This window comes from Equus quagga, chromosome 19 (assembly GCF_021613505.1).
Source record: "Equus quagga isolate Etosha38 chromosome 19, UCLA_HA_Equagga_1.0, whole genome shotgun sequence".
Classification (NCBI taxonomy): Eukaryota; Metazoa; Chordata; class Mammalia; order Perissodactyla; family Equidae; genus Equus; species Equus quagga.
The window spans coordinates 18,575,355-18,863,712 of NC_060285.1; the positions used below are offsets into that span (position 1 = coordinate 18,575,355).

The window sequence follows — 288,358 nt, forward strand, 5'->3', positions numbered from 1 at the left end:
CTCTGGATTGCCTTATTGGGTTAAAAGAGTACCAGTTCCGTTTAATAACGCTATTGAGCATAGTTATGGGGGCCCAACTAAGAGGATTTCTACAGCAATAAAAATTGGGCATGAAAAATGAAAAAAAGTTTCTACTGTTTGCCAAGAATGAAATCTTGGAGTGCAAAATTATTTTTAAAAATATTTTTAGGGAAAGTTATTTTATCAACAGTCCAAAACAATATTTGTTGCTTTACAAGTGATAAAATACTTAAAAAATTTTTTTAAAAAATTTTTTGTGTGTGAGGAAGACTGGCCCTGAGCTAACATCTGTTGCCAATCTTCCTCTATTTTATGTGGGGCACTGCCACAGCATGGCTTCACAAGCAGTGCTAGGTCTGTCCCTGGGATCCAAACCTGTGAACCCCAGGCCGCCAGAGCAGAGCACATGAACTTAACCACTATGCCAGTGGGCCAGCCCCAGATAATACTTTTGAGTTACTCAAATTAGTGATATTGGTTAAGATCTTTACCAAAAGCTAGTCTATTTAAATGCATATTTTTGGTCTCCCTGATTAGACAATTTATATTTTAATTTATGTAATAATTTATATATACTGACTTTAAACTCATATTAATCATATAGTGTGCCCACGAGTAAAAAATAGAAACAGCCTTACTAACTTTGATTTTCAAGGAACTGTACTATACTGGCTGAAAAATACTCCGTTTTAATTATGGTTTCTTTGACGGCTGGAAATGTTGCTTTGCTCACCTCACCAAGATGAGCTTCCTCCTGCTTCAAAGGCTCCAGCTCCCCTGATCTCTCGGCTCCTTGTGCCAAGTTCTTTGCCTCCTCCCACCCCTCTGCCATGGCCTTAAACACGTAGACTTCTCTCTGCCTAGAACATTCTTTTTCTCCCTTTGCCTAAGTCCCACTCATCCTTCAGGTTTCAGCTTAAACTTCATCAGGAAAGCCTTTAAAACTTTTGTAAAAACTTTGTACTAATCACCAAATACAGAAAATAGCACCACCCAAAACTGAGTAGTTTTCTAATACAGCCTGTATGCTGGCTGCTGCTGTAGCCCTTAGATATTTCTTTCAAGATATGTTTCTTTTTATACCTAATTTTAAGGATTTTAGAACCATAAGGCAGAATTCCTTCAAATCATGGGTCACAGATGGCAGTGAGATGGATTCATTTCTCTGGCTTCTGACCATATCTTTGAAGATGTAAGCCTGCTGAACACTACAGTTACAGCTTCCCCTGACCTTACTCCAAAGACAATTTCCTGCTGCCCTGCATAATAAGTAGATACCTGTGCAAGTCAATGTATTACAAAAACTCCTTTGCCAAGTTTAATGCTGGCACACATGCCAAGTAAAGTCAGTGAAATATGTGCTGGCTCTTTCTGTAGAAAACTAATGGCCATGTATTAGTTTTAGGGGTGGAAATTACAAGATGAAAGGTAATTCCTCCGTCTTCCACAAAAATATACAAGATGAAAAAGTTCTGACACTACAGCATAAACCCTTTTGCCTCTTTAAGGTATAATTTAGGTCTTTCTCAAGTGTCCTAAGAGCATGTCCTCTAAGTTTTGTGTCTTTTGCACCTGTTTTCCAGGACTCAATTTCAGAGTATATCTGAATGAAAGACATTTCTGAACCTTAAAGACTGGATAATTGGTTGAAAACAAGTTGCGGGGCAAAGACTAGTCCTAACAGACGGTGCTTCTCAGCCAGAAGAAGAATCCCCAAAGGCTCTTTCATGCACATATAGTCCCCAATGTTAGGTTTATAAGAAACCAAGTCCAAATCCTTTTTTCAGACCAAAGCAATCACTAATCAAAGAACACAAAGGAGTACTATTTGGGCTAACAGCCATTCCTGACCCTGGAGGAAGACTATAACTTTTAAAAATGGCTTCCTTCTGTACCTTTCTAACCTTGCAAGTAGCAGTCCCCATACCATAAAAGTGCTTTCTTGCAGGACAATGCAAATGAGAGAACCAGGCATCCTAGAATTCTGAATAGACTACAAATCACCATGTTTCCTACTCACATCAAGGGCAAAAGTAAAACATTTTAATTTAGACTTCATTTCAAAGAGTAAGGCAGTCTAGATACCCTCAATAACTCCTGGTTTACAAAACCAAATGCTGAATAAATAAAATACAAGAAACAATGTAAAGTAATATTAAATAATATATCTTTTAAAATGTATCATTGAGTTGACATGAAAGTAAGTCATGTGCAGAACTCCAAATATGTGGTGCAAATAGGAAACCTATGCGGTAAGCTGGCACCAAAGGCTGCTGCTGCTTTGAGGGTTCTGTTGAGCCACAGTAGAGGAGGGACTGGCCAGAGCCTAAGGCTCACCCAGACTGGAGTCTCGGAAGGCTGCCGCAGAGAGGTGGGCAGCAAGGAACCTTGCCTGTCTCACTTTGGGTGCTGGGTGGAGGGGAATAAATCACCACCACCATCAAATTCATAATCACAGGCCAGCTGTCAAAGTCTGTGATCTGAAATCAGAAGCTTCAAGCTGATCATTTAAACTGGTCTCAGGTTGGTAGCCCCTGGGTGTCTGGCAGAGAAAATTCTCTCAAGGATCTCAATTTCTGGTTATACTTCAAATAATTCCTGTTTTCCAAGGAAAATAAGTTTAAAATATCACAAAATAAGGGAAAATGGCACCATGAGTGAAAAACAACACAATTTATACAATAGTCAGTAGAAGCATCCACAAAGACTCTTGGTATCAACACAGGAAAAGCTAATGATGTGCAAAGGAATAGAAGCATGGAAGATATGAATAAAGAGTAAAAGATTACATAGAGAACAAACAGATTTAAAACCAAATAGAACTCTTGAGAGAAAAATGTAATAATTGAAAATAAAAACCCAAAAATAAAGGACGGGAAAGAGAGTAAGAAAATGAAAGATAAGGGAAGAAGGGAGTGGACAAAAAAACAAGACAGTTTATGATGAGGACCTAGAAATAAATCCAACTTATATTTGTAATCACAATAAATATAAATGTACTAAACCATTCAGTTAAAAAGAGATTTTCTTTGGCCTTATCTTTTAAGTGTGTCTTCTGCAAACTCAAAATATCTAACGCCAAAGAAAGATCTAAGATATTCAGATAAAGACTGACCAAAATATTGCTGGAGTAACAACAGCAACAAAATGAAAGCAACAAGCATTCAGAGAGAGAGCCACTACATAATTATAAAAGGTTCAATTCGCCAAGGAAGATTAAAGCGATTCTAAATTAGTATGCATCTAATAATAAAGCCAAAAGAAAAAGAAAGCAAATACAACTTCAAGAGAAATTGAAGAACTTATCATAATGAGATCTTGAGACTCCTCAGGAAATAAGAAATCAAGTACAAGGTAAATCAGTAAAGAGAAGCTCTGCACAGCACAACTAACAAATCTGATCTAAAGGACACTATACTCAACAATTGGGGAATACACACTTTTTTCAAGTATAAATGGAGCATGTATAAAAACTGATCACATGATAAATCATAAAGCTAGTCTCAAATTTCAGAAAACTGAAACCTTACAGGCTCATATTCTCTGGCAGAACGATATCAGAAATAAAGATTAAGACAACTATAACACACCCCTGGCATTTGGAAATACACTTTTAAAATAACTAATGGGTTAAATAGTCAAAACTTTGGAAGGATTAATCAAGAAAAAAATTTAAAAGGCAAAAACTAACAGGAATGAGAAGAGGTTTTAAGTACAGATATGTGGAAACGAAAAAGATACAAAGATAATATGGATAACTTGATACAAAAAAATTTTAAACTAAGATGAAATGAAGAAATCCCTAGAAAAATTTATTAAACAAAAGTGACTCAAGAATAATATAAAATCCTAATGATCCTATAACCTTTAAAGACATGAAAAAATAGTTAAAAATCTTCTTAATGACCAGAGGGCTTTAAAGACAAGTTCCAATCTCAAACTCTTCCAGAAAATTGAAAAACTCATTTCATGGGGCTAGTATAAGCTTGAAACCCAAAGCAGACAATGACAGGACATGAAAGGAGTATTATAGGCTGATTTCATTCATGAACATAGGAGCAAAAATCCTAAACAATATTTGCAAATTGAGTCCAGCAATATATTAAAACACACACACACACTCACTATCACCAAGTTGGATTTATCTTAGGAATTAAAGGTTGGTTCAATATTAAAAGTCAACTACCATAATTTAATACATTAACATTAAAAGAGAAAACAATGGGGCCAGCCCCGTGGCCCAGTGGTTAAGTTCGCACGCTCCACTGCAGGTGGCCCAGTGTTTTGTCGGTTCAAATCCTGGGCGCGGACATGGCACTGCTCGTCGAGCCACGCTGAGGCAGCATCCCACATACCACAACTAGAGGGACCCACAACTAAGAATATACAACTATGTACCAGGGGGCTTTGGGGAGAAAAAAGGAAAAAAATAAAATCTTTAAAAAAAAAACAGGGGCTGGCCCCGTGGCCGAGTGGTTAAGTCTGTGCGCTCCGCTGCAGGCAGCCCAGTGTTTCGTTGGTTCGAATCCTGGGCACGGACATGGCACTGCTCATCAAACCACGCTGAGGCAGCGTCCCACATGCTACAACTAGAAGGACCCACAACGAGGAATATACAACTGTGTACTGGGGGGCTTTGGGGAGAAAAAGGAAAAAAATTAAAAAAATAAAATCTTTAAAAAAAAAACAACAAAAAACAATTCCACCATTTAAATAGATGAGGGGGAAAAAAGCATTCAATAATATTCAGCATCCATTCATAACAAAACTATTAGCAAACTAGAAATAGGAGAGAATCTCCTTAATCTGATAAAGGCCATTTATGGGAAAAAAAACAAAAAAACTGTTGAAAGCATTCTCTTTAAATTGAGGCTATGACAAGGATGTTCATTATCAGTTCTTTTCAACGTTGTACTACAGGTTCTAGCCAGTGCAGAAGTGTAGAAAGAAATTTCCAATAAGGTAGAAGGATCAGAAAAGAAGAAAACTACCACTATTTACAGATGATATGATTATATAAAAAAATTCAAAAGAACATCTAGATACATTATTAGAACTAAGAAAAATTTAGCATGGTTGCTGGATCCAAAATCAGCACATAGTAACAATATATCCATAATCAGCAACAACCAGTTAGGACAGAAAGCATAATTTTAAAAAACTTACCATAGCATTAAAAAATATAAAACTCCTAGGAAGAAATCTAATATAAGACGTCAAGGACTTTACGGAGAAAAATTATTAAAGTTTATTGAGAGATATTAAGATCATAAATGGAGAGATACACAATATTTTTGGCTATGAAGACTCATTATTGAAAAGATAGCAGTTTTCTCCAAGCTACCAACAGTTTAACACAATTACAAAAGATAATACACAAACTGGGAGAAGATATAGGCAATATGTTTAACTGAAAAAGGATTGGCATCCAGAATATACAAAGAAACCACGTGAATCAATGAACAAAGACACACACCCAACAGAAAAATGGGCAAAAGACATGAATAGCTATTTCACAGGAGAGGAAACATGTTTATATATATTTAAAAAATGCTCAATAGCATTAGTAATCAGGGAAATGCAAATTAAACCCACAGTAAGACACCATACATTAGACATCCAATTGGCAAATACAAAAGACAGTCAAGACCAAATGTTTACTAAGATGTGGAGCAGTGACACTCAACCACTGCCAGTGGGAGTGGAAACTGGTACAAATACTTCATAAAAACAGTTCAGCTTGACTAAATAAAACCCGCCTCTCAGAGCAGCAGTCCTCAAATTTTTGCTCTCAGAACCTCTTTACATCCTTAAAAATTACTGAGGACCTCAAACTGCTGTTGTTCATGTGGGTTATGTTTATCAATATTTACTATATTAGAAATAAAAAGATACTCAAAACACAAAAATATGCAAGTGTACACTTGACTAGCTGTCAGAGTGATGATGTCATCATATATCTGAAAAATATTTAAACTCATGAAAAATGAGAGTAAAAAAGACAAATAATGTCTTAGTATTCTTATGAAAATAGTTTTGTCCTCACAGATCCCCTGAAAGGGTCTCACAGACCCTCAAGGGTCCCTGGATCACACTTTGAAACAACCGCCCTAGAGCAATTCTTGTGCACGTGCACCAGGAGACACGTACAAGAATTCATTCAGTCCTCAGATATTTATTGAGCATCTACCATGTCAGGCATTGTTCTAGACATTGTGAATATCTAAACAGACAAATCAGACAAAATCCCTGCCCACGCGGAGCTTACATTGTAACTGGCAGAATGTTCATAGCAGCATCATTCATAATAGCCCCAAACTGAAAACAATCCAAATCTCCGTGAACAGAAGAACAAACTGTGGTATAATCATATAATGGAATACTATACAGCAGTGAAAACAAACGAAATACAGTTACATGCATAAACATGAATGGGAATCTCAAAAACAATGTCAGAAAAAAGTCACAGAAGAGTACATACAGCATGATACTATTTACATAAAAGCTCAAAAGCAGGTAAATCTAAACAACATATTATTAGGGATACATACATAGATGGTAAAACCATAAATAAAAATATAAGAATTATTTAAAAATCCAGATAATGTTCACCTCATGTGGTGTGTATGGAGAGAGGAAAATTGGGGATTTTAGGCATCTGAGAATGTTCTAGTTCGTAAGCTAAAGGTTGGGTATATGCATGATCTTCATTTATTTCACAACAAATATTTTAAAAGAAAAAAGATAGAAGGTTACGTAATACATAATTTCATCAACAAAGAGAGGGAACATCTCCCCATATTTCAGCCACTGCTGTGCACTGCAAATCAGCCCGTTATCGTAACTGGTGGGGAAGAAGTACATGATAATACGAAAAAAGGAATGAGCATGGGTTATTCCTCACAGAAGTATGAACTAGTTTCCCAGAGTCAGGATCCAAAGGGAGGGCAGTATGATAGTACTGCTCTGCCAAGTTGGCTCAGGGTCACTGGCATGATTCTGGTTACCGGGTTACTTTGTTTACTGGATATAATTATTTGCATAAAGCAGAGAAGGAAATGATAGGTGATGCAAATCCAAAAAGAAACTGACAAAGACACTGCCTGTTTACTAAATTCTGTTGACTTTTAAAAGTACAAATTCCCTTTGGCACATTCTCCTAATAATGCTTTTATGTGTTGAGTAATTCAAACAGACAAAAAGTGCATGCTGGCTATTGACTGTTTCTCCACATTGATCAATAACAGGTGCCAGGATGGTCACACAAATGTCATAATAATTTTGCAATCATGTCTGCCAAGGTCATGGCTGGCAGTGCCATCTTGAAGATTAAACAAGACATAGTTAAGGTGCAATTTCTCCTGATTCAGGGAATTAGCTATAAATTTTGGTATATGATTTTAAATTTGAAAAAAAAAAAACAGACCTTGAAACATTTGATCCATCCCCTGTGCCCTAACAGGGCAGGCTCAAGTTCTCATCTTGGGTTATGGAGTTGGTGCAAGAGGTAGACCGGGCCCGGCAGCAAATGGCCAGCAACCTATTCCCAGGAAATAGGGAAGGAGAAAGGAGGTCCGTTCTCCCCAGCTGGGTCTAACACAGGGCGCCAACTCAGCAGATAGTTCCAGATCCAAAATCTTACCCATATTTAAGCTGGAACGGACAACGCCACCAGGGGGTGCTAAACTGCAACAGGTAACAGGATGATTTGGGATCAAGCTGTTAGCTGGACCTTCAGAACTCTGCCCATTCTCTTACATGCTTCGCTGCCGTGAGTGGCACACCCACACCTTTGTTGCATTGGACAGTAATTATTGTACCTGTAGCTTTTTCCTCCCTCTCCAATAGGAAACATAAATCAGGAGGGAACCTTTCTCAAGTTCTTAGGTAACTTTCACTCGATCTCCCCAGATAGGAGGAGGAATGGATAATCCTCTTGGTCAGAGCTGGACATTTGTTGGACCATGATTTACTAGTGGATAGAGTTACTCTATGTTTAGAAACAAATACCAGCTGCTAACTTTTATTTTTAACCTGTATATACTCAGACACAAAGAGTTCTCCTTGTGCTTTCCTCAATTCTCATGCTAAAGAATGACGTATCCTTTAGCTTCTAGTCTCTGGGTGATAAGGAGAACAGGAAGGGGAAGTGGGTAGGATGGGGGCCACTGCCTTCTCTGGTATAGCTTTCATATCTGATATGCCACCAATTCATACTTTGTGTACTTTTATTTTCAGGGGTTACTTGTAAACACCCTGCCATCTCTGAGTCCTCTGCAAAGACTTTTTGTTGAACCAGCAAAATCCTATCAGGAAATAGGGAATCTTTGTGTTGCCTCCACAGCCTCATACCTGTGATTTCCTAGCCCTCTTTCTTATCCGAGGCCAAAGGCTTCGTAACCCTGTATTCTCAAGACTTTCGAATTTGAGGTACTGGCAGGAGTGGCAGTCAGACTGCAAATTTGATGACTTTAAGTACCAGGCCCTTGCTCAATTCAATGTAATTCAAGGTACCAAATACACAAAACAACAGAACCTCACACTCAATTTCAGATGACTTTGCTGAGATTAACGTCCCATAAGTGGACATTTTCCTCATTTTAGTTATGCAGAGGACAAGAAAGAAGCAAATGGATACTAATAAGATGTAGAAATCTATTTTGATGGAGGCTGGTATCCCTGGATTTTATAGCCTTTTCTTTCTTCATTTGGTTTACAGAATGTATTGTTTCTCCCCAGAATGTTGTACTTCATGTCTTTCCAGGCATGATAAAAAAAACTTTTCCTGAGTTACAGAAATGTACAAGGACTCCCAACTATAACTGGGAAACACGGAAGGAAGGTGTGCCAATGTCACCTTGTTTTCTAGTAGTGTGAGAATCTTCTATCCTATAAGCTCAGAGGTGACAGCAGTGACCTGAGTTGGCATGTAACAGGATTAACAAATTCCAGTGTGGTTCTAATGCTGGTATTCCACGTCCTCCAGCAGCTCTCTGTGCTTAAATAGGTAGGGAGTTTTTTCTAATGTCAGACAACTGCCTATGGCTTTCCTATATGGATGCCAGAGAGATTAACTCTGGAAATATTTTTAGCTCATTTTCTCGATCATCCAACGTTAAAAATCATAATCCAGCAATGTCCACTGATTTTACTAAATGCTCAGATCTTTTGAGATCAAAGACTTCCTCTTGAGATCTATACATACCTATATTAAATCCCTTTTAGCCTAGTAAATATGTGACACATGCCTTATTTATCCCAGAATTTCTCTTAGGAATCTAAGTAATAGCAGGGTAGGTTAAGATAAAGCTGGAGTTTGTATTTCCTCCAGAGGCTTAGTAAATCTGCTAAAATCTCTTTCCCTTTCAAAGCTTCCCTCCCAAGTTGACCCCAATTCGAAACGGGGGAATGAGAGTATGGAGATATGTAAAGGTGACAATTTTCTTTAGTCATTTACTAAAATATTTAAGTCCCAGCTAACTGGCTGATAATAGAAGAGATAAAAAGACCCAGTCTCCGCGTCAAGGACTAGCATCTGGCAGAGGGAGAGCAACAATGCTAACAAGTAAGGGCCCAAAATTTTTAGGCTGCTGTGACAGAAGATTTAACAAAGGACGGTGGGACACAAGAAGAAGGGGTCAAATCTACCCGGAAACGGAGTATGTCAGGAAAAGCTTCATAAGATTGGCAACATTTGACCTGAATCTTGAAAAACAGAATTGAGAGAGGTGAGAGTGGAAAACGGGACTGCAGGCAAGAGGAGGAACATAAAGAAAGATTGAGAGCATGGTATCACAGAAACTAAAAATGCGAAAGTGTCAAGGGGGTAGTTAAAAGTGTCAAATGACAAGATTAAGTACAACAAAAGAATTCACTGGATTTGGGAAATGGGAAGTTATCTGTGACCTTTGCTAGAGCCATTTTGATGGAGTAGCAGGATAAAAGTCTGGCTGCTGTGAGTTAAAATGGGTGAAAAGCATAAAGAAAAAAAGTTAAGTGTAAACAGAAGACAAAGAAGCGGTGACAAGTTTAGACTGTTTCTTGGAGCCATTTGCCTTTTTACTTTCAAGTGAACGAGTTCAGCTAAAATAAGGCTTAGATAGGCTTTACATATCTATAAGAAAATGACTCCCAAAAAGAACCAACTAATTTAAAAACAAGTTTTTAGACACAATCCATTCTTTATGAGACTGCCTATATTATTTTAAGCAAATGATATAAAATCAACATTTCTACGGATTTACTCGGCCATCATTAATTTTTCTTTTATGTAGTTCAAAATAAATAACACCTGTAATTGCTTATGGTAGAAAAGGTGCTTTATTTTGCATATCATTGGTACACAATACATAAAACTGCCTAAAATCAGTCTTGGAAAACATAACTGTTAGTTATACCTTAAATGGTCAAAGACCAAGTCTCGTTTGCAACCTACTTCATTTTATGATCAGATGACTACAATAATTTTAAATACTAATAATCTCTTCATATCCAATGTTATAAATGATTTTTATGCTATAAGTGCTGCAATTTTTAAAAATAAAAATATCTTCAATAATAGTAGACCATATCTCTAACCAGAACCAACCTTGGCTAGTCTACAAGTCTTTGAAATAATGGATCATCTGTTTCACCTTCTTACAGATGATTATATTTATGCAACTGGGTTAGGGAGCAGGGGGCCTCATACATGCAGTCAGATTATTTCCGTTTTTTTAAAAATGCAGATAAAAGTGAGTTTATAATATCCTATTTCTAGTTAAATTGCCAAAACAGTTTACTAAACTAAAATGAAGCCAATACAATATTTCAGAAAACATAATTCTAAGAGCATGCAACATTAAAATATTTTCACTATATACGTGAACCAAAGGTGCAGAGCCCAGGAAGAGGACTGTGGCACAAAGGCTTGTCTAACTGAATTGCTTATTCAGCTCGGAGGAGTAAAAGTAATTTAACTCAGTGTAAATCCTCGTATGAAAGATATCTGCATGACACAGCCCACTACTACTCAAACGGATCTTCACTTAGAAAATGTGCAAATCATAAGAAGCTAAATGCGCTTCTCTTGTTATTTACCCTAATCCATTCTATTCATGAACACACAGCTCAAAGATGTCTTATTAACTATTAACATCAAAGCCACAGAGATTTCTCAGTGGCATCTTTCAGTCACCAATCTTGTCATAGAGATAAATGTGACTAGTGCTTAATGTACAAATGCCAAAAAATAATAACAGAATCTGGGCTAATTCTCAAAGCAAAAGCATTTGTTATTTTAACAAATCCCTCAGTATAGAAAGACTGCCTTTCTCTCTAGAAAATGAGACACATGTTAGAATCACAGGTTCATATTTACCTCCTGGTCTAGAACAGTAGAGGCATTTAAGCAAAGTAAACTAAACCAAATACTGAATAGTATAAATGTACACACTCAAATATTCTATTCTTTGCTTAAAGTCAACTTATTCCTTGTCATTAAAAGAAGTGCTTCAAGATGCAAATTTTTAATTAACTCAGAGAATAAGGGGTTAAAAGCCAGATCTTCTTCTCATAAAGCAAATGGATCATTAAAATAATTGGACTTGAAACATATACTCACTATAACTTTCCATTCTTATTCTTTTTATAACTAAACACACACATATACAACAAACTCTAGCATTTAATATGTGCAAAACTGCTTACTATTTATTTTAACTTTGGTTATTAAGTATTTGTTTATCCTATATCAGACATATTATGGAAGCTATAAAAATGATTACACACATCATAATGAGGTAAGTTAAAATTCTACTAGTGCAAAAAGCAAGCATATGCTGAAAGCAAAGCATATGAGTTAAACAAACGCAGAACGAAGCTCTCACCAAGGGAGGTGCTGGGATGACAAACCAGAGAAGCTCCTTGTAAACATTGTTGTAAAGTACACATTGAAAGATTAAAGATTCATAAAGCCACAAAAAAGATATTCTAACAACACCATAGTAGTGCATTTATTTTACCTTTAGAGTTTGGAAATCACTCATTACGTGTCTAACAGTTTGCATATTTTCTTCAAGAGAAACTTAATTAGTGAGACACATTAATTACAAATACTGTAGTATAAAAACCCCAGTTCTTTACAAAAATTATATATTAAAATATTCTATACACTTTAAATTAGTAACTGGAACATACATATATATCAATTCTGCACAGTTAAATCCATCTTTGCTGGGAGTATTATACATGAAGTTTGAGGACATAGCTACTCAGTCAACCTAAACTGGCATAAGGTTACACGGTATAAAAAAGATAGGCCTGTGCTCCTGCAGTTACTGCAGCTCTTAGTTTGAAATATCATTTCTGCAATTATTGCTCTGTATATTCATTCCAGATTTGAATAGGCAGCGGAACCATGGACTTCCTAAAAGGTTGAAAACAAGTTACCTGTAGCAGAGTATCTATAATGCCTATCTGCATCTTTAAGGTTGTAATGGAACCTGAGTATGCTGTCTAATGCTTATATTTCAGTTGTAAAAAAGTTTATACAATTTCGAGGTAAAAACAATGCAAAAATAAAACATTTAGAGCATTTACAAAAATCTTACAAATGGTTAAAACACTATTTCAAAACCTGTGTCCTGTTAAGGTGCTTCTTTCTTTCTGCAGTAAGGAGGACATATACTTTAATTTTGAGTTTTAAATTATGAACATTTTAATTTCAGCAAAAGCTAAGTTAGAGCCATTAAGACACATGTTAAAATGTTCAGGGATATATTTCACTTCTGATGAAAATACAGAATTTTAGTGCCAAAAGGGACCTTAAAGGTAAAGTCTTTTAACTCCCTCATCTATTAATGAGGAAATTGAGGGCCAGATAAGTTAAGCGCTTTGCCAAAAATATATTTGAACATATCAGCCTGGTCTGAATTAAGAAAATCTATTACTCCTTTTGTATTTTGCCATGATTCTTGGAAACTAATAAAAATTTTAAAGTAGAATTTCTGAACTTTGCTCTTTCTTTTTTAATTTAAGCTCTGTGCTAACTGTAGATAAACAAAGAAATGAATCAAACGGCTACTAAAATCAGTATCACAAATATTATCCAGTAGAAGACAGTTGCTAGAGGACCACTGCTCATGTGGAATAAAGTAAGAGGGAGTACTCAAAGACAGGGCCTTTACAACGTAGAGAACATTGCTATATATGACAGCACAGTGTACAGCAGCCAGTTACTAGAATCATCTCAATAACTCTAGGGTGACTGAGTTACATGGCCTTTATAAAAGATATTGGAGTAATAAAGCCTTCTAGTTTTTATCTTAACTTTACTATTTTCCTTTATAAAAGAGCTATAACTGTAAGGAAGAATCCATATACTAATTTTCAGAGTCTTTTCTTCTTTTCTATTTTTATTTGGATCTAGAATTGAGCAAATACATTTTAAGAACAACTTACAAACTCAAATTCATAACTGTTAGAAATACAGTCAGAGAACACTCTCTTAAATGACAAATCTTCATAACCAGTTACTAATAAATAATCATCATCACAATAGCTTCAGTAAAAAAAAAAATCAATTTAAAGGTGCTTTTTTATTGTTACCTTGAAGCCATCGAACTTGTGTAGCTGGTCCATACCCCTTTTCATTCTTTGCTGATATCCTGAACACAATGGCAGGCCGGGATGTATAATCAATATGTGCATTTGCAAGTTGCCCAGCAGTTACTATACACGAAGTCTTAAGACCACAATAAATCCTCATAAACACAAGCTGACTTGGATTATCTTGAATTTGTGCTGTGCGGATAGCCAAGTAGGCTGAATATTCCAAAATATTTCCAGAAGGCGAAGTTGGAGGTTCCCAGGAAAGATGGATACCTTCAACATTCTTGAAGAGAAGGGGGAAAAAAAACAGGTAAAGGTTCTGAAGTTTTCTCTAATATCACGTATTATGTTGAATCTATCTTTAGAACATAAAATGCTGCTTTCCACTAAAGTAATCACAGTAGATGTTAGAACTTTCATTGTTGATTTTTAAAAAGCTACCTTAATTGGATCTATAATATTTAATTTATGCCCACTTTTCAAAAACATAACTAGGCTTAAATGTCTGCCAGTACTATCCCAAGAAAGGGATTTTTCTTACCTGAAAACAGACCTTTTCTTCTCTAAGGAGGGGCAAGACCTTAGGATAAAATAGAATCCAATTTCATGTGTTCTATTAAAAGTCTCCTTGTTATGCATTGGTTGCATAACAAGAACAACATTAATATTAAGAAGCATACTAGATTTCCCTGACTTTCTGAAATTTGGACGCTATAACTCTGCTCGAAATTTGGTCCTTAAAAATATCATGAGTGATTAACAAAAAATATTTTTTTTAACTTTTAATCCACTCCTTTTATGTATCTCTCATTTCATCGGACACTAACAGGAATCTCTAAACTGACAGTTCTACTTCATGTACAAAGTTTCAGTAACTTAAATCACCGCGTCTTGAACCCAACATCTCACCTTTGAAATTCGGACTGCAGAAGGAGCTCCAGGAAAACCAGGAATACAAGTTTTAAATTCACTGATTTTGCTGAAAGGGCCTATTCCACAACCATTGATGGCAGCAACCCTGAATCTGTATCCTGTGCCTGGAATAAGATCTTGTTTCTTAAGTAAACTGTAGTCAGGTACGTCTGCATTTCCTATCTAAAATGTAATATATGCAAAAGTCAAAGAAAAGGTGCAATTAATCATTTTTTCATTAAACAACAAAACTTTTAAAGAACGAATTATGTTATAAAGTTCTAATTCATGTTTACTTATTTCCTTCTTTCACACATGGAATGAACCCTCCAATACAAAAGCAACTAAGTCAATAAATTAAGTGATTCTTATACAGAAGTAAAGTGCCCTTTCCAGTCGAGAATCACTGATTTCAAAAAGAAATATAAGGGTATTCTGCACATGACGAGTACGAAGGTAGCAAAAAATTCACAACCACTATAAACAACGTAACAACTATCTCGTCTCCACGTAAACTTAACTTGGAGTAGAAATCTCTGAAGATTTACAGCCAAATAGTTTAGCCAGGAACAACACCCTTTGCACACAGGCAAGCAAGCCTGACAGAAAAGGAGTGACTAGTATGTAGTAGAGAGCATTTTAAAATCAATTTAATTTAAAATCAATATTCAGCAGATATTACATATTCTCCGAGACTGAGTCTCAGAGAAGTTAAACAAGGACTTGTCCAAGGCCACAGTGTTGAGTGCTGAGATTAACAATTCAAACCCAGCTTTACTGGCTCTAAATTTTATGCCCTTTTTTCCCTTTGGGAAATACCAGCAGCTACTAGGTCCTTAGCTACAGATATTTCCTTATATATGTAATCAAACTACAGAGAGAATTTTCATTAGGCATAATACCAACAAATTATTAACCAGGACTTCTATTTTTGTCAATAATTGGAAGAATTCACTATGAAAAAGAGGGACACCAGCAGTAATATTCTTAGAGAAACTAAAATATAATGATAAATGACATATTCTCCATTTGTGCAGATCTTTGGGAGATTCAAACTGAGTATCTATTTCCTTGGCAATTCCCTCTCTGAAAATTCTCTATTACACAAACAAATTAGTTCAGTAGGCTTTGGAGCTGTTATCTATTTCATAATTCTTACAGGGTTAATGTCTCCTTTATATATACGAGGTCCTCTTTAAGGGGCTTCAGAATTTAGGAAAAATTAGATTGTAGTCAATGGCCTATAGGGGCTTTTACATTTTTTAAATTGTGAAATCAGGAATAAAAAAGTTCTTGGTAAGAAAAAAATGTTCCATTCTCTAAAGACACCAGGTAACAAAATTACAGATATTTCAAAAAGCTACTTATCTGTATTGGCCAGACTACATTATTTATGACTCAAAATCCAGCCCAGTGATTGTATAAGATTTTTCAAATGACCTGCTTGTGATATATTCTATAAAAAGAGCCTTAAAAAGAATACAAGATAACTAGGTATATAGAACTCTCAATTACAGATTGTGAACAGATTGCAATTTCACTCATTCAAACAACCTGAATCAAAGTTATATAAGAAAAATCCCCTTCTGGAGGCTGTAACTCAGTGTAGAAATCCATCAATAGCTACCTTTGAGATGCTTTGCTTCCCTTTTGGCAGCAAATAAAACTGGCTCACCAAAGCTGTATTATTTTTAAAAATTCCTACATCACACCACTGTCGTTCTCCTGTTTTCATTGTGGCCAGTGGATTTGACGGAGTTTCTTTCTAATTTCAGAGACAGAAAAATTTATGAAGAGTCTTATTGAACATACACGAAATTTCAAGATTTAATAAATCCATGCAGTGATCTACAAGTAGGTATATGGCTAAACACCACAACATTAATAGCTCATAAGTAAATAAACTCTTAACAGATTAGGTCAACTGACAGTGAAACAGGGAGGCCAATTCAAACAGAGGGAGTGACAGGCATTCTCCAAGTCAGTAGCTCTGTACTATCAACCTAGCTGGAGTTAGCATGCTTTCCAATCAGTGATATGTTAAAATACCAGCTGTTTTATAGAACACTGTCATTTCAGAGACTCTCTCGGAAAAGATAATCCCTTTAGTGTAACATTACGAATTGCTCCAAAAGGAGCAAATAAGGAAAAATTCATTCCAAGCTGGCTTATTTCTAGATTCAAAAACAACTAGCAGAAATTCAGTGACGTTTGCACTTGAAATACCTGTGATTCTCCAAACCTAAAAGGAGAAAAAATGTTCAAAACTAAAATGCAATTTGACCATACTTTAGTATATACTAAAGGGGAGCAGATTAAACAATTTTACATGTTTTACCTTGCTTTAACACAAAGAACTTCCTCTACCTTAAGCTACTTTTAGTGATAAGTGAATTATACTTATGCCTGGAACTAACCTTTTTAAGCCATCTTCTTTATAATTGAGACACTGTTTCCAGAAGCTCAAAACAAATGTGCACTTCAGTTATTTATTTCTGTCTTAAATATATAACAGTAGAGGTACATGCTTATAATTCACATTATTTGTTATTTAGGCTATCACACATGACAAAGTGAGCTAACTAGAGTCTTTAAGGTTTAAAAAAAAGGAATAGCTTTAAACTTGTTTTCATTTTAAAAACTCTCTTCAACCACTTTTATAAAACAACTGGCTCCAACTAAAATAACAAATACCATTCTGGCTGACGCACTGCGAAACAAATTTAAGAGAAAAAAGTTCATTTTAATAATTCTTCTCTGAGAAGAGTCTAAGAACAGTAGGACTTAACATTCTGGAAAGGTGACAGCTGATGAAGATATCTATATGATCAAAATCCATAAAATCACGATTGAAAGAAAACTAAAACTACAGTCAATTCTAGAAGATTCTAAAAGGTAAATATTAGGTCAAATTAAAACTCTTGCTCATAGCAATAAAGTTGAAATCAATGATAAATTGAAAAGTATATGCACACACACACACACACGTATTATCCTTATATCTATCTAATTAAGACAATCTTGGCATACTTGTGAGGCATATTCCTAGCATTTTAAGCTTGGTGCCATGCAGACCAATTCCGGCCTCCCATAAAACAACCTAATGTCAGAGATTATTGGGCTACCCCTACAGGTATATCTAACTCAATATTGCCATATTCTGTTGCTCTTCTACTAAGTAGCTAGCAATAGAACCATTCAAGGTTTATGTTCCATAATATGTCCTTTTATTCTTTAAACCACTAATGTAATTTACACATATGTACACTCACATATTTCTGATTATGAAAGTAATACATTTCATTACAGAAAAATGTTGAAAGCATAAAGAAGTAAGAATTATCTGTGGCCCAACAACCTGGAGAAAGTTATCTAGCATTTAGTTTGGACGTGTGTGGACTCATGGGAGAGTGTGAATTTATGTGTTGTGTGTATTTTTTAATAAAATTGGGGCCACAATACATACATATATTATTTTTTATCCAGCTTTTTTCACTTAACATCAGACTGTGAACATTTTCCTCTTCAACCCTTCATTTCTCAACCTGTGTCAAATCCTTAATAGAGGACACCCAAGAATCTTTTCATAAATTTACGTTGAAGTTGCTCAGCATTTAAAGCGTACTTAACCGTCTGGAAACACACGTCATTTCCAGGTCATATACTTACAGAAAATGGCATCGCTGCAGCATGTGCCTCTACACGGCTGATCTTAGTTGCAGGCAGTGCACACGTTTCATCAACTAAAAATTAAACAATTCATCAGATGAGACTTACATAATCATTTATCAAACAGACATGTTAAAATATAATTTGTAAATATACAAAAAACAGCCAGAGGGAGAAAACCACAACAATTAGAAATATGGACCCTCTAACTCAAACTAATTGACAAAGTTCGTTTTTCAAGGGTTTGATAACTAGGTTAGAACTTCAGAGAATGTTTACCAAAGATGAAACACAATTCCTATTGCAAAAGAATAAAATGAGAATTTACAAAATCAGAAATCATTCAAGCTGAGAGAATTGTTACTCCATAGTCTAGAACTAATCTTTTCTAAGGAAAAAGAAATTTGCTGAATATATTCACTGTAGGAAAGATACATTCTGATTGTACTTCAGTGTGTGCTGATTTAAATATTGTATGAAAGGCAGCAAAGAGTATATTTATAATGATTTCAATTGAAATGCTTTATCTGTTTATATATGATTCAATCCAAGATGAAATACAATTCCCATCTAAAACAAATAAGTTTGATGAATTTATATACAAAAATGGTTCAAAATACAGTATGTGAAACACATTTCAAACCTTCAGATTTGGTACTGAATGTTGTTAGTGAAGTTTCATCTTTAACAACTGCCCCATTTGTACTGGATGATTCAGTTTTAATGGTCTGCTGGGTTACCATAGTTTGTGCGCTGGAAACAGTACTGGATACAGAAGTTTCAGGGATTACTGTTCTTAAGTCCAGGCAACTACTTAGAACACCTATATTTGCTGACGTGTGAGGACCTAAAATTAAACGGAAAATAGCAAATATTAACATAATACCTACAGATAATTGTTTTCTCTTATAGTTCTTGTCATACAATACCTCATATTTTTAGTTTTAAAATCATAAATGTGAGCACTGCAAATGTCATTAATATGAATTAGGCACAAAATGTTTAGAAAAATTAAGTGCATTAGATTCATAATGGATGTCCACTTCTCAGCTCCTTCTTCTATTCTAAGCAGTGAATCACTGTTCTCGAACTCTACTAAATCATAGATCAAATGGCCGTGCCTTCCATTTTAGAGGAAAAAACAGAGATCATCAGACATGAACACCATCAATTTTCTGCCTCCTTCTGCCCTAAACTAGAAACGTATTGACGATTGCACCTTCCTCTCTGTCTTCTCTTCCACTTCAGAGGATAAGCTGACCTCTCTCCAAAGGAAGTTTAATCTATCCTCCTGTGCTCTTGCTCCCTTCCTTCCTCCATATTTTGGGAACTTCTTTCATCAATCTTCCTCTCTTTCCAGGGTTTTCAGATTATTCTTCTTCAGTAGTTTTTGGCCCTCAGTCCATAAACGTTATCAAGTCTCTCAATCAAACACACACACAACTTCCTTGACCCCACAGGTCTTCTCCAGTTACCATCTCCTCTTGCTAATTCCCTTCAGAGCAGTCTACTTCCTTGACCTCCCCAAATTTGGTTGCTAGCACACAGTACTCTAATGAAACAGCTCTGGCAAACGTCAATGATTTCTAAGGGAAACTTTTCCATTTTCATCTCCTTGACTTCTCCGTAGTGTAAGCAATGCTGACCACATACTTCTTTTTGAAGCTGTTTCTTTCTATAAGTTTATATTCATTCATTCCACAATACTGAAGACATACTATCCACCAGACATTGTGCTTGTTTCCATTACAGTGAAATAAGGCAGGCATGGTTCATCCCTCATGAACTTATAGTCATGTGGTAGAGAGAGGCATGCATATACAATAAATGTATAGTCACAAACTGTGATGCCCACTACAGAGGAAGAAAATACACCACCAATCTTTTAAGTTCTTTCCCTAACCTAGGAACTCCTTTTCAATCTCTTTAGCTGGATTCTCTTCTTCAAATGACTCTTCAAATGCAGGTGTTCCTAAGCCCTTTCTTTTCTCCCGTCACATATTTTCCCTGTGCTTTAACTACTATTCACAAATCATACATCTCTCAAATAGCTATGTCCGAGGCACTGTGCCAGGTGCTGGGAACCTAGCAGTGAACAAATGAGACAAGGTCCCTGCTCTTGTGAGCTGACATTTTAGATACCTTGAGCATCTAAATTTATACTTCCAGCCAAGAACTGTCTCCTAGACTCCAGACCTAAGTACGCAACTGCCTGTTAGAAACCTTTACCAGGGCCGGCCCAGTGGCACAGTGGTTAAGTTCGCACGTTCTACCTCTCGGTGGCCCAGGGTTCGCGGGTTCAGATCCTGGGTGCAGACATGGCACCACTTAGCAAAAGCCATGCTGTGGCAGGCGTCCCACATATAAAGTAGAGGAAGATGGGCATGGATGTTAGCTCAGGGCCAGTCTTCCTCAGGAAAAAAAAGAGGAGGATTGGTAACAGTTAGCTCAGGGCTAAGCTTCCTCAAAAAAAAAAAAAAGAAAAAAAAAGAAACCTTTACCATATGTTCCTCAAGTGCCTCAAAAACAATAAGTTCAAAGTTGAACCCATCTTTTTCCCAAATCTGTTCTTCCTCCTATATTTTCTATCTTGATGATGAGTACCATTATCTATCAAATGTCTAACCCCAAAAACTGGGAGTCAAGTTCAACTGATTTTTATTTCCCATATCCAACCAATTTCCAAGTCTAATAGATGTTACTATCTAAAAGTCTCTGGGGGCTGGCACAGTGGTGCAGTGATTAAGTTTCCACACTCTGCTTCAGCGGCCTGGGATTCGCAGGTTCGGATCCTGGATGTGGACCTGCACACTACTTATCAAGCCATGCTGTGGTGGCATCCCACATACAAAAGAGAGGAAGATTGCAATGGATGTTAGCTCAGGGCCAATCTTCCTCACATACAAAAAAAAGTCTCTGAAATGATGCATTCTCTCCTCTCCAACCCACCTACTGCTTTAGTCTCTATACCTTTCTTAGAGTCCTAAAAGGACCCTCTAACACATCTCCCAATCATTTCCTACTATAGTTCTTACTGATGGTGAGGCTAGAGTGTCCTTTCCAAAAGAAAAGAAAAGAAAAGAAAAGCTAATCATGTTGCTCTTCCCCTTCTGAAACATACCAGCTACGACAACCTGCAGAGACAAAGCCCAGCCTCCTCTCAGTGACCTGAGACTGGGGAGCCACTCATTCACACATTTAAATGTCCATGGTGTGCCAGAATCTGTCACCGTGCAACCACTCTGGTTTTCCCACTTGCCTAGTGTTAATTTTATCTAGACTGCCTTACAATGTAGGATTTAGAGTGTATTAAGGTTCAGAAATCTCGAAGCTCCTATTTGTTTTCAAGAGCATAAACTTTTTTAAAAGACAGACATGGCAAACCACTATAGTAAAGAACGTTAAACTGAGGTCCAGGACCAAGCTTTTATAATTTTGACCAAATGATTCCCTTACATCAGCAAATTAATTTAAAAAGTGCTTTCCTCTTCCACAAGTAATGAAATGAGAAAAATTATATGAAGTTATTTTCCTTGAATATTTTTCTACCATGGATTCATAAAAAATGGAAATAAAAAGAACAGTTCATCTGGTTAAGTTTGAATCATTGAAGAGGAATTAGATTTACATCATCTGTCTTTTTCCAAGTTAAAAATAAAGTTACATGTTCCTATGTCAGGGATATATCAGAATGAGATTAATAACTTAGATACTGAAATCAGAGGCATTGTATATCTCAAATGACATGAGAATAGTCAAATAACTTACTTTAAGCATAAGGATCACCAAATTACAAGCTATCCCATGAATGCAATGGGCTAATCAACAGTTCTCATAAATAGATTATCTTTCTGAGGATAATTCAATTACTTGCTAAGCAAATGTTTACTAAGTGATGACTATTTACCAGGCAGGATCTGGATGCTGGGGAAATAAAGGTGAACAAGATAGATAAAAATCCCTGCCCAAAATAAATCTAGGAAAATAGAACAATGAGACAGTGACACTGACACACTAGCCAATCTCAAATGTCACATAAGAGCTTGCCTCATTTAAATTCCACAGCTCATAACAAATTATTACTATTCGGGTAAGTGCTTGCTTGGTGTCTTGACATCACTCTACCTACGGTCAATATGGTAGGTATATTATTATTTTGAAAATGGACCAAGACCATATAACAATTACTTTTGCAAGACTCTAAAATTCCCTACTATTATTATAAAAAACTTCAGCTTTGTTTAAAATACCATCATATACCTTCAGTTTTCCTTATCATATCCACCACACAACTATTATGATTAGAAGAATTAGTTGCCAAAGATGAATGTAAAATGGCATTAGAATCAGCTGATGCTTTGAGATCCAGTTTGTTTTTCACTGAAGTTCCTTTCATAGCTGCATGTTCAGTTTTCGCACTGTGCGTTGTATCATTGATCTGTAAGAAATAAAATAGTTTTTGTAACAAGCAATGTTCGAAGAGAAATACATATAAAAAATAATTTACAACTTAAAATGCAAAATAATTTACAATTTAAATGCTTCTTAAAATAAGTTTATCAAAATATAAAACAGTTTAAATTATATTCTTAATTTGTATAGAATTATTCTTTACATTTTACAATAGTTTAAGAAAACAATTTCTTTTTACTTAATCTCCATTCTCAAAAGGCCAGTTCTGAAGGGGAAAGGGAGGGTATATTTTGAGGGAAAAAAATCTACATTTTTATAAGTGGTAGTTGGTATTCAAGTAAAAATGTATGTAGCATAGGAGACTATCAAAGCTATTGAGTTTAACATTCTGGTCAAATCTTCTTAACAAGGTCAGACATGTATACTAAAGATCTGATGACTCCTAAAAGCAAAATCTCATTTATATGAAACCTTCAAGCAAATAAATTATTCTGTATGATTGAATTTTCCATAGAGATATCAAGATTTAATACAAATACATATAACTATTCTTTACTATTAAACATTTTAGAAGGAATCTTCCTAATTACATTTTTCTTTGTCTTCTTAGATACACTACAACGAACACATTTAAATTTTTTGATAATTCAAGTAATCAATGTTCACATTCAGATATTCAGTTCAGTTATTATACAGTAATACCTATAGGTCTACTGAGCCATAAAAGGGATTTGGCTTCATTCAAATACCCCAATATTGTTGCTCCTTTTTAGGTACCTATTTTTTGTTACTTTTCTGTCTCCACCTTTATTGTCAATTATAACGATATTGTCAATTATAATCTCTCATGGCTCTACGGATACTTGTCCATAACATGCTCTGTACTTCTAACTGATGCTGATAGTGCTACTGTTAATAAATGATGATGACAGCTTCAACTATTAGGGAGCATTACACTATGTGACAGGCACTGTGCTACGTATTAATAAAATCTGTATTTCATTTAATCTTCAGAAGAATTCTATAAGTTGGATAATACGACCCCAGCTTACAGATGAAAAAATGAGATTCAGAGATCTCAAATAATACACCCACAGTTAGGTAAACAGTAAGTAGCAGAACTAGAATTTGATCATGTTATACTGTCTCTAATGTGCTCTTTGCTTAAAAAGAGCAGTATCAGATATCCAGTCTAACTAGAACTGGTCAAATGAGAATAAATAAACCCTGAGTTTTTGGTTAAACATAGCAGATTAAATACATGTTTCAGGAGATTGCTCCAAAAATACAACTCAAATGATCATAAAGGAATAAACAAAAGTATAAAGGTATAACTTATAAGGAAAAAGAGAATGAGAGAAGAGACAACAGTAGGTAAGAAGATATAAAGCAGAAAAAGCTGAAAGCTAAGAGTCTGCAGGCAGAAAGTCACTAAGAGGCAAACCATTTGTGCCAGAGTCCAGAAAGGCTTGGGACTGGAGACATCAGGTTCTTTGGAGCCGGAGGTGCAGAGTGCAAGTAAACGCTCACCATACGCAAGACTGTGTAAAAAGTGGCTTTCGCCCCAGCTCGGTTCTTCCAGTACACAAAGCCAAACAAATTCCTCTCCCTCATTCTAATCAAAGATGGAAAATAGGTAGAAAGGTTGAAATGTGAGGCTCTGGACTGTGGTGCAGTGTCCTTCAGGTGAGGGTGGAGGAGAGGCACCCATTCTGAAAACGCAGATTAAGAGAAAGTCTGCATGCTGAACAGAGAGACTATTCACCCCCACACTCCCTCACTAAGCTCTGAGAATACTAACAGCCAGGCTTATAAGCAACCCTTAGGCAAGAGGCTAGAGAATTCTCGGGAAACTCACTGGTCCAAGAGAAAAGACCCACAGATACTGATACTTGTCGGTCCCCACCCAATCACCCTCATTAAGGTACACTAATCAACAAGCCATGCCCATATGCATAGCCCTTCTGCTATGGTCTGAATGTTTGCGTCCCCCACAAATTCATATGTTGAAATTTAACCCCCAAGGTGATGGTGTTAGGAGGTAGGGCCTTTGGCTGGTGATTAGTACCCTTATCAAAAATGGCCCAAGAAAGCTCCCTTGCCCCTTTCACCAAGTGGCGATATAATGAGAAGTCAGCAATCTGCAACCTGGAAGAGTGGTCTCACTAGAACTTGACCATGCTGGTACCCTGATCTCAGACTTCCAGCCTCCAGAAGTATGAGAAGTAAATTTCTGTTGTTTAAAAGCCACCCAGTCTGTGGTATTTTGTTACAGCAGCCTGGATGGACTAAGACATCTGACAAGCTCCTTTTTAATGCCTCACTTCAAACATGAAAGGACAGCCAAGCATCACCAGACATTTGATGACAGCCTCTAACAGGAAAGTCTGAGACCAAAGAAAATTTTTAAAAAACGAACTTGAAAAAAAGAAATATTGCTGAGAGCAGAATACAACTCCAAATTTTAAAAAAAGCATAATTTTTAAAGAGATAAGGGAAGATGATATATTTATGAAGCAAGAATAAAATGCTACAAAAGAAATAAAGAATAAATGTTTTAGAAATTAAATATGTGGCTGAAAATATTTAAAAATGGGATAGAAGATTTATAATATAAATAAAATTTTTCAAAAGCAGAATAGACAGATAATAGGAAATAAAAAGTAAAATCAGGAGCTGGCCCAGTGGCGTGGTGGTTAAGTTTGTGTGTTCTGCTTCAGCAGCCCAGGGTTCGCCGGTTTGGATCCCGGGCATAGACCTACGCATCGCTTATCAAGCCATGCTGTGGTAGGCGTCCCACATATAAAATAGAGGAAGATGGGCATGGATGTTAGCTCAGGGCCTATCTTCCTCAAGCAAAAAGAGGAGAATTGGCAGCAGATATAACCTCTGGGCTAATCTTACTCAAAAAAAAAAGTAAAATCAGAAGATTAGTTCAAGAGGACCATCATTCAATTAACAGGAGTCTAAAAAATAAGAGAGAGAAAATGGAGGGAAGAAATAATCAGTAATGAAAGCTATGAATTTCCAGAATGATGGGGTCCACTTAGTGCAGAGCACAATGAATGAAGACATACACTCCAAGGCACATCATTGTTGAAATTTCAGAATATTGGGGATAAAAAGAAAAAAATTAGGTCACATACAAATGATCAGGAATCTAAGTGGCATCAGACTTCTTAACAGCAACAGTGAATGCTAATGCCTTTAAATTTCTGAGGAAAAAGTTTCCAGCACGGAATTCTATAACCCAGCCAAACTACCGATCAAATGTGAATAGACAAAAGGCATTTTCAGATAAGCAGGATCTCAAAAAGTTTACCTTTCATAAACCCTTTCTCAGGAAACCACTGGAGGGAATGTACAACAAAACGAGAAAACATCAAAAAAGAGAAAGAAATGAGATCAAGAAACATGGGTTCTAACACAGGAAAAAGATAAAGGAAAATCCTACTATGAAACAAATGAAAGATCTAAGATGACAGCTGTGCAGCGGGGGTGGGGAGGGCAGGGGGAACTACCTTATGTGTTGTTTGAATATTTTGAGAAAAGTTTGATAATTTTGTTGGAGAATTCGAGTATGAATAAATGACAAGCAAGGAGAAAACTAAGCAAATGAAAAAGTGAGGGAGTTAACAATCCCAGGAAAAACAAAAAGCTACATGAAAAAGGAATAATACTCACAGCATACTACATGTTATCATCGTAACGTAAACATCAAATAAGGATTCAACTAAAAATATCTAAAGGATGTGGGAAGGGGAAGGGGAGGAAATGTCAGTATCTTAAGAGATCGTCACCCTGCATCTTCCATTATTGAAGACAACTGATCTAAAACTAGAAAGTCATGAAGTAGCAGCATAAGGATTTTATTTAAAAGCACAAAGGTAAATACTAGAAGAAAGCTAAAATAGTTGAAGGTAGTTGTTTCTAGAGAGGCGGAATCAAGAACAGGGAGGGACAGATTACGAAACTACTGCTCTTCATTAGAAACCTTGTAGTACCATCTAAATTTGCAAGACAGACATATATATATGTGTATATATATAAAATGTATATATTCAACATATAACATACATGTGTGTGTACATATACGTCTATTAACACAAGCTACTCATAAGTAACTGTATGGGCTTTACTTGTTACATACCCTTCCTGACAACAGCCTTTTACGCTCATTACTGATCCTCAGTCATATTCAGAACATGTGAGCCTGTACCTACATCATGTCCCTTGAAAAGAGTCTACTGTGGATGTAGACAGCAGTTTGCCAGATAAAAACAGTTTAAATCCTACTAACTTTTTCATCAGTCTTCACAAGTACCTACTGTGAAGCACTTCATAAACAAGAAATAACTTCAAAACAAAGGTGCTCAAAACTCAGCAACTCATATTCTTTGGTAAACAAAATACATAATAAGGAACATATTTCATATACATATTTGGAGCATATCTTTAGAAATTTAAAATGAATGCGTGTATGATGTTTAGAAATGTCAAAATATAGATTTCAAGACACTGTAATATAAATTAGAAAGGATTAACCTCTGATGCTATGTGTAATGAGGCTAGATTCTCTTGGCCAGAGGTTAACTCAGGCTACTGTCACAATGATCTATGGACCTTTCTTTAAAAAACAGAGCTACCTGGGTATCACGATAAAGATTCCGATTCACTAGATCTGGGGAAAGGCTTGGGAATCTGTGTTTGTTTTTAATCTCAGAGGTGATTCTGATGTGCAGCCAGGGTTGAGAAGCCCTGTTATAAGGCAATATGCTAAAAATATTAATAAAAATTGGGACCATAACCATAAATAGTCCTTTACCATCATAATTTTTTAAACTTACACTGTTAGGAACGATGCTATTACTGCCTTGTCTGTGAGGGTCCATCCTGACTCCTGTAGAAATGAGAAGGTTCAGACTGATATGCTCTAAATTAGCTTCAATAAAATGTATTACAATAAAATACTTTTAGAAGTTACATATTAAAGTTTAAAGAAGTAGTATCTTTATCAAAGTTTATCTATTTTCTTAATAGTTTGCTTAAAAGTTTACTGAAATCCTTTCTGGAAGAACATGTAAGATTAAATCAGCTTTTACTTTCCAAGCGCCTGTTAGTTAAAAATATTTTTGAAAAAACCTGAAATATTTTTGAAAGCTAATTAAAACCATCTCCTAAAGTCAAGCAGCATGTCAAATTAAGAGAGTACATTGAAACGGACTGCAGAAAAAGCATTCCACCCCACATGTCTGCGTGTTCTACTACATCAGAATAGTAAGACAGTCAAGTTTCGGAGTTGAAACACAACATATTTGATTTAGCAGGCAGGAAACATAAAATTTCTTAGACCAGGTCTAATCGCAGGCTTTTCTGCAGCATCTTTTTTAAAAAGCATATGACCATGCATCCTTTGAGCATGAAAATTATGTTACCTTGCATGTTTGGTGCTGCTGAAGAATCTGATGATGTAGCTTGGTATGGCAAGTCCGTATTTAACTGCAAAAGATAGCCCTCAACTGTAGGCACTTCATCCCATTTGACATGAAATGAGTTGGTAGTGGCTTTGATCAGTTGTACTTGTGATGGTGCTGGTGGTTTCTCTAAAGAACAATATGGATATTATACATGTAAGTTTCAAATGTATCAAGAGTTTGCCTATACAGTTTTTGTGGACCTGTAGCTCTGAAAACGTCACCAATGAGTATTTCATTGGTTTACCAAGAGGGAGAAAATTTGCTCAGATAAACATACTATAGGAGGTCAAATGAAAATAGTCTGGGTTTCTGATTCTATTTATTTATTTAATTCCTTATACAAATAAATCTGCAATGTAATTCCAAGCTATCTGAGTCATCAGATTCAGAAAAGATGTTTAATCCTAGAAGAGGGGGGAAAACCAAGTATTATACAGTTATAGCTGCATCATTTTACCTTCCTCATAAGTTTTTATATATTTAAAAGCCAATTTTAGCCAACGGCACACATGTTTGAAATACTGTTAATGTTAGCAAAGATGATTTGGACATGATATTTTGGAAAAATATAACTTCTTCGAAGTTAATACCCTCTTATCAAAACTTACACTTCCCAAAAAAGGTAGTTACTTTGGTATAAAATATTACCAACATTTCCAAAATAAATAATAAGCATGGACTCTTAGAACTGGAAAAAAGGACCTGAGATTATTTCCACAATATCCTTGTCCTCTTTTTGTTTACCTACCAAATCAGAGAACTCACAATTCCTAAACTGTATATTTCACCTTTCAATGGTTATACAAGAAAATTTATTCTTCTAGTGAGTTAAAATCTGTAAGCTATAATTTAATCCTTACAGAACAAGTCTAATGTCCATCTCTTTGTATCTTTTAGAGTAGGGTTCAGCAAACTACCGCTCATGAGCAAGATCTAGTCTGTGCCTGTTTTCGTAAATAAAGTTTTAATGAAACACAGTTATGCTCATTTGTTCATATATTGTCTATGACTGCTTTCATGCTACAATAGCAGAGTTGAATAATCATAACAGGGACCATACGGAACACAAAGCCTAAAATATTTACTATCTGGGCCTTTACAGAAAAAATTTGAAGACCCTGTTTTAGAGGATGATTAAGCCTAGTTCCTTCAACTATTCATGTAATAGTTGAATTACACGTAAATTCCTCCGATATCCTATTCACAATCCAGTTTACTTATGTTTCTCAAAGTAAGGCAACCCACACCTGAACAAAAGCAGAGAAGAACACAAGTCCAGGAGGTACACCACCCACATAGTAGAAGTTACATGAAGAGAGAACAGAGAAAACCTAAGGGTGCTAATCAATGAAATAAATCAAGAAAATTCCCAGAACTGAAGAACATGAGTTTCCAGACTGAAAGGGCCCACTGAGTACTCAACACAATGGATTAAAAATAGACACACAACAGGCACATTATCATGAAATTTAAGAACAGAGGGGACAAAGAAAAAAATCCGAAAATCTATGAGGGGTGAGGGGGACAGTCACATCTAAGAGGACCAAAAATCAGAAGTGGTTTGGTTTTCTCAACAAAAACACCATAAGCTTGAATACAATATAACAATGCTTTCAAAATTCTGAAGGGCAATGACTCCCATGCAAACTTTCAACTAAGTGGGAAGGAAGATGGAACATATTTTGAAAGAATGCAAGATCTCAAAATAAATTTATCACCTATGCACCATTTCCCTGGGATGTGTTCCACAAAAAATGAGGAAGTAAACCAAGAAAGGGAAAAATATGGGATTCAGGAAATAGGGAATCCAGCACAGGTGAGAGGCAAAAGATATCCCCCGGAAGATGATGAAGGGAGACTCCAAGATGACAGCTGTGCTAGATTTGTGGAAGGCAACATCCCAGATTGGAGCAGGAGAAATTTCTTCAAGACGATGAAATGTGACAGAACATCTGATGCATCTAACCATATGAGAGAAGATTTAAACAACCAGTAGAGTGTATGAATGGAATTGGTGGTAAATACATACAAATTTAAACCAAACAAACAAAAGTGACAATTATTAATCCATAGCAAATAAAAAAAGTGTGCAAGGAAGGTACGCAAAATATTCTACATGGCTCACCTGTGAATACTGTTTATATAGTCATAATGTAACATGAATTATATAGTCATAATGTAATACTGAATACTTATCTAACAATATTATGTGTAATCATACTGAGAGAATAGGGGTAGAAAAGGTGCATAGGAGAGAGGTAAGGAATGGTGGGAAGAAGCGATAAATCCTTAACTTCCATAGTAGAAAGTGAGCATATTATGCCTAAGCTGAAAAAAATCAAAGTGACAACATATTCACATTATATGGAGATATGAAAGTAAATACCAAAAGAATTGTTTAACAGAGCTGAAAGAAGATGCTGGTGAAGCAAGGAAAATGGGAGGAAGGTGGGAGCAAAAAACTGCTGCTACTTTTCATAAAAAACCATATGGACTTATATTACTCTTTTAAATGTTACTAAATGTACAAAGTTTAATAAAAGTGAAAAAAGGCAAGATGAAGAGCCCTCATTATCCCCTCCCTCTCCCTCCCAAATTGATGCCAACCTACCAAGTTGAAAAGCAAAATCTAAATTTTGCCCTTATGATTGTGGCCATGATTACTTTTAGATAGACACTGGTGACTAAAGCCTTTTTTGGAAAGGTTTATGGAAAAACTGACCATTCAGAGCTAATGATTTTTAACCTTTTAAAAGTCACAGATCCCTTAGAGAATCTGCTTAAAGTGACATACTTGCTACCAAGAAAAATTTATACACATCGATTTTTCTTTCAATCTCAGAGACTGAAGCTTATCCTTGGACTTCAGTTAATAATTCTCAGTTTCAAAGATGAATCAGTAAGGTGAATTTTCTGTATTTCTTTCCTACTTGCTATTATGTGCTTCTTCCACAGAAAGCATTTAGTTTCTTAGTTGTTCCATTTATTATTTTTTCAATTATCTTAATTTTAAAATTAAACTGTTTTTACATTACAAAAGCAATGCATGCTACTGTAGAAAATACAGATAGGGAGAAAAACTTTTAAGAAATGTATACTCTCTCCTTTTAGATAATACTTTGGTACACAGTGTACCCCTCCAGATTTTTCTGTTTATACACTTAAAAAAAAAACTGGAGGGGCTGGCTGGGTGGCATAGTGGTTGTGTGCTCCACTTTGGCAGACCAAAGGGTTTTTGGGGTTTGTGGGTTTGGATCCCAGGGAAGGACCTACACATGGCTCGTCAAGCCATGCTGTGACGGCATCGCACATACAAAATAGAGGAAGACTGGCACAGAAGCTAGCTCAGGGCCAATCTTCCTCCCCAAAACAAAACAAAACTCAAAAAACTGGAAGTCATAAGTATATTTGGTAATCTGCTTTTCCCATATAACAACACATATTACATCTCCAGATCTGATTTCTCTACTGGCCTCCGGACTTGTTCATTCACTCAACTGCCTACTTGATCTCCTTAACTCAAACTTGGCATGGTCTAAATGGAACTCTTAATTTTCTCCACAAGCCTGTTTTCTTCTCAGTCTTCCCCATCTCAGTAAATGGAAATACCACCAAATTATTCAAGCTAAAAACCTCATCCTCCATTCCTCTTTCTGTCATCTGCTGCACCTAATTCATTAGCCAGTTCTGTCAACAAGAACTCCAAAATACATCCCGAATTTATCCATTCCTCCCCGTCTCCACTGTCACCGCTGTAGTCTAAGACCTCTGACTACTGCACAAGCCTCCTAACTTGTCTCCCTGTGTGCACATTTGCCCTTACAATTTCCTGTCGTCATAACTGCAGCGACCATTCCAAAATGTACATCAGATCATGACATGTCTCTCCTTCAATCATAAATAACTTAGCATTGTGCTTTTAAAACAATTTAAGCTCTACCGTGATGTTCAAGCCCTACATGAGCTGTCCCATGGTCATCTCTCTAACCTCCATTTCTACCCTCTCCTCTGTTACTCCACTCAAATCTACTCCCAAACATGCCACGTATTTCTATCTCAGGGCCCTTCTACCTGCTGTTCACTCTTCCTGCAGTGTTTGTACATGGATGGCATCTTCTCACCACGCAGATTACATCCCAAATGCTATCTCATCCTTTTCTGACTACCCATTCTGAAGGAGCCACCCCCGGCCATTCCCAGTACCTCCTCTCACTATCTCTGTGTTCTATCTTACTGTCTATCCATGCTTACCAGAAACTGGACTTATTTTGTTAATTTGGTTGATTATTGCCCGTTATCCTCTTGCCCTCACACTCTCTTAGGATATAAGTTCTTTGACAGCAGGGATATTATCAGTCTTGTTCACTGCTATATTCTCAGCATTCGGAGCAACTGCTGTTTCACAGATGTCAACCAATAAATATTTATGGAAACATGGATGAGTTCCATATTTTAATATTTTTTGGTGTTATAATACTTTTTTAAAAAATCTTTTTATTTTGGAATAATTTTAGATTTATAGAAAAATTGCAAAGAGTTCCCATTTACCTTTACTCAGTTTCCCTTAACGCTAACACATTTGTTAAAACTAAGAAATTAACATTGGAGTAATACTATTAACCAAACTACAGACTACTCAGATTTCACTCCACTAGTTTGTCAGTTAATGTCGTTTTTGTTCCAGGATCCAATCTAGGGTACCCCCTTGCATTTAGTCATCATGTTTCCTTAGTCTCCTCCAATTTGTGACTATTCCTCAGTCTTTCCTTGTTTTTCACCACTTTGAAACTTTTGAAGAGTACTGTTCCCATATTCTGTAGAATGTCTAGAATGTCCCTCAGTTTGGGTTTGTCTGAATTCTCACAGAGAGGGGTTATGGATTTGAGGGAAGAGTACCATAGAGGGGAAGTTTCTTCTTACCACATGATATGGGAGGCGGGGATAAAAGATTTCAACATAGCTTGTCACTAGTGATATTAACCTTGATTACTTGATTAAGGTGGCATTTGCCAGGTTTCTCCAGTGTAAAGCTACTATTTTCCCCTTTCTATACTCTGTTCTTTGGAATGGAGTCACTAAATCCAGTCTACACTCAAGGAGAGGGAAATTAAGAAACTCCCCTGGAGTGGAAAGTATTGACATATATTATTTCTTTCATTCATTTTTAATTATGGAAAGAGAGGCAGTGACATTTACACTAAGTCTCAAAAGACAGACATCATTCGAGTATTTACCTAACGGAATAATTGCACTTGTTAAATACTCTTACCTACCAGTATCAAGATACCAAAGATCCTTGCAGCAAACTTGGCTATTCAATGCTTTTTTGTAGCCATCTCTTCCACTCCAAAAATACAATCGAGTGCCAATTGCAACAGCACAGTGTCCAGCTCTTGGTCTCGGTCTTGAATTTTTTTTATCTTCCTGAGAATCTGATACTAGGGTGGTCCACTCTGCTGTATCTAAAGATACGCGAAATATCTATAACTAATCTATTGTTCTTAAACAACAAAATAACAAAAATTTTTATTAATAAATTTTATTTCAATAATAAGTCTTAAAAGACTCACCGAGATTTAGGTAAGAAAATGAACTGGTACATCTCCATTCACAATCATGAGGTGAAGTCTCAATATTTTCCCCCTTATGTGGAACCCATCCACCAAAAATGTACATCCTAAACAACAAAAAAGAAAATATAAAGTAGTTGATTTTCTCCCTAAAGCTTTCACTTTTTAGATTTAAATTGCTAAGAATACACTTAAATTTCTTACTTGTTAACCCAAAGCCTCAGGACTATTCATTCACTTATCACTTTCAGAAATAGATAATAGGAATAAGATAATGAATAAAGTGCACTTCTTTCAAGATTTTACAATTTTATGAAGCAACACAGAATCAAAACAATTTCTCGCTGGCAAGTTAAAGTGGGGAGTATTTCAATTACAACAGACGTGAAAATCAATATTATATATAATATACTAAGAGTACCTCAGTCAGAAAGATATTCAAATGATCTATGACATCCAAAATCAAATTGAGAATTGCATACATATAGTAACCAAAGAGGATTAAGTTTCATATAACTTTGGTCACTGATATCACTCCAATAAAAAATTTTAAACTATGTTCCCCAGGGCCCTACGCGTTCCTGAGACATGCCTAATGGCTGCTGAAGGAGAAAGGCTCACCAGGCAGAGTTTATGGCCCAGGTGACCTCATGCCAACCAGAGAAGCCCTACTTTTAATCTATTTTATATATTAGAGTTCCAATGGAAAACCAAATTTTATAAAAGGGTTCTGCTGTTGGAAAAAACATGTATCTTACTAGATTTTGTTTACGGTTATTTTTTAAAAAGAACTAATAAGGTTCTAAATTACAACTAGTTGTTTCCTAAAACATTACTTTTAAGGTAAAGTCCCTACACAAGTCAACAGTTCAATTCTATTTAAACAATACTCCTAATCCTGGCCCAGTGCTGCACAGAAGACAGTAATAGCTAACCTTTATGGAGTGTTCTCTATGTACTAGATGCTATTCTAAGCATCTGGTATGTGTTAGTCCTTTTAATCCTTATGACAACCTGGTGAAGCAGGTTTCACTATTATCCACATTGTATACTTGAGGAAATTGAGGTACACACAGATTAAGATTCCTTGCCCCAGGTCATCCAGGACAAGTACTGAAAGTGAGACTTGAATTCAGGCAATCTGATTACAGAGTCTGTATTCTAATCATAACTCCACCCAAAGTACAATCATTGAGCATACACACTGAGAATACACCTGAGCACAAATCAGGCACTACCAAAAATGTGTAAAAAGAAACAGTGAGTTAGGTAGGTCAAACCTGTTGACGGAGGACAAATCAGTTTGACAACACTGCCTTACACTTATGTAATACCTACTCTGTGCAAGGCATTGTAAGGAACATAAAGGACTACAAGAAGCAGCATGATGAGAAAATGGCACATTAACTATTTTAGCTTCCATAGGCATATTACGTTAGCTTCAGTAAGCACAGTCAAATGTTATTAAATCTAGTAATCTATTTCCAAGAAACTAGTTGCATCACTCTTGTATCTTTCTTAAGTTGGTTTAAAAAAAAAAAAAAGTAAAAACAAAAAACAAACAAAAAATCATACTTGTTTCCTATAACACTGGCTGTGTGAAGGCTTCGTGGAAGTGGCACTGTCCCTTTAGTTTCTGGTTTTGACCATGACATAGTTTCTAAAAGTAAAAATAAGTGTATTAGCAACTTGATCTAATAACAGCCAATTACCTCAACTTGCAGAATCTTACAAAATAAAACAAAAAAGGACTTAACCAAAGCAAAGCAAAAATATTTCAAAATAATTACTTAATTTCATCTTAAAATAAACATTTCCAGCTGACATAATTGCCAATTCACAGAAATCTATTTATACTTGAATGTTAGTATTTGTAAGGGAGAGGTGAATTAAGACCAGATTAGGAATTTTAAGTAAGAGCACACTGTATGGAAGATAGTCAAAAGTGAGAGGCACATCCACCCTCTAATCATTTATTCTTAGGATGCTTTTAAAGAGAGCTACCCAAGGGTTTTTCACTGACCAGCAATAACATTACTACTGCTACATTTCCTGTAGATAGAATAACCATATAAATTTGATCATCCCCAACTGGGACACCTTACAGACTGAAAGGGGTTACTATTGATAACTACACAGAAGACTACGCATAAACCAAGACCATCCCAGACAAGCCAGGACATATGGTGACCCTACTTATAGGGAGCACAGGAGAGTTACTGTCATAAATTAAACATTTATTTGTTCAACCCGATCGATCAGCAACCATTCACGTTACACCTCGGCTGCCCCTGGGGCTGGCTACAAGTGCTATTCATAAATATAAGTGTGTAACTCAGTAAATACTGTAATCAAAAATTTTTTTCAAAGCAACTTTTATATTTGCCTTTTATCAAGCATAACTAATTCCTGAGTTGAGTTAAGCTTACCTAAGTCAAGTTGCCATAGGTCATCCAGGCGAGAACCACACATTCCACCAAAAACATACATTTTAGGACTTCCAGAATCTTTTTTGCAATATATAACAGCTGTGTGGGATTCTCTTGGAGAAGGCACAGTCCCTTTAGTCGCTGGAATGCTCCAACCCACAACACCAGAACCATGCTGTAGCTCTAACTCATAGAAATCATTTAAATATCTAGGATATCATGAAAGAAATGAAAACATTAACATAATATATACCTTTCATTTGCTTTTTTGTTTCTATTTATAAGGATAATCTATGCTTACTGTGAAAAATTCATAGAGTCCAGAAAGGCATTAAGAGAGCAGAAACCCCATCTCATTCATTCAACACATATTTATCAAACACTACTGGGTACCAGGCACTCTTCTGGAGATCAGTAGTGAACAGAGAGATTAAAAAAATTCCTGCCATCATTTAGCCAACACTCTTATCCATGACAACCACCATATGGTTTCAAAACATAGCCGCAAAATCTCTGACACTCTTCCCATCAGAAGGTACGGTCTATGTCCCCCTCCCTTGATTCTGGGCAGGCTTATGACTGCCTCAACTAATAGAGTGTGATGAAATGATACTATGTGAGTTCCAAGGGTCAGTTACAGAAGGCCAATGCAGTTTCACTACAGAACACTTGCTCTTGGAATCCTGAACTACCAGGTAAGTCCAATTATCACAAAACCACCAACTGGAGAGGCCATATGTAAGCAGGTAGGATGACAGTCCCCGTTGAGTCCATCCTTCAGCCATCCCATTTGAGGCATGAGACATGGGAGTGACTACTCAAGCCTTTCCATCTGAGGGCCTAGCCATCACTGCTGTGTCCTGTCTGAATTCTTGACGCACAGAATCCACCCGCATAATAAAAGTTATTTTGTAGCACTAACTTTTGGGGCAATTTATTACATGGTGCTAAATAACCAGAACAATCACTATTGATAATACTTTATAAATACCCCTTTAGACCTCTCTCTCTATGGATATCCACATATGTATAAACAAAGCATACTACAAATGTTGCTTTGCAACTTTCTTTTTCTCTTTAAATTCTCACTATATAATGTCATAGCAGTGTCCTACATAGCTTTTTTACTCTAGAAACTGGCATTAAATTTCTCATCTGTGACATGGATGTTTTCAATGTTTCAAGCAAAGTGACTTTAATAGGAATCTACTGCCTATCAAATTTTTACTGAAGTATGAGGGCAAAATTAAAACATTTTAGGACATACAAAACTTCAAATTTAGCCATATAATTATTTTGGGAAAAAATGATTCTAGATGTCACCTAGGAAAAATAAGAAGAAATCCAAGAAAGAATGCACTGAATAAGAGAAATGGTAGCACAAAGAAACCAGTAATTTACAATTATATTTAAATTGATGTTGATAATAGTGGTTGTGAGGTCTAAATACTAAGAAAGCCTGACCAAAAAATTAATTTAACATTATTGTCATCTGGAATAAGACTCAAGAATATATGGAACATATGGAAAAAGGAGGTAAGCAAAAGAAGGCTAAAAGTAAAGATAGTAATCTATTACCAAAGATGACAAGACATTTTCAGTTTAACTGTGTGTGATAATTTCCCAACAACTAAGTGACGCACAGAATTAGCATGTATAACTTTCAAATCATTAGAAGGAAAGAAGAATCAAAGAGGGGCCGGCCTGGTGGTGCAGCGGTTAAGTGTGCATGTTCTGCTTCAGCAGCCTGGGGTTCACTGGTTCGGATCCCGGGTGCGGACATGGCACCGTGTGGCAAGCCATGCTGTGGTAGGCGTCCCACATATAAAATAGAGGAAGATGGGCACGGATGTGAGCTCAGGGCCAGTCTTCCTCAGCAAAAAGAGGAGGATTGGCAGCAGCTAGCTCAGGGCTCATCTTCCTAAAAAAAAAAAAAAAAAGAATCAAAGAAAAACAATAAATCAAGAAAAAGTTAAGAAAAAAAGGAAAAATAAGTATAGTCTATGGAAAAGCCCTTAGTAAAATGGTTAGAAAAAAACAACACTATAAACAATGTCAAAAGAAAAAAGACAAAAACAAACAACCCGATCAAAAAATGGGCAGAGGACATGAACAGACATTTCTCAAAAGAAGATATGAATATGGCCAATAGACACATGAAAAGATGTTCAGCATCGCTAATCATCAGGGAAATGCAAATCAAAACTACACTAAGATATCACCTTACACCCGTTAGATTGGCAAAAACATCCAAAACCAAGAGCGACAAATGTTGGAGAGGTTGTGGAGAAAAAGGAACCCTCATACACTGTTGGTGGGAATGCAAACTGGTACAGCCACTATGGAAAACAGTATGGAGATTTCTCAAAAAGTTAAAAACAGAAATACCCTATGACCCAGCCATCCCATTACTGGGTATCTATCCTAAGAACCTGAAATCAGCAATCCCAAGAGTCCCTTGCACCCCTATGTTCATCGCAGCATTATTTACAATAGCCAAGACGTGGAACCAACCTACATGCCCAGAAACTGATGATTGGGTAAAGAAGATGTGGTATATATACACAATGGAATACTACTCAGCCATAAAAAAAGACAAAATTGGCCCATTCACAGCAACGTGGATGGACTTTGAGGGTATTATGTTAAGTGAAATAAGCCAGTCAGAGAAAGATGAACTCTATATGACTCCACTCACAGGTGGAAGTTAACATATTGACAAGGAGATCTGATCGGTGGTTACCAGGGAAAAGGGGGGGTGGGGGGAGGGCACAAAGGGGGAAGTGGTGTACCCACAACATGACTAACAATAATGTACAACTGAAATCTCACGAGGTTGTAATCCATCATAACATTAATTAAAAAAAAAAAAAAGACAAACAAAAAGATTTGGTACACATCACAGAAAAAGATCAAATTTTCTTAATGTAAAAGAGCTCCTACAAAATCAAGATAATGACTAATCACACAACAGACACACATAAAAGGATATAAGCTGACAGTTCACAGAACAGGAAATAAAAATTACATAAATGTGTATACACACACAGACACAGATATACAAACACATACACATGCAAATGTTCAACCTCATCACAATTTTTAAAAATCTAGCCAAGGCAGAAAAAAGGAGGTGAAGGGAGCAACCACAAGCAGAGTAGATGGAAGACATAAAATACAAGGGCAGGAAAAACTTCCCTATTATAAGACAAAGTCCCTTGGGGGCAGGAGGTGTGCAGGGGAAACAAAAGAACTCTGAATCCAAATATAAGCTATTAATAGCAAGGATGATATTAAAACTATTTAACAACTGATATGGCATAGACTTAAATAGATCAGAATGGACCCCAGCCAGTATGCTATACCAGTTCATATTGGTTAACTGTTAGCCCTATTTACAAAAGATAAATCTACAACAAAACAACACACACAGGTTGAAAATTAGATATACAAGGAACAAAACACAAATTCACAATCACACTGGGAGATTTTTAACGTCATGCAGAAGTAGAAATGACCTAGACCCACAAAACAAAAAAGCTTTGAATGATAATTTAAAACATTGATTTAATAAAGAAACTTGTACTCAAACAATCAAGAACTCACAATCTTTATGAACACTTCTGGAATAATGACAAAAATCGACTGTGAAACAGACCACAAAGAAATCTCCAAAAAGGAGAAAACTCATAGAACATTTTTTTGACCACAATATAATAAAACTAGACATTAGCAACAACGACAAAACTTTGTATCTGGAAATTTAAAAAAATTATGTCAAATCACTTTGGGATTAAAGAGAAAATAGAAATTAATGACAATAAGAGCACTATATAGCAAAACCTATGGCATATGGCTAAAGCTGTAACCAGAGGAAAATGTGTAGCATTTATTAGGAAACAACACTGAAAATAAATGAACTAATAGGTATTCAAATTATTAGAAGTTAGAAAAAAAGGTTAAAAAAAGCATTTAAACTGTTAGAAGTTTAAAAGAAGTTAGAAAAAAGGACAAAACTTAAAGAAATGGAAGAGTTAAAGAAAATAAAAGAAAAAGAAACACAGACCATTAATAAAACTAAAAATTGGTTCTCCAAAAACACCAATAAAATAACAAACCACCAGCAAGTGTGATTAGAAGAAAAGACAACACATACATTTAGAAATGAGAAAAGAGATGTAACTATAGATAGAGATTTTAAAGATACAGAGAATTGCCTTACAATTTTTATCAGTAAATTAAAAAATTTAGATTAAATGAGTAATTTTTCAAGAGAAACATAAATTATCAAAAGGATTCAAGAAAAGGTAGAAAACCTAAATAGATCAATAGCTATAAGAGATATAGAAAAGGCAGTCAAAAATCCCTCCCTAAACTATACCAATCCCAATTATGGAAAATTTCTACTAAATACTCAAGAAATGATATTATTTAAGCACAAAAAAAGATGGAGAGCTGCCCATAACCTCAGAACAGAGCTCTGATTATGTTCCCAGGGGTAACATAATCTTGATATTCAAATCAGATTAGAATAGCACCCTACTCCCCAAAAAACAATATAGGCAAAATCATAACGACTATTGATAGTACAAATAAATGTTAGCAAAGTGAATTCAGCAAAGTATGAAAAGAACACTGTAACACAATAAAGTGGGGTTAACTAGGAATAAAAAGGTGGCTCATATTTCAGAAACTAATAATACAACTCACAAAATTAATGGGTTAAAGGGAAGAAATGGTAAGCTCATTTCCACACCTGAAATGAATTAGAACTACCTCAACATACATTTTTGGTGAAAAGGAGAGGAAAAAACTAACTGGCAAACTAGAAATTTAGGAAAACTTCCTTAATCCAATCAAAAGCATATACTATGGTAGAAACCTACAGCAAACATCACCATTAATGATAGAAAAGTAAATATATTAATGAAACAGAATAGAGTCTAGAACAAGAGTTGACAAATTTTTTCTGTAAAGTGTCAGAAAGTAAATATTTTAGGCTTTGCAGGCCATAAAGTCTGTCACAGCTACTCAACTCTGCTGTTTTAATATGAATGCAGCTAGAGACAAGATGTAAATGAATGGGCATGGATGTGTTCCAATAAAACTTTATTAACAAAAACAGACAGCAGGCCAAATTTGGACCACAGAGTGTAGTTTGTAACCCCTGGTCTAGAGAGCCTAGAAAAAAGATCCATTTATATGAGGATTAAGGTGTGACAGATATGGGACTTCAAATCAACAGGAAAAAACATGGCTTAATTAATAAATGGCAGTGGGAGAATTGGAAATCCACTAGGAAGACAAAGTAAAAGCCTCACACCAGTCACAAAAATACATTCCAAATATATTAATGTTTTAAACATTAAAAAAAAAGCTGTGAATGTACTAGAAGAAAATATAGAAAAATTATTTTTATAATTTTCAGGATAGGAGTCTTCCTAAGCAAGATACAAAAGCAGAAAACCATAAAAGAAAATACTGTCAAACTTGATAAAACAAAAATGAAAACCCTTTAGTGGCCGGGCCGGTGGCGAAGCGGTTAAGTGTGCACGTTCTGCTTCGACGGCCTGGGGTTTGCTGGTTTGGATCCCGGGTGCTGACATGGCACTGCTTGGCAAGCCACGCTGTGGCAGGTGTCCCACATATAAAGTAGAGGAAGATGGGCATGGATGTGACTCAGGGCCAGTCTTCCTCAGCAGAAAGAGGAGGACTGGCTGCAGATGTTAGCTCAGGGCTAATCGTCCTCAAAAAAGAAAAAAAAGAAAAGAAAACCCTTTAAAAAAAAGGCAAACAGAAGACTTGGAAAAAATATTTGGAACATATGAAACAAAATATATAAAGAACCGCCAAGAATCAATAATAGAAAGAAAAACCGAAATCTATGAAAATAAGATTAGAAATAAATGAATTCAGCAAGGTCACAGGATACAAGATCAATATACAGAGGATAACTGTATATGTAATAGCAATGAACAATCTAAAAATGAAATTAAGAAACCAAATCTATTCATGATGTCATCAAAAAGAATAAAAAATTATGAATAAATTTAACAAAATAAGAGAAAACTTCTACACTGAAAACCTCAAAATATTGCTGAGAAAAATTAAAGAGGACCTAAATAAATGGAAACCCATTCCATGTTCATGGACTTGAAGACTCAATATTAACAACATACCAATTCTCCACAAACTGATCTATATATTCAACACAATCCCTATCAAAATCCCAGGAGAACTTTTTGCAAAAATTGGAAAGCTGACCCTAAAATTTACATAGAAATGCAAAGGACCCAGAACAGCCAAAACACTCTTGAAAAAGAATAACAAAATTTGAGAACTTACATCTTCCGATTTAAAAACTTACTACAAATCTATAGTAATCAAGACAGTGTGCTACTGAGATAAGGCTAGACCTATAGATGAATGGAACAGAACTGAGAGCCCAGAATTAAACCTTTACATTTATGGTCAATTGATTTGCAACAAAGACGTCAATAGGAAAAGGACTGTCTTTTCAACAAACGGTGTTGGGACAACTGGATATCCACATGTAAAAAGATGAATTTAGACACTGACTTTACCCCAGGCATTAAAAATTAACTCTAAATGAATCACAGATATAAATGTAAGAGCTAAATCTATAAAACTTTTAGAAGAAAACACAGGAATAAATCTTCACAACCTTGATATAATCTAAGAGGTTTTTTTTGAGGAAGATTAGCCCTGAGCTAACTGCTGCGGCCAATCCTCCTCTTTTTGCTGAGGAAGACTGGCTCTGAGCTCACATCTGTGCCCATCTTCCTCTACTTTACATGTGGTACGCCTACCACAGCATGGCTTGCCAAGCGGTGCCATGTCCGCATCCAGGATGCAAACCGGCGAACCCTGGGCCACTGAAGTGGAACATGTGCACTTAACTGCTAGGCGACTGGGCCAGCCCCAAAGACTTCTTAAATATGACACTAAAAGCATGATCTGTAAAAGAAAAATTGATAAATTTAACTTATCAAAATTAAAAACTCTGTGCTTCAAAAGATACCATTAAGAAAATGAAAAGACAAGCTACAGACCAGAAGAAAATATTTGCCAGTCCCATTTTTGATTTTTAAAAAAACAAACTTGTATCCAGAATATAAAGAACTCTTACAACTCAATAATAAGAATACAAACAACTTAATTTAAACATGGACACACTAACAACGAAGTAGCAGAAAGAGAAATTAAGAGTATAATCTCATTTACAATTGCAACAAAAAGAATAAAATCCCTAGAAATAAACTCAACCAAAGAGGTGAAAGACCTGTACACTGAAAGCATAAAACACTGTTGAAAGAAACCGAAGAAGACACAAAGAAATGGAAAGATATTCTGAGCTCTTGGATTGGAAGAATTAACCTAGCTAAAATGCCCATACTTCCTAAAGCAATCTACAGATTCAATGCAATCTCTATCAAAGTTCCAACAACGTTTTTCACAGAAGTAGAATAAAGAATCCTAAAATTTATATGGAACAAAAAAAGACCCCAGACAGTAGTGAAGGGAATCCTGAGAAAAAAGAACAAAGCTGAAGGTATCACACACCCTGGTTTCAAAATATACTACAAAGCTATAGTAATGAAAACAGCATGGTACTGACACAGAAACAGACACAGAGATCAAAGGAACAGAATCAAGAGCCCAGAAATAAACCCACACATCTACGGACAGCTAATTTTCAACAAGGCAGCCAAGAACATACAACGGAGAAAGGAAAGTCTCTTCCATAAATGGTGTTGGGAAAATTGGACAGCCACATGCAAAAGAATGAAAGTAGACTATTATCTTACACCATACACAAAAACTAACTCAAAATGGATTAAACACTTGAATGCAAGACCTAAAACCATGTAACTTCTAGAAGAAAACACAGGTAGCACGCTTTTCAACACTGGTCTTAGCAGCATATTTTCAAGTACCATGTCTGACCAGGCAAGGGAAACAAGGAAAAAATAAACAAATGTGACTACATCAAATTAAAAAGCTTCTGCACAGCAAAGGAAACCATCAACAAAATGAAAAGACAACCTAATGATTGGGAGAAGATATTTACAAACTATACGTCTGATAAGGGGTTAATATCTAAAATATATAAAGAATTCATACATTTCAACAACCAAAAAACCTAACAACCCAATTAAAAAATGGGCAAAAGATCTGAACAAACATTTCTCCAAAGAAGATGTACAGATGGCCACAGGTATGTGAAAGGATGTTCAACATTACTAATTATCAGCGGAATGTAAATCAAAACTATAATGAGCTATCACCTCACACCTGTCAGAATGGCTATAATTAACAAGACAGGAAATAAGTGTTGGAGAGGATGTGGAGAAAAGGGAACTCTCATACACTGCTGGCAGGAATGCAAACTGGTACAGCCACGTTGGAAAACAGTATGGAGATTCCTTGAAAAATTAAGAATAGAACTGCCATACAATCCAGCTATTCCACTGCTGGGTATTTATCTAAAGAACATGAAAACACAAATGTGTAAAGATATATGCACCCCTATGTTTACTGCAGCATTATTCACAATAACCAAGACTTGGAAGCAATCTAGGTGCCCATCAAGGGGTGAATAGATAAAGATGTGGTATATATACACAATGGAACACTACTCAGCCATAAAAAAGGATGAAATCTTGCCATTTATGACAACACAGATGGACCTGGAGAGTATTCAGCTAAGCGAAATAAGTCAGAGAGAGAAAGTCAAATACCACATAATCTCACTCATAAATAGAAGATAAAAATAAGAACAAACAAACCGATAGAGACAGAGATTGGATTGGTGGTTACCAGAGGGGAAGGGGGGAGGAAGGAGGGTGAAAGGGGTGATTGGGCACATGTGTGTGGTGATGGATGGTAATTAGACTTTGGGTGTGAACACGATGTAATCTACACAGGAACTGAAATAAAATGATGTACACCTGAAATTTATATAATGTTATACATCAATGTTATCACAATAAGAAATAAACAAATAAATAAGAAAATAAATCTCAACAGCAAATCCTCAAAAAAAAAAAAAGGACAAAGACCTAAATAGAAATTTCACCAAAGAAGATATACGAATGGCTAAAGAGCTCATGAAAAGATGCTCAACATCTTTGGTCATTCAGGAAATGCAAATTAAAACCACAATGAGATACCACCTTATACCCACTTGGTTGGCAACAATCAAAAAGACAGACAATAACAAGTGTTAGCAAGGATATGGAGAAATTACAACCCTCATATATTGTTGGAGGGGATATAAAACAGTGCAGTCACTTTGGAAAACAGTTTAGTAGTTCTTAGGAAGTTAAACATAAATTTACCATATGACCCAGCAACTCTACTGCTAGATACCTTCAAGAGAAATGAATACATGTCCAAAGACTTGTATGCAAATGTTCATAGCCAGATTATTCATAAAAGGCAAAAACTGGAAATAATCCAAATGTCCATCAACTGATGAATGAACAAAATGTGGTATGTTCATACAATGGAGTACTATACAGTAATAAAAAGGAAGAAACATTTGATACATGCTAGAACATGGTTGAACTTCAAAAACATTATGCAAAGAGAAAGAAGATAACTACAGAAAATCACATTTCCACGAAATGTCCAGAAATGGATAGTCTATGGAGATGAAAAGCAGATTAATGGTTGCCTGGGGATCGGAATGGGAATGAGGACTGACTGCAAATGAGTAAGCAGTTTCTTTGTGGAGTGATAGAAGTGTTCTAAAACTGGACTGTGGTCATGGTTACACAATACTGTAAATTTACGAAAAATCATTGTATTGTACATATAAAAAGAATGAATTTTATGGCATATAATTTATACTTTATTTTTTAAAACAGAAAAACGAACAAGGACACGAACAATTTCAGAAAAGGAATTGCAAATATCTAATAAGCACAGTTAATCAAGCTCATTCTTAGTTTAAAAAAAATCAAAATAAATCCATGAAATGTATTTCACCTATTTGGCAAAAACTAAGAAGTGTAAGACAATTCAGTATTGCCAAGGGTACAGGCACTCTCGTACACTGTTATTAGGAATACAAAATGGTTCCATCTCTGTGGAGGTTGATTCAGGAGTACCTAACAGACTTGAATGTAAATAACCTTTGACCTCCCTAATTCCACTTAGAAGTGTCAATCCTACAAAAATATTTATACACATGCAAATGCTGTAACAGCAAAAAAAAAAAAATGGAAATATTTAAATGTCCAGTAGGGGAATGGTTAAATAATTTGTATAATTCAGACTACTTTTCAGCCTTGGAAAAAAATTAAGTTCAACCTATATTTACTGCCATGAAAAGATCTCCAAGACATATTGTTAAAGGAAAAAAAACCAACAAAAACAAGTAAACATCTTAAGTCACAAAGCAAAAAGAAAAATCCCACTTGCATAAACGAAAATACATGTCTGGGCAGAGGATCGGATTAATGTTCCCAGCTCTCCTCTCCTGGGAAGCAGAACATCCATTCCTGGACCACTGATTCAGGGCCTGGCAGTACGGCTTCCTTCGACCAACGGAATGTGAACAGAAATGAACGTGCTAGCTTTCATCAGAGGCTTTAAAAAGCATCACATGTATCTAATGCTCCCTCAAGCAGCACAAATTTGAGAAGCTTTCCCATTATATATAACAATCTAACGAAAACTGACTAATACAATGTGTTACACGAAAAAGGACCCAAAAGATGCATATCAAATTGAATTATGTGTTTGCCTATGTTGGAGGTCAGTGATGCCGTGAGAAAGAACTTTACATTCTTTCTAATTTCTTGAATTTTTAGAACTTTGTATTGAAAAAATCTGTTTAATGGAAAAATGAAAAAAGATATGTACTAAAAGTAAAAGTATCTGGATTAGTGTGGTAGGATAATTTTTTTTCCTTTTCTCCAGTTTCCAAATTTTCCATGATGTTTTAGTATATCTTATTTTTAAAAGTTTTTTGGGGGAAAAAAAGCTAAGACTCTAACATCCATTGAATGTAGGTAAAAGGACACACTATCATGGTGATGACAACTATTGGACTAAATGCTGATAGCAATTAGAAAGTGCTTTGAAAATTATGCCAACGATTTTATTTAGCCATCACAATGACACTGTAAGGTCCCTCCCATTTCACAGTGAAGGAAAACAGGCTTAGATTACTTCCACTAAAGGACACACATGGTAATCAGTGTATCAGAAAACAGCCCTTTGGACTCTAAATCTCCAAACCCTGAGTGCTATAACGACAACGTGATCAAAACGCTATGTGAAAAGAAAAGAGGTAGTGATTAATTCTGTTTCAAAAAAGGAGGAGGGGATTAGTTCAAAAAGTATTTGCTTGTGTGAACCACTCTAACAGCTTCCTGTATGAAAAATGAAAATGATGGCCTTCATTTTATAGTCAGACTGTTGTCACCAAATTCCCAGAGAAACCTAATGCGAAAAGTAACCATTAGTTGCTTTTCATTATCATTTATGACTTAACTAAAATATGTTATGGCTCAATATATACAAACGTATTGCTACAAGCAAGTATATTAACATCAATTTAATAAGATGGTTTCTGATTAGAAAAAGCAGAGTCTTGAAAACAGATATATATATACTCCAGGGACTAAGGAAAACACAAATGCACACAAATTTGTTCATTGTTAGGTTTAAATGCAAAAGGCTAAGTTTCTTCCCTCTTAATAACTAAAGATGGAAGCAATTAAACGTTCTTAATCTAAATCATAAAATAAGCATTTGGTCTGAAAGAGTCCGCATACCTGGGAACATTATTGTTTGAATCTTCACTTTCATTTGCCAGGCCACCAAACAAATAGCATTTGTTACCATATAAAGAGAAGCTATGTCCAAGCCGAGGACAAGGAGGTAAACCAGAAGAAGGGGGATGGGGTTTCACTTTTTTCCATAACCAACGACTTGCCTAAAAAAGAGAATAAATACACTCAGACAAAATAAGGAAAGCATTCGTATATCATCAGTAGTGTAACATCACACCAATACATTTTAATCCGAATCCAATCAGAAGGCTCCAATAATCTACTTTTGGGAAAAATGACAAGTAAGCAGATAACTTCTGGAATTAAAATAAATGTTCCAATAAAAACTCAGTCTAGTCTTCCTTATTCACAGATTTCCACAATGGCAAACTAAGTTTATAATAATAAACATTAACAGTTCCAAAATATTTTCCAAATGAAAAATTAAATATCACGTATGGCTTTAATATTAATGTAATTTATGTATTCTTATTTTCTGAAATTAGGTAATCCATGAATGGTATATATTTTAACCTTTAAATAAGCAGAAAGATCATTTATCAAACCAAACTCCAAAACTCATTCTCCGACTATGAATTCTTTCTTTATCTAAAACTATTTTTGAAATGAGTTGCTTATAAATAGGTATAATCCACCTATATCTGCCAATTACCAGATGCCCTCATGATCACAGAACTGGCAACATATGCACAGTTCAGGAGGAAAATTCAACTAGGGCTGTCACAGAGGGCTCCGAGTCTGGTTTAGTAGAGAGTCAAATTTAGAAAGGATATAGGAAACTGTTACCTCTCTTATGTATGTATTGCCGGGGGGGGGTGGAAGGGGGTGGGGGGGGAATGATTATTAGTGTGAGGGTAACAATTTCTATAACTAAGGCAGACATTTTCAAACTATGGTCCGGGGACCAGCAGCAGCAGGTGGGAACTTGGTAGGAAAGCGAATGGTGGAGACCCGCTACACACAACACTGCTTCAGAAACTAGGGGCAGGCCCCGGCAATCTGTTTTCATAAGCTCTCGCCAGGCTTCTATTGCAGGCTAAAGTTGAAGAACAACCACTGAGACACAAAAGCCTAAACACATAACATGTACAATCGATACTAACAGAAAACCTAATGTAACAAATGTGGCAGTGGGTATTGAAAAAAGACTTACATTAGAAACGTTGGCTTTTTAGTGAGGTGGAAACATTTTCTTTGAAACTATAAAATGTGAACCTCACACTATTTTAAGTATGTTAATGAAATGCTTTGCAATCTTTCTAAGAAGTATGACCAATATCACTAATAAAGCTTCAGATTGAGATAAAAAATTTGAAACAGACTTACTTGTAACTCATATAACTCATTGCTGTATCTTCCATATTCAACCATTCCCCCAAACACTAATATTCTGGTACCATCACAGACAAATCCATGGGCAGCGCAGCCTGGAGGGATGTCTCCTCTAACAGCTGGTAGGAACCACTGATTTGTAACTAGTTGCCAAAATAAAATTAAAATAAATTATAATCAACAGTCACCGCAGACTATGAATATGCACTTTATATGTATCATCTAATCAGTGGTTCTTAATGGGGGATGATTTCGCCCCCCAAGGGCAAACTAAAAACTTTTCGTTATCATAACTAGAGTAAGGGGGGTGTTACTGGCAACTAGTGGGTAGAGCTAGAGACGCTGCCAAACATCTTACAACGTGCAGTGCAGCCCCCTACAACAAATAATTCTCTGGTTCAAAAGGTCAAGAGTGCTGCTCTTGAAAAACCCTGACCTATATCCTTTAATTCTTACAAAAACCTTGCTTGGTAAGTATCATCGTCCTCATTTCACAAGTGAAGATCTGACACTTAGGTTTAGTAACTTTAGCACTGATCCTGGGCTACGGGCAGGGCAAAATTCAAACTAGGTCTAACTTATTCCAAAACTAGGGGTTTTACACCATACCAAATGGTCAAATTACTTTTTAACTTTATATGCTGGGGTGCCAGGAGGGGGAGAGGGTGAAAAAAATAAAATGTCCCCTACTCCACTATTTTATTAACCGTTAAATGTCCACTATGATTAAGTAGGTTGGTCAAAGTCAAGGAAAAATTAGTGATCATGACATAGACCCCAAATCCAGCAACTAGCCTTACAACAAGGGAACAGCTTTCTCATGATAACTGGCGCATTTACAAGTGGGGAAAATGAAATTCCAACCTCGTTGCCATCCCTCGGAGGTACTCAAAAGCAGGGCCTCCCCGCCCAGGGGCACCTGTGATTTGCAGCGGTGCTCAAGGGGACAGTCCTCTGTCCCCGCGCTGCCCGGCAGAGTTTGGGGACACACACCCGACTATGCAGAGACAGGCGTCCGGCTCACCACGAAGCACTTCCCCGCCGGCTAAGAGGGCTACCACGGGGCAAAAGTCTGGACTGGCACCTGCCAGATCCTGGGCTGTACTGGGGATGAGAGTACCAGAAGGCCTCTTGTGCCCCTCCTCACCCCCCGCCCCCCAGGTTCTCTTCTCCTTAAGGAAGAAAGGCGACGACGAGAAAGGCCCGGAGGAGCTTCGGTTTGGAGTTGTTTTAAGTGTTTGACAGGGGAGGGATCTCGGAGCCCCGGAGCGGGCGAGACTTGGGGAAGAGGCCCAGGCCGGTGGAAGCGGTCTCTCTCGCCTCCGTCTGCCAACAGGGCTGCGGCGGCGCGGGGGGGCTCGGACCGCCTGCCCGACGGCCGGCGCGCCCCGCTCGGGGCCGGTTCCGCCCCGCGGGCCCCGGGGAAACGGAGCCGCCGCCCGCCACACGGTCGGACCGCGGCCGCCCGGCCAAGCCGCGCTCCCGCCGCCGGCCCGAGGAGGCAGTGACCCGGCGGTGACAGCTGTCAGGGCCGCGGCCGCCGCCTCGCCTCCCCTCCCCCTCCGAGGCTCCCGCAGGCGGGGCCGAACAGAGGCCGCCGCGCCTACCCGTGTTGTAGACGTGCAGCTCGTCCGCGATGCCCTCGTTGCCCCCACCAAAGATGATCATCAGCTCCCGGATGGCCACGGCCCGGTGTCCGTGCCGGGCGCGGGGGACCGGCCCCGTGAAGGAGGAAACCCGCCTCCAGTTGAGGAGGCTGGGAGCCGCCATCTTCCCAACCCCCGCCCCTCTGCCCACAATACACCGCGCCCGCTCGGGCGCCGCCGCTCCCGGGGGAGGGCGGGGCCCCGCCTCCAGCTGTGCGCCGGGGTCACATGACCGCGGCGCCCGGGGCAAGGCTGGAGGCCTCGGGGGAGCCCCGCCCCCACCTCCGGGCGATGTGACCGGCCCGGGCCCCCGGGACAACGGGTTTTAGGGTGGAAGGACATTGCCTACCCACCAAGTGTCCCCTGCCCACTCAGAGGCCCCCGTTTTGTCTTTGCGAGAGAAGGTGCAGCGTTTTCCTTTAGGGACGCTTTAATTGAGCATCTAGGTTGTGCGGGCGAGTCAGACCCTGGAAACAATGACGATGTAGACGGAGAAAAGCCCGTGTGGAGGCTCGGAGTGCCGGAGCGCGGGGACGGGCGCGCCCCGGGCACCGCAGCGTCGGGAGGCCGGCGAACTCGGGAGGGAGGCAGGCTGGACCACTCCACGCCGCGCCGCCTGTGGCTCGGAACGCCGCACGGAAGGTCGCAGCTAAGCCTGCAAAGGCACATCAGGCAGATCAGGTTTTGGGGGGGGGGGGGAGGAGGGAGCCAGGCCAAGAAGTTTAGGAACGGTGAGCCGCGAAGGGTTTTTTGTTTTGTTTTGTTTAAGCAGGTGGAAGATTATATATAGATTTCTGTTTTATTGCTAGCTAATATTTGAAGGTCTTCCGTTGACAAGCGCTGTCCTACTTCCCTTCTATGTATTAATTAATTCGTGTGATCCTCCCAACAATTCAGTGAACTGGGTACTGTTATCTGTCTTTCGTGGGTGGGGAAATAAGGCACAGAGAAGTAAAGTCATTCTCCCATGGGCACACAGCAGAAAAGGACTGAGACCAGAATTCAAACGCAGGGCTTCTGATTCCAGAATCCCCTACCCCTAACCATTATGCGATACTGCCTCTAGTCATAGTCATTCGTAAATGTATTAAGGCGGGGCTGCGTTGTGATCTGGTCCTACGCCTTCGCCCTGAAAGAGACACAAATCCAGCAGGAAAAAAAAAGTGAAAACAGTTTAAGTCCGTAACTCACATTCTCAAGCAAGTACAGAAGGGGTAATACACACAGCATACGTCACATTTCCTAAAATGCCTTTTTCCTCATATTATTTTCAATTTCTCTCCTATGCGTAGCTCATCCTCGCTCCGCCAACTCCTTCAAACCTTTCTACCTTCTCATCCATTTAAACTTTCTTTTGAGAGGTGATCCTCTACCTTTTTAAAAGGAATTCTCACTGTTCTTTCCAGCTCCTTCTTCTCGAGTTCTTCCTTTCACTGATTATTACCCCAATTTGATATTATGGTCAAAGAGAATTTGGGAAGGGAGGGGGAAGACGGCTGGGAACAAAGAAAGGAAGCTATGAATATTTATGTATTAATATTTTTTTGGTCACATACATAATGTGGGCTCTTAAATGTTTCTGTTACAAAGCTGTTGTGTATCTGAAACGATACTGGAAAAGTTGGGATAAAGCAATGAGTTTTTCATAAAACTTAAAATATTTAAAGAACTGTATTCTGAGGGTTTAGTGTTAAAATGTCCTAAATTTATGAATGATGCTGTAAGTAGGTGGTAGCTGTTTCTTTAATGCTCTTCCAGCAAAAGACTAAGAGCAAAATTAAAAGTTGCAAACCCGCTGTTGATATTCAGATTAAAAAACAAAATAAATCTGGTTTATGGTATTTGAAAATCTGAAAATCCCTGAACTAGGGAAAATATTAAGACGAGAGATTACAAGTTATAACTGGCTGCTTAGATAAGGAGCTGCAGGAAGCGTGTATAATGGAGGAAGCATGTAGGAGTTTCCTAGGATTGCTGTAACAAAGTACCGCAAACCGTGTGGCTTAAAACAATAGAAATTGTTGGCTCACAGTTCTAGAGGTTAGAAATCCACAATCAAGGTGTCAGCAGGGCCATGATCCCTCTGAAACCTGTTGGGGAGGATGCTTCCTTGCCTCTTTCTAGCTTCTGGTGGTGGCCGTCAATCCTGGGTGTTCCTTGTCTTGTAGCTGCATCACTCCAGTCTCTGTCGCCAGCATCACATGGTGGTGTCCCTGTATGTCTGTGTCTCTTCTCTTCTTATAAGTTCACCAGCCATATTGGATTAGGGCCCATCCTAATGACCTCATCTTAACTTGTTTACATCTGCGAAGACCCTATGTTCAAATAAGGTCACATTTACAGGGATTGGACATTAGGACTTCAGCTTATCCTTTTGAGGGACACAGTTCAATCCGTGACAAAGTGCTTAATCCACTGGGAGAGATGTTTTACCAGAGCAGCTTTGACTCCACTCTGTTTAAGTGAGGAGTCTAGAATTAGGTTCCCAGTTCTCAAGATAGCCACCTTCAATCTCTGAAACTACAGGAATGGAAGTCATCACCTGGGAGGAGAGTGTAGAAGGGAAGAGTGAGGCAGAATAGCTCCCCAAAGGAGCCAAGATTTGAGAGGTAAAGACAGAAGGAGGCACCCAGGAAGGAAATGAAGAACCAGTAGCCAGAGAGGTCAGAAGAGAACTGGGTGAAGTGATGTCAAAGAAGCCACAGGTGGAGGGGGTTTCACAGAGGCGGAAGTGGTTGTCAAAGCCAAAAGCAATAGAGAGGTCAGAGAAGAGAGAAATGAAGTGTCTGTTGGATTTGCAAATTAGGAGGTTATTATGGCCTAGATTAAAATATTCACTGGAGTGGGAGGAGGGAAGCCAGAGAAGATCGAAGAACAAATACCAACTAAGGAAGTGCAGATAACATGTATAATGTTCTTTTTACAGAGACTTGCCGATGAAAGGAAGGAAAGACAAGTGGTTGGAGGGGAGAAATGGATACAGGACAAGCTGTTCTTACTTTTTTGCATGGGATGAGACTTGAGCATGATCGTGGGCCCAGGAGAAGCATCCAGTTGAAAAGGAAAGACTGAAGAAACAAAAGGGATGCCTTAGTCTGTTTGGGTTGCTAGAACAAAATACTACAGACTGGGTGGCTTATAAACAGCAGAAATTTGTTTCTCACAGTTCTAGAGGCTGGAAGTCCAAGAGAAGGGTGCCAGCGTGATTAGGTTCTGGCAAAGGCCCTCTTGCAGGTTGCAGACTACTGACTTCTCGCTGTGTCCCTACATGGTGGAAGGGGCAAGGGAGCACTCTGGGCCTCTTTTATAAGGGCACTAATCCCACTCATGAGGGCTCCACCCTCTGACCTAAGCACCAAAATACCAAAGGCCCCATCTCCTAATCCAATCACCTTGGGGGTGAGGATTTCAACATACGAATTTGGGGGGGACGTAAACACTCAGATCATCACAAGAGAATATGTCATTTGGAAATGCTTTCTCTCACAAGTAGCAGAATATCCAACACACAGTGGCTGAATGATAAGGCTCTTATCTTGCACGAGAAATCTGAGGTAGGTGGGTCCAGGGTTAGTTCAGCAGCTCAGTGGTGTCACGGTTCTAAGTAGGGTTCTGAATTTCTCTTGACCTTTCCTTTGTGGTCGTAAGAAGGCTGTTGCAGCTCTGGGCATTGTGTCTTCATACAACCATGCCCAAAGGCATGAAGCAAGAGGACAGCCAGGATAGGGAAAGCATCTTGCCCAGAAGCCATCCAGCACACTTCTCTTAGGTTTCGTTACCCAGAACTGGGGCATTTGGTAAATTAAGATTACCTTAGCTGTAGTGAAGAAATACCCAATAAAAATGGCTTTAAAGGTTTATGTTTCTCCCATGTAAATGAATTTTGGAGGTGGCAGTGCAAAGCCAGAGTGGCAGCTCTATTTCACCAAGTCCTCAGGAATATGTAGACTTTATGAATTGGAATTCCCCCTTCCAAAAAAAAAAAAAAAGAATTCTTCCTTCCAAGTCATGGTCCAAGATGGCTGCTCTAGCTCTAGCTATTGCATCTACATTCCAGCTAGCAGGAAAGTGTAAGAGAAAGGAATGTTCCCCTCTCCAGAACACATTCTGGAATTATACATATTATTTCTACTTACATCTCATAAGCCAGTGTTTAATCACAAAGCCACAGCTAGTTGAAGGAAGTTTGGGAAATGTAGTTTTTATTCAGAATGGCCACGTGCCTAGCTAATAGTCAAGATTCTGTTACAGAGAAAGAATAGGAGAGCAGACACTGGGGGTCATCTTGCAGGAGGGTGGCTACAGGCGCCTGGGAAAGTGGTCCTTTGTTTGTTTGTTTTCAGCCCCTCAATAACGAAAAGCAGACAAGGAAGAATAAGGTTGGAAATGAGAGTTGGTTGAGCTAAGCAACTAGGCCAGCCTCAGGGAGAGTTGAAACTTGATGGAGCAGGATCCTGGAGGATCAAGAAAAGACGGACTCAGAAGTACATGCAGATTTACATATATACTAGGATTGAATATATTTCTATATTATAGATTATATAAATGTTCATAATCTATAAATATGTAATAGAAAACAGAAAGCTCTGTTGGACAGTGCAGTCCTAGCCTTTTGAGATTGCATTAGAGAAAGTACCTGCATCTCTCACCACTTTCTCTCCTTCACTGCCGTCCCCTGTATCAAACACCTATCATATACCTGCACTCAAAATATCACATAGGGGTCAAGATCATGGGAGTCAGAATCCACTTGTCTTAGCCATTTACTAGCTGTGGTCTTGGTCAAGTTATTTATCCTCTCTGAGCCTAAGATTCTTGGTCTATAAAATGGGGATGATAATAGCATCTATCTCTTAGGGTTATTTTGAAGATGAAATGAGATAATGCATGTTGAGTCCAGGCAGCCCTTGCTTTGCGTGCTTATGCAGTTCTGCAGAATGAACAGGCAAGTTGAAACTCTGCAAAGCAATCTTAATTCTCAATGGGAAATAGCACAGTTGTTCTGTGATCTTTAAACATTTTTGTCCAAATATTTAAAACTCTCTTACTGTTGGTTTTAAATATCTAAGGAAATGAAAAAATGAGTAGACCTAATATTTATTTGTTATATTGTAATTTAAAACATTAGAAACATTGAGAATTAAATGTGTTTTTTGTGTAAAACTTATCAAGAGTAGTTGGAGCGGTGCCTGCCTTATCACATAACCTTCTGTATGGAGTGAGCGTCTTTTCTGTGCCATCGCACGTTGTCACACTCCTTTCTAAGTTTGATCAGCTTCCCATATTTTATCCTTTGCATCTTCAATGTCATGAAATATCTTTGAGAGTTCCTTTAATGTGAATTTTTTGCCTGTGTCACTTCCTCTGGAACATCTTCATCCTTCTCTTAGAAACCACTTTCCTCATTTATGTTCATAAATTCACCTTCACTAAATTTTTCTGGCTGCAATCTAGAGTTGAATAGTGGCCGTATCATCTCCAGGCCAGCTCTTTGTTCTCTCCCTCCATTTACCTTTGAGTTGAACGTCACTCCCGCCATTATCATTTCGGTTTCTTTGCCACACTTTTATCTTTGTTGGCCAATTCTCTCTAGTATCCATTTTTGTAAACATCACATGGGTTTATCACTGGGAATTAAGGAAACAACACGACTACATGCTTTGCTGTCTGTCTATAAACTGAGTAACAGATGTCCAGAGACCAAACACTGACAGACTGTCAAAGAAGCGACATGATTGGTCACTGGTCATGATGTGGATCTGTTATTTCATAGTAATTTTGTGGACTAAAAAGCTAGCAACAAAGTTTGTACTTGTGTAACTACTCACAGTTAATATACTGTGGTAACAGATTTGAACTGTGTTGTTGGGAGACCGATGTTTTTAAACTAAACCAGGGTAACTGAAATTTGTGCTGTTGCCATGCAAAGCAAGGACGGTGCTGCCCTGATGCCATGCCTGGCCTGTAGGAAGTAGTAGATTGTTTTAGTTCTAACATCATCATCATTTTCATTTTGTTGCTACTGTTTCTGCTCTTCCTCCTGAGCTACAGGCCACTGAGGAGTCAGCCCGAGAGGGAGGGGCTGGTGCTGGGAGGTGGCAGACAGCGCTGTGCTTTCAGCCAAGAGTGTAAATTGCCATGTCCAAGGGATACCTTAATCTCAGTTGAGGACTCAGGCCAAGGGCTTATTGGCAGAGGTCTGAGTAGGGGTTTGGGAGTGCCAACAGGTAGGCAGAACTCAACAGCAGAGAGCCTGGGCAGGCACTGTTCCCGAGATGAAGGAAGCAGATGGTGTGTGTTCACAGATCGCAGGGCTCTGGCCATGGGTCTTGGCTAGAGCCATAGCCAAGGCTTGGAGAAGGCAGTTGGCAAGAGCAAGGCAGAACTCTAGGCCAGGTGGAGCCTACTCCAGTTGCCAGAACAGGGAATTGGCACAAGAGCCAAGGAAGAAAAACAGTCATCTCCTGTGGGAGAGAGGGACCCCAGGTACAAAGAGTCAGGTACAGGAGCAATGGCTGCAGCTCAGGGGGTAGCAGGGAAGAGTCTGGAGCACCTGGGCTCTGGACAAGGAGATGACCCATCACTGAGCCCCACCCGGCAAAAGAGGGGGAACCGAGGCTCCTATAGTTGTACTTCCTGCCCCACGTGGGTGATCTTGGAGCCCAGCCCTGGGAGACAGAGGCAATAAATAGAGGCTTGTCAGCGTGACCCAGTGTAGAGGTTCACTGCTGCTATAGAATGCTTCCTCCTTTTCTTCAGTTACTTTTATCAGCCTTAGTAGATTTTATCTAAGACCTTGTCTACAAAGTAATGCCTCAGCCAAGGCAGGTCTATTGGGGAAGAGGAAATGATGAACATTTTACTTTCAACTAATTAGAAATAAACATGGAATAATAATGACTCAGATATACATTGTGTTGACTAATGATATCACAAATTTAAAATGCATAGAGATCACATGAGACTGCCTTCAGGCATATACCTGAGACCTGACCAATCGACTTAACCACATTAGCGTTCATTTTCCTCACATAGTTAGATGTTCCACAAGTAGTTCAGGGCTGCTATGGTGGCTCCCAGCACCATCAGAGACTTAGGCTCCTCCTATGTTCTTGCTCTGCCCTCCTTAACAAGGGAGGGCTGCTGGGTCACGCAATGCAGGGGACCCCAGCCACGTTGTGCAAGGACATTTTCCATTTGCTTACACAGCTCTACTCTCCACTCTTCTTCACCTTATTCAGTGCCCTGAGAAGCTAACCTAAATGTGCTACCTCACTTGAGCTCTCCTGCCCTCTGACTTCCCGTTGGGTTTGGCCAATGAGAGGCACCCCCAATAGGAGATTGTAAGGTTGGGGTAATTAGCCCCCTAGTCCCTTTTGTGTGGGTCAACACAGGCTGCTCCTGTGGGATAGCCTTGTCCATACAGCTACTTTCTCCCAGTTCTGGTAGTTACTTCCTTTCCTTGCCCTTCAGGGCTAGAGGTCGTAACGGCTCCAGCAATTGCTAACCCCAGGCTACTGCACCATCTCTTAACCATGTTTCCTTAATACCAATTACATCTTTTCAAATGGTGCCTTTCTTCAAAGTCTCCACCATTAGCCCGCTGGAGGGAGCCATCTGTGTCCTGCCAGGGCCCTGACTGATTCAACACTGCAATCTCTGTGTACAGCGGTGTGGCCACGTACCCCAGCACAGTGTGGGCCTTTTCTCCGCAGAACTGCAAGATGGCTACTCCACCTCCAGGCATCAAGGCTGGATGTCAGGTAGGAAGAAAGGGCAAAAGGCACCAAACAGCCCTTTGCCAGGAGAACAGCAGCTTTCTAGGAAGTCACAAACAGCTGACTTCTGCTTACATGGCGCTCTAGCTGCAGGAGGTCTGACAGGTGAGTATTTTTAACTGGCAATTACTGCCCCAAATGAAAGAGTGTTTCTATTTGAAGGGAAGAAGCAGAGCCACAGAAGAAGTAGGCCCAGCAACATCATATAACTCATTTAGATTTTTTTAAAGTTACAAATAACATACTGTTACAATTTCTTTCCCTAGTTCTTACCTTGGGGTGTCTTTGGGCAACAATACTAATAATAACGATATATTGAGCCCTTACTGAGTGCTTTATGTGCATGTCTTTCTTTTCCTTTTTTTTTTTTTTAAGAAAGATTAGCCCTGAGCTAACATCTGCCACCAATCCTCCTCTTTTTGCTGAGGAAGATTGGCCCTGAGCTAACATCCGTGCCCATCTCCCTCTGTTTTATATATAGGATGCCGCCACAGCATGGCTTGATAAGTGGTGCTCAGGTTCACGCCTGGAATCCAAACCGGTGAACCCTGGGCCACCGAAGCAGAGCCTGTGAACCTAACTGCTACACCACTGGGCCAGCCCCCATGATGTCTTTTAAGCCTCAAACAGTCCTGTGAGGCTTCCCCACTTTATAGACAAGGAAACTGAAGGTGAGGTTTTCAGTAATGTGTAACTTTAATACCTGAGCAAACACCTAGGTCTGTCTGTCTGCAGAGCCCATGCTGGTAGCCACAGCACTTATCAGCGTGTCTCTTACATCCTGTGTCTCTTTCAGTTCTAGTCATTTCTTCCCCAGGGAACAATCTGTGCGTACAATGTGGAAATCTAGGTCATAGATAGTAAGCCTCTTGCATCTTCAGAACATGGCCCAGCAGAAATAAAGGAGAAAGAATCAGAGGTTGGAGACAGAGGGGGCCAGGGGGAAAGTGTACAGAGAATAATGACCACAGAGATTTGGGTCCATGTGGAAATTAATCTGAATAGCAAGCAGAGTCTGTGAAAACAATGTGATTCCTATTTCAGTTCTGAGTTCCCTCTTGGGGCTTTGGTTGTCATACTCTCTGAACCTGCTTATTCACCAGCTCCTACACTGGGGCAGACATTCTGCAAGTGCATGAGAGATGCAAAGGGGAGAAAATCCAGTCTTTGGAGGAAGCTGGAATAGGCCAGCTTGGAGAGCTTTCCACCACGATGCCTTGGGACACGTCTGAGGGCCTCTCCTGATGCTCCTGACAGCACATAATTCTGGGAGGGCAGCGGCAAGCCCTGAGCCAGGAAATGTTGATATTTTTGCTCACGTGGGTACAATGGGACTGGAGCAGGAGGACTTAGAGCCACTGAACCTTCTGGCTTCCCACAGGGGATCAATGTATACAAAGTATCTTTGCTGCCACCAAAGATAAATATCTTACTACCATGCCTGTTAGCGACAACATTGAATGGTGCTGTGGTTAAAACAGAATACAACTTGCTGGGAGGAAAGAGAGAAGAGGAATAGCATAATGTCAAGCCTGCCCCAAAGAAAAATGACACACTTGCTGGATTGTGTGAGCACTTTAACAGGAGTATATAAGGGAATGCCGCCAGGGCAGCCAGTTTATTTCTATACAAACAGTGACATGATGCTGAAGGATGACCGAGAGAAGAATGCAGTAACTGTGGATGCAATAAAACCCTAGAGCTGCAGCCAAAAATCTTAGTATTTGAAACAAGTAAGGAACAGTTGAGAAGTGCTGAACGAGAATTGCAGTCCTGGCTTCATCAGTAACTTGCTTTGGGAACTTAGACTTTAACTTGCTCACAGCCTCAGTTGGCTCATCTGCAGATTGGGGCAAAAACATCTGCTCAATTTACCTAAAAGGAATGTCGTGAGAATAAAACGAAATAGATGCAAAAATGCTTTGTCAATGTTGGAAGTTCTATACAAATGGAAGCTATTCGGGATACTCCCACTCTCCAAGTTCGAGTCTGAAAAAACCCCACTCAATCCATTAGAGCAGCATGGTTCAATACAGTAGCCACTAGCCACGCTGGCTACTGAGTACTTACCCTGTGATTAGTGCCACTGAGGAACTGAATTTTAAATTTTACTTAGTTTAAATGAATTGAAATTGAAAAACCGATTCTTGATTCAGTTATTGGAAAATTGTTAAGTGTGCTTGGAACAACCTGAATATGTGAATCTATTGTTTACACTGTAAATTTTATGAAACCTAAATACATATCAATTGTTTCTGATGAAATTTAGTGTTTGAATCGAGATGTACTGCAAGTATAAAATACACACCAGATTTCAAAGACTTAACACACACAAAAAAGAAGGTAAAATGACTAGTTAATAATGTTTTATGTTGATTATATGTTGAAATAATATTTGGTATCTAGTGGGTTAAATAAAATATATTGTTAAAATGAATTTTACCTCTGTACTTTTCTTCAAGTGACTACAAGAAAATTTAAAATTACCATGTGGCTTGCATTCCATTTCTATTGGGCAACACCGCTTTAGAAAGAGGTTGTGAGCAGAGGGGTCCTCATTTCCTTATAGGAACTAGGGAGAGAAGCCATGGCAGAAATAAATTCTGTGATCCCAGGCAAAGCGCTAACACATTCCCTGGGTTTCTGAGATTCAATGGCAGAAACACAGAAGAGCACAGAGCTGGGTGGGGTTGATTCCCCGCCTTATTCTTTTCTGTGTTCAGGCACAAAACACACCATCTTGAAACTTCTGCCACTATCACTGCCTTGCTAGGATGAGACCATCATTCTTATCCCGGCTTTGATTTGGGGATGCTGGCATTTTAATGACTAGGAGATTTCAGGAGAAGCTAGCTAACAGGAAGATGTTCTTAAAATCAGCATGAACTTAATTTTTTCACTTCTGCCATTTCAAAGTTTACCTTAGACCCAACGTGTGGTAGAAATTCACCCTCCAAGCATTTACTTTTCTCAGATTTTGAATCTTTTCCTCTAGAGCAGCCTTGTTTTGGAAATGATATGCGCACAGACTGCCGGTGGAGGGGGATGCCAGAGGAAGTCTGGCCCATCCCAGCCGGCCTGCCAAGCACATCTGGAAGTGGTTTCGGGGCCTCCTCACGCTGCCAGCGCAACGCCTGGAGTCCCAGCTGCTCCGCGCAGGGGTGGAAGAAACCCGAGCCGCTCCAAGTCAACGCAAGCAAAGGCGGGTGGGAGGGGGAGGAATACTCTTGGAAACGTTATATTGGCCTTGGGGCTCTCCAGCCCTGTAGGATTTCCAATGAGATCTTAGAAGCAGCCGATGTATTGTGAAGGGCAGCAGCCCGCGGCCAGCCACGATCTGAACGCTCTGCCCTGCAGCTCTTCTGGACCGAGGAGCCCAAAGCCCAGCCGTCACCATTCACCAGGTAACAGAAATTTACGTGCGGCGTGGCAGCCTTTCCGTTCGACCCTGGCCCGCCTGGAGCGCTCCTTTCTTTTGCTATAGATTCAAAAAACCAAATCGGAGGTAGATTGTCCCACACAAATTTTGCCTTCAAGAGCCCCTAGCCCATGTTTGCAGCGTTTCAACGGAAACTTTTTTTGCCATGGAAGCAAATCCAGAATACTCAGTGTGCAAGTTTTTCACAGCCTGGACTGCTTTTCCAGACCGGGGTTCAACCCCTCCCCCCACCCCAAACAGTGTACTCTTTGCATCAGATTTTCAGCATGGAAATCAGCGGTTAGCTAGGACGCAGACAAACGCTAGCATTTAATGCAGGTAAGTTTCTGAGCCACTAAAGATTTAATTGAGCTGTGATTCATGTTTTCAGAATCTGTCTTAGGCTGTTTTGAGGGCAGCAATCCCCCGAAAGAGGAACTGACAGTTGTGGAAATCTAAATGAGGCTTATTGTAAATACAATAGTCATAGTGTTTGGGTTGAAAATGCTTTTTAACACTCAAAAACTGTCTTGTTATGTTCACTTTATGAGCAAATGTAATACATTGGATAAGCCTGATGTATAACTTGTGACATGAGTTAAGACGGGATAGTTAACACAAGAGTAAAAAGAGAGAGAGGAAGAAAATATGATGATATCTAAAAATCTGGATGTGCTGTGGAAAAACATTAGTCCTCTAGCTGTTTGGTTTTATGTAGCCAAATATCCAAAATGACATTGGTTTGTTTGTTTTGTCTTTTTCTCCAAATGGCTCGGTGTTGCATTTCTGTACAGTATCCTTTTTGTGTTACGTAACAGAATCCCAGTCCTTCATCTAATGTGGTCAGACGGAGAGCAGTGCGGGGCAGTGGTGAGAACGTGGGCTCTGGGGTCAGACTCACAGAGTTGAATCTATGCACTCCCGCTTATAAGCTTTATAAGGTTTGACTCTTGGTGAGTTATTTAACTTGTCAGTGACTCTATTTGCTCATCTGTAAAACAGGACTTAAGGGACATCCTATGTCTAAAGGACGTGACTCAGGATCTGCAGGGTAGTGAGGCCTCAGGGAAGGTTAGCGTCTCTGGTGGTGCTGATGATGAGGATGGCGATGGTGAAAGTGACCACACCTCCTGCATTGGGGCGCAGCCCTGCTTTTGACACGTGTTCCCTCTGAGACTCCGGTCATCCAAGTGTTCCTTGTGTCCTCACATCCTGTCTCTCCAGGGCCCTACTTTCTTCCTTCCTCTCTTCAAATGCCTCTCTTTCTTTTTTTCCACTCTGGCTCCCTTTGTTTCTTTTTTGTTCTCCCTCTTTCCTTGATGAGAGAAAGACATGCTTATTAAGCCACGCCCTCATAGTTTTCATTTCTAGTTCCCAGGGAGCATGATTCTAAAGCCACCTTTTATTTCAGTATTTACCAAAGAATGTTCTGAAGAAGATAGTCCCATGGGAAAAAAGTGCTCTGTGAACTATATCACCTTCTTAGAAATCTCAGAAAGCATAATGGCTTTTTAAAGGTCCTGAGAAGTCCTGCAGTAGAGAAATCTGCTTGCGATTGTTTAACAGACTGGTTCCCAGTTGACCCATGAATGATTTTATCACGTAACATTGATCAACACATCTCAGAGCGCACTCTACTATATTCTATTCTGGCCACATCTGTTTTTATTTGGTTTCTCTTATGAACATCCTACTTCATACCTCCCCTGGTGAACACGCAAGGGGACATCTTGTTCTTCCTTCCCTAGTTAAGGGCATAAGATTGATCACATGTGCCATGTTGAGATATGGAAAATCTGGCCTCAAGGGGACAGCAGGAATCAGCAAACTTTTTCTTCAAAGGGCCAGATAGGTGGCCTTGCAAGCTCTGTGGTCTCCATTGCAGCTACTCAGATCTGCTGTTTTAGTGTGAAAATAGCCATCGACAAAACATCAAAGAATAAGCCTGACTATGTTCCTATAGAAATTTATATAAAAGCCAGGAGCTATAGCTTTTTGACACATTTTGTGAAAGAATGCCTCTTTCCAACACAGGAAAAAGCAGAATGGGTCCTCCACAAACTGAAGGCGCCTTCATCGGGCTTCCCTGTCCTGTGTATCTTGGTGGATCTTGAGTAAACCTTTCATGCTATAGCAAAACCCAAAAAAGCCAGAGATGTTCTTAGAGATCAGATTCCTGAGTTCTGATTTTGTTCTTTTTTTCTCTCTCTCTCTCTTTTCTTCTGGTGAGCTCGTTCTATTGTCCTGTTCATGACTCTACAGCTTACATGGTTTAAGATGAAGGGCTCTATTAAATGTGTTTTATGCAGGTGCGAACTGCAGGGTTAAAGTCTTATGGAGTTAAGTTAAATCACAGAGATTATGTCAGTCGCTGGACACATAGTGATAACAGTCAGCCATGGAAAGTAGTTGGCTGTAGTAGCTGTGAAGCTGGTTAAGAATATGAACTCAGAGCCAGACTGCCTGCCTGCGAATCCTAGCTCTGCCCCTCATTAGTTGTGTCACCCTTGGCAGGTCTCTAAACCTCCCTGAACTTCCATTTCCTCATTGGCAAATTGGAGATAATAACCTTATAGGGTTGTTGTGAGAATTGAATTAATTAATATATGTAAAGGTCTTAGAACAACGCCTGGAAGATAGAAATTGCTATGCAAGTGTTACCTATTATTATTATAGGTTATTTAATTTAATCTGCAGAACATCCCATTTTCCAGATTGGCTTCTATAAGTTGCCCAAGATTGCACAGCTAAGAAATAGGGCAGAATCAGGTTTCAAAGTCAGCTCTGTGTAATGACAAAGCCCAGGATATTTCCACTCAGGCACATTCCCTGATGGATTTAAGTCATTCAACAGTATCTTTTAGGAGTCCTCTCTTTTATCTTCCCCTCTGATTCCCAGGTCCGTTCCCATCCTCTGTACCTGAACCCATGGCAGACATAATTAATCAATCACAGCACTCCTTTTTCTTTCTTTCTTTCTTTCTTTCTTTCTTTCTTTCTTTCTTTCTTTCTCTTTTCTCTCCTTTCTTTCTTTTCTTTCTTTCTTTTTCTTACTGAGTCTTGTGATGGCTTTAGATTCCTTCTCAATTTAGCAATACCCAAAGCACCTACCAACTGATTAGAGTTGGCATGTGAAATAAAACCTAGGGGCTCTGCTTTTTGCAATATTTTTCTGGAGTCCTTCCCACTTCTGCCTTTCTTCCACAGCAGGGCTAATCCCCTTAGCCACTGCCAGGTCTTAAAACATTCTTTCCAGACTTGGCTACAGGCCCAAACTCTTTGGCATCTGGTAAAACAGCTCCCTATGCAAGGTCTTCAGGGGCCTGTTTTTAAACTTAACGGACACTTCTCAGGTCCAGACCAATTCCCTCAGCTCTCCTTTTCTTCCCAGTCACAAGCCCTATGACCTCAGCCTTCTTTTCTCCCCTCTTTGAAGCTGCCACCATCCAGTACCTTCCTAGGGAATTCCTCTAACGCTGGCTTTGAGGTGATTCCCCAGCTCTGTCTTTCTTGCTGTCTTCAAGACAAGCCTGCAGGCTCTTTAATGCTACGTGCTTGACTGTTTATTACTACAGGGAAACCACAACACGGAAGTCACTCAGCCTAGGAAAGTTGATAAGGGTACAGAGGACACAGTTCTGGGGCTCCTTGATGTGTGATGGGAAGAGAGAAGCAGGTAAGAAAACCAGAGTCTTGTGCTTTTATTCCTGGAGTGGGACCATCTGTCTCCTCCTTCTGTCTTTCTTCCTTAGTGAAGGTATGCTGACCCCTTTCTTCCTGGGATTGAAGAGCAGAACAAGAGCCTCTTTCTCTTTCTTCCTCTCTCCTGTTTCTCACTCATTCATTCCGCACACATTCACTGAGGCTCACAGAGGTGGGTAAGCCACAGTCCCTTTCTTAAGTCATTTCCTGATCTAGTGGAGGAGACAGGCACACCCATGATGCTAGAACACAGTGTTCTGAGTGCAGGGATACGGACGGGAGTGGTGATTAGGGGAACGTCAAGGCAGGGCAATCAGGAGAGACTTCCTGAAGGAGGTGATGCCTGAAGCGGATCTTTAAAGCACAAGGAACAATTTACTGGGGAAAGAGGAGGAAGGGAAAGGGTGTTCCTTCCTCTGCCTGTTCCTTCCAGGCAGAGGGAACAGCAGGAACTCAAGTCCAGAGGCAAAAAAGCATAGACTTGGGTGTGGAGGACCGTGGAGGGCTGGAGGCTAACCTTCAAGTGGTTCAGCTTGGACAGACGGCATAGCACGGAGGACCTACAGGCATCATAAGCTCCAACCTTAACCTTTCGGTAGTGGGGTTCTAATGAAGGGCTTTAGGCAAGAAAGGGGCACTCAGAATTGTGTTGCAAATCGTCAGAAGAAATCTACAAGACAACTGGCTTGTCTTCTTCAAGAAAATTGAGGTCATGAAAACTAAAAAGGCAGTGTGGGTGGGGTGGGACTGATCAAGAGTAAAAGAAACTGAAGTCATGACAATGAAACCATCAAAGATGATGTTGGGATAATGGGGGAAATTTGAATGTGGACTGCTTATTGGATGTTTTAAAATTATCGTTATTTTATTTTTCCTGAGTGTGATAATGGCATTGTGGTTATATAGGAGGATGTCCTTGTTCTTCAGATGTGAAGTAATTAGGGGTGAATGTCATGATGTGTATAGATAGATAGATAGATAGATAGATAGATATCAGAGAGAGAAAGAGAAATAAGAAATAAAGCAAATATTGCAGCATGTAAGCAATTGGCGAATCTGGCGTAGGGTATATGAGAATTCATTCTTTCAACTTTTTGGTAGACTTGAAATATTTTAGTTGATAAGAAGAAAAGGAAAATTGAACATAAAATTAAAGATACTCAAAATACATGTATATTTCAAATTAATTTACTGTACTTATCAAACAACAAAAATAGTCACTCTGGCAGCTGTGCCAAGGCTAGACTGGCAAAGGAGAGGGAGCAGAAATTCTAAGGCAGGAGGGCCGGGCGGGAAGCTGCTGCAGAGTCAGCGAGCGAGTGAGATGAGGCAGGTTAGAAAGGAGAGGGGATGGGGGACCGGCCCGGTGGCGCAGCAGTTAAGTTTGCACGTTCGCTTCTCAGCAGCCCGGGGTTCGCCGGTTCAGATCCCGGGTGAGGACATGGCACCGCTTGGCAAAAGCCATGCTGTGGTAGGCATCCCACATATAAAGTAGAGGAAGATGGGAACGGATGTTAGCTCGGGGCCAGGCTTCCTCGGCAAAAAGAGGACGACTGGCAGTAGTTAGCTCAGGGCTAATCTTCCTCAAAAAACAAAAAGAAAGAAAGGAAGGAGAGGGACTGAAGAAATACTTGGGAGGTGACCTCGTAGGAGGCAGTGATTGACTGAGGGATTAGGAGGGAGAAGTTGAAGAGGAGGTTCAGAGGACACTGGAGGAGGAGCTTCTCTGGGGGAGGTGCTGGTTTCAGTTGTGAAATCCGAGGTTGGATGTGCTTGGGCAATGTCCTAGAGGAGAGGGTCAGATAGTCATTCCTTCAGTCTGGAAGTATTTGTGAGGGTTTATATCGCCAGGTGCTTGTGCTGGGCATCTGGCAATGGACAAAACAGACCAAAAGCCCTGCCTTCATGGAGTTTATAATCTGTCATTGAGAGCACAGATGATAAACCAGTAGCAAAATAGGCTGCCTGTTGGGTGCTGGTAATTGCTGAGGAGAAGTATTCTATGTATTGTTGGGGTTCGGGGCTTTTGACTCAGAGTCTGAGGGAGGTAAAGGAGTGAGCCACGTGAATATCTGGAAGGAATTTTCCAGGTGGAGGGAACAGCATGCCGGGTGGAGGGAACAGTGAATGTAAAAGGCTCTGAGTCAAAAGAATGTCTGGCAAGGAGGCTCGTGTGGTCGTGTGAGATCCTGCAGGACACTGTAAGGACTTCGGCTTTTACTCTGGGAGAGACAGGGAGGCCTTAGAACGTTTTGAACAGAAAATAACATAATCTGACTCATATTTTAACAGGCTCCCTCTGGCTGCTTTGTTGAAAATCAGCTAAAAGGAGACAAAGGCAGAATAATCCAGTCAACGGATGACGGTGATCAGGCCAGCATAGAGGCAGGGCAGGTGGTGAAAATTCTGGATATATTTTGAAGGTGGAACTGACAGGATTTGTTGTCCATCTGTGTATGGAGAACGAGAGACACAGAGGGGTCGAGGATAACTCCAAGTTCATTTTGCCAGAGCAATTAGAAAAATGGAGTCTCCATTAATGGAGCTGGGAAGATTATGGGAGTGCCTGTTTTGGGGGAAATATCAGGAGCTCGGTTTTGGATAGGTGGATGTCTTCAAGTGGAGATGCCAAGTGGGCAGGTGGCTTTAGGAATCTGGGGTTTATGTCAGAGGTCTGAGCTGGGGAGAGTTATGTGGGAGTTGTCAGAGTGTGAATGGTATTTAAAGCTATGAGATGGGTTGAGACCTCTTAAGGAGAAAGTTTAGAGAGAGAAGAGAAGAAATCAAGCACTGACTGCCGAGGTGTTCCAACGTTTAGAAGTTCAGGAGATAGAGGGAACCAGCGAAAGTGACTGAGAATGAGCAGTGAGAAAGGTGGCAGAAAAGCCGGCGAGTGTGGAGTCCTCCAGGCCACGTGTAAGAAGTGTGCAAAGGAGCAGAGAGCTGGCAGGTGGTCTGCACCACCCGGGCACCTGGCCTTGGCCCTGCATGGGAGTGAATCCTGCGGTGCATTTCCTTGCGGGCAGGAACCGTGTTAACCCAGAAGATGCTCTCCCAGGCTCTGCCCCAGACATTCCCGTTGCTCTTGGCCCCAGGTCTCTGCCTCTTATTCTTTGCATTCTTAAGCTGTCCCTCCCTCCATTCCTGCCCGCTCTTGCCCCTGACTTCCTCCATCAGTTTCCTACCTCTTGACAACTCCGCTCCCTGTACCAAATCCCCAAGGTCAGCTCCTGTCTAGGAGCTGCAGGCATTTCTCAAGCACTTGCTTAATCTATTAGAATGCTTTTGACTACAAGTGCCAGAAACACCAATTTACAGCAGCTTAGACAGGACATGCCACCATCAGAGATGAGATGAAATTGTAACGAGGGAGAGAAGGATGCCAATCAGGCATGCCGATCTTTATACAATTTCACTTTTTTAAATTAAATAAAATAGGCTTTCTTTTGGAAGTACATCCTTCTCAAGGAACCCACTCCTGCCTTGTATTCTAAAAGTGGCTTAGAAGCTTTCCTACAGGAATCTGCTTCAGAAATTTCCCTCCTTGGTTCACCACTGCTGTGCCTTGTAATTAGATGTGTCGTTGTCAGTTTCCTGAAACCTCTTGTGTCATCTTAAAGAGATTTTAGAGTTGGCAGCATGCTGGACAGGGGAAATACGAGCCCACTTCTCAGAGGAGTCAGCACTTACTATTTCTCTGCTTCTGGCATGATTTCAGTAGTTATGGCAGCCCGGCACCCAGGGGCAAGCAGATCAACCTTGCCTGTGAGCTGTGAAACCTCATCAGTGCACAGTGACATCTGTCACCTGCTTCCTGGGGTAGCCAAGTTGGCCCTTCAAGAGCTTCAGCACCTTGTGGTTAAAAAGCATAGGCTTTGAAGTCAGAGAGCCCTAATTTCAAATCTCTGCTCTGCCATTTCCTAGCTGTGTCATTTTGAGCAAGTTACTGAACCTCTCTGAGCCACAGTTTCCTCATTCGAAATGGAGATAGTAATAGATCCACCTGAAAAGTGTTGTAAAGATTAAAGGAGATAATGTATCTAAATGGTCAGCATAGAGCTGGGTGCAAATTAAGCTTTCAGTAAATGGTAGCTATTGTTATTATCTAGACCCAGCAAGCTTCTCCCCGTGTGTCCCCACCATTCTGCCCACAGGGAATGTGTTTGTAAGGGCTCTTGTTTGCAAGAAACTGAACCTCATTTCAAAGCAATTTAAGGAAAAAAAAGGGGAATTTCTTGCCATGGCTAACTGGGACACCCAGGGAAGAGGTGACATCAGAGACTCGAGCTCAAATCCTTCCGCTCCTCCCCTCATTCCCTCCTGTGTACTAGATGGCCTTCCTTCATGGCAGGGGTGGGGGGAGGGCATGGGGGCATGCGGCCAAAGACCATTCTAGGCTTACATCATCTCGAAAAGTTAGCTGAATGCTTGCCATCTAAAATCGTAAATAGATAAGCAGTACCTGAAACCAATCGCAAAAGGACCCTAAGTAATGTGCTGTTTCGACACGATTCTTTCCCTGGTACAGAGGCGGATGCAATCAGCTCCTGGGTATAGAGTGTATATCCTGGGACAATAAAAGGGACATTATAGCTGGTCTTCACAGTGAATCAAAGACTTGAATCAGATTCCTGTTGACGCATTTCCCTAGACCACTGCCAGCAAGCCCTCACAATTCTTTGCTTCACGAAGAAGCTTGGTACTCTGACAGCCCCTCTGTCTTGATTGCCTCCCGCAGGCTGTCTCTCTGTCGTGTGGCCAGTTTCTAAAGGTTATTATATTCCCTGTTTGCCGACTGCTGCCTCCAATCAAACGTCAAGTTCAGAAGTCCCTTTGAAGGACCATAATGAAGAAGGATCAACTTAATTTTAAAATAAACTTTGAGTTTTCAACACAAATTGTTATTTATAGAAAATTAACTTTTTTTCAAAAAAAAAAAGATAAAGGATGTCGGTTTCCAGCATCTGGGCTGATTGGCAAAATGCCACAAAGAAGTGAATGAACATATAAATGGGACAAACTTGAATTTAAAATTTTCAGACTAAAATGAATTTTATCAAGTTCTCTTCTAATACTTAAAGTTAATTTTTTCATCAAACCTGCCCTGCTGTCCTCTGCTTCTCTTTGTGCCCGCTGCTTCTTCTAATGAATGTGTCAGGTGCTGTAATAAGCACATAGGTAAGCTGTGAACTGGGACAACCAGGAGGCAGAGTTGTTACAGGTGTATTTTAAGAACAGGGAGTTCGTTAGCTTTCTTGGACTTGAGGGCACAAATATTGTGCAAAGGTGGGATTTGAATGTGGGGAAATGTTTGGTTGAAACTTTTTCACGATGTTATCAGTCCTTGTCTTGCCTCCTTAAGCCTGGTGCCACTTTGAGAACATTGCTGAATCTTTATTTGATGATATAAGTCACTTTTTAGTGACTGATGGCTATCCGGATTTATAATTCTCCTGGGAGAAAGTATTGGAGAGAATCCAAAACCTGGGTTGAGCCCTCTCTCCCTTCTTTGGGACACACTTAATCCTCTATATTAAAACTCCTTGACAGATCTCAAGTCTCCCTTTGGACACCCTGAAATTGGAATGAAATATTAAAGAAAAAATCAGTCAATGGAGGGGCTGACCCCGTGGCCGAGTGGTTAAGTTCGCGTGCTCTGCTGCAGGTGGCCCAGTGTTTCGTCAGTTCGAATCCTGGGCACAGACATGGCACTGCTCATCAAGCCATGCTGAGGCGGTGTCCCACATGCCACAGCTAGAAGGACCCACAACTAAGAATATACAATTATGTACCAGGGGGCTTTGGGGAAAAAAAGGAAAAAAAATAAAATCTTTAAAAAAAAAATCAATCAATGGAAAGGACCATCTTCTCAACAAATGGTCCTTGAACAACTGGATATCCAAATGCTAAAAAAATGGACTTTAACCTATGACTCATGCTATATGCAAAAACTAACTCAAAATGTCAGTGTAAAATATAAAACTACGAAATTCTCAGAAGAAAACATAGAATAAACTCATCAAGGGTTAGGCAAAAAGTTTTTAGATATTGCACCAAATGCATGATCCATAAAAGAAAAAAATTGATGAATTTGACATTATCAAAATTAAAAATTTTTGCTCTGCAAAATTCATTGTTAAGAGAATGAAAAGACAAGCCATGTACTGGGGGAAAGTATTTGAAAATCACATATCCAACAAAAGATCTGTATCTAGAATATGTAAAGAACTCACACAATTCAAAAATAAGAAAATGACCCAAATAAAAAATAGGCAAAAGATTTACACAGATGCTTCACTGTGTAAACCTGTAGTCAGGGTTCTCCAGGGAAACAGAACCAACAGGACATATATGTATGTCAAACAGATTTGTTATAAGGAATTGGCTCATGTGATTATGGAGACCCACCAGACCCAAGATCTACAGGGTGAGACAGCAAGCTGGAGACTCAAGAGAGCCAGTAGTGTGGTTCCTGTCTGAGTCTGAAGGTCTGAGAACCAGGAGAAGTGATGGTGAAGATCCAGTCTGATGGCTGGCAGGCTTGAGATCCAGGAAGGGCATATGTTTTAGTTTGAGTTGAAGGTAGGAAAAAGCCAACGTCCCAGTTCAAAGGCAGTCAGGCCGGAGAAATTCTCTTACTCAGGGAAAGGTCAGCCTTTTTGTTCTATTCAGAACTTCAACTAGTTGGATGAGGCCCACCCACATTAGAGAGGTCAATCTTCTTTATTTAGTTTACCAAATTAATGTTAATCTCATCCAAAAACACCCTCACGGAAACACCCAGAATAATGTTTGACCAAATATCTGGGAACCCCTGACCCAATCAAGTTGACACCTAAAATTGACTATCATAACCATACACAGATGGCAAATAAACACATAAGAAGATGCTCAACATCAGTAGTCATTAGGGAAGTGCAAATTAAAACCACAGTGAAATACACCTATCAGAAAAGCTAAAATAAAAAGTACTGACAATACCAACCACCGACAAGAGTGCAGAGCAACTGGAATTCTCTTAGATTCCTGGTAGGAATGCAAAGTGATACAGCCACTTAGGAAAACAGATTGACGGTTTCTTATAAAGTTAAACACACGTCTACCAAATGGCCCAGCAATCCCACTTCTAAGTGTTTACTGTAGAGAAGTGAAAACTTAAAATCACACAAAAACCTATAAACAAGCGTTTACAGAGGCTTTATTCATAATCACAAAACACTGGAAACAACTCAGATGTCCTTCAACGGGTAAATACATAAATAAACTGTGGTACATCCTTCCAATGGAACATTATTCAGCAATAAACAGGAACAGTCTATTGATAGGCTCAGCAGCGAGTATGAACCCCAAATGAATCATGCTAAGCAGAAGAAGAGAATCTCAAAAGATTGTATACCATGTGATTCCATTTATGTGACATGCTGGAAATGGTAAAGCTACAGGGACAGAGGACAGATCCGTGGCTGCCAGGGGCTATGTGTTGGGCAGGGTCTGCTTACAAAAGGGCAGCACAAGAGAATCCTTTGGGGGTGTTGGAATTGCTCTATGTCCCATTTGTTGTGATTATTACAAGAATTTATACATGTGTTAAAATTAATTGAATGATACAACCCAAAAAGTGAATTCTACTATATGTAAATATTTAAACATTTAAAAGTCAACAAGTCAAAATTTGAAGCTTACCTGATAATATGCCTTTAATAAATTATGTGTCACCAAAAGGAAGCCTATTTAAGAAAAATTAAAATAAAACAGGTATCCCGAATATTTATGATACAGCAACATTTGTGTTTCCTGAGGTGAAGCACTCTTTCTAATTGTGAAAGTTTGGAATAGGAAATTTGTGGAAATCCGGGAGACCGCAAGGAAATTACCTTGTCAGCATGTATCAAATGTCTTGGCAGAAAAATAGTTCTCATAAGGCCAGTTCTTCATTCTCTGAAGAAACAACCAGCCTCTTCTGTTAAAAGAAGTTGTTCCTAGAATACATCTAGTTGATAGCCCTTTGGAATTTGCCCTGAATTTGTCACATGCAAAACCAAGGGCTCTGTGTAAAAAGTAAAAAATTGGCTTGGTAGAATATGAGAAGGGTTGATGACATGACAGCAACTCTTGTTGCTAATCAGAATATATTGCATTGCATGCATGTGTGTGTGTGCGTGTGTGTGAGTGTGTGTGCGTGTGTATTTAGAATCTCCTGTACTTAACTGTTTGTTTTATTACCTATTTAATGATACGTTCACGTGGTTCTGTAGGTGCCAAGGCTTCTGGTTATTAGAATATGCCAGTCGGGTGCCCATTTTAATTGATCGATGCCGAGGGCCATATTGGTTATTAAATAAGTTCAATATAAGCCGTGTACGAATATCAAGTGAGGAATCTCGCTCTGTTTTGTCTCCTGGCCCTTCCGTTGTTTTCTGTAACCTGCACCATTCGAGGCAGGGGACTTTTCAACATTGGTCTAGATGAAGTTGCAAAGAGGTGGGTATTTTAATTACTTCCAACAGTGTACAGCAATGCAACACAGGGAAATCTTAGCCCCGATCTGTCTGTGACATCCCTCCAGCTTTCCTCTGAGGGCTTTATCTTCCCCTTGTGCCCCTCACATCTGGCAGTCACGCTGAGAGTCAGCCCCCCCCCCCCCCATGTTTGCCCCGGACCACTTCCTTACCCTGTGGCGTGTGGAGGCCCCTGCAGCGTCACACCGTATGCCCCAGGCTATGAAAGGCCTCAAGACAAACCTGGCAAATCTTCCAGTTTTTCCAGCAGTTGTTCTAGATAGTAAACGTTTAAAACATCACTTTTCTGTGACACCTTAACCCGGATGTCAATTGGGTCTCCCTAGCCTGGGGGTTCTAACCTTTAACCTGGGATGCGCAGAACACCAAAGTGCCCATGGATACATTTAAAAAGATTTCATGTACTTAGCTGAGAAAAAATTATGCCTTTATTTTCACTAACCTGCAACTGAAATCGAGCATTTCCTTCGATTGTGAATGTCGGCAGCAAATCACAAAAGTAACTTCAGTATCCATGACTTCATCACCAGCAGAGATCAGATTATTTCATATCACATTACAGTGGTCACAGATATCTCACATTTTTTTTTTAAGCTCATTACTACTTCGTTACAGTAACTATTAAACCTGCTGATAATTCTTATTACTTGAGAAAGAAGCATATATATTGCTATATCACAAATTTGGGTTTTCCCCCCAATATTCTGGATGGCTTTCTTTTCTTTAAAATTTTGTAATTGGTTGTCTTTATAATATATTTTTTAAGCTTTTAAAAGCATTATTCTGGGAGGAGGTCTATGGGCTTCACCAGACTTCCAAGATATTTATATCACAAAAAAGCTTAAGATTCCTGCCATCTGCCATGGATTTGGAGATTCAAATAAAATTAACTCACCTTTCCCCCATCCAGTATCCCCTCCGAAAGTCCTACAAATTCCTGATGGCTTGCATTCCATTTCCAGTGCCCACGGAACTTTCTGTCTCAGTTGCTTCTCTCCCCAGTCCTGGGTGTTCAAAATGGGGAACATGGTCTCCTTCTCTTAATTTCCCTCAAACACGTTGACACATCGTGTCTTTAGATCCAGAGGGAAAAGTAGGTGGAGACTAGAAGGGGCCAAGAATGGTGGAAGACTGGGAACTGAGTATTGGACATCCCAGTTCTTGAAACGTCTCTGAGGCTCACCTGCCACGGGGAAAGAAGTTCTCAGGGGCGAGTGGCAGCCCCTGCTGCTGAGTCTTTCTCCTCCTCACATAACGTTCCTGGGCTGCTGCCAAACCCCAGGATCCCAGTTCATCATTTACTCAGACCCATTTAAGATTTTCCTGCTCTCATCTCTGCCCATCCCATCTAAGCACAGAAGACTTTGATTTCTAAACAAAGAGTTTTCTCCCTGAGGGGAACTCTGCTGGCAATGAAAGGAACTATTATTTTTTTTACCTTCCTGCACACTTTACACGAATTTGAAGGTAAAGCAAGAAACTTGTAAGACATTTTGAGCTCATTGTGGATGCCTTTGAGTGTTCCCTCTCCTTTAACATCAGAATTCCTGTGGGAGTGTTTGAAAACATTGCTTTAGGACTTTAATGAAGACAAAAACTGATGGAGGGGATTATATGTGTTTAAAATAAAATCCAAACTCCATTACGATGTCTCCAGCCTCTTCAGGCCAGTCCCTCCCTTAGTCTACTGCATTCCAGCCACATTGACCTTCTTGCAGTACTTAGAATACTCAGAGCTCCTTTCAGCCACAGGGCCTTTGCACCTGCTGTTGCCTTTGCCCAGGAGGCTCTTCTGCATTCTCTCCACTGCCTTCAGATGCCATCTTCTCAGTGAGGCTTTTCCTGATTTCTCTTCCTGCTGCCCTCCCCACCTCTGTTGATCTTTATCCCAGCACCTCTGTTGTTTCCTTCATATCACCATATCTAATTATTTTATTGGTTACATTTTAATATCTGTTTTCCCCCACTGGACTGAAAGCTCCATGGTGATGGGGGCCAGGATTGATTGGTTCATTGGTGCATCCCCAGCACACAGCACAGGGCTGAGCTTTTAGTAGGATCGAATTAAGTACTTACTGAATGAATGAGTGAATTGAGCGTAAGGTGCACCCCTCACAGGAGTGATTCTGTTTCCAAAAGGGATTTCTGAAGATCTAAAAGATTCCTTATCAAAGGAATGAAGTTATGATAGCAGAGATAGGCATAGGGTTGATCTTTTAGATCAAGGAGAGCTTCTTCTGTGACATTTCTTCCAGTTAGAGCATCTGATCTGCCAACTCAGAGGGCTGACGGGACTCTTTTTGGAGAAGGGAAAAAAAACTGAAGAGAAAAGATGACCTCTGGGGAGCCCTTTGTATGGTTTGAACAGCCAGAGAAATCAGTTTGAAGAAGCGAGCTATATTCAAGAAATATTTAGTTTCTAAAATTCTAGGTTCACAACAGCAAAGAAATATTGCTCAGTTTACCACGTATTAGAAAGTCAAAGACCTAGTCCTTGAAAATTGTATGATGACTTTTGGGTTGATTGTCTTTTAAACAAAATTTTATTCTTTAATTCACAGGTTGCAGTTTTTATCCCCGTGAACACACATGGCTTTGTTACGAAAAAGTAAGATTACAACTTTTGAAAATCATGATTAAAAATAGATACTTTGCAGGACTGTTTTGATGCTGTCTTGGCTTTTTTTGAAATCTCTGATTTTCATGGATAGTTTTCCCACAGATAATTCTTGGCATCGTCACGTCAGAATGATTCCCATGCAAAGTTGCTATGGATTTTGTTTAGAGGTGGATTTATCACGAGAGGGGTCATGCATTTCTACAAAACTTGCAAATATAATTTATTTTCTCATTTAAAATAAATATTCATGTATTCCTGTCTGATTTAGCATTTGTAATTTTGTATTCTTATTCTTAAAGAGCCACCTCAAATTATATAATGTTCAGAACCCACTGAAACCTGGATTTGCCCCGATTGTAGAAACAGTTTATGAATCTGGGGAAAAACTTGATAACCTAATTGTGTTACTGTTACCCTCAGGGCAGAGTTGCCTGATGCAGCGGATGAAAAGACAAGATATCCAGTTAGATTAATTTCAGATAAACTATGAGTAATTTTTTAGTATAAGTTTATCCCAACTATTGCATGGAACATAATACTAAGAAAAGTGTCAGATGGTAACAGACATCGGGCTGCTTCCCTGAACTGGCTGTGGCAAGTGAATGTAAATCAGATGTATTGATAAACTATAGAACTTTGCCCGTTATTTTCTGCTTCTCTGTAGTTTCATTTTAAACTGAGTCTAGTACCTGGTTGTCTCTGGATGAATCTGATAATCTAGAAAGGCAGAGAAGAGCTGGATGTCAGTAAGGTAGAATCATTGAACCTCAGAATGTAGCTGTGGAAGGCATCTGTGGAGACGGCCCGCCTCCTTCCTTTCACAAATGTGAAGACATAGGCCCAGGGACCAGAAAATAGATCCATATGAGGCTGATAAATGTAAATATCTTGGTGCGCAAAAATAATAAATAGTACACAACAATTGTAAAGTCTTTATTGGGCCTGCATTGCCTTTGTTAATTCTCAAAACACCCCCGTGAAGTAATGATTATTATTACAGTCCCCATTTAGCAGATGAGCAAACTGAGGCTTAGGAACATTAAGTAACCTGTCCAAGGCCACACATCTAGGAGGTGGAAGAAACAGGTTTGGAGTCATTTCAAATCCCAGCCCTTTCCCCTTCGACCAATGTCTTCCATACTTCAGGCATTTGTGCACCGCAGATGGCAGTGGCCACAGGCGGCAATGTGCCACCTTCTCAATTTTTCACCAACTGTGTTCATTCTGTCCTATGCATGACTTACTATTGTCTTTACATTGACTCATTTTAAACATTCTAAGTGTACTTTATAATAGAAAGTGTATATTCTTACTGTAAATAGAGTAACAGTTATCTCCTATCATAAAAAGAAGGTGATTGTACGTCTATACATGATTAGAATAATGTTATTCAATTCTGAGTAGCTTGTTTCTGCCTGCCTGCATGTGAAATTCGGACTGATTCCTCACACTGTGATTTAATGTTACTTAATGCTATGAACATGAACCTCCTAAGTCATCTCCTGTACAACCAGTGGTCTTTGCTCCCTACCTAGGAAAACACTGTTCTACACCATTCTACTTCTCACTAGGTCCCAAGGGCAAAGGTCACTGTTCTGGAACAGATGGTCCTAGAGGCTTAGAACTAGAAGAGGTATTGGGGTCTTCTAACCTCTTATGCAGGGCAAGAATCTTCTGTATGTCACCCTTGACCAGTGGTTGAGTTAACCAGAAGCAGCTGTGTTATAAAGGCTAAGAACACGTACCCATCATAAGCAGTGGCTCATCACACAAAACGTTCATCACGGAAGTGGCTCCAAAGGCAGCATCATATAGTCATTAAGGTGGTGGCCTCTGTCATCAGCCTGCCTGGGTTTAGCCCGGGATATTCCTTAAACTACATCAGTGTATCCTTGAGCATCCACAATATGTCAGGTCAACTCTTTACTCCACATGCTACGTGCTTAAAGAAAGGTCCCAGCCCACCATTCCTGTGTGTGTCAGGGAAGGCACCTGCTCACTGGCTATTCTAAACTTCCCACGATTTCACCTTGGTGGGTTAAACTGGAACACGTTTCTATTTTCATTTCAGTTAATCAAGTGTTGCTGTTCCTTCTCATTGTGACCCTCTGTGGGATTCTGTACAAGAAAGTTCAAAAAGGGACTGTGCTCAGGAATGAAACAGGTACGCTAAATGAATAAGCCAGTCACAAAAAGACAGCTACGGTATGATCCCACTTATACGAGGCACTTAGTCACGATCATAAAGACAGAAAGCGTAATGGTGGTTGAATGGCTGGAGCGAGGGGAAAAGGGGGATTACTATTTAATGGGTATAGAGTTCCGGTTTTACACAGGGAAAAGAGTTATGGGGATGGATGGTGGTGATGGTGGTACAACAGTGTGAAGGTATTCAATACCTCTGAACTGTGTGCTTAAAAAGGGCTGAGAAGGTAAATTTTATGTTATGTATTGTACCACAATAAAAAAGAATGAAGCAGGTAAGCAGGAATGTAATCTATCAAGATGGGAGACTAGGAATGTGGTTTAAATGTGTTCCTTTGAGTCCTTTCAGTAGGTTGGGTTCAGAGACAAACAAAAATTGGATCAGCTCCAGAGACCTGCTTGTAGCATATCCACTGAAGGCTAACTTTTGAGTTGTGTTCTAGAATGATCTCTGCTACTGAACTTTAGCACCTATACGAATCACATGGAGGGCTTGTAAAAACACAATACTGGCACCAGGTTTTGAGTCCATAGTTTTGGTGTGGGGCCTGAGAATTTGCATTTCCAATAAGCTCCCAGTTGATGCTGATGCCGTTGGTTCGTGGACCACACGTTGAGTGGCCTGCTCCACCTGCATCTCTTTGGAATCTCTCAACAATTTTGCTTATGAAAATTGCCTCTCTCTGTTCTCCCTGCTGGTCCCTTCCCCCCAGCACACAAACAGCATCATAACTCTCAACTTAGAAAAAGACCCTTCCTTGGCTCTATTTCCCCTTCCCCTTGCACTGAGGACTTCCCTCCTCAGGGCTGAATTGCTCCAGATGGCACCTTCACAACCTCCAAACACGCAGAGCCAACCCACGCAAAAATTAACAGGCACTGGTAGTGTGTTTATTATACTTTTAATTTATTTACTTTTTATATTAGTCAAGCAAATATACTCATTTATGAAAAATACAGAAGAGAAAAATATTACCCGTAGCTGTATCAGCCAAAGACAAATGCAGTTAATATTTTGATGCATTACGTATATTAATTCCACACTTTTTTTTTCTTAAAGATTTTATTTTTCCTTTTTCTCCCCAAATGCCCCTAGCACATAGTTGTATATTTTAGTTGTGGGTCCTTCTAGTTGTGGCATGAGGGACGCCGCCTCAGTGTGGCCTGACGAGCGGTGCCCTGTCTGCGCCCAGGATCTGAACTTGCAAAACCGTGGGCCACCGAAGTGGAGCGCGAACTTAACCACTCAGCCACCGGCCGGCCCCCTCCGCACTTTTTTTTTAAGCCAGAGACTTAGGCACTGGATACACAACAGTGAACACAATAATGTCCCTGCTCTCACAAAGGCAACTTTTTTAAATATAAAAAATTCATTGAAAAAGCTAATAAAAACGTGTATAATCTGGTCTACATGAACCTGAGGAACATCTGGAAAGAGGATGATTTCCACACAAAGACGTGTATGCAAATGTTCATAAGGCGTTATTCGTTGTAGACCCAAACTGGAAATAATCCACGTGTGAACCAACTCAAATAGATAAGCAAAATGCAGCATCTCCTAATAATGCAGTATTTTTCAACAATAAAAATGGAACAAACTACTAATACATGCTACAATATGGAGAAACCTCACAAACGTTATGCTAAATGAAAGCAGCCAGACCCAAACAGCACATACTGTATGATTCCGTTTATATGAAATTTCTAGAAAAGGCAAATCTATGGAGATGGAAAACAGATCAGTGGTTGCCTGGGGCTGGTCGTGGGGGTGGAATGACTGCAACCCAGCTTACGGGAACTTTTTGGGGTGATGGAAATGTTCTAAAATGCGATTGTGATGATGATTGCACAGCTCTATAAATTTACTAAAAATCCTTGAACCGTATACTTACAATAGGTAAATTTTAAGAAATCTGTATTATAACCTGGGCTGCCATAACAAAAACCACAGACTAAGTGTCCTAAACAACCGAAATTAATTTTCTTGCAGTTCTGGAGGCTGGAAGTCTAAGATCGAGGTGTAGCAGGGTGGGTTTCTCCTTGGCTTGCAGATGGCTAGTCTTCCCCCTGTGTCCTCACCTGACCTTTTCTCTGAGCTCGCATCCCTGGTGTCTCCCCTTCTTCCTAGGACACTAGTCGTATTGGATTAAGGCCCTGCCCTAACGGCCTCGTTTTAACTTAATTGCCTCTTCAAAGGCCCTATCTCCAAATACACTCACATTCTGAGGTACTAGGGGTTAGGGCTTCAACATAAGAAATTTAGGGGGACATAGTTCAGTCCGTAACAGTATCTAAATTATGCCTCAATAAAACGGTTTTAAGAGAGTGAGAGAGAGAAAGAGAAAGGAAGTCATACAAGGTCAAATGTTGTCTGAACTTCAAGCTCTTTCCTCCCCACACTTCACGCCCTGCCCATAAACCAACACATTCGGTCAGCTGATCCCACTGCAAACTGCTTTCTCCATGGAAAGAAACAAGCAGCTTTTATAATAGCTAACAACTGGTAAAAGACTGTAAGGAAATGCACATCCTGAGTGATTAATTAGCCATATACTGATAAACAAACTGTTTGGACCACATGAATGGATCCAATATCACATTTTTATCCCATTCTGTATCCCGTTCAGATACTGTTAAAATAAAAAAAAGAATCAGCGTTGTGAAATACCACTTAAAAAACATAGTGTTGACATGGAAAGATGTCTGTGGTATGTTAAGTGGAAAAAGTAAGTTGCAGAAGATTGTGAAAAGTATGATTTCATTTTGGTTTTAAAGTGACACGTACGTGGTATTTATCGTTTTGTGTTTACATGAAGAAAGGTTTGAGAGGCGCACAGCACTCTGGGAACAGAGGTCTACCTTTGGAATGGGGTGGAGAGTTCTGCAGGAGATAATCACCATTTACTGATACTCTTTGGTTTGGACTGGAATTTTTTCAAGGAGTGCACAATAATTTTTTAAATAGACTTTATTTTTTTAGAGCAGTTTTACGTTCACAGCAAAACTGAGTGGAAGGTGCAGAGATTTCCCACACACCCACTTCTACCCACTTCTACTGTACCTGGTTAGCATCCCACAGCAGAGTGGTACTTTTGTTACAACTGATGAACTTATACTCACACATTATCACCCAGGGTCCACAGTTTACATGTGGGTCCACTCTTGGTGCCATATATTCTGTGAGTTTTGAGAAATGTATAATGACATTCATTTACCATTATAGGATACAGAATAATTTCACTGCCCTGAAATTCCTCTGTGATCTGCCTATTCCATATTAATTTTTATAATTTTAAAAACATTAATTCAAAGAACTAGTGTCATAAGAGACTGTCCAGAGGCCCTGTGAAGTCATGTGCTGACGGAAACATGGCACCATTCCGTGTAATCTCCTGATACTTTCCTTGTGATTAGCAAGCTGGGGATTCACTCTTGGCCCATTGGGCTGAAACGAGTTTCTATGTTTGGCTAAAATAATTCTAATTTGAAATGGGATTCAGAGATTTGGCGTTGGGAGAGCAGATGTTTACCTCTTCTGTGGGTGGGCATGGTTGATGAGAGTTGCTTGTGGGGATGGACTAAGGCAAGGTAATAAATTTCCAGTCCATTCTGCCATCTGCCATGATGTTCTCTAGAGATTTTATGGGTGCCAAGTGGCTTCCCATAGCCAAACCTTTTAATAGGTTGGTTCAGGCACCAGTTGGCACAATGGATCCAAATAGTACAGTGGGTGAGTCCCAAAGAAACTGCAAGGGCGGAGCACTGGTGAAGAATTTACAGCTGAAAAACCTTCCCACCCTTTCTCCAACGTGCCTTCATCCATCATTCTGACCAGGGAAGACTTCTTGGCGGAAAGCAGTGTTTTGGGCTTGGGTTAGCTCCCAGTTTCTCTGACTGCCAGAGGCTCTTAAGTGAGGCAGTGGGGCCGGCCCGGTGACGCAGCAGTTAAGTGCGTACATTCCGCTTCGGTGGCCCGGGGTTCGCCGGTTCGGATCCCGGGTGGGGACATGGCACTGTTTGGCAAGCCATGCTGTGGTAGGCGTCTCACATATAAAAAAAAAGTAGAGAAAGATGGGCACGGATGTTAGCTCAGGGCCAGTCTTCCTCAGCAAAAAGAGGGAGATTGGCAACAGTTAGCTGAGGGCTAATCTTCCTCAAAAAAAAAAAAAAAAAAAAAGAAGCGTGGCAGAGTGATGTGTCTGCAGCAGAGCTGTAAACCCAGGGTTTGACCTTCTCTTGGGGTGCCCCTCTTTCATGGGTTCACCTTCCTCCCACCTCATTCTGCCCATTGCCTGATGAAGACCTCTACCTGAGCTTGACAGCCAGGTACTGCCCCAGGTTTTTAACCCTTCCCTCCCTCTTTGCCTGTAGGAGCAGCCCACGAATCATTCCTCCAGGGCCCTGTGCTCTAAGGCCAATGCATCAGTTCGGTTTAGTTCACTTCAGTAAACTTTGATGAAGCGCTTGCTGGGTGCCAGACTCAGTGGGGATAATACAGTGAGCTTACAGTCTAGTGGAGGAGGCAGACACGTGAGTAGATTCTTCCCACGCAGTGTGGTGAGTGCTCAGATAGAAGTATCTAACAAATTCATCCATCCATCCATCCATCCAAGAGGTATTAAGAATCTACCATGTTCCAGGCACTGGGCCAGCTGCAGAGGATAGAGATGAACAAGATACTGTCCCAACCCTCCTAGAGCTCCTAGTGTAACAGGAGAGAAAGGAAAGACATGCAACCAATAAACTGCAGTGCAGCTGGTAAATCCACCCACAAGCAAGGACAGAGAGAGCGTGGACGAGAGGGTGCACCAATTTGTGTAGGGAGCTATTAAAGGCTTCCCGGAGAATCTGATATCTGTACGGCATCTGGAATGAATACATAAACGTTAGCCATGCAGGAAAGGATGGAAAGTGCTTTCCAGGCCTCAGAAACAGCATGTGCAAAGGCACTGAGATAAGGGACAACATGGTGCAGTGTTCAGGGAACCAGGAATAGTTTGTGGAATTGCTGGAATAGAAGGAGATGAGGCTAGAGAAGTGAGCAGGGACTGGATCATGAGGGACCCTGTGTGCCAGGCAAAGGAATGTGATTTTACCTTAAAGGGCCCACTAGAGAACTTTAAGCAGTGAATAAATGCAGTCAAATGTGCATTTTAGGCAGATCACTTCACTGCCTGCAGGTAACATGCCCCAGATGACACCTTAGTCTGAAAGGAACAATACCTTAAGAAATATTTTCTTTTCTGTTTATAACGATGACCTATGTTTACTTTAGAGAATTTGGAAAATACAAGAAACAAAAATAAGTAAATTAAACTCACTCATAGGGGCTGGCCCGATGGCATAGTGGTTAAGTTCGCGTGCTCCACTTCAGCGGCCTGGGGTTCACTGGTTTGGATCCTGGACTGGACCTACATGCAGCTCACCAAGCTGTGCTGTGGTGGTGTCCCACACAGAAGACCTAGAAGGACTTACCACCAGGATATACAACTATGTACTGGGGCTTTCGGGAGGAAAAAAAAAAGAGGAAGGTTGGCAACAGATGTTAGCTCAGGGCCAATCTTCCTCAAGAAAAAAGAAAAGGAAAAAAAACCCACTTATAATTCCATAAATAGACATAGATCCATTTAAAATATGTATGCATCAAATTGGGATCAAATACCAGAGAGAATTTTGTATTCTTTTCCCCCTTAACATTACACTATGCGTGTTCTCTCATGTCAGTAAATATACTGTGAAAACAAAATTATTCCAGTGGTGGAAATTTGGAGGCAAGTTGGTGGAAGAGATATAGGAGGAGAACAAGGCCCTTCAGGGTTTCTTTTCTTTTCTTTTTTTGCTGAGGAAGATTTGCCCTGAGCTAACATCTGTGCCAGTCTTCCTCTACCTTTTAGTATGTGGGCCACCAGCACAGCACGGCCGCTAACAGAGCAGTGTAGGTCCACACCCAGGAACTGAACCTGGGTTTTTGAAGCATAGGGTGCTAAACTTAACCACTAGGCCACTGGGGCTGGCCTTAATGTTTCTTAAATTACACAAAGCACAGCATCTGGTGGTTAGTTTAATAAATGTTTTTTGGATTAAATATCCGCTAGAACTACCCTGGGTTTCAGTGATAGATATTTTGCAAAAAGGTATCTGTAAAGAGAGGGAGAGCTTTAAGTAAAAATTAGATGGACATTTGATAGCAGATACTCTACCTACTGATAATTATTATTCCTCATACCTGAAAGTTGCATTGTGGTACCAAAATATGATATTATGACATCAGTATTTTATATCATAGCCAAGGGTTAAAAGAACAATCCATTCTTCATCTCGTGTGTTAGTCATGCTCTTTCATTTACCTCCTTTCTCTTGCTGTCAACTTCGGAGACACTTGACTGGAAGGTGGATAAGAGAAGGAGGATGGCCAGCCGTCTATTTTATAGCAGGATAAGCAAGGGAAATATTCCAGTTGGGGGGAGAGTTGAGGAGTTGAGGAATTGTTCAATCAAATGAGGCTTTTCGGTTCTTCACATATTTTTCAACTGTGTGTATATGGTTAGGCTATCCGATTGGCTTCTGTAAGAGAGCTCCAAAATAATAGTGACTTAAGCAAAACAGAAGTTTATTTTCTCTCTCCAGAGAAAGTCTGGTGTGTCAGTTCCACCATCATCCAGATCAAGATTCCTTCTATCTTATGGTTTTGGTGTCCTGAATAGGCAGCTTCCATCTTGGGGTCCAAGGTGGCTGCTCTAACTCCTGTCATCATATCAACATTCCAGCCAAGGGGAAGGGAGAAAGGAAAAGGCGAGGGTAAACAAATTCCTTTTAAAGGCAAACCCAGTAATTGCACACATCCTTGCACTAACATCCCATTGGTCAGTATAGAGCTGCAAAGGAGTCTGGGAAAAGCATTCTTAGTGATCAGCTACGTGCCAGCTAAAATTCCAATGTTCTGGTTCTAAGAGAAGGAGAGACTGGATTGGAGAAGAGCTGGCAGTCTCTTCGACATTACGCTATCTTCCCCAGGAGTGTGGGAGACAAGCTAAAGTGGCTCTACTGTGAAATTCCTTCATGTTCCAAGACCCTGATTTTGATGTTTCCAGATGATGACTCCGAGATTCCTGAGGAGACGGAAGACGAGATTCCTGTGGTGATCTGTGCAGCAGCAGGGAGAATGGGCGCTACCATGGCCGCCATCAATAGCATCTACAGCAATACTGACGCCAACATATTGTTCTACGTAGTTGGGCTCCGGAACACTCTGACCCGAATACGGTAATTCGTGTACTATAGACTTTGGAGTTTTCTACTTTCTTTTAATCTTCCTTATCTTTCCTTAAATGGGTTCCCTTCTTTTTTTGGTTTGATAAATGTCGTTCAAATTAATGAGGGGATAACCTGAGGTTTACTCGGTGACCTGACAAATGTGTTGTCTAGCTAAGGAAATTTCAGCCAAGCCCCATTAATCTGGTAGAATGCATCATTCTGCAGAAGCGAATTGTCTAATTAACTAAAGAACCCCAATCCGTAAGCAGTTTATATGAAAGTCTTTCCCTCTAAAATGGTTTCTCTTTTTTCTGCTTTCTTAACCTGAGAGAATATTAATATTATATAATCATTTTAATATGACTCAGAATCATCACTAATTATAATTTTTGAACTGCAAAGTGATCTTTAACCTATGGCACACCACATTGAAAAATAAACTGGAGTTGGACTTAGAAGAAATAAACAGAAAATCCCTGAGCCCAAAAATCATCAGGAAAAAACTGACAGATCTGACTGCATAACATTTGAAAACTTTTAAATGATGAAAAACACTGTAAATGAAATTAATCCCACAATAAATCAGGCAAAATATTTTCAACACGTATTATAGATGAAAGATTGCTATTCAAAATATATGAAGAATTCTTACAAAGAAAATTTAAACATACAAGCATCTAGAAGAAGAATGAGCATGGAATGCAAACAGACAATTCAAGAGGAAAAAATACAGTTGGTCAATAAACATGAAAAGATGTTGCATGTAACTAACAGGGAAATGCAAATTAAAACAGTGACGTATAATTTTTCAAGCATAAGGATGGTAAAAATTCAATAGGACAACACTCTATCTAGTGCAGGAAAACAGACATGCTTATTCCTTGTTTATACGATGTACACTTTGTAAATTGGTAAAGCATTTTGAGAGGGCAGTATGGCAATATCTATTAAAATATTATATGCGTATATAGTTTGACTCGCCATACCATTTCCACTGTTAAGAATCCTTACTACAGAAATTCTAGTACATATTACCAAAATATATGTCCAACAGTGTTAATGTCAGCATTATGTGAAATAGTAAATAAATTGCTAAGTGCTTAAATGGCCATCAATGGAAGAATCTTTAAATGAACTATGGAATATGATCTGGCTATTAAAGAAGAAAGAAGGCAGTCTGTGTACACTGACATTGACGATCCCCAAGGCATATTGTGAAGTGGAAAATGCAAGTTGTAGTACACCTCGTATGTATGATCCACTTTATGAGTGTCTTGGTCCGTCAGGCTGCTGTAACGGAATGCCACAGACTGGGTGGCTTATGACGACAGAAATTTATTTCTCACAGTCCTGGAGGCTGGCATGTCCAAGATCAGGGTGCCATGTCAGCAGATTCCACGTCTGGTGAGGGCCCACGTCACTGTTCATAGAGGGTCGCCTTCTTGCTGTGTCCTCACATGACAGAAGGGGTAAGGGATCTCTCTGGAGTCTCTGTGATAAGGGCACTAATCTCATTCATGACAGCTCCACCCTCATGACCTAATTACCTCCTAAAGGCCCCCTTTCCAAGTACCATCACATTGGGGATTAGGTTTCAACATATGAATCTGAAGGGGACACAAACACTTGGTCTATAGCAATGAAAATCAAAAACCCCAAACTATAAATGTGTGCATGTACATCTATGCGTTTCTGTAAAGAAAAAGACCTGGAAAGATCTCCAGCTGTTAACAATAACTATCTCTGGGGAGGATGGAGGAATTGGGGAAAGCAGTGATGAACGGAAGGAAGTTCAAGGTACTTCAAGTATTTCCATCATTCATAAGGCGAATGTGTTTATGTGCGACTTTTAGAATTAGATATTTGGCCATAGCACCATAGGAAGTACTGAGATCTGAAAGGCATTTGCTCCTAATCTAAGTGTTCCTTGGCTGCTGTTTCAAGGGCTAATGTGCACTTTCTAGTCTTTCTGTCTCATTTCTTACTCTTTTATCATTTATTACTGTAGATTATTCACTTAGCCTGCTGTTAACAGCTCTTTAGTTATCCGTGGTTATGAAAACCAGATAACCAAACCCAAAAGGAGGGCATGTGTAACGTGCTGAGTAAGGGTTTGTACTTGAACAGAAGGCATGAGCTCCAGGACTTTGCGACATCTGAGTGGGCACAGGTTCCAGTTCTTGGTTGTCTAGTCCACCACCCTGGTGTTAAAATATTTTTTAAAACTCTTTTCATTGAAATATAACACAAAAACAGAAAATTGTTTGAATCGCATGTACGCTTAGCGCATCATCACAAAGTAAACACACCCAGGTAACAACCACCACCTCCACACTGCGGGTGGCCGGTCTTTTCAACTTCATCCTTCCAGCCGGTGTTCAGGTGTCTCACTGTGGCTTTCATTTGAGGTTCCTTTATTTCTAATGTGATCGAGCACTTTTCCACACATTTCTCAGCCATTTGTATGTGCATGTTCAAGTCTCTTGCCTATTTTTCTGTTGGTTGTCTTTTTTTTTTTTTATTGGGATGACTCGTTCTGCCCCCCCAGCTTTATTGAGATATAATTGACGTATAACCTTGTGTAAATTATTGATCTTTATGGTTTAAATTTTGCAGATCTAAATTTTATTTGGAAGATTTCATTCTTTTGTTGATTTCTAATCAACAACAAATTCTACCATTTATGGCTTTAGTCATTGGAAATTTTATTTTGAGATTATTTCTACCAAGAATCTTATTATGAATTGGATAAAAGACAGAAGTTCTGTAAGACTGAGAAAACGTAAGTGGAGAGGGTGTGGGAAGGGAGGAGGAGGAGGCGGGGATTGAGGATAGATGGGGAAGATTGAGTGACAGAGACCAGGAGGCAAGGTAAGTTCAGACCATCCTTGGAGTCAGAACAGCAGAGTAAAAATGCCTTCAAAGTAGAAGGTTCAGAATCTCCTGCTCCGTAACATTACATAGCTGTTGGCACATGACACAGACAGTACCAGCAACCACAGATGCTGCTTTATTAGAAAGAAGGAACGCTTTTTGTTTTTCTAGTTTCCTGTGGAGATTATGTGGATCTGGGGAGATATTTGGTTATTACTATTTCGCTTCATTTCCTTTGCAGAAAGAGTTATGTGAATGGAAAAAAAAAAGGAACGATTTGAAGCGAGACCAGATGGGGAAAAAAGTCAGAAGGATTCATAGACTAAACTCTACTAAGGTTCCACACCTCTTATTTTTAACTTTCCAAGGAGGCAACACATTTACTCTGAGGCAATAGGCAAATTGAGGAAAGGTTGGAGGTGTGTACCAGAGGGTTTTTTTTTTTTTTGTCATCTCTTTAGAAAATGGATCGAACATTCTAAACTGAGAGAAATAAACTTTAAAATCGTGGAATTCAACCCTACGGTCCTCAAAGGGAAGATCAGACCAGATTCATCGAGGCCTGAATTGCTCCAGCCTGTGAGTAGGAATCGCGCATGTGCTGGGGACGGTTCTCAGTGAGACCCTTGGGCAGCGTGGAGCACTAGCCGCCGGGAAGCAGACAGAATATTTTTGAAGGCTCACCGTGTTAGATCTCCACCACACTCTGCTTATTTATAATTTATGAACCGCCTGCTGCAGAAAGGGTTTAAGATGGTTTACATAAACATACTGAAGCTATGAAAGAAGAAATGAAGCATAAGAAAATGTGGGATGCATTTACGTGTGTGAATAGACCTGTGGGGTCGGGGGAAGGGGACAGGCAGTGAGGCCAGGAACAAATATTCCCAACCTACAGGCTGTGTGTCCTGTGACTGTATATTAAATTTAGTTCGGAGGATGCCAGCAGCTAAGGAAAAACAGTAGCATGATGGATTATATACTTTATAGTGTCGACTAAGATAATATTTTCAGGAGACACCAACTTTTTCCCTGTAATGAGAAATCTTGAGGTATTTTACTGCAGGAATTCTTAGGAAAGGGCCCCTCTCCAGCATAAAGAGTGGTGTTTTTGATGGCAGGTTTACAGAAAATGCAGCCACCTTCCACGTATGATTGTTACTTAAATCCATCCTTGAAAATTTTCTAAATTCTAAGCCCTCTATCGAATGGCGTGATCTTTTCCCAATTCCAGATATTTATTGTCAAGGGTGCTAGCTGAGTTGGGACTTTGGCTAATAAAACTTTAAGACTCTCGCTCCCAGCCCATGCTCCTCTGACTTTCTTCTCGTTCAAGGAGCTCAGAGACTGAGCTTGTTGCTGGCATGATGAGTGTGTGTGTGTAAGCCTGATTTAGTTGACAGTAATCACATGACTGAGCGGAGAGGAAGGCAGGCAATCTGTGGCCTGGAAGATGAGATGTAAGCCTCTGTGACACCCACAGCAGCGGTCCACAGAGATGAAAGCGGCCACAGTCTCAGCAGTGGGGGGTTTGGATCTGGGAGAAACGCCGACCTGTTCTGGTTTCAATCTCAGGGCCCAGGTGGGTCGGGCACCAGGAAGCTCAGGAGAGGCATCTCTGCAGCCTCTGTTTTATTCTGCTCCAAACCTGGAGCCGAGCCGAGGCCATGGTCAAAGCCGACCCTCCAGCACCCCAGGAAGACACTGAGCCAAATGCCTCTTCCCCACCATCCCTTCTTTTGTTGTTTTAACAGCTGAACTTTGTTCGATTTTATCTCCCTCTGCTTATCCACCAACATGAGAAAGTCATCTATTTGGACGACGACATAATTGTACAAGGTATACTCGCCGACCGCCAAGAACGCTCAGAGAAGGAGCAGCTGATAAGTAGAACGACTGTCTCTCTTCATTTTCAAAAGAGCTAGCTGCCCAGGGATTCTGACTGCTTAGTACAGTGGGGAGTATGGTATTGTTGTAAATTCGGGATTATTTTGATAACAGGTTGATACTCACTTTCCAGGACAATCCAGGTGACTTTCTGAGAGCCACGCTCTGATTGTTGAAGTCTGTAATAAATAGCTTGGTAGGCTTTCCTTCCTCTGCACCCCTAAAACGTAAGAGAATGAAGTCTCCCTGATGACACTCTTGGAAGTGAGCTAAGTTTTGGTGTGTAAATGTTGCCTTCTCTCTCCCCATGCAAATCAGATAAGTATTGGTGTGGTACCTACACAGCAGTAGAAATAAAGAAATTTGACCAATGCTCATCTGAGCTTATTAGCAAATGGCTTTTTAAGTCGATATGAGCTATTCTTATCGTGCAAATTGCCAAGCTGCTTGAAATCAGCGATCACGTAGTTTTCCTCTGTAGCAAAATCAGGGACCGTTGAAGCTCCATCTAGCCCTAACCAAATGCTATAATATTTTAACTTCTGGTGTTTCTAAATTCAGGTGACATCCAAGAACTGTATGACACCACCTTGGCCCTGGGCCACGCGGCAGCTTTTTCAGATGACTGCAATTTGCCCTCAGCTCAGGACATAGACAGACTCGTGGGGCTGCAGGTGGGCACCTTGTCTCAGAAATCCTACCTTTACCCTGTGACTCTCGCCCTTGCTCCAGCCTGCAACTCACAATGAGGGTAACCTACACCTTCAAGAGCCCTCCAGCCCAGACTGCTGGGAGGCAGAACGGCACAGGGGCCTGGGCTTCTGACTCACAGCCCAGCTCTGCTCCTTACTCACTCTGGGGCAAGTTACTTAGCCCTGCAAGGCCCGCTTTCTTTCCCTGAAACACGGCAACAATAATATCTGTTTTGTTGTGTTTTTGTGAGCTGTGATGAAATAACGTGCTGTCAAAGTGTCCAGTATGGAGTAAATGCTCCAGAAATGACAGTTGTTATCTAGACTGCTCATAGCCACACACCATGTCAGAGATGGTGTTTTCTGTAAAAGAGACTCACTGAAGATTTGGTTCCATTTTCAGAGTTTTCACCATTGCTTTTTCCCCCTTTTCAGTAGAGGAAAATAGTGATTTTGTTCAAGGGTAAAAGAGCTCCTTACCCTGGTGGAAATGAGGAAAGTTGAACCTGTATGTAATACCGAAACCAAAAGAATGGCCTTAAGATACTATTTAGAATCAAATGCTGTTCTTTTTGTGTTTGTGTGTGAAGATTGGCCCTGAGCTGCCATCTGTGGCCAATCTTCCTCTTTTTGCTTGAGGAAGATTCACCCTGAGCTAACGTCTGTGCGCATCTCCTGTTTTGTATGTGGGGCCCACCACAGCATGGCTTGATGAGCAGTGTGTAGGTCTGCACCTGGGATCCAAACCTGTGAACCTCGGGCTGCCAAAGCGAGTGCCACCGGGCCAGGCCCTCAAATGCTGTTCTTCAAAAAAGTTCCAGGAAATAATTTCATATGTGTGGCATTTAAGATGTGGCACACATTAAGGCCTAGGTTCTGGGGCCAGACCAGACTTTATCAAAATCTTGGCTGCATCACTTAGTAGCTTTGTGACCTTGGGCAAGTTACTTAACCGGTCGTTTTCTCCCTCATTTGTCAAATAGAAGTAGTAACAGTACTTCCCTTGCAGAGTTATTGTGAGAATTAGCTTAGTTAATCCATGTAAAGTTATTGCATGCAATTAATGAGGTAACGTGTGGAAAGTTCTTAGAACAGTGCCTGGCACATAGAAAGTGCTCAAGCATTTCCATTCTTTCTGTGTTGTATTTGAGCATCACACCGAGGTGGATTATGACAGCTATATGGGTGAAATAGTATGTCCTGCCTCACATTACATTCATTCAGCAGCTACCGACTGAGTGCTTACCACGTGCCTGACACCGTTTTAGGTACTGGTAATACAGTAAACAGGACTAAAACTCTCGCCTTTGTGTAGCTTACATTCTAGTGGGAAGAGAGGGTCAGTAAACAAGTGAAATATTTAACAGAGGACCAGGGCGGAGGTGGGGCTGTGTTTTAAATTGGGTGATTAGGGAAGGTTCCACTGAGATGGTGTTGCTGAGCCTATACCAGAAAGAATCGAGGGACCCACCTAAGCAGATATTTAGGGGAAAAATATTCCAAGAAGAGGTAACAGCAAGTGCCAAGGTCCTGAGGCAGGGGTGTGTCTGATGTATTAAACGAACAAGGAGGTCAGTGTGGCAGAGGGATCAAGGGGAGAATAAGAGAAGTTGGAGAGGTAGTGGGGGCAGGTGGTGGAGGGCATGGCAGGCCATTTTGGGAACTCTGCTTTTACTCTGAATGAGATGGGAAGCCACTGGAGGGACTGTGAGCAGATGAGTAACAGAGAGACCGAGTGGGGCTGAAAAGGGTGGAGGAAGGGACACAGGTTAGGAGGGGCTTGCAGAAATCCAGGGAGTGGTGATTATGGCCTGGACTAGGAAGGGAGCAGTAGAGGCAGCGAGCAGTGGTTGGCTTCTGGGTATATTTTGGAAGATGGGACCCACAGGATTTGCTGACAGATCTGGATGAAAAGCGAGAAAGAGGAGTCAAGGATGACCTAACTACCCTGGGGTATTTGCCTAAGTAACCAGAAGGATGGAGTTGCCACTAACTGAGGTGGGGCAGGTTGTGGGGGAGCAGGTTTGGGGCAGGATCGGGATCAGTCTTGGGATGTAAGTTGGAGCTGCCTTATGACGCATCCAGAAGGAGACATCATGAGTTGGCAGATGTAGCAGGAGTTGGAAATCCAGAGGAGAGGTCCAGGCTGTCTCCACGGGTAGTATTCAGAGCCAGGAGACCAGAAGAGGCTGTCTAGGGAGCTGGTGCTACAGAAAGGAACAGGTGCTGGCAATGAGACTAGGGGCACTCAGCTTCTAGTGGCTGGGGACACAAGGGGAAATCAGCAAAGGACACTAGGAAGTGGCCAGTGACACAGGAGCAAACCCAGAGATAGATAGTGCACAACGGTTTCCATAAAATGGTCATTTTCCAGAAACAAGATCCATCAGTCCGAAGCACGTGTGTCCTGTTCCTTTGCAGAATACATACATGGGCTATCTGGACTACCGGAAGAAGACCATAAAAGACCTCGGCATAAGCCCCAGCACTTGCTCTTTCAATCCTGGCGTGATTGTTGCCAACATGACGGAATGGAAGCACCAGCGAATCACCAAGCAGTTGGAGAAATGGATGCAAAAAAATGTGGAGTATGTGTAGACCTCGCTACCATTGTTCCCTTTTGCTTGGGAACTCAATTATTCAATTAATTTTCTAGGCATAGCTCAGGGGTTAGAAATATTTCGCAGACTTCTGAAGTCAAATTTTCTCACAGGGGCACTGCTGAGAAAGAAGAGGGCAGGAGATGAAAATTTATTGTCAAAAGATACATCAGAGGGAGGGAGAGCCTGCGGAATCCCTCATTATCCAAGCTTTTTTCTAAGATAGTGTTTAATAATTTGACTTTAAATCTCCCAGAATGCTAGTGAGCCTTTCCTACTGAAAATCATTTATCTTAGTCGAGTTTCTCCTTCTTGTATAGATTTGTTTCTAAGGATTATTTTAAAAAGTCAACTTTGTCTTTTAAGGTTGAATTTTAAATAACTTATCATTTTTCATTATCAAAGTTTTAAAATAGAGAAAATAGAAATTAACACAACCACTATTATCATGTCATTGCATTTCCCACCCATCTTTTTTTATCTGGATATTTTTTAATACCATCATAACTTGAATTTTTAAGTAAAGTTACTCTAAATAATGTAGGATCCGAGTTTGATCTTCTTATGTTTGCCATAAAAAAGGCTGAGAATTAAAATGGCAAAATGCCAACCCTGTGAGTCTAGGCGAAACACGGGAGTTCATGGTGTTCTGACAATTCTGTGGAGGTTTGACAACTTTCAAAATAAAAAGTTGGGGAAAATGAAAGACTATAGTCTTATTATATAGTGCAACTGTCTTGCATCTTTTAAAACTTTTAGATTCGACTTTATCCCAGTCTGTGGGGCTCCAGACCGAGTGTTGCTTTCCTATTCCATTTCTTAGGGAAAATCTCTACAGCAGCTCCCTGGGAGGAGGGGTGGCCACCTCCCCAATGCTGATTGTGTTCCACGGGAAATACTCGACCATCAACCCCCTGTGGCACATAAGGCACCTGGGTGAGTATTTCAGAAAAACAACGCAAATGTGCATTTTATGGACCCAGTGAGGGCTAAGGTGAGGACAGTGTGCTGGAGCACCAGGTTCAATTGAAATCCTCCAGGTGACCTTGGACACGTTATTTAACCCTCAGTGCTCAGATTCTGCAAATGCAATGGATAAAAATGCCTACCTGAGGGGCATGTTTCTAGAAATTCATGAAAAGCCCTTAGACTCAGGCTTAGCATACAGTATGTGCTCGATAAATATTAACTATTGTTAAGACGGAAATTTCACTGTCAAAACTTCTTCACGTGCCTTTACTGCCCTCTTGCAGCAGCCTACAGTAGACAAAACCAAATGAATTAGCATAATGGCTTATGACGAAATTTGGACAGCTGGCAATTTATCTTTTAAAAGGAAGTTGTTTACTGACTGCTCACTACATGAGTCCCGTGGCAGTCTTTTATTCACTCTTCACTACAGGAGGGCAGGCTCTAGGGTATGGATCACAATCCCAACTCTGCTATTACCTATGATCTTGGGCAAGTTACTTGACCTCTCTGTGCCTTAGTTTCTTCATTTGTAAACTGAGCTAGTAGAACCTTATAAAGTTTTTATAAGGAATAAATTACCTATACATGTAAATTTCTTAGAACTGAGCCTGGCACAGGAGACACTGACATTCATTCAGACACATGGCCACAATCCATTAGCCAAAACAAGTTGGCCAGACCCGTTTAGAAATTTAGAGGGGGCGCCGGCCCCGTGGCCGAGTGGTTAAGTTCGTGTGCTCTGCTGCGGCAGCCCAGGGTTTCACCGGTTTGGATCCTGGGCGCCGACATGGCACTGCTCATCAAGCAACGTTGGGGCAGCATCCCACATGCCACAACTAGAAGGCCCTGCAACTAAGATATACAACTATGTACCGGGGGGGATTCGGGGAGATAAAGCAGAGAAAAAAAAAAAAAAAGATTGGCAACAGTTGTTAGCTCAGGTGCCAATCTTAAAAAAAAAAAAAAAAGAATTTAGAAAGGTTTTGAATTTTAAAATGGTAACGTGTTATACTTGTTATACGGTCCCCTGACTGGGACCTAGGTTTTACTGCCAAAGAAGTTATTAAAAATCCTTTCGTTTGCAGACATTTTGAGATTATTTTAGAATTGGAGACATATTTACCAGGTGTCCACTCCATTGCCAAGAACTGGGCTAGGTTCTGGTGACAAAGATGAACCTTATTTCTGATTCTTAGAACAACCCTGCAAGGTGGGATGGCCCTTACTCTCTCTTTTAAAGTAAAAGACAGACAAGACTGTGGAAGCTGGATTCTGGTCTCCTCTAAGTGATTCTGTATAGATTTGCTTCTGCCTTATTACCTGAATCTTCCCTGATTTTCCCGAGCATCTGTGTGCACATAAGAGTGACACAGGGAAGTCAAGGACACTAGTGTTCCATCTGAATAGATTTATAATAATGTTGGGTTCACTGTTAGGTCAAATATCAACATTTCCATGTAATGAATGTGCAGAAAATCCTATCAAAGTAGAATATCTATAAAAGATGTGTAGGAACAGCTCTGAGGAGCTGAGATCGGTAAGGTTAGAACATTTTATGATCTTGGAACAGAGACTGAGAATTACATTTTATGAAACACCTAACTTATTGACAAGCAGGGAGGGGCAGAACCTTCCCAAGGGGAAGAAGTCATTTTTCTTCGTAGAACAGGGCTAATATCTGTGCTGACGGTTTTGAATCAGGGACGGTCTGCAAAGCAAATCTACACAGAAATCATTTGAAAAATGATTCGGTTTTGGAAGCAGAAAGCAATGTAACAATAATGGGTATGAAATTTGGGTCTAAGCAGCTAGGCTTAAGATTTTAAAAATTTATGAAACACACTTAGCTAAAAGCAAACTGCAAGTCCCTACAGAGCCCTCAGTCATGGAGCCGAGAGACGATGTCCGACTTAGTGGGGTCTGCTCACGTGAAGGCACCTCCTTTGCAGAGATTCTGTGGAAGCTGATAATTATTCAGTTAAGCTCCGATTGCCTCAAAACACCTAGCTTTTCTTCTGCAGCCGCCTTCACAGTTATGTTTATTATGAGTAACAGAAGACAGGGTTTTTGGTTGTTTCTTTCTTACATCATAGGTTAAACTAGAATAACATAACTCTAGCTATTCACCCCTTTTTACTCGATGGACTTTCGATTGTTTTTTTAAAAATATCAAATTCCCTTTAATAGAAAGAAAATTTAACACCATACAGGTTATTAAAAAAAAGACTTACATTCACAAGCTCTTAATGTACCTCTGGAAGAGATATTCTAAAAATATTCTAAGCAATGACAATATTAGGGTAAATGCACAGTCTCTAAGTGACTACTTATGAGGGGAATAATATTCAAATGGAGACGGTTGTTTGTTAAAAAGTAGATCTTATTCTTAGTTGCATTTCATATGGTAAAAATAAGACCACTTAAAAGAAAATGTTGCCATATTAAGGAGGGAAAATGTAGAGAAACAAGAACTTTTATAAACTCCGAGTGGGAGGGAAACTGATGCAAGTGCTTTTGGGGACAATTTGGCAATCTCTTATCAAAATGTAAAAGGCATGCGCCTTTCAATCTAGCAGTTTCCCCTACAAGATTTTATCCTGCAGATATATTTGTATACATGCACAAGACGTGCAGAGAAGACTGCTCATTGTAGCCTTGTTTATGCTAGTGAAGGGACAGGAACAACCTAACTGTCCTTAAGAAGGACAGTTAATAAATCATCATATGTCCACTCTATGTAGTCATTAAAAGTAATTCAATAAATCCACATGTGCTACTGTGGAAAGTTCCCTAAGACAGTAATTTTAAAAGGCAAAGTACAAAAGATATATACACATACACATACATACAAGTAGAGCGTCACTGAAGGATTTCCTGAGGCACTCTTTACGAGTGGTTATTTGGAGATTTAAGGGGGTGTAAATTCCTCATTTTGTACCCTTTGATTTTTGTTTTTTTACAATGAACTTGTATTCCATTTTTAATATAAAAATTTTATTTTCTAACAAGCCTATTATTTTCCTCTAAATGCAATGAAGGCTGGAATCCAGATACCAGATATTCGGAGCATTTTCTGCAGGAAGCAAAATTACTCCACTGGAATGGAAGACACAAGCCTTGGGACTTCCCTAGTGTTCACAACGACTTATGGGAAAGCTGGTTTGTTCCTGACCCTGCAGGGATATTTACCCTCCATCACCACAACAGCTGATAGAACTCGACATCTGAAATATTTCCTGTATAAAGATGTGGAATTGTCCATTTGCAGCCTACTATAACACCGTTCTTTATGAACAGTACCTTTGAACCATACGATCCACAACATAAAACCCAAAAACTACTGTGTGCAAATAGTACTTGGGATCACATGGGTATTGCGTTACTTCCTTAAGTACAAGGGGTAATTATGGAAATGAAGGTTACGTGAGTGAAACATATTGCTGGAAAGAAAGAAACCCAGCTAGGTTTCAGCAGTCAATGTGCATAACTCTGAATGGCAGTTGTATCCACAGATTTTTAAAATTTCTAAATGTATTTTTCACATGTAGGTATTTTTTAACAGGTTACCAATCTTGCCTTTTGTAGAATATGTTACATTTAAAACACGGATGTCTGAAAAAATAAAATATTCATAGATTTTTTAATCATTTTCATTATATATATTATTCTACATGTTAAATATAGTAGGAGGTAAATTGATCTCAGGTTTAAAGGGGGAAAGAATACCAGGAAGTCTTGCTACAGAAAACCTGTAACTTAACGATAATCATTCTTAATATTTTTTATTGTAAAAACCATCAGACTTTCAAAAGAATTTAAAAACTTTCTCAATATTATTTAATGAAAAAGTCTCATATTGTCACATATAGGATATATCAACATTTACTACTCATCTGTCATATTTAATGAAAAACATCATTATTGTATACTTGGAAAATCCTCAAACCCATTCTCCAGTGAGAGTCCATCATAATTTAAAGGGTATTTTCTCCACTCAAAAAAAAAATCTATTTTAAGGCTATAATTGTTATATACCAAAACAATACCTAGTTACATGCTTTACATAGTCCCATGAAAAAATAATTCAATTGCTCCTAATCCCTGATGCAAGGCACTTCAAAGCACCCGCACAAAACCTCCATGTAAACAGCAGTACAGTACGTGACTTACATAACATGAAGGACTCACACAGCTTGGCCTAGACTAAAGGAGAAAGAAAACCCGTCACAGCCACAGCTGAAAAGCACGTTCACATTCACAACAAGAATTCCTCTTATTATAAAGAGAACAAGCCATGTGACCGCTTAGAAAAGAAAAAAACCTCATAAATATTTTCATATTGAAAAACAGCATGCTCCCTGGGTATGTATGAAATCAGAATATTTAGAAGTGATCAGGAGTAAATGCAAAGCGCATTTCCGAGTACCCAGCTTTAAAATCCACCAGGCCTAATAGTCTGGACTCTTTGTAGCACCATGGAAAATGCATTAGAAAACCACAAAGGTGCATTTCTTCAGACCAGCATTGCCGTGAGGTTCATTTAGTCCACAGTAACAAACAGCAATGACGCAGCAAAGAACTTTTCAATTACTGGCTTATTAGATTTACCTAGTAAGAAAAACTCTGTATTACTTATTTTAGTACATCTCATGTACATAGAGCACCAGTTTAAGTAAGATTATCAAACACCTCCAGCATCTTCTTGCTCAGCCTGGAAGTTCATTTCTCATCACTTTCCATGATAGATTCTTAAAGCCACGGAGGATAAAATCAGAACAGTGACAGCTATTGAGAGGGACATGCAGTTCCTTCGCTGTCAACCGTTATGTCTCTCAAGTAAAACAGAGATGAAGGAACAAAATTTAAAAGGTCTACTGCGTTCTCTGGAACTTACCATCTCGTAGAATAGTTTCTGCCTACGAGAGGACCAACACACGGGGGAGGGAGGCCAAAGCCAGGCTCCATGTCCTGTCAGGACAGGCCGGGCTGGCCTTGCAGCTGCAGGGCCACACTCTACGTTTCTGCCGCTAAGAATCTCCTAAAGGCTCCCCACTGGTAAAGCAAAGAGGTCAGAGTGTGACTGCCACTCAGGGAGCCCATCAAACCTGCCAAAAACGACCCAATGAGGCTCCACGGAGGGTTAACTTCAGACACGAACATCAGCACAGCTGCCTCTGCACCCGTGCTAATGCTTATTAGCATGCGCTTCTTAGGCATAAAAGGGATAACGTTGTTATCTCGGTTTACGCACAGTTAGCAATCAAGTATAAATATTTAGACGGTTGCATTTTAAAATTACAGATTAAAAGTGATACCCAAAAGAAAGTCAATTTCTTCATACATGAAACAGTTTATAAAAAGCTGGAATGATGGTTAATTCAACTACAAAAACTCATATACCAAAAAAAACCCTACTTTTTCCTTCCAAACTACTTAGGTTTATACAGTTGATTCTACCACACAACTGTACTGATTACATCACCAGAGTAAAACAGTAATAAAGTACTTCAGTTAGCACGCTGAGGGACTCTTCTTCACAGCTGCATTAAAACTGCAGCCTTGAAGCAGAGCTGAGCACCCTTCTTAAGCATGGCTTCCTTCTTCCTGTTCTTGCATCCCACAATGATTATGAAAGGAAGGAATCTGGTCTGTAAACGACTGGGTCATCCACGGCCCATTTGGAACGTCACTGAAAGTTGATTCTCCATTATCAGCTGCTGGGGGGAAAAGAAGATTAGTTTATACTATTTAAAAGCTTTCAATGATCAAAATCAGGAGATTTTAACAGTCCAGTGAAGAATGGTTAATAAAATAGTTAAGGAAGCTTCTTGAGTACAATGATAAGCGTCTGTTCTGTTTTCAAATCCAGGGCTGATAAATCCTCACTTGTTATTGAAGGAGGAAAATGCAACTAGGATGACTTAGAGTCAGTCACTTAAAGAAAATGAGCTGTAAGAGTTTGTGTAGTTAAACCTTAAATAACTACCAAATTTTCACTGAAAGTCACTAAACAGATTTCCTCTTTTGGTGAGGAAGATTGGCCCTGAGCTAACATCTATGCCAGTCTTCCTCTACTTTTTGTACCAGGGATGCTGCCACAGCATGGCTTGACAAGCAGTGTGTAGGTCTGCACCCAGGATCCAAACCCATGAACCCCAGGCCACTGAAGTGGAGTGTGCGAACTTAACCACTACGCAACCAGGCCAGCCCCTAAACAGATTTTTACATTCCAATTCCCATTCTTCAATAATATCCTCTCTTTACAAAAACTTTTTTTCTCAATCCTGACAAAACCAAGTCTTTGCAAGGAACAAACATATGAAGGGGAACATACTTGGCCCATTTGAAGAGAAGCTGCAAGGTTCACTATTGCACAGATTGTCATTGTAAGCACCGCCATACGCTGCTTCATAACCCGGGTCATATTTTTCTTCCTTAACAGCCATCTTCTTTGCATCCTCTGTGAGGAGGGTAAAAGGGATTTAAAACTGATTTTGTACAACAATTTTGAAAATATCTTTATTCAAAAAACATCAGAACAAATCATTTTCTTGAATGTTCATATATACTGAGATATACCTTTTACTATAATCTTTTAAACTCTTTGTAACATACACTAAATTAGCTCACAAGAACTGTAAAAGCCTACTAGATTTAATTTTAGGTGGGCTACTGTTTCTTATACCCTCAACATCTGTGGGAGTATCCAGAGTAGACAGAAGACCTTGGTAGGAGATTTTAACAGTGACTAATATCCATTATCAGAGCACTCTGACTGCAAACGTAATTGTTTTCTTTCCTCCTGCTTTTAAATCCACAACATACTTTCTGTTATATATATTAAGAGTACATATATACTATATATTATCATGTAATATATACATGAAATGAGTAAAACGAGTGATAATGGTAACGTACCTTGGGCCATCTGTAGGTCAAATGTATATTGCACCTCTTGAACGTCTGTGTTTCGTTCAATGCCCTTCAACTGATCCCTCAAGTCCTTGAGCTTGATGTAGTAATGAACTTTATCCTGGGCTCGAGGAAACTGAGCACATCTTGCACTGGATGATGGCATAACATAGCAGAGCTGGAATCAGAAAATTTTATAGTTACAGAAATCTTACAATGCTATTGAATCCACTCATATTGAGATTAGAAAATTTATCTTTTTTTGGGTTCATAACTTGATGCTTATCACATATCAATATATGCCAAACCGACAAAAGTAGTTATGTTTGAGTTCAAATTTGTAATATTTACTTACTACAAAGTCATAAAATCAAAAACAATGAGGCTCCCCCTCCCCGGATGTTCACGTATCAATTAACAGTCTTTTCTTTTTAACAGTAAGTATTCACAATTCAAAAGGTACAAAAGGCATATAAGTATAAACAAAAAGTCTCCCCTCCCAATTCTGTCTCTATGCACCTAGTTCTCTTCCCCAAGGGCAATCACGGTTGCTAGTTCCAGAGGTATTCCATGAATATACAATCAGATGTGTCTGATAAATGTATTCTTCCCCACCCCTTTAAAAACACACAAAGGATAACATGCTCTATTCCCTATCCGGCAGCTTGCTTTCTTACTTAACAACCTATCTCAGAGATAATTCTGCGTCAGATATCTAAATCAGAGTAAAAGGAACTTCCTTTTTTATAACTGTGTAACATTGTCATATTTATTTAACCAGAACCCAACTATGGGCATTTAGGTTGTTGCCAATCTTTTAATATTTATTATAAGCTGTAGTGAAAAACCTTATATATATAAAACTTAGAATATGCGTGAGTAGATCTGTTGGATAAATTCCTAGAAGTGGAATGGCTAAGGAAAAAGACATTTGCAATTATCATTTTGGATGATGGCGACAAACTGTCCTTCATAGAGCATAACAAAAAATGGGATTTCCAAAAAAAATAAAAATAAAAAAATAAAAAATAAATAAATAAAGAGTACATACATAGTAAATTATACATGCTGCCAGTTGCCTCTTGTCAAAACCTTGTACCAATAAATGCAGTGTCCTTTAAAAAAAAAAAAGGGACTTCCCGTTGCAATTTTTTTTTTTTTTTTGAGGAAGATTAGCCCTGAGCTAACTGCTGCCAATCCTCCTCTTTTCGCTGAGGAAGACTGGCCCTGAGCTAACATCCATGCCCATCTTCCTTTACTTTATATGTGGGACGCCTACCACAGCATGGTGTGCCAAGCAGTGCCATGTCTGCACCCGGGATCCGAACCCACGAACCCCAGGCTGCCGAAGCAGAATGCGTGCACTTAACTGCTGCGCCACCAGGCCAGCCCCCTAGTTGCAGTTTTTAAGTTGGCCTCCATACCACATATTACAGAAAAATATATATTATATATTTATTTTATTTTGTTTATGCAGCATGTAGACAGTCGTGATTCATAAAGATAGGCAGGTGCAAATGCTACCAGGTTTTGTAATCGCACATTTTTCAATCTCAAGATATTCTTCAATTAAAGTGATCCAGAAACTTAAAAAAGTAGACTTTTGGTTCAAAGTTGAATCACTCACATCAATAACTGTGAACATTTCATGACAAAGAATAAAATTTAAAAGATAAAAGCATGCACGGCTCATTCTAAGAGCTAACACGACCCGTCATGACATGATTCAAGTTCATTTATGATTGCGCTGTGATCACATATATCCGAGGGAGGCACCTGAGCCCCATCTGGCATTTCAGGGACAATAACGCAGTCGTCTACAGGAGGCACTGAACTCACCCACACAGTTTTACTCAAGCAGACAAGGGTGGGCCTGAATTTCAAGAAAGACTAGGCTACAACCTACTTTATCAACCACATATTTATAAGAAGTTAAAAACAGAAGAAATTTAAAAAGAAGTTCAAACATATGTAGGTAGCAGAAACTTTATACTGAGGTCTCCACAAAAACCTGTCGGCACAACAGCTTCTCCATCATTTAAAATGCTGTCTGTAGGGGCCGGCCCGTGGCCGAGTGGTTAAGTCTGCACACTCTGCTCCAGCGGCCCAGGGTTTCGCTTGTTTGGATCCTGGGCGCGGACGTGACGCTGCTCATCAAGCCATGCTGAGGCGGCATCCCACATGCCACACCTAGAAGGACCCACAACTAAAAATATATACAACTATGTACTGGGGGGCTTTGGGGAGAAAAAGGAAAAATAAAATCTTGAAAAAAAAAATGTTGTCTGTAACACATGGGTGTCTGCATGTGTGTTGTTTTTTAAAAAGTTGTAAACAAAACTTAAAACTATATTTAAGAGGCAAAATTCGAACCAAATGTCTGCAGAAATGACAGAGTTGAACACCCTGCTCCTCCATGATGCCTTTATGTCTAGACATTTGAACCAAGTGCTGGTCAGGTCGGATGCCTGTGTGCAGCTGGGCTGCAATATTTATATGGCTTTAAAGCGAAACTGGGCTAAGATATGGAAATGGGGCAATTAGCAGTGTTACTAATTGGGATCCTGTCTCTATTTATGTACATATGTAAATATATATGTATTTATACAACTGAACAAGGGCTAACGCCCCTGGAATCTGACAAGGATATGCCATTAAGTATATTTTGAAACTAGTATGTGAGCCAGCTTCTCTCAGTATTTTAGCCAAATAACGTATCATTAAAACATCTGACAAATGTTTCTTTTTCTAATAAAACTGTAACAGTATCTGAATTAATTTGCAACTATTAGTTCAAATTGATATATAGATAGCATTCAACAAAATACAGTGTGGTTTTTTTATGGCATAAATCACAAGGGATAGGACAAATAAAAGAGAAACTAAAAAAAATTCATATTTAGCTGATTTACAAATGTAATTTTAAGGACTTACAGTTTCTGTGTCTGGGATCTTATGGGGTTGAAGTCCAAATTCTAAGTTCTTAACCTTTATTCCAAAAACTTCTTTACTAAAAATTTCATAAATACCTAAAATAAAATATAAACATATTGACATTGCCCATACTGTTAGCAAAGAAAAAAGATAAAATTTAGAAGTAAATCTTACATTTTCCGTTAAACACTGCTATTCGTGGCTGATACTTCTGTAATTTCTCCACTAGAATACGTCCTCCTTCACGAAATTCTTTACTAAAATCGAATTGAAAAGTATCACAATATAAGAATGGCAATACTTATGCTAAATTCAGATAGCTTTCAATAAAAGATCTATCCATGTATTTGTTAAGCTCGGCTGGCACTAGATACACATGGTGTTCATAGAGTATATGAGGCGCCGGCACGGTCGAGGTTCCCACCTATAAAGATAAATGTTACGTAATTACCTGGAAAGATCCTTGCTGCCTGGTGTTGTCCTTTCCACCATATTGGTAAACCCAATACCATACCTCCCTGGTAAAGTGTGGTCATCCATATGGTTCAGTTGGACCTCACTCAGCCCTGACATAAACAGACACTTCCCTGTGACAAGAGAGTTCAGTTTATTTCCATAGGTCAAAGGTCTTTGCTCCATGAATTACAATCTATTCTTGAAATTGAAAAAAAAAAAAAGATTTAGGATATTTAAAAAATTGTAACATAGTAATTGTTTGCTATGCTATTTGACCTATGTGCTGAGTACTGCGGCCCCTTGCATGGACTGTCTCATTAATCATCCTAACTACCTTATGAGACATCACTATTCTTATCTCCTCTCCACAGGAGGTTAAGGTAAATGCCTGTCAGGAATACACAGCTAGTCAATGTGGGAAACCGTGAAACCGTTTGTTTTCCTTTCTAATAACTGGTGACTCCACCACCTGCCCCTGGAATCCCTCAAACAGATAAACATTCACCAGTGGACTCAGAACATTCAAACATCCTGACAGCGGAGAAAATGAAAAGTTCAAACTTCTCCAGAAATTTTTTTAAATAATGGAGACAATGTCATTAGTTCCAAAAACAGTCTACAGTCATTTGCCCTAAATGTGTTCAATGTTACTCTTAGATAATTAACTAGTATTTCCTGAGGGGCCTACTGTATGCCTTGTTCTAACAGGCAGTGTGAGGTAAGATGACTTGTACAGAGGACAACGAGACAGTAGCTTTACTTGGTTCTAAAGCTCACTTTACAAGCATGAGGGTCTTTAATACTATTTTCTGCTAGATATGAAGTGTCTGTTGAGAATGTTTCCAATCACAGCATTTCTTAACTATTACAACTTAGTTACCAGTGATCAACGCATTTTATCTCTTCTAGGAAATAAGATGAGAAGAAATCTGGAGAGGTCCGTATTTTGTCTATACTGGCAAAACAATGTACTATTGTTACTATGTCTGTACATAACAAGTAAAAGAAAATCATTGAAAGAAAGTACTACTGCTCATCTGAAACAATTCAAGCAAAAGAAAAGCAGTCCTTTTCATGTCCCTCCACTCTCATACACCAAAATGTTAACAGCGACGCATCATTTCAAACCTTTTATTTTTGTGTAGACACACACACACACAGAAAATAAAGTCTCTTTTTAAAACACAATTTGGTTAAAAAAAAATCCCCCAAACTATTAGAAAAGAATATCTAGTTTAAAAGCAAAATAAAAACAGCACCCACTTACAAAAATGGTTTCCAGGTCCAGGGTAATGATGACCTTTGTAAGCAGCCATTAGTCCTGGGTTTATGCCAATCTATAAAACAAAATGTTTACACATTTCAGTCTTGAAAAGAAGGCTTTAAGACTTAAGGTTTCTGTGGAGGAGTGGTGGACAAAACTGAATTTATTAAAATAACAATTTAATCCAGCACCATAAGCAATATTGTTTATCGATTAGCTACTCGTGATCTGAACCAAGTACCCCATTTTGAGGAGAGAAATATCCTTTATATCAAAAGTTTTGCTCTTGGGGCCGGCTCCGTGGCCGAGTGGTTAAGTTTGCGTGATCTGCTGCAGCCGCCCAGGGTTCGGATCCTGGGCGCGGACATGGCACCGCTGGTCAGGCCACGGTGAGGCGGCGTCCCTCATCCCACAACTAGAGGGACCTGCAACTAAGATATACAACTATGGCGGGGGGGGGGGGGGGGGTTTGGGAAATAAAGCAGAAAAAACCCAAAAAAGATTGGCAACAGTTGTTAGCCCAGGTGCCAATCCTTAAAAGAAAAAAAGGAAGATTGGCAACAGTTGCTAGCCTAGGTGCCAATCTTTAAAAAAAAAAAAAAGTTTTGCTCTTGTTTTTAAACATGAGTTTGACTCCCTCATGTGCCCAGGCCCCTACCTCCAGCCACCTTCGCTGGAGAGAGAGAGGTCCTGGGGCAGTCCATCAGTCTGAGCCCAGGTCCAGCCACAAGTTGGCTTCTCGACTCAGTGAGCAGCTTACTCCACATCATCTACACAGCCGTCTGCGTGCTGATGTCTCTTACAGTTATAGACAAAAACCAAAGTTCAAAATCAGTGTCATCATCTATGGAGAACTCCCAGGTGGCATGCAATCTATGGACTATTTTATTTAATTGCAACCATATGAGGCAGGTACTATTACCACCCGTTTCACCAATGAGGAAACTGCTGTTTAGGAAGGTTAAGGTTTGTCCAAGGTCACATCGACTTGGCAGGATTTGAAACCAGACAGCCCCCCTTCCTGAAAACACCTACATAACACAACCTCATGAAGGTGACACTATTTGCTACCAAAAGGATTCTTAGAAATGGACTTTTTCGGCAAAATGCTATTTGCAAGGATAAAGGTGAAGTAAAGTTCATCCATCAATACTACTTATAAAACCAAATGAGGACAAAAATCCTTACAATCACAATGTCCAGATTGAAGGTCAAAATGTCTGGGAGAGTCTTGGTCAAAAGTTCAGCTTCTGAAACACCATTAAAACGGTCTACTTTTCGTTTCACTTTAAACGTGTCTGTTATTTTTTCTTGCTTTTCTTTTGATTTTGTGGACTTCCCAGATTTTTTGGTCTCAGCAGGTTTTTTGGGTTCCGCTGGTTTTTTTGGTTCTGTTGTTCTGGGTTTTCTTTTCCTTCCTTTTGGAGTCTCTGAAACACAATGGATATAGATGCAGAAAACCATAACTTACAAACTTTAGGCAGCTTTCCCCCAAAAAGCCACCCTTTCAACATCCTTTTTACCTTTCTCTTCTATGTCCCAACATCAGTCTCGTCTGCAGTATCTTCCCCTTCCTTCATCCTAGAAATCGTTCATGTGGCCTCACCCCCACCCTCTGCTGGCTGTCCTTGGGATGAAATATCCATAATCATCATAGATTGATTTTCCACACACTCTTACCTGGCATTCTGGACTCCCTAGGGATAAAGTATCTATGTACCATTTTATAGGAATTCTAAATGTAAATACATAAATAATTAAGTAAACAAATGAAAGAATAGATAGAAAAATAGGGAGGAAGGGAAACATTGTAACTTAATTTCCCCATAATTTCCGGCAGTAGAAAACTTCCACTGGTTTGTTGGCTTGTTCTGGAGATTGAGCGTACATTCTGTTCCAAACACAGCCAAGGAGGTGAATTTAGAGGTTGCTAAGGATGAACTCTCTGGGCTGGCAGTATTTTTCAAAAGGCAAGACGAGGAATCCGATCTCAGGATCTAAAGCAGTTTCTCAATCTTGGCACTACTGACATCTTAGGCTGAATAATTTTTGGTTGTGGGGTCTGTCCTGTGCATTATAGAAGGTTTAACAGGAACCCTGGTCTCTATCCACTAGATGCCAGTAGTATCCTGCCAGTCATGACAATCAACAGATCAAGGGTCTCTACATACTGCCAAATGTCCCTTGGGGGCAAAATCACCTCAGGTCAAGAACTGCTGACCTAAAGTTGCCCAAGAGGAAGTTACCCACCAGGAAGCCTTGGCTTCCTCACCCTTAACTCGTTAACATCTCTCAATTTCTCAGGCCCCTACCCCATTCTACTGCTATTTGGCCTTTCCCCACATGACCCTCCCATCCTTCCTCTCTTCTATCTCACACAGCATTAGCCACTCCCTAGGCCAAGGAACCCACCTCCACTGGCTTGTAGCTGGGGACATCCTAGTGCTCCCTGCCCAGAAACACAGGAGATAAGGGCAGGGGTCCTCCAATGCAGTGGAGTTAGATGTGTTCCTGGACTCATAAACCGAAACTCCGGGCACATTTCTCATCCAATACTGCTACGATGGAGAAAATCATTACCTTCTCTCCACCCCCGAACCCCCAGCCCCCAACTCTATTCTCTTCTCTTCTAATCCTCTGTCTTGGTGAATTGTACCTCCTTCATCCAACAGCCTGGGAGTTACTTCCAGATTCCTCTTTCTCCCTCTTCCCCCACATGAAATCTATTAACTATGGCCAGGTAATTTTACCTCCTGAGTATTTCCTAATTCTGTCCTCCTCCACCTCTTCAGGTCCTCTTCATTTTTCCCCAGATTATTCAAACAGTCTCTAATCCACTCCTTGCCTCCAGTTCTGCCTTGCTCTCTACCATCCAATCCAGCCTCTATTATATTTCCAGACTGATTTTTCAAATGTCCATCTATTTAAGTAACCCTCTGCCTATATTCTCTCAAGAGCTCCCTGTTACCTTCAGGACAGAATATACATTCTTTAGGTTAAACAAGCCTCAACTGCCCCCACCTGGCCTCATCTCTCACCATTCCTGTGCTCCACCCCAGACTCCAATGACACGGAACCACTCAGTGCTTTAACTGTCATGCTTCTTCATGTCTGTGCTTTGGTGCGAGCCAATCCCTTGGCCTGGAATCTTCCCCATCCTGTTCTCCTAAAGTCTCCTCACTCTTGAGTTTCAGAGCTCTGGAAGCTGCCTCTGCGCCTCAGTGTGAGTTAGGCGCCAACCCCGTGCACTCTCACAGCATCCTGCACCCTCTTCACGGCCCAGTGTGCTGAGGCATAATGCGTGTCGACTTATTTTCCTCTACTAGATTATGAAATATTCAAGGGCAGGATCCATGTTCTTTTATTCCCCAAAACCTACCACAGTGCCTGGCACAGACTAAGTACTTAAAAAGTGGATTAAATTTTAAACACTAAAATAGAGCTAAAATTCATCATTAAATCCTTTCTTAAATACATTGGCTAATCTAATAGCTAATTTTCTAACCTATCCTGGCGAACACTACCTTGTACGGGTTCCTGAGCAGCAGCTGCGGCTGGAACTTCTGCTGGCATTTGCTGTTCATTCATTACTGCCATATTAGGAGCTTCAGCCATCATTTGTTGAAATGGAAATGTATAAAAAGCTTGAGCTTGCTGAAGGGAGTAGCTAAAAGAACAATCAAGTATATCATGATAAAATTACCCAAATGTAAGTTTACATGATCACCTGTAAAAAAACCTTTAGGATCAAAATATTTTCTAACCAGACTGTGGTATTCATTTCGAGTCAATAATAGGGACAAAGAGAGGAGGCAGAGCTATTTCCCTATGTCCACCTTCACTAACCTTCATCAACTTTTACCGAGTGCCTACTAAGCAGATGTTAATTAACCCTCACACTGTTTAACGACAAGATGTGTCATCAATAAAACTCACCAGTCCTGTCGAGTCAGGCTGTACTTTCTCTGAAATGAGATCATGGGAATTTTCTAGTAGAGAGACTTGAGAGGCCCACCAGCCTGTACAAGGTTGAAATGTCCACAAAAATAATTTGTGTCCCTACCTTCAGTATTTAATCCTCTTGTGCAAAGATCCCCTCCAATCGAACTTCCCCCCCCAGCTTGACATATGAGTGACATATAATATTGTGTAAATATAAGGTGCACATGTTATCTGATACATACTGCAAAATGATTACCACCATAGCCTTACGCACCACTCCATCACGTCATGTAATTACCATTTCTTTTTTATGGTGAGAACAGTTAAGATCTACTCTCCTAGTAACTTTCAAGTATATAACACAGTATTGTTAGCTATCACCCTGCTGTCCATTAGTGGCCCCGAACTTGTTACTCTTATAACTGGAAGTCATAGCCTTGGCCCAACATCTCCCATTCCCACCCCTCCTCCAACCTAACTTCAGGTCCTCTTTTGGTTCATTTGCCTGTTTACTTATTTATTCATTGGCTCTGTTTTTAATTGTTGCTGGGTTGTTTTTTTTTTTTGCCACTAAATGGGGACTAGAAATAGATATTTTGTAAATGTGTATGAATTTATGGAAAAAAATCACTCTAAACCTCTCTTCTGAACATGATTTAAACTTTGTTCAAAGCATTCTGTTCAATGTAAGGAACACAGGCCTTCACAGAAAATAACTTTCCAAAAGTATTTCTGATGACCATAAACCACTCTCTCAAGTTGTTGCCATCAACACAAAGCTAGGGAAGTAAACATGTATTTTATGAAACTCGAGTCATAGCTGATGCCAAATAATGCCATTAAATAAGCGTTAGGAAGAAAAACACTAGGAAATAAAACAGGTAAGTGCCATTTACCATTTGGAGAGAACACTCTGATTTTCTGCGGCAAGATCCTCTACTTACTAGTTTTCTTTTTCCATGACATGTGGAGAAAGACAGGGAGCTCAGAAAGCAGAGATTAAAAAGGCAAACTAGTACACTTTAAATGGGTCAACTTTATAGTATGTAAATCATATCTTAAAAAATGGCAAACTAGGGGCCAGCCCTGTGGTGTAGCAGTTAAGTTCACATGCTGTGCTTTGGCTGCCCGGGGTTCACGGGTTTCCTGGGCACAGACCTACACACCGCTCATCAAGCAATGCTGTGGCAGTGTCCCACATACAAAACACAGAAAGACTGGCACAGATGTTAGCTTAGGGCCAATCTCCCTCACCAAAAAAAAAAAAAAAAAAAAAAGGAAACTAAAGCATTCCCCTGGATAAGCTTAAATGGCTGAGGCAGATCCAAGGTTACAGACTACCCATGGGTAGCTGGGTTAGGATGTTGGATGCTCAAAGGAAAACAGGGGCCCAAGCCCTTGTTTATCCAATGACAAACCACCAGAGAGGCATTTAACTTCAAGCTATCTTTTAAGGGTAAGTTGATAAGAAATGATTAAGAATTAGCGAGAAGGATATTAAACTATATCCTAAGAGTTTTATTTCTTTAAATACATTGTTCTCAAATTATATAAAAAAATAAAGACAATACAATGATTTAGTAAACTATAGTAGATTAACATGAAAAAATACTATGCAGCTCCTAAAAATTAAATTTGATATTCTGTAAGAGCACAGAAAATGTTTTCTATTTTAAAGTGGAGGGGCTGGCCCCAAGGCCGAGTGGTTAAGTTCGCGCACTCCGCTGCAGGTGGCCCAGTGTTTCGTTGGTTCCAATCCTGGGTGCGGACATGGCACTGCTCATCAAACCACACTGAGGCAGCGTCCCACATGCCACAACTAGAAGGACCCACAACGAAGAATATACAACTATGTACCTGGGGGCTTTGGGGAGAAAAAGGAAAAAAATTAAGGTCTTAAAAAATAAATAAAGTGGAAAATACAAAATAGTATTATAAATAATGCTGCACATAGGGAAAATATGGAGGCAAGTTCTAGAAGTTAAAATATAACAACGAAGAGAAGTGCTTAAATTGCACCCAGCACAAAGTAAAATGTCCTCTTTTTTTCACACTTTTAATACCATTCATAGCTCTTTTCAATAAATTGTCAAAATGTTTCTTGTTCAGTGTTCATGACTGAAATACTCTGCTGAGGGGCTTGATGTGGCTGGGTTACACTGAGAGCTCATGTGCAGTGATGCTCTGGAAATTCTAGTAAAACGAACTTTAACCTTTGGTTGTGGCCAGTGGCAGTTTTCTGAGATGCAAACAGCCCTTTCAGCTGGAATATATAAAAATAAAGACATGTGGTCACAGTAAATGAGCGGCCAAAGAATGCATGAGGTCTGTTCTCAGTCTGTCACACTGTCGAGAAGGCAACCAGCCACTCTCGCTCATGTTTCTCGCTACCGCTCTCAGAGTTTCACAGGTGTGTCCCATTTTGAGGACTTCACAAAAATCCAAACTTAAAATATGTATACAAATGAGAGACACCATTCACATTACAACAGGATTCTGAACTTTAAAAAATAAATTTCTGGGGCTGGCCCCGTGGCCGAGCGGTTAAGTTCGCGCGCTCCGCTGCAGGCGGCCCAGTGTTTCGTTGGTTCGAATCCTGGGCGCGGACATGGCACTGCTCATGAAACCACGCTGAGGCAGCGTCCCACATGCCACAACTAGAAGGACCCACAACGAAGAATATACAACTATGTACCGGGGGGCTTTAGGGAGGAAAAGGGAAAAAATAAAATCTTTAAAAAAAAAAAAAATTTCTAAAATGTGGCTCCCTTAGTATATTGAGGGGGTCATCAAGCATCAAAAGATCAGAAATTCTGGGGCTCAGAAATCGAAAATTAAAATTTTAGAAATCAGTGGGTTGAAGAAAAAGTAAAGAATACTGAAGAAAAAGCCCTGAAGTTTTACTTTAGAGATATATATCAATTTTGAAAGAAATCCAGAAACTTATCTATAATATCGATGTGTCCCTTAATTTAAACGATCCCTGGCACTTAACAATAAGTTAAATTAGAACAGAAATAGAAAAATAAAGCTATGCAAAATAGAATGTGTAAGTTCTGAGGTATTATACTATCTTTAAATGTTAAATTTCGCCTGATCATCTCAACGGCTTCCTAACAGCCAGAACAAAAGGAAAGAGGGTGGATTACAACATTCTTATTACTTGGCAGAAGAAAGCATTACATTTGTACAAAAACCTTCATGAACTCGAATGCCAGGAAACGAAAGCATTCTGGATAATTTAATTTTCTATTATCAGTAAGATAAATCTGTAAGCAGCATAAACCTGTTTCAACCTAAATGTGAAAATACTTCTTAAATACATTTGTTGTATTTATTTATGATAACTGCCGCTTCATAATGCAGAATTCTGCAATGTGTATGAAGAGTAATTTTCTCCGGATGAGAGGGATGGCAACAGAGAGCATTAGTGGAGTCATTCATCCTCTCAGGACCTGTTTCCTCACTATGAAAATGAGGGTGAGATTCAGCAATGTCTATATATACGGAGAAGGTGTAGGAAAGGGGACCAAGTCTGTCCCGACTCAGAACAGACCCCAAAGAGTTCTCATTTTCTCTAACTCCCTGATATCCAACTTACAAGCATGATGAATGGCTTTACTTCCCCTTGTTCACTTTTCTTCCCTGTTGTTTTGTTTGTCCCCGCTCTGTCCCACAGTTAACCTGTTCCTCTCTCCCAGCCTCCATTAGCACCCCCCTTTTCCTGAACAACAGTGCTCAAAGGATTGGATTTTAAAGCCGTCTGAAATTGATGGGCTGTGTATTTTCCTAATGAAGTGTGTGTCTTTCGACAGTCTTTCTCAAAACACACACACACACACACACTCACACTCACACAGACACACAGCTGACAGAATCCAGTTGATTCAGATTTTGCTGTATTTCAAAAAACTAACTCTTTAAGGTTTTCTCTAAAATGAACAACTCCAACTTTAATCTTCGGTTATTTTCCACTACTTAAAATATTTAAGTTGCTCTTTTCTAAATACACGTGTCTTAGTTCGTTTGGGTTGCTATAACAAAACACCATAGACTGAGTGGTTTATAAACAACAAATATTTATTTCTCATAGTGACGGAGGCTGGAAAGTCCAAGTTGAAGGTGCCAGCAGATTAGTTTCTGGTGAGGACACCCCTTCTGGTTCACAGAGGGCCCCCTTCTTGCTGTGTCCTCCCCAAGGCAGAAGGGATGAGGGCGCTCTCTTGGCCTCTTTTATAAGGGCACTAATCCCATTCATGAGGGCTCCACCTTCATGACCCAGTCACCTCCCAAAGGCCCCACCTCCACATACCATCACATTGGGGTTTAGGTTTCAACCTAGGAATTTTGGAAGGACACAAACCTTCAGTTTATAGAAAAATTTTATTATTTTCATCTAAACAAGCATATACAACACCGAATACTTACAAAATAACAATCAATGCTAACTAATTCAAATGCTCAATTAAAGGGGACTACTTACGTAAACCTCTCTTGGAATACCATCATAACTATTTAAAGACTACACTCAGTATGGCTAAACGGAAGTGTGTGTGTTCACTATGAATTACTGGGAATTTACTGTGCAGTCCACTAAAAACTGTAAACGCAAAGATTTAGAACAAGCCAGAGTCCCCAGTTCATTTAACTACTCTTCATATAGTATGACTTCAAGTTTCCTCACTATTTGGTCATTTTTTGGTGCTCAGAATCAAACACAATAAAAATACTCCAGATACAGCCTCATCTTCCTGAAACTGAGCAGGGCTATAAACTTCCTCATTCTGGAACCGTATTACAGAATCCATTACACTAGCCTTACTGGCACCCACATTACACTGTCGATTCACACTGAGTTTTCCATCAATGAAGGCTGCCCTTTATCACCTCTCCCTCATCGCACATTTGTATCATTGATTTTTCTGTACCTAAGCACAGGATTGTGCCTCTTTTTGTAAAAGATGATTCACCATTTCAGCCAGCTGGGATTGATCTGGATTCTGATTCCAACTATCAATTCCACAAACCCCTCCGGGAATTAGGTCACTCACAAATTTTATCAGCATGTCATCAGCACCTCGAAGTTGCTAACTGCTGAAAAGAACAAAGGTGGGGTAGAACTACATGGCACATCAGTACAGAGCTCTCTTCAGCCCGCCCTTGATTCTTTCAGTAGGAAGCCAGTTTTGATTTCACCTAATTGGACTGCTGTCAGTCCATCTTCACCTTGCCCACAAAAAGAAGTGTCGCAGGGCTCAGCTGCTAGGGAGGCAGACTGAAGCCACACCGCCTGGGTTCAAATTTCAGCTCAGCCATTTACTAGCTCTGTAGGCAAGTTTCTTAACCTCTTTATGTCCCAGCTTCCATGTCTGTAAAATAGGAATAGTCGCACCTAATTCACTGGTTATGAGGATTAAATTAGTTAACACATGTGAGACACTTAAAACAGTGCCTAGTATACCGTAAATTTGCTATAATAATAATAAGACAGCAAGAGATGATTAAATATTTCTGGTACCTCCTGATGCTGTCTAGTCTAGTTCCTTTTAAATATGCTCAATAACCACTGAGAAGTAAAAAATTTGTTTAGGATCAGTCCGATACATTAGAGGACAGACTCCACCACTGAAAGAAACAGGGACTCACGTGTTTATTTCTAGGCCTCAGGCCCCTCTCCCGCTGTCTACAAGTTCTTAGACTGCTGTAATCTGGCCTCTCACTTTAAATACAACTTATCTAGGCCAGGAAATATGATTTCTGTTGGTGCAGCTAAAAGTTTTCTTTCTTTTGTTTTTTCAAGATTGGCACCTGAGCCAACATCTGTTGCCAATCTTCTTCTTCTTCTTTTCTTTCCTCTTCTCCCCAAAGTCCCCCAGTATATAGTTGTATACTCTAGTTGTACGTCCTTCTGGTTGTGCTGTGTGGGATGCCGCCTCAGCATGGCTCCATGAGCAGTGCCATGGCCGCACCCAGGATCCAAACCGGCGAAACCCTGAAGCAGAGTGTGCAAACTTAACCACTTAGCCACGCGGTGGGCCCCTAAAAGTTCTCTTAAATGCCGTCACTGATCTTGAGCTTTAAATCTCTCTTACAGACTTTCCTTCTGCCATTTCTAGTCTACAATCATTTTTCTTAACATAGGAGATGAGAAATCAAAATCAGAACGAAGTGCTTATGTTTTCTGTCATCAACTAACACCATGCCAGTGGACTAGGCAGAAAACCCAAAACATTCTCGTCACTCTTGTTGTCCACACGTAACTAAAAAAGTCGTTCTTGGTCTCCTTACCATTTCTAGAAAGGCCGATCTCATTTGAGGGTTAACCTTTCCTGTCTTCATTTTCAGTGGTCCATGTCACACTTTTCCAGTCTGTGTCACTTTTCTAGTCATTTTTGACTTGGCATCCTACTTTCCAATTTTGGTAAATGTCCTTTTCAGGCTTGGCTCATTAGAAGGTCCTCTTCTTTCTTTTTTCCTTTCTGGTCAGATTCTAAGTGCTTGTTATGACTCTTGAACTATCTTCTCTTTTAAAAAAAAAAAAAGAATCTATATCCATGGTAAAGTAAATTCATTACACCCAGCATTCCATTCCATTCCTTGATTAGCACAAAGTCAAGGGGGACAGAGAACAGCTTTCTCACACTATCTAGGGCCTGAGTCATTTCAGAATTCCCAAAGATAAGCGCTATACTTAGAGTATTAACACAGAATTCTCCACATGTCCAGAGGTGACAGCTTTGCCAGTCAGAATAAAAAATGGTCTATAACCGTATGGATGAAGTTAAGACAGAATGTAAGTTAGACAGTTTTGAGCTAAACCCTGTACCAGATACCTATTACTTTGCTGTCAGACAGTGAGTAAGGTCTTATAATGTGTAATTTATTTGATGGTAGGCTTTACCCAGGTTTCAATTCTGATCTGAAGATCACAAAGGCGAGAGCAATTTCCACCAGTTCTGGTGAATTCTTTGATTTGTAAAGTTCTTCTAGGAAAGAAGTGGAGTACTTTATTTCAGGATTTGATCCACAAAGTCAGAATAAAGTCTACACTTTATCTACATATATCTCCTTTCCTAAACTCCAAGACAATTTATTTTGGTTACTTAAGTACGCCCCTTCCACATAACACTGATTCACAGCATGTCAGAACTGGATTCCAGACATGCCCTTTTTACAGACACGACCAGGCCCAGAGAAGCTAAGTGTCTTGCCTAAGTTCAGAGCCCATTAGTCATTGAGTCTGGGTAATTCTCCACGAGGTCTAATAGTATTTTATTCCAATGTAAACTATTTCTTTTTCTTTTTAAAGACCCTGTTACCATAACTATTTATTTTTTCATTTGGCTTTCTGTCTGGAGTTCAAATCGCTGCTTCCGGAGAATGTCTCTCCACGTATCTAACATTCCTCAAAGTACATATTAAAAGTAAATTTTTAAGCTCGTCCTCAAGATCAGCATAAGACGTTTTTAGATGACTCCTCGGGAGTGTTATTCATAGTCCCAGAATTCAAGAGCTCTAGGATGGCAATGTTATCTCGTGGCCCTGGATGTTGCCTTTAGCAAACCTTTGGGGGAGGAAGCCACAGCCAATCTACCAACTCTAAAACGAAAACTCCTGGAGTGACACGTGTGATACTCCATCTTTACAGCTCTTTGCATGATAATGGAGGGTGAAGGGAAATGTACCCAAGAATAGCAACCGGAAGGAAATACTAACGGGAGACTGTTGGCTGCTTATTAACGCATCCTAAAGGCTGCTAGAAGCCGGGAAGGACCGAAGAGAGGTCCAGGTGCACGAGGCGCGGCGCCGGAGCGACTCGGGTGGGGAGGGGCTCAAGCAGGCCGGCAGTGCGCACGCGCCGCCCCGGCCTTTGTACTCGGGCCGCGGCATTTAAAGACCCCTGCGTGCGTGCGCGCGCCCGCCGGCCGGCCCCGCCACGAGGGGCGCGGGGGGAGGGGCGGCGCTCCGCCCCGGCCTTACCTGCCCGCGTTCTCCGCTTCCATTCCCTGCTGCCGCTCGTGGGGGCGGCTGCTCCTGCCAGGCAAGCGAGCGACTGGTCTCTGTAGTACCGCGGCTTACGAACGGCGGTACGACAAGAACCAGAGACTTGGACACGATTGCCGGCAGAACTGTGTCAGCGGCTAGCGCTCAAGCTCCTCCCCCAATCTCCTCGTCCCCCCTCCCCCCAACCCCGAGCCCTCTCCGCGCGGCGCTTCCGCCTGCTTGGAGCCAAATCCCACGCCTGTGGTCATCACGTGACACAGAGCAACCAATCACGTTCGCTCCCGTCTCGGTGGTTCTCCTGCTCGCCGCTTGGCCTTTCGGGAAAGGTGGAGGGCAAAAAAGGGTGGGAGCAGGAGCGCTCTACTGACGGAAGTTTTTGTCCGCCCTGACTTTTTCCTGGCAGGCGGATGCGGGGGAGTGAAAGGGTGAGGTCGTCCCACGGTGCTGTGCAGACAGGCCGGTTATGCTTATCAGGATTATCCAGGCCTTTCCACCCGAAATTTTATGCCGATTAACAGCAGTAGTTTGCGTTAATAATCAAGTATTAATTATTAGGTGTGACATCGGGGCATCTTTGGAATCAGAAAACGTGTGAATCGAGGCCTCTGTACCATCTTGGGCCTCAGTTTCCTAATCTGTAAAACGAGAGTGATTGTAAAACTGCTTTGTAAAATGTAAAGCTTTATGTAAACCATTGTCTGCTCTACTTTGGAAGTGTACACATATTAAAGATTTGAAGTCTATGAAAATAGATGCCATTCAGGCACTCTGTCCTCTTTATACCTTCCCAGACTAGCCCCTCTGTTTTATTTCTCAGTGGCTCTTACAGCTAGTGTTTGTTTCATTAGTTCTCAAGTTGTCACTGGTTTTTGTACAGTGACTTCATGAAATAACGCTTAATGGAGACAGGCTTTTCTGTTGCTCTAGTTTGCGTGATGAAAAGCATGGCTGCTGTATTAGTTAGCTTTCTCTAGTTAAGCCGTGGTAACAGAAGACGCCAAAATCTCAGTGCTTTACAGCAAGAGTGGTTCATTTCTCACTATGTAACGTGGGCTGGGAGAGGGTTGTGGCTCCGTGCTTCGTGTGTCGTCTTCATTCTGGGATGCAGGAAAGGGCTTTCGTGAGTACATACAAGTGATTAATTTGTATTCTATCAGTTGCTTAAAGGAAACTTTTAATACTTTTAAACTTTTCAGAACTTTTACGAATGCTCTGTCCATTAGTAGTTACCGCTCAGAACTTGACTCATGGTCGATAGTCAGTGAATATTTGTTGAGTGAATGAAGAAACAACAGCCCATCCTCTCTCTGGTTTTGCTAACTACTCAGGACCAGAGTCTAGAAAAGTTTTAAAGCAGGTGGCTTCCCTCAGTTATTACAGAGAGAGTTCTGGTGACTGAAAGGGTGTGTAAAGAGCTGCAGACTTTTCTCAGGAAGTTTCACTCAGGATGAGTTAGCCTTGGGCGGCACGCATCACCCTGACGGTGAGGTGCTGTGCGTTCTGGGTCTGCCGGCTCCCTTCGTAACCTCGGCGGACCAGCGGAATCTGTTCAGTTTCGATTTGCAAAAGGAAGAGTTTACTGGAAGAGTTGCTGGGGAGCAGCAGATTGAACCTGGAAATGGTGAAGCAACTGCAGCAAAGTGGCTCCTGTCTCATCAGCGTCTCTTTCCCCACCCTGAATCAGAGTCTGGAAGACAAACTTCTGCTCGTGAGCCTTGCCCACCAGAACTTGAGGAAGCCTAGGAGAAATGTCCTCCTCCTATCTGTCCCAAATATGTCTACTTCAAAGAGACCTTGTATACTAGGACAACAAGAACAGAAGGACAAGTCCCTTCACCTATTCCCCCTCTTCTCCCAGTGCCTCCTCTCCCTTTCAAGAACCCTGTAAGCTTGCTTCCTTCTGAGCTAAACTTCTGTCAGTCAGTTACATCCTGAAAATAGGTCCTGAACTTAATTAAGCATAAAAAAAGAACTAGAACAGAATAGGAAGCATCAAAGGGTTCATATGTAATAAGGGTAATTATTGTTTTGTAAGACTTTTGTTACACACACACATACACACATCTATAACGGGTACAGATAGGATCATGATGTTACAAGTATTTCTTACTGTGAATCATGATAAAGTTTGAAAAGCCACTGTAACAGGGCTTATTCTTCCAAGTGACAGAGCAAATGAGGAGACCTGTAGTTCAAACACTCTCCTGTATTCACTCAGATGATTGCTTTTATTACAGGTGTTTAATACTTAAGCTATATTTTGCAAAAGGGGGGGTTTGTAGTGTCAGCATGGGGGAATACCTACATGTTTCAAACAAATGATTTAGAAAGAAATCTGTGTGTCAGGGAGCTTTAAAGAACATTTTAGGGGAGCATACAAGATTTTCTGGGCTTCAAAAGAGTTGATTTTTCTTACTCTTAAAATTTATGAGCCCTTGAACATTTTCTTTCAGTGTATGTTTAAACTTTTATTTATATATTTTTTAAATTTTTGAGTAGGTAATAAGGGCTTGTACCGAGTTGAATACTGTCTCCTCCACATTCATGTCCACCTGGTATCTGTGAATGTGGCCTTATTTGGAAATAGGGTCTTAGTAGATGTAATCAAGGCAAGATGACGTCATACTGGATTAGGGTAGCCCCCAATTCAGTGACCAGTGTCCTCCTAGGAGGAGAGACACAAGACACACAGACATAGGACCCATTACTGATAGACTACAATGTGAATGGGACTCCTGGAGTTGTGCACTGCATAAGATGTGGTTTTGGGTGCATGGTAGAAAATTAAAAAGAAACAAATAGGTGTACCCCTCTGTTTTTCTCCGTGGTGGAATCTACTCTTACTAGTTTGTCATTTAACAACACTTTAAGGAACCCAAATCGTTTTCAGCTGTGCTAGGTCAACATTTTGCGGTACTTATCTCGCCTTAAAGATAATGTCCTGGAATTTCTTATCTATCTCATGTATTCTTTCTTAAGAATTAAAAAAAAATGCATGCTTTCTTAGTTTATAAGAATGTGTGGTTTAAAAAAATTCTCAGTGCGTGTAATTATCCTAATAGAGGTTAATTTATTTTCTGCATTGTTTTTAGAAAATAGCTTGTGACATTTAATATCACATTTATTCAACATCTGCCATTTGTAACAGATATGCCAAGAATTTGATTAATGTTTGAAACCTGATGTAGCTTTCACTTCTCAGAGACCGGAATGTGAGATGCAGAGCAAACCAAGATCCCAAATAAACAAAGAAAAAGAATTAGTTATCTTCTGAACTGTTTAAATTATTTAACCTCATAGCTCCCTAACATGAAACCCATGTTAGATGACATAACGTGAATTAATGTAGAACTAATATATATTTTTGAATTCATGAATTAGGGGAGAACACTGCAAAAATTAAGTAGAAATCAAGGTTTCTGAATGGGGAGCTCAAGAAGTAGAAAGCTAGAGTGTTGGATGGGAAATCGTCTCTGATGCTGGCACACGGGGTCAGCTTCATGGGTGTGTGACCCGTGCACACCAAAAGCACCATCCATAAAAGAGAAAATTGAAAATTGGACTTCCTTAAAATTAACTCTTGCTCTTCAAAAGATTATTAGGAAAAAGATGCCTTAAACTTATGAGGAAGATTATTAGGAAAAAGAAAAAACAAGCTATAGACTGGGAAAAAATATTTGCAGATCCAATCTATCTGATAAAGGACATACCCATAACATATAAAGAAGACTCAAAACTCATAATAAAAAAACAAACAATACAATTAAAAAATGGGTAGAAGATTTGAACAGATACTTCACCAAAGAAATATAAGCACATAAAAGGATTCTCAACATCATTAGTCATGGGATACCAGTACCCACCTATTAGAGTGTCTAAAATTAAAAACGCTAACCAGGCCAAGTGTTGGAAGAGGATGTAGAGGAACTGGAACCCTCAACACTGCTGGCAGGAATGTAAAACTGTACAACTATTTCAGAAGCAGTTTAGGAATTTCGTAAGTGAAATATACAGCTACCTACCATACGCTGCAGCCATTCTACTCCTGGGAATATACCCAATAAATGGAAGCACATGTTCACAGACGTGTCTGAATCTTTCTGGTATACTTTACTCTTCATAGCAGCTTCATTCCTACAAGCCCCAAACTGGAAACAACCGAAATGTCCACCAAAGGTGAATGCATAAACCAACTGTGGTATAAACATACTCAGCAATAAAAAGAAGTGAACTACTGATACACACAACAATGTGGCTGAATCTCAAAATAACTGTGCTGCATGAAATAAGCCAGACCAAAATAGTACCTACTTATGATTCCATTTACATAACATTCTAGAAAATGCAAATTTATTGTTACAGAAAGCAAATCAGTGGTTGCCCAGGGAAGGAGGCGATGTGAGAGGAATTAGAAAGAGGCACAAAGAAACTTTTGGGGGATGATGGATATGTTATTTTTATTGCAGTAGTGGTTACACAGGTGTACACATGTCAAACCTCATCAAATCGTATACTTTAAATATGTGGTTTATTTTGTCAACTATGTCTCCATAAAAGTGTTTAAAAAGTGAATCTACCCTTCAGAATTCAGTCTTGCATGAACCTTTTGCTTAACAGAAAATCCATAAAGCACAATCTAAAAATGCATAAACTAAATAATGTGCTGGGAGCCGTGGCTACATCATTTGATCGGCTGTTTGACAGGGTCCAGCCGATTAACGCTGAGGGGTGCAGGGCCGCCCCTTGGTGAAGAATAACCGGCCAGCCCCTCACATAGTTCTGAAACCTGTGCTGCTTCTAATTGCCCTTCATTCCTTTTCCTTTCTTAACCTCCAGTTTTCACTCCTTTGGGTGGCTGCTTGGGAGGCACTACCTCCCGGGAAAATTAAATATAGTAACCACCTGTAGGTAACTTTCAAGATATTTTTCAGTTAATTATTGGAGGAGCACACAGTCCCATTTGAGACAAGCAGAAAGGAATCCTGCCCAGATAAGATGTCGAATTAGGTTTATGGCCTCCATCTGGTTAATGTTTCCTTCTCCCTCCAGTTCTTTGTCTAAATATATATATGCATCGTCCTTCTAAGTTTGTCGGTTAATTGGATGATCAAGAAGTATCTATATATTATTCTTGACCTTCTGCTTTCTGTTAAAATGTTATAGAGGTTTTCTCCTAAAAGCAATAAATAATAAATAATTGATGAGTAGAAGGGCCGAGGGGTGCAGGGATGCCCCTCGGTGAAGAATGGCCGGCCGACACCCCTGATATTTTCTGAATTATATGCATGCTTTCTAGCAAGGTTATGTCTATACTTATTTCTGTTTTTCATTCTTGAAGATATATAGTTTAGCTTAGCTTTTCAGCCCTTTACTTTACTAACAAAGTGATACTTTCTCCGGCAGTGTACTTAAGGGACTGTTAGCTCTACAATCTAAAAGACAAAGGAATGCTTTCACCCCCTAAAGGGTGCGAAAATGTAAAGATGTTTAACTGCCCACTGAGAATGCAGATAGCCCTGGGGATAAGACACCCCGGAGTCACCTTTTGTTCCCATTAACCATCTACACTAATGACGTAAATGATTGAGGGAGGCAGGGATGGCTCCACCAGGATGCAACCAGACGGACTGCTGTCCTGTCCGGAGGCCTGGACCTTCTCTCTTTGATTTAACTTTACCATGAATTACAACAGATGCCTAGGTACCTAGCTCCTTTAGTTTAGAGACAACAAACACTAGTTAATTGCGGAGATGATCATTAACCTTATGCTATATAGAAGGGAATGCTAATAAATATTCTTGTGCTCGTTTTTTACTTCCTTATCTCTCTGAGAATATTTGTAGAACTATTTCTGTACTAATCCTGAAAAATATATAAACGACACTTGTGCACAGTAAAGTGGGACTTGCTAACACCAACCCAAGTCTCACGTCCCCTTTATCTCCCCCTCCCTCATTGCGCCGACGCCGTCCATCCCTCAGGAACCTGGACTCCGCCGGCGCGGGACCCCGGCAATAATGTCGATTTCAGGTTTCATCTTTTCCAGCGGCATCGTACCACACGGGCAGAGCTGTGTGCGTGTGGCTGTTTGATATAAAAGGACGCCCGACACAAGGACAGAGAATGCTTTAACTTCACTCCCTCGAGGGTGACCTCCCTCAAGCAGGCACTGCTCAGCGTGCCAACCTCCACCCGCTCCCAAAACGTGGTAAACGCCAGCAATCTCCCCGTGCGTGCGAAGGGACAAACGCTGCAAGAATCCAGCCAGCTCCGAGCCCGAGACTCCATCCACCACTGCCAGGAAAATCCTACTACGGGGAGAGTGAAGAGTGTGACGAGAGCCTGGGGCTGGGACAGGACTGGGAATCGGTTAAAAAAACAAAACAAAAAAAAGAAAGACACTGGCTCCAGCCCAGGGTCCCACTTCCACCAGGGTCATTCGGCGGCGCCGGCGCCGGCAGTGCCCTGGCTTTCCGGTCCGGCGCAGCCCCCAGCCCCTGCTCTTTCGGTCCCGCCCGCTGGCGGTCCGTTCCGGCTTCTGAGCGCACTTCCGGCTGCCCTCTGAGCGGCTGCCGAGCGGGGTGCATTTCCTGTACAGTCTCTCCCGGGGTGCACCTGTAGGGCAGGCGGGGAGTGCGGGTCCTCCTCCTAGAGTCTGAAGGGTCGCGGGGAAACCACCCGGCGTGGGCCTCCCGCTTGCTCCGCGAGAGCTGCCTTTAAATTCTGAAGGCCCAGCCCCTCCTCCCCCGGAAGCGCTTGAAGGCGGGTCTTGGGCCTGCAGGGCCTTCGTCCTCTCAGCGCCCGCGTTTCCTCAGTGAAGACACGGGGAGGCGGGGGGGAAATGAGGGGAGGACCTGGGCGACCAGCTCCCGCCCCTCCGCGGCCGGGCGGCTCGTTTCCGGCGCGACTTAGTTGTGGGCTGGGACGCTTGTAATACCGCCCGCCCTTCCTCCCGGTCCAGCCCCCAGCCATGCCAGCGGGCGTGCCCTGGGCCACCTACCTGAAAATGTTCGCTGCCAGCCTGCTCGCCATGTGCGCCGGGGCCCAAGCGGTGCACAGATACTACCGGCCGGACCTGGTGAGTGCGCGGGCGGCCGCGGCCTCGCTCCCGGACCGCCCCGTTCTCCGCGCAGCCGCAGAAATGATCGGAACACAAAGTTAGGAGCATCTCTGCCCTGGGCCTTAGGGTGGCATCCCATTGCATTTAGAGCAATGCATGGCCTGCTCGTACAGGTTTAGGGTCTTACACGGTCTGGCGCCTGCCTGCCACCAGCTTTACCTTCTACCGTTCCCCCCTTGTTCCCTCTGTTGCAGCCACACCGGCTTCCTTGCTGTTGCTCAAACTCATCCAGCCTGTCCCCACCTCCAGGCCATGCTTTTTCTCTTCTTGGAGTGCTTTTCCCCCAGGTCTTGGCTTGATTTCCTTCTACAAAACCTCAGGCCTCCGCTGAAATATCTTCTTCAGCAGGAGGGTCCTTTGGACAGCTCCTAAAGGATTCCTCCTCTGCGATTCTGCCTCAGTCTTTTGTTTTCATAGAGCACTGTCATAATTTGCAATCATTTTATTCCTTTGTTTAGTGGTTCTTGGTTTCCTCCCCTGGAATGTAATCTCCAGGAAGGGACTGTGCCTGTCCGCTTCACACTTGTATGTCAACCACTAGAAAAGAACTTAGAATGTAGTAGATGCTGAATAAATACGTGTTGCATGAAGAATGAGTGGATGTATGCATTTAAAGGAGGGAGAAATTTAAATTTATCTTAATAAGCATTCATGGAATTAGGAACTGGCAATTAAAGGTACTTTTGAGGAGTGATGCGCTTGGGGAGGTGGAGACGAGGAAGTATGGTGCAAATAATTGTAACTGTAAGAGGGTGCTAAGTGTTATGCTATAGATGTGAATGGAGTGCTTTGGAGCGCAGTGTACGGAGCAGTCATTTCTGCCTGGACTCTGCACAGGTTACACTTACGGAGAACCAACCGTTTGTGTTTCTCATTTCAGTTAGTTGTCACTACAGTTTTGGCGGTATTTATTCTTGTTTTCAGATGAGGAAACTGAGTCTTGGAAGAGTGCAGGTGATTTCCCAAAGTCGCTTAGCTTGATGAGGATTTGAAGCCCAAGCTTTCTGTTTAATGTTTCTCTCTTTTGATCCTGTTAATAAAATAATACAACACCCTTGTAAAACATTCACGTTGAATTGAAGCATGTAAAGTAAAAAGTGAAAAATCCCCCCACTTACAAGCTCCTTTCTCCAGTCTCCTCCTCAAAGGTCACTACCATTTGATGGTGGGTGTATATCCTTCCAGACTTTTTACTATTGTTGAAAACACAGAGACACACACCTATTTTGGGGGGTGTTTTTCCTCATATAATAGGAGTTCATATACACATTTCTCTGCAACTTGCTTGTTTTGGTTAACATCTGTATGAATAGATGTTTGTTTATATCACTGGGCTTTTCTCTTTCTGACCAATGCATAGTATTTCATAATACAGATATTCCGTATATTATTTAGTCAGTCCCCTGTCGACATTTGGGTGGTATCTACTTTTTGTGCTAACAATGCTGCAGTCGCTCTGTCTTACCACTTCAGACTGCCTCTCTTTTGAGTTCTAGGGAAGCATCAAGGATACTTAGTGGAGACAGAAGAGGGTAAGAACCTTCCAGAGAAATGCAGTTCAGTCTCTGGCTTATACAGGAATAGACATCAGGCAGGCCTTACAAAGGACGGAAGGAATGCCTGTGATTTGACTCTGGGAAGCTGACCTTTGATTCACCCATCTCATTATAAGTGGGATTATGCAAGGGTTGTTACCAGAGCTACCGGGACCTTGGGACGAGGCAGCACGAAGCCAGAATCTCCAGAAGGGCACACTGAAGCGCCTCAGGCCACCTCATCCTGATTGGGCTGTGACATTGTTAGTGGGGCTCCTCTGTAGACTTGAGGCCAGGGCTGGCTGGCCGTGTGTAGGATGCTGTATGCCTTACTCACATTTAAGGAATTTACCTACATCTGTTGGTATTGTTCCAGTACTTACTGCCACTGGCGGTGATTGTGAACAACCTCGGGCCTTCCCAGGAGTCTTTCCCTCTGGGCAGCTAGAAGGTCTAGGTGGAGTCCAGAGCAGAGGAGACCCTGGGGGCTGCCTAGGGCTTGTGCTCAGTGCTGTCTTAAGGGAGTAGCATTAAAGGCGCTTTTCTCTAGCTGTCCAGCTCACCGTCAAAATGGGAAAGGAGGCGAGGACTCGAGGCAGGTGCTCTGTCCTGGAATACAGGGGTGCCTTTCGCTTGAGCTTCCCTTTTGCATCTTCTCTAAAGTCCTCAAGCAGCGTGAACAGAGGAAAGGACGATGAGAAACCATGCCACAGGGGCTCCTGACAAGAAGCAACCAAAGTCTTAAGTTTACTAACCAGTCAGTGATTAACTGTTTGTAAAGTTTGTTTGTAATTTTACTTTTACTTGTTCTTTTTTCCTTAATTTATAATCTTTTTTTCCTCCCTGCTTTTTCTCCCCAAATCCCCCCAGTAAATAGTTGTACATTTTAGTTGTGGGGCCTTCTAGTTGTGGCATGTGGGACGCTGCCTCAGCGTGGCCTGATGAGTGGTGCCATGTCCGTGCCCGGGATCCGAACCAGAGAAACCCTGGGCCTGGGCCTCCGAAGCAGAGTGCATGAACTTAACCACTCGGCCACAGGGCTGGCCCCCTCTGATCTTATTATTGACGGCATAATAGGTCAAGTGTTCATTTTTGGTTGTCTCCAAACACACCCATATACACACAAACTGCTATGTAGAACCTCTGATAACATTGATAAGGTTTTTTTTTTTGAGGAAGATTAGCCCTGAGCTAACATCTGCTGCCAATCCTCCTCTTTTTGCTGAGGAAGACTGGCCCTGAGCTAACATCCGTGCCCATTTTCCTCTACTTTATATGTGGGACGCCTACCACAGCATGGCTTGCCAAGCGGTGCCATGTCCACAGCCGGGATCCGAACCAGCGAACCCAGGACTGCCAAAGCAGAACGTGTGCACTTAACTGCTCCGCCACCGGTCGGCCCCCATTGATGACTTTTGATACCAAAAAACTTATTAGTCTTTTAAAAATTTCTTATATATTTAATATGTAAATAAAACTGCTGTCTTAATAAAAGTTAAATTGTCATTTTAGCTTTATACTGTATTGGAAATTTAGGTCACCCCAAATTTGTGTGTGTGTGTGTAGTTGTGAATACTTTGTAGAAAATTGAAACATGTTGTTATTGTATTTTATAGGGCTTTATGGTTTCACATAATTTCCTGTTGTGACCTGGGGGAAAAAATAGCTCTTCTAAGTTAGTTTGGACAGTTTAATGAACATGAAACAAGCTACATTCTTTGCTTGTAGTGAAGGGATTGGAATGTCAAAATCCTAGGACTACTTTTAAGAGAACAAATTGTCATATGTGTTACTCAGGCTTTTATTCCAGTTCCCATCACTGATTTCTTAGAAAGTCACTTTCACTTCAAAATGAGAATGGTGCTGTGTAGCACATCTCTTACCTCCCTACCTCTCCTATTATCCTGACTGCAAACCCCACAGTCTTTCCTAAACTATTTTATTTCTTTAGGATTAATTAATCAATAGGAGATAAAAGGGTAACATGAGCCAGGTCAAGGTGTTTGAACTTTAGACATTGAAAAATGATTGAAGTTTTCTGATATGACTGAAATTATGCCAGAATGATCTTGCAGTTTTGTGTAAAGTAATTTGAGTAAAGATTTTATTTCTCTAATCTTATGAGTTTATAAGAGTCCTGAGCAAAGTCTGTTGATTTACTCCTTCAGCACATTTTCTGACTGCCTCTGATAATGAGGGGCGTTCTCATAGGATTGTAAGAAATGAGGAGGAGATTAAGGTGTGATCCCTTTCCTCAGGGACCTTACAGTAGAAACTGATATCTGATAGAAATGGACTGCTCTAAATCATGATATACGACCTCATGGGTTTAACTCCGGTCAGAGATGGGTAAACAAAGTGTGGTGGGAATGGTGTGGAGGGAGTGATACATTCCATCTTCCTCGAGCTGTCACTGAGGTGGGCCTTGGGTAATGAGAAGGATTTCGGTAATGCCAATATGAGAGGCCATGTGGAAGAATACGTGCAGGGGACATTCCAGATGGAGAGAACAGGATACACAAAGGCCTGGAGATGGAAGCATGTGAATACTTGACTGAAATGCCTTTTAAGGTCACCATCATCTCCATGTTGTTAAATCCTATGAGTCAGTTATCAGTCTTCCTCTTTCCTGACGCGTCGGCAGCGTGTGACACATGGAATACTCTCTCCTTGAAACACCTTCTTCACCTGGCTTCTAGGACATCACTCTCTCCTGGTTCTTCTTCCTCATTGGTTGCTGCTTCTCAGTCGTTGCTGGTTCCTCTTCATCCCCTTATCCTCCCAAGATTGGTAGGCCACAGGCCCTTGTCTTTGACCCTTTGTTTCTGCCTACATTCACTTCCATGATCTCATCTAATCTCAGAGCATTAGTTATTATTTATATACTAGAATAATACACTCCAGTCTGGACCTCTCCTTTGAGCTTAAAACTTGGTTGTTAACTGCACCCTTGACAGTTTCACTTGGATGTGCAGTGAGCATGTTCAGAACTGAGCTCCTGGTCTTCCCCTAACAGACGTGGTCTTCTCCTTGAAGTCTTCCCTATCACAATAAATGGTGACTCCATTCTTCTAGTTGTTCAGGCCAAAACCTAGCCGTCATCCTCAACTCCTCTCTCATACTGCACATAGCAAATCCCTTTGGCTTAACCTAAGAAGTAGATCCAGAAGTTCACCGCTTTTTACCACCTCTGTTGCTACTGCCCAATTCAAGCCACTGTCAGTCATCTCTCATTGCAGTTATCGTGCTACCTTCGTGACCTGTCTTACCCCTTCCACCCTTGCTTTCCTGCAGTCCATTCTCAACAAAGCCACCATTGTCATCTTTTTACACTTGTCAGGTCATGTCACTTTTCTGCTCAAAACTCTCCTGTGACTTCCCGTCTTCGCACCGCCTTTCCCTTCCTGGCCTCTCATGGAGTACTGTGCACCAGCTGTGTTGACCACCTTGCTTTTCCTTGAACATAAGGCACATTCCTGCCTCAGGTCCTCTGCTTTTCTGGTTCCATCTGCCTGAAACTCGTCTCAATATCTGCATGGCTGGCTTTCTCATCCTTCTTCACGTCTTTGTTCAGAAGTCACCCTTTCAGACAATAAGCACATGAAAAGATTCTCAGCATCATTAGCCATCAGGGAAATGCAAATCAAAACCACAACAAGATACCACCTCATAACCACTATGATGGCTATAATTTAAACAAAACAAAAAAACAAAACAGGGGCCAGGCCGGTGCCATAGTGGTTAAGTTTGTGCGCTCTGCTTCGGCAGCCCAGGGTTCGCAGGTTTGGATCCTGGGCGCAGACCTATGTTCTGCTTGTTAAGCCATGCTGTGGTTGTGTCCCACATACAAAATAGAGGACAGTTGGCAATAGATGTTAGCTCAGGGCCACTCTTCCTCACCAAAAAAACCCAGCTAGTGACAGTTGTTGGTGAGGATGTGGAGAAACTGGGACCCTCATACAGTGCTGTTAGGAATGTAAAATGGTGATTCTGCTTTGAAAACCAGTTTGGCAGTTTCTCAGTGAAACATAGAGTTATATGACCCAGCTATTTCACTTCTAGATTGATACCCAAGATAAATGAAAGCATATGTCCACATAAAAACTGCTACATGAATGTTCATAGAAGTATTATTCATAAAAGCCCAAAAGTGGGAACCATCCAGAAGTCCATCGACCAATGAGTAGTTAAATAAAATGTGGTTTATCCATATAATGGAATATTATTGGTCTTAAAAGGGAATGAGGGGTTGGCCTGGTGGCACAGTGGTTAAGTTTGTGCACTCTGCTTTAGCAGCCTGGAGTTCGCTGGTTTGGATCCTGGGTGCAGACCTACACACCGCCTATTAAGCCATGCTGTGGCAGGCGTCCCACATATAAAATAGAGGAAGAGGGGCAAAGATGTTAGCTCGGGGCCAGTCTTCCTCAGCAGAAAGAGGAGGTTGGCAACAGATGTTATCTCAGGGTTAATCTTCCTCAAAAAAAAAAAAAAAAACGAGAATGAAGTACTGATATGTGACAACATGGTGAACCTTGGAAACATGCTGAGTGAAAGACTCTAGTCACAAAAGACCTCATACTGTATGATTCCATTTGTATGAAATGTCCAGAACAGGCAAATCCATACAAACAAAAAGTAGATTAATGGTCCCCTAGGGCAGCAGCTTGGTGAGCGGGAGGGTAGTGTGGGAATGGGAGTGACTGCTAATGGATATGGGGTTTCCTTTTGGGGTGATGAAACACTTCTACAATTTATGGTGATGGATGCAGAACTTTATGACTATACTAAAAGCCACTGAATTGTATACTTTAAATGGGTGAATGGTATGAGATGTGAATTATTTCTTACTAAAGTTGTTACAAAAAAAAGTCACCTTCTTGGGCTTTTTTTGACCACCTTTCTTAAAGGCGGTTTTGTAATTTTTTGCTCACTGCGTTATGCTTTGCACATAGTAGGCACTTACTGTTTTTGAATACATTGATTCCTGATAGCTGTTTTCTGTGCCAGGCACATGGTGGAGAGTCAGTCAATAGTGCAGGGATGAATTTCCAGATGTGGAAAGCCTTACTGGGACTTGTGATCCGTCAGTTGATGTTGATGCATCTCCCTCTGTGAGTCCTCTTGTTCTTAAGATGTAGCCCGGATGACAGGCATATAAATGTAGGGCCAGAAAGCGACTCAGAGTGACCGCAGGCTCTCATGATGAAGATTTATCATTGAGTAGCAGAGGACTTTCTGTTCTTTTTCACTCTTTACTTTCTTTGGAGTCTTTCAGGTCACATTTAATTACAGTCTGAGAAAGCACTGGTATCTATGTTTTGTTTTGTTTGTATAGACGATACCTGAAATTCCACCAAAGCCTGGAGAACTCAAAACGGAGCTTTTGGGACTGAAAGAGAGACAACACAAAGCTCAAATTTCTCAGCAGTAGAAACCTCAAAGTACAGCTCTGCCAAGAACTCTGTGCATAGTATTATAAGTCTTAAATATGTATTTTTAAAATTTATTGAGTCAAACTGTTTGTCCTTAAGCACCTAATACATTGCTAACTGCAAGGGGAGGTGCTTAGTAGATACTGACTGATGCAGTGGGATTTAATGACGGTTTGACCAGTGTGTCTTGAAAACTGCCAAAGTTTCTATCATCAGCTTCCTGAATGTGGTTTGATGGATATTTAGTCTTGAATATGATGTGAAATAGGGTATTTGCACTGACTCTTGCCCTTATAATTCTGGTTTATTTCTCTGAATAACCTTGACTATAACGGCAAATGGAAATTATAAATTAACTGTAATAAAAGTGGCATTGACTTTTAAATGAATGCTTATGGTGTGAAGTTAATATTTCTCTAAATATAGGAAAGTACTATTTGTACTAAACTGAATTAAGTTGAAATATTTAAAGTTTGAAGTTTTTGGAATTGTGTACGTAACAAAATTATAACAGTTGTGGCTTGGACTGTCACAAATTCTTTACCCCCAAATTTGAGAAATCATGTTGGCATTTCATTTTTCTTATAAAACATATTTATAAATAACTGATAAAATGAATATTATTATGGGTTGAATTGTGTCCCCCCTAAAAGATTTTGAGTCCTAATCCTTAGTCCCTGTGAATGTGACCTTATTTGGAAATAGGGTCTTTGCAAAAGTAACCGAGTTAAGATGAGGTCAATGGGGTGGGCCCTAATCCAGTGTGATGCCTGTCTTTATAAGAAGAGGAAAACACCATGTAAAGGACACACACGGAGAATGCTATGTGACAACAGAGGCAAAGATTGGAGTGACGCAGCTGCGAGCAGGGAACACAGAGGGCTGAGAGCCATCACCAGAAGCCTGGAAGAGGCAAGGAAGGAGTCCAGCCAGTCTCGGAGCGCGGCTCTGCTGACACGTGGATTTCAGATTTCTGGCCTTCAGAACTGAGAGAATAAATTTCCGTTGTTTTAAGCGACCCAGTTTGTGGTTTTTGTTATGTCAGCCCGTGGAAACTAGTAACAAACATTTCAACCTTTTTTCTGAGTCTATAAATATAGGACAAAAGTAATTCATAGAGCAGTTGGCTTTCTGTTCAGGGCTATTCTAATACAAGAAGTTTTTCAGAATTCTGCATGCTTAAACATAATGTCTAGGCTTACTTCTTAGCCAGTTAGCAGATTGCTACCTGACATAGATCTTTGGTGTCAGTGTTGAAATCTTAAATATTAAATCCCTAAATGCAAACAAAATGTTTTTGTTTCACTCTCCATAGTAAATACTCTTCAGTTTAACAGTATGAAGCAACTAAATGAAATAGCTTCTTTCCAGCCTTATATCAAGCTCGCTCTTTTCTGCTGCCATGTCATGTGGTGCCTTATCATATGCTTCCAGCACCAAGAGGCCCTCCGATTCCGTCAGTGACAGACGAGCGGTAGCCTACCCTAGGGAAAGGATTGGCATTCTGGGTAGAAGATGGAGTTTGGAGTTGAGGCTGCTTGCTGTTTGCTGGGACTTCATTGACTCTGGCCTTGTGCATGAGACTGACCTTCTCTGGATCAAATTTCATAGCTGCCATTAACTCAATGCTTTTTTGCTCAAAAAAATTGTATACTTTACAAATGGTGAAGCTTGCCACAACTGCCAATTGCAAGGGCTTTGTATCAGACTGGAAGAAGTTTGACTATTTTTTTTAATTAAAGGAATCAAAAATGGTTTCCTAAACGAGAATTCAGTATTTCTAATCTGGTGCCTAACTTCCTCCCAACAGTTGGAATTCCCAGAGGTGTCAGGAAGGGCACTTAGTATAAATCAACACTAAAAATCATTTTTAGCTCTGAACTAGTTTCAGCAACTGAATTTGTCAGGTGGAGTTTTTATTTCTCATTGCTAAACTGACAATTTCAGATTCCAGTTCTCCACTAACTTTAGTGGATGAACACCAAATTGGTGAGCTTTGATAAGGCATTTTGTAGATAGCAGTGAGGAGCCCCTCATTACCTTCCAGAATGAAGGCCTGGGGCCTCTCCCCGCCTTGGCATGCAGAAAGGACCTGCCCTCTGGGGCCAGTCTCTGCACAAGGGGAGGACCCTCGTGCCATGGGTGAATGCGGTGGACCATACTTGAAAATAGGTCCTTTCATAGGTAGAGTGATTGGTCTAGTCGTTGAGGAAAAAACTCATGATTTGAACCCAACTCTCCTACAAGACAACGGCTTCATGAAGGTGAAAAATTAATTTTCTAGCTATTAGAAATTTTCCAGAAGTAAAAATGCCATAATTTCAGTAGGTACTGATTCTAAGTGACTTTCACCAAGATATATATTCTTTTCCTTTTTTGAAGTTGACCCCCATTGTGAAAAACATACTTTGTGATGGGTGTTGAAATGTGTTACTCAGATTCCACGAGGAAAGGCTTGCTGCCCCGGGCTGAGTGCTGTCAGTGAGCAGCCTTCAGTTGCCAGCTCCTACACACTTGCCATTCAGCATGACACAGATCGGGTGGGCAGCTCTGAAGGGCCCTATTGTAGCTCAACGCCCCACTGGGTTGACTGAGGCTGTCTTTGTTCCTACCTTGACAGCTGAACTTCTGCTCAATTCCATTTCCTTTCCTTCCACAGGGGTTGATCCAAGGACACTCCTTAATAAACATCCTGTACACTAAACTCCATCCCCGTGCTTCCTGGAAAACCAAATTGGTGACATATACAAACCAAAAATTAAAACTAGTATTAGATTGTTCCTTAATAAAGCTGTGGAGGAAAAAAAGTCCAAGATAGACCAGTTGCAACCTGTTTGGCACACTATGGTAGGTCAGTTAAAGAGTTGTTATACACGGTGTTTATGATGTAGCTGTTTCTTTTTACCAAAAACTAAGGGAGTATGATACTTTTTATGCTTCGTGCTGGAAACAATGGACATTTGGAATTTGTAATTAGAGGATTTTGAGGAGCAAAAGTTTCACGTCTCTAATTTAATGCAATCTGATGGCTTTAACTTCTGTATCATAACAATCATTAAAAATGGTAATTTATAGTGGCCAAAAAATTGGAAACAAATTATAGCTAATAGCTAACGTAACACTGAATTATGAAGGGAAGCTATACCTTAACTATAGCATGTTTCTCTATGACTGAGCTCCCATTTTATTTCTTGTAAGAGAAAAGGAGGGCAGATTTTTAAAAAGATACACATTCAACTAGAGTAGCTGGTGATTTCAAAACGATTATGGCAAGCTAACCCTAGAAAAACAGCTTGTGGGGAAGGGTAGGAAGGATACAATGAACAGAAATACTAGAAACCCAGAAAGGGGTCCTAGATTTTCAGGAAAATTGTTTAGTCCCTAACAAAACTTACAGTACAGGGGCCAGCCCTGTGGCCGAGTGGTTAAGTTTGCAGTGCTCTGCTTTGACAGCGCAGGGTTTCACGGGTTCTAATCCTGGGCGCGGACCTAGCACCACTCATCAGGATATGCTGAGGCGGCGTCCCACGTAGCTCAACTAGAAGGACCTACAACTAGAATATACAACTATGTACTGGGGGGCTTTGGGGAGAAGAAAAGAAAAAAAGAGGAAGATTGGCAACAGATGTTAGCTCAGGGCCAATCTTTCAAAACAAAAAACAAAACTTACAGTACATAAAATTAGGTTCCACAGAACTTTCTTACATACACATGATCTCTAAATAAGCAATTGGAAAAGATTTTCTCTCTAGCCACAGTTACTAGAACAAAACTCCCATTTCAGATGGCTATATGACTACTGAAATTAGAGAAACTTTCTCCCGTAAGTATATATTTCAAAAGAAATTAAATGATAGCTCAATGAGGATCTTCCCTCAATCTCTATAGTTATCTCTGTGGTAGGATTATGGGTGTTTTTTAAAAGACTGCAACTTTTTTGTAAATCTAACTCCAAAATACAAAGGCTAAGACAGTACTGTGTTGCCATATGCCTCTCCCTATTTCCATGAATGCTATCGTACATGGTACATGTCACAGCTAAGGAGCCAGTTAACTATCCCCCAGACTTCATTGGGTCTCACTAGTTTTAACCCAGGGCACTCCACTGCGTTTAGGTGCCATGTCTCTTTAAGTCTCTTCCAATCTCTATTTCTCTCCTTGGTTTTGACCTTGAAAGTTTTGAACAAGAGTATGGTTCACATAGTCTAGGTTTGTCTGATGTTTTTCTCATTAGGTTATTTTTGGAAAGAATACCAGAGGTGTTCTCTCCAAAAGAAAGAACATTTCTCGTCATATCATATCAGGGGGGGTACATGACATCATTGGTAATATTAACCTTGATCACTTGGTTAAGGTAGTGACTGCCAGGTTTCTCTGCTATAAAGTTACTGTTTCTCCTTTCTATACTCTGTTCTTTAGAAGACAGTCACTAAGTCCAGCCCTCATTCAAAAAGGAAAGGAGAATTAAGCTTCACCTGGAATTCTCCATATGGAAGATTCTTCTATGGGTGATTTTTAAAAATACTTGATTTTTAAAAAAACTTTTTGATAAGTATGAATTACTTTTGTGAGGAAAAAACCCAAGATGCGTGATTAAAAAAATTATCAGCCAAGTATAGGTAGTTTTATACAACACATTATGAAAAGACAGGCAAGACACTGAGTATTTGGGATCTTTTTTATTTTTATACACATGACAAGATTTTACACCAAGAATAGTCAGTTAAATAGTACAAATTTACATTCATGAGGAATGTTAAAAAAAATTCAACTAAAAAAACCCACTTCTTCCTGTGACCCACAATCCCAACATTTTACAGTGCAGGGGAGAAGGGGGTCAGGGGAGCATCAAAAACAAGTCTCTCCCAAAAGAAATGACTTAAATTTCACATTCCCTCTCCACACAGGATCCAAATGGTGAGAGTGTAATTTACAATTCATCTTTATCAGCTGTGGATTTCTGTAAAAAAAAAAAATAAGACATTAAAAGCTAGCAGAAAAAACCTTAGCTCACAGAAGTTTCATGTATAGAAAAAAAAAATTTAAATGGACCTAGCCTATTTCCATGATTTCAGCTGTAGGCTAGAACCTCACCTTGCTAATATGCAAAACAATTCAGAACACACCAACAAGATGAATGGCCCCCAAACACAACCAATCAAAAATTTTAAAAAGCCCAATGCTGCTATACAGCGAGGCAGAAGCAAGTGGAAAGAATATGGAAGCATTGTAGGCTAAGGAAGTCTGTTTAAATACATCTCATGAATAGGATGGCTGGAATAAAGGAAGTGGGAAGATCAAAGTATACACTTTATTTAAAGAAAAATGTGATTTGCTCCAGCTTTTGAATTTGATATTAGATGCCTATTTTTAGGCAGAATTAGATGCCTATTTTTAGGCAGATTTCTCTAAGTCACACAGTCCTAACTTTGCCAGAACTGAAAGTGCAAGTCCCATTCTTGAGTTGCTATACCTTTGCTGTTTCTTCTTCTTCATCTGCTCCTCCATCCATTTCTTCTTCTTCATCTTGCTCCGTGTCGTCTGTGGTGTCCTCTGTTGTTTCTTCAGGTTCTTCTTCGGGTTCTTCTTCAACCTAAGAGCAACATTTATGAGCCCATTAATGGATCTATTTTCACTTTGCTCATTTAAATGTATAAGATCACAATTAACTTCACTTCCGTCTATCCAGAACTGTAGGTAAATCTTCTAATTAGAGTTAACAGTCAAACTAACAAAGGGAGACAGACAAAAAAAAGGATGTAAAAGGAGAATTTCTCATTAATTTCGAGCACAGTGTGATACCGGGAATTCAAAATTCAATAAATTATTTAAAAAAAGTAGAAATCAGTCAAACTTCTCTGAGCAACATCACTTAATCATGGGAAGCCTATTCCTAAAGAAAGGAAGAAAAAAATATACCTCTGTGGGTAGGCTGAGCATACAAACCTTTGCATCGGGGTCAATGTTTAAACTGAGGCGCAGCATCCTTTCTATTCTATCTCCATATGCTTTCGTGTCTGGTAAAAGATATCCTGATCGCAGTGTTGCTGTTTCAAACAAAACCACAGCAAGATCTGAAACTGTTTTGTCATCTTCATCTTCCTGAAATAGAAGTCGTCACACTTGATTAATATTAAAAGGTACAAAGTATTCAAATTAAAAGACAAAGTAGCATGGCTGTATTATTACTCACCTTAACTCGTCGAAGCATATCTTTGATCAGCGGGTGTCTGGGATTAATTTCAAATGTTTTCTTCTGGCTGGCATAATAACTGTTCAGGGGGAAAAGTAAACGTTTATAAACAATCAATTTTAGGGTTCACACATTTCTTGTATTCTGTTACTAACTTTCATAATTACAGAGAATAACTCTTGGAAAAAATCAAGACGTGCTTACATTGCTATATCACGCTTTCCCTTTTAAAGGCGGATGGACATGATTAGATGAAAGAGTGAAATGAAGAGAACTATTTTATTTATTAATGACTCCCAAGTGCCTAGAACATTTTGTTGAGTGGATGAACTGATTTAATGTCTTGTTCATCCCCTCTTAATTTATTCTCACTACCTTAATTGCAGCTCTGTCTCCCACAGAATTCTGAAGTGTCTGGGCAGCCTCTGGGTGCTGCAAAATAACATCTTCTCTGTGATGCCTTCACCAATATGGTCGCAAGAAAACTTGTTTCTTTCATCTGAGCTCAGTTCCCAATGCAGTCTGAACATCCCTTCGTGATCTTTACATTCCCTTGTCAGATGATTGTTCTCCCGCCTGCAGCTGCATGCTGAGGGCAGGGAGGCACCACATCTACCCTATCTTGGTATACCCGTTATCTATGCCAGGCTCACAAGATCACAGCTTGATGTGTCATCCTGACTAGTCTGAATGTCACAAAGACAGAAGCAATGTTTGCTTTAGACGACCTGTGTATAGACACAGTAGGTGCTCAAATGTTTGCTGAATGGAAGGAATTTCCTGTTAATTACTGAAACAAGTGGCATTAAATGGCTATTATACAGTTGCAATGGGACATAAGCAGAAATCTGGTCTTCTCCACCTGAAATTTATAATCTAGACACAGACCAAGACAAGCAAAACGGCATTTTAGCATTTTGTGTATATACATTACACAGTGGTGAGTCAAACTAATTATGAAATACATTATATATATATATATATATTTTTTTCTTTAAATGGAGTTTTGGCATTATGACAATGGAGACTGTACTTGTGAAAAGAATCCTTAAGCTAGGTCTTGGGTAAAAAGGTATGATGATTAGGTTGTAAACAAGACAGAAGATATTCCAGATGGAAGAAGAGAGAAAGAGCAGGAAAGAAGTTATTTTCAAGCCATTGCTGTGACATTAAAATATAAACTTGAACTATATATTTCTTGAAAGTAAAGGGTATTGAAGACCCACTGGACCTCCAGTACTTGGCCCTTGAGCTCAAATAATGAAAGGACCCTTTCAGCTCACGGGTCCTTTACCCTTTATTTTGTGGAGCACACTGTTGGTGGGGGGAGGGGGTAGTCACATTTGAGAAATGTAACTGTCACTAACCTCATCTGTAAATATTAACTAGAAATGTAAAAGTCCAGATACCAGGCCAAGAATATAATCTAATGAAAAGTATGTGTAAAAGATTAAGACAATTTACATTTGTATACTATAAAATAAATCATGAGTCCAAGACCTTTTCTTTATCAATCTAATGTAGCAGGCATCCCTTTGTAAACTTGTTGTCTGCATAATATATACTACACAGCGTGGACACTTAACACCTCAGCTCTTGGCGGAGAAGCTGGCCTTATCTTCTAAAGGAAGCCTGGACAAGAGCTACCACGTTGGCAGGGACCTTCCGGAGGAGGCTTACTTTGTAGAGATGTCCTTGCCCGTTTGGTATGCTTGAGCTTTCATGATTCTCTCCATGTTCCCCGACCACCCATACTGGCTGGCCACGAGAGCACACGGAGACTCTGTCAGGCGCTGAGACACCACAGCCTTTTCAATCTTAGGAGAAGAAATTAAAAGTTAGATACATATAAATCTCAATAGTTAAGCTCATTCAGTAATTGCATTTCAACTCTTTAAGGATTCATCAGTTAAGATCATAAACAGAGGCAAGTCATAAGAGTACCTCTCATTCAGATTCTTAGACACTGTCATTTAATAATCTGAATTTTTCAGTCAGAAATACTTAAACATCAACTTTTAAAAACATATAAAACTTAAATTTAACCTGTAAAAATTTATTACAAAAGCAGTATTAAACTACAGAAAAGTTTCAGTGATAAAGAAAAACAAACCAACCCAGTACCCTCATACAGAATAACCACTATCATCCTTTTAATTCTCTGTAGTTCATAAATTTTACGCTCCTCCTCCCAATAATTTAACCACAATATTAAATACCCTGTACAACTTTAATGGTTACAAGGTAACCAGCTGCAAAGTTGAATTTGTTGACAAAACTTTTTAAAAAACGCAGGTGCTAAACTTTTCACAATTTCGAATTTCCAGAAGAATACCTTGTCCTTGAGGGCTTTATCTTTCATCCAATTGAGCAGAGGCTCAAATTCTTTCTCAACTGCTTCACGACTCTCCTTAGTTTTCTCACTTTCATCAAACTTCACTCCTTCCTTGGCAACATTCTGGAACCTCTTCCCGTCGAACTCCGGAAGAGCCTGGATGCAGTATTCGTCCACAGGTTCTGTGAGATAAATCACTTCGTAGCCCTTTTTCAGAAGTCGCTCAACAAACGGAGAAGATTCGGCCTACGAAAATAAGGGCAGTACAGTTTTCCAAGTCCAGCCTTGGTATATGTATTCACTCATCCTAGCAGCTGTGTGTATATAGTAGTGACAATCCCATCTTACAGGTGGAGAAGAGGTGCAGAGGACATAAATGACATTCCTGTCAGTGACCAACCAGGCCTGCTCACTATGCCAGTTCACAATTACAATGAAGTTTTCCCTTTTTTCTCAAGAGTTGGCAATAAATCCCAGCTACAGACCAGGATCCCTGACAGTTGGAGTTCATCTCACCTCTTTTCTGCTGGACCCAGCCATGAAGTAGATTTTGTCTTGTTTCTCCTTCATTCTTTCCACATACTGGTCTAGACTAGTAATATCACTTGGATGATGAGAAGACTGGAATCTAAGAAGTTTAGCAAGACGTGTTCGATTTGAGTGATCTTCAATCACACCAAGCTTGATGTTGGTACCAAATTCTTTCCAAAAAGTATCATTGTACTTCTCATCAGCAATCTTCTTGATCATGTCCAGAGTTTTACGGACAAGCTTCTTTCTAATCACCTAAACAAAATTGAACAGTAACTGATTAGAGAACTTCATCTCCACCATCTGAGAACCTGCATATGTAAGGTAGCAGGGAGTAGTGGTGAAAGATGCGAAGACCGGGCATCGTCACTGGCATTTACCAGGGGGCAGGGAATGGGGGGCACTCACTCCGACGACGCAGCAGAAACTAAGCCACCTGTGGCAACAGTCACAAGAGACTGCTTTCACAGTATCTTGCTTTAATGTCTACATTCTAACTTCAGACCAGGTAGTGGGTATAGACGGGTGTTCACTATACAATTTTTTCAACCGTTCTTTTGAAAATTTTTGATATAAAATGGTGGGGGGAAAACAGATTTTCAGATTTGATAATTCCAGAGTAAAATTAAGCTCTTTATCTGAAGAGCCAAGGACTGTCTCAACGTCTGGTGACTCCACTAATGGAGCCTGTCCTCTGAAGCCCAAAGAGCAAAGCGGCCAGTCTGCTCCCAGACACTCACCTTAAGCAGTTTATGTTGCTGAAGAGTCTCTCGAGAAACATTCAAGGGAAGATCATCCGAGTCCACCTTTAGATGGCAAAAGAAAGTAGTTCAGTGAGCAATGAAAACACTCCAAACCCCGACACTCCCACCTCCCCCAAAAACTCCACTTCCAGACCCCGACTCTAACCCCTCCCCCCCGAATCTTCAGATACTTACAACACCCTTGACAAAATTAAGGTACTTGGGCATCATATCATGGAAGTCGTCTGTGATGAATACTCGGCGCACATACAGCTAAGGAGAGACCAAAAAAGAGCGTCACTTTCAGGAAATTAGACTTTCAAATTTTAAATTCGGTTTATACTACTTAAAAACCCACCTTAATGTAATCACTCTTCTTAGATCCATATTCGTCAAACAGACCACGTGGAGCAGATGTGGGTACAAATAAAATGGATTTGAAGGTCACTTCCCCTTCAGCAGTAAAGTGGATATAAGCCATGGGGTCGTCACTTTCCTACGGAAAGTTGGCACTTAGTCATTCAAAAGGCACAGGAAGAAGGCAATGCAAAGGCCAAGCAATTTATGGGGTGGCCCACATTCAGTTTAGCATTTAAGGAACAAAAAGTTCGCTTATCAAAAAGGGGCGAGGGGCCTGGATGGAAGAAGAAACATTGAAGATTACAGTGCTAAGTAGCTAGACATGGTTGTTTTGGTGGTGATGTCAATACCATTATTCTATCTCCTAACTCAGGGAAGTGCAGATGAGCCTAGGTTCCACACATGTGAGAGAACAAGACAGGAAAACCATCATCCTGCCTAAATGACAAAATAACATACAACACTTGATGAGTATACTGATCAACCACAAAAAGCACTCAGGAAGAAACTTCTTCCATGGGAACTGGACTACAGCAGTGGCTATAAAGAGATATGTAAATAGCGATAAAGATAGAAATTCCCTGGATCTGCATTATCCATTACAATACCCACATGTGGCTACTGAGCACTTGAAATGTGGCTTGTTTAAACTGAAATGTGCTGGTGTAAAATAACACCAGACTTTGAAGACACAGTACCCCTACCCGCACAAAAAAGGAGAATGAAATACTTCATTATTAATTACATGTTGAAATAACACTATTTTGGGTATGTTGGGTTAAAAAAAAATTTAAAAATTAACATCACCTGTTTAAAAAAAAATGTGGCTTCTAAAAAATTTAAGATGACGTGTGGCTCACATAATATTTCTAATACAGCTGCCCCAGAGCAAAGTACATTTATATACACATGGGAATAAAAATGGAGGCAGAACCAAGGGATAGTTTTTAGAAGTAAAGCTTAAAGAATGGTTGCATGTTTACAAAAGGAAAATGAAGAAGGCTCAATAAGAAATCAACAGATGGAATAAAGAGTAAGGAACAAATACTATCAGAGAATATTAAGTTTTATCTAGCCATGCTAAGTCCATTAAACTAGTCTATTTTGTACACACTGCTATCTGGGGAAACACTAACTTGAAACAATCAATCAAACGCTAGTTTTGCATTCTTCAGAATTACAAGGAGGGATCAGTAAAAGAAAAAAAAAAACAAGCGAGGAAACACAGATTTAGTAACTATTCCAAGGCATATGACCTCACAATAATTGTTTGATATTGCTGTAAACAAGCTCTTTGAAGATTATGTTAAAAAACCACTCAATAACATGATTTTGTTTTATGATTTTTATAGTGGAAATCAAACCTCTACCTATGTGAGTGGTTCTTCATCTTTTCTGTAACAGAGACCCCCTTGGCAATGTGTTGAAAGCCTCTAAATTCTCAGAGTAAACTTTTTTTAATGTATAATATAAAATACACAGGATTAAAAAGGAAACCAACTGTGTTGTAGTTATAAAACTATTTTAAAACATACTTTTGAGTTAGTAATGTTTCATTATCACATTATTCTAAAATAATACTTACCTTTGAAAATGATTTGTAGAAAGCTTTGTATTCATCATCTTCTACTTCTTTTGATGGTCTCTGCCATATCGGTTTGATATCATTCATAAGTTCCCAATCCCAGACAGTTTTTTCAACCTGAAGTTATAGTATTTGATTAACCTCCTAGCACTCATCAACAGTCATGAGTGGTAACCACAGCTTTAGGACATTTCAAAAGAATACGAGAAACATCAAAGGATACCTTGAATCTAGTACAGCTCCTGCCAACTGGATCAAAATTGTTTTTTTTTTTTTTAAAGATTTTATTTTTCCTTCTTCTCCACAAAGCCCTCCAGTACATAGTTGTCTATTTCTAGTTGTGGGTCCTTCTAGTTGTGGCATGTGGGATGCTGCCTCACCATGGCTTGATGAGCAGCGTCATGTCCTCGCCCAGGATTTGAAATGGCGAAACCCTGGGCCACCGAAGTGGAGCATGCGAACTTAACCACTCTGTAATGGGGCTGGCCCCCCCCCAACTTTTTTTTTTTTTTTAAGTGTTTCTCTCAGCATTTAAGCCTGGTATTATAATACAAAAAAGGCAACTGGTTATCATAATTGATAAAAAGCCAATTAAAGTTCTTGTGTTGTTTTTAACTAGCTAAAATGTTATTTCTTGAAAACACCTGTTTTGAGGTTAGAAGGATATACATATTATATGTTCTTATTTCGTGACTGATGGAAATCCAACATCTTACAATAAATATTCCTCAAAACCCACCACCACTACTTCTGCCTATTCTGCTACCTGAGCAGGCTGGAGAACTAATTTTATAGTTAATATCTATAAGACAAAAGAAGATGCAGAAAGCTTTTTAAGATTTTAAAATTCAAAACATATTATAAGCCGCCAGTCCTGGGCAATATGTAGAAGTCAGAAAACTCTACAAAAATGACCTGTGTTCACTACTTAACACTTTCTAGAGGGGGAAAACACACACAATAAACTAAGTCCTTGTTTTAAAGGTTAGGCCTATGGGCTCACCACTTGGAAAGATAAGACCTTTAAGACCTGACGCTTAGCTCAAGCCAGTCTGTGCATACTTAGGTTTCTGTGTTTTCCCTAACATATCCTAAACAATATTTTCAGTGGGGAGATGAACCAGACTTACTTTTTTAGTTTTCGGTTTCTTTTCTTCTTCTTCTTCTTCTACTGCAGCTTCATCATCAGAGTCTTCTTTTTCTTCTTTTGCTGCTTCTTCTTCTTCCATGGGTTCCTCAACTGTTTCAGTCTGTGGAAGTATAAAGTAGAATTAACTCATCATTTAATAATTCTGACTTCAACTATAGAATATCAAACAAAATTACAGCTCAAAAAAATATGCCGTCTGTAGGAAAACCCCAAGAGTACTCTAAACAGAAAAAACCACGTTCAACCTTCATTCTGTAAGTGTTAAGTATTTAAATATGTGCCAGGGTCATACACATAAATTTTATCAACAGATTTACCTTGCTGCTCCATACATAAATAGGAAAGTTTATGAACTGTGAATATTTTTTCACGAGATTTTTAATTGTATCCAATTCAAGGTAATCAGATGCTTCTTCTTTCAAAACAAGGCTGCAAGGAAAATAAGATGTTTATAGAGACACATCCATGGCTTAGACGATTTGATTATAAATTCATCTAAACACTTTCCTGACAATGCTAAAAGCCAACAACTCTATGTAATCCAAGATGTTGTGTTATTCACATTAAGAATTCTCAGGCTGTCCCCATGGGGTAGTGGATAAGTTTGGCAGGCTCTGCTTCAGTGGCCTGGGTTCACGGGTTTGGATCCCAGGTGTGGACCTACACTACCTGTCAGCCATGCTGTGGTGGTGACCCACATATAAAATGGAGGAAGACTGGCACAGATGTTAGCTTAGGGCTAATCTTGGGCAGGGGGAGACTGGCAACAGATGTTAGCTCAGGGCTAATCCTCAGCTAGAAAAAAAACAAAAAATTCCCATCATCAACAAGGGTTTGTGAGCTAAATATACCAAATGTCAGTAGGGTAAAGGGAAGAATCTTCCTTGCATTCCCTCAAGAGAGGACGCTCTTAGTTCTAAGCAGAAAATGAAAATGTTACCAATTTTCTGAATATGTTGGGTTTTTTCATTTGAAGAACTGAAATCTTAACACAGCTTAAGGTGAGAAGGCACTGGCACATTCTGGAGAAAAGTGGAATTACATGCATTCTGATAGTTACTCTAAAAATCAAATGATTATTGTAGATAGTGAACTCCTAATAAAAACATGCTAAAGTCCTTCAAAAAGCTAGAAAATTAATGTGAATTATTGTTTATATCTGCGCTATCCTAAACAGTAGCCACCAGTCACATGTGACTACGTAAATAAAATTTAAAGTTAGTTGTACCACCACATTCCAAGTACTCAATAGTGACATGTGGCCAGTGGCTGCCATATTGGACAGGGCAGAAACAGAATATTTCCACCAGAGGTGTACTGTATCTAAAGATAATCCCAATACTGAAAATTGGAGCACTGCTTCCTCTTCTTCCTCACTGCCCCTCTGCCAGTCCCTCCTCCACCCACCAAACATAACAAATCACAACGCGCACTCAAACTCAGCGGGTGGCCCATATCTTGATGTTTGTGCTCCCAGTAAATATGGGACATTTATCCATGGTTCCCTTTCTGCCTCAAAAATCTTAGTTTAGGAGCACATGCCAACAAGTGGACAGTACACGATGACATAACCTAGTGAGCCGACTAAGTCTCTAGTCTTGGAGCAGCACACACCTTAGTGACGTGGGATTGGGGAGAGTTCAGTTTTGGATCTAAGTTGAAGCCGATGGTTAGACATCTTAGTCAGAGATATTTAAAAGGCAATTAGATACATGAGCACAGAGCCCAGCAGTGAGACCCACACCAGGGGTTGACAAACTATGGCTGGCACCCACAATAAACTTTATCAAGACACAACCTCATCATATATTGTTTACAGCTACTTTCAAGATAAAACAGCAAGGTTGTGACTTGTAACAGATCCTATACTTTATAAGCTTAAAATATTTTCTAGCTAGCTCTTTAAGAAAAAGTTTGCTGATTGCTGATCTAGACTAAGAATATAAATTTGAGAACCCCAAGAAAAAGCTGCTACCTGAATCCCGAGACTAAGACTGCATGAGGAACACAGGATAATGAGAAAAGGGCTGAAACTTAACTTTTTATTAACATTTAAGGAACAGGCAAAGGAAATAAAAAAAAGATATACAGGGTCATGGAAGCTGGGTACTTGGTAGATTGTTTTAGGGAGTGCACAGTAGAAAGCAAATTCTGTAGAAAACATGAGAAAAACTAAGAAAAAAAGAGAATCTATTGCTAGGAGCAATGTTAATGGGAAAAAAAACAAACAAACTCAAATCCACTGGATTTAGCAACAAGGATCACTGATGACTTATTTTAAAGGAAAGGTGGTGGATAAAGTCAAAACACAGCGGGCTGAGGCATGAACTGAAGGCAAGTGTACTTTTTCAAGCTCAATCGTAGGGCGGGAAGAAAGAGCGTGTGCCTGACAGTAGAAGGGGGCCTGGCGCTACCTGCCTTCCCGCCTGCCCCTAGAGAGACTGGAACATGTTTACACTTTGATGTGAAAGAGGGAGGTGCGCGGGAAAGGCTGACTTTAGAAAGATAGGGTAGTAATGAATTTATGCTTAGTCTCTGAGGAAGCAAGATGAGAAAGAATAGATCAGAAGTCGAGACTAGCTTTAGGGGAAAATTGTATAATACCTCCCTTGTTGTAGGAGGAACAGAAGCAATTATATCATCATATCAATTAGCATTTAGTGGATGCCAATTTCATAATCTCATTCAATCCCCACAAAATCTCTCACAAAGGTACAGCAGTGGCTAACACAAGGGTACAGACATAAGCAGTAGGCAGGAAACTGAACTGATAGCTTCAATTATACTGGTTAAACGTGAGATGAAGTCACACATACAGGGGAGGATCTTGGTCTCGTCACTTCCTCGCCTTCACTCTCATTTTCCTTTGACCATTCTAGACTTTCAGTTCCTCAAACGGGCCTCTTGCCTCTGGAACTTCCAACATGCTGCGTGGCTGCCTAGAATCTCTGAACCTAACGCATCACTGTTTCAGAAAGGCCTTCTGATAAAGGAGGTGTCCCTTAGCTGCTGTTCTGGCAGCTGCCACTCTAAAATTTTTCGTTTTCCTCCCTTACTAGAACGGGCCATGTGAAAGCAGGAACCTCATCCCTCTTATTCTCCACGGTAGCTTAAACCCCAGTAGGTAAGACACACTCAAAGGAAGGCCTGGTGAGTGAGCGCAGGGTAGCAGGACTTGAAGAACAAAGGCCCTTTTGCCTAGGGAAAGCAGAACCTGTTGTAAAGTTTCATTTGCTGATCAACCACCTGTACTACCTGCACGAAGCTGTCCCGCTTACCTTACTCACTCATAAAATGTTTGCCAGGCCAGGGTTAGGCTCTGGGAAAGGAGCTGTCAACAAAAGTCTGCTTTCCTGAAGCTTACATCTAGAGAAGGCGCCTGTCTCTCAGCACCCTAGGCCATAAGCACCTCTCGAGACAGCATTTCCTCTCTTTCTAGTTAAGACACGTGATTTACCGATGCTTCTCTAATGCCTAACAAGAGAGGACGCCCGGGTAGAACCATTAGTGATGCCTCCTAATGAGGCTGGGAGCCGTGCGTGTTAATAGCAAAGGCAGGGGAAGGCAGACTGGGAACAACCAATTGCTACAGGTACTTGAGCACAGCCATCTCATTAGTCTTCGTTAAAAGAACATCTGCGATAACGAAGATAGGACACGCTGCCTTCTGGGATGAAGAAAATTGGTCAAAATGGTAGATACATGCTTCTTTCCTACTTGAATATTTAAAAATCCTTAGTGTTGAGAAAATTTTAAACTGAACTAAGAAAAAAAATTGAGGCTGTAGACACATTTCACTTGACAGAACTGGGTAAGTCAAATGACCCCTGACGCGGAATTTCCCTACCTCTGAGATGCGGGGCGAGGGGGAGGCAAAACGCTGCCCCGTCGCCCCGTCTCCCTCACAGTGCCACAAGCACCACGAGGCACAGAGCCGTCTCATCCATACAAACGATGGTGCCTTAAAGCCAATTCCAATTTGAATTCAGTCATTTGCAACTATCCTCAAATAAGACAATTTCTTCCAAAGAACTTTCATAACTTCTTTCAAGCCCTTTATCTGCACCTACTGTCTCCAACCTGGCCCCAACCCTGGTTACATCATGGATGTTGAATATCTTCAATGGTCACTTCTCATCCAGTCCTGCCACCCTCCATGCCACCTTCAGAAAACTTTTTAAAAGTTGATCAAAAATTCTATCAGCAATTGCCAGGACGTGAGAGGAGTTCCTTTAATCCTGTGAACATGCTGTGCCTTTATCCAGGAGGCTCCAGGGACTTGACACTACTTTTCTAAGTCTTGCTCACCTGGAAAACCAGGCCACTTCTCTGCGAGGCCTCTAATTTTCCTTCTCCCCTGGAAGAGCTAACCCTTCCCACTCTATACAGGTCCTCCAGAGTATTTCTTCAGGTGATGAGAACAGTTCAATTTCCTCATGTTACAAGCAAGGAAATAAGACCCAGAATAAGCCATGTGCTCAGAGAGCCAGAACTGGAGAGTCAAGGTCCTCAGTACGACTATTAGTTCTTATTAGGGATTAGTAACACTCACGTAATTGTTGTTCCCCGTCCTAGAGTGTTTCCTCTTGGGTCAGCAATTACGGAAAACTCATTGGAGTCGGATTCCCAGATGTGCTGCGTATCGTTGTTGTGTTTTGATGTGACAATAACCTTATCTGCCACAAGGAAGGCAGAATAGAAACCGACACCAAACTGACCAATCAATTCAGAAGTTGACTGGCCATCTTCCTGTGCCTCAGTCATTTTGTTCAAAAATTCGCTTGTGCCAGATTTGGCTATGGTACCAAGGTTTTTAACCAACTCTTCCCGGGTCATTCCTACACCAGTGTCCGTGACATGTAGCAGGTTCTTCTCCTTGTCACACTAAAAGCAAGTCAAGGACAAGATAGTTATACATGCTTAATATTCACGGTATGACAAGTAAATACTGAGCCATATATTGAGAAACTACCAACTTTGGGCCACGTCAGTTCCAATACAGAAAATAAAACAGATATTTTCCTCCATATAGTATTTTATGGCCTTTTTAGAAAGTACACATCTTAAGTACAAGCATCTTTCTTTATAGAGAATACTTTCAAGTTCAGTGTATTTGAAAAAGTATCAATATAAAGAGGGCAGAGATGGACCTAAACAAGTTAATTTTGAAGACAAAATTAAAAAAAAAATTTTACGCTTTGCCTATTTCTCTCATAGAAAATAAAAGGATTCAAAACTTGAATGACTTCTATATTTGGAATCTGTGGTGATCAATGTTTTTCACTAAATGTTCCAGGCTCTCTGCCTTCCAGAAACACCATAGGAATATACTTTCTCCATTTGCGGTTGGGTAAGGCCACGTGATGAATTCTGGCCTATGAGTTGCAAGTGGGAGTCAGGAGTATGGCTTTGAGGCTGGAGCCTTTAATGGATGTGAGACCCTCTAAGCTCCCTCTGCACCAGGGTGACCAGCTCCCAGTCCAGATGGCGCTGCTCAATCAGCCTGTGTCCTGAAGTGAGAATGACGCAAAGCAAAGGGCACAGGCAGCCTGTGATTAATGATTTAAGCCCGGGGTTGGCAAACTATTTCTGTAAAAGGGCCAGAGAGTAAATATTTTAGGCTTTGTGAGCCATATGGTCTCTATCAAAATCACTCAACTCTGCCATGTAGCACAAAGGGAGTCACAGATAATACACAAAGTGCATGGCTGTGTTCCAATAAAACTTTATTTATAAAGAGAGGCAGCAAGTTGAATTTGGCCCACAGGCCATATATTGCTGACCCCTGAGACTTGGGGGCTATTTGTTACTGCCGCATAACCTAGCCTATCTTGATGGATATGGATTCCCTGTCTCTAAGGGTTTTTTCTTTAAAAGAAAATTGTTTTAGCTTACCTTAATTTTGACCGTTAGTTCCTCATTTCCAGAAAGAGCATTTTCATCCGTCAGTGATATTAGCCTTATCTTATCTAAAGCATCAGAAGCATTTGAAATCAGTTCTCTCAGGAAAATCTAAATGGAAGCCAGATTTAATAAAAACTTAGATTAGCCTCAAGATAGACAAGATATTAAATTTGATGTCAGACATTTTATTTCTCCCCTGTATTCTGAAAAAGCACTCTTTAAGGAGTAAGACTTTTTTTTTTTAAAAAAACATTTTATTTTTCCTTTTTCTCCCCAAATCCCCCCAGTACATAGTTGTATATTTTCAGTTGTGGGTCCTTCTAGCTGTGGCATGTGGGACGCCGCCTCAGCATGACTTGATGAGTGGTGCCATGTCCACACCCAGGATTCGAACCAGTGAAACCCTGGGCCGCCAAAGCGGAGCGTGTGAACTTAACCACTCAGCCACAGGGCCGACCCCAGAGAAAGACTTCATATGGTACAGAGATGGTTTTACTCTCTTGGTAAAAAGAGGTACAGCTCTTTACACAAAGGACTGCAGAAACTAGAAGGGGTACCTGAACTGGTAAGAACAATCACACTATTCCACTAGTGATCTTTACGTATGCAATACATGACATTCAGTTTGTGTGACTGCTCTCAAGATTCAACTACATAGCAGGCCATGAACACATTTGGAGGGAAAAGAAAAAAGAAGGGAAAATGTCTAACAATCCTTCCCTCATCACCCAACACACACACACACAATAGGTACCCAGTGGCAATTCTTGTACATAGTGGCTATTTAAACTTCGCTAACCACTTACTTGCAATTATCATGCAAGTACATTTACTGTGAAAGTAAACAAGTGTGCTCAATGACATAGAGACAAAATAACATGATCCTAACCACATGTTGCTTACCTCTTTATTTTTATACAAGGAATTGATGATAAGTTTCATCATTCTGTTAACTTCAGCTTGGAAGGCAAACTTTTCTGATTTCTCTCTAAGTTCTCTTATTTGGGATGCATTTAATCCATCCAACTGGATCGCCTCTTCCTCTCTAAGGAAATAAATTCGGTAAGCAAATACTGCATTGCTTGCTTCCCTCCAAAAACATAGGATCTGTGACGAGAGCACAGTGGTCTCTTACGATTGTCTTAAGGGTTAAAAGGGTAAAATGGAAACCTTAATAAAATATTACTGTCTACCATCTCATTACTATTTTACCACAGTAGCAGGTTACCTGTAACACCGAGTTGGAAATACCCAATTCTTAAAATTGTCAGAAAAGTAAGCCCAATTTTCCTCTACTAAAAAGCAAAGTCACATTCATTTATGTCCCCTTACACGTGGGACCGCCCCTTTGCCTGGGAAGCTTTCACCTCTAAGGACCCACAAAACTGTCTATAAGTTCTAAGGGGCCAAATTTTAAAACACTGCTCAACTGACAGAAATCTTTTTAAAAATTACTAACTGTACACATTTTACTCAGTATACAACCCACTGAAAGTCTTTTCTAAGATCTGAGAAAGGTTATAGTGCTAATAATTCTGAAATAGTGTTATCAAAACAGTTTTCAAAGGAATCCACTCAATTTTGATCTGTCACTCTTCGAGACAAGAGGTACATATGTAGGCACACACTTGCTACATCTATGTTTTCTCCGACCATTTTTTGGTATTTAAATTCGGGATGTTACATTTCATCTGAACCTTCTGAGAAGAGACACAAAAGCAGCAACTGGATTCCACGTTCACAAGGGCTTATCTGTAGTTTCAGATGAGCACAAACCTCTGGACCACTTCATCATCTGTCCTTGAGCCTTCTCTACTTTTACCCAGATCCTCTTCTACTGTACCATCCACATCGACTTCATCGTCAGCTCGGACCGACCCTAAGGAAGATTTGACACCGGAGAACTCTTAAACATCAGCGCTTCGTGTACTTCTCAGCAGAAACATGATCCAACAGGGCAAGGGTAGGGGTTGCAAAATTCGGCTGGTACATATGGGAGGTGGGGATGGAAGAATGGATCCACCGGTTTAAGTGCCCAACGTAAGCCCGCATAGTTCTTATTTAAGTTCAGGTACTGGGGGCCCCCAGTAGATTCTGAAATACGGAGGCAGCCAAGACTTATAAATTCGAATCCTTTATAAATAACGCCTAGCACATTGGACACCATGTCCCTTCCACCCTCACACGTGTTGCGCACAGGCCGAGATGAGGCCTCCAAACCGACCCTGCCAAAACTCAGGCCTTCGGTATCACAGATCGGAATATAAATAGGATTTGTGCAACCTCTGGCGAGGCGGAACTGAAATCGGGCCCGGGGGCCTGAGAAGGGGAAGAGATGGTAAGACATTCTAAGATGTTAAGGACCTCGGGCAAAATTGAATCAACCCCGCTGACCCTGCCTTTCCGCGGACCCGGGCCGCGCTCTCCCCGGACCAGCGCCGAAGAAAGGCGAGGCGCGTTGGCGAGGGGTCGGAGGACCGGGCGCGGGCCCCCACGCCGACGACCAAAGGTTGCAGCGTCTGACAAAGTCCTCGGGGAGGTGCACGCGCAGGGCTCGGGGGGCGAGCGCCGCGGGAGCCCCGCCCGGAGGCGGCGGAGCCCTCGGGAGCCCCGCAGGGTATTTGAACGACTCCGTTCTCCTTCTTTCTTTCCAAAGATAGAAGAGAGCGCACGAAACCCCTGAACCTCTTTCGAGGAAAGGCTATGGGCCAGCGCAGGCCCCCTTCTCTCCCTCCCAGGCTCAACGCCCCCAGAACCTTCGAGAAGAGGCCGCGCTTGTGGAGGGGGGGGCGTCCGGGGGTGCCCGCTCCTCCGGAATCACTCACCAAAGGTCAGCAGGACGCAGCAGAGGCCCAGCACCCACAGGGCCCTCATGGCGTGCGGCCGGTGAGTCTCAAGTCCCTTCTGATCGCAGGAGCCGCCTCCGCCCCCCCACGCCTGGACTCAGCTCCTCACACCTCAAGCCGCGCGGTCCGCCCACTACCCCCGAAGCAGGTCGGGCCGCTTTTCACCCCGACTTCTCGCGGGCGGGGGACGGGAAACACGAACCCACCAATCGTCCCACACCACGCACCCCCTCTACCCAATGGGGACTCGTGGGGGGGGCCGCACTCCACCAATCGGAGCTGTCCAGGTGCGGTGCCCGATGCCCGAAGCGTGGCTCCGTCCGATTGGTCATCTGTAGCCTCTGTTCTCCAATCTAATGGCTCCGCGGGCCCCTCTCACGCGGGACCGCCCCTTTGCCAGGGAAGCTTTGGCCTCTCAGGGAAACCGTCCAATGAACGTCAGCGCAGAAAGCGTCCCTCCTTTTAGAGAGGTCGCAGAGGAACCACTTCCGGGTTGCAGAGCACGTTTATTCCGTGACCAGGGGAAACGGTAGCCATGGCAACGCGTTCTTCACCTTTTCTCCCTCCTACGCGTGGGGTCGCCTTGGGAATGATTCCACTGCGACCTTTCGCAGTTACTTTCTATTTGGCAGTGCTTCTCGGAAAAGAAAAACGCGTGAGAGGCTGAAAATTCCCCAGAGCGCTTTTAGATGGGGGTGTTGAGGGACTTCAGTTCCCGGCATGCAACGTACTAGGGGGTACACTATTGGATGCTGGGAGTCGTAGTCTTTGACCAGCTGCGTAGTTTGGTCCTTTCTTCCGCGTTTTCCCAGCGTGTGTTTGCGGGAACTCTGCGCTGTGTGGTTCAGAATTGACATCTCGTTCTGATTGTAGTACAAACCTGTACCGATTCCAGGACTCTCCAGTCTACACAGCCTTTAGAAGCGGGCTTAGAAAGCCGTCACGCCTTGGCCAAGGCCGCCGTAGGTTCTGGGGCTTGGCCTCTTTGAGTCTGGGTTCCGCCTCCACCTCTTGAACACGCGTTTCCGAATCTGGCTTCTCGTGTGTCGCTTGGGCAGCCTTAGCCCTCTCTGTCTCTGAACCTTCACTGTCTCTGCGCTATCTGTGGCCGGAATCCCGAGGCCTTTCTGCTTCCGTTTACAGGAGAAGGTAGTGGGCCGTGTTTTTCCTTTCAGGGAAATTGCGTGCAGCCTTGATTCCCTCGACTCCCTCAGAAAGTTGAAAGGCGGTGACCCGGCGGTCCTAGAGTCCCTGCTCTGTCAGGTGGAGGGCGTGATCGGAAGGTGCAGTCTAGGACAGAAAAGAAAAAAAACTCTTAGTTTAACGAGTGCAGGAGGATACACCTGCAGATATTTGAACGCAAAACCTGTGGGGCTGCAAATGAGAGAGGGAGTGCAGCTTTGTAGCTTCATAGAATTACGCAGCGTTTAAAAAGGCGTAAAACACCAGGTGTCTTTCCTGTGAGGGAAGTCCCTCACACTAAACTTGCGCCTTCGGAGATAATTTCTATGTCTCTTTAACCTAACCTTTACATACCCCCCGAACTCGACCCGCATCCCGTTTCCAACAAAAACACTCCCTTTCTTTCTTTAGGAAAATTGAACTTTGAATTTGTTTTCAGATAATCCCCCCAAATTCCTGAAGTCAAGCTTTTCAGTGACAGTCTATCATAATCTTTATAATTTCCCCTATTTAGACATGCCAATCTTAATTCTGTGGTTGGCGTTTACACATTGTGGTGGTGCCTTATTTACATCTGCCAAAATTACCTACAATTGTTATTGGTAAGCAAAGGCTAGCTTACAAACCTTTTTTTATGCTTCTGTGCTTGCATTGTTTTTTAAAGAGTACACTAGTGTGTGAATTACATTCAGAAATAAATTGCATTTTTATATGTATTAACTCGTTTCTTTTTTGCTTTTAGAAAAAGACGAGTTCCTTCACTTTTCTGCATTTCACAGCTCAGCTTCTTCACCTTTTTCTCTAGCTCTGAACAAGTAAGCAACCAGTTCTGAAACCGCAAATTCCATCATAACTGGTCAGTGGTGGGTTGTTCGTGCTGCACCTGAAGGGAACTGAGAATGAGACATGCCCTCCAAAATAGATCCATTGCTTGTGGGTAGGTGTTTCTGCAGATGATGGTGGGGATTTATGAGGCAGGCAGAACGCAACACAGTAGACTGGCATAAGAAGATGGCTGGCCCTTGTCTGGCTCAACTCTGCCCCTTTAAGACGGGGTCCCTGGCTGTGCACCCTGTAAAAGGAGTAGGCAGCTTCCTCAGTTCTCAGCCTCGCTGCTTCTCTCCTGTGGTCTCCACTTCTTCTGACTTTTGACCCATTTTTGAGCCTCAGTTCCCATCTTGGTCTAGCTCCTCCAAAACTTAACTCCTGCTTGGGCTTAAGCTCCCTACCTTTGGATCTGATTCTCTTGCTTCCTAATTTTAGTTTTTCCCTTTTGACACCATGTGTCCATGGATGCTACTGGAAACAGCCACCTGTGTTGTTTTTTGTTATTACTGCTGTTAAGCTTCTTCTTGGGAGAAAAAACCAAATAGGTAAAGGGGTGCCATTAGGGGCAGTGGATGGCTTACCTTGTAGACAGGTGTCTTCCAGCAATGAGGAGTCGGGGAGGATGCAGACTGGGGAGTTGAAGGCAAGAAAGCAGTTGGCATCAGGGAGCATTAAGGAATGGGGCTGAACACGAAGGTGAATTTGTTGGTTGGTTGATTGGTTCATTCATTCATTCATTTATTAATTCAGCAAGTGTTGAGGACTTGGTGTGTGTTGGGTATTATGCAAGGTGCTGGCAATATAGGGGTGAGCAATACAGATGCATTCTCTGTTCGTACAGCTTGAACAAACATTAACAGTGGAGTTGCATCGTAAGTGCATACATCTTATTTAAACTGAAGCAACGATATAAAAGAATGACTTCAAAAGAATATAAGGGAATTTTTTGGGGTGATGGAAATGCTCTTAATTTTTATTTTGGTGGTTAAAACTCATCAAACTGTGCATTTTTAAAAGAGTGAATTTTGTTATGTAAATTATACCTCAGTCAAAAAAAATCCCAGAAAAAACTTATAGCAATTATCATTCTAAACAAGAAAACCCTAAAACCCATTTCAGTAGGGATCAGCAACCAGACTGAGGTGCCCACTGTTGTCAGTATTGTCCCATACTATTTAGGAGGGTCCAACGGTAAGGCAAGTAAAATAAGTAATCGACAGTTTTAGAAAAGGTGAAGTCTTTTATTTTGAAATTCCTTCTTACTGGTGAAATGATGGTATATCCTGGAAACCCAAGAGACTCTAGTTAGAAAAATATATATATTGTATATAGAGAATGAATATGTGAATCTGGTAGATTATTGTCTATAATGTAAATACATAAACATCAATAGACTTGCTTGCAAAAAACACATAGAAATGGACTTTTTTTTTAAGGAACATTAGCCCTGAGCTAACATCTGCCACCAATCCTCCTCTTTTTGCTGAGAAAGACTGGCCCTGAGCTAACATCCATGCCCATCTTCCTCTACTTTATATGTGGGACGCCTGCCACAGCATGGCTTGCCAAGCGGTGCCATGTCCGAACCCAGGATCCTAATCGGCGAACCCTGGGCCGCTGAATCAGAACATATGAACTTAACCACTGCACCACCAGGCCGGCCTGAAATGGACATTTTTAATAAATTTCATTCATATAAGACACAAAAGACATAAAATACTTAGGGATAAACTTGACAAGAAAGACAGTTCCTATATGAAGAAAACTATAAAATCTTATTGAACAGTATTAAACAAATGGAGAACTTGGGTCAGGTGCCATAACCTATGTATTATCTTTTGTTGTGTAACAAATTACCCCAAAACTATGCAGCTTAAAATGATAAACATTGGGGCCAGCCCTGTGGCCAAGTGGTTAAGTTCATGCATTCCACGTCAGAGGCCCAGGGCTTCACCAGTTCGAATCCTGGGCACAGACCTCCACACCACACCACTCATCAGGCCATGCTGAGGCGGCGTCCCACATAGCACAACCAGAAGGACCTGCAACTAGAATATACGACTATGTACAGGTGGGCTTTGGGGAGAAGAAGGAGAAAAAAAAAAATAAAGATTGGCAACAGATGTTAGCTCAGGTGCCAATCAAAAAAAAAGATAAACGTTTCTTGTCTCACACACTATGTGTAGGTCAGGAAGCGAGGAGCATTTCACTGAGTGGCTCTGGTTCAGGTCTTTCAGGAGCCCACAGTCATCCAAGGCTTGATTGGGCCTCAGGATCTGCTTCCACGGTGGCTCACTTGCATAGCTGTTGGTGGGAGGTCTCAGGTCCTCACCACATGGACCTCTCCACAGGGCAGCTTGAGTGTGCTTATGGTATGGCAGTTGGCTTACCCAAGAGTGAGTGATCAAAGTCAGAAAACAAGGCAGGAGTCACGCTAACTCATGACCAACCTGAGAAATCACACAGCATCATTTCTGCAATGAGCCTACTCCATGAGAGAGGGGATTACGCAAGGATGTGAGTGCCAGAAGTCAAAGATCACCAGGGCCATTTTAGAAGCTGGCTGTTAGCACACCCTGGCTTCAAGGGAAGCTGAGAAAGGCTCTGTGGGATATTTTCAGCTTCTTTCACGAGAGATGGGTTCATAAGGTGGAGATAAGAATCATAAGGTGGGGATTTTCCCAAATATAGGAACGGGATTCAGATGCCACATAGTCAAAAAGAATGATAAATGTCCACTACATGTTTGACTATACAGACAGATTGGTGCAACAAAAGAGAGAATCCAGAAATAGATTGTTTCAATTTAATACATGAGAAAAGTGATATTTCGATTTAGAGGGGAAAGGATAGTTTATTTCATAAACAGAGCTGGCTTTGACTGGTTGTCCATCTCAAGCAAAATAAAGTTGACTCCTACCTTACACCATATAAAAAATAAATCCCGCTTAGATGAAAATAAGAGAGGCTGTGAGTACACGCTAGGGATGGGGGAGACCTTCTTAACCAAGATTGGGCATCCAGAAAATACAAGAGTGAGCTGAGGCCTCCTCCTTGGTGGGCCCCGAACTACAATTTTTTGTCTTCGTGGCACTCATGAGGCTGCTGAGGTTTATCAGCCTTCCACCTTCTAAGAATATTGGTTCTTGTGGCATGAGAATCAGCAAGTACTTTGAGGGGAGAAGCACTAGAAAATGTAGGGCTCACTTCTCAAAGCCTCCTTTCTTTCTGGACTCCTGGTTGCCCGGGTAGCTATCTGATGCCTTTAAATAGCTTCTCAGGTATCTCGTGCAGCTCCTCTCGTTGATGTGGGCGGAGGGCTGGTTTATTTCAAATTGTCCATCATGGTAGAATGTAGAAATAGAGGTGGATCTACACAGCAAATGTAGAAGTCCTCAGTCCTATTTTAACGCTTCACAAAAAATGAGATTTCAGCTAAGACATTAAACAACCATCATTATTTTCTCATGTTAACCTTTTGGTGGTTTTTCATCAAGCCATTTGTACGATGTTTAATGTTTCCAAACTATGGAACTTGTATCATTTTTGGCTATAGAACAAAAACATGTGTTTCTAAAGATTTAGTGTCGTCACTGCAGTTTACATGATATCTTCTTTTTGAATAGTTTTAACTGCAGTTTTGGCTTATTTGTGATCTTTGCCCTTCCCCCTGCCCCAGTTCCACCACGTTACCCTGCTGGAGAATTGACTGGATTTATCAAACGCTTACCTGCATTTGCTCATAAAACCTCTGCATGCTGTGACTCTCTTCCATGCAGTCGGAGAGTTTAAACCTGTCATAGATTAAACTCACCCACAGTCTTGTACTTTACATTTTATCTTCTGTAAATTAAAAACAAGCGTCTTTCTAGAGTCTGCCTTAGAAAAACAGTTCAATTAAAAAATATCTATCCAATCATCCCCTCTCAACTTTGGACACAGGCAGAGCGCCAGGAGAATTGAATTTCAAATAAGAGATTTGTTAAACTTTAAATTGTGGTAAATAAATTTGATACTTTGCTTGATCAGATCCGCCATGTTGATGATCATTTACATTAGCGACTTAAGGGAGTGTTGGAGCTGGAAGGAACCTTGGAGGCATGTAGTGCTGCAACTCTCCCTTTTGGTTTCAAATCATAAAACTAGTACATTTTCATGGTTTAGAAAAATCCAATATAGAAAAGTCTAGGGGCTGGCCCGGTGGCACAGTGGTTAAGTGCCCACATTCCGCTTCAGTGGCCCGGAGTTCACTGGTTCAGATCCCGGGTGCCGACATGGCACTGCTTGGCAAAGCCATGCTGTGCTAGGCTCCCATGTATAAAGTAGAGGAAGATGGGCACAGATGTTAACTCAGGGCCAGTCTTGCTCAGCAAAAAGAGGAGGATTGGTGGCAGATCTTAGCTCAGGGCTAATTTTCCTCAAAAAAAAAAAAAAAAGTCTAAGGTATAGAAAAGTATAAGGTCAAAGGTGAAAATTCCAGGTTCTTCCGACTCCACCATTCCATTCTCAAGAGGTCACTACTGATAGAGGTTCCTCATGCATCCGTCCAGAAATTTGTGTGTGTGTGTGGGTAATAAAATTAAAAATGAAATTTTTTTATTTTTTAAAGTTAAATGGAACAATACTTCACGCGTTAGCTGATTCCAGTTAGCACATCTTGGATGTCTCATTCCTTTTTATCTGCCCCCCTTTTTGATAGGCGTTTGTCTTGTTTCCAGCTTGTTGCTATCACAGTCAGTGCTGCAGGGGTATTCCAATTTATGCTCCCATCTCAAGCCTCCCCTGCCTCCCTTTTGTAAAAAGCTTAGGAAATTTGAGGACCAGAGAAATTAAATGAAGTCTCCGAGTTAGTAATGGCAGAACAAAGTGGAACTCACATTTTAAAAATTCCTTACGTTGTTCTAGCCACCACATATAAGCAGCTAGACTTGACTACTGGAAGGAGTTTGAAAGTCTTTTTTAAAAAAAGAAATTTTATTTTTTTATGATTTCAAAAGTCACAAATGTGTAATATAAAAAATTTGGAAATTAAAAAAAGGTCAAGGAAGAAAATTAAAAGTAACTCGTAGGCCTTAATTAGACATAACACTATTAGCATCTTGGTTTCTTTATTAATATTTAACATATATATTTTAAAATTAAAAGTAGGACTACACAATAATACTGTATTGTAACTATCTTTTTCACTTGCCAATATATGGTAAACATTTTTGCATATAAATATTTTTACAAGATATCTTTTAATGGGTGTACACTATTTCACATCATGACTGTCCCATAATTATTCTTAGACTTTTAGTTTGTTACCAATTTTTTTTTTTAAAGATTTTATTTTTTTTCCTTTTACTCCCCAAAGCCCACCAGTACATAGTTGTATATTCTTCGTTGTGGGTCCTTCTAGTTGTGGCACGTGGGACGCCGCCTCAGCATGGCTTGATGAGCAGTGCCATGTCCACACCCAGGATTCGAACCAACGAGACACCGGGCCGCCTGCAGCAGAGCATGTGAACTTAACCACTCGGCCACGGGGCCAGCCCCTGTTACCAATTTTTAAACCACTATAAATGTTGCTTTATTGAAAATCCTTAGAGGTAAATCCTTATGGACAAATAGAATAAATTCCTAAAATTGGAATGCTTCCCAAAAATGTATGACTTGTTTTAGAAGGCTTTTGATATACACTGACAAATTGCCCTCTAGGAAAGTTGTACCAATTTACATTCCCACCCACTTATATTTGAAGCATAAAAAGCTTAAAGAAAAAAAGAAAACAAAAGGAAAAGTTCAGCCTGGGACTGTCAGGGTGAAAGTACTAAAATTAGATGCTGTAGTCATTGGGGCTGGGGAATGGGGGGTATGGCATTTGAATATAGAAATTTCTAAGCCTTAAAATATTTAGAGAAATTTCTGAAAAAGGTCAGAGGAACTTTTGACTAGTCAGTAGATATTCTCATAACTTTTAGTTACAAGCTACAGTGATAAACACTGTGATACTGTTGAGGCTGCTTTATTGCAAAATATGAAATCAAACATTTGTGATAGAAGTAATATTAACATTGACAAGAAAATAGGAATAGCAAACATTTATTGAGGGCTTAGTATGGATCTTACAGATTCTAAAATATAAATTAAACAGTGATAATTGGATTAAGAAGTCTGTTAGGAAGGTTTTTTTTTTTTTTTTCTGGGTGAGGAAGATTGGCCTTGAGCTAACAACTGTTGTGAATATTCCTCTTTTTTTTTTTTACTTAAGGAAAATTGTCCCTGAGCTAAGATCTGTGCCAGTCTTCCTCTAATTTGTATGTGGGATGCTGCCACAGCATGGCTTGGATGAGCAATGTGTGGGTCCGTGCCCAGGGTCCAAACCTGTGAACCCTGGGCTGCCAAAGCAGAGCATGCAAACTTAACCACTACGCCACCAGGCTGGCCCCAGGAAGGATATTTCTTAATAAGTCCACCTTAGAAAACAATTTTAAATAAAAGTTTATTAGGTGCTTTTTATGCAAGGTCTCTGCCACATGGGTGTGGTCATTATTCCAGATTTACAGCTGCAGAAACTAGTGTCAGAGTCAGACCTTGAGGCAGGGTTTACATGACTCAAAGCCCACGCTCAGCCTCTGGGAGAGTACCTGACGCTGTGGGAGGCATCACTGTGATGCTACTTGCCGGGGTCAGGCAGGCCAGGGACAGAGATTAAATAACTTTGGTTCCCTGGTCAGGAGTCGGATCCTTTCACTTCTGTTTCAGCCTTTCAGATTATGCCATGAGATAGTCAGTTTGGTACAAGTTTGTCTAAAATGTCTCTCCAATAAGTACCTGTTACTCTACCTTTTCAACATGTTGTCAAGGTCTGGGGTTTGTTGTCTTCCTTTAGAGAGTGTTGGGCTTTGTTAAATGACCTCTGGATGAGTCGATCCTTGTGAGGTTTGTTTTTATGCTTTTTCAGGGAAGGTCTGGAGTAGCCTTTACTCTAGGGGATCATTTATCCTTATAAGGTGTGACCTTTCTGGAGTCTCTACTGAAACGCCTTGGGTGATCAGTGAGGACTCTCCGCTCTAGCCAACTGGAACTGGAAATTCTCTCTGCCGCATGTAAGCCCTGGAGATTGCTGAATTAAGAGTTCCTCAGTCATTCTTTGCTAAGCTTTATGGAATTTCGCCCAATGCATGTGTGGCTGGGTATTCAGACAAGACTCAGTGGGACCCCTATGCAGGTTCCTGGAACTCTCTTTCCGCATGGCTCCTCAGGCTCCCTGCGCTACCAGCTCCGTCTCGTCAATTAGCCACAGAGCACCACTGTGCTCTGCTCTGGATCCCTCTTCTTGCACCATCGTCTGGATGGGTGTCCAAGATGAAAGACGGGCTGACCAAAAGATGCATCTCATTCATTTTCCTTCTCAGGGATCACACTCCTCTACTGCCTGATGTACAACATCTGAAAACAGCTATTTCATATCATTTGTCCAGTTTTCTAATTTTTTGAAGAGGGTAGTTAAATCTAGTCCCTGTTATTTTATCATGGCTGGAAGCAGAAGTCCATGATGGTCTTTTAACGGATATACAACCTGCCATGAGTGGTTTTATCCTCTTAGTTATTCCCTTTGTGAAGACTGTTTAGCTTTCTTTCTTTCTTTTACTGTTTTTTTCTGTCTTAAACAATGCAATGAAAATCTTAATGTCTATCATTTTCCTATTTGGATTAGTTCTTTGGAGTAATTCCCAGAAAGGAGAATCAGTGAGTCAAAAAATTATAAACACTTTAATATAATTTGAATTATATTGCCATTTGCTTTCTAAATAGACCTTCTGATTGCTTTCCAAAGTTACCAATTTACTCCATAACTAAATGAGAGATATAAGATTCATCAATATTTAGGTTGCTATGATTTAAAAAAAAATCCTTGCTTATTTGTAGATTTCTTTGAGCGCTGTAAAGGTTGAATATGCTTTTATGTGTATTCTTGTATTGCTTTTTTTTTATTTGTATCTTTTGCTTATATGTCCACTGGAGTGTCTGTGTTTTTCTTAGAAGAAAGGTAAATTTATTGTCTATTGTTTGCCTTTTAAATCTTTTAAAAATGTAAATATATCTGTCCATCTTTTCTTTTGTGATTTCTTCTATAGCTTGTAAGTTTTAAAAGTCTTCCCCAGGTTTGGTAAATATTAAATTATGTTTTCTTTTTATTTAAAAGATTATATTCAGTTCTTTCATTCGGCAGATATTTACCTAGCACCTCCTCTGAGCCAGTCATTGTAGTAGGTAGTGGGGACATGATAGTAACGAAGACAGAAATGACCTCTGATCACGTGGGAACAGGAGAAGGTGGATATTGCAAGTGCTGTTAATCTAATTCTAGCTCCTACATGGCAGGTGAGAAGTCTATTAATAAAGCACCCTGCTGCCTATCCTTTCATCTTTTAGAGGTTTTTTTGGTACAATAGTGTGAGATTATGGCTTAAATTAATTTTTTTTCAAATTGCCACCTATTTATTACAATATTGGCTGTTGGATGGGTGTTTCCCACCTGTTGATTTGCGGTATCTTCATGACCTAGATTCTTACCTCTATAATAAGGAGGCAGTATAATGTGTGTGTTCTAGAGCCAGGCTGACTGTGTTTAGATCCTGGCTCTCCACTTACTAGCTAAGTGATCCTGATGTGTTGCTTTTCCTGTCTGAACTTTAGTTTCTTTGTCTGGTAAAGTAGAGTGGTAATATTATCTATCATATGATGATTATAACAATTAAATTCAAAAGGATTAACATTTTTAAAAAAGCTACTGCATTATTGTATTCTTGTCAGATGATCTTGATGAAAAATTGCCCTAAATATGATAACACAATATGTCTTTCCATAGGTGAAATTCAACAAACATAACCAAAAAAGCAACATTAGGTATGGAAATCAAGAAAAAGCTCATAAAACTGGGTAGTTTTTGTTTAGTTTTTTGCTTCTGAGCAAGGTGCAATCATATCTGCATCCTTGTGGGGAGGTGTGTATTTTTCCATTAGCTCAGTGGAAGTGAATTCCCAGCACATGTAGATGAATGGAATGTTGTGTGAGCCTGCACAACTTCAGATTAGAAATATCACGGAACCCCATTTAGTTCTTAGCTCCAGACCCCCTTGCCTCTCAGATGCCAGGTACTTTACTGCTCTTGGGCCTTGTGATACTTTGATTTCTTCCTCTTGTCCTGACCTCAACTTCATACCTACTTTCATTCTCGCTTCTGGTCACAGTCATGGGTCTTGGCTTGTCCTGCTCCTAGATACATCAGGCTCTTTTTTGGGATTGTCTTCCTTTTCACACTCTCAGCAAGTCCCCTTGCATAATTTCCAAATTCATAGGGGGCAGAAGTAGCAGCTGGCTGAAGGAAGAGTGGGAAGGTGGAATGGGAGGCGGGGGAAAGGAGGGAGGGCCTGTGTCCAGTGCCCACTCTCTCCCTTGTGGTTCTCAGCTCTTCAGCAAAGGCTTTGGGGAGAACACGGCAGACTTGAACTTCTGTAATCCTAAAATGAGTGTGTTTTCTCATTTTCAGTCCCAGCTTTAACTAGATTGTGTTTCTCCTCTGATCTGTCCATTGGTTGGCCTCTCTCACCTTTAAGTGTTGATAAGAAAGAGACAATTCTGGGGCAAGATTTCAATCTGTTTGTAGCAAACATACTTAGGAGGAAGTCTAAGAAGCAGTGGAGGTCAGTGGCTGCACCAGGAGGAAAATGTTATATTTTAAGTATTATATTTTGTCATCTCTGAGCGAAGTGAAATGAACCAGAAGGCAAATGAGAACGTAGACAGGTATGCCCAATTTGTTTTTAAGCCCCAGAAACCTGTTCAGCCTTATATCTGCTTGACTTGGAATGACTTTCAAGAAGAGACAGGCTTTTTGGCAAACTGTGTGTTCCCTCAGCTTAGTGAACTCTGCAATTCCCAGGGCGCAAGTTTCAAAGCGGTGGGCCTGACATGGTCAGTGTTCAAGGCCCAGGCACCTTAACCCTCCAACCTGTTTAGACAGCATTCTGGTCTCCACTGCCACCATCTCAAGCTCTGTCTCGACTGTGTGAACAGCTGCTTTCCCTTTTTCATCTGCATGCTGGGTCACACATCCGGGGACTTTCTCTCTGACTGCTCACCTTTCCTGTTCTCCAAAGCAACTGACTTGTCAAGTTTATTCACAGTAGAACAGAATCTCTATGTTGCTGCAAAAAACGGTTATCCCTGGATCCTAGAGAGTCCCACATGCCGTCTGACCGAGCTTGAGATCATCCAAGCAGCGTTGCTGAAGGAGTCTCAATGTCAGTATTTTTGCTGTAGGACTGGAACCAGGCTGCTGGAGACTTCAGATGGGGAATAGGAGGAGAGGCTATTCTCAGGTTCTCTGGCAAACGACGAGGAAAAATGAAGGATCGGAAAGCTTAAGGCCAAGATTATTAGCAAAGGGCCCCCTGTCAGATTCTGTAGAGATCTGCATGAGGTGGATGAGCTGGTTTTCCAGGACTGATTGGTTGCGATAGGAAAACTGTACCCTGCCACTTTAATGATTGAAAATATAGGTTTGTAAATATGGAGATAGCCAAGTCTAGCATCAGTACAAAGTTACGTGTTTTGTCCGTCTTCCATGTGAAAGGAATTGTTAAATGATTGGAAATATTCCTTAAGCATTTAATTCATTTAATTAATATTCTTAAGCATTTAATTCATTTAAGCATTTAAAATTGTTACCATATTCCTGTAATATGCATTTCTCCATTTGAAGGTTTTTGAAACTGAAAATAAGAAAAAATAATGGATCGTGGAAGATTATTTAGGCAGTTAAGGAGCTCAGAGAAGGCTTAGGATATCTGGCAGTTAATATGTAGATCTAGAGCTAATATGTAGATCTGTTAATATGCAGATCTCAACCAGGGCTGATTTTGAGCCCAAGGGAGATCTGACAATGTCTGAAGACATTTTTGGCATCACAGTTGGAAGAGTGCTACTGGCACCTACCTGGTGGAGGTCAGCGATACTGCTAAACATCCTACAGTGCCCAGGAGAGACCCCCATAATAAAGAATTATCCAACCCCAAATGTCCATAATGCCAAGGTTGAGGACCCTGATCTGAAGGGAAGAGAACTTTTGTTAATTGTCTAGTGCTTTTTGCATGTTGTCATATTTAATCTTTGAGGTTGAGCTCTGCAAGGTGGGTACTATATTCCTGTTTTACAGATGAACAAATGAAAGCTGCTGGGTAGCAGTTAAGTGACTTACCTAATGTCACATCGCTGGTGAGGGATCATTGCAGGATTTGAACCCAGGTCCTTTGACTCCAAAATCCATGCATGTTTTCCTTCACCCTTAGTTCTCAGAGGGTAACCCATGGACCAGCAGCGTCGGCATCACCCGAGAGGTTGTTAGAAATGCATTCCAGGTCTGCTGAATTAGAGTTTGCATTTTAATAAGGTGACCAGATGATTTGCACGCACATTAAAGTTTGTGAAGCACTGACTGACATCATGCCTCTAAATGAAATGATTACCTTTATTTTTAAAAATAGTGCCTCATGGACATGTACCAGATTAAAAAGCAATATCAGTATGGCAGAGATTCTTCACCTAGGCAGACTTTGGGAGGGATCTATGATACCCTTAAAACTATATGAGAAATAGAACAATTATATGCATATGTGTGTTTTGGGGGATAGGAAGATGTCCTGGGTCTTTGATCAGATTCTCAAAGGGTTCACTGACCCAAAAAAGGTTATGAATTACTGTCATAAAGGCTCAATAACATGGGGATGCAAAATAATGGCAGGCCATGCATTCTCAAATGCTTTCAGCGATCAGGCAATAGTCTTTGTAATGTGATAGGGAGCAGATGAATCTGTGGTGGGAGAGAGTTGACTCACCTACAGTCATTCAAATTCAGTGTTGGTGGTTTGCGGGGGGTGGGGAGTTTGACCTGTGCTGGTCAAATGAAACTACCTACAAGCCAAATCATTTTGGAGTCCTGGAAAAGAATATTGTATCAATCATAACTCTTCTGGTTGCAAGTGACTCAAACTGGCTTCAGCAAAAAGGGAATTTATTAGCTTATATAACGTTAAAGCCAAGGATTGGGTCTGGTTCAGCTCAGGCTTCATCCAGTGTCTCAAATGATGTCACCAAGCCCTGGTTTCTCACTGTTTCTTGCGTGGCTCTGCTGTCTTGATGTTGTCTCAACCCCTTGGCTCTTCCATCTGGAGGGAAGATGGCTGTAGCAACTCCAGGTTCAAGTCCAGCAGAAATGGCTCAAAGTCCTAGCACCGAGTCTTTCTGTCTCTGATTAGCCTTACCTGGACCATATGCTTGTATCTGACTCAATCACTGATGCCAAGAGAATATGATGCTCTTCTTGGCGAATCCTGGGTCATATGCCATCTCTGGAGCTGGAGGTGGAGTCAGACCCACTGGAGTAACATGAGTTGAGAGTTGGGAGGGTGGGATCCCAAATGATAATCTGAGGCTGTTACTGGAACTAGGGTAGGGTGAGTGGATGTTGGGCAGCCAAAAATTATCCTGAATATATACTACAGGCTTGGAGTTTCAGTATATCGAAGGATTCTCTGATCCCATATCTTTTCAGCTCCTAGCTGTGTGCCCTTGAGCAAATGACTTACTATTGGTAAGCCTTAGTATCTTCTTCTATATACGGTCATGCACCACAGAATGACGTTTCAGTCAACCATGGACTGCATATGCAACAGTGTTCCCGTAAGATCAGTACCATATAGTGCAGGTGTGTAGGAGGCTATACCATCCAGGTTTGTGTAAGTACACTCTATGATGTTCGCACAACATCAGAACGTATCCTCGTTGGTCAGCGACGCATGACTGTAATGGGTTAACATTAACGACCTTGAGAGTAATGATGTGTGTAAAGCACCTAACAAGAGTGCCTGTCACGTATTAGGCAGAGAGTAAATAGCTAATGAGAATAAATAATAGCAAAAGAGTCCTGGAAGAATATATACATTTGGCTAAAGCATGAGATATGGCTGATAGTGATGTTCTTTGACTAATCTCAGTCTGAACTGATTGATGTTTAATCAGTTGATTAAACGTTTGCTACTTTGTTCAAGAATCAAGACTCTGTGTATCTGGTTTAGGGACAGGTTATTTCTCCATAGTATTTTCCTTAGTCTTCGGTTTTGATTATTAATGAAAGATTAGTTTGTTTTAGATTTTATTTTTGAATTTATAATATGTGGACTAAATATCTGAATTAGAAGGTGCAGAATGGATGGATTATAAAAAAGGCTTTAGAAAGCAGTGCTAGATTATTTTTCTTTTGGATCTTTGACACCCGTTAATCACGCAGGTGGTTCTAAAATCTCACAGCTGGGGTAGCAGTAGGCCATTTGGGCAGCTGGTAGTTATTGTAAGGCAAGGTGGAACTATCAGTTCATAGTCTTGACCCTTAGAAGCACTTCCGAGGTCCTTGGGGATACGTGAGATTAGTGGGTGAGGTTCAAGCTTAGCTCAAGAGACCCATTGGACTGTGGGGTCATCCCAAATCCTGTCTAAGATTTTAAAATTTGAAGCTGACCACGGCCAGACAGTATGTCCTCCAGGTCTGTTCCGGCCCTAGCCTGAACCACAGGGCCGCCCAGTTAACTGTGGAGGTACAAGGTGAGTAGCTTGGGAACCTACCACGCTAACCCACCTGGTGTTCCTTTCCCTACATAACAGCTCCTCCCCACCCACACGCCCATTAAAAACCAACCAACCAACCAACCAACCCTGGGGAACATAGGTGTCTCCAGAGAAAGGAGGGTATTTTGGCAGTCTGGAACACCCTGACTTTAGTTAGGAAATAAGTCTACAATCACGGTAAGTTGAAAATGGGAGGAATCTCAGAGACGGTCCAATTGTCTGGCCCTGCCCTTTATTTTACCAGAGAGATTGAGGGACTTGCCCAATGGCAGGGTGGCAACTGTACCCATATTTTTCATTGTTTCAGAGCATCTTATCCTAAAAACAAACCCCACATCCCCAGCCCCTACCGTGGATTGACACATGCACATACCCCACAAGATTGAATTCGGTAACTTCATTTTAGCTTACACTCTGAAAAGATGAGTGATTATATGTAGCAAATCCATTTTTTTTTTTTTTTGCCCCTGTCATTTTGAGGTCATGAAATAACTTAGAATCCTAAGTAAGATTTCATGTACAAATAGCATTAGGAAGACGAAATTGATTGCTGTCATTAGAATAAAGAATGGGCTGTGAAATATGGGGCCAACACAGAAGGGAGATGATACAGATATGGAAGGGGAGATAGGGCATTCGTAATAACTGTGTGTAATTGAAAATGTGAAACTACAAATCTAAGATATTAAAACTTATCTTTTTGACTATAAAGACCACAAGCACAACTTTGAACATTTCTGTCATGAAGCGTTTCCTGAGAAAGTGCGAGCAAGCATTTGTTATTACCAAGTAGTCAAACAGGACATTTGACTCTTGTAAAGATTTGCCTTAAAGGATGTGGAATGTGATTTTAACAGTGTCACAGCAGGTTCCAGTTTAGACTGTTCTCAGGTAAGATGTCAAGAAATCCCAAGCCTTTTCATTGGGCTCAAGCAAAACAGTGTGACTTTAGTCAATGTGATCCCCCAGATTTGGAGTATCTTCCCTCACTTCGTCTGTGCCCAGCCCTTCCTGCAAGAGAGCCCCTGAAAGCCAGCTGTGGGTTAGAATTTCCATATCAGATGTCATTCTGCATCTGCAAAGTTTTCCTGGCTATTCTACTTATTTTCTTCCAGTCTCCTCAAGAAGATTATACACCCTGGGGGGCAGAGAGCTTGCCTCCCTTTTTCTCCCTTAGATCAAAGTTGGTCTAGTAATTCTTGACAATGATGGAATGACTTTAAGGAGAAGAAATTAGATTAGAAAATATGAATAATGCATCTGTACAGTATTGTATATTTTACAAAGAGTTTCCACGTACATCATCAGCTCATTATTAATTATATTAAGATATTGAGCAACACATTAAATGCCTACTATGTACCATATTATTATTTGATTTATTACTATTGTTTTATTATTATTGTTTGTGTGGAAGGAATCAAGTTTTCCTGCCCAAAGTATGCACTCCTTCATTGTTTTATCTGGTGTCCTCTACATGAGAACTCCCATATCGTTTCCCATCCTGGGTAGTGACATACTCCGTTTGCCACTCGCAGGTGTGAAGAGGTTGGGGCATGAAGTAGGAACTGGGGTTGTCCTGGGGTCCCTCCCAGTCTCATCCCTAGAAATGGGGAGGTTCATAGAATAGCTTTATTTCTTCCATCCTCATCCTTCCAGTTCTCACTACAGGTCTCTGTTCTGTGAGCACTCTGTGGTTTGACATGAACCCACAGCGGCTGGGATGGCTCCAGGCTCTCCTTCACTATCTCTTCTCCTGTCTTAGCACCCACCATTTTAGCCCAGTGAGGCACAGAGCTACCAACATTCTTGCAGTTCTGGGAACCCATGCCAAGAGGAAGACAATTTATTTGGTTAATACAAAATGGCCGTGAGTCAAGGTTTCTAAGAGGACAAGAGTCTGAAAGCTATAGGTCACACGTTAAAAATCTTAGGTTTGAATCGGCAAATCTATAGAGACAGAAAATAGGTTAGTGGCTGCCAGGGGATGAGGGTAGAGGGGAAACCGAGAATGACTCCTAATGGGTGTGGAGTTTCTTTTTGGGATGCTGAGAATGTTCTCGAATTAGATGATGGTGATATTTGTACAACCTTGTGAATACACCGAAAACCACTGAATTGTACACTTTAAAATGGTGAATTTTTTGATATGCGAATTATCTCATTTAGGTTATAATGTTAAGTATTGCAGAGTAGATGATAAAGTTAATAAATTTTATTGCAGTTAAACAACTCCAATTATGCCCGATAAAAATACAATGATTAAATAAGTCATTTGAGATGAGCCGTGTGGAAAGATTCAGGGCAAATGCTTTGCCATTTGGAAACAGTGCTATTTCCCTGTAAGCTCCTGAACAGCATGTATAGGTAACAGAAAAGGGTATTCTTTTCAAGTTTCAAAGCATTAACTTAATAACCAACCACCTAGAGCAAGAGCAGTGTTTTTTCTCATTTTGAAAGGAGCCGCAGATTGCTTTGCAATGTTTTCATTTTCTATTCGTTCTTGAGAAGAAATCAAGACTCTAGCCTAATTATGTGGATGTATTATATTTGTATTCTTCCTTCACTGATTTTGCTTCCTAAACAGTAACAAGTGTTCTAGACACAGGGGATACAGCAGTGAACAAAAGAGACAAAAATCCATGCCTGCCCAGATCTCACCTTGCGCAGAAAGAAAACAAACATGATAAAGATGGAAACCATGTAGCCGGTGAGATGCCTTTAAATGCTGTGGAGCAAAATGGAACCTTGAAAGGGAAGAGGCCATCTGGTAAGAGAGAAGGTGGTATTGGGTAACTGCTGGAAGTAGATGGGGGAGCAAGTTATGCAAATATGAGTTGGAAGAGCATTCAACACAGAGGGAACAGCAAGCATGGAGGTCCTGAGGCTAAAGGAATGCAGGGAGGCCAGGCAACTGGGAGGAAGTCAGAGCTGTGCGGAGGGTGGTAGGGACGAGGTTGGAGATGTAATGGATGTGGGGAAGGAGTGAGTTTTGTCTGGTGTCACAGGTCACTGTAAGGACTTGGGCTTTTACTACTTTTGAGCAGAGCAATGACCTATATGACATATTTGACAAGCTCACTCTGGCCGCTTGGCTGAAGATAGACTGAAGGAGGGCAAAGATGGAAATAGGACACAAAATCAAATTCTACCATTCAAATTTGATGGTGAAGTATTTAAAGCAATAAGGCACTGATTCCTAATTCGTATTAATGGAGATGGAATTCTAATGGAATAGCTAATATTGAATGATCCTCTGTTAGGTTTCCTATTTCAATGGGTTTTCAGACCTCTTTCTTTGCTGAACCTGAATGTTGGGTTTGTTTATTTCATTTCGCTCACTCATTTGACTGTTTATGGTCAAGTACTGTGCCAGACACTAACTATCCGATAGTGAATAAGGTAAGCCTGGTAACTGACTACACGGAACTTACATCAATGAAAATCCACTAGATACGTATTTATTAAAACACAAGTATGTAAGGAACGGGGCTGGAGTCTATGTACAGTGATACCCCCAGACCTGGGAATCTTCTGCATATCCAGAAAAAACTAAACAACTGGACAAGTTATATTGTGCTCATACCAGTTCAAAGAGATCGTATTTCTACAGTACTATAAGCCAAAACGCCGCAGTAGAGGAGCGGATTACTCAGTGAGTCTCTGAGAACTATGGTAATTGTGTAGGATTTCTGATGTCGTGGTCATCAGAATTGATGGGAATCCTTCACATATGAATGCTTCAATTTTTTATTCTCTCTTAACGTGATGTTATATGGAGGACCAGTCTGGTGGTGGTGGCAGTGACCCCGTAAAGGGACGGCCAGGGCCGAGATGAAGACAGTGGACCCTCGTGGCGGAATCTCCCTGAGCCTTTGGGCAGGTTGGCCCAGGTTCAAATTGGACAACCCTAGGATCTGCGTAGCTGGAAGGGTCTTCTAAGGTTGCTGTCTCTCTACTCTCCCAATTTTACAGAGGACAAAGCTAAGGCCCAGAAAGCAAATGACTTATTTGGAGCCAATTGAGGTCAAAGTTGAGAGACTAGAATTTCCTATCTCTTAAGACAAACATATGCAGGAAAATTTTCCCTTCCTTCCTCCTTTCTTTTCTTCCTTCCTTCCTCCCTCCCTCCTTTCCTCCCTTTCTTCCTTCCTTACTCCTTTCACCAAATGTTAATTGAGTACCTTTATGTGCCAGGCACTATTCTAGGCAGCAGCCATACAACAGAGAAGAAAATGGACAAAAGAGCTTACCCTCGTGGAGTTTTCAGGCTATTGGAGAGAGGGAAGGACAAAGAGTTAACTAACTAAACAAAAGATGGAGAACGACTGATGATGGTAAGTTCTATGGAAAATAGAGCAGAGAAAGAGGGGAGAAGGAGGAAGAAGGTGCTCACTGGAGTGAGGAAGGCCAGTGCCTGGTGGGCCACTTTTGGTAAACAGCTGGGCACAGTAAGATACAGCAGGTTTCCCTGTTTCCCAAATGTGATGTTTGTGGGCACAGAGGGGTCCTGAGACGCTTGTAGAAAGAAGCAGTGTGTGTGTGGGGGAACTGTTAGGATTTTAACAGTGTAGCCTGGGAAAGCCTCACTAAAAAAAGACATTTGAATAAATACCTGAAGGAAGGAGCCAGGCGGGTATCTCAGGGAGAGCATTCCAGACAAGGGGAACGAGGGCAAGGTCTCCAAGGTAGGATGTGCCCCTCAACTATCGCCCCTCCTTTGTAGTTCTGTCACTGTTTTTGAGTGTGGTAATTTACTCACTCATCCAGCCATTCGTTGGTTACAGAATATTTTTGGTTGCCTGTTGTGTGCCAGGCACTGTTCTAGGTTCTGGGGATAGAGATAAATAAGGTCATGGCTCCTAGACAAGTGATGCATTGGTTGAGGAAGACTGATAACACATAAAAAGAAACATATCAAGTCATGATAAACGCCATGCAGAGTGATGTGATGAGGTGACAGGTGGTTATCTAGGTTGCATGGTCAGGAGCTAGGTTAGTTACTATGTTAGACTAACTAACTCTAGTGGCTATAACAAATAAATCCCCTATCAGTGGCTTCTCGAATGGAGGTTTATTTCTCACTCATGGAACAGTCCAGTATGGGGTTTCTAGTTGGGTAACACTTGGCTTTCCTCCATGTAGTGATTTGGGGACACAGGCTCTTTCCATCTTCAGACTCTGTCATCTTCTGAGGCCTCAGAGTCCTCTGCTTTTGGCTAGAGCAAGAGGAAAAAGAGTGGAAAAGTCACACCTGTTCCTTTAAAGTCTCAGCCTGGCTGTGAAACACATCACTTCCACTCCTGTTCTTTTAGCAAGAATTTGGCCATCCTGGGCCCACACGGCCACACTGGGAGTCAGGCAGGGATAGAAAGCCAACCCCACCATCTGGAAGGGGAGCGTGGACTTCTGCAGAGAAGGTAGCCATCCCTGCTACACTCTCCAGGGAGATCTCATGGACGAGCAGGAGCCAGCCATGGGGAGATCAGAAGAAAGAACATTCCAGGTAGTGGGAACAGCTAAGTCAATACAGGTTCTAAACTGGAAACAAAATTGAGTGTGTTAGGAAGGGAAAGAAGGCCAGGGTGTCGGACTTTGGCAGGCTGCAGGGGGAGTTGTACCGGATGAAATGGGGGTGAAGGCCGGGCCACTTCATATCTGGGCTCTGTAGGCAGAATATTAGGTTGGACCCTACCGAGTGCAATGGGAGGCCAGTGGAGAGTTTTAAGCAGGGGGAGTGACATGAATTGATTGACATTTTTAAAAGATCTCAATCAGTCTGACGTGTGGAAAATGGATGTAGGGGAGCAGGCATGGAGGCAGGAGCCCTTGTTCGGGGCTACTGAAATGGTCCAAGCAAAAGATGGTGGTGGCTTAGAGGAGGGCAAGAGCAGTGGAGGCGAGGGCTTCGGATGGATTGAGAATTTGCTGAGGAATTGAATGTGGGGTTGAGGGAAAGGGAGGAACTGAGGACCACTCCTAGTTTTGGGCTTTGGGAAACTAGATGGATGGTGAGGGCTATTCACTGAGAGGGGACAGCATGGGGGGGCAGCAGGATTGGAGGGGAGTCAAGCGTTCTCCTTTGGACGTGTGACATTTCAGTTACAAGATGTGGACAGGGAGTGATAACAATGGTGTAGGGTCTGCATCGGGCCTGCCTGCGTTCTAGAAGCAGCTGGGGAGCCCGACCACCTGCGGTCAAGCCCCACACCACTGCTTATTAGCTGTGCGACCTCGGGTGAGTTATTTTAACTCTCTGTGGCTCAGTTTTCCCATTTGCAAAATGTGGATAATAATAATAAAAAATTCTCCTTATAGGTAGTTGAGAGGATTAACAAGATAAAGTATGAAAAACTAAGACATTTAGCACAGTGCTTGGCACCTAGTGAGCACTGATAAATATTAGCTATTATTATTATTGTTATTAGCTGCCTGCTTGTGTTGACATGTTTGTGGGCGTCTGACTCTGTCTGCTCTGGGGAACTCCTCCCTCAATTGAATTTGGGGAATGTGTTCGTCTCCCGCAGGGCATGTACCCGTGTGCCCCCGGGTACCGAGGGAGTGTGTGGGGCCCAGGGTGAGTTTTGATGGATGTGTGTTATCTCTGTATGAGGGGACAGATATTTGAGCTCCTTTCTGTGTGTGTGGTGGGTGTCCGTGAGTAAACATGGTGAACATGTGGGCACGAGTGCTCTGTGGTCGCGTTTCTCAGCGTGTGTAAAGTGGGCAAAATCAGAATCAGTAGCGGCAGGTGTGACTGTCTCTATAAGAAGGCGACAGTGCTACTCAGGGACATCCCAAAGGTGTCAGCTGGCCAGGCTGATGCTATAACTCAGTCATACATGCCCAATTGTGATTTTATTCCCAAAGTGAATTGTTATTTTAAAAAGTGTGTTTTTAGATGCTGGAAGCTCCTAATAGAAACAGCTGCCATCTTTCAAATAAGCAGATCTTTAGGCTGACAACAACAGTGAATAATCTCGGGAACAGCCTGGGCATCCTTGACAGCCAGGCGGCCCCTGCCATCCCTGAAGGCATAGCCCTCCTCGTTGACGGAGGAGGCCGAGGGAAAGGGCTGGGGTTCTGACTTGGCCGCCTGCATTCTCACTTCTGGCTCTGCTATTTACTAGCCGTGTACTCTTGGGCAGTTTACTAAAGCAATCTGTGCCTCAATTTCTCATCTGTAAAATGGGGATGGGATTAATAGTACCTATCTCACAAGGCTGTGTGAGTATTAAGAGATAATACATGTAAAGAACTTAAAGTGTACCTGGCACACAGTTGTCATTAGTATTATTATTGCTGTTATTTGTTATTTATTATTCCTCACGGAGCTAGAGAAAGAGGCAGGGAGTGGGGGACTGCTGAGGGAGACAAGAGACTCCTATTCTTTAGCTCGACTAAGGAGAGGAGGATGGCGAAGCGAGAGAGTTTGCAGCTGTGGCCGCTGCAGCTGGGAGGAAGCGGGGGCGAGACAGTCCGCTGGCCCCACGGTCATTTAGCACTAAGCTGGGTTGCACCTGGTTGAGGTGGATGTGGGCAGAGGAGAAGGCGCTGCTGCTGAGAACACAGCCAGGCCCCAGAGGTCAAGCGCTTGGAGCAGACTCAGCTTCTTTGCAGAGAGCATTTTCCTGTCGCCCACCTCAGCTGTCTGCAGCTGCAGCTCCTGAGCGGCCGTGAGCCAGGGGCCCTCCCTAGCAGGGACACCAAAACACCTCTGCTGCCTGTGCCAGCTCTCCTGGCCCCCGTGTCCCTCACCTGCCTTGCAGGCAGCTGATGTCCCTTCTGTGACCTGCTTTGTAGAAGGTCAGAGAAGAGTCGCTGACTTTCTTACTGACGTGCTTCCTCACCCTGTTACCCCTGTACGCTGGTGGCAGCTCTGAATAACAGTGAGTTCCATTTATTGAGCTGGCTTTCTGAGTGCCAGGCACGGTGCTAAGGGCTTTATCAGCACCTCATTTAACGCTCTCAACATCCAGCATCATCGTCCCAGATAAGGAGACTGAGGCTCAGAATGGCCGGTCACGCAGCTTCCTGTGGGTAGAGCACGGAGTTCAAACGCCGGTCTTCGTTGAGTTCAAAGGCCCTGGTCCCCGTGACTGCACCGTCTTGCCTCCTTGAGCCAACAGAGGGACATCGCTCTTTGGGGTGATTTGCATCTGGTGCTCTCCCAGCATCGGTTATCAGGAGAGTCTGCACTCAAGTCAGTGGTGTGGAATGGGCGGAAAGACTAGTAGGGATCCTCCACAGGGTTTCCCAGGCCTGCACCCCGGGCCCTGCTGACTCCTCCAACCTCATCTCTCACCCTTTGTTCCACGAGGTTGATCTCCTTGGAGCAGCCAGTCACTTCTGTCCCTCCGTGTCCGTCCACTCAGTTCCCTTTTCCTGGAATGCCCCTCCCTTTTCTGAGATCAGTGACATCCTCCTCCCTCTTAAGGCCTATTTAAATGTCACCTTCTGTAGAGGAGGGGCTAATGGGTATTTCTCTCCCTCACCCTCAACTTTGACCAGGTGGCAAGGATAGCCCTAGTCACGTCATAGTCTAGTTTACATGGCTGACTCCCTGCCAATACTGTGAGTTTGCCTGCCTGGTCCAGGTGACATACACACGGCCCTGCCACTTTCCATTACATAGTCTCCCTCTGCAGTCCTGCGAGTGCAGGGAACCATGTGTAATTCACTGGCCGTTGTCATACCCAGTGCCTGGCACAGAGCCTGACACATAGAAGGTTCTCAATAAATTCAAGTTGAATGATGAGAGACAATACTGCCAAACAAGTGAAAAAGTTAATCACTAAGTCATTTTGTTACAAAGTATCATAGAATTATATCAATTAATTTTTTTCTCTGCCCATAAGTTTTCCTATCCCAATAGGGTGTTTAAACACTTGAGATGTGATCATTTAAATTGGGCAAATGGGCCACCGTCCTTTAGGAGTGACAGTTTGGTCTTGCCAGAGTAAAGAGAACTGTTTAGGATCATTTTCCAAGACTAGCAATGCTCACTTTATCTTCAACATCACGTTGAGGAAAAATAATTCTAATCACCCAAAATGTGATTTTAAAAAAATTGAACATCTGCTTTCCTTTGTATACAAAGAGATAAATCCATAAGCATCATCTTTGAGTATTTTTTTGCCTAGGATTGTTTTTTAATGATTATTATTAGTGATATTGTGCTTTATGATTGTCAAGCTGTGTGTATCTTTGGAGGTTCATTCGCCTCCATTTTGTCATTTAACCTCGATACCAGCTTTGTGAAAGAGGTGAACAACCCATGCCTCCCATATGTGACTCCTAATGAACCATATATGCCAAGAAATAGTGACCCACACAGCTTGAAAACTCAAAAATAATATTCTTTAGGAGCTGGCCCTGTGGCCGAGTGGTTAAGTTCATGTGCTCTGGTTCAGTGGCCCAGGGTTTTGCCGGTTCGGATCCTGGGCACAGACCTAGCACTGCGCATCAGGCCATGCTGAGGAGCGTCCCACAGAGCAGGACTAGAAGGACCTACAAGTAGAAAGTACAACTACGTACTGGAGGGCTTTGGGGAGAAGAAGAAGAAAAACAAAAAGGTTGGCAACAGATGTTAGCTTAGGGCCAATCTTAAAAGAAAAAGTAGTATTCTTGAAATGATTAGTCGTTGTTTGAAGAAAAACTGTTAGAAAAATAAGTATATTTTAAAAGCTCCTGATGATCTCTGTGCTCAGGTCCCGTCATCTCTCTAGTCCTCAGATTCCTCATGTGCCAGTAACGGGTTTGGACTAGACTTGATGATCTCCAAGAACACTTGATGCTCTGAAATTCTGTCATTTAAGGTCTGAAATCTCAAAATTACCCATATTTTAAAGATTTTTTTTTAAATAACCTTCCACAGATAGAGCATTAAGATTAATTTCTCTCTTCCCATTCTTTTTTTTAAGGATTGGCACCTGGGCTAACAACTGTTGCCAATCTTTTTTTTTTTTTTTTTTCTGCTTTATCTCCCTAAGCCCCCCTGTACACAGTTGTATATCTTAGTTGCAGGTCCTTCTAGTTGTGGGATGTGGGACGCTGCCTCAACGTGGCCTGATGAGCGGTACCATGTCCGCGCCCAGGATCCGAACCCTGGGCCGCAGCAGCAGAGCGTGCGAACTTAACCACTTGGCCACGGAGCTGGCCCCCTCTCTTCCCATTCTTGAAAATACTTTTCACTGTGTGACACAAGCTCAAATGTTATCTTTTTTGCTACCGTCTCCTCCTTTATGTCCCATATTCATATATAACTTTTAAGTCCTTGATTTTATGGTCATTTTCTGATATAACAATATCTTTAAAAATCAATACACTTAGTTATAAAATAAATAAGTCCTGGGGATGTAATGTACAGCATGGTGACTACAGTTAAGAATACTGGATCCTATATTTGAAAGTTGCTAAGAGAGTAGATCTGAAAAGTTCTTATCACAAGAAAAAGAAATTTTGTGCTATGTATGATAATGGATGGTAGCTAGACTTATTGTGATCATTTTGCAGTGTACACAAATATCCAATCATTATGTTGTACACTTGAAAGTAATATAATGTGAGATGTCAATTATACCTCAATAAAAAAATCGATACAACCCCCTACTGTCATATAAAAGATGTAGAGAAAGTAATTTATTATAAAATAATAAGTATTTCCACATGGATATGCTCAGACATGATTCCCATGGAAGACACCATGGAGTGGGAGGTGCCTACCTCTATATGGAAAACGACCACGAAAGGAATAGCTATACAGGTAGACTGAAACGGGTGTGTTGTATTCAAGGCTCAAACATCATGAGCAGTATTGCTATCAGGGTCATGATTTTCTGAAATTTCTGAACAAATCTTGTTATCATTTCAGACAAAGCAACATCTAATCTTCTATCAGTTTATATGGCAGTTGCATCCTAGAAAATTCAATGTGTCTCAAACCCGCACAAAAAACACTTTGTGTTTACACGTAGAATGCAGTTGGTTTCTAGGCTGGGTAATTATAAAGGTTCCCCCCTTATGTGACCATCTGACAGAAGATGTGGAAGTCAGGCAGAGCCCGGGCCAGGGCTTCATTGTGTGTGACTGTCCCGTGTTGTGGGATGTCCAGAATCCCCGGAACACCTGCTGAGCTCCACCGCTCTAAGCAACTGCCTGTTTCTCGAATGTTCATGTGCTTTCCCACTTCTGGGCCCTTCCCTGTGCCTCGTCTGGCTTGATATGCCCTTGCCCTCAACTCCACCTGTGCCTTCTCCACGGCTCATCTCAAATGTCTTCTGCACGGAGCTTTTCTTCCTTGTGATGGTTCTGCATCAAACTCCCGTAGCCTTCAGACTCTTTTTTGCCGTGAAATGTGGTTATTTGTGTACAGAACCCATTTCCACTCCCCTTAATCCTTGACTTTATAATATGGATCATTTTATCTCCTCTAACTTCCAGGCATCTAGCACAGAACCTTGCATGTAATAGGCAACCGATAAATATTTGTTAAACATAATTATTCTCAGTGACTCTAACAGAATCGTAATGCATCTGAGAGACTTAATCCAATACAGCTTCTTTGCATAAGTTGATATTCAAGATTCTAATATGCCTTAATTTCTCTGGAATATATTGCTTTTGAAAAACAAAAGCAAGACAGAAGTTGTGTGTGGTAAAATGCTCTTAGAATATTAGGCAGTTGATTACAATTTTGGGTTGCCACTACTAAGTCTTTTAATCACAATTTCAAAGTTAGTCCTTTCAAATTACTTCCTTTACCCTTTTCTGGTTCGTAACTTAATTCTCCCTGGTAATTTCTAGAATCCAAGGTCTGGGGTCCAATACTGTGGGTAGAGTAATTTAAGATTGGTTATGTTAGGTTTAATATTGGCTAGGACCAAAGAGACTAGGCAGTGGGTGGGAGATGCTGTGTCTGTGTGCACTGCTGGACCACTCAGGGTGGTGGCCGTGACCCCTAAACAGGCACCTGATGTTAAGGGGCCGCTGAAATTCACAGAGCATGTAGCCTAACTTCTCTTTCTTCCCATCCAACTCTTTGTAACATGATCTATTTTTGCATTTTGGAAATTGAGAGTAATGCTTTGAATCTTACAAAATATTTTTTAAATAAAATCCTGAAAACGTATAGGAGACATCTGGTGGTAAATTTCATTATCCCTTTTGGGTTGAACATTTTGAGGCTGCTAATCACACATATACATATATATATCAGCTGTACAGCTGTGAGTAGCACTCACTGTTCCCAACCCTTTCTGCCTCCTCATCCCATTAGCATATTATAGCAATGATGGAAACATTGTCACCTAATTTGAGCAAATTTCTATGCTGTCGGTATTCAGCTTGAAACTGATATTCTTATGAAGACTCAAATGTCCTGGTCTTTTCACTTCTTGTAGAAGTGTTCATTGCTTCTATCAGTTTAAAGCCATATATCCTTGTACTAGATGGAATCGAAGTCGTGATTGGCATTCATGAGATTTCAGAATAGAAGTGAATCTCTTTTAAAATAATATCTATTTTATAAAAAGAAAACTGCATAATTTAGAATTACGTAACACCTTTCCATTGCATCGCATATCTATAGTTATCGCCAGCATTGCTTATAATTGCTGCGATATATTTTATTGAACGAATGCTTATGTAGCACTTACAATGGCCAGGCACCATTCTAGGAATTCTAGAAATATTAAGGCATTTAATTCTCACAATAACCTTATGGAAGAGAGACTGTGATCATCATTCCTGTTTACACAGAAGGGACTGAGTGTGGAGGTGTTAGATGGCTTGTCGAAGGTCCTAAGGTAGTGGTGGACTCGGAATTCAGACATGGGCAGTCTTGTTCTAGACACTGTGGCCTTTACCCATGCGTGGTCCTGCTCTGTGTTGTATGCTTTGATCCGCCTCATCCACACTGATTTTGCACAAATCAAATCCCATTGTCTGGTTGCTATCTTTAGTTTTTCTCCTGTTCGAAGTGATATTGGATCAATGGAATCTCTAATATTTCTTAGTATCAGTCATTATTTTGTGAAGCATTTGCTCTAAAACTTAAAAATATATCTAATCAGCAATTGATGTAAGTAATCTATGTTTCTCATAGAAAATATGATGAAGAAGAGAAGATAGAAAAGTAACTATACCACAGTCTCACCAGTGTTAAACATTTCGGTGCGTGGCCTTCTTTTCCCTGTGGATGTCTATATACACAGAGATGTTGGTGCAGATGAAGTTACACATCATATTGTTTTGTAAGCTGCTTTTTAATTTAATCCATGGCAACCACCATGCATTCAACAAATAATTGTTGAGCACTTACTATGGGAAAAGCACTGTGAGCAGAGACAGATTTGGTCCCTGCAAAGAAATAAAGCTTTCATTCTAGTAGGGAATGGCAGATATTAATGATATCACCACACGAATAAGTATAAAATTGGAACTGTGACAAGTGCTGTCAAGGATCAGTATGTTGTGTCATGAGAGCCTCTAATGGAGGGACTTGACCTTTGGAGAAGGCCTCCTGGAAGACGGGTTGCAGCAGAGCTCTGCAGGAGCAGGGATGTCCAGGCAGTTACCGAGGCTGTCTGGTGCAGTGGTTAGGAGCCTGCCTCTGGAGCTGGCCTCTGGGTGTGAGTGCCAGCTCTGCTGCTGACCATCAGAATGAATTAGAAAAGACCTTTAGCCCCGCTGTGCTTCAATTTCCTCCTCTGCCTTTCTAGAGTGTTCTTGGGAGGACAGAATGAGTTAGTGGGTTAAAATTATACCCGGGATTTAATTTATAGAGAGATGACTAAGTGATGGCATGGGGAAGCCAAGGCCATTGAAAGAAGGATTCATTACTTATATTTCCTGAGAGGAGACACAGCATGCCACACAGGGCCCCAGGGGAAGTATCAGGATGGTCAGGAGGCAGAAGACAGGAGCCAGGGGAAAGTGGAGGCCAGATCCTTCCCTGGGGTTTCCAGGGAGAAGGCGGGGCAGGGCTGAGGAAGCAGCTTAGGATCGGCTAGGTTGAATAATTCTGGCAGGCTCTGGGGATATAGGGGGATAGACAACTATCCCCAGTGGTCTGGTCCCTGGCCCTGGGATGATTTGGGGCAGGGGAAATACTGGCTTGGTGAGAGTTAGGTGAGGAAGTGGGTGGGGGCATGGTCTGGGATTGGCAGGTCTGTGTGTAAAAGGCACATTCCAGGTAAGCTGTCCACCACCCCAGGAATTAGCTGGCCTAGGGAGGTGCAGTCTCTCCACAGATCTGTAAGGCCCCTGAGAGATGTCAAAACATCGGAAGATGGGGTGGACCCAGTAGTGTAGTGGTTGGGTTCGCCCGCTCCACTTCGGTGGCCTGGGGTTTACGAGTTCGGATGCCAGGTGTGGACCTACACACAGCTCATCAAGCCATGCTGTGTCAGTGTCCCACATACAAAATAGAGGAAGATGGCCACAGATGTTAGCTCAGAGACAATCTTTCTCAAGCAAAAAAACAAAACACAAACCCCCCCAAAATTGTAAGATACAGATAATAAAAAACTATAACTAATACAGTGAGTACCTGAAGACATACTCAACACAGTGTCTGGCTCAGAGTAAGCAGTCAGTATGTGATAGTTGCTATTATTAGGCAAAGAGGGGTGGGAAAGTCTTTTAAAGGAATCTAGAAAGATCTTCTTAGATGTTTCTTTTATTCAAAAATAAAAGTGTTTCTCTTGTGACAGTATTGTTGCACAAAGCGACAGTTCATCATAAATCACTGTTTCCCTTTGCAGTCGAATGGTTCACTTTGCACTCTCTCAGGTTTCCTTCAGCCATCGCTGTAGGTCGTTCTTTAGAAGTCTGCAATTTTGTTAAATTACTTGCTTGTAGGAACCTCTTTTCAGAGTCCACATTTGTACTATCAAGTTCATAGCAGATCAGTGAGTCAGCCAAGTACGGTTCTATGAAGTGTGAATTGGTATTTTCTTATCACCATATTGCTTACCGTCCACGTTTCTATTAATAACCATAACCCCAACCCTTACCCTATACATACTCCCTACTCCCCCTACTCTAAGTTTAAAAACCATCAGCAAAGTGGTTTTAAAGTCTTTAAAGTTTTCACATGTCTTTGACTCTCTTCCTCAGGCAGAAGATTTTTCTTGGCTGCCATGCTCGCTGTCTCCTCATTGCAAATTTGTCACGAGCCCCGTCTCCTCCAGCCTGTCCTACATGTTGCTGTGGGCCCACCAGGTGTGAGGACAGTGGAACTCATTGGCACAGGAGATGAAGAAGCAAAACTAAACATCTTTAGACATCATCTCTCCATTCCCAACAAAGACCCCTTCCCACAGAGCAAACGTTGAGGCAAAAAATGAACCTGAATCCTTTATAGCTCACAATGCCAGCAAATGAAGTGAAAGAACGCAGACGCTACCGAAATGAGCTTCATGTCTGAAGGAGGACTTGGACGTGATCTCGTTTGAGGAGCTCTGAGAATTAATTCTGAAATGCTGGATTGAAGACTACAGTTGGACTTTTAAACAAAAAAGGCAAATTCAGACACTGCAACTTCAGAAGAAGGTAGGCCTTGGCTGGTATTGACAACTTGGTGGGAATCCTGGGGAGAAAGATGTATGGTGGACCCCCACCCAGGCGAGGAGGGTCCAGGGATAGGATTGTCAGAGAACATATAGGATACCCAGTTAAATCTGAATTTCAGATAAGCAACAAAGGATCTTTCAGTATAAGTATATCCCAAATATTGCATGGGACATACTTATACTAATGTGTTGTTTATCTGAAATTCAGATTTAACTAGATTCTCTGTATTTTTATTTGCTAAATCTGTTAACTCTGTCTAGGGATCTGTCTGTGGCTGACTGCAAGGAGACCTGTATTAGGCATAAATTTCAGTCACATTTTTCAGGGGCCTAAGAAATGGACCTTTATTATTCTATAATTCAATTTCATCTCTCTTTTGAGCCTACAGTCGAACTGACGGCAGAAACCAGGTTAATTCAGGTTAACTCCATCAGTTCAGTTTATTTTCAGTCAATTCAGGATTTTTTTCAGTCGAGTGAGGATTTGTGTCCTGCCTGTGTTGCCATTGGGTTGAGCTTAGATCTGAGGGCCTTGATGCTGGGTGTCCTTGGTTGTCGTCTGTCCCTTCTGTCTTCCACTGAGGTGGTCACAGCTCCAGATGGTCCACAGACACTGACGTCCTCCATTGTTGGCATCCTCTGGGATGCCTGTGTTCCCCTCTGTTTTTGGACCCTTCAGTCTGTGCTGCCATCTGCTGCCACATTCCCTCATCCCAAGGTGAGGAGGCCCCCTTGCTCAGCAAACTTCTGCATCTTTGGGAGCCTGCAGGCGTGTAGGTATTCCACACTCCTGACAGAAAATGTCAGCTGTTCCCTGCAGCACTTGGAGGCCTGGGCCCTATAGGTTTCCCCTGTGGTCCATCCCCACGGCGATTTCTCCTCTCTGGTTCTTCCTGGTGACATTGGGAGATCTGCAGAGCTGCTGCCGTCCTGGCCTCCGATGGGAAGCCGAGCTCAGGTCCTCCCTACTGTTGGGCCCCAGGTGCATCTGCTGAGTCGATGTCTCCCTGCCCACAGCTGGCTTGGGTCCGGGGTGGGTGGGGCACGGGCCCCTCACAGAACCCACTGGAGCAACTCACGGCAGGGCTCTCTTCCCTCACCCTCCCCTACGCCTTTCTCAGGTCAGCAGAATCTCTCTCCTTCCTGGGCAGGATAAAACGACCTCTTCAGCTCATCCTGTAATCGTCTGGGTCTGTTGTTTGTGGTAAAAAATTTATTCCACGAGTTGGTCAGGAACTTGTCTTTCGAGATTCAACAATCAGGCTTTTGAGTCAAAGCTTGTTCTCGCCAGCTACTGTCTCTGCTGTGAACTTCAAAAGCCTCTTTTGAAAAAGGTGAGTTTTCCTCTCTTCATTTCTGCTACATAACAACCTTCTCTTAAGGGCACGAATTTAGAATGGAGCAGGGAGGGGGAGGTGGGGGTGGGGAGAGAGAAGCAGAAAATACTTGGAATGAAAGACACATTGCTGTGTCTTCCCCCACTTTTGCTCTAGAGTTTGCATTTCTGCAAAGAAAATTGATTTCAAATTTAGTATGCCCTCCCCACCCACAAGCGGGTGGAAACAAGGTCTGTGTGTACCCCAAGGAGAGTCACTCAGGCAAGGTGGCCCACGGCGGTGCCATGGCTGTCCCTATATCTCCGGGATGTGCAGGAAAGCCCAGGCCCCCCTCATTTTCCCAGGTGACCTTCCTCCTCCCAGCACTGCCCACTGACCCCACTCAGGCCCCGGGGCTCAGCCACAAGTACAGGAAGAGCTTGGCCAAACTGGGGTCATCCTCAGAGGAAGCTTGTACAGCTGGGGCTGAATTGCTGCCTCTGCTTAAAGATTCCAGGTATTTTGGGCTCGTTCCCCAATCCTAGCAGAGGAAATACATTTAGAATGATAGACCTTTGTAGTCATTTCTCTCAGTTGTCTTAAGGATCTTAGTGTTGGTTGATCGTAAAGCCAGTGGGTCTGGTGGAAACATCGAAGAGTCAGGTGAGGAAGGAATAGCCGGCTCCAGTGGTGTCTGGGAATGTGTGTCAGGACAGCATTCAGACAGAAAACCCACTCACACCCATAGATGCAAATCTGATGATGGGAAATCTTAACAAAGACGGCTCAGCAGAAATGCTAAGCGTAATGATCGGAAAGTTTGCCAGTTTGTCACCATAGCTAACATGGATGTATTAGTTGGGACAATACAGATGCTAACTTAATGGCTAAGAGGATGGGCTCTGAAGCCAGGCTGTCTGCGTTCAAATCCCAGTCCTTCACTTATTTCTGTGTGACCTGGGGTAAGTTACTTAACTTGTCTGTGCTTCATTTTTCTCATTTGTAAGACAGAGGCAGTTACAGTGTCTACCGTAGGATGATTGAAAGAAACAAGCTTATTAGTCATATAAAGCATTTAGAATGATGCCTGGCGCATGTGAGCCTTCTTTTTGTCATCATCGTCATTATGTTGTCTGCATAGGGCTGGGAGGCCGACATTCTGTGCTTATTGAGCATCTCTCATTGTGGGTTGGCCGATGGGATACTCCAGACTTTGCACATGCTGGCCTATAGGAATCATTGCAAAGTGATCACGTTGCACTGGGCTGCCTTCTGCAATGCCACCAAAGAGTGGGTGTAGGAGAAGGCCAATGGCCTCCTGCACTTCCAGCACCAGCCCCTGAGAAATGCTGTGGAGCACAAGCTTCTTGGTCAGGCTTGAATCTGTGCAAATGCCTGCTGGCTAAGGGAAGGGAAGGTTGCACACAAGCGAAAGCTTGTAGCTGGCATTTCTCAAGTAGAAATGAATCTATAAACATGCATAAAAATGGTTATATAAATTAATGCTTGTACTTGGCTGTGAGTAACAGAAACCTGACTTCAATGGCTTAACACTCAGGGTTTATTCTCTTATATGAAAGACTTCTGGAGGTAGTTGGTCCAGGGCTGCTCTCTTGGCTCCACAAAGTTCTCTGGGACCCAGCTCCTTCTATGTCCCTGATCCACTACACTGGCTTGCATTTGTAAGGTAAGCTCAAGCTTATGACTGCTGGCAAGAGCATGGCTGCTGGAGCTCCAGCCATCATATTTCAGGCAACAGGAAGGAAGAAGAAAGGAAGAAGGGCTTGCATTTCCTTTGAAGGAGCTTTCCCCGAAGTTTTCCACCAACATTTCCACCTATGTCTCTTTGACCTAGAACTTCATCATTTGGCCAAGGGAAGTTGGGGAGTAGTTTCAACTGGTTGTGTTCCTACTTTAAACCAAGGTGGGGTCTGTCATTAAGAAAGGTGAGGGAAATGGATATTGGATAGGAATTAGCAGTCTCTGCCCTAATTCTGAAATGAAATTCTCATCCCATTCTGAAAAAAAACTGCAGGTCTGAATCCAAGAAACTGTGGCAATCACAGACCCCTGATACCTAGCAGAGGACCTTAGCCATGTCATTGACCACTCTGCACCCAGATCCCTCATTCGTAAAACAGTAAGTTACTTGTTGTTACTTGTGAGCATTCAATGAGTTCATTCATCTAATTACAAGACTTAGACTGGGCCTGGCCCATAGTATATTCTCAAGAAACATTAGCCATTATGAACCCCTTTGCTTTCCTCACCCGTCTCCTGTGTGGCCTCCTGCCCACCACCTTTCCCTTGATGATCCATGCTAATCAACTGGTGACCTTGAATTCCATTGGCCTAAGGATCATTCTGTTTCATCAGACACCCCCGAGCAGGTCTGAATTCCCTGGAACCCACTCGAGTTACACTCAGTAGATGCTTGCTGAACGAATGCATGGCTATTCCTGGCTGCTGGTTTGGCAGGCCTGCCATTTCCAGAAGCCTCCATATCCGTTGTTTTGAGAACCAGAATGGAACCTCAGCCTCTGGTGTCTGCCCATAGTGGAGGCAGGATCTGGAGGGCTGAGCACAGGTCAGGAGGTGGGAGGCTCCCCACATGACACCGTGGTCCTGGGAGAGGAGCAGCCTCGTTTCGCCCTGTCTTCCCTCACTCCCAGGCTGCATGCTGTTTGGCAGAGTCCACATTGTCTCCTATCGGCAGTCACCTTCTACTATAAGGACCTAGTGCAAGGTCCTTAACTTTCTAAGACTCAGTTTCTCACCTGCAAAATGGGGATAATAACAGTAATTACCTTGAGTATAAAAAATGCTAAGTATGCCTAATGTGAGCTGCTTAATACAGCCTCTGGCACAATAACCACTGTGGTGACCATACAGCCAGTTGCCAATGTTTCCAGCCCCTCCCCCTACCAAGGGAAGTACTTCCTGGTCTTCTTGTTGGGTGGCCCCTTGTGACTAGTTCTGTTCAATGAGTTGTGTGAGGCGACTGGCACTGTTCAAGATGGCGGCTCCTCCGTCAGTTCTGGAGTGAGCAGACCTGGATTTGGAGGTCCAGCCAACCTGTGATGGGCGTGATAGACCTTTGTGGTTTGAAGCCATTGAGATTTGGGGGTCGTTTGTCCATACAGCATAAACTAGCCCATTGCGAGAGATAACACTCTGTATGTGGTCAGCCAGTGAGTCCATCCATGAGAACTGTGCTGAACTCTGTATGCACAGGTGATGCTGTGGTGGAGCGTTCCTCACCTCCCATGTGTAATCAGAGGAGCCCTGGAAATGAGCCAGAAGGTCTGAATCCTGCTTCTCCAGTCATGTGCTGACCAGAGGCCAGCTAGTCTCTCTGTTTTTAAGTGGCTTTATTTTTCATATGGGGATTGTCTTAGTCAGGGTTCTCCAGAGAAACAGAGCTAATAGGAGATAGAGATGTAGATACAGATATAGATAGCAGCCATTGTATCTAGTGGTTAAGATGGCTGCGCTCTCACTGCTGCAGCCTGAGTTCATTTCCCGTTCAGGGAACAACACCACCCGTCTGTCGGTTGTCATACTGCAGTGGCTGGATGTTGCTGTGATGCTGAAAGCTATGACACTGGTATTTCAAATACCAGCAGGGTCAACCATGGTGGACAGGTTTCAGCGGAGCTTCCAGGCTAAGACAGACTAGGAAGAAGGACCTGGCCACCAACGTCCAAAAGAATTGGCCATGAAAATCCTGTGAATAGTAGTGGTGCATTGTCTGATATAGTGCCAGAAGGTAAGAGGATGGCGCAAAAAGACCAAGCAGGGTTCTGCTCTGCTGTACACAGGGTCACTAGGAGTTGAAATTGACTGGACGGCACTAACAACAATAGATATAGATACAGATATATAGAAAAAGATTTATGGGGCTGGCCTGCTGGTGTAGTGGTTAAGTTCGAGTGCTCCACTTCAGCAGCCCCAGGTTTGCAGGTTCGGATCCCGTGTGTAGACCGAGCACCACTCATCAAGCCACGCTGTGGCAGCATCCCACATAAAAGAGAGGAAGATTGGCACAGATGTTAGCTCAGGGACAACTTTCCTCAAGCAAAAAGGGGAAGATTGGCAACAGATGTTAGCGCAGTGGCCAATCTTCCTCACAAAAAAAAAAAGAAAGAAAGAAAAAGATGTATTATGAGGGATTGGCTCACATGATTATGGAGACAGAAGTCCCAGGATCTTGCAGTCTGCAAGCTGGAAGCCCAGGAAAGCTGGTGGTGTAGTTCCAGTTGGAGTTCGAAGGCCTGAGAACCAGAAGTGCCAAGAAGATAAATGCTCCAGCTGAAGCAGAGAGCAAATTCGTCCTTCCTCTGCATTTTTTTTCTATGTGGGTCTTCAGTGGATTGGACGATGCCCATTTGCGTTGGTGAGGGTGGTCTTTACTCAGTCTACTGATTCAAATGCTAGTGTTTCCCAGAAACACCCTCACAGTCACATCCAGAAATAATATCTTGCCAGCTATCTGGGCATCCCTTAGCCCAGTCAAGTTGACATGTAAAACTAACCATCACAGGGATTTTCATATCCTCTCCACGAGGTTATTTTGTAAAAAGATAAAATGTTTTGTACGCTTTGAGCATTGTGTTTAATGCTCCAAATCTTGGACTCAGCGTACTGTTTGTCCCAGCTCTCTTTCTCTCTCATTCCCCACCTCACTTTCCCAACTTATGACATAAAAATGCCTTTGCCACACACAGGTGGGAGGGAGTTTTCTTTTTCTTCCATGGGTCTCTTAAGCACTGCACACGCCACCTGGGCATATCTGCCCATTTTAGACCAGCCAGCACAGCGTCTCTCCAAATGGGTGGGTCACCTGGAGTCAGTGCAGCGGAAATGCAGGATGACTATGTGAACCATGGGCTCCCCTTTGGTTAGAGTTCCTTTGAAGAGCTGGGCTTGGCGTGCCAGCCAGCCGTGGGTCCCGTTCATCTCTCAAGAAAAGTGTCAAGCAGAAAATTAGAAATACTTCTATTTCAGTTTTCAAGAATGAGTATCACCAAGATTTAATGAAACAAAACCCTTCTGTTTTTGAGAAGCTTGTTTCTGGGTAGTGTGATCGGTTGGAACCATTTTTCTTTGGAAATGAAAATACAGTAGTCTTGGCTCCAACATCCAGTTGGCCACGAGTTTGCTCAGCTACCCCTTGGCCTATATGAGATCCAGGCAACAGATTAACTTCTCCACAATGCGTGCCCTCAAATATTTGAAAGTGCTTATTTAAGCGGTAACCATGCTGTATAGTTAAAATAGAAAAGTAGGTTACAAATATTTCCTGGGGGAGGAGGAAGACTCAACATGAAAAAGCAACATGCTCACAAGCTTCTGGAAATCTAGGTCAGTGTTCATAACTCTAACTCACTCTTTGGTAAATTCTGACTGACCTATAAGAAGATACATTTTTAATATTTCAATTTTTTTCAAGCTACTTTGACTTTTATTGTCGCCATTGATGGCCATAGAGCTCTTATCAGTTTGCTGTAGTGTTTTCATACACTAAAAAGTCAGATGGTTCAACTGTAATTGATTTTTAAATAGGTGTAATCACTCCTCTCAGAGAAAGCTGTCCATCCACCTTTCAGATCCCCATGAATCACAAGAAAACACATTTTCACCAAATCTGGGTCAGATACTTCCAATAGCACACGGCTCTCTGGAGAGTGGGGGGGGAATTGCCGTGGCGTATGCAAATGAGCGGCCAATGGGGATTTGTGCTGCTTTCTCTAGAGTCCTAGGTAAGTCTCATTGTTTTTACATTGTTTGGGCAGATTTAGCTTTTCCTTTTGCTAAGCACTGTTTAGATACCCATGGTTCCCTTGAGTAAGACGCATTCATTCATTATTCATTCAACCACTTGTTCATTCGTTCGGATGGGACGATCAGCTGGCGTCAACTTCTATGGCTGACGGGTCCCCAGTGTTGCTCCATTTGGTCGTCTAGCTCTGCAGAGTGTTGTTGTCCCTTCCTGACTCCCGTGGTTTCCTCTCAAAGTTGAGCCATCTGCAGAGCCGAGGACTCGGAGTCGGGCAGGGATAAAAGACGGCCTCGTTCTCCTGCTAGCCCCTCCTACCTTCTTCCCTCCCCCTCCCCTTCCTTCTCGTCCTCTTAGGCATTCCTTCGGCAAACTTCCCTCCTTGCCCACGCTGTCTCCCACTCTGTTCTAGGCCCTGGGGATGCAGGAGTGAACGGGAGACAGCCCCAGCCCTTGGGCGCTTTCCAGCTAGTGGGGCTGATGCGGAGCCAGAGAATTGCTATCCGTGGTGGTAAATGCTTCTCTAGAGCAATGACTCAGAGCTGTGCAAGCTCGGAAGAGGGTGAGGCTCGCCCTGCCCGGCAGACTCAAGGAGCCTGCCCAGAGGAGGGGGCCTGCTGGACACATGAGTGGCATTGGCTTTGAGTGCTGAAGAGTGAGAGGTTCATATTTATCTGGTGACCCACCAAAGTCATATCAGTTAAGAAATTTGTGAATAGGCTAATCAAATGTGGTAAATAGAAGAATAGCTTCCTTGGAGGCAAGAGATACTAAAATGACTTACATTAGTACATTGTGTTACAGTTATCACAGACCTTCTATCAAAGATCCAAAGCTTCTGGACAAGGCCGACCTCACCCACCACTGGAATGTATTACGGGAAGCCAGATATGATGCAGCTGGGGCCTATTTACTCACAGTGGCCAAGGTTAAAGCAGACGAGTGCCCCCCAGTGAGGAAGGAACACACTCTCAGGCACAGTGAGCAGTGATGTTTCAGCCGTCCGTTTCGCCGGGATGTAGAGTGGCCAAGAGTTACTCACTTAATTCTGATCAATCCAACAGACGTCTCCTCCCCACAACGCAAGCCAACACTTTCTGAAGACAGGAAATTGGGAAAAGGGTTAATTTGGAAGTGGCTTCTCTTTACCCTCTTGCTGTGGCTGTTTCCCAAGGGTCTGTCCTTAGCATTTTCTCTCTCTGTACTTTCTCATGGCTTCAACCACACCCCTAACATATTCCTTCTTTATGTGAATTTCCAGCCTCGACCCCCTCTCGGAGTATCAGGGTACGTGCCCCATTTTCTGAGAAATAGTAATAGGATTGCTCCATGAACAGTTTTCCTGAGTGACCAGTTGATAGTTCAAATTAAATAGATTATTAAATTAAATAGATGCAAAACCTAAATTATTTCAGATTCCCCTCAACCTTGTTCTTCTTTCTATGTCCCCTCTATCTACTGATGGTGCCACTAACTCCCTCTGTCACTCAGTGCTGGAAATGTGTAATTACTGCTGAGAGTGGCCTCAATCCAAATTGGGATAGCTTTTTGACTTTCGGCCTATTGGCTTGGGTTTGGATGGCACTTTGGTTAATATTTCTTCTCTTTGTTCTCCACAGCAGCCACTTGCCTGTCTCCCTCTTGCTTTCCTCCTATATTTCCTGACTTATGAAACAGTAATAACCTTCATGTATTCTTTCAAGAACTAGTGACTGCGCATCTGCCTTGGGCCATGGACTCCCTGGGCGCTGCTGACATAGCAGTGAACTTGGCAAATGGAATCCCTGCCGTCATGGGGTTTACCATATAATGATCATAACAACAGATTTTGAGCATTTGTCGTGTGCCAGGCTCTAAGTTAAGTATTTACATGCATTATTTTGTTTAATTCTCATAAAAACTATAATACTATTAATATCTTGGTTGACATTAAGGAAACTGAGTCTCAGAGAAGGGAGGTAAGTTGCCCAAGATCTCCCAGGGAGCTCGGCATGGATTTGGGCCACCGCTCCATCCTTCTTGGTCCTTAAACATTTAGCCTCTGTTTGTTCTGATTGCCATGTATGATCTGTGTCGTTTTGGAATTTGTCTGATCCACTAATCCTCCATGTGCAAGGACCCAGGCGATACTAAGGATACCAGTGTGTTGAATAAAGCCAGGATCCGTCTGGAAATGGGGCAGTGCTTAGAGACACAGGGCGGGGGAAGGAGATAGGGCGGTGAGAAATGGGGTGGGCGGAGGTCTGTATGTCATAGGAACCTGGGAGCTGACCAGAGGAAGTCCTTCCTGATAGTGCCACGACTGCTTGTCACAAGGTGTTTGTTATGGTGATGGAAGGGGTGGGGCTGGGGGCTGAAAGTGGAGGAAATCCTAATAGTTGAATGTGTGAAGATTTTCTGGATGTAAATGAACCTAGCTGAGAATGTGTCCCTTTGAATTAGGCTGGAGACATCCACTGGGCTCTTCTGGTGATTCTGTGGGCATGATGCTGTTTGTACCATCATCTCAGAGGCTGCTGGTCAGTCTCTGTGTCGCTCGGGACCTCCAGAGGCTCCTCAGCAGGGAGTCCTGGCCTCCATCACTGCCTTTGACACCTTCCAAGTCCTGTAGATTTTACTTCCATAAAGCCTCTCACATCCATTCTCTTGTCTCTACCAGGCCCCCATTTCCTCTCTCTGATCAGTCTTCATAGAACAGAGCTGTGGTCCAATCCCTCTGCATATTGTCATGGTCCACCTTCGTGTCTTACCTCCCATCCTGGCTGGCAGAGTCAGCCCAAGGCCATTTAGGGGGCCTCCTGGAAGTCCCCCCAGGACTGTGTAGGTTCCCTTTCCTCCCTTTTGGGTTGCTGAAAGTAGAAGTCGCAAGGCCAATTACTTGTCCCCAGAGCAATAGAGAATGTGTTAGATTCATAGGAACGAGGTTTAATTATAGCAAGAATCCCATATAATAGTTACAGGAGGCCTTACAGTGGTCTGGTGGGCTGTCTGGGCCCACCCAAACATTTTTTTTCTACCATGGTTATGTAGCCACACAGCCCTGAGTCAGTCTGCCCTCCTGGGGTGCTGCTGGAGGCAAGGCCCTTACCAGCAATATCCTTTCAAAGGGGTTTCGAGAAATCCCGTTTTATAGTCTGCAATCTCAGGAGTTGCCTGCCAGTTCGCCCCTGCGCTCCTTGGTAATAAAGAGTGTGGGCAAGTGCTGTCATTCCTCTGGATTAATTCACTGTCTTCACCAAGTGCCTGTGTAGTGCCGAGCATGGTGCTAGATGCCGGGGACGCAGCAATAGAGAAGACATAATGGAGCTTATGGAGGAGGGTCAAAGATGGACACTATGGATTCGGCCTGAGGAGCGTGGTACACAGACGTGGCGAAGAGCCTAGAGCAGGGAGAGGTGGTCTTGTCTCAGGAACAGTGGACGTCACCCCAGAAAAGTGACATTTCACTGGAGGATGAGTGAGAGCTAATTGGAGAAAGGGCAGAGGGAACAGTGGTTGACAGTCCAGAGTCGAGAGGGAGAGGGGTGAATCTGAAGGACTGAACAAGCCCAGGGCGGGCACTGAGGGGAGTCCGCAGCTGCAGGGGCAGGCGGGAGCCCAAGTACAGAAGGTCACGCGAAGGATTCGGCCCTTATCCCACGAGTGGTGGGAAGCCGTTGGGGATTTAAGCAAGATGGTGACAGGTTTTGAAAGGTCACTCTGCATGTCGTATGAAGAATGAAATGGAAAGGGACAAGCACGGCTTCTGGGAGATCTACTAGCGGTAACAACCCAGGTGAGAGGCAGTGGGGCTTAGACAAGGGGTGGGGGTGGCAGTGGGGACGCAGAGGAGGGTTCGGACGTAGAATCCGCAGGACTTGATCATCAGGTGGGTCCAGCAGATGGAGGAGTCAAGGATGACTGCACTGGCTTTGACTTGAATGACAGGGTGGGTGACATTGCCAGGGACCAAAGGAGGAAACTCTCCCAAGGAAGCAGGTTTAGGGGACGGAATCCATGTTGAGTTTGGAGTGATTGTAGAATGCTGGGAGGAGATATTCTCTGGGTTCAGAGAAAGAGATCTGAGCCAGGAATACATGCATGTTGTGGGGACTGAAGCCAGGAGAGGCAATGAGAGCATCCAGGGACAGGAAGAAGAGAGGTGGGCCTAGGACAAAGCTCCGAGGGGTGAGCAGAGGAGGAGGAGTTAGAGGGTAGCCAGAAACCCAGGAGACCAAGGAGTTAGAAATCCAAAAAGCGAGGGTGGATCTCAATTAAATGCATTTAATTAAATGTCTAATATTTCACTTTAAATTATTTTCTTCTCTGTGTCGTGTTGAAACCCTCCTCTGATACCCCTACATTTTGAGTAAAAGTCTGTTCCAAATTGTTTACGGACATGAAGGAGAATCCATAGTGTTCCACATTTAAGGCAGTGTGGATCGGAGAGGGGACAGCAAGCAGCCTCAGGAAGCTGCCACTGGAAGCGCAAACCCAGGTGGGATGAAGGGTCCAGGTGGGAACAGGAGCGTAAGGCCTAGAGCACAGGTAGAACCAGGTAACCCTTGAGAAGTGGGACTGGCCTGGCCCTGAAGTGGATGTAGGACAGAAATTCCTTTCCCCAAATCCACCAGCAGGAAGAAGAGGCTTGAGGAGGGGACAGCCAGATCTCACTGCTGCATGGAATGGAGCCTTCCAGGAAGGCCCACTTCCAAGTAGAAAGCAAGCCCCGATTCTTGGGGACAGTGGGGAGCATCTTCCCAACCACAGCGCCTGGCCTCCCTCCCATGAAGGAGATGATTCAGAATTCCCTTTTTGAGGCTCATTCTTCATTATCCCCATTCTGTTCTGAAAGATAACTAGGCTACTTACCCTTTTGACTCCTGCCTGCTTCTGGAAAGTTCCTTAAAAAGTGCGAGTTTTCTAACGGCGCCCAGTCTCTCTAGTCTGATGGGCGCGTAGAAGTGTCTGACGTCTCTCCTGGCTCCATGAGGCTGTTGGATGGAGGGCACGCCCAGCCGTTTCCCTGTCTCCCGCCGGCCTGTGTGGTTTGGCTCCCCCTGGTGGCAGCGACGAGAACAAGCAGCCTAGCTGCTGCTTAGGTCGACGGAATGACGCTCAGTTTGTAGCAGTCTGGAAGTCGCTTCTCCCCAGGTGCTTCCTGTAGGTCTCCCCTGCGCCGGAGTTTTCCCCTCCTGGCGGAACGCATCTGGGGAAGCTGCCTCTCTGACTAATAGCCAGTACAAAGGTCTTTGAACTTGTATGGTCGGGTCAGTTTTTATAGCTCCTCTGTGACATGACACTCTTGCTTTTGGCTGGAGCCCTGGGTCACATCAAAGTGAAGAAAACCCGTTTCTGTCTGCAGTGGCATTTTCAGACAATGTCAAAGATGAGAAGAGACAGACTAGAGCAGATGTGGCAGAAGGATGGGTCCCAGCGTGGCTCCATCTTAATAGATGGCTGGCTGCCCTCCAGGTGGCGGATGTGCTGAGGTGGGGAGAATCATCTTGTTTTTGAGGGGCAGGATTTCTTATTAGGGCAAAGGGTAAATGCCTTACATTATAGCATCTTGTCAGAAGTTTGCAGTAAATGGCACAATACTAGCTTTTCATGACTAATGTGTGAAGCATTGTTCTCGATACCTTCAGAAACCTCTAAATATTTTGGATAAATGGAACAAAATGGTTTATTAAACATTTTTAAAGATAGCTCTACAGAAAAATAAAAAAGTGATGAACACTTCAATAAAAATAAGCAAGACCATGAGCAGACCATCCAGAGAACATTTTCAGTCCTTGTCTGATTTTGCTTCTTAGCATCTGTGTTTTTTTTTTTTTGAGGAAGATTAGCTCTGAGCTAACATCTGCCACCAATCCTCCTCTTTTTTTTTTTCTTTTTGCTGAGGAAGGCTGCCCCTGAGCTAACATCTGTGCCCATCTTCCTCCACTTTATATGTGGGATGCCTACCACCTCATGGCTTGCCAAGCGGTGCCATGCACCTGGGATCTGAACTGGCGAACCCCGAGCTGCCGAAGTGGAACGTGTGCACTTAACTGCTGTGCCAGCGGCCCGGCCCCGAGTGAGTATTTTTGACCATGCCCTGCTCTTCCAAACATGCTGGTCTCTTGGCTTTGCCGATGAACATTCACCTGCTTCATCTTCCGTCTTTCTGCTCCTTTCCTGTCTCTTTTGTTAGTTCTTGCTCTTCTCCCAGGCTGCTAAGGGTTAGAGTTCCTTAAGGCTCTTCTCCTTTCGTGCTTAATTCCACTCTAAGCATATTGTCTATGTCCATGACTTCAGTCCATGTGCGCGTGATTCACACGTTTATTTCCCCATCCACACTTAACCCCTGAGCCTCAGATCCATGTATCCAGCCACCTGCTTAACTCTCCACTTGGATGGTGTCTCCACAGCTCCCCCAACCCAGCACATCTGAAACTGAAGGCACCAACATCCCTCCAAAACCAGGCTCTCTTCCAGGGACCATCTCTCCATCTACAACCTCGGAGTAATCCCTGACGCTTTCTCTTCTTTGCTGCCTCCCCAAATGCATTTCATCATTGAGCCCTGACATTTTTCACTTCCTAAATGTTTCTCAAACTTGTCCACTTGTCTACCTCCACCACCACTGCCCTTCCCTAAGCTGTCAGGGCTGCTGTGCACAGTTGTGAAGCTTACTAATATGCATTTAAGGTTCCTCCAGGTCTTTTCGTGGCTTGATACCTCATTTCTTTTTATTGCTGAAGAATATTCCATTGTGTGAGTGTACCACGGTTCATCTATTCATCTGTTGAAGGACATTTTTGTTATGTCCAGCTTTTGGTGATTATGAATAAAGCTGCTATAAATATTTGCCTGCAAATTTTTATATGTACATAAGTTTTTTAATCAGTTGGGTAAATAGCCAGGAGCATGATTGCTGGATCGTATGGTAGGACTGTGTTTAGCTTTGTAAGAAACTGCCAAACTGTCTTTTAAAGTGGCTGTGCCATTTTGCATTCCCACCAGCAATGAATGAGAGTTCCTGTTGTTCTGCATCCTCACTAGCATTTGGTATACTCAGTTTTTTTTATTTTAGTCATCCTAATAGGTGTGTAGCAGTATCTTACAGTTGTTTTATTTATTTATTTATTTATTATTTTTATTTTTTTGTGAGGAAGATTGGCCTTAGCTAACATCTGTGTTGCCCATCTCCCTGTTCTTGCTTGATGAGGAACAGCGTGGCTTGATGAGTGGTGCTAGGTGTGCGCCCGGGATCTGACCCTGTGAACCCTGGACAGCTGAAGCCCAGCATGCACTTAACTACTATGCCACTGGGCCGGCCCCTTACAGTTGTTTTCATTTGCAATTCCATAATGACAAATAATATTGAGCATCTTTATCTATCTTATTGTTGAGTTTTAAGAGTTCTTTGTATGTTTTGGGTAGAAGTCTTTTATCAAATATATATTTTACAAATAGTTTCTCCCAATCCATGGCTTTTCTTTTCATTCTGTTAATAATGCCTTTCACAGAGCAGAAGGTTTTAATTTTAGTAAAGTCTAACTTAATATTTTCTTTCATAAATTGTGCTTTTGGTGTTGTTAATAACTCATTGCCAAATCCAAGGTCATGTAGCTTTTCTTCTGTTTCCTTCTTAAACTCTTATAGTATTTCATTTTATATTTAGGTCTATGATCCATTTTGAGTAAATTTTTTGGGAAAAGTGTAATGTCTGTATCTAGATTAATTTTTTTTTGCATATGCATGACAAAGTGTTCCAGCCCTATTTGTTAATTAGACTATGTCCATTAAATTGTCTTTGCTGCTTCATCAAAGATCAGTTGGACATCTATAGAAGATTTTTATTGGGATTGCACTGAATTTATAGGTCAAGCATCTTAACAGTGTTAAGCCTTCCAATCCATCAACATGGAATATCTGTTTACTTAGATCTTCTTTGATATCTTTCATCAGCGTTTTGTAGTTTTCTGCATATGGATCATGTACATACTTTGTTAGATTTATACCTAAGTATTTCATTTTTGGGATGCTATTATAAATGATAGTGTGTTTTAAATTTCTAATTCCAGTTGTTCATTGCTGGAGAACAATTGGCTTTTGTATATTAATCCTGTATCCTTGCTATGATTGCTTATTAGTTCCAGGAGTGCTCTGTTGATTTTTTCGGATTTCTACATAGGCAATCATATCATTTGTGAACAAAGACCACTTTATTTCTTCTTCCCCAGTGTGTGTATCTTTTATTTCCTTTTCCTGTCTTATTGCACTGGCTAGGACTCCCAGTATGATGTTGAATAGGAGTGGTGAGAGGGGACACACAACCTCAGCTTTTCAGTGGCATCACTCTAGTGACCCCAAGCCACCATCACGTCTCCTCTGGCCGATTGTAGCGATCTTCTGACTGGCCTTCCTACTTTCATTTTTGCTCCTTTAAAGTCCATTGTCTGTATAGTAGCCAGGATGAGCTTTTAAGAATGTAGACCAGGTCATGCCACTTCCCAGATTAAGGAAACTCCCGTGGTCTGCTGTTGCCCTTATACTAAGATCTAAACTCCTCACCTTGATTTACAATGCTCTGTGTAATCTGCCCCTGCGTGCTTAGGTCGCATCATCTTATAAGATTCTTTTTCTTGACCTCTAGATGCCAGCCACCCTGGCCTTCTCTCTGTCCTTCAAGTCCCTTCTGCCCTTGGCCCTTGGCACCAGCTGTTCCCTCTACTGGGGATGTTCTTCCCAGTCCCATTTGTAGCACCAGTTCTTTCTGGTTATTTAGATCTCAGCCGAAGTGTCACTTTCTCAGAGTGGACTCCCCAGTCTAATGTTATACCTAGTCGTCCTCTCTCATGTCAACGTGTTTTAATTCTTTGCTTAGCTTTTACCGCTACCTGACTCCATCTTGTTTGTTTGTTTCTTTCTTTCTTTTTTAAATTGTCTGTCTCTGCCCTCGACCCTCCCAGCTGCTGGAATGAAGTCTCCTCAAGAGCAGGCCTCTGCCTCTCGTGCTCACCCCTGTACCCACAGTGCCTGGAGCAGCGCCGGTCATGGTGTGGGTGCTGAATGGCCCTTCCCATGTCTCCAGTCTGACCTTGAACCAAACGCCTTGCTCTGTCTGCTCTTTGGTCTCCATCTTTCAGTTCCCGCAGCATCAGGCTTTTTCTGGCCATAGAGCTTTTGCACATGTTCTTCCTTCTGCCCAGAGTTTCACACCCTTCCTCCCTCCTTTTGCCTCAAAACCTTCTATTCTTTTTTTTTTTTTTTTTTTTGACTCTCAGCTCAATTGTCACGTCCACGCAGAAACCTTCCCCAATTCATCTCATGATCTCTTTCATGGCTCTTTTCGTAGTTCGAATTTGTATTCGTTTGTATGACTCTGTGCTGGTCTGTCTTCCCCAGCATCTGATAGCCCACCTGGTGAGGCCCAGGGCTGTCTGGGCTCATCCTTTGTCTATTGCTCCTGGACGGTCCCTGGCTCACAGCAGGTGCTCAAGGTTCTCGGTAAATGGTTGTTGGCAGAATGAATTCACTAAAGAATAAACACCAGATTTCATTGGTTTTAAGAAGCAAGCTTTCTCAAAACTTAACCTTTCTGACATAAGAATTCATTTTGCAGTTGATGACTTCTTAGACTTGATGAAGAACACATAAATTGTTAATAAATACATTACAATAGTCTGTTTCACTAATAATCAGAGAAATGCAAATTAAAACAGTAGTTAGATGCTATTTTTCAGGTCCCAAATCAACAATGATTTTTTTGGTAATGATTTTTAAAAACAATAATAATATTGGTAAAAGTGTAAGGAGGTGGGTACTTTGACATGCTACAGGAAGAGTTTACCTTGGGACAATCTTTTAGGGAGCAATTTGGCAATATATATCCAAAGTCTTAAAAATATTAATAGCCTGTAGCTTATTCAACTTCTAACAGTTGCTCTAAGGAAATAATCAGGGATGTTTAAAAGCATTTCTGCCAATAATTCTCACTAGGTAGCAATAGTGAAAAATTGACTAATGGTAATCTGTAAAGTGGAATATAATCCAGCCATAAATATGTGTATTTTCAAATAATATTTAAGGATACAGAAAAATATTCACAATACAACATGTTTTCCAATAGACTATAAGTTCCCTGAGGGCAGGAACCATGAATATTGTGTTCAACACATATTCAACATCTAGCACAGTACTAACACATAAATATTTGTTGAACCAGGAAATGAAAAAGCAGGTATTAAACATTATATGTAGGATGATCCCAATTTTAACTTAAAAAAATAAGTATGGGTACACTCAAATGTTCAAAAGTACATACAACAATATGTGAGAGATTATCTTTGAATGATGCAATTGAGTGATTTTTGTTTTTCTTTGTCCTTTTGTATATTTTCCATTTTGTCTATAATGTGCACATATTAGTTCTTTGTTTTTGTTTTTTTTTCAGGATGCAAACTGCAGTTTATTCAGGCTTTAGAGTGACAGTTGGTGCTTTGTTCTGGGCAGAGGCAGGGGTGTCCGTGGAACCCAAGGGAGCTGGGCCCAGACAGGTTGGAGGGACTTCCCGCACCCCCTTACCCTCAATAATTAAAGTTTCAGCTGCAGCTCACGGTGCTGGCACAAGGTTAGTTTTGTAATGAGAACAATTCCTTTCTTGTCTGTTCCAGCTATATGTTGGAGCTGAGTGAGGAAATACGGTGACATGGTGAGTGGGAGGCAGCGTCATGACTGAGAGGTCCTTGGGGCACACGAGATTGTTGAATCGAGTATTAAACACAGTGATGGACCTTGGCCATGCCAACCTGGGCCCTTACAGGAATCTGGACCCAATAATCCTCCTGGAATGTGCAAAAGCCCCGCCCTGGGCAGGAGCCCGTCCCTTGGCTCTTTGTCCAGACCATCCTCATCCGCCTGCTCTGAGCCTGCTCTGCTTATGGCTCTTAGGTTCCCCTGTCACTTGGTTTGACCCCTCAGTTCTCATCCGCACTGCAGGCCCCTTTGCTCCGATAGCCGCTGTGGACAAATGTCTTGGACTCTGGCTCCCAGTGCTCTCTCTCTCGGCTCTGTTTCAGTTTTTGCTCCCCAACTTGAGGCACCTTAGCTCTGGTTGAAGCCTCCCAGCCTCCCTGAGTGCTGAGGGCGCCACCTTGTGTGCTGTGCCTGGTGTTCAGAGCCTGGAATGCTGCCTAACACAGAGGACAAGCTGGGGAACCGTGTGCTCCATGCGGGAATGGCGAGCCACAGACAAGTGGGCAGAAAGAAAGCAGGAGGTTGCTCAAGGTCAAGGTGGCCCACAGCATGAGCACAGGAACGGACGAGGGACAAGCAATAATATACACCTGTGTCAAACACATTAGATGCAGCAATTTAAAATGGAACAAATGAATGAATGTAGAAATTTAGATACCGGAATGTTAGAAAGAGAAATTCTGAAAAAGAAGACCTTACAGTCCCATGTATTTAATTGAGTCTTCAAGTTCAAAATTTCTATATTTTCCTTTTTTTTTTTTATTTGAGGAAGATTAGCCCTGAACTTACATCTGCCGCCAATCCTCCTCTTTCTGCTGAGGAAGACTGGCCCTGAGCTAACATCAGTGCCCATCTTCCTCTACTTTATATGTGGGACACCTACCACAGCATGGTGTGCCAAGCGGTGCCGTGTCCACACCGGGGATCCGAACCAGCGAACCCCAGGCCGCTGAAGCAGAACGTGCACACTTAACCGCTAAGCCACCGGGCCGGCCCCAGTACATTTTCCTTTATGTATAGTAAAGTATAACTGCACATACACAGACACTCACACAAAAGGTATGCTCCTATTTTATTCGTTTAACATTTTGTTCTTTTTGTTAAAGCCAGTAATTCAAGATAGTTGCAACAGAGGGCAGAATTGTGTAGGAAATTTAAACACCTTTTCCTCCTTGCCTGAAAATCGCCCCCGAATACAAATGAGAGCAACAGACACATTGAGCTATAGAAATACTCTTTTTTGATTCTCTGGTTTTCCGAATTTACATACCAAGATTACTTAAAAGCACTAGAGTTATTTTTCATGTCATAGTTTAAAATACTTGGGAATATATGCAAACCTTAATAAAAGCAAAATGCTGATCTCTTGGGAGACACAGCACCAAAATAAAGCTGATGTATTTTACTCCTGTATCGAGATTAAGTGATGGGCATTCGTCGTTCCCTTTTAAATATGCCTCGGCATTATTTGCTTTTCTTTCCATTCCAATGCTGGAATGCAGGCTTTCTGAGGTTGCTGCCACTGACAAATGCTGATGAATGTTCTTTACTGTGAGATTTCTGAAGCTTATGGGGAAGATCAAGAAGCGGGAGAGTTATTCTTGAGTGTTGAGAACATGTTAGTGCAGCTAAAGTGGGAAATAATTTTAAATCCTTCAAACGTTATTCCTTTTGTGTAGAGATTTTCAGATATCGTTTACCTTTGTCCCTTTACAATTTGGTCCACAAACAGAGGAATCGATGAATTGTGTTCATCAATGAGGAAGCCATGATTTTAATCCATGCCCCAAACTGTATGAAAATGACAAGACTCAGTAAATAGATGGGAGTCACTACAGAATGAATGAATACCAATAGGTGTCATTTTGGGGGGAAAAAGGATATTCATAAAGCAAAGAGGAAAATACAGTAGTGGACTGAGATGAACTAACAGAAGGCGGGCTAAAGACTCGGTGACAATCTTCATAAAGATGTTGGGGAAGGTTGATTATCTTGTCTCTATATTGTTTTACTTTTCCTGAAATACGAACTTTGGGCTTTGTTGAATACACACTGAACGTTTTGCTCGTAACATATAACTAGGCTCAGCGTGACATTTAACTGCCCTTTAAGAAAAGTTAGAAATTTTCACTGATTTCGGTAGAGTTTGTGGACCAAGGGTAATAGAATCCAAGACAAAGCTGTTCTTATTTTAAAACAAAGATTTCAGATTTTCATAAAACGCCACCTCCACCCCCATCGACACACATGTTTGTAGAAAGAATTCTATCTGCAGAGATTTATAAGACTCGACCTTGCAAGTCCCTTTATGCTTATTGACCAATTTTTGTGTCTTCCATGACATATTACAACCCAAGGGTGCTTAATAAATGTGACGAGTGAATCCATTTCAATTTGCAAAGACTGTGTGTCCTTGGAAGGTAGCATGGAGTAGTGAATAGAGCATGGGCTGTTTTCAGAGTGACCCACATTCAGAGTGCTTTGGCCCTTACTGCTGTGTGACCTTGGCAAGAATTTTAACCTCTGACTCAGCGAGTTCTCCGTGTTGGGGATTCTAATATCTGTCTCATGGCCTGTTAACAGGTCCAGTGAGAAAGTGTACAAAGCACTTCACACAATGTGTGACACGTAGTGAGATCTTAGGAACTGGTAAGTATTTTGTAACTACCGTCTGTGGGTTATAAAGTACCTGAGGTCTAGGTTCGGAATAATAAGAGAGTTTGATTTAAGCTAGTTTGACCACTCTTTCGTCTTTCAGGCGGTAGAGTCCAATAATTCTGGCATCTTATTAAGCTTGTGGAATTTCTGCTTGCACCAATTTTTTTTTTCCACGAGGTCCACATTTTCATCACTGACATGTGTCTGTCTGGAAAGCACCAATTATTTTATTAGGTAATCATTAAGTGCCCCGTGGCAGTCGTTCGCTCATTCGTTCACCCGGCGAACATTCACTGAGGGCCTTGTTTAGCCCGCGCGCCGTGCTGGGAGTTGGGGTGATGGCAGCGAACAAGGCAAGCACAGCCCAGCTCCCTGTCTAGCTGGAAGTCACTGCCTCACCAAATCAGCGATGCAGTGTAGCCCCTGAAATGCGTGGTCCTAAAGGGAGCAGGATGGCTTCCTAGGAGCTGTGCCAAAGCTTAGCCGTCCAAACAGGAGTTCCCACTTCAGAGCACTCCTTTCAGAGGCATCAATCTTAGGAGTTTATTCTTAAAATATTTTTGCAACAGTTCTTTGGGACTAGCCACCACGGAGACTATTAAAAGAATTTTCTTTAGGCTCTGAAGGCTCTTCCAAAAGAGGAGTTCTAAAACCATTTTGGGCAATAAGTTCTTAGCAACACATACCTAGCATTCTTGAGGGGAAAGAGCTGTTATTTGTCATGTCTATGCTCTGTACTACACCACTTTTATGATTTCTTCAGCTTAGGTCCCTTAAAGATTTTAATGCAGTGGTTTTCAACGGGGAGGCAATTTTGCCCCGCCAGGGGATATTTGGCAAGGCTGGAGACATTTTTGGTTGTCACAACTTGAGCGGAGGGTGCTACTGGCGTCTCGGGGCTAGAGGCCCGGATGCTGCTAACATCCTACAGCGCACAGGACAGCCCCCACAGCACAGAGTTATCCTGCCTCAAACGTTGACAGTGCTCAGGTTGAGAAACTCTGGTTTCAATGGGATGTTTGTTAAAAAAGTCGGTCTCAGGACTCTGCCCCCTACAATTTCCCAGAAGGTGCCCCGGGAAGCAGGAACACTGAAGGGTCCATTTGTGAAAGGGCCTCTGTTGGTGCCTCAGAGGCTCACTTGTTAAGAAGATGTTCAGAGCAGGGCCTTGGCGATCCGCAGGTCTGGGTGGACATCTTGCTCTTGTACTTGCTAGCCAGGTGAGCGTGGGTGATTTATTTAACCTCACCGAGCCTCAGTTTCCCCATCTGTAGTAGAGGAGTAATAATGCCTATTTCCTAGGGTTTCTGTAGATATCCCCTGAGGTCATGCACGGCATGAGCTTAGTTCAGTCAGTGCTCCACAGGGAGGGGCTAGTACGGACTGTGACCTGAGAATGAGTGTTTGTGCCTCATGATGACCCTGACTATCAGCAAATATTTACTGAAGACCCGCGAAGCACCAAGCCCATTGTTCGACTGTGGGGTCTCTGCACACAAGAAGTAGATAGTCTGGAGTAGGAGGAAGATAAAAGACACATCTTCATGAAGAGGAAACCAGCACCATATGACTGCATTTGATGTGCTGGTTAGTATTTCCGGCCATGTGGGTGGTAAGACGGGGGTGGAAGGACCACTGTGGCCTGGTGGTGGGTTGGGAGCTGTCAGCCTCCCCATGACAGGGGCTTCTGGCCCACTCAGACCGATTAGAAAAGTGGCTGTAACATGGGGTGGGATCAAGGAAACCCTGAGGATTTGAGTCTGGTTGGCAGAAGCGGGGAATCCAAAAAGGAAGCTGGGTGTGGAGAGGAAGATGCTGAATTTTAAACATTTAAACTGCCGAGTTTGCGGTTCTGGAAAAATATCCAAGTGGAGTATCCAGCCAGCTGGGGGAAATGTAGGGTTGGAAATCTGGAGAGAGATTGGGGCGACATCTACATACATGTGAACGATTACAGGAGAAGGGCTCAGGATTTTTATGGGACAAAGGGAGGAAGATGGGGTAGGTCGTATTAAAGAAGCATTCGTGGGGCTGGCCCCATGGAGGAGTGGTTAAGTTCGCGCGCTCTGCTGCAGGCGGCCCAGTGTTTCGTTGGTTCGAATCCTGGGCGTGGACATGGCACTGCTCATGAAACCACGCTGAGGCAGCGTCCCACATGCCACAACTAGAAGGACCCACAACGAAGAATATACAACTATGTACCGGGGGGCTTTGGGGAGAAAAAGGAAAAAAAAATAAAATCTTTAAAGAAGCGTTCGTTGGTGGTAGATGAGGTAAGGCTAGGTTTATACTTCATAGATTGGCTTGAGATTTGGTCATCAGGCAAAAGGCTAGACTTGTACTTCATTGATTGCTTAGGGATCTGGTTATCAGGAAAGTCCAGTTTCTTCAGTCCTTATAAACAGGATATTCTTGTCTTTACTGACTTCTTGGAATGTTAGTGGTTTGGAAGATAAAGAAAACAAGACGTTCAAGGCAATTCCTCTGAAATGGCTGCTCCAGCTCTATCTTAATATGGTTCCCTTCATGTCCTCTTTCACAATTCTTGTTTGAGAAGTTTGTCGGTGAAAGGAGAAAGATGAAATGTCAGGTTCAGGTCAGGTTTGATCCAGGATATGTGTGTTTGTGTGGAGCAGGAAATGAGCCCAGGAGAGGGGCAGATTGGAGATGCTGGTGGGTACTCTGTGAGGAGGACAGGCCTCCAAGAGCTTGGGAAGGAGAAGGTCCTTGAGAAGGATGTTGGGCGTCCCTTCCTTTGGGATAGTCAAGAGGGAAGAAAATGGTGACAACACTGCTAATTTGAAATTTAAAAGAAAAAGGTATATGCAGTATACCAGAGACTGTAATTTCCCAATATCTATTCCCTCTTTCATTCGTAGTAAGCAGTGTGCCCCCTCCTGAATTTTTAGCCCAGAAAATGACTGTTGGGAAAGAAGTCTACTTTTTCCAGCTTTCCTTGAAGCTGAAAGAGAGCACATGCCTAAGTTTTGGCTGACGGGATGTAAATGGAAGTGCTGGGGATAACTTCTGAGAAGTTTCCATAAGGGGAAGGGGGTACCCTTCTTCTCCTTTTTCCTTTTTCCTGCAGGTTAGACTGTGGATATGATGGCTGGAGGTGGACAAGCCACTTTAGACCAACAGGTATCCTTGGGAATGGAGATCAGGCAAGGTGAAGCAGCGAAATAAAAGGAACCTGAGGGGCCGGCCCCGTGGCTGAGTGGTTAAGTCCATGCACTCTGCTTCAGTGCCCCAGGGTTCACTGGTTTGGATCCTGGGTGTGGACCTACATACCACTCATCAAGCCATGCTGTGGCAGCATCCCACATAGAAGAACTGGCATGACTTGCAACTAGGATATACAACTATGCACTGGGGCTTTGGAGAGTAAAAGAAAAAGAAGAAGAAGATTGGCAACAGGTGTTAGCTCAGGGCCAATCTTCCTCACTAAAAAAAAACTTATCCTTAAAAAAAAAAAAGGAAACTGAGTCTCTGATATTGTGGTGTGTCAACTAGACTCAAATCCTCAGGGGGGTCCTTGATGCCTCCCCATGTTATGGCCACAGTTCCATTTCCTGGCCACTTGCTTCCTGACTTTTGCATGAGACAGAAATCAAATCACTGCTAATTTGGGTTTTCTGTTACCAGTAGCTAGTTGTAGTCCTAACCGATATCTGAGGGCATTCTTTCAGGGTAGGCTTGACCTCAGTAAAGTCAACATGGAGAGCCAGCCCTGATGGCCTAGTGGTTAAAGTTCAACGTGGGTTTGCTCTCTGGGTGTGGAACCACACCACCCACCATCTGTCAGTAGCCATGCTGTGGTGGCAGCTCACATGGAAGAACTAGAAAGACTTACAACTATGTACTGGGGCTTTGGGGAAGGGGAAAAAAAAAGAGAGAGGAAGATTGGCAACAGATGTCAGCTCAGGGCAAGTCAACATGGAGACCATCTTTGAAGTGGAGGATGTGAAGTACGAGCAACAGGGATGGGATCTGGGACGGCTGCTGACAGTGAGACACTTCTAAAGATACACCTGGAGGACGTGTGAGAGAACTGCCTGCCTATGGGGCCAGGGACTCCAAACCACACCCGGCTGCCTCCAGGACAGAGGAGATCAAGATCTCAGTTTGCAGGACACCTACTGGGAAGCTCTGGGTCGAGCTGCAGAAGGTCAGTTTGATATGGAAGAGCACTTTCAGTCGATCCAGGAGACCAGAAAGACTCAAAGTCTTTAACTTCACACCAGGGAGCCAGGCTCAGTCAATCCTTTTCTGGGCTAACATTGCGCTATGACATAAAGTATTACAGAGCTGGTGATGATGATAATGCTGTCCGTTGGTATAGGGCCTTATTAGTTATCAAATATATTCACATATATTCTTGTTACCGTTGAGTTTTCTGAAATGAGATATTAATAGAAAGATAAGTCATCACTAACTCTCTTTTCTTGCACTGGACATTTAAAAGATTATAACCAACTGGAGTATTCTTCTCTGTTGATAACGTTTTGAAAGAGGAGTGATTTAAGATAGTGAAGTTTAAGTACCTCTGAAATAAATATGCTAAACCAGTAAAGAGAACTTAAATCCAAATCTCTAAGCAAAAATGTGTTGAATGTAAAGTTAGCAGATCTCTGGTCACACCTGAATTCGAGGGCCGTGTAGGCAGTGTTTTTAGATGTTCATTTTAATTCTATATAATACCTCCTCCAGGACCGCTAACGTATGCAAGACATTGTCATGTTATTCTTATCTTCAAAAATTCTCATTGCCTGTGAAAAACATTTTCCAAAGTTTATTTTTAGTTTTTAGTGTCTCCCAATAAATGTTTCACTATCACCATCGTTTTATAAATATTTAGGATTCCCTGGGAAGTGATAGGAAGTGTGCCATCTTTTGCAAGTTTGCTGTGATATGAGCCTTTCTTGGGAGGGTGTCTGGAGGCTGGGCCTGATCTGATGCTCAGTTCCCTCAGGAGTGGGTTCAGAGTCCGTCCATGACAGAAGTGCTTCTCAAGGGATAGAGTGCTCTTGGAGAACTCTATCTTGAAATAGGGATGCGTCAGGAAGGGTTCCAGTATTTCCAGAAAGCATGGTCGAACCTGATGGAGTTTTCACCCAGCCAGGACTCAGTGAAGCAAAAAGGTGTGGCGGACACGCGCAGACAGCGTAACCTCTTAGGTCTCAGAGTCAGACTCCTGAGCTATTCTAGTCCAGGAAGAAAAGGAAATGGATATGTGTGCTTGGTTTGTTTGTTTGTTTTGGCGGGCTGGTGGGCGTGTGAGGATTGACCATATGCTCTCCTCGCCTCACAGATGACCCTTTCAGTCAAAGGCCGTCATGACGTGCCTCAGAAAAGGAGGCTGCCAGCATAAGAGGGGCCGTTCAGAGCTTAACTCTGATGCTAGGCTTTCTGGGTTCAAATCCACCTCTCCGCTTACTAGTTCTGTGCCTTTAGACGCATGACAACCTCTCTGGGTCACAGTTTTCATATTTGTAATGGAGGGATAAAAATGATATCTACAGTGCACATTGTTGTGAGACTAACGTGCCCCTACGAGGCTGCAGAGCACCCAGGACAGTGGCTGGCGCATAGTGAAGTACTTGTTAGTGGCGGCTGCTATTTTATCCTCCAGTATGTGATGCTTCAAGCTGCTGTGGCACCACTGATAGAGCAGAGACAAAGAATGTTCAGTGAATTAAGATATTAAGCATTTTTGACCCACTGGTTTACAGTCAGACTAAGCTAAAAGACCCTAGACTTATGTCATATTTAAATGGCTGTATCAGTTAGCTTTTGTTGCATACAAACCACCCCATACTCAGCAGCTTAAAACGACAGCCATTTTTATCACCCACGGGTCCCTGGGTCGGCTGAGGGAGTCCACTGGTCCAGGGTAGGCTCAGTCGGTTTGGGCTGGGCTCCCACAAGAGCCTGAGATCAGCTGGCAGGGCTGATGGGGCTGCCTGTTCTAAGATAGCCTCACTTAGATGTCTGGTGGTTGTCTGGCTGGGGTGTCAGGGGTGGCTTGGCCACGTGTTCCTCATCCTCTAGGAGGATAGCCTGGGCTTGTTCAGAGGATTCCCAGGGGAAGAACAGGAGGCTAGGCCCGGGTTCAGAAATGGCACCACCCCCACTTCCGCTGCATTCGATTGGTCAAAGCAGGTCACAGGAGGCTTCATTCAAGAGTGGACAGAGAGACTTCACTTCTCAGTGGGAGGAGGGGATGAGTGGCATTGCAAAGGGAGTTGGGTGCAGGTTGGCGTGGAGAATTTCAGCTGCTTCTACAATCTACCACCACGGCCATAAATCAGAGGTCACCTTGAGTGAGTACTTACCCTCTTGAGATTCTCATGGTAATCCACTCTTATGGTCATGGTCCTCGTTTGTCCAACGCTCACTGCATGTAAGGCACTGTATGCTCACCATCTCTTTTTAAAAGCTTTTTTTTTAATTTTTAAAATTATTTTATTGAGGTCATATTGATTTATAACATTGTGTAATTTCAGGTGTACATTATTATATATCAGTTTCTGTATAGACTGCATCTTGTTCACCCCCAATACTCTAGTTTTTATCCTTCACCATACATCATAGTATCCTTTTATAATCCTTTGTGTTTCTGTGGTATCTGTTGTAATTTCTCCTTTTTCATTTCTAATTTTATTTATTTGAGACTTGTCTCTGTTTTTCTTAGTGAGTCTGGCTAAGGCTTTGTCAATTTTGTTTATCTTCTCAAAGAACCAGCTCTTAGTTTCATTGATCCTTTCTATTGTTTAGTCTCTATTTCATTTATCAATAAATTAATTTATATTATTTCCCTCCTGTTGACTTTGGCCTTTCTTTGTTCTTCTTTTTCTAGTTCTGATAGGTGTACTTTAGGATTACTTATTTGAGAATTTTCTTGTTTGTTGAGGTAGGCTTGTATTGCTATAAATTTCCCTCTTAGTACTGCTTTCGATACATCACATAAGAGTCAGTATGTTGTGTTTTCATTTTCATTTATCTCCAGGTATTTTTTGATTTCTCCTTTGATTTCTCCATTGATCCAATGGTTGTTCACTAGCATGTTGTTTAGTCTCCACATATTTGTGACTTTCCCAGTATTTTTCTTACAGTTGATTTGATGTCTAGTTTCATAGTATTGTGGTCAGAAAAGATGCTTGATATGATTTCAGTCTTCTTAAATTTATTGAGGCCTGCCTTGTTTCCCAACATATGGTCTATGTTTGAGAATGTTCTATGTGCACTTGAGAAGTATGTGTATTCTGTTGTTTGGGGATGGAATGTTCTATAAATATCTATTAAGTCCACCTGGTCTACGGTTTCATTTAAGGCCACTGTTTCCATGTTGACTTTCTGTCTGGATGATCTAGCCATTGAGGTAAGTGGGCTGTTGATGTCTCCTACTATTATTCTGTTGCTGTCAATTTCTCCCTTTAGGGATGTTAATAGTTGCTTTATATACTTTGGTGCTCCTGTGTCAGGTGCATATATATTAATAAGTGTTATGTTGTCTTGGTGGAATGTTCCTTTTATCATTATTACTGCCCCTCTTTGTCTCTTATTATCTTTTTTATCTTGAAGTCTGCTTTGTCTGATATAAGTATGGCTACACTCACTTTCTTTTGCTTTCCATTTGCTCAGTGTATCATCCATTCCTTTACTCTGAACCTGTGTTTTTCTTTAGAGCTGAGATGTGTTTCCTGGAGGCAGCATATTGGTGGTTCTTGTTTTTTATTCCATCCAGCCACTCTTTGTCTATTGATTGGAGAATTCAATTCGTTTATATTTAGATTATTGATATATGAGGATTTAATCCTGCCATTTTATCTCTTGTTTTCCAGTTGTTCTATATTTCCATTGTTTCTTTTCCCTTGTATCTCTGACTGCCATTTCAGTTTGGTGGTTTTCTCTTTATTTGTGATTAGTGTCTCTGCTCTAATTTTTGTTTAGTGGTTACTATGAGGTTTGTTTAAAAGATCTCATGGATAAGATAGTTCATTTTCTGATAGCCTATTTTCTCCATTGGCCTAGGCAGGTTCTATCCCTTTCTTCTTCCTCTTTTGAGTTATCATTTTCACAAATTATTCCTTTTTGTGTTGTGAGTTTGTGACTAAATTGAAGTGTTTATTTTTGATGCTTTCATTTCCTTTATCTTTTATGTTATAATTAAGTGTTTGCTAACATATTCTTATAGAAAGCTGCTATGTTCTGACTTTGTCTGTCTATTTATCTCCTTGCTCAAAGCTTTCTAAACATTTGCCTTTTTGTTTCAGATAGGAGGGCTCCCTTCATCATTTCTTAGAAAACACTATCTACTTCTTACGAGCCTATATTGTTAGAATATTTAACTCTCAATAAAGGAGCAAAATATTGCAGGGGGTACATTCCCAAGGTGATGTGTGTCTAGGTACAGCCTATTATTTATTAATTGGTTTTGGGGGCTTATTCATGTGCTTCTTATTGTAAGCCTGTACCATTTTATTGTTTCTTATTGTAAGACTGTACTTGTTGCCTTCTATAGGACTCAGTTACCACGGTGACAACTGGTTCCACTACATTCACATTCTCGCTCTATGTCTGACCCATTCATTTGCAAAACAGACTCAGAATTCTGTTTCGATCTATTGTGTTAGCTCTTTGGCCCTATAACTGCTGTGCACACACAAATTTGTTGTGTGAAAACCAAGCCCTTTGCAATGTAGGTTAGTAATTGATTTATTAAGAAAAAACCTGGCTATTGGCAGTGATGAATAAATGATATTAAATGCTCTGCCTATTGATATATTAAGTCTTTTGTGGAAAAAAAATCCTGAAGCATCATCTTCTTTGCCAATGTTTGTTCCCTGTAGGCAGAGTGCTGAACAACCTAGCAGAGTCAGCATCTGAGGAGTACTTAAAAGAAAATCACACTTTGGAGTGTGCTTCTGGAATTTCTGGCTTATTGGACATCAACCCTTGTGATCAGGCTACCATGAAATACAACAAAGTTGTTCTGATGTGAAATATATTTTTTCTTGAAAAAATTTTTTTTCTGTGCTAGCTATTACTGTTATGCTTAATATACTTAACCCACACTCATTAATCCACCTCCCACCTGATTGGGTTAAGAAAGGCTGAACTTTAGCATTTTCATCCTCTGGTTCAGTGTTTCTCAACCAGGGGTGATTTTTCCCCCCAGAGGACATTTGGCAATGTCTGGAGACATCTTTAGTTGTCACGACTGGAGGCATTGCTACTGGTAGAGGCCAGGGATGCTGCTAAACATTCTACAATGCACAGGACATGTCCCTGCAACCAAGAATTATCCAGCCCAAAGGTCAGTGGTGCTGAGCTTGAGATCTGTGCTCTAGTGTCTTTATAGAGATGTCCACACATTTTCTTATAAATCACTTTGAAGGTTATAACTCTCTCATGTTATAAACAGCTCTTCTGTTTGGTATCTTCCAGGATAGATTTTTATATAAAATAAAGGATGTTTATGAGAACTGTTTTTGATAGCACAATGAAGGTAGCCAATATTTACCATGCCCAGTAAATAACACACTTGTGTTTTATTTTCAGATTAGCTGCTGGAAATACTTGTCTTGCCAAAATAAAATTTCAAGAACAGGGCTGGCCCAGTGGCATAGTAGTCAAGTTTGCACACACCACTTTGGCGGTCTGGGGTTCACTGGTTCGAATCCTGGGTGCAGACATGGGACCGCTTAGCACACCATGCTGTGGCAGCATCCTACATATAAAGTAGAGGAAGATGGGCACAGATGTTAGCTCAGGGCCAGTCTTCCAAAAAAAAAATTTTCAAGAATGTTTAAGTATCAGGAGAAGTTTTGATGAGAAGAACATCCAGTTTGGAGAAAATATGGAATTTTTAGCAGATTTACTGTTTTTTACACTAAAAGATAGTGAAAAGTTTTTATGAACTATTTCAAGTAGTGTGGCTCCTTTGCCAAAAAACACCAGTGGCAGGGAGGTCTGGGGCCACCCATCACTGTGTCTTACTTCTTTGGCTCCAGCCTTGTTCAGTACCCTGAGTGTCTCACCGTGCCTGAGAATTCTGTTCCAATCTGTTTGTCAGGACCTTGACTGTAATATATTCAAAGGGAGCTCTTAGCCCACAAACTGTGTCGAGGTTTTGGCAGGTAGGAAAATGCAAAGGAGGATGATGTCATTGTGAGTGTTTCCCAGCATCACTCACAGGCCTTGTGAGGAAGGGGTATTTACTTCAGGGCCCCTGTACTGTGTGTGTCTCCGGTTCCACACCCCACTGGTCTGTCTTCTGTAAGACCTCAGCCAGAGCCTGCAATGTCTCGGGCCATGCCTTCCTGCTACCTCTCCTCTCTCAGCAAGTCCTCTTGTTCTCTTGTGATGTGTGGGGCTTTCCTCAGCTCCTCACATAAGGCATTGCTAAAGCTGTTAAGAAAAATTATTCGTGACCCTTGCTAAAGAAAGGCAAGTGGACTTTATTCAGGCCTTTGTGGTAGTGTAGGGACAACTGCCCTGGATTTTTGCAGCTGGGGAGAGAGAGATTGGGCTCAATTCTGAATATAACAAGGAAAAGGGGGAAGTTAGTGGATGGAAAATGACTAAGAGGAAACATGAGGGGTAAGGTGGGGTGGGGATTGGGGGGTGGGATATTGGCTAAATGGACCCAACAGGATTCTTGCTGAAGGCAGACCAGGGTGATCAGACACTGCCTGGGGGATGGTGGTGCATGAGGAACTTGATCAGATATTGAGGTGATCAGATATCAAGGGTGGGGGATTCCAGTTAACACTGACTTGGCGAGATTCTTGCTAAAGTTGGACAATGCAGAGATGAACAGAGAAGTCCAAATTTGAGGCCTAGTTGAAACATTGCTCAGAAGAGCCTGACCAAAGTTTGGTCAAGGAGAGACTCTCTCAGCATCTGTGTTTCAAAGAGGGTTGTAGGGATTACCCTCCGAAGCTGATCAGTGTTAGCATCTGCCAGGTCCAACCACATCTCTCGATAGGTTGGTGTGAGTGAAGGTTCTCTGTGAGTCCACAGAGAGACATATACACCCGCCCTTCCTTTGGCCTGGCTTACACTCTTTCGCAGCGCATTCGGCTGACTGAACGGCAAAGGACGCTCTAGGTTAAATTGTGAAGTTGTGCTTTTGTGGCTCCCCTCCCTGTTCCCTGTCTTGCCTTTCACTTTGAGTTTTCCTCTCTCCTTGGGATAATTTTCCTTTCCCCTCTCACCGAGAAGATGACGTCTTAACTGAGAAGATGACCTCTTCCAGCTTTGCTCCAGGAAGGATGTGATGTTGGTGATCTCTAAGTGCAAGTCAGTATTAACCTTTCTAAGAGTATTTGCCTTTAAAAGAGTAGCCCAAATAAAAGATTATCCAAGGGTAAAATTCCCAGTGCTATATGGTCGTGGTGAGATGGTGGGCTCTGGGGTCTGATTGCCTGGGTTCTAGCTTTGTTTCTGCCACTTAGTGAGAGCTTGGGCCCATGGTTAACATGTTGGTATCTCATTCATTTCCTCCTTGGTAAAAGAGATCCTATTTGTAAAGTGTTTAGCAGAATTTCTGGCACACACTAAAAGAGTTCAATAAATTGAGTTCTTAGTATTATTATTTTTCTCCCAGCAGGTAATTTTTGAGACACTTGATGCCACATAAGCCTCCTTTTGTTCCTCTTAAGACCGGCATTGTGAGCAAGAGCCCAGGACTTTCTTTAGAGAAGCCAAAAGCTTGACAGGGAACCATTGCCTTGCAAAAGAAGAATCTAAACACAGAGCATACTGACTGAGTCATCTCTACCGCCTGGCTGCCCCACCCCAGATCTAGAGCAGGAGGGTGTGAATTACAGGCACCTGACCATACATGGATGCCTTCTTCCCAGGCCTCCTTGTCAATGGTCAACCTTCTGAAACAATGGAGAAGACTTTTTCCTTGTGAAGGTTGCCCTTAGGTGACCACATCTTTCCTAACATTGCTTAAGGCCAGGAGATATTTTGCTGTGTGCCTTGACTCACCTCTCAACCATGTGTAGATCCTTTGTCTTGGTAGCCAGAGTCAGCTCTCATGCCCTACAGGAATGATCCGTGGGATCCTGAGGGCCTTGTAGAATGGGGTGGGTAGGGCTGGATAAATGAAGTCAAAGTGCAAAGTTAAAAAAAACAGGACAGAGAAGAATGAGTAAACTGTCTTAAGAGGGACAGTGGTAACTTCACAGTAAAATAAATGTCATCTGCTCTTTCTCAACTTTGTATCCATTCATCAGCAGCTGCCCTTTCATCAGTGTCCTCTTCACGGTCAAGTTTCTTTACTTCCTCACTTCCCATTTACTGTCATTTGACTTCTACCTCCACCCAACTGCATTTTGTCCACCCTATGAAAGTCATCAGGAGCATCCTAAGTGTGCCCCTTTGCACGTTTTGGTCTCGTTGGCCCTCTCCTGCTCAAGTGTTTGACAGTATTGATGGCTCCCTTCCTGAAACAGTACTCTCCTGGTTTCTGAGATGCCCTCCGCTGTGGATATCTTCTCTGGTTATGCTTTCTTTCATGGGTTTCCTCTTTCTCTCCCTGACTCTTGTGGAAATAGTGGTATTCTCTTGGCTTCAGTGCTTGGACTCCATGCTTGTCTCGGTCTTAACCCCTCACCCTCAACTGTGCTGAGGTCTCCAGCCGTCCTTCCATAAGGTGATGGCTTCTCTTTTCTCCATCTCCTTATCAGACCTCTAGCATCAGCTGCAGGTATGTGTATCCATCTGCCCATTGGATGTCTCCATCCGAGTTTTCCAAAGTATTTGGGCATTTCGGAGTCAACATTCTCGAGACTGAACACATCCACGCCCTCTCCCTCACAAAATGCTTCTTCTCCCATCTCACCCAAGGCAGACCCCGTGGCATCATCTTAATGATATTTATGATCAGTCACTGTGCTAAGCACATTACATGGATTTTCTCATTTAATCCTCACAAGTCTGTTATGCTCATATTGAACACAAGAGAACTGAGGTTTACGAGATTAAGATGCTTGCCTAGTTTTTAAGTGATAGAGCCAGAATTGGTACCCAGGGTGTCTGAGTGCAGAGCCTCTGTGCCTAACCCCTGTGACCACTACTGGGCCTGCCTGACTTTAGAGCTCAGGCTCCTGACCACATCCTTCTACTGTATGTGAAGCTGTCCCCAACGTTCCCAGCACCAGCACCGTCACATTCACTGTGACGCCAAGCCTCTGCCGTCTCCTTTCCCATCCATGGCCACTGCATTAGCTCAGACCCTCGTCGTTCTTCCTCTGGACTAACTTCTCTCCCCACCTATAGCCTCACCTGCTTCAGATCATCCTTCATGCTTCTGCCCAGGTGACTTTTCTAAAATGCAAATCGGATCACATCGTTCTCTTAATGAAAACTCTTCAATGTTGAAGCCCCAAACCCTTACGTTTGTACTCAACACGGTTCATGAATGGTCAGTCCTCTGTTTCACTCTCCAGTCTCTTCTCCTCCCTCGGGAAAGTCTCTGAAGGCCAGGATTAGTCTTACTCATCTTTGCATCAGCCCTGGCGCCAGCAGCATTCGGTGAACGTTTGTTGAATGAATGAATGCAATGCTTCTTCGATGCAAAACTTTAAATCTCTCTTTTCTAGATTCCAAAGGAAGTGAGGAATTGAATATTATAAACAGGTGGTAAAAATAAAGGAAAATCAGGCACTCTGGCCCACTGTTTGCTTGTCAGGAAGCAGCTGAGCATCAGCCTGGGCGCTACCTTGCGTAAGTTAGGTAATTGCTCTGATCTGTTTCTATTAGAGGCAGGTGACTTTCTCCCTTTGTTTTGCCTGCATCCTTTGCTTATTTAAAAAATGTCTTTATTTTTTTGAAGCAAGCAACTCCTGGTCCATATACTTTCAACTTTTTCTGCTGCTTATTTACCTTCTCGCATTAGGAGCACGTCTAAGTCTGTCCAGGCTGCCATAACAGAATACCATAGAATGGGTGGTCTAAACAGCAGAAATTGATTTCTCACGGTTCTGGAGGCTGGGAAGTCTATGATCAAGGGGCCAGCAGATTTGGTGTCTGGTTAGGTCCGCTTCCTGGCAAGGACTCGTTTCCTGGTTCACAGATGGTCATCTTCTCGCTGGGTCCTTACATGGCAGAAGGGGCCAGGGAGTTCCCTGAGGTCTCTTTCATAAGGGCTCGATGAGGGTTCCACCCTCATGACCTGATCACCTCCCAAAGGCCCCACCTCCTAAGACCATCACATCGGGGGTTAAGATTTCAACACCTGAAGTTTGGAGGGGCCACAACCATTCAGCCCATAAGAGGAAGATACGTTTTAGAAGTCTTTTCCACCCTGTTGCTCATTTTTCTGTGGGCTGAGCACCATGCCCAACCACGTCGTTCTCCTGTCCGTGGAGGTTCCCTCCTTTCTTCAAATTCTGTTTTAAGACACTGTTTCTGTGGGAGTAGCCTTTTCATACTTTCACCTGCAACACCAAAGGAACACATGACCAGAAATAAGACGGCCTTTCACGTGGGCCCTCCCTTGATTTTAGTTACAGAACTCAGTGCTCAGTTCCTCGGACCTGGCCCAGTGATTTGAAGGCACTTTCTGATTAAAGATACAAATTAAACACTTAAAATCAAATAAAAGTTAAAAACTTGGCCTTCTATCTTAATTGGAGGGGTTGAGTTGGGTCCATTCCATCCTCTTGCTGCTTGTTGCTTCTCTTATTACTGTCTTGCTCCCCTTCATGGGAGGAGTTCTGATTCTTTCACTGAAGTTTTCCCACCAAATGTTGATGTTTTTTCCTGTGGTTTGCAGTGAACGTTGTGTTTCTTATTCACTGGTAGCAGCTCTGTTAGGTGGAGTTTATTTACATTTTAAGGGCCATCTCCCAGGGTCACTGTTGAAGAACTCCTCAGAGGCCCCAAGAGAGAAGGGTCCTGCTCTCCAGGCTCTGCTATTGCCGGGGATCAGCGTGGCTGGACCGTATCCTTTAGTGTCTCAGCGCTTATTTGGCCCAGTAGCCCCTTAGCTTGCTCTGCAAATAGTAGCCACTCATGGATTCTGTCATTTGCCTGCAGTGTTGCTGCCACACTCGGGAATCGAGGAGAAGGGAGAGTTGAACTGGAGGCTGCAAATCATGCTTGGATGGTAAGCTGGAGATGGGTCATAGCTAGAGGGTAGGGATGGGGATGAGGTGGGGATAGGCAGGGGAGTGAGTCCCACAGGGCAGAGCTTCTCAGCCTTTGTGCCTCCAAGGAGTGGGTTACTGGTGTGCCAGATAGAGACCTCTCAGCCCTTGCACGTCTTGGCAGAGGTGGAGCCCCCAGCCTGGCCATTTCCACCCTTGGGCATGTTGTTTATTTCTTCCAGGTGTTTATACAAAACATCTAATTTTCTATAAGTGCCACAACTAGAATTTTTTCTTTTTTTTGCTGAGGAAGATTTGCCCTGAGCTAACATCCATGCCAATCTTCCTCTATTTTTTAGCATGTGGGCTATTAGCACAGCATGGCCACTAACAGAGTGGTTTAGGTCTGAACCTGGGCCACCAAGCAAAGTGCATCTAACTTAACCACTAGGCCACCAGGGCTGGCCTTAGAAAAACTTTGCAGCACTGTCAGGGCCCCTGAGATCTCACTGCTACAAGTACACAATCTGTACTTCAACCTAAACGAGGTATTTTCACTGGGGTGATTTTGGCCCCCAGGACAAAAGTCTGGAGAAATTTTTGGTTGTCATGACTGGGGGTGGCGAGAGCTACTGTCATTTCTGGGTAGAGGCCTGGGAGGCTGCTAAACACAATGCCCAGGGCGGCCCCTCACAACCCAAAATTAGCCAGCCCCAAATTTCAACAGTGCCGAGGCTGAGAAACGCTGACCTACACCAACCACTGTCCCAGAGTGTGTGTTTGTCATCCATTTCACAGAAAATCATGATTGCTTTTAGCTTAGTCATTTGCTGAGGAGGAAAAAGGCTTAAAATATTTGATATCTGCAGGGAAAGAATATTTTCAGTCTATAGGTTTAGGAGCATGTGTGTGTGTACTTTTTTTCAGTAAAGTTTTCCAGGCTGAGAGCTTAAAAGATTTTGTTTACAAACAGAAAACGCAGATGCAAATCTAGAGAAAACTTGTGGAAAAGGAACTGGTGTATCTAATCTAGTTACTTCTTATAAAATTCTGTTACCCATTTTGGTGTCTGGTCTGTGATGGAAGTATGATATATTCATTTGCTTCCATATAGGAAGGCATCTATAATAACAATTGTGGTGTTTTTGTGACTACTTAAATAAGTCTTTACAATACATTTCAATTTTGCAGTCAATTTTCAATGTGGTTATGATCAAGTATTTTTCTGTAAGGAACCACTTCTTGCCACTAATTTTATTGTTTTTATCTCCTGCTGTTGATTTTTTTTTTAAGATTTTATTTTTCCTTTTCCTCCCCAAAGCCCCCTGGTACATAGTTGTGTATTTTTAGTTGTGGATCCTTCTAGTTGTGGCATGTGGGACGCTGCCTCAGCGTGGCTTGATGAGCGGTGCCATGTCCGCGTCCAGGATCTGAACTGGCAAAACCCTGGGCTGCTGAAGTGGAGTGCGTGAACTTAACCGCTCGGCCATGGGGCCAGCCCCCCCCTTTTTTTTTTTTTTTTTCCTGCTGTTGATTGAAGTTGATTCATTTAACACAAGGCCGACTTCTGGTCCACAGGAAGATTGTAGATGGTTCAATTGTTGCTGTGGGATTCTCGTATTTTGTTTTAATCCGTGGTGGTGAGAGTTGATCAGTATCGTCAGCACAGGAGGATGAGAGCGTTGGGAGGGAGGTGGATGGTTTATGAGACCTTTGAATCAGTTCTTCAATAGGCAAAGAATGTTTTTAGTTTTCCTCTATAGAGGAAAGAAAACTTTTCCTCAACCCTCTTAGAGTCCCTATGTGGGCCTGGAAATTAAACTGAAAGACAAAGAGATTTTATTACCCCCATTCCAGTGGACCCTGTAGACAGAAACCTGGGAGGCTGACTTTGGCAAGACGTTTTACCTTCTTGGCTTTTGCAGAGGCCCAGGATCTCTTAACTGCAACTTCTGGACCAAGCAAGGTGTCCTAGTCAGCGGAACCCCATCTTTGTCACCAGAACTGTTGAGGAGAAAAAAAATTTTTTTCCCTATACCTTTCTAGGTTCTCCCACTGGGGCCCTGTAAAATTAGACTGACAAAAGACAGATTAACAAGACAAGAACAAATGGGAGTTTATTAGCGTGTGCATCACGCTTACACATGGGTGCATTCAGCAATGAGTAACTCCAGCGGGAGGTGAGAGCTTGGAGTCTGTATGCCTAACTTAGCGGGGGAATGTTGGAGGAAGGGCACTGGCGGAAAAGCAAGTGCCTGCTGGGAAAACAAAATGAATAGCTGATGTGTAGTTTGTGACAGCGTCTGGGTGTGGTGCTGACTTCTTGTCTCCTGGAAGAAAAGATCTGAGTGGCTCCCGGGGAGGGCATCTATGACGCTTGGGTCCTTTGGGAGGCTCTGCTTTTAGGTACATAAGAGATTTCAGGAACTCGAAATAATTTCAGCTCAAAATAATTCTTATGTCGATGTGGCATATTTCGGGGTGGCGTATCCTGAGTCCCTTTGCCTACTTTTCATGGAAAATTTCTATGTAAATGTAAATGTGCCTGAGTGGACTCCAGAAAATAAGAAGTAATTCAGAGCCACATACACTTGAGACTCCTTACCTTTAGTCGTTTTGAAAGAAGTCTCAGGCCCTCTCTAGTAAAAGTGTGACCGAAAAGGAGGCGTCAAAGCAGTCCTCTTTAAAGACCATACTGCTTCTGTCTTTCGCTTCAGAAAGGCAATTGATTGTTAAGGGTGTTTTAGTGTTAATTACTTGTGTTATCGTAATTCATTCATCAAATGTTTACTGCACCTTAAAGCAGCAAAAACAGGGTTTTTTTTTCTTTTTTGAGGAAGATTAGCCCTGAGCTAACATCTGCTGCCAATCCTCCTCCTTTCGCTGAGGAAGACTGGCCCTGAGCTAACATCTGTGTCCATCTTCCTCTACTTTCTATGTGGGACACCTACCACATCATGGCTTGCCAAGTGGTGCCATGTCCACATCTGGGATTGGAACCAGTGAACCCCGGGCCCCCAAAGAGGAATGCGCAAACTTAACCACTGCGCCACCAGGCAGGCCCCAGAACAGATTTTATTTAAGACTATAACTAGAGGAAAAGAGACCTCAGTACAGAACAAGGCTCAATTCTGAATACAGCATGGGCAAGTGGGAATTTATAGCCAAGGAGAAGGGCAGGGGTCAGTGGATGGAAAATTACCAAGAGGCAACATCAGAGGTAAGAGGGGATTCTGGCTACACTGGCCTAGCAGGCATCTTGCTGAAGGCAGACCAGGGTGATCAGACATTGCCTGGGGGATTGGCTAGATACCGAGAGTGATCAGATACTGAGGATGGCTGAACTGACTTAGCAGGATTCTTGCTAAAGTGGGACTATGAAGAGACGAACATGGGAGCCCGAAAGTGGCGCCTAGTTGAAAAAGAGCTCAGAGAGCCTGAGTAGAGTTTGGTCAATGAGAGAATCTTGGTCAGGTGACAATCTCTGTTTGAGTTCCTGGGGATCCAGCAATGAACAGGAAGATAGAGACCAATGCTGCCTTCATGAGCTCACGTTGAGGCAGATGGCTGTCAGACAACTAAATACAAAGCTGTTTAACTGCGATTGTGAAAAGTTCTACTATGGAGATTGTCGTTAGAGAACTAAATACACAATGGCTTAATTACAACTGTGGAAAGTTCTATCACGGCAAAATACAAGGACTAATGGGGACATTAATGTGTTGAGTGGAGGGAGATATGTTGGGGATGCTTCTTAGAAAGTGATACTGAAACTGCATCTGAAGGATGAGAGGTTGCTTGCTAAGCAAAGTGGTGGGCGAGGGAGGAAGAGTCATCTGGGCAGCAGGAACAGAATTTGCAAAGTGGGAAGGAGCTAAAAAGGCCAGTGTGGCTGGAATGCAGAGATCAACTTGGGGGAGAAGCTGCACAAAGAGGATGTCAGAGAGGTGTCAGGGCTGGTCACATGCCCCTAGGCCTGGTCAAGGATTTGGGATGTGTGAAAGATCAGAATTGGCCACCCCAAAATGTGTCTCTTTGGCTTGATTATTTTAAGGACAGAAGACTCAGAAAGAAACTCTGACCTTTCCCCTAACAGCCTAAAAGAATTTAAGACAGAAGGCCTGTCCCAGGAAGGAGCTATCACCATGCTAACTATAGTATAATATGAACTAGGTGTGGTAGACAGGAAGGCACCTGGTGACACCCATTTTTATCAAGGTTAGATGGCCCAACAAGCATTTGTTTACTAAATGTTTCCTTTTCCATCTCCATGTGAATTGCCTTCCTCCCCTTTGAAGTCCCAAATCACTACCCTCAACATCCTCCTTTGTCCTTAACTGAAGATGGCATGTAAAGTGGTAGCTTCTGTCCTTTTGGCAAGTTACTCAGTTTTCCTGGGTTTCTCCCGTATATACATGTTATAAAGCTTTGTTTGATTTTCTCCTGTTATTCTGTCTCATGTGAGTTTAATTTGTAGACCAGCCAGAGGAACCTAGAGGGTAGAGGAATAGTTCTTCCTCCCCTGCAGATGTTACCATAAGAACAATTGAAAGCCAGTGCAAGGTTTTTGCAAAGCACGGGGAGTGTTGGGAACCTAGACTCATTTTTCCTCTAGCATAGTCATCACAAGAGATTTCTGACACAATATGCCAAAATAATATTCCAGAGTCATGAAGAGGCTCAAAGGATCCTTGTGTGTGTGTGTGTGTGTGTGTGATTAAGATTGGCCCTGAGCTAACATCTGTTGCCAATTACTCCTCTTTTTGCTTGAGAAAGATTGTTGCTGAGCTAACATCTGTGCCAATCTTCCTCTATTTGATGTGGGATGCCACCACAGTGTGGCTTGACAAGAAGCCCTAGGTCCCTGCCCGGGATCCGAACCTGCAAACCCTTGGCTGTCGAAGAGGAGTGTGGGAACTTCACCACTATGCCACCGGGCTGACCCCTCAAGGGATCCTTTTTTGACACTTGTTTTCTATTTCTTTCCAATGTGAGTATTTTGACCTCTCAAACAGGCTGTGAACTCCGGTGGGGGGCGGCGGCGGGGGGGCGGGGGGGGGAGGGCAGGGGCCTTGTCATTTATTCTTTGTATCTTCAAAGCATCAGAAGTGGTGCTGGCTGGACGTAAGTGCTCCATCAAGGCAGGAAGGGTGAGGAGTAGATACACAGTTTCTTTCTGGGTATTTACACAATCCAACTGGGTATCCAACAGTGGTGATGGCTCTGCTCCAGGATAACAACATTGACAGAAACTAAAGAAGTTGTATTTCAGCCTATTGAAAACAGTAACCTTTAGTTGACTTTTCAGATTCAGGTTCAGATTACAGATTAACAATGCTAATTACTAGTTTGAAAGTCTTGGCACCTTCCTTCCTTTTTTATTATTACATTTGATCAACATGGAGAATATAGTGTATCCTTTCAAGGGTATGAAAACAGTGGGCTTCCAGCAATGATAGTTCAGATTTTAATTATAGTGGTGACATTTTTATTCATGAGATTACAGTAAGTGTGTGTTAAAATGATAGATTTGTGAGAGGGTGATAAATCCTAAATTTTGTTTCTTCTCCTGATCACAGTTCCATGAGGTGCTTATTCAAAGATGAAATCTCTTTCTGTTTAATGTACCTTTTACAGCTCGTCTCCTTTCAACTTTGATCCAGTTTCAAGAACAAATCTTCACCTAATAAAACTATTAATTCCGGAGATTTAAGTACTAATCCTGACTACGAAAAGAGGGTTTTTCTGGTTTATGTTCCCAGCTACCTCTGACACAGAGTGATCTTATTGTTCTCTGTCAAGTGTTTTAAACCTGCTATTGAGAAACCATTTCAGTGGGAGAAAAAACCAGAAACGTTTCTTTTCATTTTCCATTCTATCAAGCTGAGTGTTCTGTGCTGAATTGTTTGGTTTGGATGAAGTATGTTACTTCCCTCTCCCTGGGATTCTTTTAAAAAAGAAACGCCAACCATCTCAGTCAAATTTAGAAGGAAGAAATTAAACAAAGGCTCCAGTGACTTGCAGTGGGGTGAGTCAGTCCCTTGCTCCTCATATGTTTTTATTTATTTTTTTTTCTTTTTTGAGGAAGATTAGCCTGAGCTAATTACTGTCAATCCTCCTCTTTTTTTTTTTTTTCCTGAGGAAGACTGGCCCTGAGCTAATATCCATGCCCATCTTCCTCTACTTTATATGTGGGATGCCTACCACAGCATGGCTTTTGCCAAGCGACGTGGTGTCTGCACCCGGGATCCGAATCAGCGATCCCTGGGCCACCAAGAAGCGGGAAGTGCGAACTTAACCGCTGCTCCACTGGGCTGGCCCCAACCTCATATGTTTTTAAAATGCTCAGCTCAGCCAGAGCCTCTTCTCCCCAGCAGTGGATCCCTCAATCCAAAAAGTCAGGTATAGACAACCTTTGCATTTTAATTTTAACTTAAACATACAAGCGTAATTTTTTCCCCCAAACTATTAAATTTAGAATCAAGGTCTTTTTTTTTAATGGATCTGCTGATTGGAATTAGATGTCATCTTGCTCAAAAGGCATTGCCCGCAATTTCTAGTTCTGTAGGGTGAGAACTTAGACAGTAGTGATGTAGTCTGCGCAGGATCCTTCTAGCTTGCTCCCTTTTTCCTCCCTCAGTTGTTACCAAAACCAAAGTGGGCTCCCTCCTGGCGAGTTAGATCAGCGTCTCCACCAGAAGGAGTTGTCTCACAAAGTAAGGTATGTTTGCTGCAAATAGGAGACCATGAGGAATTATTTCCAGAGTCATGGCTCCCTGAACAAAGGGAAGCAGGGGCGTTTATTTCAGACGGGGAATGAATATTCAAATGGGAGAGGTGGGCATTCGCTTGCACAGGCTTAGTTGGAAAACGCACTTCCACAAACACTGCAGGATGCGGCAACAAGACCTAAGTTCCTCCTGGGGACATCTCAGCATTAACAATAAGGCAGAGGTCACAGGCGTGGCTGGCTTTCGTGGCAAGGGTTGGTCTGGTTCAGGGTGGTTGGTGATTACATCTCCTTAACATAACAAAAGGGAAAAAACAATTTGGAAAAACAGTTAAATGCCTCCAAACCCACCCTTGAGTTCCTTGGGGCAACCAGGCAGTGACACAATCTTTTATGGTTGTCTTGCCCACTCATCACTTGAAAGAATTCCAAAGCATTCAGCCTGTTTTTTCATAGAAAACAGCTGTCTTTCATTTCAAACTCATGTCTGATTAGTTTGTACTATACTTAGTTCAATTACCAAAATTAGACTGACAAACCCAGTTGACTGTTGGTCTTGGTAGAACCCAACAGTTAGCAACAGAAGTGTGCCAACACGGTCGAGATGGACCTCCTGGCTACCGGCGTTTAGTGTGCTCTGAGCATCAGGTAGTATGTTTTGCAGCAGAAGCAGAGGACCCTGGCTAATCCAGCGATCCAGTTTATGACTGTTAACAGAGCTTCCTTTTCATTTGCTGTGTAGGTTTAGCCATTTTTAACAGGTTATAAATTTGTACACGCTCTTGATTGCAGGAAAACATCAAACAGCCCTCATCAGCTTAGAAAACTTTTAAACCTGGAAGGGACTCTAGAGATGATTGAGCTAATTTTAAACTTGAGGAAATAGCAGATATGTCATACGATGTGCCCCAGGACAACTGATCAGAGAATCCTGTGAATTAGATATTAGAATCATTGAGGCTCAGAAAGACCAAGTGACCTTCTGAAACCTTGCAGCTAATAAGTTGGACTGAGGACTTGGAACCCAATCCTCTCACCCGAAATCCTGTGCTCGTTCCACTGTACGTGGGCTCTAGGAGTTTGTGGCCTTCTTGGGAAGATAAGCACATAAAAGATAACTGAAATCCAATGTGATGTGTGCTGTGACAGACATCGGGAGAGAGCATGGGGAAGCACATGAGAGAGGCAACAACAAGTAGGACTTTCCAGAGAAAGCGACTTGGCTGTGAGTCCCAACAGGTGTTCACCAGGTGAGGAAGGTGAGGAAGAGCATTTCAAGCAAGAAGGAGCAACGTGAACAAAGGCAAGGGAGTGAATCAGGGTGGTTCGAACCTCTAGAAGTGGGAGAGTTGGGAGATGATGTTGGAGAAATCTGCAAGGTTTAGGGTGTGGAAAATCTTGTCTCCACGTTAAAGGGCTCCGCAGGGGAGCTGCTGTAGGATTTCCAGCACTATGGGTAGATTTGCATCTTAGATACAACACTCTCATGGCTGAATAGAGGATGGAATTGGTTGAGGGGAGACTGGAGAGTCTCCTGTGTTAACTAAGTAGAGGGACAGTAGAAATGGAGAGAAAGGGTTGCATTTGAGATTTCAGAGGTAAATCTGAAACCGGCAAACAGCCATTGATGATTAAGCATCTAGGTACTGTTTTTTTCCTTTCTGCAATTACTGATTATAGCTTTTAGCTGTTTACCCCACCCATCGTTAACTGTGCTGCTTAGGCACTATGCTATCTGACTCGCACTAGCTTCCTATAGATAACATCTCCCTGGAGCCTGGGGCCCCATGGTAATGGGTGTGTGAGCTGTTTTTCAGGAATTAGAATTCCTTGTCCACTTCAGGACAGTTGAGACCACTAACCCATCAACTGGGCCCGTGGAGATGTCTGATAGGTGACCTTTTGACGTCAAGAGGCTAAAAACTCCACCCTCAGATCATGCCCATGCTGCCATTTTGTGAACATGGGTTCTGTGAAGAGGCATGGAGTCTGACTACACTTGCGCAGATCATCAATTACCTCACCCCTCCTCACCTCCAATCACCTCTCTACATTTCAGACCACCTTGCCCCACTATCCCATAAACATCCCTGAGTCCCTATTTTCGGGGAAGCAAATTTGAGGCTCATGCCCTCTCTTCCTCACATGGCTGCCTTGTGATTAAACTCTCTCTGCTGCAATCTCGTCATCTGGGTGTTTGGCTTTCTGGGTGGTGGGCAAAAATGAACCTGGTTCGGTAACAATCCCCAGGGGGCTCACTGCTTGATTGGGTATGGGAGATGAGGACAGGGGACAATCAAAGGCATTCGCCAGTTTATGGCTATATCATAGGCCAGTGCAACTGGGTGGATGATGCTGTTGCCATTCCAACATAGGAGGCACAGGTTGAGAGGTGAAATGGGAGCCGTGATGAGCTAATTTTGGGCATGTTGAGTTGGAGTCTCTTATCTGAGTGAAGACATTCAGCAGACAGTGGAATGTATGAGTCTGGTGCTTAGTGGCCAGAAGACCGAGCTGGAGAAACACATTTGGGAGTCCTTAGCACGCACTTGGTGGTTCAGCTCTGTAGAATGGTTGAAAGAGCCAAGAATATAAGACAGGAAGATGGCAGGAGATAGAACTTGGGAGAATGCCTGTATTTAAGGGGTGGGCAGAGGAAAGAGTTGTAGCAAAAGATGAAGAATGGCTCCCGAGGTAGGCTGAGAATCCATAAGATCATGGAAGCCAAGAAAGGAGAAGGCTATCAGATTGAGAACAGACCATTGCGTTTAGCAACGCAGAGGTTACAAAGAACCTTCAGTTTTGGTGGAGTCGTAGGCACTAAAGCCTGTGTAAGAGAGAACGATGAATTTGTTTCCTCTACCCAAGGGTGGGGTCTGCACAGGCCCAGCTCCTTGAATTGGCACAGAGTGAGCTTATGCAGTACTGGAGGCAGAGCACACTGCTTGCCGTCTGCAGCCGGGTCCCTCGGAGCAGAGTAGCCCATGGTCTCAGTGGAGAAAGGTGGAGGGAAGGCTCGCCCCACAACTACCATGGCCCCAAACACACACACGTAACCTCTTTTATTGTTTTCTTTAAGGCAGAAATTGAAGGCTCATGGAGACAACCAATTGCAACCTTTTACTTTGTTTGGGACAGTGTAGACAGCTTTCTTCATCCCTAATCTGTTTATAGATATACATTTATTGAAAGAATAAGCAAACAAGCTTAATTTCTCAAACTGAAGGACTTCTGACAGAGAAAATTTAGACATAGTATACTTAAACAAAAAGACACTTGCAACAAAGACCCTTTAGGTACTGTATACTCCTTCCTCCTCATGACACAGTGCAGCCTGTCTTCTGCATGGAGAATATAGGCTCTGATTGTCTCTTCTTAACCCGAGTACAGTGGGGAAGCTCATTGTTGGGTGGTGTCAACAGAGTCTGGACTCGTTCAGGGGAACTTCCTGAGTGTCTCTGCCAATACCTGAGATTTTCCTCGTTACCTGGTGACAACCACCTGAGTTGCAGCTGTGAGCCGTGGAGGAAATAAACACAGGGCTGGCACTGGAAAAATCTACCTATTGGTGACAGCAAATATGTGAAACAAGAGGAACAGATTTAAACTTCAATACAATAAAGATTAGAAAAGGGACCGGACCGGTGGCGCAGCAGTTAAGTGCACACGTTCCACTTCGGTGGCCTGGGGTTCGTCGGTTGGGATCCTGGGTGCGGACATGGCACCGCTTGGCAAGCCATGCTGTGGTACGTGTCCCACATATAAAGTAGAGGAAGATGGGCACGCATGTTAGTTCAGGGCCAGTCTTCCTCAGCAAAGAGATGGGGATTGGCAGCAGATGTTAGCTCAGGGCTAATCTTCCTAAAAAAAAAAATTAGAAAAAATTGTACATCAGAAGATCCACATAATGACATTTCTGTCAACGACAGACCACATATATGACAGTGGTCCTATAAGATTAGTACCACATAGCCTAGTTGTATAGCAGGCTACACCAGCTAGGTTTGAGTATGTAAGTACACTCTATGATGTTTACACAATGACAAAATCACCTGACAACACATTTCCCAGAATGTCCTCCTGTTGTTAAGTGATGCATGGCCAGACTTAAAAGGACGGTCTTTGGATAAAATGTCTTGCTTTCTCTTTCCAGAGGAAATAATGAATATACCACTTTATTTTTAACTTTAAGTACTGAAAAAAAGGAGGAAAACTTACCATTTAAAATCTGAGAAGAGATTTTCAAGGGAATAGTGGGACCTTTTCTCTATTCCCGCCCCCAGTTCATACTCCGTTGGAAATAAGGTGGGTGTGACTCAGTCCAGAATTACAAAATGCAAAAGGTCACTGAAGGTTCCTTCCTAGCAGTATTTTAATGGAAAATTTCCCAAGGCACCAATGCAACAGGGAGAATAGTATTCTTTTTTTCCCCTTCTAGAAGTTATGGTCCTTGGATTCTGGGGATCTGGATTTGAATCCCAGTTCTGCTATTTTCTGGGCTTACAGACATAACCTTTCTTTTTTTATGAGGAAGATCAGCCCTGAGCTAACATCTGCTGCCAATCCTCCTCTTTTTGCTGAGGAAGACTGGCCCTGAGCTAACATCCGTGCCCATCTTCCTCTACTTTATATGTGGGATGCCTACCACAGCACGGCTTGCCAAGCGGTGCCTTGGCACCCAGGATCTGAACCTGCAAACCCTGGGCTGCCGAAGCGGAATGTGCAACCTTAACCGCTGTGCCACCGGGCCGGGCCCCTGACATAACCTTTCTGAGTCTCAATTTTCTTGCCAGCCAAAAGGGGCTATAGGGTTATTCTGAAGATATAATGAGATGATGTAAGCCGAACAACCAGCAGAGCGAGTGCACAATTAAATGTTAGGTCCCTTCCCCATCCAGAAGGAAGACGTGAAGTGGAAGGAGGCTCAGTGACTTCTCTCTGATTTGAATGAACCCATCCTGGTCTTTGCTCTTTCTTGGGGTGGGAGGACCGGCCAGGCTGGAGAGTGCTGCCCAGCGGGTACCCACCTCGAGGGAGGATGGGTGGACTGGGCTTGGGCCCAGGGCAAGGATATCCTTTCCTGGCAGCTCCTCTGCTTGGTACCAGAAAGAATCAGATTGTGTCCAAGAAAGTCCTGAGGTCAAGGCTATAGGTACAGGCCCAGAATGGGTCACGAGGGCAAAGGGGCCTGAGGAACCAAGGTGTGTGGCCAAGAGAGAGTCTAGGGAGCGGGAGCCTGAAATAGTGTGTGTCGAGGACACCAGCAGTCAGTCTGTGTGACAATCTCAATCCTGAGGCAAGTCAGAGGCTCTTAAAGGGCCTCGGGCAGAACGGACAGTCTGTGGGATCTGGTTATTGGGGTCCAGAGGATCTCTGAGAATGAGTTCCTGCTCAGTTAGCACCTGAAACATTCTGGTTCTATTTTTCTTCGCTTTACCTTATAAAGCCAGTTAAGACCAGTGCGACATGGCCATCCTGGGTGGGGGGGGGGGTAATTCACAAGTGCATTCTGCTGAGCTAGACTGGGGCAACTGGGAACATCATAAGGAGTCATGAGTACAATTCAGAAAGAAGAAAAACTGCCACAGATTGCTAAGCAGAGACAAAAGCTGAAAGTCCTTATCAGATTTCCAGACGTAGCTGCGGTCAATGTGAGACCCAGCTATGACTCTGACGCAGAGCTACACTGCAACAGAAGCCCCAGCTGATACTCAGGACAATCTGGTGTGAGGGAAGAGGCAGCCTAAGGCAGCAGCCAAGGGCGCGGGCTTGGGGACGAGGCCCCCTGGGGATTGTTACTGGAGCAAGTTACGTAACGTCATTTAGTTTTCTCATCTTTAAAAGTCAACGAACATGCACTAAAAATTTTCTAGAAGGATGCACGTTTTAGAAGACTGCACAGATGGGGATTGAGATGGGAGACACTTCACTTTGTATCTTTATATATTTTCATTTTCGAACCATGTGGATGTGTGTACTATTAAACAGAATAAATGACCAAAAAAAAAAAAAAAGACAAGTGATGATAGCTTATTTGTTACAGGGTTACACAGGCCTGATACATGGTAATTACTCACATAAATTGCAGTTACTATTATAGTTAATACAGGGATGCTGGCTGCGTCATCTGTCAGTGTTATTTGCCCTTAAATACCCGGCAGTCTCTTTATCTCATATCCAGATGGATGCCCTACGTGTACTGGCCTTACATTGTGTTTATAATCAATGGGATAAATTCAGCCCCTTAAAAGCAGTCTTGTAAATGGGTAAAATGAATAAATGAGTACCACTTGCAAATTAGATTGTAAAATGTATTTTTTTTTTTACTTTTAACACATTTTAGAGAATTAAATTATTGACAATGGCATCTGGCATTGTATAATGAACACCTATATACCCTTCACTTGTATTCGCCAATTGTTAATGTTTTTGCCATATTTGCATTCTTTCTCTCTCTCACACACACACGCACAGACGCATACATACGTACGTATCTTTTTTTCTGAACTATTTGGAAGTTAATTGCACATCTGACACTTTTATCTCTAAATCCGTCAGCATGTGTCTTCTGAGTACAGGACATTCTCCTGCATAACCACAGTACAATGACCAAACCCAGGAAATTCAACCATCACCTAAGATTATCTAATGTACAATCCATATTCAAATGTCCCCAAAGGTCCTAGTAAATGTTCTGTATAGCTGTTTACTTTTTGATCTAGAATCCTGCGTAAGATCTTCCATTGCATTTGGTTGCTCCTTTCTAGAACATTTCTGTAGGCTTGTTTTGTTTTTCATGACACTGACATTTTTGAAGAGCATAGATCAGGTTCTGTCCTACCCTCCATGCCCAGTGTCCTTCAATTTGTGTCTGTCTGACTCTTTCCTTATAATTAGATTCAGATTAATTAGATCCTGGTTTTGGCAGGAAAACTACAATAGATAATGTTCCAATGCCGCCTTTTGTAAATGTTTTTTATCCTTCTCTTTTAAATATGTGAAGCCAGGAGTAATTTTTAAAAATTCTAATATTCTTACTCTCAAATATCCAGCAGGTCAATTATTGGTAAGTGACTCTTGTCATCACGTCATGATTGAGGCAGCGGGCTATTTGTACAGATCACTTGATTTAAGGGTGACCTACCTGGTATCTTCTCATTCGTTGGTCCATGGAATCCTACAGTGAGTTTCTGTTCTATGTCTTGAAAAGAAGCATGCTTCTGGTTATTCATGGTATATATATGACCTCTTGATAACTTTTGATCTTTGCAGCCTTCTGAGAGAAACAGCACATCCAGGGCAGGAGATGTTGGCCTCAAGGCATGAGCCAACAATATTCCGAGGGTTCTAGGAATGGCGCCTCACAGTGTGAGCACTAGGTGAAATTGACCTACCACAGCTCTCAGAGTTCTCGTGCAGTTCTGATACAGCTCTGCAATGTGCACGAACGAGGATAAGCTTCAGAGGGCTAAAATCATGGTCTTGGCACCTCAAACAGTCTCAGATAAATCAAAATGGGATTCCGGAAAAGGGAAAAAGGTCTTGAGACCCATGATTTCCATTTCTGCTGAGGAAAAGACTCGATGGAAGACACAAAATAATGATGAAATAGGAAATAGCCCAGAAAAAGAAGCATCAAAGAAAGATTATTCCTCTAAGATTTTATCCTTGGGTAAAATGGATGGTGTAGTAAAGCTTTCACAGCAAAGGATTTTGTCAGCTAAAAGCACGAGGGAAAAGGCCAAACCACTGTGATTTACCAGCATCCCCTGTAAGGGCCTCTTTGCACAAATGATCCCTGGGAATCCGTATCTGAACTCATCTCAGAAAGATGGCTTTTTCATAGCCTCGATTACAGTTCAGTTCCTCAGAAGTGTTTCTTTGCAGAGAAGATCTCAGTTTGAAGCAAAATTGTTGAAGACCTCAAACGATACTAATAAAGAATAAAAATGATCATGGGCTCTTTTGTGTCTGATTTTTTTCTGCTTGTCTTTATTTAGAACTCTTTGATGGGATATTTTCTTTTAAGACTCTTAGGAGTGATGGTAATCAATCTCTGAGGATTTGATTATTTTTAGCCCCTTAAAATATTTTAATAGATTTTAGCCAAAAAGAGCGATTTTTAAGTGATTCACATTTTTATCGTAAGTAGAAGAGCGTTGATCTCACAGGGTTCCAAAGCTGAAAATATACTGAAACAATGTTATTAAAGTTCTAATTGTGTTACTGTTATGTTGCTATAGTTTATCTCTTTTGAATTCATGAATTAATTTTCTATGTAAACAAAATTTACAGTTGCTCTTGCCAAACCTTTTTTATGAAACATAAAAAAGAAAAGATATGAATTGGAATAAACTAAAACCATAAAGTAAGTTTAAAGTACCAGAGTCCATGGATTTGATATCGTATCTGTTGCAAACATTTTAATTGTCTCTCATGTTATCAGTGATTTGTAAGCTACTACCCCATTAACTGTTGAGGGTTACTTATTGTCTACCTTCTTTCTTGCCACCCCACTAAATCCTACCTACTATGTTAGAAAGCCAAATGGAATAACGGGCTCAGCTGTGTGACCTTGCAAAAGTTATCTTACTTCTCTTAGCCTCAGTTTTGTTGTTTATAAAATGGGAGAAATTATGGTGCCTACTTTTCAGTATTACTGAGAGCACTGCAAGAGTGAACGCACACAGCAAACCTTCAATAAATAGTAGTTATTATTATCTGTCACGGTCTAACCACCTTTACCCATGAAGCATCTCCTCACCCCTCCAGCCCACAATTTAAGCATACACTAATGCTTTGGGTTGTCTTAAATCGTGCCCCACCTAGTTCACATATGGCACAATGGTCTCCCAGGCAGAGTGCCAACCTTGAGAGTTAGTCCCGGTCCTCCACCCAGCGCCCTGCTCAACGGTGACCAACAGGTTGGGGAGTCCCCGCAGTTTAGTGATTCTCAGCTGGGTTCTGGGTGGGTCGCATCTGTCTGTCCTGCAGGATCCGAGTCTGACTCACTCCACACAGAAATGTCTCATGGTGGTGGGGGTTCCTGTTTAGTATTCGGCTTTGGTGGAACCACAAGGCACAGAACAGGCGCAGCCTGACAGGTCTGAGAGAAGGCAGATGCACCGCGCCCGTGAGCGTGGGCAGGAGCAAGAGCTGGGTGGCGGTGTCCCGAGGCCTCCCCTGCGAGGCAGAAATCTCTGGGGGGGCACTGGCCTTCTAGGCTGAGCAGTGGTGTACCATTCGAACACATCAGCCCACGTATGGGGCCTCGGCTCCGCTGCCTCCTCACGGGCATCCCCAGAAGGATCCAAACTGGGGATCCGGGGACGTCCCAGACCCGCCCCAGAGATCCAGGGGAGATCCAGAGGTCACCTTCTGAAGCCGGGGCCAGAGGCGCCCTGTCAGTGCGGCCAGAGTCCTGGGGGACGGCCCCAGACCACGGGAGGAAGGTGCTGCGGACCTCGGCGGCCGGCGCCGGGGCCACGTCTAGTGGCCTAGGGCCGACAACGAGTCATCCTATTCCATGTGGCTTCGGCCTAACCCGGCTTCTGCCCCACCGCACGGCCACCTCCGCGCGCTGCAGGGCGGGGAAGCGACCGCAGCAGGCTCCGCGCTTGGCCGGCCCCGCCCAGGCCCCCGCCCCGGCCCCGCCCAGGCCCCCGCCCCAAGCTGGGCCGGACTAGGCCCCGCCCCGCTCAGGCCACAGCCCCACTCAAGCCCCGCCCCATTCAGGCCCCGCCCCACTCAGGCCCCGCCTCGCGGCGGCCGAAGGGGCGGGCCGCGCCGCCACGTGTTCCGACGCAGCGGGCCGCCAGCCGGCGGGGCTGAGCGCGTGCAGAGGTCTTGCCGGGTGGCCGCGCCCGCAGTGGGGCGGCGGCGAGCATGGCTACGGCGGCGGTGGCGGTGGCCCGTGGGGCCGGGGCGAGGGGGGCGGCGGCAACCCTGCGGGGCGGCTGCGGGACTGCGGCTCGGGGTCGGCCGCGCGCGGGCCCCTCCCGGCCCCTCTGCACTGCACCTGGGACCGTCCCGGACAGGAAGCGCTACCTGTGGGAGCGCTACCAGGAGGCGAAGAGGAGCACGGACGGTGAGTGCGGCGGCGCCCCCAGAGCCCCGGTACTTGGGGGGGTCCTCCCCGCCGGGCTGCGGCGCCGGGTCCCCTCCCACGCGGTAACCCTCCAGCCCGTGCCGGTCCCCCCCAATGGTGACCCTCGGTCGCCCTCACCCCCAACCGCGGGCGACATCGCCTCTGCAGTGCGATTGCGGGAAACGCGGAAAAATGCGCCTCCAGAAACTTTGCAATGCTTGCCTTTCTCTTGGGAAAACTGCTTTATAAATTTTTGGGATTTTGTAGCCAGTAATCTGTATTGGAAGGGCCTTGGGCTCTCCCGGGGGGTCCACAGACATCTCTTGGGAGGCGGTCACCCTCACGCACCGTTAGGTATTGTTATTAACAAACAGTGATAATGCTAACAGCCGGAGTCCGGCAGGCGGCGGGTTACCCGGGAGCGGGGTTGCCGGGCAGGTGGCAGTGTCCAGAGGCTGATCTATTTTCTTTCTTTCTTTTTTTTTTTTTAGGAGATAGGGTAAGATTTGCTGTGTTTGAAATAGGAGGGGGTCTAGGATGGGAGTTGTGGGCTGTCTGTTAACCTCAGTGAGGAGGGGGTCCAGGAGTGACTCCTTTATGGCCCGCTGAACATAAAATCTGCTTGGGTCGGTTGTTACTGGGGGAAACGGAGAGACCGAAAGAGAACCGAGTAAATACTCGTGCCAGGCACCTAGATGGTCTTCCTGCATTCTTCCCATACCTGCCATGGGGGTGCCACATCCGCATCCTATAGATGGGAAAGGCGAGACTCAAGTTTAAGGATCCTTAGTTGGCCAAGGTCACACCTTGACCTCAGGTCTGTCTCGGCCCCTAACCCACTGTCCTGTTTGCTGCGCTCCTCTGCCTTCCCATAACAGCTGACCGTTTGGGAATTCGTGTAAAGGGCCGGTGATAATCCATGGGCCCACATCTTTTAGGGAAGATTTAGAACCCCAATTTGTATACTGATTTTTTGGTCGGGGGAGAGGTTGAGGTGGCACATAGAGATGGGGAGAGCATAGTTGGTGAGAGAGAACATTTTGTAGGATCACATTTTCCATCTTTTGGCCAGAAGTCACTTTAATGAAAGAAAACAAGAAGCTTATTTTCACCAATTGGAATAATTTTCTGAGGGAACTCCAAGTGGCTTGCAGTGCAGGCTTCTGTGAAATAGGGCTTCTTTTCTTGGTTTTCCTTTGCTCCGAGTTCATTTTGCATCAGTTTTTGAAGTGGTTGTGTGGTGTGTTGGAAAGAAGTCTGCCTTTGGAGACATCCGAAATGGCAGGATCTTAAATGAAAGAAATATAGATTGTCTAACCCAGCTTTTGGGCAGGCAAGACTTTTTTAATTGAAATTTGAAATTGAGAGACTTGTATATTTACATGCAGTTGTTAAGAATGAACACAGGGAGATCCTTTACCTAGTTTCTCCCAGTGGTAACATTTTGCAAAACAATAGCACAGTATCACAGCCAGGGTGTTGACATTGCTGCAACCCACAGAGTGCATTCACGGCTCTCTCGTTGTACTTGTATGTGTGTGTGTGTTTTGTTCTGTACAGTTTTATCACATGTACGTTCATGTATCCAGCACCACAGTCAAGATACAAGACAGTTCAGCCCAAGGATCCCTCATTTTGTCTTTGAAACCACATCCACCTCCCTCCTGATGCCCCGTGAAACCCTGGGGCATTATCTGTTCTCCATTTCTACAATTTTGTCATTTCAAAAATGTTACATGGATGGAATCATACAGTATGTAATCTTTTGGAATTGGCTTTTTTCTCACTGAGCGTAATTCCCTGGAGAGTCATCTACGTTGTCGCGTGTATTGTGTCAGTAGCGCACTCCTTTTTGTTGCTGAGTAGCATTCCCTGGTATGGATGTGCCATGGTGAACCATTGTTTAACCACAGCGAGCTGTTTAACCACAGTTCACTCATTAAGGGACATCTGGGTTGCTTCCGGTTTTTGGCTGTTACAAGTAAGGCTGTGTACAGGTTTTTGGGTGAGCATATGTTGTCATTTCTCTCAATGCCATGCCATTGCTTGGTTGAAGGATAATGTCATATTTTATGAAAAACTGCTGGCAAAAATATTTGTCATTCTTATTTTATGGACAAGATTTGCCGCTTGCAGGCTGTGAGACCCTGGGGAGGTCGCGAAGCTTCAGTTTCCCCATCTGTAGAATGGGGATCCTGGTAGTACCAACATCTTAGGATCGTGGCCAGGAATGAGTGAGTCCATCCGTGGCAGGTGTTCAGAACAGTGCCTGGCAAATGAGACAGCTGAGGCATTGGGTGCTGAAGATCAGCCTCAGCCAGAGTTTGGACTTTGGTGGGTGGTGATCCCAGCGGGATTTGGGAATATGACAGCTTGAGGGAGATTTTGAGGTTTATTAGCTCTGTGACCTTGGTGGCAAGTTACTTTCTTCCCTGACCTCAGTTTTCTCAGTTGTAGTACGGGGATAACATGTGAGGATTTTTAGGGTGGGTTTGGCGCCCAGCAGATGCTCAGTAGAGAGTAGCTATTGTTAGTGGTTATTAAATAACTCAGTCTTAGACACTTGCTTAGTAAGGGGTGGAGGTGGGTTAGTTAGCTCTAGGGTCTAGGTCTCCTTCAGTTTAGGGCGGCACCATAACTAGCTGGGTGGCCTTGAACAAGCCATCTGATCTCTTTGACTTCGGTTTCACTGTAGAATGAGGCCACTGGACTAAGTAACGTCTAAGATCTTTAGTGGTACAGGTCTGTGAATCAGGTTTCAGCATGCCCCATCCCATCTTCATGCCCCCAGCACATGCACATGTGGTTCCTGTCTCACCCCTGAGAACACAGGGGCTTTGATTTGACTTTTCCTTCTTTGCTCTGTCTGGGGCTGAGCCTCCCTCACCCCCGTTAGCTGAAGTCTGTACGATCTATGCACCCGGCTTGCGTTAATTCCCCAATCATTTATTGAGTATGTAGCAGTGGGCTTAAAGGCTGTTAAGTCACAGACAGACACATCTGAGAGGGTGGGGCCCACAGTGGCTGAGCACCTGGCGGTGCCAAGCTTGAGACCTGTGTTGCATGGATGGGGAGACTGGTAAACAAATAAGTGACAGTCCAGCTTTGGGGAGATAAACAGCAGGCTCCATGGGCTTGGGCCCCGGAGCAGATAACTGCTCAGGGATGCGGGGGATGCGGGAAATGCTTCTGAGGCTGACGCTTTGGCTGTGTCTGTAGGAGAGACGTCAGAAGAAATGCTGATATTCATACAAAAACATGTAGTTTCTTTTTTTTTTTCCGGTTTACAAGAGGACAACAGAATTTTGTTTTCGTACTTCCTGATTGTTGCTTGCTGGCCATTTGATCTCTTGTCGTAATCCTAACAATCCTGTCAGGTGTCTTCCCTTTGGAGGGTCTCCCAGAACGAGGCCTGCTCAGGAAAGAGAGGATTTTTACTTTCTGTTTTACCCTTTCTTTTCCACCCTTCTTTTTTTTCCATTTTAATTTTTAAAAAGTTTTTTTAAATAAGGTTCTTTATATTGGTTTTAGATTTACAGAAAAATTGTGTGGTTTCTCTGAACCCTAAAAGCAGTTTCCCCTATTATTTGTCTCATGAGACTGTGGTACATTTGTCACAATTAATGAACCAATATTGATACATTGTCAGTGTGTATCAATATTAACTGAAGTCCGTACTTAATTCAGATTTCCTTAGTTTTTAACGTAGTGTCCTTTTCTGCTTCAGGATCCCATCCAGAATAGCACACTTCATTAATATTTATGCATCCTGTATCAAACTGAGCTCTAAGAAAAGGTTCTCTGTATTTTTAGGAAAAGAAATATTAGTTTATAACCTCTAGCAAAAATTTCCCATAGAACTGTGGTTCTCACCCAGATTTTTTTGGTCACAGTTTAGGGAGAGGGGCTGCTGCTGGCATCTAGTGGTGGAGGCCAGAGATGCTGCTAAACATCCTACAATGTGCAGAACAGTCCTCCCACCCTCCGAAGAATAGTCCGGCCCCAAATGGCATTAGTGCCAAGGTTGAGAAACCTTGTCCTAAAAGGGTGAATTCTAAGAAATCATCGTGCGATTATAATGTAAAGGGATGGATATATTTGTGTGTGGTCTGTTATTGCCTGTTATCCTGCATGTTGTGTGCATCTTCTTTGAACTTGATCCCTGACTTTCCCTGAACTCTCATCAGATCATTAGCCTGCTCTGTTAGGTACAGAATGGAAGTACCTGAGTCCTCTAAGGAGACTTGCTCCAGCCATGCCTTTGGCGAGCCTAGTGGATTTCCCCCTACTTTAGAAGTCAGCTCAGAGCCTGGTCTAGTTAGAACGTTTGGCTGGGGCTATGAAGTGTATTAAGTTGTAGAAAGAGCTGTGGGGATTGGTGTGAAGTGTTAGAAGCTTTTACAGGGTGTTGAAGGATTTATTCAAAGTTCTCAGTTGAGAGCATTTAATGTTCAATCAGAAATTCTGTATTTAGTAAGGATTGTGCACAGCGCAATGAGGTAAGCTTAGTGTGTGTGGAATCAGCATAAAATGCACACCCCTCCCTCAGGGAACTGCACTGGGTTAAGAAGATGCCTGTGAGATAATTTTTTATATTAGGCCAGTGTTTCTCAGACTGTGTTGCACCATCTTCTGAGAGATGTTAAAGAAATGTGGAAAGCATGTGTTACAGAAGCTTCTTTACACGTGGGCTTATCAGAGCCTTTAAAATGCATGACTCTCCAAGAAGGAGGATGTGGATATAGCACTTCCCAAGTCAGTTTGACCATGGAGCCCCTTTTTTGAGATAATAGATCAAAATAGAGGCTCTCAAGAATATACTTTGGAAAGTTGTAGTAATTTGGGTAGCAAGAATGTATATTAATAAGACCCAAAGATGCTTGATTGTACAACCCTATACTTTTTCTCTGCTACAGGGATATAGAATAATGGAGCCAGGGACCCTTCGTAAATCTGGAGAAAGCTGTGTATTCTGTCTTTACAAAGATAGACAGATGTGCACAGTTACAAATGACACAAGCACACGCGCAAACTATTATGTACGTCACTTCAGGGGTTTCCAGAGCATCTTGGTCTCATCTGGTGAAGCTAGTGCTCCTAAAGCCCTCTCTCACCCTTCAAGAGAGTGGGAAGGACTGACGTATGATGGGATGCTTATGGAGGCAGACTCAGCATGGGGACTGTTTTCTGGATTAAAATTTGCGTATGAGATCAAGAAGTCTGCCCAGAATGACGGCAAGTTTTTGGCCTGACTTTTACTTCTGAGTGTTGAGTGTTTCTGTAACTCGTGGCGGTGACGAGGTGATCACCAGCAAAGAGGGAGGGGCTGAAATCTAGAATTCATCGTCCTCTTTCACTGGGGCATCCTGGGTAGCATAATTAAGAAGCAGAAAGAGATAAAATGTAAAAAGGAGATTAAGTGATAATTTTGTTGCCAGCCTTTGAAGGTAAGTAGAATTAACATTTTTTTTTAGTCGTTTCAAACTTGGTGGCACATCTGAATCACCTGGGGAGCTCGTTCGCAGATGGAGAGTCCCAGGCCCTCCCCCGGAGATTCTGCTTCATCAGGCGTGGAGCTAGGGCCCAGGGTTCTGTATTTTCACGAGCTGGGTTTGGAAACCAGTCTTCTCCTGAGCTCTTGAAGATGTGGAAACAGATATCCTCTCTGTTTCAGAGTTCTTCTTTTGGATTTTGGCTTCTGGCAAGCTGGTAGACTAGATGGGTAGTCCACAGACCTTTTTGTATGGGATAACTCACATGCTGAGAAATATACAAAGACCTTTCTTTTGACTGCGTAGCTGAGCTCTGAGAAACTGAAGTGAAAGCACAGGGACTAAAAATGAAGAGTGGCGAGCCGCTCTGAAGGTGTCACCGTCCCGGGAGCGTGGTAGGGCTTCATTGGCTGTGCCTGCTGGGAGCGAACACACTCACTGCCTTGGGGACACACGTGCACACTGTCTGACACTCTCCCCTGAATCTGGGCCCCACACACGGCTGCCTTCCATGCAGGGAGACAAGAAGGGAAGTTGGCTCTCTTGGCCTGTACTCCAGATGTTGTTCTATGTGGGTGGGGAGGTTGTGGGAGTCTCCCTCTGACGCTGTAATCACAGGCTAGTGCTCACATGGGATTGGGTTTGAATTTACTCTGCTTGTAATCTCAAGATGAGAAATTAACGAAGAGTGATTAATTAACTAAATGATCCCAGCATGATAGTGTTCTGGGATTCCTGATAGAAGCAACTGCAAACTCGTCATGGGTGAATAGCCCTTCAAATCAGGCCCAAATGGAGAATGGAGAGATTGGTAGACAGGTGAGTTAATCTAAACAAATATTGGCAGTACAGAAATCAGTGCAAAAGAGAGTGGGAGAAACAGAGAAAAGCAGGAACTATCATAAATTGTGATGGTGGAAATAATTCCAACTATCTCAGTAGTCATGATAAACTCAGGTTAGAAAGACAGATTGTCAGATGAGATATCAGAAACAAAACCTACCTGGCTGCTGTTTATAAGAGACACACTGCAAAACAAAGATGTAGAAAGGTTGAAATTAAGAGTGGGCAAAGATGATCTTGGGCAAATGCTAACCAAGGAAAATCAGCAAGTGTTAATATCAGATGAACACTGAAATGGCGTTGAAAGGAGATAATGTTTACTGAATGAAGAGTGGCAGAGTACTGGCCACGGGCCAGATCTAGCCTGCTGTCTCTTTCCATATATATATATATATATTATGTATTTTGCCTCCATTTGTGCTGCGATGTCAGAGTTGAGTAGATGCAACAGAGACTGGAAGGCCTGCACAGCCCAAAATACTCACTAACTGGCCCTTTGTAGAAAATGTATGTTGGCTCCTAAACTAGAGCTATGCGTATATGTCAACGTGGATGCCTCTCACAAAAATAATAGTGAGTAAAAAAGGCAATTTGCAGATGTATACCAATTATAAAAAGATTTGAAAACATAAAAGGATAGGTTGCTTGTAGGGATCCACATGTATGGTAAAAGTCTGGAGAAATCCAGGAGGATGATAAAGACCAAAATGAAGGCAGCGGTTCCCTCTGCAGGAGGAGGTCGAAGGGGAGGGCTTCAGCGGTTTCTTTCCTAAGCTGACTGGTGGGGATGTGAGTTCCTTCGAACGGTGTTTATACCTTGCTTTGTGTTTTAAAAATAGCATGATGTATTTAAAAGTCTTCTTTTGTTTAGGCATATGATATTGATGATCCTGTGGCCACAGGAAAAAGTAGCAGAAGGGCTTATGGGAGAAACATACCACATAATAATTTTCACATTTTCAGGTAGGGAAGAAATTCCTAAGATGGGAGAGAGCTAGAGGGGCCTGGAGAGGTCCTCGAGTCCAGTCCTCCGCTGGAAGAAGGAATCCCTTTTTCCATAGCCCTTGTTAGTGGCCGTCTGGCACCTGCTTTACTTTGCCATAGGATCACAAGGCTGCAGTTTTATTTTGGATGGCCTGTCTCAGAAAATAGTTCTAATTCCCCTCCCATATGGTGGCTGCTTAAATATGAAGATGGCGATCATACATCATCACTGTCCCTCCCCTCGGACTTCACTATTTTGAAATCTTGCTTTTGCGTTCACTCTGGTTTGTCAATATCCCTTTTCTCCATATTTGGTCCTGACCACGGGAAGTCACATGTTGTCTGATTGGTTCAAAGTGCAGGGAAGCAATCAGCTCTTCTGTGGTGCGCATCGTACTTCTGTTAGAACAATGTCCAATGTGGGTTAATTCACGTGAAGTTTCCCATCAGCCAGATCCAGACTGTGTCAGTCCTATATTGACAAGATCTATTTTAGAGGAAGGAAAAAAGGAACAAAAAGCTTTTAAAAAATTTCTTTATAATTTCCCACTTGTTAAAAGAATGCGCTTAGCCAGTTGGAGAAGAGCCCTGTCTCCCTCTACTGCTTGTTTATATGCCTGTCACACATTAGGAAGTGCTTCAGAGAGAAAGATCAGTTTTATTTTTACTTTTTAAAAAAGTTCAATCCTGCACATTATGTAGTTGAGATGTTGCAGAGAGAAAGAGAGGTGAGCTGGTTGATCAGGCTGGTTTTTTTTTTTTCCTTTGGTGAGGAAGATTGGCCCTGAGCTAACATCTGTTGCCAATCTTCCTCTTTTTGTTTGAGGAAGATTGTTGCTGAGTTAACACCTGTGCCAGTCTTCCTCTGTTCTGTATGTGGGACACTGCCACAGCGTGACTTGATGAGTGGTGTGTAGGTCCATGCCTGGGAACCCCATCTGAACCCCAGAACCCTGGACCACTGAAGTAGAGTATGTGAACTTAGCCACTATGCCACCGGGCTGGCTCCCAGGCAGGGCTTTATAGGAAATTTTTGTGCTTTAATGGGTTGGTCCTTACCTTTGAAAAACTCATCTTTTTCAGTTTACTAGGGTTTTGAGGAGCTGTTTTGTATTAAATGAATTTATAAGATATTAGTATATAAACTTGAATAAAATTTTAGTTTGTGTTTAGAAATATAACTCTCCAAGTAGATTGGAATATTTCTTTTGCTCTCTTGAGCAGGAAAATCTACTTCAGAAACACAATTAATATCAATATCAGAACGTTGTTTGAGTTTCCATTTAATTTACCAGATATTTTTTGTGTATCATCCATGTGCTGGTTACGTTAGTTATAATAGCGAGCAGGGCAGGCATGGCTAGGGTAGTTTTCAAACGTTTTGCTCTCAGGACTCCTTGACACACTTAAAATTACTGAAGATCCCCAAGTTTTTGTTTGTATAGCTTATACTGATAGTGACTGTATTAGAAACCAAAACTGAGAGATTTTTAAAATATGCATTTATTAATTTAAAGTAACAAGAAATCTGTTACCTGGTAACATTAATGACATACTTTTTTTTTTTTTAAAGATTTTATTTTTTTCCTTTTTCTCCCTAAAGCCCCCCGGTACATAGTTGTATATTCTTCGTTGTGGGTCCTTCTAGTTGTGGCATGTGGGAAGCCGCCTCAGCGTGGTTTGATGAGCAGTGCCGTGTCCGCGCCCAGGATTCGAACCAATGAAACACTGGGCCGCCTGCAGCGGAGCGCGCCAACTTAGCCACTCAGCCACGGGGCCAGCCCCAATGACATACTTTTTATGAAAAGTGACTATTTTGTAAAATAAAAGAACTTTAGAAGAATGACATGGTTTCACCTTTTTGCAAATTTCTGTAATGTGGGGATTAATAGAAGACAGCTGGACCCTCAGATCGGCCTCTGCCTTCAGTCTGTTGCAGCATCAGACACCATGCTGGAAAGCTCCACTGTACGTTGCTGAGCGAACGAGTGAAAAAGGCAGATCGTCTCTGTACTAAATTCTTATGGCTCCTGTAACAAATGGCCACAAATTTAGTGACTTAAAACAACGTAAATTTACCGTCTTGTACTTCTGGAGGTCAGCAGTGTGAACTGGGATTCACTGGGCTAAAATCAAGGTGTTGGCAGGACCGCGTTCGTTTGGGGGGCTCTGGGAGAGAGGGTTTCCTTGCCCTTTCCAGTTCCTCGAGGCTGCCTGCATTCTGTGGTCTAGGGCCCCTTCCATTCTCAAAGCCAGCAGTGGCCGGTCGGCCTTTCTCACGTGGCATGCCTCTGACGCTGAGTCTTCTGCCTGCCTTTTCCACACTTAAGGACCCTTCTAGTCACATTGGGCCCACCTGGATAATCCAGGATACTTTACTTTAAAGACAACTGATAAGTAGCCCCAATTGCATCCGCAACCTTAATTCCCCCTTGTCCTGTAGGGCAACATAGTCACAGCCGCCAGGGACTAGGATGTGGGCGTTATTCTGCCGACGAAATTTTAGTATTATTATAAAAATAGTTTTGACCTCAAAGATCCCCTGAAGGGGGGAGTGCGGTGTGGAGGGAGGGTTTCCCAGCTCATGCCGATCTAGGAAAAATATTAGTTGAGTGGATAAGTAGAGAAACGAAGAAGGGACTGGCGTTTATGAAGCACCTACTATGTGCCAAGTACTCTGCCAGGCAGTCGACCTACATTGTGTTGTTTGACAGCTGTGCAACTGTGGACCACTTCCTTCTCAGCCTCATTTTCTCATCTGCACGTCAGGAATAGCAGTATTGACCTCTCAGAGTTCTTGTGATGTTAACTGAGGTAGCCAATGAGAAGCGTCCAGTGCACTGCGCATGGAAGGCACTGACGTTTGTTCCCTTCCTGCTTGCTCTGTACTTCGGTGAAGTCTTGAGAGTTTGCTGAGTATTTGGTCTTTTGACAGGATTAGATTTTCTTTTTCTAAGATGTTTTTTCCTTGAAACAAATGTGCTTTTCTTTTGAGCACGTACGTTTGTTTTTTATTAAATGACTTATCTTAAGATTAGGTTGTCATTAAACTCTCGCTATACATGCAGTTGGCCCTCGGTGTCCATGAGTTCTGCTTCCGTGGGTTCAACCAACTGCGGATTGAAAGGCCTGCGGTGGATGGTTGTGTCTATACTGAACACGTACAGACCTTTTTCTTGTCATTATTCCCTAAACAGTACAGTAGGTTTAACAGCTATTTACGTAGCATTTACATTGTGTAAGGCCTTATAAGTAATCTAGAGATGATTTAAAGTATATGAGAGGATGTGTGGAGGTTGTATGCAAATACTGTGCATGTTATGTAAGGGACTTGAGCATCCGTGGATTTTGGTGTCCTCAGGGGTCCTGGAACCAAGCTCCCTCGGATACTGAGGGATGACTGTAATTTTATGTCAAATTACGTGTAGTTCAGATTTCAGTTGCATGTAGTTTTGTGTTTGGAACTTCAGGAAGCATGCTGAATTTCTGTGGATCAGTCAGAATTACAGATATTCCTTACAAGGTAATGAGAGGTGTAATTTTAAGTTTTGGTGGGAGTAGTGTAAATGTCATATGCGTTATTAATTATTCAGATGAGTAATTCCATTTGTCGTGGATTGATTTTCCCTGGAGGTGATGCAAAATATCTAAACTAATGGACAAATGAAACCTTCTTTTTCGATTAATAGATGCAATAAAAATGACTTTGGAGTTGCCGCCCCTCTGGGGGCACTCCCAGCCTGTGTTAAGTTCCTCTCATCTCCGCCTGTCAGCGTGCCGTCTCTCGGCCTCCCTCACTGCCTGTGCTGTTGCTCACGACAGAGTTGGTGCTTTGCTATTTTATTTATGTGTAATCCCTCTGCACAGTGCCCTGTATGGTGTCTAGCACATAGTAGGTGTGTGGTAAGTGCTTATTGAAAAAATTCCTGCCAGTTTAGTAAGTGGAAAACCAGTTCACCAAAATACTACGTGCTGGATGATCCCATTTATATAAAATTCTAGAAAATGCAAATGAATCTGACAAAAAGAAGAATAGTAGTTGCCTGGGGATGGGCAGGAGTGGAGGGAGGGGAAGGGAAAAGATTCAGAGGGGTGCAGGAAATGTTTGGGGCTGTTCCATGTGCTCATTGTCTCTATTAGGACGATAGCTTCACAGGTGTATCCATGTTTCAAACCTCATTGAACTGTATCCTTTGTGTGTAACTTATCCATCATTTGTACCTCAATAAAGCTATGAAATGGAAACAAAGAACTAAGGGGAGGAGTCTGGTTTGGCCTGGCTTGAGTCGGGTGCCTACCCCGGGGGTGGGACTCCAGGAGTGGTCCAGCTCGAGGCAGGTGTCCCACGCTGGACCAACATCGACGGCTGGAGGGGCGGGGCAGGGTCCCAGAGAACCCAGGACTTGTGTGTTTAGAGGTGGGGGAGGGTCACGTCTTATCTAACGGTTGGGGTGTGCTGGGCGAGGAACCCCAGTGATGTTCCCCTTCATTGTGAACAGGATTCCTTGCATGCTTGTTTTGTCTGTTGTGAATGGAGACAGTGGCGGGGGATGTAGATATTGCTTCACCTTAGAAAGAAAAAGTCCCCTATGCTTTTTTTTATATATTTTTGATCTATATGTACACTTTAAAAAGAAATTTTGAAACCTAGTTGTTTTCAATCTACATGTGAACTTTTCAAAGAGAATTTGAAGCCATGATAAATATGAGATAGTTCATAAAATATTTTGAATATTTATGAATATTCATGAAGTATGTGACTATTATGAAATACAGCAGAAGTTGAGAGTTGGTCAAATTAGGGAAAAACAAATGTTTTAAATCTGCTCTAACTTTTGTTGATGTAGGAACATTGAAATATATTACAAAAAAATAAATGGGACCTTGAGCTGGTATCTTGCCTCATCTTCATTTTCCTCTTCTGTAAAGTGGGCATAGTAACATGTTAAGTGAGGTCTGTGTACGTTGCTTCGCATGGTGCCTGGCACACAGCAAAGGCACATGGTCGTTAGCCACTAGGATAACTTGTTGGTCCATTGAGTGCTGGGAGATGCACAGAAAGCTTGGTGGTGGTATATGGGGGAAAATGCAGGCTTTCCCTCTCTTTTCTTGTAAGCTCTAAAATTGTCTAGAAAAAAAAGTTGTTTCTTTCTCCCTTTTTTCCTCCCCTTCCTTTTTCTTCTTCAGGGATTTCAGCTCTGTATATTCTTTTTTTTCAGAAGAACAGCTTGAAGTCTAGGACATATACCAAAAAGGAAAATCCTAATTAATTAAAGAAAAATGTCATCTTAATGTCTCTGGGTTTATGGTTTGCATTACCAGAAAATTAAACTTCAATGGTTTTCGAGTGCATTTCAGCTTTTTCAACTGATCATATTCTTGTTACACTATTTGGTTCCTAAGTTCAAATATCTGGCATGTATGTCTGGGCCTCCAAGTGGAGCACATTTTCTCCAGCTTTATTAGTGTCTGTAAGGATCTCTTTCTATATAAATCTTTATCCACATCTCTGAATGTTCCTTAACATAGATTCCTAGAGGGAGAATTACTGGGTCAAAGGGGATGAATATTTTTAAAACGATCTTGGTACTTATTGCCAACCTGCTTTCCAGAAAGCTCCAACTGATTTATAGTCTTAAGCAGCAAGGGGTGAGGCTGCCCCATTCCTAGTGCCAGCCCTGTGTTCTGTCACTAAAAACAGAACAAGAGTAGACCCCCGGAAACAACACATACAAATAACCACAATAGCCACAAAAATGCCACTGCACGCTGATAGGAGGAAAATGGCGCCTGCCTTTTATTCCTTCGGCAAGGAACACGTGCTTATTAGGGGAAGAAAAGTAAATGAACTAGAGTAAAACCATTGGTAGTTCCACGTTTCAGAGAGAGCTGCTGTCTAATTGTTTTAATTTGCTTTTTTAATAATTAGAATAGTGGAACATTTCCATTTATTAGCCATTTAATTTCCTCTCTTGTGAGATATATCTTTTTATTTATTGGATTTTTTATATTAAGGATATTAGCCCTTTCTTGTTTATCTTTTAATTTTCTGTCTAATATAACCTTCCCCCCAGATTATTATTGTTTTTGATATTTTTAGATACACAGATGTTTAAAAACTACGTTGTAGATCTGTTGATATTTTCCTTTTGTGATTTATTGTATTGCTTTTACATTGAGAAAGTTGCATTCTATGCAGAGGTGAAATAATTAGTAATCTATATATTTTTCCTACTTTAAAAAATTTTTTTAAGTAAATTTAACTCTTTGATACACATAGTGTTGGTTTTGCAGCATAGCGTGAAGGAAAATCTTACTTGACATTCTTTTTGTAAAGCTAACCAGTGTGTATTTAGTCAGACAGAGAGACCGAATATTCTAGGCGAATTTGACTGAAGTCACTACTCTCCCAGTATATTCTGGAGAACACAGAGTGGTAGATTACCCGTCTTGCTGAAACTAGGGCACATGAAGGAGAATTCAAGATTGGAAAGGAGGATTAAAGTCTAAATGGGGACTGCCTTTGATGCCAGGTTAAACAGTTAAAATTTGTAGGCAGTAAGAATTTAAGAAGTTTGAGTGGCTGAATATCCTTGAAATGAACTTTTCGTTAGGACTCCTTTAGCTGCAAGCAGTGAAAAACCCAACTTGAACTGATTTAATTTAAGCAAAAAAATGTTTAAAGAAGACATTTTATGGGCTTGTGTAATTGAAAAATCCAGAGGTAGTACTGGCTTCAAGTGTGGCTTGATCCAAGTTTAGATGATGTCACTGGGTGGCTTTTCCTCTCTCTCTTGACCTTGCCTTTTTCCTTATTGGCCTCTTTTTCAGGTTCCTAGAGATGGCCTCTGGCGTTTCCAGATTCATGTCCTCTTAGGTCCAAGTTACGAAGAAAAGAATGCCTCTTTCTTGAAATTTGCTTACAAATCCAGAAATTTCCTTGGTTGGACTTGTTGGTTCACTTTGGCTGCAGGGGGAGTGTGATGATGATTAGCTAGAGGGGGTCCTGTGTCTGCCCCAAATTAATCAGTGTTGGTGAGGGAATCCAGGTGCTCTGTTTGGCCTGGGTCATGTGCTCTCTTTCCGGAGTCAGGAGTGGAACATACAGTCTGAATGTTGGGGAGGGGTGGTTTCCCAAAGAAATTCAGCGTACTGGAGAGATAGGAGATGTATCAGTCAGGTTAGGCCAGGTTATGCTGCAGTGACAAGCAACACCAAAATCTCAGCAGCTTACTGCAGACAGCTATCACCAAAGTTTATTGTTTGCTCATGCAAAGCCTACTGTGGCTGCAGGTGGCTCTCCAGGGCAGTTGCCTCCACTTGGTGGCTTAGCTTCTAGGCTCCTCTATCTTGTGGTCTCTCCATAGCAAATACTTCCATGGTAGATGCAGTGGGGGAAGGGAGTGCGCCCTGTTCTGGAAGTGAGGCATGTCACTTCTGCACACAGTCTGTTGGCCAGAGCTGGCCAGAGCCAGGGGTGTGAGGTGTAATCCTCCCCATGTGCCTGGAAGGAGAGACAAACTGAATGTGAGTGAGCGGGAGATGGTACAGCCACCCTGGGCGAGCACCAACAACCAGTGCCCACAGCCATTGCTTACTGCAGGCTGCCTTTAGGACCTCAGCTTGCCAGACCCATCCCCCATGCCCCTTCTCTCTTCATCTGACTAGTTCCTGGGTTAATGCTGAGAGCGAGTACTGTACTTGGCACACTTTAGAGCTTTCTTTCCAGTGCTGTGTGTCCAAGGGCTGAGTGGTAGTCACGTTGCCTTTCTGAAGATATTAGGAATATTCCTTGACGTGACCCAGGCCATGGATTTCTACTTGGTGCTGTCCCCACACGCTGCTCTGTTAGGCTCGAGGCCTTTATTAAGAGAGAGTCATTTAGCGTTTCTGAATGTTGATGGGGATGAGGTACTTGGCAAAAGTTCTTTTTCCAAGACTCAGATCTTTACAGAGTTTAAAAATCTTTCCTTGAATAGGTAGAAAATGTCTGACTTCTATTCCCAAGTTCTGACTTCGTTCGTATTCTCTGTCAATAGTAAGGATAAAATTTAGGCCAGGAGGGAATTCTTCTGTGGTGGTCCTAAAAAAAAAAAAAAACAGAAAATGCAGTGGCTGTGGAAAACTGTATGGCAGTTCCTCAAAAAATTAAGTCAAATTACCGTATGATCCAGCAATTTCATTTCTGGGCGTATGTCCTAAAGAAGTGAAAGCAGGGGCTTCACAGGGACATTTGTGCACCCATGTGCATAGCAGCATTATTCACAACAGCTAAAAGGTGGAAGCAACCCAGGTGTCCATCGATGGGTGAATGGATAAACAAAATGTGGTATATACATCCAATGGAATATTATTCAACCTTCAAAAAGAGGGAAATTTCTGCATGTGCTGCAACATGGATTAAGCTTGAGGACTTTATGCTGCGTAAAATAAGCTAGTCACAAAAAGACAAACACCATCTGATTTTTCTCACGCGAGGTACCTAGAATAGTCAGATTCATGGAGACAGAGAGTAGAATGGTGGTGCCAGGGGCTGGGAGGAGGGATGGGGAGTGATGGTTTCATGGGTCCAGAGTTGCAGTTTTGAAAGATGAGATGAGTTCTGGAGGTGGATGGTGGCGGTGGTCGCACGACACTATGAATGTACTTAATGCCCCTGAACTATACGCTTATAAATGGTTAAGATGGTAATGAGTATTTTACCACAGTAAGAAGAAAAATCCAAACCAAAAAAACCCCAGGAAGCTTACAAATTTTCCCTGTGGGTTGTTCCCCACGTTTCCCAGTGCCCTGTGGGCTTAGCAGATGAGAAACTGGAAGCTGCCGAGCGTGCCAGCGGGTTCCCAGTCTGCTGTGCTGCCCGGTGGAAGGGGCTCGTCTCCCACCTCGGGCGGCCGCGCTGGCGCTGCGCTCCGGTCAGCGCTGTCTCTCCATCTCTTTGTACCAGTTGTATAGTCTTGCTGTCATCATCCATCAGGTACAGAAGCACTTCACTTTCTGAGTTCATACCCCCTCTTGTTTCTGCTTTGGGGAAGTCCATAACCGACTGGTCAGGGGCCCTCGGTTTATACTTCACAGTCTACGGTTTAGACAGGTGGTTTCTCTCTCTGAGTGGTTGGCATTTTCTTTTGCCTTGTAATTTTCCTTTTGTTCTTAGCACCTTTCTGAAGCGGTTGCATGGGGTGTCGAGATCCCTTTTGGGCTTCTGGTGTTTCTCCCGTTTGTTTGGAGTGATGACAGGTGAAGCAGCCGGGCTTTCCGGTGCTGGGGTTCGTGTGATTCCAGCAGTGCGGCCCTTCCCTCCAGCGGGGCTTCCTGGCAGCCTTCGCAGATGTGCTGTTCCTGATTTTCCATCGTCGTGGCATTTCCTTGAGGGCTTCACATATCTTGTCAGGTAGTAAAAGGGGAGATAAACTTGATTGTCAACGCCATTTCTAAATATAAATTTCTAATTTAAACGGGCTGTTAGAACTTCCCTTGGAAAGGTCATTTGGGAAAGCAGAGCTTTCGGTCACTCTGTAAGTGATCCCGCTTCACTTACTTCACAAGGACAATGCAGCGTGAAGGTCATATTCAGAAAATAGCATCATCTCCAGTGGCCCATTGATTATGTAAGACCAGGGGATCTTTGGGTGTTAGATGCCCAAGACTGGCAGCTTCTCCTTCCTCGGGGCTCCTTTTGAACCGTCTGCCTTCAAATTCTTAAAATGTCTGTTTACCACCTGCAGATTGGTCTTATTTGCAAAAGAAAAAAAAAAAGCCAAGGTTATTGTCTCATTGATTTTGACAAAAGAAACTAGTGCGGAAGTGAAATTGTTGGTGAATCTTGACTGGATTTTCAGTAGACTCAGTCACGTCTAGGTTGTCAGTGGGAGACAGACGCTCCTTCCTGCCTGCCTTTGCCTGGACATTCTGGGTGGGGGTGTAAAGGTTTCTGTAATATGACACCTTCCCTATTGACTGTGAGTAGGCTTCAGGGGTCAACCTCCCCGAAATTTTCTGCGAAATCTGTATGTACATTTTTCTGGGGAAAGGATTCTATAACTTCTGTTAGGTTCTCGAAGAGACTCAAGCCCCAAAGCTCTAAGGATCCTTCTGAAACATGCTCAGAATACCTCTTTGCGGCTGGTACTGCCCCGAGTGGAGCTGTCACCCTGTGAAAGTAGTACCTTTTGAGTATTTCAGTTGGCCCCTTAGAAGAGAAGAGGACAACGTGGGCCATTCCCAGTCAGAAAGAAGTGAGCAGAAGGGAGGGGAACACTGTAGACTCTGTGGTAAGCACCAAAATGATGAAGGATTGACTCCAATTTATTTTGGAAAAAGATGCACCCTTCTCAAATGTTTGTTGATTCCTATAATCCTGGGGAAGAGAGTTACGAGCATACATGCTGGAGCCCGACTTCCTGGGTTTGGATCCCAGCTCTGCCATTTAGTGGTTGTGTGTCCTTCCGCAGATTATGTAATTTCTGTGTGCCTCAAGCATCCTCATATAGAAAATGGGAATAATATAGTCTTTGCTTCATAAGGTTGTTACAAGGATTAAAGGAGTAATATAAAGTGCTTGTGATAACATATAGTACATGATAAGTGCTTAATAAATATTAGCTCTTAAAACGGAGCCAGGAGGTTGTCCTGAGTAATGTAAAGAGTAATAAAATATGGACAATTGGATTTTAGCAGTAAGACATCGTTCGATATTTTGGGTGCGTGTGTTGGTTATTTTGTACCCATCTCCGAAAAGTCACCTGTTTTCAGCATTTGTCTACTTATGAGCTGTTTCAAGTAAATTTTGGTGCACAAACATCACAAAAGGTGAAAGAATACTCTTACATACCCTTTTAGTAAAATAGGACGACAATCTGTGTTCTTGTCACAAAGTGTTGCATGGTGAGATTCTCCTTGTTAAATGGCTCCCCGTGGAATGACTAACTGGATGAGAATGTCATGTTTCCTTTGTGTCTTCAGAAATATATTGTGCAGTCTTTGATCCTAGATTTCATCCAGGATGTGGTCATTGGAGACTCACAGTCTGAGGTGTTACTTTTGTGATCAATTTACCCATCATCATTAGACCCCAGGAAGCTGCTCTCCATCTCTTTGCATTCATCTTCTGACTCATCTAATAATTGTGAAATGTCTTCCTCTGTCAGTTTTATTCTTTTTGCCCTTATGAGTAGAAAATGAAAAATTAGGAATTCTCGACTGTATTCCATGAAAGCTAAAAAAAAAAATGACTGCAAAGATGGCATCTTCAGACTTCTGCCTTCTTGAAAATGATGTACTGCTTGGGCAGTTCAGTGAGTAACCTGAAGGATGATGTCGTAGTGATGATTTATTTCACAATTGCACCATCTTACACCATCTCCTGTCTTTCTCCTGCTTTCTTAATTTAGTCTTTTAAAAAAATCATGGGTGGGAATAATTGATGAGTAGTGATGAAATAATTCCTACAATGATAAAGTAGCAAAATGTTTCAAGATGTTGGAAAAATAAGATCACTAATGTCTCATACTGCATCCTAGATTTTTAAAAGGGTCCAGTGGACTCATGGAAATTGTAAGGTGGAATGAGTTTTTGGAAGAGCTCCAAGAAAGAATAAAAGTCATGAAATAGCAATCCTCACAAATAGTTAGGACTGCTCAAAAAAGAAACTCAAAACTGACTTTGGATCCAGGGGACCCTGATGGTATGCTGGGGGTTAATCACACTTCTGATAAACAATCTGAAATAATTTGAAAGGCAAAGATTAACATATGAAGATGCTCATTGTGGTGTTATTTTTTTAAAATAGGAAAAACCTGAATGTATAACATAGAGTAATAGGTTGATTATGGTACCTTAATGTACCAAAATCTTTTTTTTTTTGGAGGAAGATTACCCCGAGCTAACATCTGCTGCCAATCCTCCTCTTTTTGCTGAGGAAGACGGGCCCTGAGCTAACATCTGTGCCCATCTTGCTCTACTTTATATGTGGGATGCCTGCCACAGCATGGCTTGCCACGTGGTGCCATGTCCACACCTGGGATCTGAACCGGTGAACCCCAGGCCGCTGAAGTGGAACGGGTGCATTTAACCACTGTGCTACTGGGCAGGCCCCTTATGTACCAAAATCTTATGTAATGGTTTAAAGTTATATCCTCAGAAAGTCTGTAAAGATAGGAGAATACAATCATGATAGAATATCAAATTTGTGGAGCATAATACAAAGCTGTATATACCGTGTGAGCTGAACTATGTAAAATATATACCGTCTGTGTGCCAGCTATATAACGGCGTTTCTGTCAATGACGGACTGCAAATATGATGGTGGTCCCGTAAGATTAGTACCATGTAGCCTAGGTGTGTAGTAGGTTATACTGTCTAGGTTTGTGGAAGTACACTCTGATGTTCACACAATGACAAAATTGCCTAACGATGCATTTCTCAGATCCCCATCGCTAAGTGATGCATGACTGTGTAGAACAATATTGGCAGCAAATATATAAAATGTTAATAGTTTTTTTTTGGGTTATGAGGTGATGTGTAACATTTAAATAATCTATACGTTTCTCTATCTTCTAAAATCTATAACTAGCATATATTATTTTTTAAATAAGACTCTTTGTGATATTAAAGCAAATATTATTTTTTAATAAGTTTTAAGATACTATTTACATACTGTACAATTCACTCGAAGTCTCGCCTTCAGTATATTCACAACAGCTGTTCAAACATCACCATAATCAATTTTAGAACATTTCATCTCCCCAAGAAGAAATTCTATACCCATCAGCAGTCATTCCATTTCTCTCCGCCCCTCCAGCCCTAGGAAACCACCGATCTACTTTCTGTCTCTAGGATTTGCCTGTTCTAGACATTTCATATAAATGTCGTCATACATGTAGTCCTTTGTGACTGGCTTCTTTCACTCAGCATCCTGTTTTCATGGTAAAGCAAATCACTCTTACACTTTAGTTGACTCATCTTATTTAGAAATCATACTAACCCTTGTTTGTCATAGGATATAATTTAGTTTTTTCCTTTACTTCTAGAGTTGGTTCCTTCAATTATGAACAACTTGTTGAATCCAGATGCCATTTTCGCCAACAACGAGATGAGCCTGTCGGACATTGAAATCTACGGCTTTGATTATGACTATACCTTGGTGTTTTATTCGAAGCACCTGCACACACTGATATTTAATGCTGCTCGGGACCTTCTCATCAATGAACACCGGGTAAGAGCTCGGGAACGTTGCCGTCTTCCTCTCCCTTCCTGTAGACATTTGAACAACAGCCGTGGGCTGGGCTGGTCTCGTGCCCGGCACATGGACGTCATTTAGTAAGTTGTTGCTGAACGAATGAGTAGATTTTGTTCCATGCCAAGGGACTCTCTCTGGAAGATAGTTTTGTTTTTTTCTAGAACCATTTTATTGAGGTATGATTGCCATGTAAAAAGCTCTACTTATTTAATGTGTACAACTCGATGAGCTTGGGGATAAGTATACACCCATAAAACCATCACCGCCATCAAGGTCATAAACTATTCATCGCCTCCCAAAGTTTCCTCCTGCCCCCTTTATTATTGTTGTTGTTATTTTGTGTGTGTGTGTGGTAAGAACACTTAAGGTCTACTCTCTTGGCAAATTTTAAGTATGTGATACAATATTGTTAGCTGTAGGTACTGTGCTTTGTAATAGATCTCCAGAACTTATCTGTCTTGCATAACTGAAGCTTTGTATCCAGAAGATAGTTGTTTTTTTTAAACAAAATCTTTAGATTCCTCTTTGACAGAAGACTGGCCCAGGCTGTGCATTAGTGGAGATTCAGCTGCACAGGTTTGGGCTCTTGTTTCTTGCAGAGCAGTGCTGTGGTTTCTGCCAGGCCTGATGAAGTGGCAGCCTGAGTTCCTTTTAAAAGGAATTCTTCAAATTTTAGGCACTGTTTTACCACCATCACTGATTTGAATTGTTCTTGTATAAAGGATATTTGAATGTTTTCTGATGCATAGTATTGTCGAGAGCTTATAATAAGGAAGGAAAAAAGAAACACTCCAAATGGAACATTCTTTTCTCTATTTAGTCTGAGTACACGTTGCAGGCCCCAGGAGGAGAAGCATCCTCAGAGGTCGTCTGGACTAGCGCCCTTTAAGGACGACCACCCAGCATCCTGAGAATTGCAGCTCGAATCTCCATCTCAGCCTGGAGTGCATTTCTCCGGGAGGCAGTTCTGATTTTTGGGAAATTCTTTGATGGGTTGAGCAATTCTGTCTTCATACAGCTTTTGCCATTGGTCTCTTTTCTTTATTCATTTGTTCATTCATTCGTTCCCATGTTCCTTAAGCCTTTACTGAGTACCCCTTCTGTGCCAAGCCCTGTGACAGAAGCTGGTAAGATGAAGATGAGTGGGACACAGGTCCTGCCCTTGGAGAAGCAGCTGTCTAGTGGGGAAGCCAGTCGTGTGAGCAGATGAGTTATGAGGGCACCTGGTAGAGGCCTCCGCAGGCATCTCAGCAGAGAGCTAGGGCTGTGTGGAGGATGCTTGGAACAGCTGTCTCTGCCGGAGGGAACTGGAGAAAATGGTGAAGCAGGTGCTGCTTCAGAGTCTGGAAGGTGGTTGTCAGCACAGGTCGGCTTGGGGTGGGTGGAGTGGGTGGGTGTGAGCAACCTAGAAACCACGTTATGGAAACTAATGTTTTATTCTTGACTATTTGAATAATGGGCTAAGTGTTAAATAGACCAGTCATTATGCCCACCAAGACTTCTTTTTTCCCAGGCCAATTGTTCTCATTCTTTGGACCATTCTCATTTGTCCTCTTTTCTAGTTTTTTCATCATCTTGGTTACCCTCCTTTGTGTGTGCTCTGATTTATCCCTCTGAAATGTGAGGCCCTGAACTGAAGATGTGACTGCAGGTGGGGTCTGACTAGTGCAGAACAGAGGGAGACCATCACCTCCCTGGTTCTGGATACCATACTTTTTTAATTTTTAATTTTTTTTTTTTGAGGAAGATTAGCCCTGAGCTAACTACTGCCAGTCCTCCTCTTTTTTGCTGAGGAAGACTGGCCCTGAGCTAACACTTGTGCCCATCTTCCTCTGCTTTATACGTGGGACGCCTACCACAGCATGGCGTGCCAAGCGGTGCCATGTCTGCACCCGGGATCTGAACCGGCGAACCCCTGGCTGCCGAGCAGCAGAACATGTGAACTTAACTGCTGCGCCACCGGGCCGGCCCCCCATCCGCCCCCCATACTTTTATTAATGCAGCCAAAGTTTTCCGTTAGTGTTGGATCCTCACCATCTGAGCCAGTGTATTTCCTGATCCCCTCAGCTTTTGATTATCAGTGGATTTAATAGGCAGCTCATTTTGTCCTCATTCAAAATGCAGAGATGGCATTTGCCAAAAAATGACCTTCCCTTCTGCCGCTAAGCCAACAGCCAGCTTTCTTTAGTAATGGCCACTTTGCCGGATGTAACCCTATCTAGCCACCTGCCTTCCGGCTGCATCTCTCCATCTGTTCAAGAGAGTCTCTCCTCTTCCGTTTAACCCGCGATCTCTTCCCTTGACTGTGAGGATGGAAGCAGAGTAAGAACTAGGTGGTCCTGCCTTTGCTCTCCTGTCTGCCAGCTCGCCCTGTCTCTCACCACTGAGGGTGTTGCCTTGGTGTGGGCATCCTAGTCCCAGGCCATCTGCAGCATTTTCTGTGACTCTGATATCACTTATAAAATGAAGCTTACACTGATAGCACCGTCTCTTGATTGTCTGCTGGGTGCCCAAAGCACAGCTTCTAGAGCCTGACCACTGGCGTTCAAATCCTGGCTTTCACAATCTTGAGCAACTCACCTAATTTCCCTGGGCCTCAGTTTCCTCCTCTGTGAAATGGGCACAGTAGCAGTTCTTTCCTCACAATAGTGTTGTGATGATGAGATGAGTTAATCTATGTGACATGCCTGGCACACAGAAAATGCTCAGTTGATGTTAGCTGTTATTACTATTATTTCTAGTCTGCATGACAACCCTGCAAATAGCGATTGTCTCATTTGAGACTTTTAGAGTGAAGCTAGCAGTGCAAGGCCACAAGACGGCGGGGGGCACAACCAGGCTTTGAACTTAGATCTGTCTGTTTCCAGATGCAAATGCTCTCTCCTTTATTCCACGTTGCCCCTTTCGAGATTAATGACGCCTTTCGTTTCTACCCTATGGGTTTATTGTTCAAATGAAAATAAAATATTCATGAAAAGAAAAAATTTATGAAGATGAAAAACTTCTGAAATTTGGGGAGAGAGATGAAATCGTTCTGGGAAGAAAGGTGCAATAATTATGATTAGAAAATCTAGATTTAAGATCGTTGAAATTTCATTCCCATTATGTCTGTTTGTGGCTTTGATAAAAGAAATATGTCGTAACACTAATTATATCAGGCATATTAATAGAGTCAATTATGCAGATTTTTCTCTTGCTTTGGATTTGAAAATAATTCTTCCAAGATGCTGTTGGAAGCATTGTTTGGTGCCATTTTTCCTGCCAAGACTAAATGTACTTGTAGAGATGGAAAGGCATCTGCTCTTGAGATGCACAGTAATAGAACAGTGAGTTTGCAATTTAGCATCTTTCCAAAAAGCAAATCTAAAAGTTCCAGCCCCTTCTTAATTACTTTTTTTTTTATAAGAGCAAGTTTCTATGAAAATGGAAATAAGAAATATCAGGTAGTAACTGTATCTGTATCTTCATTTCTTGTGTCCACCAAGGGATAGAAAGGGAGGATTAGAAGACTTCTTGATTTCATCTCCCAGATTTGCACCCCCGTCAGTGATCCTGATTGTTAATTGTTACTGATGTTCACTCAGTTTATCAAATCCAAAGCCTAACATTAGCTGTGACCCCTCACATTCTCCTGTATTCCACGTCTGATCTCTCAGCAAATGCTGCAGGTCCTCTCTCTTTTTTAAAATAAGCTTTAAAAAATTTTTTTTTTTTTGGTGGGGAAGATTGGCCTTGAATGAACATCTGTTGCCAATCTTCCTCTTTTTTTTTTCTCCCCAAAACCCCAGAACATAGTTGTATATCCTAGTTGTAGGTCATTCCAGTTTTTCTATGTGGGATGCCACCACAGCATGGCTTGGTGAGCAGTGTGTAGGTCTGTGCCCAGGATCTGAACTGGCAAACCCCAGGCCACTGAAGCAGAGAGTGTGAACTTAACTACTCGGCCATCGGGCCGTCTCCTAAATAAGCTTTTAACTTTAGAAGAGTTTTAGGTTTACAGAAAAGTTGCAGAGGTTACACAGAGAGCTCCTGTATACATACCCCACACCTGTCTCCTGTAATGCTAACATTTTACATTATTGTGGTGCATTTATCACAACTAAAGATTCAATATTAAAGTATTATTCATTGAAGTCTGCACTTGATTCAGATCTCTTTAGTTTTTATCCAACGTCCTTTTCCTGGTCCGGGATCCTGTCCAGGACACCACCTCACATTTAGTTGTCCCGTCTCCTTAGGCTCCTCTTGGCTTTGACAGTTGCTCAGACTTCCCTTGTGTTTTGACGACTTTGACAGTTTTGAAGATCACTTGGGTACTTTTTAGGATGCCCATTTCCCGGGACCTGTCTGATGTTTTTCTCGTGCTGAGCCTGGGGTTACGGGATTTGGAGAGGAGACCACGGAGTGGTAAAGTGCCATTCTCCCCAGTCGTGTCAAGGGTGCATACCCCCGACGTGACTGTTCACCGATGGGGTTCGCCTTGACCGTCTGGCTGAGGTAGCGTTTGTCAGCTCTCTCCCCTCTGGTTTACTCTTTTCTCTCTTTCCGTGCTGTTTTCTTTGGGAGAACGTCACTGTGCAGCCGTGAGCTCTCTTTTCACTCATTCAGAAGGTGTCCTGACTCCATCCCCTGCTCGCCTCCCCCACTGCCACCATCTGGTCCAAGCCACCGTCGCCCCCACCCGCTGGTGCAGTGCCTCCGCCGGCTCTCCCTGCTTGCCCCTTACTCTCTTCTCCAGGCGGCAGCAAGAGGGCAGCTTTAGCATTAATCGCATCATTCCTGGGCTCAAACCGCTCAAGCCTTCCCATCACACTTGGAATGACAGATCAGGCCTCCCAGTGCTCCCAGGTTCCCCGCTGCCTCACACTCTCTCCTCCCACTTGCCCTCGCTCTGCTCCAGCCACATCGGCCTCCTTGTTGCTCTTGGAACCGCCAAACGCTTGCCTACCTCTGGACCTTTGCACTTGCCATTTCCTCTGCTTGGAACATCCTTCTGCCCCCAGGCAGCTTGAGGCGTTGCTCATCTTTTTTTTTTCCCCCCCAATTTCTGAACCCTGTACTGCCTTTTCTTCATAGTACTTATTGCTACGAAGCACTATACTGTGTGTTCATTTGTTTATTTATATATGGTCTGCCCCCCGTGGCAGGATGGAAGTGTCTTAGGGGCAGAGACTGTGTCACTTTTGTTTGCTGCCATATTTCTGGGCCCTGGCAGAAAGTATACGCTCAGTAAATCCCTGGCGTCTTTCTTGAATTCCGCGGTTAAGTGAGAATATCGTGCTTCTTGTGGCATCTCTACTGTGGGGCAGGTCCTTTTGCCCAAGCTTCCGGTTTCATATGGCTTTCTCAGAGCTTGTTTTCATGCCCTTCTGCCCTGCCTCGAATTAGGCTTATAATTTAGGCTACTTTAAATATCAAACAGAGACTCTGAAAAATGGATCTGTTTATAGGCATGTGGACCTCACGAACTCAGGGGCAGTGTTGTAATGGAGAGGTCACTAGCTGTGTCAGAGCTCTGTAACTAGCCAGGAGGGGGTCATGTGGCCAAGCTGCAGAACGGTAGGAATTAGTCACACATGGGGATTTGTGGAGGCTCTGCAGTATTTTAGGATTAACTTTGCTTGAAGCTGTCAGGGACATTTCTGTAGCATTTTCGGGGGGAAACCTTGCTCTTTCTTTGTCCCCACCCTCTAGCCTGCCCAGATTGCAGCTGGAATTAGAACAAATCCAGGAACTGAAGGAAACCAGACTGAGCCTAAAGAAGAAGATTTTTTAATAAAAATCCCAAGGAAGGGGGTTTTACCTTCGGTATTCCTTAGTGCTTTCAGGGACCCCGGTCATCTTCATGACACATCGGGCGAGTCATGTTTTTCAGACTGGTGGAAAGTTTCTCAACTCTGGAGAGTTCAGAAAATGTAGCCGTGGGCCCTGGGAGGGACAGGTAACCTCCGGGCTGATGCGAGCTGCTTCGGCTTCCTCCACGGCGTGTTACAGTTCATGGTTATTCCCAGAGGTGCTGCACATGTGTGCGTGTGCATGTGTGTGCATGCGTATTGGAAGGTTGGAATGTCCCATCACGAGGACATTTTGGCTTGGCTGGCTGTATGGGGAATCACAATTTAGGGGCAAGAGTGGAGCACAGAAATCATCCTAGTCCAAGCATTTCGTTTTCCAGATGAGGGAGGAGGCCTGGGGAGGTTAAGTGACTCGCCTGAAGTCCTCCAGGAGAGCAGCGGAGGGTGGCCGAGTGGCTCTGACAGCCCGGGCCCCCCCTTCCCGGGCCAGCCGAGCAGCACAGTTCTGCTGAGCACTTGCTGTGTGCTGGAGACCGTCCTCACTCCCCGCCGGCATCTTTTCACTTAATCTTCTCCACTTCCACGTAGGGTAGGACTTTTGCTATTCTTACTTTGGAGATGAGAAAACCAAGGCTCAGAGAGACAGACCACCCTGCCCAAGGTCAGCCAGCTTTCACATGGTAGGACCAGGATGTGACACCTGGTCCCTCAGCCCCGGAGCCAGTGTTGTTCATCGTGACGTTGTCCTGTTGAGGCTCTCTCAGCTGCTCTCTCAGTTTTCCAGGTCGTCTGCTACAGCCTCTGGACCACTTGAAAAACATGGTGTGTCCATCACGCTTTGTGTATCATTGTGTATTTTTTCTGAGGTTTTCCGTCAGTCTTTAGTGCGTGGCGCTGCACATTGACAGGTCACACACTTTGGCCCCGGGTTGGCCATGGCAACTTGCAGTGAATCTAAAGGTCTGAGCACCAGCCTGGCCTGCATGGCACAGTGGTTTGTTCCAGCCCCCGCCACTCCCCAGGCTCCTTCCGAACTCCGCCGCGGCCCTGCACGGACACCAGCAGCTGCGGGACTGCTTGCTTTTGAGTGCACACCAGCTTTACACAGAATTCTAAGAACGTGTTCTTGCTGTGGCTCCCAGAGAACACACAGCAGGAGCGACAGGCAGGGGAACGTGCGTGGGTGCAGGGCCCCGTCTCACTGTGATGTCTGAGTCCTGCTGGGGAACCTGGAGAAGGCTTGTTCAAAGAAAGAGCCACTAGACCTCTCAGCCATCCATGTAGAGAGACTCTAGCGCCGTCTCTCAACTACAGTAGCCGGCACTCCCCTCGTGCCCCGAATCCTCTCAGCAAACTCACGGAGCTGCCGTCACAGGAGGCGACGAGCATCTCGTATGGTGGCTCGGGGATGGTTTGGAATTGGTTACGGGGTGGTTAGCTGTGGACCTGAGTATGACACGGACCGGGGTTCGAGTGCTGACCCAGCCACTGTTACCTCTGTGAGCTTGGGCAGCTTCCTTCACTCTGCTCCTCAGATCATTCAACAGGAGCACAGGCCTGAGGCGCCTCCCTCCTTCACGCTGGGGTAGTGAGGAGTAGAGAAAGTCGCAGGAAGGGTCTGGAGCGGTGTGTGGCACCTGGGCACGGCTCAGTAAATCACGTCTCTCAGGAACGTTGGAAATCTCTCCCTCCTGTCCTGCGCCTTATTCCTCACTCCCGAGTTTAGAAGGAGATTCCAGAGATGTGAAGTTCCTTGGTCTCGCCTCAGTAAGCAGAACCGTGGTACCATGTGTTGGGTTCTGTGTGTGTGTGTGTGTGTGTGTGTGTGTGGTGAAGTATGTCAGTAAAATGCAGAGCTGTACACAGTGTGCAGAATCCTTGGAAACGCCCATGAGTGGAAATGTCATTTAGTGATTTCTTGGTACATGTGGCAGGTGTTAGATAAATGAGCCCAAATGTGACATTTGAGTCAGTGCTTCGTGCAGCTTGAATTGAAAACTCGCCACATGCGGTTCAGCCTGGTGGTTCCAGGAAGTGCTCTCACAGCCATGTGCCCCTGGCCATGGAAAGTTAGTGAGGCCGTGTGGAGAGGTTTCCTGTGCATCTTGATAGTTGTCTAGGTTTTCTGTTAAGCAGTTTCCACCATGATTGGACGATCCTGGTGACATGGCCTCTGTAGACTCAGGAATATATATTCTGTCCTGCAGATCTGTGCTCTTGCGGGTGGGTGGGAGTGGGGAGAGCAAGGGCAAAGGGCCGACCTGACTCCCTGCCCCACCATGCCCCAGCCGTGTGGCCCAGGCCAGGAGGTTTCATCTGGTGCCTCTGATTCCCGTCTGTAGAATGGGCGTTGTAGGGCCTGCTGCACAGCGGCAGCAGATGCTGTCAGCAGGATAGCTGGGGTTCTCATTCTGAGGTTTGGGGAGGGAGGGAAGGACCTGGATGCCTGGTGCTGTGGATAAGAAGGGGGCTGGGATTTTGCATGGTTTGAGGAACGGTTTTATAACTAGGAAACACCAGGGGAGCTGAGCTGCCTCCAGAAGTCATGCATATTCTGAGACGGCATTGGAGCATAACTGGAGCCACGTGCTGAGAAAGGGTCTCTCTGGGCCCTGGAGGGAGGGAGGTTGTACCCAGAGCCGTGGAGTGCCGCTAGCCCCTGGAGGGTGAGCAGCGGCCAGCTGTCCGGATGAGAAAAGCAGTGAAAGCTCCGTGGAGGCGGCCCCCTTTGAGAAGTTCTCACCTTGAATCTCTTCATGAAACCTGGTAGGGGGCCGTCCAGGGGTCTGCTGCATCGAGGGGCTCAAATGTGAGCTGAATGGGTGGTTGACAATGTGTTCAGAAAAGTCTTCTAACTGATGGGACGTTCCAGCTCCTCCTCCTCAGGACCCTTAAACGCAGTAGGAGGAAGGGGCGTATTGGAGGTCGAAGCGGATGCGTTTCGGGGATCTCAGGGATCTGGGAGCCAGGGGCAGAAGGGAGGGAGGGGGTGGGATTTAAGATGAGGGAGATTGGAAGGGATGAGGCCCCACCTGCGCTTGGGCGGCTACAGGGCATGGAGCAGGAGGGCTGGCTCTGGCCAGGAGGCGCTTGGACCGGGAGCAGAGGGACAAGCTGTGGTCCGTCCCTTCTGACCCAGGTGCTCAGCTACCTCCACCCCGTGCAGGATCGAATCTGGACGGTGTCTTGAATTTCCTACTACGTTGTTAGCTAAAACCGGTTCCTTTCTTCCTCCTTAGTATCCCGTGGAAATCAGGAAGTATGAGTATGACCCAAGTTTTGCAATTCGTGGACTTCATTATGACGTGCAGCGGGTAGGTTTAATTCTCATGTTCTTCTCCAGTTTAATGGTGTTTGGGAATAAAGTGTGCCCTCGGTACTCTTCTGTGCTGAACACATAAATTGATTTTAAATTATGTTCTTCGGGGCTGCAGAACTGAATTATTCAAAACATCTTTGGATAAAGTCTTTTTCGAGAAACTGTGTATTAGAAAAGCATGAATGCGTTTAGCTGTTTGGGAGATAGCATTTATTTCCAGTTGTCATTTTCGGTGTTCTGAGGAGGAGCCAGTTGTCACGTCCTTTTTTGCAGACAGACCATTTCCTTAGTGAGTGCACAGTGCTCTCATCAACAAGCAAACCTTTCGGAAACGTAGGGTCTGCTGCTTTGTTGTAACAACTTAACGTGGATAGGATTTCTCCTGACACCTGGAATTCGCACTAGATATGCACAGTGTTGTACCTTATTTACCTGTGCATGTCTTTCTGTTTTTGAAGGCAGTATTGATGAAGATCGACGCTTTTCATTACATCCAGCTGGGAACTGTCTACAGGTAAGAGTAAGAGGAGGGACATTTAATTCACCCGAAGTAACCAGGTGGCTTTGGGTTTCAAGACCCACGGACTGTTTAGTGATGAGAAAGGCTGCAATGTGTGTATTTGTAATTCATTCATTCATTGACTCACTCCCTCATTCAGGAACATTTGTTGGGCCTACTACTGTGCCAGATGCTAACGGTTTGGCTTCAGGATGCCCTCCGGGAGCTCGGGGTGTGGGTGGGAAGCTACACAGTAAACCAGTGACTGCAGTCGAGTGCAAGGCAGTGATGGACGTGTGCTCGGACCATTGGGGAGCACCCTGGAGGTCTGGGGAGGGCAGGGTTCAGAGGCGTGGCCAGCCCCTGAGTGGCGGTCCTGGAGAGGACATTTGGGTGGGGAGGGGTACTGGGCGAGGGGGCGGGTGCTTGTTCCCAGGTGGTAGTTGAGTAGTTTGGATGTTAAAACTTTTTTTCCTAGTTGTGAGAATTAGGAGACGCCCTTAGCTCGGTTAGAAATCTTTAGGACTGAAAATGAAGGGTTTCGCCTTTTCTAATTCTCAAATTGGGGTGGGGTTTAGGCGTGTGGTTTGTGTTTAGATTCGTATATTGTACCTTAAAAGAAGATGTTTGCATTTCTTAGATTATTCTCTCCCAAACTATTTGTTAAAATTAATATACATGTAAATATTTTTTATCAAAGTAAAACACACACACAGTTACAGTCAAATAGCACTAAAAACGTCATAGCACTAAAAATGCCAACAGGCCTCTGTCCTCCCCTCCCCACCCAACTCCTGTGGACGCTTAGATTTTTTTCTTTTGGCCTTTTTCTTCCTATTTCTAATAAATGTGCTCATACTTCTCTTTCCTAATATATTAATTCTAGCCATCGTCCCTGCTATGAGAGATGAGGATTTAGCTCTCTCGCACTCACACCTCCTCCTCCAGCCTCATCCTTCTGACCTCGCGAAGATCTCAGCATCTGGTTGTTTCCCCATCCTGGTTTGCATTGTGACTCTGCCTGGCTCGTTCACTCTTAAGCCAAGCTGTGCACATGTTTCTTGTATGATGTTTGGTTTTTCTTAGATTTAATGATAACTTCATTTTTTGTTTGCTTAGTTTTCTGTGTAGGTGTCCCTAGTTTTTTTTAAATGCTCCCTCACAGATATGAAGCATGAATTTGTTTCCCAACACTTCACATGTCTTAAATAATCTATCAGTTACTTTTTTTTTTAAATTGACTACCCCCTCCTTCTCTGATCTGCTCTGATTGGGTTCACCTCTTTCCCTGTTCCCTGGTTGCCATCTCCTCCTCTTTCTGCCTTTATGCCCTCATTTTGCTGGAGCACATCCTGCAGTAGCTTCCTGGTGCCCCCTAGGGCTGAGCCTTTCCGGAGGGTCTGTGGCAGTTAATCAGTTCGTCTCGTTGGTGTCCCCTTGCAGGTCCCTGTTCTTAGTGTGGCCAAGTCAGGAACCGCCTTTTCATCTACTGTTTCTCTTCTAAAAACGTCTTGAAATGTCCTGTCTCCTGATGGGTTTGCTCTCATTTCCTTTACCTTCTGAGCAATTCATACTTTACTGTTTTACTGTCATTTTAACGGTGTTTCAGGAGGAGAAGAGGTAGTGGTGATGATGAGAATAATAATATTAGTAATAATAAATAGCAACTAACAAATATTGAGTCTTGCTATGGGGCATGGCCATGGGGGTTTATTTGAGTTAACTCATTCGATCCTTAAAATAAGCTGATGAGGTAGATATTGTTATTAGTTTCAGAGATGTTAAGGACCTTGCCCAGGGTCACACACAAGTAAGTGCCTGGGCTAGAATTTAGACCCATGCTCCAGAGTCTGCTCTGGGCCAGCATGCCGTGTGTCCTTTCTGAAGGTATAAGGGTTGACTGGAAGTCTGTCACCAGACCTTTTGAATCTGTCCTTCTGTCTCTGTTTCTACCATCAGCTCCCTGGCCCAGACACTTACCCCCTCTCCCCTGGGCTCCTGCGGTTTTCTGCAGAGCATCCTAAACTGGACTTTGTCGCTAGACTGACTTCCCTAAAGCATTGCCCTCAACAACGCCCTCCTATCTTCTGAGGTCCTAGATGGTGCCACTGTCTAGTGAATGGAGCCCAACCTCTAAGGAGGTTTTCCTGCTCCAAACCCTTAGCTTCCTCTTCTTCCATACACAGCTCCTTCACTTACTGGACTGGTTAAGACCCTTAGTTGCAAGTGACTGAAACCCAACTCAAAGTGGCTTAATCAGAAGCACAGTATTGGCTCACTAGTTGTATAGTCCAGGGACAGTGCCACTTGCAGGTGTGGCTGGCTCCAGGGGCCCAGTTGATGTTGTCAGAACTCTCTGCATCCCTTGGCTCTCCTCCTCTCTGGGTTAGCTCACGCTCAGGCAGGCCTCTCCGTGTGGTGACCCTGGCAGTACTGGGCTTCCAGCCTCTGACTTCAGGTTGAGAGGAGAGGGGAGCTTCTCTTCCCAGCAGTTTCAGACGGTCTTGGACGGTGTGGGTGCTGGGCAGGTGAAAACACATATTCTTTCTTCTGAGTTCTCCTTTCTCACCGCTTGGCATCTGGCCATGCTGGCGTCCTGCCAGGATGCAGTGTTCCTTCTTCTGCCTCTCGAAGTCCCACCCCTCCTTCGGGGCCGGCTCCTCACCGCTCAGCCTCCCGCCGTCCTTCTCGCTCCTCTTCTGTGGTCACATGATCCTGCGACTCCTCATTGTCTAGTTTCTTCTGCAGATAAATTGTCCATCGTTCTAAGGAGTGTGGACGGGGCTGGAGGAGGAGCCAACGGAGGCATTTAGAGGAGAAGGAGTCTTCAGATTTAGGTCCTGGGAGGGTCGCCGTTGCCTCAGGGCTGAGAGGGGGTTTGGGGGCTGAGGCAGCAGGGCGCATGTGTGGGCTCTGGAGTCACACTTCCTGGGGGTGACCCCTGGCCCCACCGTTCACAGGCACGTGGCCTTGAGCAAGCTCTAGACCGTCTCAAAGCCTTGATCTGCTCCTCTGTAAAATGGGCCAGATTCCAGTGCCCGCCTCAGGGGAGGTTTGTCGGCAGACTGAAGCACGCCTGGAATGGTGCCCGGAGCACTGTGACGCACCTCATCCATCCAACCTGTAGATCAAAAGTAGGGTGAGTTTTTTATGAGCCAGAGTGGGGATTATAACCCGGGAAGGCCTTAGAAGGTGTTCCGGAGAAGCATGCGTTTCAGTACAGTCTTACATCTTTTTAGAACAAAGAAGATACATTGAACACACCCAGGATACATTTTCAAAGAGGTATTCAGTTGCAAATTAGCAGATCAACGTGACCATGCTGCCAGGAAAGGCACTAATCTGGGTGTCCCCACTAGGGTGTCCCCAGTAGGGCATAGGAGGGGAAGTGTGCGTTCTTTGTTTTAAGAGAGTGCATTCCTTACTTTAATGGATGAGCAGATGTGCAGTATATGTTTGATAGGCCTTAAGTCAGGCTTTCTAGTTTAAGCCGAATCAGTTTTGAACTCGAATAGTTATCCCATATACCTCAGTAGGTGAAAATGTCTTGTCAGGAGGCTCACGTGGCTGCCACTTCTCTCCCTTTCCCCTCAGAGGGGGTTACGGATGAGCGGATGGCTGGGAAGAATGCTCCAGCCTCAGTGTCCCCATTTCTGAGACATGCCGTGGGTCTCCTGCTCCTCCGTCAGGTTGAATTTGAGGCCCAGGGCTGTGGGAGTGAGTGCCCTGGGCGGAGGGCGCCCTGGCCCTCCCTGCAGTCCCACTTCGTACCCGCCTTTGAAGTTCTTAACAGGAACCTGGTGAAAAGCCAGGGTTGTGCCTGTCCCCATCACACCAGGAGACTTGGATGGCGCTCCCCATACGCCGGTTACTGTTCTGTGAGTAGGAGCTTGTTGACTCTTCTCTGTGACACCGGGAACCAGGTGCTGTTTGTGAGCCCCGTTTCAAAATGACACGGAGACCCAAAGAGCTTAAATCGTTCAGGTAGTGCCCCTGGTAATTAAGGGAGCTGGGATTTGAACCCCGGGGAGACTCATTCACATCTGTGCCCCTAACCTTTCTCTCTCTCATAAGCACATGGGGCCGTGTGTGGAGTTTGCATTTCGGCGTTGGTGCTGGTGTGGTGTGTAGGCTGCGTTCCGGTGCGGTTCTGGGTGGTGCTCCCTCTGCGGGAGCCGCCTCCTGCGGGGTTCTGCTGACCGTGGCTGGCTGATTGCTCCCCTGCTTTGAGCTGACATTTGGTTACTTGGGCCTTAAAGATGCAGCTTGTGTGGCCACGTGCCTGTCAATGTGTCTTAGAGGTGGCAGTGGCTTCTGAAGGATTGGCCAGAACCTGGTGTGGGGGCAGACAAATAACTCACCCGCCAACAGGATTCTCTTACTTCTTATATTTTCTTTCTCAGTGTTGGAGCCACTGGGGTTTGCACAGCTGACTGCTGCTGCTTCAGCAAGGGCTGTTTTCCAGGGTCACTGTCTAGAGTGATCTGGTCTGGGACCAGTGTCTTATCTGGTTTCCAGAGCCAAGATAAAGGGAAGTACAGTGCCTCTTTTGTTTTCAAAGGCCAGTAGTTGTAACAAGTTAATCAAGATCAGAGGCAAAATATTAATGAGTCCCCTTGGATATTTTTAAAAGTAATATGAGGGCAGAGAATGAAAGAAGGAGGCTGAAATTATATGTTAAAGTTACATAGCAAACATAAATAATATTTTCTATGTATTTTAATATTGGCTAAGTGATTTTGTATGATAAGCAACTCGTTTGTATTGGTAACTAGAATTCTTACTGGGTTCTTTGTACCCCTACTATGGCACAGCGTGGTGTCCCATTGTTCATTCTCTGGCATCCTGCTCATTGGTGCCTGTTTCTCAGGTGCCTCCTCTAGAGAAGGGGGTCGAGGAGCAGACATCTCCCTTCATGTCACTCTAGAGTGGGCGATCGGGGGGAGGGACTGAGAGACCACTGAATCCCTGTGAGAGCGCCTGGCAGAGGCAGGGGTGCAACCCAGGCCACTCTGACTCCAAAATTCCTTTTCCCCCTGTGTGGAGGAGCTGGTGCCTTTGCAGGAGGCAGGCAGATGGTGGATGTTACCTTTGCTTTTTATAGATGGGAAACTGGCCTTCACTGTCACATAGCATTTGGGGTCATCCCTCTCAGAGGTGGTGCCCAGGCTTGCTGCCTTGGGCCATGGGGTCTCGCCCACCCGAGCCTCGTGCATGACTTTTTCCCCTTCAGCACTGACCTTCTGAGGGCAGAGTGTCCGTGGGCAGGAGGATCTTGGAGACAGAACCAGCCTTTCTTTCCCTAATGTATTAAAAACATTTAAAAAAAACCCAGCCCACCCAAAGCAAGTCATTAGGAGGCCTCGGAGCTTGTTGAGGGAGGCAGCGTGACCTAGTGGTTGAAGAACCTGGGCCCCTAGGCCCAGAAAGCCTGGCATCCAATCCTGACCCACCACTTTCTGCTTTGGTGACCTTGGGCAAGGTCCATGACCTTTCTGTGCCTCAGTTGCTTCCGCTGGAAGATAGAAAGAAGAATAATGCTGCCCTCCTAGGATTGCTGAGAATTAAGTGAATGACTATGTGGGATTCATATCTGCCATAGAGTAGCTCCCATGTAGTGTTAGCTGTTATTTTCCTGCTCTTATTACCAGTAGGATGGTAGCAGTAGGAACAGTAGTAGCATCTTGCCTGTGATTTGTAGCAATTCCTGGTGGCACATCTCGCCTCCTTATGGTAACAGCATCTCGCACTTTGGGTGAAAAATCCCAGCAGTTGCCAGAGGTCTGACAGTCATTGCATCTCTAGTTGAGCTCTTTAACTGCACCACTTGTGATTTTTCCAGAGGCCTCAGCGTTGTCCCCGATGAAGAAGTCATTGAAATGTACGAGGGGTCCCACGTGCCTTTGGAGCAGATGAGTGACTTTTATGGAAAGGTAATGAGAAAACTTGATTTATTGAAAGCTGCCCATCTGTTTCTTTTTTGGAACACGGTCTGCTGGATTTAGGATCTTGAGCTCCGAGACTCTGACTGCTCAGATGGAATCGACAAGGGAATTGGGATTGTGTGTCGAGAGCGATTCGTGTGTGAGCATCTCCCCTAGTTCTTTCCTGATTCTGCCTTCTCGGCACTTTCTTCCCTTCCTGACGAAGGCTCTTGATGCCTTCCTTGTGCCTCCTCCTGGTTGGCCCCACCTCCCTGGGTGTGTCCCCACCTTCTGGATTGTCACCAGCTGTCAGTGCACCAGCTGTCCCCTCCCCTCTGACCGAGGGCAGCACATGACCGTCCTGCAGGGAAACCTACTTTCCTAACTCTTTGTGGTTGCGCTCAGGACTTTTGCTGCTTATCGTCTTGGATGCGCTCTCTCATTTGCGTTGTCCGAATGCAGTGGCCGGTGCCTTGCAGCCGGGAAACTTTGCGTTAGAAATCGCAGGCACTTGCAGAAGGGTCTTTTTCAAGCTTACATTTGGGCTGTGGGGATTCTCAAGTTCAGAGAACTACGTGGCTTTTTGTGCCATTCCGTGGGCAGTAATCTGTTGGCCGGCTCTCCCCCGTGTTTGATGAGCATGTGAACTGGAGTCAGAGCACAAAGGAGGGTAGGAGGGGAAGGGTGGTCAGACTTGGGGGAATCAGGGCATGTCCTTAGATTTCCGACTGTGCTGAGAGTGTGACCTCCACTCTGCCGTGAACGAAAAGAAACAAGGTGAACATTTTTATTTTTATCGTTCAATTTTTTTTCTTGTGGAGAGGGATCCCGCTGTTGGCGACCAGAATCCCCCTCGCTAGATGCAGAGGCCAGCTCTGCTGCGGTGTCAGCCTCTGTTTCTGAAGCCTTCTCCCTGCCTGCAGAGTTCTCACGGAAACACCATGAAGCAGTTTATGGACATCTTCTCCCTGCCGGAGATGACCCTCCTGTCCTGTGTGAATGAGTACTTCCTGAAGAACAACATTGACTACGAGCCTGTCCACCTCTACAAAGACGTCAAGGTGGGGTCGACGGGGGAGGTTACGATGCCGCCTCCCTTTCAGCTTCTTAGCAGGGTCATTAGCCTCCTTTGTGGGTCTGGTGTTTGAGATAGTCCTTCCGCTGGGATCTCTTTTCTTTGCGATTTAACCCTGAAAATTGTAAGAAAGATCTTACGTTAGGAGAATTGGAAATCTGTCAAATTTGTTGTTCAAAGAAGAAGGTGCCCATGTTGTTTATCTGGATTTCTCATTCTTTCTGACCAAAGACCAGGGCCAGTGTACCTGGCCAGAGGGGCCAGTGGTGGCTGAGGTCCAGCCTGTACCCAGCTCCCTGCTGTGCCTGCCCTTGGGGCAGGGTGACTCCTCCCAGGGGTGGCATTCACAATGCAGGCTGCAGGCCCCCAGGACTGCAGTTGCCCAGAGGGGGCACCTTTTTTTTTTTGAGGAAGATTAGCCCTGAGCTAACATCTGCTGCCAATCCTCCCCTCCCTCCCTCTCTCCCTCTCTCCCTTTCTCCCTCTCTCCCTCTCTCCCTCTCTCCCTCTTCTCTCTCTTCTCTCTCTCCCTCCCGCCTTTTTTTGCTGAGGAAGACTGGCCCTGAGCTAACATCCATGCCCATCTTCCTCTACTTTATATGTGGGACACCTGCCACAGTATGGCTTGACAAGTGGTGTGTAGGGTCGCATCTGGGATCCAACCTGGCAAACTCCAGGCTGCCAAAGCAGAACATGCGAACTTAACCACTGTGCCACCGGGCCAGCCCCAGGACCACCTTTTCTTGCACACAAAGGTTACAGATAGGCTTTCCTAGGCCCTGCAAAAGCTATGCAAAGATCCAGTCAGAAAGGGATATAGCCAAATATAAACATTTATATGCATATATACATGCATCATTTATATAACCTTGTATTTATATATTTTAATTTATATTCACATTCACATGTGTTTATGTATATTCTTTAAGCTGTCTGCACTTTTTTCAGTATTTAAAAATGTTTATATATTACTTATTTAATATATATATATATATATATTTTTTTTCTTTGCTGAGGAAGATTTGCCCTGAGCTGCCATCTGTGCTAGTCTTCTTCTATTTTGTATGTGGGTTGCTGCCACAGCATGACTCACGAGTGGTGGAGGTCCGCACCCAGGATCTGAACCCTTGAACCTGGGCCGCGGAAGCAGAGTGTGCCAAACTTAACCACTATGCCATGGGGCTGGCCCCAATATATATTTATTTCTAATATAAATTTATAAGCATGTATTTATAAATAATTTATTTAAGTATATATTTTTAAGGATCCATATTTATGTATTACAGTGTTTTCATTTATATGTTTATGGCTAATTTTAAATTTTGACTGCCCTGAATCATGGGTTTTAGGAAGATAAAGGATGAATGATAATTTCTCAATATCGATCTTGTGTTATTTGAACTAAATTTAAATGTTTAGTTTCTGTTCTCCTTTTTGTGCACAGAAATGCTTCATCTTTAAGAATCTTAGTCACTTGTAGTTACGTGACCCTTTGCATTCAGGAGGAGAGATATTTATTTGAAAGTTCAGTTTTTACTATATATATTACTACCACCAATAGTAAATGCTTATGTAGAGTTTAGCATGTCCCAGGCACTGTTTTTCTGAGTGCTTTATGCATATTAGCTAATTAAATCCTCACAGTAGTGCCTTGAGGTAGGTGCTATTATTACCACCCTCATTTTACAGACAAAGAAATTGAGGCACAGAGAGGTTGAGTAACTTGCCCAAGGTCGGACAGCTAGTAGGTAGCAGAGTCTGGATTTCAAGCAGGGAACTTTGGCTCTGGCTTGCTCTTAACCACTGCCTTCTGCCGACGTGAAGTTAAAAGAAGCCCAGGCTGGAAGGTAATCGAAGTTGAGTTCACAGTCCAGAGGTGCTCGCTCTCAGCAGGAATTTCCTACCAATTTTCTAAGGTTTATGGCCCAGTCTTGTATGCAGCCCAGTCCCCTGCTGCAGGCTCTGGAAAGTTTCCGTGTGCCTCCAGAAGTGCCACCTACGTAGTAGGTATGTGTGGTGCCACTGAGAGTGGGGTCGTGCTCTGACACCTGCCAGGCATCAGGCTGCCACAGCCCTGGGTGTCAAAGGGGTTAGCTGCCTCCTTTTTCTCGTGTCTTCTGGCTGGACCACATCTCGGCCTGAGTTACCATCTCTGACAGTTCCTCGCCTCATTGGTGGCACTGAGGAGAGGAGGGTCCTGTCTTTGTTCTCTGCTTCTTTTTCTAGGTTACAGAACCTACTGTTGGGGTTTAGGGAAGGGTGCCAAGGTGAAAAGAGCAATAATTCCCTTTGTCTAGATGACCTGGAATCATTTGTTCATGATCCTGCATATAAATTACTGTTTATCACATGGGGCTTTATTCAGAATTTTCACAAAAATTATCTCCTCCAAGTGACCCTTTTGAAAATTGCGGTGGAAACTGCCACTATCACCATGGAAACTTAAGTTTTCCCCGAGGGACCGCCTATACTAAATGGATCAGAATTTAGATTTCCTTTAGTGCCTGCATTGCCAGGCTTCTTGAGACAGACATTATCACGAATGCCATTCCAAGCTACCTCAGTTACGCTGTCCCTGGTTAAAAACGTATCTCTTGACAGGACTCAATTCGAGACGTGCACATCAAAGGAATCATGTACAGAGCGATCGAAGCAGATATCGGTACGTGCTCGACATTATGGGGAAGATCATGTCAGCCTTTCCGTTCGCTGTGCGACCATGCAGCCGTTTCACCTTAGTTCCAGGGACTGAGCCGGGGCCGTGGTGCCTCTTCTGAGGGCACAACAAGGACCTTGCGTCCTTGCATCTCCAGTGTCTCCTTCCCTGTGTCTCAGAACTTGCCATAATCCTGACTCAGAAGGGGAGTAACTGGCGGCTGCAGCCCCTGAGTTTTTTCCACCTAGACGGAGGAGGCAGGGTCTTGGTTAGTGATGCACTGGGCACCAGTGGACCCCCCTGAATCAAGCTTCCTTAAGGCTTTTCTTCCCCCCAGTGCCCTGGACAGTGCTGGCCCCCTATACCGCACTTCATAAGCGCTTGCAGATCAGCTGACTTCCTGCTGAGTCTGTGTGTGAATTTTTCTCTTGCTCTTAGAAAAATACATCTGCTACGCTGAGCAGACCCGCGCGGTGTTGGCCAAACTGGCGGATCACGGCAAGAAAATGTTCCTCATCACCAACAGCCCCAGCAGCTTTGTGTAAGTGGTTCTGTGTTCCCTGCTGGCTTCCGGCTGACTTCTCGGACTCCCTTTAACGGTTGGAAATTTGAAAGCAAAAGTTGCAAAGATAGTTAACGCCTTTCGTGTTAGACTCACCCGGCTGACGTGTCGTTGCAGGGACAAAGGGATGAGGTACATCGTCGGGAAAGACTGGAGGGACCTGTTCGATGTGGTCATCGTTCAGGCCGAGAAGCCAAACTTCTTTAACGATAAGCGGAGGTGAGTGCATGTCGTTCTGGCGACTGGATTTTATTCATTTGCTGCTATGATAGTGAGGTAGTCTGTCTTGGTGAAATCCGGTTGGGAAATCACAAACATCTGACGTTACAGCTTTTGATTTTTAACCCTTCCAGCTAGTAATTGCAAGGAGGGTAAGGTCAGTACGTAGCAGACAGCTTCCACCAACTGAAGTGGTTCTCAGTTCATCTTGGGCTACTCCTGTCCTGAGTCAGACTAGAAGAGAGCAGTTGACAGCAAGGAAGAATCCAAATTTATCATCACGTAGCAAATTAGATCTCCTGATGCAGGTGCATCGTGAAGCATGACAGAACTGCAGACCACCTGGTGGGTGTCGCTTTAATTACAGCTCTAAATGGTGCATTTAAAATTGCAGTTGGATTTTGTAAAACTTCTCTGCAACCCAGGTTTTGCATCAAGTGGAATAAATCTCTGCCGAGACTCACAGGATGTCTTTCTGTCACCGGAGCTTTGGGACATAGAGGAGCGGGGAAGTTTTGGGTTATGATGGTGACTGGGATGGGCTCTTGCATTTAGTGGGTGGCACTCAGGGATCCTAAAACGTGTTTTAACGTGTGGGACAGACCTGTTCACCAAGAGTCGTCCCCCGCCAGTGTCGGTAGTGTTGTGAGTTACTGCACTGGGGTTGTAAAAATAACTCCTATTTGTGTCATAATAGCCTTTTTTGAAATGCTTTTACTGACATTGATCTTTTCTGCAGTTGGTATCCAGGCAGCCTTTTCCTCTCCTGAGTGATTCAAAATATCATAATGCGGCTCCCTGTAGTTAGTGTTGAATAGACTGACTTCCTCTCGTGATGCTGAATCCCCGTTTCCCAGGTGTCACAGGGACTCCTGGAAGAACAGACAAACCCAAGAACCACGTGCAGAGACTGAGGATTCGAGAGGATGAGGGAAAAACTAGAGTGTTGATCAGAAACAGCTATAACACTGGCTTGCTGCTTTGTCACTGACAGACGCTCTCCTGCATCCTCTGATTAGATTCCAGGGTGTGGTTGGGAGAGGGGACTCGTCTGTCCTTTGTCCTGTGGATACACAGCGCAGAGCAGTGGCTTGGGGAGGGGTGGTGGAGAGAGTTGGGGGGTGGTGTCCAGCACAGCTCTCTCCCTCGCTGCACCCATTTGTGTTGCCTTTGCATGCCTGGAATAGCAGCTGAATAATCCTCCACCCATGTTCATCCCTGTGTTATTTATAATGATCAGGTCAGAACAACCTAATGGAACATCCATATGAGGGGATATTATGTAGCCATTAAAAAATGATATATTTGAGGGGCTGGCCCCGTGGCCAAGTGGTTAAGTTCGCGCGCTCCGCTGCAGGCGGCCCAGTGTTTCGTTGGTTCGAATCCTGGGCGCGGACATGGCACTGCTCATCAGACCACGCTGAGGCAGCGTCCCACATGCCACAACTAGAAGGACCCACAACAAAGAATATACAACTATGTACGGGGGGCTTTGGGGAGAAAAAGGAAAAAATAAAATCTTAAAAAAAAAAAAAAAAAATGATATATTTGAGGGCCAGCCCTGGTGGCCTAGTGGTTAAGTTGAGTGTGCTCTGCTTCAGCAGCCTGGGTTCAGTTCCCAGGCATGGACCTACACCACTGGTCAGTGGCCATGTGTGGCAGTGTCCCACATAGAAAATATAGGAAGATTTGCCACAGATGTTTGCTCAGGGCAAATCTTCCTCAAGCAAAAAGAGGAGCATTGGTGATGGATGTTAGCTCAGGTCACATCTTCCTCAGCAAAAAAAAAAGATACATTTGAGAGGCAGGCCCCATGGCCTAGTGGTTGAGTTTGGTGCTCTCTGCTTTGGTGGCCCGGGTTTGGTTCCAGGTGGGGCCAACACCGCTTGTCTGCAGCCGGGCTGTGGCAGCATCCCACATACAAAGTAGAGGAAGACTGGCCCAGGTGTTAGCTCAGGGTCAATCTTCCTCAAGCAAAAAGGGGAAGATTGGCAGTAGATGTTAGGTCAAGGCCAATCTCCCTCTGCAAAAAAACAAAAACAAAAACAACAGAAAAAGATATATTTGAAAAAAAAGCAGTGAGCATATTTTATGACTGAAAAACGATGTATGAGGAATGTGTAGTCCCATGGGAAATTGCTCACAACATTAGAGAAAAAGTGATATAAATCAGTATACACAGATGACTCTCATTTTATGTTCATAAAAAAGAGAAAGATAACATGTATAAAGACCGAAAGACCATCTGCTGGAATGTTATGTTTATACCTGGGTACTGGAATTATGGGTGACTCGCCTTTTCTTCATTGTATTTTTCTGCATTTTCTGGTTTTTTTGCAGTGAGATAATATTTTTCTAGTCGGAAAAACAATCCAAATAAGTGTTACTTTAAGAAAAAAAAAGACAGACAAGCTCTGTGTCCTTCAGACGAGCACCGCAGGACAAGGAATGAGGCCTTGTTCTTATTTCCCATGTTCCATCACAAAATAGTAGTCCTGGTGCTCTGATTTGTTTTATGTCTAGAGTGGCTGAATTTTGAGTACAAAGCAGAGTAAGTGGACTGAGGCAGTATTTCCATAAGCTTTTCTTGTGAAACAGATTTTCTGCACGGTCAGATAAATTTAGGAAATCTGGGTTCAAGGGAGTTTCTGTACAGAAGGGCTTTTCGGAGCCCTCAGTGACTTTTAAGAGGGGCATATATAGTGCATAGTGTCTTCCAAGTTATACTTCACCCTCGAGTTCTTTTTTCACGAGTTGCCTTAGGACACCGGGGTCTGTGGTTTGGGATGTGTGGCGCCAGGCGAGGGGATGTGGGGGTGGAGTTTTGGTTTCGGGGCCTTTGCAGGTTCATGGAGCTCCCCTCTGTTCCCAGTGGGTAACCGTGTAGTATTTCATCCAGCAGACAGCCTGCACCACTGCAACACGTGCTAACGTTCCCCTCTCTGTTTCAGACCTTTCCGGAAGGTGAATGAGAAAGGTGTCTTGCTCTGGGATAAAATCCACAAGTTGCAGAAAGGCCAGATTTACAAGCAGGTATCTCAAGACCAACTTAGCCTTTTCATTGCTTTGCTTTGTGGTCAGTTTCAGCGAGAACAGCTAACATTTGTTGAGGCTCAGTGTGGGCCAGGCACTGGTGAGTGCTCTGCTCAAACTGACTGTTTATGACTTGGTGGCAGAATTTAAGCTTAAGGCAATGTAGTTTCAATGTGCTGTCTCTAAATTAACTCAGAGTTGAGGAATTTTTTAAAACAAAATTTAAAGGATTATGTTCATAGTATGTAAAATTTAAGATGCCAGTAGTAAACCTTGGAAATTTCTCTGTAAGAAGCATTTAATCACATGGCATATTATCCAAATTAGTAATTATTTCCTGATGAGCTTTTTTTAATGTATACTTTTAATATATTTTTTATCATATAAAACTCAGATATTTGAATAAATGATTGAATTCCTGACCGTTATTGTTACTAAAGTTAGTCTTTTTAATCTCATCCTTTAAAACTTTTTACATTTGTGTAATATTTGTAACACATAAAATTATAAAATAGTAGTATACAGTTTTTAAAAAAATACTGATACATTCATAGTGGAATATAATAAACTGCTGGATTTGGGACTGAGTATATTTTCTAGGCCTTGAAAGATTAGCTTTGATACAGCCATTCCACTTCTTGGAGGTTAGCCTAAGAAAATTATTAAGATGTAGCTGAAAGTTTGCTACAAGAATGTTTATGGGCTGGCCTGGTGGTGCAGTGGTTAAGTTTGCACATTCTGCTTCAGCAGCCTGGGGTTTGCCGGTTCGGATCCTGGGTGCAGACCTATGCACCACTTGTCAAGCCATGCTGTGACAGGCATCCCACATAAAAAGTAGAGGAAGATGGGCATGGATGTTAGCTCAGGGCCAGTCTTCCTCAAAAAAAAAAAATAATAAGGGCTGGCCCCATGGCTGAGTGGTTAAGTTCGTGCGCTCTGCTTCGGTGGCCCAGGGTTTCGCCAGTTCAAATCCTGGGCGCGGACATGGCACCACTCATCAAGCCATGCTGAGGCGGCGTCCCACATGCAACAACTAGAAGGACCCACAACTAAAAATATACAACTGTGTACCAGGGGGCTTTGGGGAGAAAAAGGAAAACTAAAATCTTTTAAAAAAATAAAAAGAAATTAAAAAAAGAATGTTTATCATGAAGTTAGTTACAGAATAGATAACAAGGTAAATGTCCAACCACTATCATGGAATTGGTAAAATGAATCGTGGTACTTCTCAATTACTGAAATTACACGACAGATTAATATTTATTGACATGGTCACAGAATGTTAAGTGTAAAAACATCATTACAAAGAGGTATATACCATATGAAACCTTTTTGGAAAGTACATTTGACTTGGAAGAAAGGTCTGAAAGATTTCACGGCAAGGTATTTTTATCTTTATAGTTTGATATTTAAAATAAATTTATAAAAGCAAAAAATTTTTAAGCTTTAAAAAGTGTATGTTTTGGGCATGGGTTATACAGGGCTCTATCTGTCATGATATAATGGCCCTGTTTTTCTGTTATTGCAGGGCAATTTGTATGAGTTTTTGAAGCTTACTGGATGGAGGGGATCCAAAGTGTTGTATTTTGGTGACCACATCTACAGTGACCTGGCGGTGAGGACCTTTTGTCCTGTTTCTTTTTTGGGGGACAGATGTGTTAATCCCATTTATTAGGGGATTTCTCTTTTGTTTAAGATCATTTTTATGCTTTCATACAACCCAGGAGTAGGCCACATTTTTTTTATGTCTCATTTTTTATAAAACAGGATGGATCGGAGACACGAGAAGGATGATTTTCTTTGGAAATGATGGAAATTAGCAATTTATTCAGAATTTATCAGAAAAATCTTTCCATTTAAGTAATGGTAAGAAATCAATGCCAGTGTTCTTTCCTTTTCCTCTTATTATTAAGCATCAGAAACCTACAAATGGAACATAAAATCTCATAAACATCAGTCAGGGCTGCTTTTGCCAGCCAGTCACTTGGAAGGGATACAAAACTGGCATTTCCAGGAAACGGCTGTTATGTGAAAATGAGGCTTTTCATGCCCCTTGCAATGGCCAGAGGAGTGTCACAGGACCTGACTTCTGATTTAATCTATAACTGGGGCAAGATTGAGTCAGCTTTATTACCATTCTTAGTTCCTTGTAGAATGAATTGATCTTTGAGTGCCCCTGGGTTAAGGTAGGCTGCACAGTGTCCATCTGTAAAGTCTGAATGAAGCTCAGTGTCAGGGGGTAACCAGGGCAGGTCATGGCTGGCTGTCAAACTCCATTATTGATATTTCTGAATATTTTGGCCCACACTGGATTGGCTTCATGTCTCTGTCCCTCTTGTGTCTGCCTACCGTTGAAGCAGTGGGCTTTAGTGGGCTGTGCGGTAGGACCGTCTGGGGAGTGTTTTCAGAGTGCAGTGCCTGAGCCCCGCCGAGGTCTGTGCACTCAGACTGGTGGGGGGCTGGGGGCCGAGGGGTTGAGTCCAGCACTTGTGTGGGGTGACGCTCTCCCAGGTGATTCCAGCACACACCGTGCAACATCACATCTGTCCAGTGGGCTGAGGTCTAATGGAAGGAATCATGGACTCAGAATTAGAAGGCTGAGGTTTTCATCCCAACTCTCCTCTTTATTAGCTGGGTGACCCTGGGCACATCCGTCAAGCCCGGGTGTCCTCAGAAGAGTGAAATAAGATAATGTGCATAAAGTGCTTAGTAAAGTAGAAATATAAAGTGCTACCGTCAGGCTGTTGGCATTCCCACAAAGTCTGGCCAAGCGATGTGGCATCATGGGCATTTGCCTCTTGCCAGGTGGGGTCTTTGGGGCTGATGAGATAATTAACTAGATGCTACACTTGAGGCACGTGGCTGCATGGCCCTGTGAGGTGACGCACACATATGGGTCTTAGCATTATGAGAGGTGCTCACAAAGCAGTAGTTCAAGTGTGGTCCCCACAACGTCAGCATCACCTGGGAACTTGTTGGAGATGCAAATTCTGAGGTCTCACTCCAGACCTACTAAGTCAGAAACTCGGTTTTAAGCAGCTTTCCACACTAAAATTTGATACCAGGGTAAAGCTGGCCTCATCGGATGAATTAGGAAGTGTTCCTGCCTCTTCAGTTTTTGGGAAGAGTTAGAGAAGGATTGGTGTTAATTCTTTACGTGTTTGGTAGAATTCACCACTGAAGCCATCTGGCCTGGGCTTGTCATTGTTGGAAGCTTTTTGGTTACTAATTCAGTCTCCTTACTAGAGGTCTATTCAGATTTTCTATTTCTTCATGATTCAGTCTTGGTATGCTGCTTGTTCCTGGGAATTTGTCCAGTTCATCCAAGGTTATCCAAGTTGTTGGCGTACAATAGTTTATAGTACTCTTTTATGATCTTTTTGATTTCTGTAGAATTGGTAGTCACGTCACCACTTACATTTCTTATTTTAGTAATTTGAGTCTTCTCTCTTTTTTTCTCTTAGTCAAGCTAAAGGTTTGTCAATTTTGTTGATCTTTTCCAAGAACCAACTCTTGGTTTTGTTGATTTTTCTCTCTTATTTTTCTACTTTCTATTTATCTCTGTTCTAATCTTTATTATTTCCTTTGACCTGCTAGCTTTCAGTGTAGTTTGTTTTTTTTCTAGTTCCTTAAGGTGTAGAGTTACGTTGTTGATTTGAGACCTTTCTTCTTTTTTAATGTCAATGTATGTAGATATACATTTCCCTCTTAGTACGCTTTTGTCAGGCAGCCCTGGTGTCTAGTAGTTAAGATTCAGCGCTCTCACTCTCACAGCCCAGGTTCGTTTCCCAGTCAGGGAACCACGCTACCCGTCTGTTGGTTGTCGTCCTGTGGCGGCTGCGTATTGCTCAAAGTTATGCCACTAGTATTTCAAATACCAGCAGATTCACCCACAGTGGACAGGTTTCAGAGGAGCTTCTTCTGAAGAAGGACCTGGCCACTCACTTCTCAGAAAAAGTTGGCCGTGAAAACCCTATGAATAGCAGCAGAGCATTGTCTGACATAGTGCCGGAAAGTGAGAGGATGGAGCAAAAAGACCTGGCAGGGTTCCGCTCTGCTGTCTCCGGGGGCGCTGGGAGTCAGAATCAGCTTGATGGTACTAACAAACTGCTTTTCTTGCATCCCTTAGGTTTTGGTATGTTGTGTTTGCATTTTAATTTGTCTCAGGATATTTTCTAATTTCCCTTGTGATTTCTGCTTTGACCCATTAGTTGTTTAAGGGTATGTTGTTTAATTTCTACATGTTTGTGAATTTTTCAGTTTTTCCTTCCGCTATTGATTTTTAGTTTCATTCCCTGGGACCAGAAAAGAAATTTTTTGTGCTTTCAGTTTTTAAAAGTTTATTCAGACTTGTTTTGTGGCTTATATACATATGGCCTATCCTGGAGGATGTTCCATGTGCACTTGAGAATGTCTGTTCTGCTTTTGATGGGTGGAAAGTTCTGTATATGTCTGCTAGGTCCAATTGGTCTTAATATTGTTCAAGTCCTATATTTCTTGATTGATCCTCCGTCTGGTTGGTGGTTTTATCCAATGTAGAAAGTGGGCTGTTGAAGTCTCCTACTATTACTATAGAACCATCTATTGCTCCCTTCAGTTCTATCACTGATTGCTTCATATGTTTTGGAGCTCTGATGTTTGGTGCGTACATGCTTATATTTGTTATATATTCTTGATGAATTGACCCTTTTATCGTTATATAATGTCATTCTTTGTGTCTTGTAACAGTTTTTGACTTCAAGTCTACTTTGTTTAATGTAGCATAGCCACCCCTGTTCTCTGTTGGTTACTATTTGCATGGAATATCTTTTTGCATCCTTTCACTTTGAACCTGGGTGTGTCCTGACATCTAAAATGAGTCTCTTGTAGACAGCATGTAGTTGGATCCCCTTCTGAAGTTTGAAAACTGCTGTCATAAAGTGATAAGACCATTCATTAACTAACATGGCAGAAATTACCTGGGCAGTGACCATTGTCCTTCACAGGAGTCACCTTGGGAATGTCGGTACTTCCAGTGTTGCTGCTCTTTCTCAAAGTACATTTGGATGCCCCCTTTGTCTTGGATTCGAGAGCCAGTTTGAGGCATAGGAGAAAATTAGTTTTATTATTATTAGTTTATCATCATCATGTATGTTAGTCTTAGGAATTTTCCAAGTGACTTTTTATCTATTTTCAGAAATAGAATCCACCTTCAAAAGTTTGTCACCATTGGGAATATTTAAAAGAACGTGCTGTAGGTTTTCATGTATTATAGGAGAAAGAGAAATATTGAAAAGTTTGAAGAAATTCAACCAGTGCGGAAGTTAGGCATCCTTAGGGCTTACAGAGCAGGGATTCTAGCTTTAGGTGAGTAGCCAGAGTGAACTTTTAAAATTGTAAACCATATACCACTTCTCTCCTTAAAACCCCAAAGCTTTCCTTTCTTCCTCAGAGTAAAAGCCTGATTTCCTACAGTTGCTCAGAAAGCCCTGCTTCACCTCTCCTTCCCCAGCCTGCTTCTCTGACAGCACCTCCTGCCTCCGCCCTCTCTCCTACTCTGCTCCAGGCTCCCTGCTGCTCCTTAACATCCCCTGCCCCTAGCATGTTCCTGCCCCAGGGCCTTTGCACTTGCTGTTTTTTAGCCAGAATTTTTCTCCTCTCACATATTTGCATACTTTCTCTCTCCTTCCCTTCAGATCTCTGCTCAAATGTCTCTTTATCAGCTAGTCTTCCTAACTACTCTGTATAAAATGGTAACTCCTGTCTCTCTTATTCTGCTTGATTTTTGTCCGTTGCATTTATCACCACCTGCCTTTGTGATTTACTTGCTTATTTTTTGTCTGTATTTCCCACAAGGGCAGAGATTTGTCAGTTTTTGTTCATTGGTTTCTCCTCAGTATCCAGAACAGAGCCTGGCAAATAGTACTATTTGATAAATATTTGCCAAATGAGAAAATGAATGACCATTTAGTATGGTGATTGTCTGTCTTAGACTTTCCAGGACATAACTGATATCAGATATTCTGGCCTATTGTCAGATCATGGGGTTACAATATTTGGAATGAAAAATGTGATCGTGTCTGTTTATATTGTGTGGTCATTCCAAGTCTGAGACTCCAGGGTCCCCGTAACCCACAAGGCCAGTCACAGCGGCTGCTCCCTGGCCGTCTTGGAGGGGAATTGAATGAAGCCCCTCACTAGCTTTTGGTTGAGCCTCTTCCTGTCCCCGACCTAATTGTTTTACAGACCATGGTTGGTGACTCCAGACCTGTGTTTCTGCAGAGGCCGTCATTCACAGCGATTGTTTCCATGATGGAAACTTCTTGGGGGTGAAACTGTCAACGCCTGGGACTAAACTGGTTTTACTTAAGTGTAATTCGTTGAATTTGGCTTGGTTAATAACTAACCATTACAATTAAAAAGCAG

At 42.3% G+C, this 288,358-nt stretch overlaps 5 protein-coding genes and 3 long non-coding RNA genes across 13 annotated transcripts in view; 5 read left to right on the top strand and 3 right to left on the bottom strand.

The window, feature by feature from the left end:
• Nucleotides 1–5,242: 5,242 nt before the first annotated feature.
• HCFC2 (host cell factor C2) lies at nt 5,243–51,053 on the bottom strand. The gene is made up of 15 exons (XM_046646205.1): nt 50,849–51,053; nt 49,236–49,384; nt 47,892–48,052; nt 36,082–36,290; nt 35,228–35,312; nt 33,653–33,759; nt 33,356–33,544; nt 28,041–28,208; nt 27,453–27,505; nt 22,453–22,630; nt 18,836–19,039; nt 18,193–18,266; nt 16,151–16,288; nt 14,521–14,706; nt 5,243–13,894 (listed from the first exon to the last, which is right to left on the bottom strand). Exons 1-15 carry the CDS (start codon nt 51,009–51,011, stop codon nt 13,580–13,582), a joined length of 2,379 nt encoding a protein of 792 aa, XP_046502161.1. The 5' UTR covers nt 51,012–51,053; the 3' UTR covers nt 5,243–13,579.
• An 8,093-nt stretch (nt 51,054–59,146) lies between these two features.
• Nucleotides 59,147–99,050, top strand: GLT8D2 (glycosyltransferase 8 domain containing 2). 3 transcript variants are annotated; one of them, XM_046646213.1, is made up of 11 exons: nt 61,783–62,069; nt 65,659–65,759; nt 76,866–76,912; nt 78,996–79,088; nt 86,221–86,392; nt 89,719–89,836; nt 91,012–91,096; nt 91,706–91,818; nt 94,258–94,424; nt 95,260–95,372; nt 98,447–99,050. In XM_046646213.1, exons 3-11 carry the CDS (start codon nt 76,894–76,896, stop codon nt 98,617–98,619), a joined length of 1,053 nt encoding a protein of 350 aa, XP_046502169.1. In that variant the 5' UTR covers nt 61,783–62,069; nt 65,659–65,759; nt 76,866–76,893; the 3' UTR covers nt 98,620–99,050. The 3 variants fall into 3 exon arrangements, with proteins under 3 accessions (XP_046502168.1, XP_046502169.1, XP_046502167.1); XM_046646212.1 differs by lacking the exons at nt 61,783–62,069; nt 65,659–65,759 and adding an exon at nt 59,147–59,336; XM_046646211.1 differs by lacking the exon at nt 65,659–65,759 and having other exon boundaries at nt 61,785–62,069.
• TDG (thymine DNA glycosylase) lies at nt 99,030–119,098 on the bottom strand. 4 transcript variants are annotated; one of them, XM_046646209.1, is made up of 11 exons: nt 118,897–119,097; nt 117,205–117,440; nt 110,499–110,641; nt 108,163–108,404; nt 106,978–107,047; nt 105,706–105,841; nt 105,429–105,511; nt 105,255–105,349; nt 102,327–102,498; nt 101,743–101,868; nt 99,030–101,125 (listed from the first exon to the last, which is right to left on the bottom strand). In XM_046646209.1, exons 3-11 carry the CDS (start codon nt 110,590–110,592, stop codon nt 100,992–100,994), a joined length of 1,152 nt encoding a protein of 383 aa, XP_046502165.1. In that variant the 5' UTR covers nt 110,593–110,641; nt 117,205–117,440; nt 118,897–119,097; the 3' UTR covers nt 99,030–100,991. The 4 variants fall into 4 exon arrangements, with proteins under 4 accessions (XP_046502165.1, XP_046502162.1, XP_046502163.1 ...); XM_046646206.1 differs by lacking the exon at nt 117,205–117,440 and having other exon boundaries at nt 118,897–119,098; XM_046646207.1 differs by lacking the exon at nt 117,205–117,440 and having other exon boundaries at nt 99,030–101,122.
• A 5,748-nt stretch (nt 119,099–124,846) lies between these two features.
• Nucleotides 124,847–134,769, top strand: LOC124230159 (uncharacterized). The gene is made up of 2 exons (XR_006886091.1): nt 124,847–125,998; nt 133,791–134,769. It is a non-coding gene; the product is annotated as an uncharacterized LOC124230159 (long non-coding RNA).
• A 2,902-nt stretch (nt 134,770–137,671) lies between these two features.
• On the bottom strand, nt 137,672–154,802 carry HSP90B1 (heat shock protein 90 beta family member 1). The gene is made up of 18 exons (XM_046646325.1): nt 154,634–154,802; nt 153,585–153,687; nt 152,712–152,853; nt 151,800–151,916; nt 150,457–150,788; nt 146,222–146,333; nt 145,885–146,004; nt 144,755–144,871; nt 143,168–143,305; nt 143,005–143,082; nt 142,807–142,872; nt 142,052–142,321; nt 141,536–141,781; nt 140,881–141,017; nt 139,201–139,279; nt 138,954–139,109; nt 138,481–138,600; nt 137,672–137,967 (listed from the first exon to the last, which is right to left on the bottom strand). Exons 1-18 carry the CDS (start codon nt 154,680–154,682, stop codon nt 137,938–137,940), a joined length of 2,412 nt encoding a protein of 803 aa, XP_046502281.1. The 5' UTR covers nt 154,683–154,802; the 3' UTR covers nt 137,672–137,937.
• A 17,638-nt stretch (nt 154,803–172,440) lies between these two features.
• On the top strand, nt 172,441–189,329 carry LOC124230227 (uncharacterized). Its single transcript, XR_006886114.1, has 5 exons — nt 172,441–173,105; nt 174,533–174,672; nt 185,456–185,890; nt 187,032–187,244; nt 189,262–189,329. It is a non-coding gene; the product is annotated as an uncharacterized LOC124230227 (long non-coding RNA).
• A 37,001-nt stretch (nt 189,330–226,330) lies between these two features.
• Nucleotides 226,331–236,178, top strand: LOC124230588 (uncharacterized). Its single transcript, XR_006886220.1, has 2 exons — nt 226,331–226,485; nt 235,278–236,178. It is a non-coding gene; the product is annotated as an uncharacterized LOC124230588 (long non-coding RNA).
• A 1,875-nt stretch (nt 236,179–238,053) lies between these two features.
• The window catches only part of NT5DC3 (5'-nucleotidase domain containing 3), a 64,584-nt gene continuing 14,279 nt past the window's right edge, over nt 238,054–288,358 (top strand). Inside the window, exons 1-11 of the mRNA XM_046646194.1 lie at nt 238,054–238,312; nt 258,663–258,847; nt 267,906–267,980; nt 268,444–268,499; nt 274,327–274,417; nt 275,332–275,469; nt 278,085–278,145; nt 278,578–278,680; nt 278,819–278,920; nt 281,872–281,953; nt 283,482–283,568. Of these exons, the coding sequence (XP_046502150.1) occupies nt 238,111–238,312; nt 258,663–258,847; nt 267,906–267,980; nt 268,444–268,499; nt 274,327–274,417; nt 275,332–275,469; nt 278,085–278,145; nt 278,578–278,680; nt 278,819–278,920; nt 281,872–281,953; nt 283,482–283,568 (1,182 nt within the window). The 5' untranslated portion in view covers nt 238,054–238,110. The remainder of the gene's footprint in view (nt 238,313–258,662; nt 258,848–267,905; nt 267,981–268,443; nt 268,500–274,326; nt 274,418–275,331; nt 275,470–278,084; nt 278,146–278,577; nt 278,681–278,818; nt 278,921–281,871; nt 281,954–283,481; nt 283,569–288,358) is intronic.

Coding starts and splice junctions, on each gene's coding strand:
- HCFC2 (XM_046646205.1), bottom strand. CDS start 51,011: ATGGCGGCTCCCAGCCTCCTCAACTGGAGGCGGGTTTCCTCCTTCACG. Junction 27,506..28,040: donor AGCAGCACCAAACATGCAAG/GTAACATAATTT, acceptor TCATTTCTACAG/GAGTCAGGATGGACCCTCAC. Junction 13,895..14,520: donor CTGCAGTCCGAATTTCAAAG/GTGAGATGTTGG, acceptor CTTCTCTTCAAG/AATGTTGAAGGTATCCATCT.
- GLT8D2 (XM_046646212.1), top strand. Junction 86,393..89,718: donor AACACTCTGACCCGAATACG/GTAATTCGTGTA, acceptor TCATCTCTTTAG/AAAATGGATCGAACATTCTA. Junction 95,373..98,446: donor GTGGCACATAAGGCACCTGG/GTGAGTATTTCA, acceptor AATGCAATGAAG/GCTGGAATCCAGATACCAGA.
- TDG (XM_046646206.1), bottom strand. CDS start 118,919: ATGGAAGCGGAGAACGCGGGCAG. Junction 108,405..110,498: donor TGCTCAGGAACCCGTACAAG/GTAGTGTTCGCC, acceptor ATTGTGTTTCAG/AGACTCCAAAAGGAAGGAAA. Junction 101,869..102,326: donor TGACCTACAGATGGCCCAAG/GTACGTTACCAT, acceptor CCCTCCTCACAG/AGGATGCAAAGAAGATGGCT.
- HSP90B1 (XM_046646325.1), bottom strand. CDS start 154,682: ATGAGGGCCCTGTGGGTGCTGGGCCTCTGCTGCGTCCTGCTGACCTTT. Junction 142,873..143,004: donor TTAATTTTGTCAAGGGTGTT/GTAAGTATCTGA, acceptor TGCCATCTAAAG/GTGGACTCGGATGATCTTCC. Junction 139,280..140,880: donor GGCAAGGACATCTCTACAAA/GTAAGCCTCCTC, acceptor CCCCCTGAACAG/TTATTATGCCAGCCAGAAGA.